This window comes from Tursiops truncatus, chromosome 5 (assembly GCF_011762595.2).
Source record: "Tursiops truncatus isolate mTurTru1 chromosome 5, mTurTru1.mat.Y, whole genome shotgun sequence".
Taxonomy (NCBI): domain Eukaryota; kingdom Metazoa; phylum Chordata; class Mammalia; order Artiodactyla; family Delphinidae; genus Tursiops; species Tursiops truncatus.
The window spans coordinates 113,314,022-113,602,379 of record NC_047038.1 but is presented as its reverse complement, the minus strand read 5'-3'; the positions used below and the strand labels follow the sequence as shown (position 1 = coordinate 113,602,379).

The window sequence follows — 288,358 nt, the reverse complement described above, 5'->3', positions numbered from 1 at the left end:
CTGGGTGCTGGCTCGTAGACGTGAGGATGCCTCGGCTCCACTTCATGTGGTTTATCATCCTCAAGCAAGTTGCCTGGACTTATTCTCATAGTGAAGACAGGTGTCCAAGAGAGAGTTGAAATGGTCAAGGCCTCTTAAACCCTAATTTCATAATAGGGGCTACTGCTTCATTCTTTTGACCAAAGCAAGTCACAAGGCCAGCCCAGATTCAAGGGACTCTTGATGTAAGATGTTATAAAATCATATTGTGAAGGGTATCACTACAAGAAGGGATAGAGAATTGGGACCAATTTTTCCATCGATTTACCATACCGATCATGAACCTAGGTTAATAATTTTCTGCAATGAAAATGAAGTAATAGGGGTTAAAAGAAAAAGCAGATTATTTTTCCTGTGATATATAAGTGCAGAAACCAACAACTGTTTGCCATTCCAGGAAGTGTCCTCATGTGAAGTCCAGAGCCAGTAGAATACCTTTTCCTAGTGGCAAGCAAGAAACTGTCAATGCTTTTCTTTTCTGAAAGGTAATATCTTAGAAAATAAATATGCTCCGTTCCCACTTTGTTATTAAAACAGGATACTATGTATTTCACATATATTTAGTGGGATGAATGTTAGCAATATTGATAGACTAGTTGAGGAAAGTGACACTGGGTATTCTAAATGTCTGTGTCAGTTTTTATGCCCAACTCTACTGAAGTGTATAGGACTTCATATCTTTCCACGGGTGTCATTTCTTGGGAATCCTATAGTTAACACTTTTTTTCCCTAAATTACAAGAGAATTGGCGTTATGGCAGAATCCACTTAGATGAATCCTCCATCCGGTCCCAACTCCCTCTCTGTAATTTTAGATCAGTTTTCTGTTGCTATGGTAACCATTTACCACAATTGTAGTGGTCTAAAACGACACAAATTTATTATCTTAAAGTTCTGGAGGTCAGACATCTGAAATGACTCTCACTGGGTTAAAATAAGGGTGTCTACAGGCTGCACTCCTTTCTGGAGGCTCCAAGCGAGACTCATTTTCTTGCCTTTTTGAGCTTCTCCAGTTTGCTTTTGTTCCTTGGCTCATGGCATCCTTCCACCTTCAAATCTAGCAAGGTCTGGTTGAGTCTTTCTCACGGCCCACTGCTCTGACTTCTCCTATCTCCCACTTGCACACTTAAAAGCCCTTGGGATTACATCAGACTCACCTACTTTAAGATCAGCTGAATAGGAACTTTAAAATTTGTCTTTTACCTTAATTCCTCTTTGCCCTGTAACATATTCACAGGTTCTAGAGATTAGGGCATGGACATCTTTGGGGGCCAAACTGTGCCTACACAAAACCAAGGCCATCTCACTTCTTTTTTCAGGCTACCTTAGATATTGATGCCTAATGAAATGAGCCAATTCTTCCCAAGAGAGGTTTTGCAGCACATGCTTATGATATCAAGGAGAGTTTCTTTATGACAGCAAATTGTATCTTCCCAATGCAAATTCTAGAAATATCGACTCTCACTGAAATATCAATCATCACTAAAATGTACAAGAATATATCATGGCTTTCCAACTATGAGAAGGGTCATTTGAAAGAATGTAATTGGATTATTTTATATAAATAAATGACACCCAGAGTCCATTCAATGCATCATGCTTGATTATTGATACGTTCTTTGATTTACTACAAATCCTCTGCAGGTCCACTGCGTATTTTACACATTTCCTTATCTGTTAAGTGTAGGATAGTAATTGCTGCCTATTTTCAGGTAGGGGATCAATGTCTTGGTTTAATTTTTTAAATTACCAAATAAAAATGAGCAAGATTAGTCTTCGCTCTCAACTTAAAATAAACTGGTACAAAAATGACTCTGCCCATCTGCAAACAAACATGAGGATTACTTATGATCTGTGATCTAATTCTTTATCCCCTTAGAGAACAGCAAGCAGAGCCTAGTCCAGTCTATAACAAGATACGGTAGGATGAAGGTAGGAGTGCTAAGGCCAGAGATAAAGAAAGAATGAATTAGAAAATGAGAAATGAGAAAAGAAAAAAGACGTAGGAAGAAAAGAGAGCATAGCTATTGTGAATAAATGAAAGAGAGCATTAATTTCCTTGGGATTTAAGCAGTGGTTATATACTGGCTACCTCTTTTTTCACTAGGTATGACAATTAAAAATATTGGTATAAAATAGCATAATGTGGTATTATTATCATAGGGAAATAGGGGAATAAATTAATTCTGATTCCAAAGTCAGCAGTATGTCAGGCAACAATGTTTTTGTTGATATTCCTTTAGAAAAACCATCTATGTCTCCATTAAGAAATATCCACTCAAAAATGATGTGGCAATTTTTAGATATTCCCATTACCAGTAGAAACCTGGGAGGAAAAAACAGTCATGAGCTGTGGCACTAACTATATTTATATAAATCATGGGTGGTCTATATTCAGTGTTTCCTCCTCAATTTATTTCTGATGAAAGAGGAGAATTTTCCATCTAGACCGAACCATTTGAATTTCCCCAATCATGCCTTCTTTCATTCCACTCTTTTCACCTGGAATCTCTTTCCCACTTTTTCTCCAGAATAATTCCTACTCCACCTTAAATTCTGAATTCAGACATCACTCTGAGAAGCACTCCCTGGTACCACCTCTCTTGCATACTCCTATAATGGAATATAGGAGTGTATCACCACATATGGCACATTGTAGTATAAATAACTGTCCACTTGTCTCCCTCACCCCACTCCCCAAATTAGTCTTTCTGCTACTTGAAGGCAAGGTCCCTACTGTTTTCATCATTGTGTTCTTAATGCCTGATACATAGTGAGTAATCAGTAATTGTTAGTTGACTAAATAGGTCAATGGGCAATAAATAAATGAAGGAAGAATGGGAGGGATGGAAGAAATCTGGGGGAAAAGATGCTTGACAATGCTTATTCATAGCCCAACCATAAAGGTTTTTTGTGTGTCTATAAGAGAAGTGCCACTTCCCACCATCTGTGATTTATAAAAAGGGTGCTTTTGACAGATGTTGGCCATCCTCAGCATACTCCATTTTCACAGAATAGCACAGACTATACAGTGCTCTCCTATGTAATTCAAGAGTGATTCCACTCAATCACTAGCAAGCAACCAATGTGACTGTGTGAAAAAGAAACTTTGAGAGACAATTATTTGTTTCTACCAAAGAGATATGGAGTAAGTAGAGATGTAATCGCTCCTGATTTTGATAAGGCATTTTGATTGTTTCACAAAACAAAGTTAAAGACATTTAGAAAAGTTGGCTTGGGGCCATGTGTATATTAAAGAAGTGAATGACTGATTTGGGGGTTGCCTTCAAAGGGCAATTACTAGTGATACATTATCAATTTGGAGAACACTTCTAAGCTGTGTTTGACAGGGATAATCCTTACATTTCTTACCTTTGCTAATGTTCAAAATAAAAAAATTGAATATATGCAGTTGTTTGTATTCTGTTCAAAATAAATTTCAAATGACTGATGAAATGGGTAAATTTCTTATAATATGAGGTGAAAAATGAAGACAAAATACATCTACTTAGAAATGAAAAGAAATCATTCACATGCAGAATAAAGTACAGTTGACAGGTAAACATTAAGGACAGAAGAAAAACACCTGGGAGTAAGGGTCAATACTAGATTTGACTGTGAGCAGAATGAGTTAGCAATATAATGCCCTAAACCAGTCGTTTTCAACCAGGGATGATTTTACCCCCGCAGGATGCATTTGGCAATTTGTCTGGAGACATTTTTGACTGTCATGATTGAGGAGGGTGCTACTGGCATCTAGTGGATAGAAACCAGGGATACTACTATACATACTACACACAACAAAATCTCCCCACAACAAAGAATTATCTGGTCCAAATTTTCAATGGTGCTGAAGTTGAGAAAAAAACAAGCATAATAAAAGCATTATGTGATATAAGAATGTATTTTTTTTTTTTTTTTTTTTTTTTTTTTTTTTTTTTTGCGGTACGCGGGCCTCTCACTGTGGTGGCCTCTCCCGTTGCGGAGCACAGGCTCCGGACGCGCAGGCTCAGCGGCCATGGCTCACGGGCCCAGCCGCTCCGCGGCATGTGGGATCTTCCCGGACCAGGGCACGAACCCGTGTCCCCTGCATCGGCAGGCGGACTCTCAACCACTGCGCCACCAGGGAAGCCCTAAGAATGTATTAAAATGAATGGTAATAGGCATTTAAAATTCCCCTCAACAATATTCTGTATCAAATCCTTATTAGAATATTGTGTCCTGTTTAGGATGTTACCCTTTAGAAAGTGTAGGCTATGAATGACTGGAAATAGACGGCATCATGATTGCCCAAGTCTTGCCCTTCTGCTGATGCAAGGAACATTATGCCATTACTCTGTCTCTCACCTATTAGGATATCTGGAAGTAATTCACGCCTGTTTTGAAGCTCAGTTCTGTGTCTTGGGTTAGCATAAAGAAAATCTAAGATTCCTGGATAAAAAATGCCCATAAATACACTGTCTGATAAACAGACTGAAAAAGAAAGCTGAATAAAGTTTAAGTTGAATGTTCTGGAGAATTAAGCCAGTTCTCAATTATGTGCTAAAAGAAAAATCTCTAAAAGTTAGAACACAGAAAAATATCAAATATACGAATACGAATACCACAAAAGTCTAAATGAATGAGCCAAAAATCTTACATTACCAACATCAAACTATCCCAAAAGCTTAACATGTTTTAATATGCATTTTATAGTTAGAAATGTGGTAAAAATGAAGAATGAGTGATTCCAAAGCAAAATAAACAAATCTTCAAATCACTTTAGAGTAGACAACGGTTAGAAAAGGGATAAGGTGCTGGAAATGAAGTTAAAAGTGATCATTTTAAAAAGTGGGAAATGACAAGCAAGTTTTTGTGGTGAGAAGAGTTTATTTTCGTGAAGCCACATTGAACAAAATGACACAGTGGAACCGTTTTGTGTGGTCCTGTTCATATTTCCATTGGATAGGCACTGTGCTGATTCTACCATATGCTTTGCAGCCAAATATGACAAAATGTGACTTTAAGCAAAAATATGTATAAAATATTGTTTATTGTTTAAATTCCAAAACAAGTATTACATTCAGAATAAGAACCATGTACTAGTTAAGCACTGTAAAAACACCCTAAGAATGTATGGCCATAGCTTCAGTCTAAACGTTTTCTAAATTTTCTTTAAAGAGAAAGTTGAACTTAATATATTATTTAATTCATTAACCTGCTCAATAACACAAATGCACTAAATTCTACTTTGATAATGGATCGTTCAATAACTAAAAGGGCATAATTTGTATTATTCTAATATAATGCAAGTTGGAAATGGAGAAAAATGTAAGAAGGCTTCAGATAAGTCTTTTTACTTCATAGCCAGTAGTTTCAACCTCTTCCACAACAAAATCATTTCCCAGAAATACCAACACAAAATTAAGGATATTCCTTAGTGTTTCCTTACCTAGGCAAGTGGGACAAGTGTCAACTCTTGAATAATTAGGAATTAACCACAGTTGGCATTTTCTAAATCAATGCCTTTCTCAATTCTGAAAAAGTCTCTGCCTTTATCTCTTCACATACGGGAATTGCTAGTTCTCTCTATTCCTCCTATATTTTTTGGAGCTCCTCATGAAGCAAATGTTAGATCTCCTCATTTTAACTTTTAAATTAAAATTAAATTAATTTAAAATTAAAATTCATGTTTTAACCCCTTTCTTACTCTTTTCTTTTCTTACCTTTTCCCCCATTTATCCTCTCTGTGCTGCATTATTGTTACCTTCTCAGATTGATCTTTCAGTTCACTAACTCTTTCTTCAATTGTGTCTAACATACGGCTTAATGTATCCATTGAATTTTATATTTCCAATGACTACATTTTTCATTTATAGAAGTTCTCCTAAGTAATCTTTCAAACCTACCCTTTCTTTATTGCTAATATCTTTTTAAAATTTTATGTTCCTTCTTTTATGCCCTTATTAATTTCTTTTAAAATATTAGTTGATGATTCTTTTTTAATTTTGTCACCATTTAAATCATGGAAGAACAAAATTCCAGCCAACTAGTGGACTGTACTGATGTGGGACATTGCCCCCTCACTTCAAATATAAACCGGTATGCTGAATAAAATAGTACAATCAAACAAAATTAAATAGCTGAGTTATAAATTTTAAAATGAGAAATATGCAGGTGCTAGAAATGAAGAAGGAACTTGAAGAGTAGTGTTATGGGTTGAATTGTGTCCCCCCAAACACTCATACATTGAAGTCCTAACCCACAGTACCTCAGAATGTGATCTGATTTGGAAATAGTTTCATTGAAAATGTAAGTATTTAAGTTAAGATAAGGTCATAACTGGAGTACAGCAGGCCCCTAATCCAATATGACTGGTATCTTTATAAGAAGGAGAAGCTTGGACATAGACACACACATGTAAAAAGATATCATGTGAAGATGAAGGCAGAGATTAGGGTGATGCTCTTACACACTGAAGAATACCAAAGATTGCTAGCAAAGCAACCAGAAACTGGGTGAGAAGCATGAAACAGATTTTTCTTCCTAGCCCTCAAAAGGAACCAACCCTGCTGACACTTTGATCTCAGACTTCTAACCTCCAGAACTGTGAGACAATAAACTTTTGCTGTTTAAGCCACCCAATCTGTGGTACTTTGTTACAGCAGCCCTATCAAACTAATACAAGTGGTAAGCTGAAGCCAAAAATATGGGCCTCACTAGGTAATCAGGACTAGTGATGAGTCTTACTGTCTAGGAGCTAGAATTTCAAGCCTGGGAAAGAAAAGAAATTCAAGGATAGACCTTTACCCAGGGAGGTAAAACTGGCATAACATCAGGGATCCAGGAGTGCTTCTTTATAAAAAAAATAAAATAAAAACTAGAGAAATTCTACTTACTGAGTTAGAGAAATAAAGTATATCATCCTAGAGCCCTGGGCAGAAAAATAATCTACATCTACAGAGATAATCTACTTCTTCCTTTCAAATTTGGATGCCTTTTATTTCTTTTTCTTGCTTAATTTCTCTGGCTAGGACATTACTATGTTGAAAAGAAGTGGCAACACCAGGCATGCTTACTTTTTTCCTGATCTTAGAGGAAAATAATTCAGACTTTCATGATTGAGAATGATGTTCACTGTGGATTTTTCATATACTATTTTTATTATGCTTTAGGGTAGTTTCGTTCTGTTCCTAGTTTGTTGAATGGTTTCATCATGAAAGGGTATTGAATTTTGTCAGATGCTTTTTCTGCCTCAATTGAGATGATCATATGGATTTTTTTCCTTCATTCTGTTAATGTGGTATATTACACTGATTGATTTTCATATGTTAAATTATTCTTGCACTCCAGAAATAATCCCATTTGGTGATGGTGTATAATCCTTTTAATGTACTGTTGAATTCAGTTTATTAGTATTTTGTTGACAATTTTTGCATCAGCATTCATAAGATATTGGTCTACATTTTTTTTTCTTGTAAGTTTCTCTGTCTGGCTTTGTTATCAGGCTAGCTTCATAGAATGAGTTAGGAAGTATTTCTTTCTCATCAATTTTTGGAAAATTTGAGGATTGATATTAGTTCTTATTTAAATGTTTGGTAGAATTCACCAGTGTAGCCACCAGGTCCAGGGCTTCTCTTGTTAGGAAATTTTTGATTAATGATTCAATTTCATTACTAGTTATAGGTTTATTCAGATTTTCTAATTCTTCATGATTCAGTCTTGGTAGGTTTTGTGTTTCTAAGAATTTGTTCATTTCATCTAAGTATCCAATTTGTTGGCATACAATCACTCATAGTACTCTTTTATAATCCTTTTAATCCTACAGTCAGTAGTAATATTCCCACTTTCATTTCTGATTTTGGTAATTTGAGTCTTCTCTCTTTATTTTTTTAGTCAATCTATCTAACAGTTTGTCCATTTTGTTGATCATTGTGAAGAACCAACTTTTGTTTTTGTTGATTTTTCTCTATTGATTTTCTAGTTTCAATTTCATTTATCTGTGTTCTACTCTTTATTATTTCCTTCCTTCTTCTAACTTTGAGTTTAGTTTGTTCTTCTTTTTTCTAGTTCCATAAGTTGTAAAGTTAAGGTTATTGATTTAAAATATTTTTTGGGTTTTTAATGTGTTTATAACCATAAATTTCCCCCTTAGCACTGCTTTCACTGCATCCCATAAGTTTTGGTATGCTGTGCTTTCATTTTCATTTGTCGCTGTCTTAGTCTGCTTGGGATGTTGTAACAGAAAATCATGGATTGGTGGCTTAAACAACAAAAATTTATTTTCTCACAGTTCTGGAGACTGGAGATCAAGTGCCAACAGAGTTGGTATCTGGTAAGAACTTTCCCTTTGAGTTGCAGACTGCTGCCTTCTTACTGCGTGCTCTCACAAACTCTTCTTGTGCCCGTGGAGAGAGAGAGAGAGAAACAGACAGACGGACAGACAGAGGCAGGCAGAGCTCTCTGATGTCTCTTCTTATAAGGACACCAGTTCTATTGGATCAGGACCCTACCTTTCTTACCTCATTTAACCTTAGTTGCTTCCTTAGAGGCTCCATCTCCAAATACAGTCACACCGGGATTAGGGCTTCAACATATGAATTTTGAGGGGACACAAACATTCAGTCCATAACATTACGCCCTCCAAATTCATTCCTTCTCACATGCAAAATACATTCATTCCATATCAAGAGCCCCAAAGTCCAAAGCCCAAAACCTCATCTGAAAATGATCTAAATCATATATGGGTGAGATTCCAGGTACAATTGATACTGAGGCAAAATTCCTCTCCAGCTGTAAACCAGACAAGTTATGGTCTTCCAAAATATAATGGTGGGACAGGCATAGAGTAGACATTCTCATTCCAAAAGAGAGAAATTGGAAAGAAGAAAGGGGCGATGGCTCCCAAGCAAGTTCAAAACCTAGCAAGGCAAATTCCATTAGAGCTTAAGGCCCAGGATAGTCCTATTTTGTTTGATGGTCTGTCTTCTGGACCCACTGTGGTGGCTGTCCCACCTTCTGGACTCACTGGGGCAGTGGACCCATCTCCACAGCTCTACTGGGCAAGGGTCACACCCCTGCAATTCTGCCAGGCAGGAACCTTGTCTCCACAGCTCTGCTGAGCAGAGGCTGTCTGGCCATTGAAACTGAGGCCATGAGCCTGATGATCTCTGAATCACCTTCAGGATGATTCTTCCCTTTTCTTGAAGAATAGTACATGTTCACAGCCAAATAGCCCTACTGTCCTTTTCTCTTGAATCTAAGAATTCCAACAGCCTCCTTTCATTTAGTTCACCCATGTCCCCTCAGTTCAAACTGGCAGGGTTTCTGATCCTATAATCCCATAATCTTTTCATTGAGTTGCAGTCCAACCACATGCTCGGTGTTCTCCTTATTACATGCTTTCTCATTTTTTGCAATATGGAGGGGCTGAGAATTTTCCAAATCTTTAAGTTCTGGTTCTGTTTTGTTTAACAATTCCTTCTTTCATTCATAGCTCTCCTCTTGCATTTTACTATAAGTGGTCAAGAGGCCCTGGTTTCACGTTCAACATTGTGCTTAGAATCTCCTCTGCTAAATATCCAATTTCATTGTTCACAACTTCAATCTTCCACAAACTACTAGAGCACAAGTCAGCCAACTTCTTTGCCACTTTATAACAAGGATCGCCTTTTTATCAATTTCCAGTATCCTGTTCTTCATTTCCATCTGAGACCTCATCAGAATGGCCTTTAACATCTATATTTCTACCAACATTTTCTTTATGATTATTTACATATTCCCTAAGAAGATGGAGGTTTTCTCTCTGGCTCTCCTCTTTGCTTTAAGATCCCTCACCAGAATCCATATGTCTACCAACAGTCCCTTCATGGCAACTGAGGCTTTTTTTTTAGCAGGTATCCCCCAAATATGCAGCCTCTACCCATTACCCAGTTCCAAAGCCATTTCCACATTTTCAGGTATTTTTACAGCTGCAACATACTTCATGGTACCAAAATCTCTCTACCAGGGCAGCTGTAACAAAATACCACAGACTCTGTGGCTCAAGCAACAATTATGTATTTTCTCACAGTTCTGGAAACTCTGGAAAGATCAAGGTGAGAGCTCTCTTCCTGGCTTGCAGATGGTCACATTCTCAGTGTGTCTTCACATGGCCTTTCCTTGGTGAGGGCAGTGAGAGAGAGAGAGAGAGAGAGAGAGAGAGAGAGAGAGAGAGAGAGAGAGAGAGAGGACTCTCTGGTGTCTCTTCTTATAAGGATACTAATCCTATCAGATCAAGGGCCCATACTTACTACCCCATTTAACCTTAATTACTTCCTAAGGGTCTCATCTCCAAATACAGCCATACTGGGGGTTAGATTTTCAACAAATTTGAGGGGAACACAAACATTCAGTCTATCATACTCTCTGAGTACTTTCTAATTTCCCTTGTGATTTTTTTCTGTGATCCATTAGTTGTTTAATTTCCACAAATTTGTGAATTTTCCAGTTTTCATTCTGTGATTAATTTTAACTTCATTCTGTTGTGGTCAGAGAAGATACTTTGTATGATATATCTTTGGATCTACTGAGAGTTCATTTGTGACCTAATATATGTCTATCCTGGAAAATATTCATTACATGCTCACTTGAGAAGAATGTGTATTTTGTTGTTATTGAGTAGAGTGTCCTGTATTAGACCTGTTAGATCTAGTTGGTTTATTACGTTGTTCAAGTCCTCTATTTCCTTACTTATATTCTGTCTGGTTGTTCTATCCATTATTGAGAGTCAAATATTTTAGTCTCCAAATATTATTGTAGAAATGTCTCTCCCTTCAATTCTGTCAATTTTTGCTTCATATATTTTGATGGTCCATTATTAGGTGCATAAGTGTTTATAATGGTAATATCTTTTTGCTGTATTGAACCTTTTATTAATATATAATGTCCTCATTTGTCTCTTGTACTTTTCTGATTTAAAGTCTATTTTGTCTGATATTAATATAACCACCCCTGCTCACTTTTGGTTACTATTTGCATGGAATATCTTTTTCCATTCTTGCACTTTCAATCTATTTGTGTCTTTGGATCTAAAATGAGTCTCTCTTGTAGAGAGCATTTAGTTGGATCTGTTTATTAACCCATTCTGCCAATCTCTGTTTTTTGATTGGAGAGTTTAATCCATTTACATTTAAAGTAATTGTTAATAAAGAGGGATTTCTGTCATTTTGCTATTTGTTTTCTATATGCCTTGTAACTTTCTTGTCCCTCGTTTCCTGCATTACGGTCTCTTTTGTATTTAGTTAATTTTTCTGTAGTAAAAGGTTTTAATTCTCTTCTAATTTCTTTTTATGTACACTCTATAACTATTTTCTTTGTGGTTACCATGATGATTACATTTAACATCCTAAACTTATAACACTAATTTGAATTCACACTGGCTTAACTCCAAAAACATTCAAAAACTCTGCTTATTTATAGCTACGTCCCCACCCCTTTCAGTTACTGGTGTCACAAAATTATATCTTTTTACAGTGTGTCCAAAACTTAAACTAATATTTTGGTTTTTTAAAGGCATTAGCCTTTTGAAATTATGTAGAAAACAAAATGTGAAGTTACAGACAAAAGTTATAATAATACTAGCTTTTACAATAAATTAAAAAAATGTATTAGTCTCTTAAATCATGCGGAAGACAAAAAAAGTGGAGTCATAGACTATTGGTACAGTAATACTAACTTTAATAACTGCCCATATGTTTACCTTTACTAAGATCTTTATTTCTTCATAAAGCTTCAAGTTATTGTCTAGTGTCTTTTTGTTTCAACCTGCAGGACTCCCTTTATGAGTTCTTGCAGCGCAGGTCTAGTGGTAAAGAACTCACTCAGATTTTGTTTATCTGGGAATGTCTTAATTTCTCCCTCACTTTTCAAGGACAGTTTTGCTGGATATAGGATTCTTGGGATTCTTAGTTGACAGATTCTTTCTTTTAACACTTGAATATATCCACCTACTGCCTTCCTACCTCCAAATTTTCTGATAATAAATCTGCTGATAATCTTATTGAGGACCACTTGTGTGTGACCATTTGCTTTCCTCTTGCTGCTTTTAAGATTCTCTTTGTCTTTGAATTTTAATGGTTTGATTATAATAATAGCAGTATGGATATCTTTGAATTCATGCTACTTGGATTTCACTGACCCTAGGTTTTGTTTGTTTGTTTGCTTTGTTGGCGTTGGGTCTTCGTTGCTGCATGCAGGGTTTCTCTAGTTGCGGCAAGTGGGGGCTACTCTTTGTTGCGGTGCACGGGCTTCTCACTGTGGTGGCTTCTCCTGTTGTGGAGCATGGGCTCTAGGCACACAGGCTTCAGTAGTTGCAGCACATGGGCTCAGTAGTTGAGGCATGATGCCCTAGAGTGTGCAGGCTTCAGTAGTTGCGGCATGTGGGCTCAGTAGCTGTGGTGCACGGGGTCTAGGGCTTGCGGGCTCCAGTAGTTGTGGTGCGTGGGGTCAGTAGTTGTGGCTTGTGGGCTCTAGAGCGCAGGCTCAGTAGTTGTGGTGCATGGGCTTAGTTGTTCCGTGGCATGTGGGATCTTCCCGGACCAAGGATCAAACCCATGTCCCCTGCATTGGCAGGCAGATTCTTAACCACTGCACCACCAGGGAATTCCCAACCTTAGATGTTTATCTTCTTGTCTCTCATCAAATTTTGGAGGTTTCCAGCCATTATTTCTTCAAACAATCTCTCCTTCACTTCCTTTCTTTCTTTTCCTTCTAGTACTCCCACAATGTGTAAGTTGGTCCACTTGATGATGTCTCACAAGTCCCTTAGACTCTGCTTACTTTTCTTTAATTTTACTTTTTTTTCCTGTTCCTCAGACTTGATAATTCCAATTATCCTATCTTCAAGTTTGCTGAATCTTCCTTCTGCCTGTCAAAATCTGCCTTTGAATCCCTTCAGTGAATTTTTCATTTTGGTTATTGTACTTTTCAGCCCTAGAATTTCTCCTGGGCATCTTTTTAAATTTTCTGTCTCTTTATTGGCATTTCCATTTTGTTCATGCATTGTTTATATGACTTTCCCCACATCTTCCTTTAGTTCTTTGAGTATTTTTACAACAGTGGTTTTTAAAATCTTTGTCTAGTATGTCTACCTTCTTGTCTCTCTCAAGGATAGTTTCTGTTTGTTTATTTATTTCCTTTGAATGGGCAATACTTCCCTTTCTTTATATTCCTTGAGATTTTCTTTTGTTGAAAAATGGATATTTGAATCTAATAATGTGGTATCTCTTGAAATTAGATTCTCCTCCTTTCTCAAGGGCTTGCTGGTTTATGTTTTTGTCTTATTTTGATTGTATTAAGCTTGCCCTGAGGTGTAAACTTAAGGTCTTTGCAGGTCCCTTCTGAGCCTGTGCCTTTCCCTGGGCATGTGTAATGACTTTCTAATTTCCTCTATATATACAGCTGCTTTTGAATGTCCTAGGCTTCAACGTCTGACTCCCAAAAGGGGACAAACAGAAAAATGAAGGAGGGTTAAAAAAAAAGGGGGGGGGGTGCCAACTCATTACCTCCCCTGGAAGTCACTTGAACCAGGCGAAGAGGCTTGCAACAATGGAGGGGGGTGGTGCAAATAATAGCTGGCGACATCTGTGTCTGCACTTCTATGATCAGAACAAGCAATCAGAACACAGATCTTCAATATTTAGAGGACATAGTCCTCAATGCCTACCTTGGCTCCTGCAAGCTGCTCCAAGATCAAGTACACAGCTGTCTGCCTTGGCTGGGGAGCTGCTACTGTGCTGAATTGAAATTGATTAAAATTAACTGCAATTTATTATCAAAGACTTTCCCTGGAAGCTGCAAGCCTTTAACAGACTCCAGAGTTCCAAAATAATTGCATCTGCCAGTGCAATTGTTGTCTAGGTGAGAGGACAGATTTCTGGTGCTTTCTATTCTGCCATCTTCCCAGAATCTTCCTCCCTAGTTAAATATTTTTAAGAAATACAGAGTCTGCAAATATCAACATTGCTGTGAACTGAAGTGTTTTCTTTCTTTTAAAGTAAAAAAAGAAAAAAAGAAAAAGTTAACATAACCACCTGTTTTTACTTGGAAGAAACTCTAGGGTGCAAATTCATTTATACTAAATACTTCATGGTCTGACTTCACATGATTCCTATAAACATACAAATATTATTACTAATGATGCCAAGATTTTGTGATTCAAAATGTGGACTGAAAGGGGAGAGAAATGAGATCTTTAAGAGAAACTTACATGCATATGAAATCTGGACTCAGAGAGCTGAAGTTCACACTACATCTTGGAACACAAATGGAATGTAATTTACTCCTTCACTCCTTTATTCATTCATTCATTCATTCATTCAATGAATATTTATCGTGTGCCATTATGTCCCAAGCACTGTCCTAGACATTAAATACACAATAGTGAACAAAAAGACAAAGTCCCTTTCTCATAAAACTTACATTCTCACAGAAACAAAAATAGTAAACAGGGCTTCCCTGGTGGCGCAGTGGTTGAGAGTCCACCTGCCAATGCAGGGGACACGGGTTCGTGCCCTGGTCCAGGAAGATCCCACATGCCGCAGAGCGGCTAGGCCCATAAGCCATGGCCGCTGAGCCAGCATGTCCGGAGCCTGTGCTCCGCAACGAGAGAGGCCACGACAGTGAGAGGCCCACATAACGCAAAAAAAAAAAAAAAAAAAAACAAAAACAAAAAAAATAGTAAACACAACAAATAAATTATACACTATTTTCGAAGGCAATGCTCTAGAGAAAATATAAATCAGGGAAAGGGAATGATGAGTATCAGGGTGGGGAAAAGTGCTTGCTATTTCTTCTGGAGTGTTTAGGGAAGCCTTCATCGTAGTAAATAATCTTATATATTTGAATTATAGTTAATTCAGTTGGTAGTCAAATCTTCCTTTCAATCAGTTAATATGCAACACCCATATTAGTCTAACTTTCTCCACCTGGAGATTCTTTTGATCTTTTTTCCTTATTAAATTAAAATGTTCCAAAATGCTGTGCTTGTTGCTTAGTGGATCAGGCATGTGATGTACAAAAAGCTGAATAAATATCCCTCCACCCCCCACCCCAGAGGTGCATGCAATTATTAGAGTGATTCTTTAAAGGATTTGTTAAAATGCCAAAATAGTGTCACAGAAAACACGTCAAATAAAGATTGAAGTTTACTTTATGGAAAAAAAAAGTGTTTAACAAGGGTTTATGGGGTTTTATAAAAACACCTTAACACCTTACAGACCTAAGGGGGAAAAAGCTGTATTTAAGTATCATGCACCAATAGCAGACCACCCAATGCTGATGACTAGAATCCTCAAACAGACCCATCCTTGGGAGCCCATGTGGAGACCATAATTTTATGGTCTTTTTAATTGTATTTGGGTTATTACCTCATGCCCCAGCAAACACCTACAGTATTTAATAAAAATGAGTGCAGAACACTGTTCTCGTTAAACTATGTATTAACCAAAATCATAAACTAAGTATGCTTCACCATAAATTAACTGGGTGTTTAGTGTTTCTTTGCTTTTAAGTTATATTTATTTTTCTTATAACATGGTATATGCTTCACTATGTACCAAATCAATGTTAATTGACTTAGCATTTAGACACAGTCTCCTATCTCTAGCTCATAGAGCCACAAACCCACCTGCCCTGCATATTATAAAGTGATAAATACAGTTAATCAACCCTCCAGATATTCAAAAAAGTGGCTATAAAAATCATTGGGAAATTTTTTTTTAATTTAAAAATTTTTAAAATAAAAAATAAATCACTGGGACTGAAAAGCAAACAAACCTTTTCTTTTTTTTTTTAAGAACAGGGGAAAAACCACTTCATTTTGTATTTGTCTAGAGTCTAGTTGTAGTACTACTACTTACATCAAAGTTGATTCACATACAAAAAGTTGTGGTCTTCCTCTGCAGAACAAAAGGAAGTATCTTGAAAAACTAAATTCCTTCATTTTATGTTTGTCTAGAGTCTAGAAAACAGATTCTTAATCTTTTGCTTCAGTGCTCTGCAGAAAAAATTAACAGATGAAGACAACATACAGAATTTAGAATTGATGTTCTTTACCACCACCACTGTCTGACTAGATATTCCAGCAAAATTCCCTTAATTACTAATTTACAGCTTCTTCGATTTCCTTACCTGGTCATTCCATAACTCATTAAATTTAGATTTGTACAGCCCTCTCCCTACAACATCACACTGATGGAATTCTTATTTAAGTCCCCCAGCATTTCCTAATTGCCAAAATTGCTTGTCTCTTTTCAGTCCCAATTGATTTGACTTCTCTGTAACTTCGACCTTATAGAGCAGAGGTCTCCAAACTTTTTGGCACCAAGGACCGGTTTTGTGGAAGATAATTTTTCTGTGGACTGGGTGGCAGGGGGAGGGGAATAGGGGGATGGTTCAGGTGGTAATGGGAGTGATGGGGAGTGATGGGGAGCAGCAGATTAAGCTTTGCTCACTTGCCTGCTGCTCACCTCCTGCTGTGCAGCCCGGTTCCTAATGGGCCATGGACTGGTACCACAACAGGGGTTGGGGATCCCTGTTACTGAGCACTCCTTCCTCCATGAAGCCCTCTCCCACTTGGGTTTCCACACCATCACCATCCTGGATCCCACCCTACAGTCTTGGAGCCACTTCTCAGTCTCCTACGCTGGCTTCTTTTTCTCTGATCATCTTTTAATTACCAGTGATCCTATAACATCCTGGACATTCTTCTCTTTTCACTCTGCAAACATTCCCTGAGTGATTCTACCAATCTTAGTCTACTGACTATACGGTTACAATTCAAATTGAATGTGTGATGTCCCCCTCCTCCAAGAAGTGTTGGAACACTCCTCCCCCGGTGTTCCTAGTCTCAGTAAGAACAGATATTACCTACCAGGTGCTGGTGAGAGAAACTTAGACGTCAGAATTCTCTTTCCTCTACCTTCCATGCAGAGTTACCAAATTTAGCAATTAAAAATACAGGACCCTCAACTAAATTTTAATTTCAATAGACAATGAATAATTTTTTGTATTACTATTTCACAAGTATTGAAATTTCACCGTATTTTATTTGGCAATCCTACCCCTACATCTAATCAAACATCAAGCTCCTAATTATTTCTCACTAATTAGGAGAAATATTGTCTCAGTGGACAATTTCATGTCCATTTATTTCCCATTGCCATCATCCTAGATTTAGCCACCATTGTCTCTTGCTTAGATCTCTAAAATAACCTCCCAAACAGACTCCCTGAATGCTCCATGACCCCTTAACATCTCTACACAGCACAGTAATCTTTTAAAAGACATGAATTATATCATGACATCCTTCTCCTTATTTCCCCTCAACAAATTCCTTACTATTAATACCTCAGTATTGGCCTCTGCCTACACCAATACGCAAAGGCGAGTAGTAGAACCTACTTTTTAGTGATTCTATTAAGTTTTTTATGCTTTGGCCACAATTATCTTATTTCAAACTCTTTTAGAGCCTTCCTGCCTTCACACAGAAAATTTCCACCACCCTAGGCTTTATAGATCACTGATAACAGAATTTTTAAAGTAATTTATTGAGGTGAAATTCAAATAGAACAAAATTAACCATTTTAAAGTGAAAAATTCAGTGGCATTTAGTACATTCACAGTGTTGTCCAGCCTCTACCTCTATATTTTTCTAAAACATTTCCATTACTCCAAAGTAAAACTCTTTAGGGAATTCCCTGGTGGTCCAGTGGTTAGGACTCTGCACTTTCACTGCTGAGGGTGTGGGTTCCCTGGTCTGGAAACTAAGATCCCACAAGCTGTGGGGCTTGTCCAAAAAAAAAAAAAAAAAAAAGTCAAAGTAAAGCCCGTTACCCAGTAAGCAGTTTCTCCCCTTCCCCCCCTCCTCATCTCCCAGCATCCATCAAACTGCTCTCTGTCTCTGTAGATTTGCATATTCTAGACAATTCAAATAAATGAAATCATACAATATGGGGCCTTTGGTGTCCAGCTTCTCTCATTTAACATGTTTTAGAGGTTCATTCATGTTGTGTTAAGTATCAGTTCTTCATTCCTTTTTTGTGGCTGAATAATATTCCATTGTATATCTATACCATGATTTGTTTTTCCATTCATTTGTCAATGAACATCTGGGCTATCTCCATCTTTTGGATATCATGAATAATGCTGCTATGAACGTGCTTGTACATGCACTTGCTTGAATACCTGTTTTTAGTTTCTTTTGGGTATATATCTAGGCATGGAATTGCAAGTCATATGGTAACTCTGTAGCTTAATTCCTAACTTTTTGAAGAACCACTAAATGGTTTTCCACAGCAACTGAACTATTTTACATTCTTATCAGCAATGCATGAGGGTTCCAATTTCTCTACATCCTCATCAATACTGGTTATTATCTGACATTTTGATTATAGCCATCCTAGTGGGTATGAAGTGGTATCTCATGTGGTTTTGATTTGTATTTCCCAATGAATAATGATTTTGAGCATTCTTTCATATGCTTGGTTACCATTTGTATATCTGTTTTGGTGAAATGTCTGTTCAAGTCCTTTGCCTATTTTTTAAACTGGGTTGTTTGTCTTTTTGTTGTTGAGTTATAAGTGTTCTTTAAATATTTTGGACACTAAACCCTTATCAGATATGTACTTTGTCAATGTTTTCTGTCATTCTGTATGTTGTCTTTTCACTTCCTTGATAATGCCCTCTGATGCACAAAAGTTTTTAATTTTAATGAAGTCTATGTATCTATTTTTTTCTTTTGTTGCTTGTGCTTTTGGTGTCATATCTAAGAATTAGCTGTCAAATTCCTGGTCATGAAGATTTACCCCTACAGTTTCTTCAAAGAGTTTTACAGCGTTTAGTTTTTATGTTCAGGTCATTTATCCATTTTGAGTTACTTTTTATATATTCCTATCTTCTTCCCCATCTCTTTCCACTTCTCCTGTACAGCCCCTGTATATCTTTCAGGGCTCAGCTTACATGTTACCTTCCCTCCCTGTCAGAGTAAATAAGGTCTCCTATTAAATGCCCGCATTGCACTGTGTACTTAACTTCTGTCCTCTCTGCTACATTGTAAGTTCCAGAAGATAAGGCTTATGTTTGTCTGATCCACAGCTTCATCCCCATTGCCCAGCAGGGTGTCTGCCATGTATACTCAGAAATGTTCCTGGAATCACCCACTTCCCATAATTTATCTCCAACTCAGGCCTCTTCTCAATCATACTTATTCAATGAATACAATTTTTTTTCCCTTGCCTCCAAGTCTCTGTCTGAAATAAGCTGTGCTCATTGTCTGCCTAGTAACTACTATGTATCCTTCAAAACTTGCTCAAATGTCACCTCTTCTATAAAGATGTATATGACTTCTATAGATATTTATTCACTCCTTGATAGCACCCTGTAGCTATTTCCATAACAGCACTCGACATATTGCATTACGGTCAATCTTTACAGGTCTGGTCCTACACTAGGCTATGAACTCTTCAATGGCAGGGAATAACCACCTTTTTATTTCTTTAGTGCCTCATACAGTGCCAGAAACATAGTAGGAACCCAACAAATATTTGTTAAATAAATCAGTGAATGAATATGTGGACAGTGAAAAAACATGAATCAAATTAATAATTATTTTTCTGTGTCCCCATAAGTGAGAAGACCTGAAAGTTGCCTTAGAATGATGTAGTAATTGCTCAGGTCTCCATCATAATCACCAGGCCAGTTGTGGATCTGCCCTTCAAATTTTCTGTTTAACTACATAGAAATTAAATTCCTGGGTTAATGAGCTTGTAAGACAAGTCAACTACCAGAGTTTTAAAAAAAATTTTAGATGCTTGGTACTGTGCTGGGTACTATGGGACAAAGAAAAGAAACATAAGGCAGGATCTTTGTCCTTGCAATCTCGATTAGCGGAAAAGATGAACTAAAATGAAATAATGAATGAATTATATAACAATTAATGCATAATATAAGAATAGTCTATAACTAAGTACTAATTATCTGACAGTTTAAAGCTATAAATGCAATGGAATTCAGAAATAAACAAATAAGCTTTACTTATGTAGGAAATAATTACTGCATGCCTATTATTATAACAGGCTCTGTGCTAGATGCTGGGAATCTACATATGAAGAAGACGTCCCCTTCTTAGTCAAGAACGCTTTTGAGCATCTGAATAAAATCATGCTCCTCTCTCTAGGAAAATGCTGACATAGCCATTCAGTCAGAAGCACAGGTTAACAATGTGGACTTGCGACTGGCATCTGAAGTGAGGGGAAGTCTTGTGGGCCAGAGCACTTACCTGTGGGGTCTGCACTAACTCCAGGTAGTTAATGTCATAACTGAATTATAGGACACCCAGGTAGGTGTCCAGACAACTGGAAAATTGCTTGGTGTGGAAAACCCACAGGTTTGGTGTCAGAGTGTCTATGTGAGTAGAGGAAACAGTTTTTCCTTTAATAGTTTAATGGTTGGGGCTTCCCTGGTGGTGCAGTGGTTGAGAATCTGCCTGCCAATGCAGGCGACACGGGTTCGGGCCCTGGTCTGGGAAGATCCCACATGCCGTGGAGCAACTGGGCCCGTGAGCCACAACTACTGAGCCTGCGCGTCTGGAGCCTGTGCTCCGCAACAAGAGAGGCCGCGATAGTGAGAGGCCTGCACACTGCGATGAAGAGTGGCCCCCGCTTGCCACAACTAGAGAAAGCCCTCGCACAGAAACGAAGACCCAACACAGCAAAAATAATTAATAAACTCCTACCCCCAACATCTTCTAAAAAAAAAAATAGTTTAATGGTTATAATAACATATTGTTCTTTATGTCAACACTATGTTGTTCATCTCTAATAGGGTTGGCTATCTATCTCATAGAATATTTCTAGGAAAATTGTTTTTTCAAATAATTTTTAAGTATATCACTGACAATGGGGATCTTTGAGTTACTAATGTTATCTTGTGCTGATGACCTCAGACGTATATATAAAATGTCCTGAAATAATATTAAATATTTTCTGAAGTAGGCAGTGGATGATACAAGTAAAGTCTAAGAAAAATCTAATGGTGAGACAGAAAGACTGGAAAGGAGGAGGGTCATGGTAAGGCAACAGGCCTTGATCTAAATGAGACAGGGTGAGGATTTGAATTCTGGCTGGCAGCAAGGATGCAAGGGAGATATTAAAGAAATTCACATTTTAAAGTTCAGGATTTGACATTTGAAAACAAGAAAGGAGCCACAGATGCTAGTTATCATGGAAAACAGTCACATCTTGATAAAAGTAAAGAAATTGGGAGGGACATATGATGAACCCAAATTTGGCGATGTTGAACTTTAAGTAGTGACACAACATTTGGAGATTGGAGGCTGGAACTCAGAAAAGAGATTCAAGCTGGAGGCGCATTTGGGTGTCATTAGCAAAATGTTAATTGCTGAAATCAGTAGAATGTACGCTCTCTTTGATGGAGAAATTGCAACAATGAAAATCAGAGAAATAGGGGCCACAGAGGGGGAAAGACTTAGAAATAGGCTCTTCTCATACATCTATGCACAATCATTACTGGAAAGCGTGACCACTTTAGTTTAAAAATCACAGCAGGCAACTTTTGTAATGGCTCCTGCCTCTCAATGATCTCCCATCTCTAGGAATGTCTTATGGCTATAGGGATGGCATCCAGTGTCCATGCTGCAACATGACCCTGCACCTTGGTCATTGAACAAGAGAATATAAACCTAACTTAAGCAAAAATATTCTCTTTCTCTCCCCCCCACTCTCTCTTTCTCCCCCTCTCCCTCGCCGTCTCACCCCGCTTTCTCTTGCATGTGCACATTTAAAACTTAGAATGGAAAGACACTGCAACTGGGCATAACACTTACAGTAGAGCTGCACAGAAAAGGTCAACCGGGTCCCATTTCTAAGGTCCCTTAGAAGCTTAATCCCTAAGGTTTGGTTTCCAATACACCAGTCTCTTTCTAACAAATGCTATTACTCCTGTGTCTGCTTTAAGGTACTTGGAGTCAGTTTCCATTGCTGTGAACAAAAGACTCAAGTAATACCACTGTCTCAGTCTGTTTGGGATGCTATAACAAAATACCAGAGACTGGGTAGCTTATAAACAACAGAAGTGTATTTCTCATGGATCTGGAGGCTGGAAGGCCTAAGATCAAGATGCCAGCAGATTCAGTGTCTGGTGAAGACCCACTTCCTGGTTCACAGATGGAGGGCTCAGCCCTGGGGACCTAATCATCTCCCAAAGACCTTCCTCCAAACACCATCACATTGGGGATTAGGTTTCAATATATGAATTTGGCAGGGACACAAACACCATAACAACGACAAATACTTAATGACCGTTCCCTCAGTGCTACTCAAACTTTAGTGTGGATATGAGTCACTCAGGCATTTTGTTAGCTGTAGTTTCTGATTCATAAGGCCTGAGGCGGAGCCCGGGAATCTGCATTTCTAACCAGCTCCCAGATAATGCCATTAAGGCTGGTCTGAAGACACACTTGCAGTAGCAAAGTACCACATAATGCTAAATCAGTCCTCAAGGAACTCGTAGCCTGGCAAGGCAGACGAGCCATACACACATGAAATAAATATTTCAGGGTATCACTATACAGCAGAAAGTACCCTGGAGTGATTTTAGCCTTGGTTCTATTTAAACCTGCTGTGTTTAAACTTGCAAATCACTCAATCAAATCGGACCTCAATTTCTGCATCTGTAGAACGAGGGTGACAGGATGACTATCACATCCTTCTCAACTCTTAAATTCTCTCCGTGATTAGGGGTAAAATTAATTATACAAACAGGGCGGAATATCAAATTAGACAACTGTCCCTTATATGTGTGTAATAAGAAAAGTTATTTCTAATAAAAATATACATTTAATAATTTTTAAAATGTACACAAAATATTGGGTGGAAAAACAGTTTAATAAATAATATATGCAATATTGAATTAATTTATACACATGTGTATATATCCATGTGTATTTATACATATACACACACACACACACAAACACACACACACACAGAGAAAAGCCCGAAGTGTTTAAATTCACTGTTAATTCTAAATTTTCCCCTTTATCCTTTTTTGTATTCTCCCCTAACAGGTATATTTTTATAAGAAACCCCAAGTCTATGACAGATAGTGTTCATCCTTGCCAATCCCTGAGTGTCCCAGCCCTACCCAGATGCTCCCCATTTCAGCCCTGAGCTGGGAATGGCTCAGTCAGTCCATATGTTAGAAGCTTCCTTCTCATGAGTGAGCAGAATCTGGAAGCAGTTTGTCCAGTGTTCCTGGAGGTGAATTGAGACTCCTGGGAATGAGCTACCATTTGATCTGACTGGCCTTCTGCCCAGCTTCTGGTTTTCACCCTAGCTCCCTGCTGGGATAGGAGCCCAGCCTTGAACCTCAGCCAACAAAGCTGTAGCCCTCACTCCGCTTAATTCTTGCCAGCCCAGGAGACAGACACTGCTAGGGGTATCACCACCACTACCATCCCAACTTCCCCAGCTACTAGATTGTCCGAATTAGCCCAGGGAGACCTCCCAAGACTGCAGCTCAGATAACAGCTCAGATAACAGCAAATTCTCCCCCAGGCCTGAGACATTAGCCTGCCAAAAGCCTTTTACAAATGACTCCTTTACATTCACAAGCAGGCTAGAAACACCGCAACACGTTTTGCAGGTTAATTCACTGTACAGACAACATAGCAGCTAGAGTTTAAGAGGTGAAATGTCTGTGCTATTCAATCACAGTGCAATCACCCGTTTTAATTTTTATCTGTGCTTATATTATGGATGAATTGCGATCCCATAACATTTTGGGGACTTGGGTTTCCTCATCTGTAAAGTGATTGGACAACCCTTCAATTAAAATGCTAGATAAGTTTCTTTACCAAGCAATTATACTCACTTTTTGGACCTCTTCTGTTTCTCCCATAGTGTTCATACTGCGAAGCATGGCAGCGATCTCAGACTATTTTGTGGTTAGTTGTACACGTGTGTTTTTCTCCTGTGAGTTCCTTGAAGACAGAGATTTTGTTTTTCCTTGGTCTTGGAGGCTGAGTTTCTTGCATGGTTATCAGCTCACAGTGGGCCTTGGTAAGCATTGACGGAATGGCAAACATTAATATCTAAGTCACAACACAACACCCAAGATACTCTGCACTTGAGCAAAATTTGCAAAATAAGTTTTTCCTTATAGTTCTTAACCGTTCCTTACATCCGGAAAATGTCATTTTTAGATAAAATGAGTCATGTTCAACTTCATCAGGGGAACCTTCAGTTCTTTTGGCTATCTGATAGTTGGAAAACGGAGGGGGGCGAGGGGAAGCCATTATTTTATGGATTAATATAATCCACCTTCTTCAAAAAAGGACTTAGGGCAGTTTGCAACATACAGGAAGAGGCAGGAACTGGCAAGCTTTGCCTTATTGACGCTCCTGAAGCCCTGAAGCTACCTCTCCAGAGAGAGAACAAGCCTAAAAGAATTTGGGGGAGGAGGAAAGAACAGAGGCACCAGAGAAAGCACCAGAATGTCAAGATAAACAATAAAAGTGTCAGGCTAGTGGTAGAGCTTGAGCTAGGCTGGAATAATTTTCTTCTTGACAGATTTCCTTCAGAGATTCCTTGGGTCACTTGAACATTTTGTAAAACATGTAACTATTAGTGTCCCATTTACCCCTAGTCGAGAAATAGTGCTTTGAGAGTCTAGCGGAAGAGACAGTAAAAGATAATTTTCAGAAAAAGGTAAAATCATAACTCCCATAGAGCTATAAACACGTGTTAAAGATTTTTTTTTAACAAATCATATGATATGAGGGAACCAGGCATATGTTTAACCGTTTAAAGGAAAAGTCAAAACACAAATTTATAAGGCATAAACTAGTCCCTAGTTTATAGGGACAAAACTAGTTTTTCCATGTGGGAGAGGAAATAAATTAAAAACACTGGTAGATCAGACATAATGTACATATCTATCAGTTACGTAAAACTCACAGAGTCGCAAAATAGCTCCATGGCAACGAACCAGGCTAGAATCTGATTATCTAGAAGTGTAGGCTACAGATGAGACATAATTTTCTATTAAAACACAAATTTTTTTCTACTTGACCCTCGGCCCTAACAGATCTCTTAAACCTAACAGATATTCCAGCCATGCTTTGGTGAGCAAACTGCTGTCACTTCATAACTGAATTCTCTACTGGTTACCTGAGATGCTGATATTCCATGGTGCTCATTGAAAAAGAGCCCCATTTTTGACATCAGGGATCTCTGTGTGACAGAGCTGACCTTATGTTTTTAAAATTCTTAAGAACCTGACATTCTGTACTAGACATTCTCCACTCTGGTGCAGAAATGGGACATGGGGGTTTTCCTTATAGACAAGGACAAATTATTTTCTCAAAAAGTAATGTTGACTCTGCTCAAATACTCAGGTGAGTATTCAGTTGAGACCCTAGTGTTCCGTGCCGTGAACACAGAAGATACTTTGGGCCTGAGACATTCTGAAGGCTGTTACCTGTTCCCTGGCTTCATACTTTGCAATAATTTCTTCAGGAGCAGAGAGCAGCATCTCTGATGTACCTGTGGTGCTTCCATAGCTTGAGAGCCAGTCTCGGTGGTGTCTGTGCCCTTTTACATCAGTTGCCCAACTGGTAGAAGCAGTGGTTTCTCCCTGTGAGTTAGACCCTAGATCCAAAGGCAGAAACAGGTTGGGTAGCTGAGCCCTTTAAGGCACCCTCCCCTGACACACGCACACAGTGGGATCACCCCTGGGCTGTCCTCCTCCGGCACCACCCTGCTGGTCTCCCCTTGTTATCCTATCTCGACCCAGGCGCTGAGCAGCCTTTGTTCACCTATCTGAACTTGTTCTGTGGGTGTATCTCTTCTTTCGGTTTTATCCCCTCGGCTTCCTCCAGGAGCTCCACTCTGTTCCCCCCTACCTCAGGCCACTCCCTCTTCTCAGGAATGTTTCTCTTATCTCTTTTCCTGTCAGTTTTATTCAGAATCTCAAGACTCCTGTGACCTTGAGCAAGCAGCAGGCTGGGAGGTGGGATTAGGATCCCCTGGGCTAAACGGGGAGGAGGGGAATTTCCTCCCGGCCAGGCACTCTTAAAAACCACCAGTTGGCTGCCTTGACCGTAAAAACAGTTCAGCCTAGCCTTTGGTGAATGTCTGATTTTTTTCTTTTTAAGTAGAATTGTATCCCCACGGACCCACCCGGGTAGGTTGGCTGTAAAATATACATTCCAATAGCTGAATGAGTTGACCTGTTGTATGGGGTTACTTAGTATTGTTCATTTAAATACTGGAGAATGTCTGTCAAATACAATGGTTTTTGTTATAGCACAGCTGATGTTAAACTGTTCTGACAGTAAATAGGCAACAGGTTCTGCAGCTTCGAAAGGAAAATCCTGGTTTGTGTTAATCAAACCATGTCATCGGCCTGGAGAGGGGCGCATACTCTTACCATTTACTGTGCCTTGCAGCGTCCTCCCTGTTTATTTAACAGCTGTATCAAGTTATATATGAATGCCGAATTAGGACAATACCCTGTTTTATACATTTAGAATTGAAATTTTATCCTACCCAGAAGAAACTCAGAATGGACACCAGGATTACAGAACTCAATTCACAGATTCAACCAAAAGACATTCATTGAGTGCATCACTGTTCTATGAACTGGAGATACAAAGATGAGTAAGACATGGTCTCTGTCCTGGGAGAACTTAAGATACAGTGGAGAAGACAGTGCAAATGAATATGACAACATTTTCACAAGGTTGACGTGGCCGTGGGCCACCGTGGTATTCCCAATGTCTAGGATTCCTAAAAACTTATGCATTTGAATAGAAATGAAATTCAGTGGTGGTATTATGACATATGGTCTTAGGGGAGCACTACCAAGGGATCTGATCAGAAAATAAAATCACCATAAAATGTCATTTCTTTGGTTTTTATTTCTGGTCTTTTAAAAATCGAAATAACAAAAGTAACACAGGTTTATTGTAAAAAGTCATCCACAATCCCATGACTTCATTATTCTTAACTATTTTGTTTCTGAATAATAGATACCTAAAACCTGCCCATTCTTCAGATAAAATATATCCTGAGAGCTAATTAGGAAAAAAAGGGCTTGCCTAAGCGCAGTGGCCTTTGTTTTGTTTAAACTATAAATGATAATAAAGAGTTATGAGAACCCAACTTAGTAAATGACTTGAATCTGTATCATACATAGAGATCATCATATGACTCTGAAGGTGAGGCAGACAACTTCTTACACGGTTGGATATTAGTACCACAAGGGTTCTTTTCAAAGAAGACTTCCATGGACAACGCTTTTCCTACATTCATATTCATTATTGGTTCTGTCAGTTCAGCCTAAAGTCTTTCACTGAAGTCATTCATAACCACCCCTTCCCCTCAACAAAGACAAAGGAGTTATAAAATTGTCTGCACTTAATAAGTCCGTGTATCATTCCAGGTAAGCCATTTAAATGGTTGTTTTACAAAATTTGCAGGATGTATTTGACTCTCAGAAGTCTTTCTTGAACCACATAAAATATTAAAGATCAATGTGAAAATGAAGATTTGTAATTTTCTTTTAATATCAAAAGAAATGAGTGCAAGTCTTTTTTAAAAAGGGCTTCTCAGGACTAGCACCTGTAAATTCAACACCAGGTTTTTCTCTATCTTACCTCAGTCTCTGACTTCGGCCAAGTCATCTCTTGTACCTAAGTTTTCTCACCCCAAACATCATATCAATCACTAGAAGGTGATGAAAACCAAATCATGACTAAGGATTAGAGAGGATAAATAAGTTTATAGTTTTAAGAAAAGAATAAGCTACAGATACCAAATTCCTTTAAGACAGCAAAGGCAACACAAACAACTGTGCCTTCAGGTTTCTGACCTATAATTTCTTCACTTCTAAAGTGAAGAGTTGAGTTAACTGATCTCTTGGGTCCAATGTGGTTTAAAATTCTATTACCATGTTATTCTATTACTGTAAGAATTATGTCCAGAAAAGCAAGAAATAAAATAGCAGAGAACAAAATAGTACATCCATAGTAAACATCTCTAAAATGCTTCTAATTTAGCTTCTTCAATAGGAAAGTGAAATCTCAAAGAGGCTTAGCTGGTGGTGAAAAGATACTCTGGAAACTTTAGCCTGATTCAGGCCCAAGGTCAAGGAATTAATATACTCAGAACCACAACAAAGTAGCCATAGTGGCAGAGGGAATAATTTAGAGTAGATTGGAAAGGAATTTGCTATTTTCTCTACTCTGGTTTTATTCAAAGCCATAGAAAAATTACTTCCAAGGCAATTTTAAAACTGTATTTAATAATGAAGTATCAAAGTAGATACAGCACTAGACATTTCTTTAGGCCATTTATATGTTTCTTTGGGTGGCTGTAGGTTCTCAGCTTCCAGCGTATGTGAGTTATGTATTAATGGCTTAGTACAATGAAGAATCTTAATGGCATATTTACTGAAGCACTTGATCTATTCCTTGGGGGTGAAGAGATCAAGTGCATCCTTGTTAAAGCACAGAGAGGGACTTGGTAGAGGCAGTAGAATGGCTGCTGCAGCCTGAGGTCCATAGACTCACCCTGTGTTTTGTTGATAACCTCAACTTGTCAAAGTTATAATTCATCACCAGGCATTTTGAATTAGAACCTAAGACATTTCATCAATACCTGTCAATCCACACCCAGCAAAGAAAGCAATACAGTGTCAAGCGAAGGATTTAATTTAACGAGCTGGCCATAAAGCTGTCATGGGTTGTTTTTTCTTAGCCTCCCTTCTTTCACCACTTCCGAAGCCAAATACAACCAAATACACTGGGTGCAACAGAATCATTCTGAGTTAAGAGAAATCCCCACAGACGTCCCCACTACCCATCTGTATAACCATCTAGAGAACTGGCTGGCCAATAAGGCCCCAGTTTCTTTGACTGTTAAGTAAAGATATTAAACTAAAGGGTGTTTAGAGCTAACATTCCATAATTCTATCTCATTTTTTTCTTTGGGTAGCTACTAGTTTGAAGAACCCTGTGTAAAACCAAATTTCCAATTTTTGCCCCAAGGAAATTTGATTTCTTTTTTCTAAAATAAAATCTCTACAGTACAAAAAAGCTGAAGGTACCTATTTTAGCTTTGCTCCTTAGGGTGGTATTTAAAGAATGAAACCGGAATGGCTGCTATCTAAAGAAGCAGTCATTAAAAAAAAAAGAATAAAAGTTATAATTTAGAATGAAATTGTTCTCAATGAAATAATGCCACATATGAGTGCATCTTCTTTTTAACCTACCTATGTAGGTTATTTTTTGTGAATTTTTCTAACCAAAATAAAAATACCATGCCAGTGTCCCTATGTTATAAGTGGGCTCACAAAAAAAGGGGCTCTTATAAATGAACTGCTTTCTTTCTTTTCTGACTTTTTTTTATTGGAGCATAGTTGATTAACAATGTTGTGTTAGTTTCAGGTGCACAGCAAAGTGATTCAGTTATATATATACATGTAACCATTCTTTTTCAAATTCTCTTCCCATTTAGGTTATTACAGAATATTGAGCAGAGTTCCCTGTGCTATACAGTAGGTCCTTGTTGGTTCTCTATTTTAAATACAGTAGTGTGTACATATCAATCCCAATCTCCCAATCTATCCCTACCCGCCACCATTCCCCCTGGTAACCATAAGTTCGTCCTCTAAGTCTGTGAGTCTGTTTCTGTTTTGTAAATGAGCAAATGAACTGCTTTCATTGTAGTTAAGGGTTTTGTTTTGTTTTGTTTTTTAAAGGCTAGTTCTGAAAAGGACCTGGGAATTGAAAAATCACTCCTAGAACTATCTAGAGGAAAACGTAACAAATAAAACTATATTCAGCTTCACTACTGGTGACATAATTACTAATCGTATAATTACTAACCCTGTTATTGCCAGCATTTCCAGTTCAAATGACAGAAAGACTGAAATGTTCTTAAATGTTGACCATGAAGCTGAAATGAAATAGAGTGTACAGACCAGCTTTCCCTATAAACAATGACATAAAGGACAACACAGTCAATCAATAACTTCTGGATCAGGCCAGGAGAGGTAGTATACAAGAAACCTGGTTTTAGAACAAGGGTCTAATGTGGAGATAGAATGATAGATAAAAGAGTGGATTCTTTAACCAAGTTGAGCTACTTAACTTTTAATCTGCAAAGGACAGTGGAGTGTAGCTAAGTCATACAGAAACAACTGAATGCCTTCTCCATGAAGTGATCTACTCTCTGGCTGCAGTAGGATTAAACTAGTTATTTCTAAGTTCCTTCAAGTCTCTTTTTTCAATGATTCCTGGAACTTTCAAAGACTTATCCAAATGAAACACATGCCCAGTTTGAAGGCAAATCTACCACAGAAAAAGCCTCCTTTCACACCCAGTTCTATCTTACCTCAGCCAGTTTATCCAAGATTCTGGCCTTTCAGCTTTCTGAGCTCAAATTTTCATTTCAACTACTCCACCTCCTAGAAATACCTAATGGACTATTAAAGAATTGGCAATGAGTAAAAGAAATATTTCATAACTGGTATTTTTATTTTGGTTAGAAAAATTCACAGGTTATTTCAATTCACAGCTATAGTCCTTAGCCCATTTTAGAAGAGCAGTTGGGGCTGGAATTTTTTTATTTAGCTTTTCCCTAAACTACCTGCAAATCATTAAAAATGTATCCCCCGTTGGATCGATGGTTGGATCCCCCAGTTGGATCTATGGTTAACTAACTGTTCTTTGCAAAATCCATCTGTAAAGATTCAGTATAAAACACATTTTATTTCCCATTTTGCTGTGATCCTAATTATTTTTGATAATATAAAAATTTTTGATAATAAAAAGTGTGATGCCTCTGCTTAGGCTAATCTTGACCTAATTCTCATAAAAATAAACACAATGGTGTTAGAGTTCACAACCTTTGGGCATCACAGTTGCATACTTGGAGCTAACACCGCTCTCATGGGATGACACAGGAAATATCGTGAGCACCAAAGTTCTAGAAAGAAGTGACCCAAAGTGTGTGCAGCCCCACGTGGCTCCCATTAATGAAGGTGTTTAAATTTTACAATCTTGAATTAAGAATCTCCCTCTGTATCATGTTGAAATGTTCTTTGAAGCTGCCATTTATTATATGCCTACCATCCAGCAGCAATCAGTTAAGTGTTTGTTTAGTGACAAAGTCTTCCCCATACTCCATTCACACTTGATCTTGTACTTCTGAGACCCAGAACAAACACAGGAAAAGAAAGCAAAGTCAGTTAATGGAGGTAGACTGTCATCAACTATTGCTTGTCCCTCAATTAACCCTTATAGTTCTAATGACTCCGTAGAATTTCAAAAAGTTAATATTAGATACGAAAACCCAAGAATCCACATTTAAATGGAAGCCTTTCATTGGCAGTTAGTCAAGGAATAAATTAAAATAAGGAAAGAGTGCAAGGTGAGGAGTCAGAAGCCCTGGGTCATTTACTACCAGTGGTTTCAGCTTCATCTGTCTCATGGGGCGACCCACCTTAACTACCTGACGAATTCGCTTTAAACATCTAAATGAGGCAATGGGCATGAATGTGCTTTGTAAACAATAAAGTACATTACAAAATATTTGAATAATTCACTTTCCTGTTCTATGTACAGAAAATGGACATACATTTTTTAAAAGAAATTTTTATGAAAGAGTTTCAAAAGGACTGCAAGATTTCTAATAAAATTTTCTACTTTTCTCATCAGAAACATAAGGGAAGGGGTAGTAAGGTAGCAGCTGCCCAAGGAATCAGACAATAGAGAGCTCAAAATCTGGCATCAGGGAGAGCACTGAAAATGCCTGAATCTTTCTAAGAAAGTTTGGAGAAAAGAGATTCACAATTTTCCACAAGACCTAATTTTAGTTTAATTGTGAATTTTTAAAACTACAAAACAGCAAAATATTCATGCAAGCAGAGCTCTTTGTTGGTCACCCCAGGGCACCTGTCCTTAGACTGGCCCCTTCTTGCATCTTTACAATGTTTTTGGACACCTGTGAAATTCTGAAGGCAAAAGAAAACATCTGCTCACACCCATAATCATGCCTCCGGGTCTTATGAGCCAATGTTTTATTAATTTATTAATAATTATTATAATATTATCATCGTAGGATTTTTTAAAAACTTGCTGCTATGTTGCATTTATTTTATTATTTTTAAAGATGTATTTATTATTTATTTATTTTATTTATTTTTGTCTGCGTCAGGTCTTAGTTGCGGCACACGGGATCTTTGTTGGGGTGCACCGGCTCTTCGTTGTATCACACGGGCTTCTCTGTAGTTGTGGCGTGCAGGTTTTCTCTCTCTAGTTGTGGTGCACAGGCTCCAGGGCGCGTGGGCTCTGTAGTTTGCGGCACGCAGGCTCTAGTTGAGGCATGTGAGCTCAGTAGTTGTGGCGCGCGGGCTTAGTTGCCCTGAGGCATGTGGGATCTTAGCTCCCCAACCAGGGATTGAACCCGTGTCCTTTGCATTTCAAGGCAGATTCTTTACCACTGGACCACCACGGGAATCCTGCATAGTAGGATTTAGATTCGATCACATACATGTCAGTGGTAAATTGGACAGAGGAACTACTATTTTAATTGAGATTATACTTACTCATTTATGATTTATTGCTAATCCAATGAAGGGCCCCTAAATGTCTAAGTGTCCCAGGCCCAGAATTACTGAAACGGTGCAAAATAAACACAAGCCTCAGTATGAAACAGAAAGAATAGTTCAAGAAGAAATTTGGAGATCTGTGAGTTTCTCTAAGAAAGCTTGGGGGAATGAGATCCCTTGCTATTTACAAAGCTCTGTTAAAATGAAATCACTTGATTTCTTTTCAAAGTTATAAAGTCGCAAAAGAGTCATGCAAGCATCTTCTTCGCTAAGTAACAGAGAGAAATAGAAGTGAATAGTTTTCTCTGTATTTGATCCATCTTTTCTCCTCTCCATCTCTCTATCCCTCCTTCCCTCCTTCCTTTCTTCCTTCTTTCTTGCTCTTTTTCTGAAAAGCAATGAGCTTAATCTGTAAAGAAATAGGATGTTTCCTATAGCCTGGGCAATTTTTTATATTTTTTTATCTTTGTGTCTCCATCCTGCACCACCCCCTCTCTCCTAACAGTAGAGATGGGGGGAGGGTTTTATTTGATTAGGTCAAAGGTGAGGCTCCCAGGACAATATTATCCTTTTAATAGTCTTTGGTATGACAGAAAACATAAAACCAGAGGCCACATACCTGTCTTATCCACACATACCATCAGCATCAATAGGTATTTTACCACGGCCTGAGGCAGTTTATTCTTACAAGTATTCTGCCCTCCAACCACCCCTGTACCCTGATGAACCATTACTTGTCTTTTCCTGTTTCAAATTTTACTGCTTGTAAATAGAAATCAGCTAAATCCTACATTTCATAACAGCTACATCAATCTTTCTGATGCTCAAGTAATATTAAGTTATTGCTATGTGGTATCCAAACTAGATGATGTAATATAGAACAAAAGAAGCTCGTTCTCTCTCTCTCTGTGTGTTTCATATATATTATATACTTGACAGAGAGAGGAGAGCTACTTCAGAATTACTTAGAATATTCAACTTAGTTTTAGTAACTGCGCAATTTAGTAAAACTAATCAACTTGTTTCCTTCATTCTAAAAAGGGAATAATGATAGTTACAGGAATATCGTGGGATTAAATACAATAATGCACAAAGAATGCTTTATCATAACAACTAGCACAAAGAAAGTGCTCAGTTAATGTTAACTATTTTTTAAAATTAATTAATTATTTACTTATTTTTGGCTGCATTGGGTCTTTGTTGCTGCGCACAGGCTTTCTCTAGTTGCGGTGAGCAGGGGCTACTCTTCGTTGCGGTGTGCGGGCTTCTCATTGCAATGGCTTCTCTTGTTGCAGAGCATGGGCTCTAGGCATGTGGGTGTCAGTGGTTGCAGCATGCGGGCTCAGTAGTTGTGGCGCACGGGCTTAGTTGCTCCACGGCATGTGGTATCTTCCCGGACCAGGGATCAAACCCGTGTCCCTTGCATGGGCAGGTGGATTCTTAACCACTGTGCCACCAGGAAAGTCCCATGTTAACTATTTTTAATGTTGTTATGAGGACAAGAGGGAGTCTGCACAAGGAATCAAGAAGAGTACCAGGCCTCAGTAAACACTTGAAAGAACCTGGGTCCCTCTATATGCCAACCCTTCCTTTCTCTATATGCCAACCCTTCCTTCCTCTTTCCTATTTCAGGGTGAAGAGATGTGAGTGAACAAGATCACTAAACAGTAGCGCTTGTAATCAACATGAACAAAGAAAATCAGCAGAGGATTTTGTTGCAAAAACACTTAAAAAGGCCTTTTTAGCACAGAAGGTGCTCCAGATTTATCCTGTTGTTCTGGATAATGCTAGAATTACTCCCCAAGTTGGAAAGAGCATGATCACCCGACATGTTAAAATTTATGGTCAGTCATACGACATTTTTTTATTTATGTTATTTTTGGCTGCGTTGGGTCTTTGCTGCGTGCGAGCTTTCTTTAGTTGTGGCGGGCAGGGGCTACTCTTTGTTGCAGTGTGTGAGCTTCTCATTGTGGTGGCTTCTCTTGTTGCGGAGCATGGGCTCCAGGCGTGTGGGCTTCAGTAGTGGCACGTGGGCTCAGTAGCTGTGGCTTGTGGGCTCTAGAGCTCAGGCTCAGTAGCTGCAGCCCACGGGCTTATTTGCTCTGCTGCATCATATGACATTTTTAACAGGCATGAGGAAACAGAGTCTAATATGGAAATGACTAAATCTTAACAGTAATTGAAGTAACTTACTCTTTAACCTCGTGAGGATGGAAAACTATCTTTTCACTTGACAAATGCACGTGACAATGACAAATGCCCCGTGTATCTTCCATTGAATGAAAGAAGATATGGTACAATTTCATTATGGCGATAATTCCTTTTACAATCATTTTTTATTATGAAATGTTTCAGATATATATTTTTAAAAATATAAAGAATATAATAATCCCCTGGGTATACACTATTCAGCTTAAGAAAGAAAACATTACAAATGTAACTGAACCCCCATAATGATCTCATTTCTCAATTCCTCTTTCCCCTGGGCCCCAAGGTAATCACCATACTGAATTTGGTGTTATTTATTCACATGGGATGTATTCTCAAGGTTACTTTCTCAGACCAAGATAAAAGAGCTAGTCTTCTATCAATCTTCAGTTAATTATTTCCTCTGTGCCTCTGAGTAGAATTTATGATGTGGCAAGGTCTAGTAATATCAGAATTAGGTACCATTTTTTAAATTAAATCAAAAGAGGGAAAGTATGCCATTTTAAGGCCACTCAAACTATGAAAAGTAAAGTCAATGATATTTTTAAAAAACTTTATAGATGTGGAAAGAATTCAAGATTCGAGTTTCAGCAATATGGCAGATTATACATTAAAAACCCTCCTGCTATATCAACTGGAAATGCTGGGAAAAGTTACACACACTTTTAAAAAAAAAATGCACAGCTAAGCTCATATAAAAGAAAAATATCCAGGTGCCAGGAATAATGAAGCAACTGAAAACTTGACTGACAATGAGTAGGTTACCCTGTGCTTGCCTCAATGGTGGGTGGGGAGGAGTGGCTGCAATCTAGGAGTTTGGTTTCTAAGGGAAAGCAGAGGATACACAATAACTTGGCTCTTGCAAGATGGAGAATTGAAACTAAGATTCCCCACATAAAACTGAAAGTGCTAAACTCTCAGGAGAAAAAAAATCTGTCCACCAGCAAAAGAAAACACAAGACAATAGGGAAACTATCTTACCTGTGGTTGGGCTCTGAGTGGGGAAAATAAATCTCTTGAGAATTCCTAATATAGGCCTGCACAACACAGAGGACTGAATTTATGTCACATGTCGTCAAGGAAGCCACAAGTCAAGAAATTACAAAAGACGAAGTCCTAAGCCAGGGATCCCCTAAGCATACAAAAGTAAACCACAAGCTATCCTGGAATAACCTTCTTAACCCAGACTGCACAGGAATTTATAGATAAAGCCTTGCTGAAGATCAGCTCACAATCCGAGATTTAAAAACAAGGGAGAACATATATCTATAGGGAAAACATGTATCTATATCTATCTATCTACACACTATAGGTAGATTCTGTAGCCCAAAAACATTAGATTAAAACCCAAGAAGTTAACACAATAGAAATAGCTGTTAGAGACTACTAAATAATTATAACCAAGAGAATTATCATATAACTAATTAGTCTAAAATTCCCCCAAATTCTGATAACTATTACAAATGCTGCATTCCTTAGCACACATAAAAATGAAAAATGGGTGAACAGCTGTTAAGGGAAAGATTAATAACTGCATTCTGAGGAAAGATCAGAGCAAAACCAGAAATATAAACATTGAATTATTTGCCACTGAATTACTTTGAAACCATGTAATAATATAAAGTTGTGAATGCACTTAAGAGTTAGCTACTGTGGGGGAAAATGGCCTGCTCTTGGAAATGTGTAAATTGAGGCTCCTTCCTCAAAAGTACTTGCAAAAACATTGACGTAGAGCAAGAAACTACCTACATAGGCTCTGGAGAATATTGGCCAACATATCAAAGCTAACAGGGTAGTTTGAATGTTGGGAGAGGTGGTAGTGAAGAAAAATGTTTTACTCGGGGCTTCTGGGAAGATGGCGGAAGAGTAAGACGCGGAGATGACCTTCCTCCCCACAGATACACCAGAAATACATCTACACGTGGAACAACTCCTACAGAACACCTACTGAACGCTGGCAGAAGACCTCAGACCTCCCAAAAGGCAAGAAGCCCCCAATGTACCTGGGTAGGGCAAAAGAAAAAAGAATAAACAGAGACAAAAGGACAGGGACGGGACCTGCACCAGTGGGAGGGAGCCGTGAAGGAGGAAAGGTCTCCACACACTAGGAAGCCCCTTCGCGGGCGGAGACTGCGGGTGGCGGAGGGGGGTAGCTTTGGAGCCAAGGAGGAGAGCACAGCAACAGGGGTGCGGAGGGCAAAGCGGAGAAACTCCCGCACAGAGGATCAGGGCCGACCAGTACTCACCAGCTCGAGAGGCTTGTCTGCTCACCCGCTGGGGCAGGCGGGGCTGGGAGTTGAGCCTCGGGCTTCGGTCGGAGCGCAGGGAGAGGACTGGGGTTGGCGACGTGAACACAGCCTTCCAGGGGTTAGTGCGCCACGGCTAGCCGGGAGGGAGTCCGGGGAAAAGTCTGGAGCTGCCGAAGAGGCAAAAGACGTTTTCTTCCCTCTTTGTTTCCTGGTGCGCGAGGAGAGGGGATTAAGAGCTCTGCTTAAAGGAGCTCCAGAGACGGGCGCGAGCCGCGGCTAAAAGCGTGGACCCAGAGACGGGCCTGAGACGCTAAGGCTGCTGCTGCCGCCACCAAGAAGCCTGTGTGCGAGCACAAGTCACTATCCACATCCCCCTTCCGGGGAGCCTGTGCAGCCCGCCACTGCCAGGGTCCCGGGATCCAGGGTCAACTCCTCCGGGAGAACGCACGGCGCGCCTCAGGCTGCTGCAACGTCACGCCGGCCTCTGCCGCCGAAGGCCCGCACCGTACTCCGTGCCCCTCCCTTCCCCCCGGGCCTGAGTGAGCCAGAGCCCTCGAATCAGCGGCTCCTTTAACCCCGTCCTGTCTGAGCGAAGAACAGACGCCCTCCGGCGACCTACATGCAGGGGCGGGGCCAAATCCAAAGCTGAGCCCCTGGGAGCTGTGAGAACAAAGAGGAGAAAGGGAAATCTCTCCCAGCAGCCTCAGAAGCAGCGGATTAAAGCTCCACGGTCAACTTGATGTACCCTGCATCTGTGGAATACCTGAATAGACGAGTCATGCCAAATTAAGGAGGTGGACTTTGAGAGCAAGATTTATGATTTTTTCCCCTTTTCCTCTTTTTGTGACTGTGTATGTGTATGCTTCTGTGTGAGATTTTGTCTGTATAGCTTTGCTTCCACCATTTGTCCTAGGGTTCTATCCGTCCGTTTTAAAAAAATTTTTTTTCTTAATAATTATTATTTTATTTTAATAACTTTATTTTATATATATATATATATATATTTTTTTTTTTTTGCGGTATGCAGGCCTCTCACTGTTGTGGCCTCTCCCATTGCGGAGCACAGGTTCCGGACGCACAGGCTCAGCGGCCATGGCTCACGGGCCCAGCCGCTCCGTGGCATGTGGGATCTTCCTGGACCAGGGCACGAACCTGTGTCCCCTGCATCAGCAGGCGGACTCTCAACCACTGCGCCACCAGGGAAGCCCACTTTATTATATTTTATCTTACTTCATTTTATTTTACTTTATCTTTTCTTTCTTTTTTTCCTTCCTTCCCTCCTTCCTTCCTTCCTCCCTCCCTCCCTCCCTCCTTTCTTTCTTTCTTTCTTTCTTTCTTTCTTTCTACTTCTACTAATTCTTTCTTTCTCCCTTTTATTCTGAGCTGTGTGGATGAAAGGCTCTTGGTGCTGCAGCCAGGAGTCAGTGCTGTGCCTCTGAGGTGGGAGAGCCAACTTCAGGACACTGGTCCACAAGAAACCTCCCAGCTCCACATAACATCAAATGGCGAAAATCTCCCAGAGATCTCCATCTCAACACCAGCACCCAGCTTCACTCAACGACCAGCAAGCTACAGTGCTGGACATCCTATGCCAAACAACTAGCAAGACAGGAACACAACCCCACCCATTAGCAGAGAGGCTGCCTAAAAGCATAATAATCCACAGACACCCCAAAACACACCACCAGACGTGGACCTGCCCACCAGAAAGACAAGATCCAGCCTCATCCACCAGAACACAGGCACTAGTCCCCTCCACCAGGAAGCCTACACAACCCACTGAACCAACCTTAGCCACTGGGGACAGACACCAAAAACAACAGGAACTACAAACCTGCAGGCTGCAAAAAGGAGACCCCAAACACAGTAAGATAAGCAAAATGAGAAGACAGAAAAACACACCACAGATGAAGGAGCAAGATAAAAACCCACCAGACCTAACAAATGAAGAGGAAATAGGCAAGAAACATTTAACAAGAAACATTTAACAAGAAACATTTAACAATTGAAAAAGAATTCAGAATAATGAGAGTAAAGATGATCCAAAATCTTGGAAATAGAATGGACAAAATGCAAGAAACATTTAACAAGGACCTAGAAGAACTAAAGATGAAACAAACAACGATGAACAACACAATAAATGAAATTAAAAATACTCTAGATGGGATCAATAGCAGAATAACTGAGGCAGAAGAACGGATAAGTGACCTGGAAGATAAAATAATGGAAATAACTACTGCAGAGCAGAATAAAGAAAAAAGAATGAAAAGAACTGAGGACAGTCTCAGAGACCTCTGGGACAACATTAAACACACCAACATTCGAATTACAGGGGTTCCAGAAGAAGAAGAGAAAAAGAAAGGGACTGAGAAAATATTTGAAGAGATTATAGTTGAAAACTTCCTTAATACGGGAAAGGAAATAGTAAATCAAGTTCAAGAAGCACAGGGAGTCCCATACAGGATAAATTCAAGGAGAAATACGCCAAGACACATATTAATCAAACTCAAAAATTAAATACAAAGAAAACATATTAAAAGCATCAAGGGAAAGACAACAAATAACACACAAGGGAATCCCCATAAGGTTAACAGCTGATCTTTCAGCAGAAACTCTGCAAGCCAGAAGGGACTGGCAGGACATATTTAAAGTGATGAAGGAGAAAAACCTGCAACCAAGATTACTCTACCCAGCAAGGATCTCATTCAGATTTGATGGAGAAATTAAAACCTTTACAGACAAGCAAAAGCTGAGAGAGTTCAGCACCACCAAACCAGCTCTACAACAACTGCTAAAGGAACTTCTCTAGGCAAGAAACACAAGAGAAGGAAAAGACCTACAATAATGAACCCAAAACAGTTAAGAAAATGGGAATAGAGCATACATATCGATAATTACTTTAAATGTAAATGGACTAAATGCTCCCACCAAAAGTCACAGATTGGCTGAATGGATACAAAAACAAGACCCATATATTTGCTGTATACAAGAGACCCACTTCAGACCTAGAGACACTTACAGACTGAAAGTAAGGGGATGGAAAAAGATATTTCATGCAAATGGAAACCAAGAGAAAGCTGGAGTAGCAATTCTCATATCAGACAAAATAGACTTTAAAATAGAGACTATTACAAGAGACAAAGGACAACATAACGATCAAGGGATCGATCCAAGAAGAAGATAAAACAATTGTAAATATTTATGCACCCAATGTAGGAGCACCTCAATACATAAGGCAAATCCTAACAGCCATAAAAGGGGACATCGACAGTAACACAGTCATAGTAGGGGACTTTAACACCCCACTTTCACCAATGGACAGATCATCCAAAATGAAAATAAATAAGGAAACACAAGCTTTAAATGATACATTAAACAAGATGGACTTAATTGATATTTATGGGACATTCCATCCAAAAACAACAGAATACACATTTTTCTCTAGTGCTCATGGAACATTCTCCAGGATAGATCATATCATGAGTCACAAATCAATCCCTGGTAAATTTAAGAAAATTGAAATTGTATCAAGTATCTTTTCCCACCACAACGCTATGAGACTAGATATCAATTACAGGAAAAGATCTGTAAAAAATACAAACACATGGAGGCTAAACAATACACTACTTAATAATGAAGTGATCACTGAAGAAATCAAAGAGGAAATTAAAAAATACCTAGAAACAAATGACAATGGAGACACGATGACCCAAAATCTATGGGATGCAGCAAAAACAGTTCTAAGAGGGAAGTTTATAGCAATACAATCGTACCTTAAGAAACAGGAAACATCTCGAATAAACAACCTAAGCTTGCACCTAAAGCAATTAGAGAAAGAAGAACAAAAAAACCCCAAAGTTAGCAGAAGGAAAGAAATCATAAAAATCAGATCAGAAATAAATGAAAAAGAAATGAAGGAAACGATAGCAAAGATCAATAAAACTAAAACCTGGTTCTTTGAGAAAATAAACAAAATTGATAAACCATTAGCCAGCCTCATCAAGAAAAAAAGAAAGACTCAAATCAATAGAATTAGAAATGAAAAAGGAGAGGTAACAACTGACACAGCAGAAATACAAAAGATCATGGGAGATTACTAGAAGCAACTCTATGCCAATAAAATGGACAACCTGGAAGAAATGGACAAATTCTTAGAAATGCACAACCTGCCAAGACTGAATCAGGAAGAAATAGAAAATATGAACAGACCAATCACAAGCACTGAAATTGAAACTGTGATTAAAAATCTTCCAACAAACAAAAGTCCAGGACCAGATGGCTTCACAGGCGAATTCTATCAAACATTTAGAGAAGAGCTAACACCTATCCTTCTCAAACTCTTCCAAAATATAGCAGAGGGAGGAACACTCCCAAACTCATTCTACGAAAGAGGAAAACAAAAACCATATGCTAACACATATATATGGAATCTTAATTAAAAAAAAAATCGTTCTGAAGAACCTAGGGGCAGGACAGGAATAAAGACGTAGACATAGAGAATGGACTTGAGGACACAGGGAGGGGGAAGGGTAAGCTGGGACGAAGTGAGAGAGTGGCATGGACATATATACACTACCAAATGTAAAACAGATAGCTAGTGGGAAGCAGCTGCATAGCACAGGGAGATCAGCTTGGTGCTTTGTGACCACCTAGAGGGGTGGGATAGGGAGGGTGGGAGGGAGATGCAAGAGGGAGGAGATATGGGGATATATGTATAGCTGATTCACTTTGTTATAAAGCAGAATCTAACACACCATTGTAAAGCAATTATACTCCAATAAAGATGTTAAAAAAATGTATTAAAAATCAACAGTAATAAAGACAGTATGGTTTTGATGCAAGAATAGACAAATTGGATAGCATAGAGAGCTCAAAAACATACCATACACATATAGACACTTGATTTGAAATAAAGGTGACATTGTAGAGCAATGGGAAATTATGGTCTTCAGTGCATGGTGCTGGGTCGATTGGATATCCATATAGGGAAGAAAAAAATTGAAATATAAGTCCTATCATCTAAGGTGGACTGCAGATCTAAATCTACAACAAAGCAAATAAAGCTTTTGGAAGATAATGTAAGAGGATATGTTCATAATGCTCATGTTGCAAAAGACTTCTTACTGCTCAAAAAAACACAACATCATGGAAAAGATTATTAAATCGGTTTACATTAAAAATAATTTCTGTTCATTAAGAGATCCCATCTTTAAGAGAATGAAAAGGCAAACCACAGAGTAGGGGAAAATAGTTACAACATTTATAACTGTCATAGCATTTATAACCAGAATATGTGAAGCACTTTTATAGATCAATAAGGAAAATAAAGACAAACTTTTTAAATGAGCAAAAGACTAGAATACTTCACAAAAGAGGCTATCCAAATTGACAACAAACGTATGAAAAGTGGCTTGACCTCATTAGTTATTAGGGAACTAATAACTAATTAAAACTACAATAAGGTAACACTACATTCACCAAAGTGGCTAAAATTTAAAAGATCAACCATCCTAAAGATTGGTGAGTAAGGGGAGCAGCAGGGCTCTTACTCCCTGCTGTTGCCATGTGAATGGATACATACACTTTGGAAAGTGATCAGGCATTACCTACAAACGATGGGCATACGTGTACCCTCTGTGCAAGCTACTATATGGCTCCTATATACATATCTAATGGAAATGCACATATGATATGAGTCAAAAGACAGGCACTAGAATTTCATAACAGCATTATTTTGCAATAGCTTCAAATGGGAAAATACAATAACCAACATCAGTAGAGTGAATAAATAAATTATGGTGTATTCCTACAATACAATACTAGATATATAGCAGTAAAAATGAACAGACTATAGCTACATGCTACAGTAAATATATATTACAAAAATCATGCTGAGTAAAAGGAAACCAATACAAAAGAAAATATATTGCAGATTTGTATATGCATATGGATATAATGTATATTATTGTACATTAAACATAGGTAAAACTTAGCTACACTCTTTGATTAGGGGTAGAGGGTAATCTTGGAAAGGAGGAAGGGAATAGTGGTGGAGATGGGACATGAAGAGGGCTTCCAAGAAGGTATGTTACCCGCTGGCATGGACATGGATATCCACTTTGACCTTACTCTCATTGAGCTAGTGTTTGGTGCATTTCACTGTATATGTTATGCTACACACACACACACACACACACACACACACACACACACACACACTCTCTCTCTCTCTCTCTCTCTCTCTCTCTCTCTCTCTCTCTCTCACTCTCTCTCCCTCTCTCTATCTCTCTCTCTCTCTCTCTCTCTCTCTCTCTCTCTCCCCCTCTCTCTCTCTCTCTCAAAAAGAAAAAGGCTGGGCTTCCCTGGTGGCACAGTGGTTGGGAGTCCGCCTGCCGACGCAGGGGACGCGGGTTTGTGCCCCCGTCCGGGAGGATCCCACATGCCACGGAGTGGCTGGGCCTGTGAGCCATGGCCGCTGAGCCTGCGCATCCGGGGCCTGTACTCCGCAACGGGAGAGGCCACAGCAGTAAGAGGCCAGCGTACCGCAAGAAAAAAAAAAAAAAAAAAGAAAGAAAAAGGCTGATAAAATTGGCCAAAGATTACATAGATAGGATTCAAGTGCTCATATAATTCCCATATTACTGAGTCACTTCCTTTTAGCTTGCAAATAATAGAAAATTTCACACACAGGACCCTTCCATTAAAATATTTCCTCATTATATTCACTAGCTACACAAAAAGCATATGCAAAATGGTTACTATTATTTAAAACAAGAAACTGTGCTTACACTATATTGTTTCTTCATATCATTAGTATATTTCATGATTCAGTTAACATATCTTTAAAAGGGATTATAGTATGAATTAATACTGTTTCAAAGACTTCATTTCTAAAAGAAGTCTTTCTTATTTTTGAATCCAAAAGTAATTAGATGTAAGACAAGCACAAATTGGACCCAAAGGAATCAAGTTGTATTTCTACTAATGACTTTGTTTAAACACATAACATGCCATATTCCAAGAAGTTAAATTGTTTATAATGGCCACTTGAGAGCCTTATTTGGGGCTATGTATGTATGATTTCTGATGGTCTTGCTTACAAGTGGATTTTTCTAAGAATTTCCTTTATTATCTAAACGTCTGGAATGGAAGGAGGGAACATGGAACAGTGGATCCAAACTGGGTGGACATTTCCGTGATTCCACAAGCAGCATCCTCTGAGGAATGCCCTTTGGAAAAGCACAGATTTCCACCCAACTGTTTATCCAGGCAAACTTCTGATAGTCTTCTCCAAGGTCCAATCTTAATTATGTAAGACAAATATTAACTAAATATTTTGACTTACAAAAACTAGTTTCAAAAAATAGTTTTTAATTCCATGGTCTCCTTCACAACTTATAATGGTGGTGGGTGTTAGGCTGCCCACATTGCATCTTTTCTCCTCCGAAGTTTTAATATAGCATTAAATATAAGAGGAATATAAGGGTATGCATATAAAACTATAGTTACCCTATACATAACAGGGTAAGATTAAACTTTGACCCGACCCTGCCCTACCTTTCTTCCATCTTATAACTTGACGTTACATAGTTACTAAAGTTAACACCCTGCTTACTGTAGTCTGAATATAACTTCCTCATTCCTTCACAAATGTGTACAGCTTTCCATGCCTAAAATGCTCTCCCATTTTCTCTCTCCCCACTTAAACCTACACATTGTTCTGGAACCAGAGTATAAATTTTGGAACACTTCTTCCCCACTCCTGAAGATTCCCAACTGAAAGGAAACTCAGTTCCTTTACTCGGAGCCTCTCTCCACCCCTTTACTCCATCCCCAAGGAGGTAAACATTTGATTTGTAAATATAGGAAGAATAACTGAAGCTATATGGCTCAGTTCCATTCTCCTTCTAGGGAGCTCCCCGACCCATTCAGTGCAACCAGCTATGACATGAATCTTAAGGATTCATTATTAGAAAAGCCCAAATTAGCTAAGACTTAAAAACACATCCCTCAATTTGTTGTCTGTTAGAAAAGAAGGTGATACTTTGACCTTCATCTTCACTATTTCTCAACTTGTACATAACCTAAGAAGAAGGCCTCTTCAGATACCCCTATGTACATGAATTTCTCTCTCTTCCATAAGAACCTTACTGACTACCCTGGGCATTGGTGATATTTGTCCTTATTAAAATAATACTTAACTGTTTCAGTCAATATTACCTTTTGTTAAGTATGTGTGAATGTCTCTGTGTTCCTAGCTATCATCAGCTAGACTATAAATTCTTTCTGAATAGGAAACACGTTTTCTACTTATTTGTATTCTACACAGGATATAAGGCATTCAATCGTATAGGTTGATTGTTTGAAAAAACATGGAATAATTTTCTCCTGGAGACTATATGCAGTACAACTGATCACAGCATTGTAGAGTCAACAACTTTTTTATTTAATAGGGATGAGTAATCAAGTATCCTTAATAATGACAAAATGACATGTGGATTATTCCCCTCTAAATATTTCTTTATAAAATGTATTGCATGCTTTCCAGCCTTAGTAAATGTCATATGCCAAACCGTATTTATCTTTCTTCATCGGCACAGTGTTACTAACATGATCAGCTATGTTATTAGAGATAGTATAGGATAGAGAGTACTATTCAGTTGATCAAAATAAAGAAAACTTACCCAACGTGGCCTAAGGAAACAACACTGAGGGGAGACAAGTTTGGAGCTACAAAAGTAGTCCTTATCGTGAAATTCCAAAGGGCCAAGACAGAACAAACAAGAAGTAGCTACCAGCAGCTAAGGGATTCAGAACTAGAATTAGGAGTAAGAGTGGGTCTAATAGACTGGCTTAGAACTAGTTGGACAGGGTAAGAGAGCACTGGAGCTTCTCATTTAGCGTGATATTCATTTCCTACCTCTGGAAATGTGCATGTGTATTAAAGAACTTACAGGGCGGTTAGCATCTATTCCCGTTTGCAACATTAGAAAGTTTTATCCGGTGTAGTTTCTTTTCTGGTAAGACTGAACTGACCTAGAATGATGTGAATGGGGTGAAACCAAAAGTGATAATTAATGTGGAAAAAGAATCTGCAGGGCTTACAGTTACTGAGTATGTAAAGATGAAGGAGAAGAGTCAAAATTACACCCAAATACCAGTCTAACAGTTGAACATTTCAAGAAAGAAATGATGAATTTTGTTCTAAACAGCCTGGATGATGGAAAAAAATGAAAGAAGACTTCCGAATTTCATGACAAGGACTTCCTTGCATCTCCTATCAGTTACTGAATGCTACCTTAAAAATAAGCACTGTTTTTAAGATAAATAGTAAAATTCCTTTCCTTTGTCTTGGTAGACACCTGAGTGTGTTATAACTTAATAGCTGGATGGCTTGTTACCATCCTCCTTTTACTGAGCCTACCCTCTATTTCATTATTTCTCCATATTCATTTAACATGTGATTCTTATAAATTTTAACAGTTGGAAAACAAACAGCTGGCTGAACTCTCTACTTCAGTGTTTTGGATACTTTGCTTCTTGGTAAGTGATCAGTATTTTGATACTGCTATAGTAATAACAGGAAATGATCTGTTAAAATCTGGATCTCCAGCTATAGATGAATGCCAGGGTACAGAGGAGAGCTGGTCTCAGAATAAAGTCTATAAAAACAGTTGGGGGAGTTATTTCTAGGACCACAGGGAGAGAATCGTAATTTGCTCTCAACACCGGAAAAGCAAATACATAGTGGAAAAACATCTTATGGTCACCACTGAACTGCATCAGTGGAAAGCTCATGGTCACAAATGCAGTAATTAAAACAACTGAGATGGTAAATACTACAGCTTCAATTATACATGATGTGAAATACCACTTCCTGAAATACCAATTCACTCAGAAAAAGATTTCATAAGATAGAATACCTTTAAGTTGGTGTAACTGTAATTTTGCTTATGTTGGCAAAATAGTAAATTGATTCTTTTAACCAGAAAGGACAAGAGAAGACAAACAATGGTGGCAGGATTAGCCATAGAAAAAAGGGAGGGTACTTTCACATAAAACTGAAATACAGACTGGTTAGTATTACTAAAAAATAATTTCAACTTTTCTTACATAATTGCCATGGGTTATAGACATTTTCTTAGATTTATGGTGGGGGGGAGTTGTAATTAATTAGCCTTAAGATATGTCCTGTTAATAGAATAAATTATTATCATGGATAATTAATAAACTAACCCCTGAGGTTTTTCCTTTGTTGTCTTCCTCTCTCTAACGCTTTCTAGACACCATTGCACAGAAGCAGGCCCAACTAAATGGCAGATCATGAAGCACAGAGAGCTTCCTTGTAGATGGCTGGTAAACAGCTTTGTACAGCAAACACTTCCAAACACCATACTCTAGGGAGTCATAGTAGAAGTGGGGAAAGTCAAAACAATGTGGGCAAAAGAAGATTAACTTGTTTTAAAAGCTCCACAAAGTAAAAGTGTCTCCAAATAACCACAACTACAAAGTATTATTTTCCCTAATGCTTTAATTTAACATATTTTGCAACTTTTATCATTTTTAAAAGGTAATTGAACCAAGAATTCAATTAAAAATGACATATAATAAGTCAACATGTTATTAAGAATTTAAAGTAAAATTTTCTAAAACACTAGAAACATATCAAATATTTGTATTCGAGTTATAAAATTTTATACTCATAAAAATTTATACTGTAGTGTATTAATCTGTACTAAACTAGTAGTCATAATGGCTAAAAGAACAGAAGGCATGGTGTCTAAAATTACTTTTCAAGATTGGTCTGTGTTCTAATTGTTGGAATCTTTCAAATGAGAGCAAAAGTACAAAACATCACTGGATTCCTAACATACAAATCATCTGTTTCAAATTAATTGTTGTTATTCACGTAAAAACAATGATAGTTTGGATTCGAGAATAGGCTTAAAAAGTGAATAACTAGCTGATATTACAAATAGTCTTTCTTTCTACAGTTCCACCTCCTCCACAATGCCTTCTTTTAGCTTCACCTCTAACTTCTGAATAGGAAGTTAACTCTCTCTTTTCCATCCACCAGTTAGAGATCTTACCAGTCTAATTTCTGATCTGGTTATCAGAGACCTATTATTTCCCCTAGTAGACTATAAGCAACTGGAAAGCAAAGTCTGCATCAGATTTACTTTGGTTTCCTTATTATGTCTAATTCAACATTCAGTATCTATTAGTCTTTTTAGAGTTGGGTATTTATTAGCCTTCAGTGAACTGCTGTCTTTTAAAATTCCAGGTTTATACAAAGAGTTCCTTGTGACAGTATTTCCACAGGTAATAAGCTGATTTTTAAAGTGTCTAATACTTCAATTACATGTATAATTTAAATATTTAAATCTCATAACTGCAGTTTGATCAATACTCAAAAAGTATACTGATTACGGATGAATCCGTGAAGTTGCTGTCATTGTTTTATTAACTGTTAAGATGGCTTTTCAATGTTAGTTTTTTATTCTCAGATCCTATACAGTAAGAAATATAACTATGTCAAATCTAGCCTCTTTGGGTGATTCCTATGTGAAACAGGTAGAATAAACTATTTTTAAATCAGCTTTATTAAGGTATGATTGACATGCAATAAACTGCACATATGTATGATTTGATAAATTTTGGCATATGTATATAGCTGTGAAACCAGTACCACTGTCAGGATAATGAACATTTCTGTCATCCCCCCAAATAATTCATGCCTTCTTGCTTCTGTCTGCTCCCCATCCTGTGCAACCACTAATATGCTTTCTATCACTTGATGAGTTTGTACTTTCTAGAATTAAAAAAAAAAAAAAAGAATCATACACTATATACTCTTTTTTGTGGTTTCTTTCTTTCAGCATAATTATTTTGTAAATGTATCCATGTTGTCGCATGTATTAACTGTTCATTTATTTTTATCGGAGTAGTATCCTATTATATGGATTTTCCACAATTTGTTTATACCTTCTCCTATTGATCAACATTTGCGTTGTTTCCAATTTTTAGGTACTACAAATAAAGCTGCTATGAACATTCCTGTGCAAGTCTTTGTACGGACATACGCTTTCTTTTCTCTTGGGTAAATACCCACACACAGGTATATGTTTAACTTAAGAAATTACCAAAATGTTTTCCAAAGTGGTTATACACTAATTACATCCTCATCAGTAGTTTGACAAGAGGTCCATTTTCTCCATATCTTTGCTAACACGTGCAATTGTCTTTTTTTTTTAACATCTTTATTGGAGTATCATTGTTTTACAATGTTGTGTTAGTTGCTGCTGTATAACAAAGTGAATCAGCTATACATAATATCCCCATTTCTCCTCCCTCTTGCATCTCCCTTCCAACCTGCCTATCCCACCCCTCTAGGGGGACACAAAGCACCGAGCTGATCTCCCTGTGCTCTGCGGCTGCTTCCCACTAGCTATCTATTTTACATTTGGTAGTGTATATATGTCCATGCCACTCTCTCACTTGGTCCCAGCTTACCCTTCCCCCTCCTCGTCATTTTAACCACAGTCATTCTAGTGGCTGTGAAATGGTATCTCATTACGATTTTAATTTGCATTTCACTAACATCCAATGAAGTTGAGCATCTTTTCATATGCTTATTTGTCAGTCATATGTCTTCTTTGATGAAATGATTGTTTAAATCTTTTGCTCACTTTAATGGGATTGTTTGTCTTCTTCCTGTTAAGTGATAAGAAGAGTTCTTTATATATTCTAGATACAAATATTTTGTTGGCTATATAATTTGCTCTTTCAAAAGAGAAATGAAACTGCTTCAGATAATTATGCATTGTTAATGTAATACATGGTCTATCAGGACTTCAGATAATCCTTAAAATAAGGGGAAGCATTACCTCCACAATCCGGGGCTACCAAGTTTTCCCATGCCTAATGAGGTGCTCAGCTGGTTTATGAAAAACAGGGAAAGGGAGTAGAACTAGAAAACATAGTGATTTCCCCAACATTCTTCTTAATTCTTCCTAATTGTAGGAGTTTTTTTCACAAACTATTAATAGTAGGAAGTAACAGACTGGATCAGGTAAATGATAATTAGTCCTCCTCCTTTTTTCTTTTAAGCAAATTTTTAAAAAGCAGTTAGCAAGTAGTAACATTATTACTAATAAAACTTCCTGTACTTTTTATTAGATTTCTCTGCCTCTTAGACTCTGCCTGTTGTTTACATGAATGTTTTCCTTATCAGACTAACGCAGAACATCAATACAGTGCCAAGTATATATTGCTCTTATTTTCTTGATTCTCTCCTTTTCTTTTAATTCCTATCCATCTGTTTTTCTTCTACCCTTCCCAGCATCTGACATCTATGCTTGGGAGTAATTCACTGATCTCAAATGAGTTTTGGTTACAGACTTTTTGGTGATGATACAGTCACTTACCATGCTTCTTACTTTAAAGACAACAGAATGAAAATGACAAACTCTTTGTGGAACTCATAGAAAAAAGAGCTGAGATTCTGCTGAGTGAAAAAAATGAAACCTTCATTTTTTATAGCATCCATGTAAATTAGTACTCTGCCAGAATAAATCAAACACATACTTATTTCCTAAACTTTGCTAATTTAAGACTTCAGTCTACCCAGTAATGCAAGAACCTCTGAGGAATCTTTCCCAAACAAGAGCCAATATGGTGGGAATTCCCTGGCAGTCCAGTGGCTAGGACTCCATGCTCTCACTGCCAAGGGCTCGGGTTCGATCCCTAGTCGGAGAAGTAAGATTCCCACAAGCCATGCGGCACAACCACAAAAAGAAAAAAAAAGAGCCAATATGGAGAAGTTCTGTCTCCCCCAAAGTAAGGATATGGGGTAGTGGGTGGTGCTGGGGGAGATATACAGAATCAAATCGACTCATGTTAAACCATGGAAAGAAACCTCATTTAAGGGACTTTAAAATATTTTTATATGTAAAGAACAATTTCATATATTTTTAAAATTTTCATGAGCTACATTATCCCTTAGGGAATGCTTCAGTGTCAGACACAAATTTGAAACTGTTCTATAAACAGCATTAGAATTAGAATAAACAGCAGATTATATTGGCAATTGCTGACATAATATCAGGATAGAGACAACCCTAGGGTTAAAAATATTTCATGGGAGTACAATAATTATGACACAATTAATTACATTCCCCAAATCAGAATGGTTCTCATCACACACTGAATGCTAAGCTTATTTTGACACAGTTTTTAAAAAGACCGAGTATTAATAGAAGAAGCTTCCTCTGGATAGAAAAAAATAATAATTCTGGCCTATTAAAGATAATATCTATTGGTAAAACATAGTTTTGTTCCCAAACACACAGTAAATCATTACTGTAATGCATGATCACTATATGAAATAATTACCTAGTTAATAAAAAATTGTGTATATCTTAAAAATTTTCAGTTCAACTGGTTTTCTTTTGACATAAAGAAAAATTTAATGATTGGCTCAAATTCATTTTAATAATTATAAAATATGTGAGCTTTATTATATGTTAAAGAAAATAAACATAGTATGACCCAAAAGTTATTTATTAAAGTTACAATAAAATACTTTTCAATGCATAAAAAATTGCAAAATAATTGATCCATTTTTCAATAAAGATACCAGATTTAATCTTTACTGACAAGATAAAGATATGTTTAATGACTTTTGTTCTGTTTCAAGGTCACCTTATGGAGCGATACATCATGAAATCAATAGTTGTACATCTAGGAAATTTACCAATGGAGCTCTCTTCCACGGGTGTGTATATTTTAATTTGTCTCATGTGGGTATCTCTTCCATTCTGATGATTGGCTAGAACAGCAATCTGTATCATGAATGTGCGAGTTGGCTTCTTATGATTATCAGTTAAAGGAACGTGAATCCAGCCACTTGGTTCCACCAATTCAAGTTGCTGCCAAGAAAAGAAAAGTCAGATTATGTTTTCACCCAATGAATATAATTTATTATAATGAATGTATTCTAAAGTTGACTTATAATTAACATTTCTCATGCTGTCTCATGGACAGCATGACAATATAATAAACATTATCAGTTATTGGGCACTTTTACCATGGTCCATTTTTACAGTTGCTAAGCACTTTACATGTACCATTCTTGTAGACAAAATAAAAATAGAATTATTTGCAATCTTAGTATTTGTAGAAACGTGTATATGATTTAGCCATGTATAAATGTATAGGGCCAGTGAAAAACCATGCTGATACAAGTAAGAAAAGACTCTAAATGCTTAGAACATAATGCTTCTGGTATATTTTATTTCAAGAACCATGCCTAATATCCAAACTCACATAACAATAAATCAGATTCTATATAAACTACAAGAATATTAACAAAAGAAAATCAGTCATTGCACAAGTATCAGACAAAGCTTTTTTTCTTGGAAAATAGTAAGTGATTTATCTATCTGAATGACAATCTAAACCTAAAATCTAGGTTTTAATGTTTTTCAAAAAGAAATGCCAGATAAACTTAAAAAAATTTTTCATTTTATTGGGACTTCCCTGGTGGCGCAGCGGTTAAAAATCTGCCTGTCAATGCAGGGGACATGGGTTCGAGCCCTGGTCCGGGAAGATCACATATGCCGCGGAGCAACTAAGCCCGTGCGCCACAACTACTGAGCCTGCACTCTAGAGCCCGCGAGCCACAACTACTGAGCCCACATGCCACAACTACTGAAGCCCACGTGCCTAGAGCCCGCACTCTGCAACAAGAGAAGCCACTGCAATGAGAAACCTGCACACCGCAACAAAGAGTAAGCCCATGCTTGCCGCAGCTAGAGAAAGCCCGTGTGCAGCAATGAAGACCCAACGAAGCCAAAAATTAATTAAAAAAAATTTTTTTTCATTTTATTTTAACCAAGAGTCCAAACTATCCTTCCTTAACAAGGGAAGAAAAATTATAAGTAAAAAAATAAACCTAAATTTCTAAAATTTTTCCTAAAGTTATGAAATAGTTTTTAAAAGATAAGTATTGATTTTTCAATTGTCCTAAATATTGGACACAGCTGAAAAATATGCATTACAGAAAAATACAGGTTTATCTTATCAACCCAGCCCAATGGCAATGAATATAAAAGAAACTAAATCCGGATTCCATGAGTTACTCTAGAAAAACAAGAGACAAGAGACAGAGAAATGGAATACTAAAAAAGGTAGTTATTTTTAAGAAGGAATAATTTCCTCCTTTTAATTACAAAATATAAGAATAAATGAATCTCTACCCTTTATGGTATTGTCAGTCAGTGGCTTTTTATAAACTCCTATTAGCACTAACTTAAAATAATTGAGTCAGAGACCAGATATATCTGGTTTCTATCACTAACCTTTTAATCATTCAGGCAATAAATAGTTACTGAGTACTTAAAATGTTCAAGGTATTATTGTAAGTATAGTTAGGCATACAAAACATAAATTAGGCCTGATTCACACCTAAAGAGTGCTTAGAGGCAGACAAACAGCCTCTGGTTTCATTCATCTTCTTCATGTGTAAAGTAAAGGGATTGGACAAGTTTTCATCCAATGTCCTTTTCAGCTCTGACATTCAATGATTCTAAATAAAAGAAGAAAGATGTGCTAGGCAGAATAATAGGCCCCCAGAGATGTCCATGTTCCTCCCCAAATCCCCTGAATACATTAACTTACAATGGCAAAGGGACTTTGCAGATGTGATTAAGTTAAAGATTTGGGGATGGGAAGCTTATCCTGGATTACCTGGGTGGGCCCAATGTAATCACAGGGTCATTGTAAGAGAGACAGTAAAGGAGACGTGATGATGGAAGCAAAGGCTGAGTGATGCAACCACAAGCCAAGGGATGTGGGCATCCTCTAAAAGCTGGAAAAAGCAAGAAGCATTCTCCCTTAGGAGCTCCTAAAAAGAATGCACCTTGCTGACACCTTGATTTTCATCCATTGGACCCATTTTGGACTTCTGACCTTCAGAATTGTAAGATAATAATTGTGTGTTGTTTTCAGCCACTAAGTGTACGGTAATGTTTTGTAGCAACAACAGGAAACTATTATAATAGATACACACAGGAGTTCAGAGAAGGGGGAAAGCAGCTCTGGTTGGGATAATCTATTCTCTAGGTAAATGTACAATAATGAATCTCAGTAATGACCAAAAAGTAAAACTAAAATTCTACTCAACTCCTTCCTAATAGAATGTTTTTGACAAATTCAACCACTATTTCTGATAGACTCAATGTTATTTTCAGAGTAATTTTTAAGTGCTTCACTGTACTGGAAGTTATACTAAGATTTTACAGGATATGATTTGGGGCATGATATGTATGGAATTGTAAATGTAGTAAATTATTCAATAAATACTATCAGTAAACTAGTTCTTCAGAACATAAAAAGTTTACTGATCTCAGTCACTAAATGTATATTACAAAGTGTGTGTAGCTGTTAACATCTCTCAAATGGCTTCACAATCAACTACATTGCCCAAAAGTCATAAACACCAACTTATGTGTCTACTTCAGTTCTGTTGTGCTCTGTTTAAAATTCTCAGTCAACTCTAAAATGTTATTATTCTGATACTGCCATATTTTAACTTATTTCATGGATTTAAAACAATTCAAGTACACATGGTAGATATAATTTCAATGTTTTTTCATAACAGTTCGATTAAAAGGTTAATATATTTTAAGCAAAATTTATTTACATGATTTTTTATATTTTTAAACAGAAAATTAATGAAAGGTAAAATTTTGCCAGTTTAACTTTCTTTCTTTCCCCTATATCTGATCTGGACCTCAATAAAATTTTCATCACCATTAAAATGTAAATTTTTCTATATTCCTCCTTGTTCTTTCTTTTTACCATCTCCCTTTATGGCTCTTTCCTCCATATATTCCCTCGCTTAACATTTTTTATTGGCATGTCTACTAAATACCAAAAATTGTGCTAACTATAGATGTAGGATAGGGGTTGGCAAACTTTTTCTATAAAGGACCAGACAGCAAACATTATAGGTGGTGTGGACCATGTGGTCTCTATGATGACTACTCATCTCTGCCTTTGCAAAGTGACAGTTATAGACAATATGAAAGTGAACGGATGTGATTATGTTTGAGTAACACTTTACTTACAAAAGTAGGACACAGGCTCGATTTGGCCCACGGGCTGCAGTTGCTGATCCCTGACATAGAGAATAGTTATTGATAGAGTCTACCTTCAGAAAGGTGACATAATTTCATAAGACAGATAAGCTGTCTCAGTCAGGGTGGAGTCAGGAGACACACAGGGTATTTTAAGAGAGAATTCCCTAAGGAGGAATCAAGTTGCTAACTAGAGAAATGGAGAGGCCAAGGAGAATACTAAGGTATCATGGAGGGAACAAGTACCAGAAGTGCAGTTCTAAGGTTGGGGAACAAAGCAAAGAGACAAATTAAGACTGAGAAGTTCATAGAGGGATTGGAACTTAGATCTCTACGAGGGAGCTGCTGGGCTGGTGCTGGGTTTCTGGAGGAAGGGCCCTGTGGGGCTGGCATACAGACCTCAAGGAGGGGGTGCCAACTGGCTAGCAGTGCTGGTTTTTCAGATGTGTGGCTTCAGGGGGTGGTACAGTCGGCCCTCCATATCCGTGGATGCAGAACCCCTGGATACACAGGCCCACTGAGCTGTGCCATTTTATAGATGGGACCTGAGCATCCTTGCATTTTGGTATTCATGAGGGGTCCTGGAACCAATCCCCCGCAGGTATGGAGGGACGACTGTACCGTGAGAGTCAGAGAAACTGCAAACTGGACTCAAGCCTTGCTAGAAGAAGGACCGGCTGCTGTGAAGAAACATTGCTGGGATGATGGGAAGCAAACAGGGTTCAAACAGAAAGAAGCAAGTCCCCTTTTCCTCTTCCTGCCTTGCAATTTCCCTCTAAGGCCCCCTTTTGCCAGAGCCTGACAGATATGCAAGGGCTCCAGGCACACATTCATTTATCAAATCTTTACTGAACACCTATTACGTGCCAAACTATGTTCTAGGGACCGAAAATATAGTGGTAAACAAGACAGCGGATCACACCTGAAAAAACTACTCAGAGTAGTACCAACAGATACAACTTAAACATGACAATAAGACTTCAAGAAAGAGGACATAATAAAAATCCTAGCAGTGAGGAAGAAACCAAAAACCAACCAAACAAACAAAAAACCACACACACAGTTAACCAAAAACAATAAATTAATTTTTATAAAATAAAATGTAAATGCCAACAATAATTCTTCAAGGAGAATGCTAACGATAATAACAGTAAACTCTTATATAGCACATGTTATGTGCCAGGTACTACTCTAAGAGCACTAAGTAAATTAATCTATTTAATCCTAGCAATGAGGCAGGTAATATTATTATCCTGATGTGACAAATGTAACAACTGAGACACAGAAAGTTTAAATAACTTCACCAAGGTCACACAGCTGGCAAGTGGCAGAGGTGTGATTAAAACAAGCAGTGAGATTCCAGAGTCTATGCTTTTAAACACTAATGTAATGTTTACATAATGTAAAGATAATTTAGTAATAATAATTTTGTCCAAAATCCTATATTATACCAAAAAAATAAAATAAATATGGGCAAGAGAAAATTGGCCACTAATCTCTTCACCATAACACAGTTCCCTTTATGTCATATACGTAACTACACATATAACATAAAAAGAACTACAAAAGGGAACAATAAGAGAATTAAAAGTAGGGTGCTGATTTCAAAATCTAGAGATTTCCTCTACAGAGAGGGAAAAAAGGAAATAATATTATATAAGGACATGGCAGGATGATATATAGACAGCATAAAATAAGATGATGAAAGATGCATGTACCAAACACCACCTTAAAAAAGCTCAGATTCTCTTGAAGATATTACGCTAGTGAAATAAGCCAGTGGCAAAGGAACAAATACTGTATGATTCCACTCAGATGAGGTACCTAGAGGAAACAAATTCATAGGGACAGAAAGTAGAACGGCAGCTGCCAGAGGCTGGGGGAGGAGGAAATGGGGAGTTAGTGTTTAATGGATATGGAGTTTCAGTTTGAGAAGATAAAGTTCTGGAGGTGGATGGTGGTGACACCTGCACAACATTGTGAATATGCTAAATATCACAGAATTATACACTTTAAAATGATTAAAAACAGTAAATTTTATGTATATTTACCACGATAAAAAATGCACACACATAAAAACTCAGGTTCTTTCTTAGAGTCAAAAAAAACCCCCAAATCATGTGGAGACACTGGAACCTTAAAGCACTGATGGTAGAAATGTATAGTGGTTCAGCCACTTTAGAAAACTGTCTTGCAGTTCCTCAAATGATTAAACGCAGTTACCATATGAGCCAGCAATTCCACCCTTAGGTTTATATCCAAGAAATGAAAACATATGTCCACACAAAAATGTGTACACAGATGTTTGTAACAGCATTATTCATAATAGCCCAAAGATGGAAACAACCCAAATGTCTGGCAACTGATAAATGGATAAACAAATTGGGGTATATGCATACGATATAAATACTATTGTATTTGGCAATAAAAAGAAATGAAGCACTGGTGTATGCAGAACATTGATAAACCCTGAAAATAAGTGAAATAAGCCAGTCATAAAGAACCACATTGTATATGATTCTATTATATGAATGTCCAAAGTAGGTAAATCCATAGAGTCGGAAAGTGGACCGGTAGTTGCTTAGGGCTCAGTCCTGGGGGGCAGGATGGGAAGTGACTACTAATCAGTACAGGGTTTCTTTTGGGGGGTGATAAAAATGTATACATCTTAAATCAGTGAATTGTATGGTATGTGAATTATATCTCATTAAAACTGTTACTTAAAAAAACCCCTCAAAATCTAAGTAACTACATATTATCTTAAAAAGACAAACCTGTGTGTTAACGCAGTGATTAAGAAATATTCTAAATACAAGCAGATGGTAAAAATACATTTGACAGATGAAACCAAAAAGAAAGCAGAGACAGAAATATTAATTAAGTTTTTCTGGAAAAAAAGGATGGGGTAGGAAGAGTTAAAATGTGAAAAATAAAAATGGGGATGAGGAATAGGGCTGATAATTCCAGATACTAACATCTAGTATAAAGCTGTATTAAATAAATGGTGTGGTACTGCATTTCACATTGCAGGTGTATCAGAATGCATTTGGCTGCAAGTAACATAAAATCTAACTCAATGAGGCTTAAATGATGAGGACATTTATCACCTCACACAGTTCAAATACCTGAGTTAACACAGTCACAGGAGAGGTTAATTCAGAAGCTCAAAAATGCTATCTAGGACCAAGGTGCTATCTTCCTTTTGTTCTTCCAGTGTGGGTGAGCTAGCATTGTCCCAAACTTAATTTCTCCTACACTTCTTCTCCAGAGGAAGAAATCAAGTACTGTTCCTCTCTTTGTTCCCTTCTTTAAGAACAAGCACATCTTCCCTGAAGCTCTTATTGAATATCCATCCCTAAGTCAATCAGGAGAGGAGTGGAATCACCATGATTGGTTTGGCTCAATTAGGATTCACTTCCAAGGGTTGGGGAAGGTGGCAGCACATGGCTACTTTCTGCAGGGTAGGGAGCAGAATAAAATTGGAGTTCTAATAGGAGAAGGTTAGGGAGAATGGATATTGAGTAGAAAACTAACAAGTACAGTGAAGAAAGGATGGATTGATCAAAATACAGCACTGTAGGGCTTCCCTGGTGGCGCAGTGGTTGAGTCTGCCTGCCGATGCGGGGGACACGGGTTCGTGCCCCGATCCGGGAGGATCTCACATGCCGCGGAGCGGCTAGGCCCATGAGCCATGGCCACTGAGCCTGCGCGTCCGGAGCCTGTGCTCTGCGACGGGAGAGGCCACAAGAGTGAGAGGCCTGCGTGCCGCAAAAAAAAAAAGAAAAAAAAATACAGCACTGTAACACTGGTTGATTAAATGAAAAGTTTAGATATTAACTTTATACCAAACACAAAAGTAAATTCTTAAATATTTAATTTTAATACTATATAAATTAATAATCACAACAACAAACCTACAAGAGTATTAGAAAAAATATACAGGAACATGTTTATAATCTTTTGGTAGGGTTCACCTTTCAAAGCAATTCAAAAACCCAAATATGATGGGGAAAAAAAAAACAGACGACTACATGAACATCAAAAATATCTACAAGACTAAAAGAAAAAATACAAATAGCAAAGTGAGAAAAAACACTTGTAAATTTCACAATGAAGAACTAATATCAGTAATAATATAAGAAAAAAAGAAATGCAATGGACCAACAGACACAAGGAAATTGTTCAATCTCACTACTAATTAAATAGATACTATATCTATCTATCTATATCTATATCTCTCTATATTATAAAATGTCTATCAGATTAGCAAAGATTAAAGTAATTACAAACACTAAGTATTGGTGAGGGTGAGGGGAATGTATACTCTCATAGACTGATTTGGAAATTAAATAGGTATAATAATCATTTTGAAAAGTAGTTCGGCAACTCCACTTCTGAAACTACAGGGAAATACTTAAGACAGGGCACAGAGATGCTAGGTATAATAATATTCCTTGGAAACAAGTTAAATAGCCACCAGTAGAAGGGTGGTTGTGGTGACCAGCCCCTAGGATGATCACTGGTAATTCACGGCCTTGCGTAGTCCCCTCCTACAATGAATCAGGGCTGACTTTGTACAACAAATAGAATATGTCAGAAGTGACTATCTGCAGATAGGTCACAACAGGCACTGCAGCTTCTGCCTGCATCTGTTGGATCATTCTTTCTGTGGGAAGCCAGCTCCCATGACAAGAAGAAGCCCCATAGAGAGGCCCATGTAGAAAGAAACCAAGGCCTCAGCCAGCGATTAGCACCAACCTGCCAGCCATATGAGTGAACCACTTTAGAAGTGGATCCTCCAGTCCCAGTCAGCCTAGCTGACATATGACTGCAACTGCATGAAAGCCTCCAAGAGAGAAATGCCCAGCCAAGCTCTTTCCAAATTCCTGAACAGAAACCATGCGATTATAAGTGATTACTATTGTTTAACACCACTAAGTTTTAGTGTGATTTTTTATGCAGCAATAGTAAAACAGTCACTAATTATGGTACATCCATACCCTGGAATACCTGATAGCAATTCAAAATGATGTATCTCTTCATATGTTTGCAGTTATTTGCAGCTACCTCTGGTTAGTTTTAAAGAGCAAAGTACTAAATAGCATGTATTGCATGATCTTATATATATGATTTTTTGTATGGATACAAAAGTCTGAAAGGATATTCACCAAAATATAAATAGGAAATATCTATAATGGTGAGAATATGGATCATTCTCATTTTATTGAGTTTATGTCTTATCTATGCTTTTCTCAATAAACATACTTACCTTATTAAAAAATCTGTTTGTAATTTGGTGTGGTTGGGAGAGGAACTCAAAAGGGGAATAGTTTCAGAAAGTTTCAGCACATGATTTTAACATGTCATTGACTGTATTCCATTGCTCCAGGAACAGAATCCTCCTTCTTGGTGATTTCAATATCCACAGAGATGATCCATTTAATGATCCAGATTCTCCTCTTCAGCTTCTTCATTTCCAATGATTTTTATCTTCACTCCACTTCAGTTATCCCTCCCCCACCATCATGCTCTATATTGGATCATGGGCAGCAGCTGTAAGATCGCTGACATCTTGACTTCAAGCACCCCATCTCTACAGCCCAAGTCACCAGCTTTCTCAAGTGACGCCACTGCCGTAACATCCACCCCAGCCAAACAGCCAGACTACTGATTCCATCTGCTTTTTTACTGTTCGTTAACCCATTCAATGTCTTCAGTTCCCATTTTTCCTCAATGATACCCCACAATGCGTTATGATAATCAATCCCTTTATATACTGAAATCCAATTTCCTCTCTTACTGTTTCATACTTTTCTGAGGGAGAACACAACAATCCTGGTTAAACCTAACCCTCTTCCTGTTCAATGCCTATTGGAGAAAAATAATCAACATGCTGACTGGTTCTCACTTTAAATTTAAGACAAGTATATATGCAAGTATATATGTAGCACCATGCAAAACTCTTACTATATTCCTTTAGAAAATACGCTTTCACTGTCTCTGGAATAGCTCTTTCTGAGCGTCCCCTCAAATCCTAACACCTGCTCTAATCTTCTCTCTCTGAGCTGATATCTGATTTCACTAAGAAAATAGAAGCAATTAGAGAAAAAAATTACCATCTTCCCACCAGCTGTTATACTGTAGTTGAACTGCCCCTGCATCTTTGTGAGAATGGTTCTTCCATTTGCTCAACAGATCCCACCCTTTCTTTCCCAGCCAAAGACTCTGCTCCCACTGTAGTCACTACCTCTCCAAATCATTTTCTCTTGTCTCCTGGATCACTGTCATCAGCATTACAAACGTGCCATATCTGTCATCTTAAACATTAAAAATAAAACCCTTTCTTGATCCTATGTCCTCTTCCACATACTGCCCCAATTCTATTTCTTTTCACAGCAAAACTCCTTTAAAAGTTTAAAATTTTTTTCACCTCCTAGTTATTTTTATCCCACTTCAATCTAAATTTTGTCCACACACTGAATCCAATCTTGTCAAAGTCACCAGTGACCCCCCCCCCCGACCTTGCCAAATCAGTTCTCTATCAGAAGAATTCTCTGATAGCCTAGACTCTTGACTCACAGAAACTGTGAGATAATAAATACATGTTGTGTTAAGCCACTAGGTTTGTGGTAATTTTCTTACACAGAAATAGAAAACATTAGTTTTTTTCTTTGCAAGGGTAGCAAATAAATAATAAATATTGAAAATTTTATATAAGACTGGTGAAAATTCTGCATAAAAAACACTGCTTTACAGGTGTTTATAACTAACCCAAACAGCTATAATAAGCTGAGCCAATTCTTAGTGTTAGTTTGAAATAAATCTCTCTTCAACATTTCATTTCACTTCATTTCATTACTTGACCATGATCTTGTTTGGTAATTTAATTAGTTACTTATAAAACGTGTGTTTTAGGGGCAGCCTACATAGTAGGTCTTCCACCTAGTGGCAGGACAAGCCATGTGATGGCCCACAACATCAGCACTGCTGCCAGCCCAAAGCCCACCAAGTCACTTCTGAATAGGAGCTACTACCTTTCCTCAACATTCCTTCCTTGATATCAGCTGCTATCAGTGAAAACTGTATATAAATACAATCCATTAGAGTTTCTCTATGAAGCGATCTCTCCGCCTGGCTCCAGGATCTTCTGCTTCCTATCAGCAATCTCTAAGTCACAACTCTACTCTGGCTTTGATTTATTTAAGGGTATCCTCTAAGGATATATATCCTCTAAGGATATATATAAGTATTAACTCCACCATAAACGAAGCTTATCTTAAAAAAAAAAAAAGAAGTCATTTGTTAATAAAAATAACATCAAGGGCTTCCCTGGTGGCACAGTGGTTGAGAGTCTGCCTGCCGATGTAGGGGACACAGGTTCGTGCCCCGGTCCGGGAGGATCCCACGTGCCGCGGAGCGGCTGGGCCCGTGAGCCATGGCCGCTGAGCCTGCGCGTCCGGAGCCTGTGCTCCGCAACGGGAGAGGCCACAACAGTGAGGGGCCCGCGTATCACAAAAAAAAATAAAATAAAATAACATCAAATATTAAATACAAAGCTGTTCACATGTCCCTTCCTATTGCTAATCACATATCCCTGGAAAATAAATAGAATAAAGAACAATGACTTGAAAGTTGCTTCAAGAAAGTTGCCCTCTGCTCTCCACTCTCACTACCTTCTGCTCCTTCATTAACCATAGCTGTGACTTGATGAAATTCTATAGAACCTCAATGTGAGAACTGTTACCACAAGAAGCAGCAGATCCTGGCATTTTAACCATTCTTTCACTTAGGAAGGAACAGAACCAGTTAACAGCAATCATGACCTACTTGTAGCAAAAGAAAGTCTAATATGATCCAAAAGAAACTTCAGAAGTTCCAAATATGTTAAAAGTAAGGATACCACAAAGGCACCTTAACAAGAAAGACAGAATCCAACTCAAAGAGCTCACTATGGAAAGCAAGCTCTTTTACCCTAGTGAAGAAGGGACCACCTCAGAAGGTCAAAATCAGTCACTCTATTACAGAGGGTCAAGATATTAATTCTGGACTTGTAAGTCTGAAAAAGTTTCTATGTAGAGAAATTTCCTCCAGAAAGAGTTCCTGGAGAGTTAAGTTTACATAGTTTAACTGGTCTTAAAGTTACTTGTTTTTTTTAAAAAAAGAGGCATAACAAAAAGACAAGACCTAGAGAGTATTCTAATCTACATGAACAATTCTGAATTACATTTGAAGTCAATGTCAATTAAAAACAATAATTTCATCAAAAGCCAAAATGGTAAAGAAATGTTAAGAAGAAATTGCAGAACATCTTTGGAGGACAACAACAAGTTAACCAGACTTAACTATCATTAAAAAGAAAAACAGGGCTTCCCTGGTGGCGCAGTGGTTGAGAGTCCGCCTGCTGATGCAGGGGACGCGGGTTCGTGCCCCGGTCCGGGAGGATTCCACATGCCGCGGAGCGGCTGGGCCGGTGAGCCATGGCCGCTGAGCCTGCGTGTCCGGAGCCTGTGCTCCGCAACGGGAGAGGCCACAACAGTGAGAGGCCCGCGTACCGCAAACGAAAAAAAAAAAAAAAGATAAACAGATAAGATAAATACATGCTAGGGATGTAATGTACACCATGAAAACCATAGCTAACACTGCTGTGTGATACCTAGGAAAGTTGTTAAGAGAGTAGATCTAAGAGTTCTCATCACAAGGAGAATCTTTTTTTCTTCTTTTCACCATCTATCAATACATGAGATGATGGATGTTAACTAAACCTATGGTGGTAATCATTTCACAATATAAGTAAATCAAACCATCATGCTGTACACCTTAAACTTATACAGCGATGTGTGCCAATTATTTCTCAATAAAACTGGAAAAAATAATAATGTCCCTTTAAAACAAAGAAAAGAAAAATAGCCAATATAAACAAATACATGCGCACATAATAAAATTATGATTTCGTTTTGTAAGAAGAGGGAGAAAAGGGCTTCCCTGGTGGCGCAGTGGTTGAGAGTCCGCCTGCTGATGCAAGGGACGTGGGTTCGTGCCCCATGATCCCACATGCTGCAGAGCGGCTGGGCTCGTGGGCCATGGCCGCTGAGCCTGTGCTCCGCAGCGGGAGAGGCCACAGCAGTGAGAGGCCCGCGTACCGCAAAAAAAAAGAGGGAGAAAAGACTTATCTAAGTAATGAATAATTAAGAAATGATAGCAATAGATAAAAATATGTAGTGCAGTGCAAAGGACGTAAGACAAGATGTCAAAAGAACAAGATTTGAATTTCGTGTCTACTCTTGAGTTTAAGCAAATTACTTCTCTTTGGTAAACCTTTACTTCTCCATCTATCAGGCTGAATCATATGAAATCGTCATTTTTGTAGATCATAAATAAGATTAGGATAAATTTTATTCTCATATAATTTTTATGCTTTCTTCATAAGAATGTTGTAAGGTAATAAGATAATATAAATTTCATTACTGCTAAATCCACAGGGTCCTTTTCACTTCAAACTTTCTTACCCTTTCTACATAATTTGATGCACCCTCTTTATTGAAATGTTCTCTTCTTGTGGACTCTGTGACTTTACCTTCTTCTGATATTCCTCCTACCTTTCTCATCTCTTCTTTGTCTTTCTGGAGACTCCTCTTTCTCTTCCTTAAGTGTTGCACTCCTCACAGTTCTGACCTAAAACTAGTCTCACAATACAGAGTTTAATCTATACAACTGTCCTATACGATCGTATCCAGACCCCTGACTTCAGATACCTTAAATGGCTATATGCTGATGATTCAAAATTTTATATTCTCTTTTTTAAGAGGTAACTTTTAAAGGTTCTAGAGCAAAGGATAGCATTATCTACAGAAGGCAAGGCAAGGCAAGGTAGAAAGATTCCACGATAGAAGCCACACCAGAGAGGTCTGGACTTTAAGTATATCTCTTTTAAATCCAAGAGAATGAAGTAGTTTGAAGCAGACAGTGTTCCTACTGAGAATAACTATAGGTAAAATTTTTTAAATCATCACTTTAGAGTTATCAGAGAGCCGCTAAAACAAAGAGGACTAGAGGATGCCAGGTTCTGGTGAGGAGAGAACCTCAGAGAGGTTGCCGGTCTTTCTGTACCCACTTTAACCATGGGGGCATTTGTTGATTCTAGGATGGGGTAAGATGCTGCAAATCATGGTTTTGCCCAGATAGAGGGCTGCTTCTTGAAGTCAGAGAAACATGCAGAGCTATGACTAGTGGTCTTTCAGAAAAGATGTAATTAGAGACTTCAAGAGCTTTAAGCACATGGCCTATTTTCCCCTCAAAATATTTGCCACATTGTGAAGTTGTCTGGAATGGGAGGCTGAAGGGATAATCAAGGGTCTCTCAGAAGAAGAGCAGAGTTTCTGGCAATCTCTCAGGGGTGAGGAAACAAGTCTGAGAGTCTAGAATTTGCCCAGTGAACACACCAGGCCCCTAAATGACAGCCTTGAGTGGCCATGACATAGGGGTATTACAGAACAGAGGCAGATGGAACCTTACCAAAGCTGCAGTACAGCAGCAAGTCAACTCAACTTGAAGGCTGAGAGGAGTAAAGCTTCTCAGCCCATCCGCCTAGCTCTGGAAAATTGAACTCTCTAGAAAAAGAAAACAGCATCTAGAGTGGCACTGTCCTATAGAAAGAGTGTGTGGGTCACAAATGTGAGGCATATATGTAGTTTAAAATTTTCTAATAGCTACATTTTCAAATGCACAAAGAGCACAAATTAATTTTATATTTAGAGTATCCAGAATATCACTTCAACATGTGATCAATATAAAAAGTTACTGAGCTATTTTACAGCCCTTTTTTTTGTTGTTGTACCAAGTCTCCAAAATCCAGCATTTTACACTTATACCACATCTCAATTAAGATTAGCCAAAAGCCACATGCAGCTAGTGGATACTCTACTGAACAGCACAGATCTAGAGTCTAGTCTAGCAATCAATCAAAAATTACTATTATTAACAGAGTTAAGAAATAAGAGGGAAAGATGAATAAATGAAATAATTTCATCTGAGAACTGGAATATACTTTTTAAATGGAAATGGTAGAGCTGAAAATATCTGCAACTAGAAATCTGTCAGATTGAACAGATCATATATATCAGAAGACAGAGTCAACAAATTCTTTGAAAAATACAATTTATCAAGGCTAACAAAAAGGAGAAATAGAAAATCTGAATAGAACTATATCTATTAAGGAAACTGCCTCATAATTTAAAATCCATCACAAAACTCCAGGTCCAGATGGCATTACCATTCAATTCTTCCAAATATTTAAAGAAATGATATCAATTCTGCACAAATGCTTAGAGAATATTAAAGGGAGAGACATTTTTAAAATGTTTTTTATGAGGCCAGAATACTTTGTTTCCAATAGTTGGAAAATATAAGAAAGAAAAATTACAGACTAATCTCTCTCATGAAACACAAATGAAAAAAATCTAGAACAAATTACTAGCAAATCAAATCAAACCAGATGGAGTTTAGTCCAGGTATGCAAGGTTGGATTATCATTTAAAAATTAATCAATGTAATTGACTTTATTAACAGAAAAAAAGGAGAAAAATCATATGATCATCTTGTTAGACACAAAAGAGGCATTTGACAAATTCAATACCCATTTATGATCTTAAAACTTTTAGCAAATAGGAACAGAATTCAATCTCCCTAATATGAAAAAGAGCATCTTTCAAACAACCTATAGTACTCATTGTATACAATGGAGAAATATTGAAAACTTTCATAAAGAGATTATAAACAAGACAATCATCCACTATGACCCCTTCTATTTAACATTGTACTGGAGGTCTTAAACAGTACAATAATTCAAGGAAAATGGAAGGGAACAGAGGAGAGAGGGATAGAAGGAAAGAGAGAAGATGAACAAGGATTGGAAGGGAAGAAAAAATAACATTATTTGTAAATTATATGACTGCACATCTAGAAAATACAAAAAGAATCTATAAACTATTAGAATTAATAAGAAAGGTTAATTAGCAAGGTCACTGGATATAAGGTCAACATAAAGTTATAACTGAAACAGTGTAGGATTAGTGCAAAGACAGACTAATAGACCAATGGAACAGATTAGAGTTCAGGAACAGACCCACACATTTACAGTCATCTGATTTTTGTCAAAGATGACATTGGTGCAGTAGGGAAAGGATGGTCTCTCCAAGCAATGCTGATGAATTGGATTTCCATTTGGGGGAAAAAATAATAATCTTGACTTCACTTCTCCCCATAAACAAAAATCAGCTCCAGATGAACTTGGATTTAAATATCAAAGGTAAAATAATAAAACTTCCAAAAGAAAATAAAATATCTTTGAAACTTTGGAGTAGATAAAATTTTCTTAAACAGGACACAAAAAGCACCAACCAACAAATACTGATTAACTATCTTAGAATTAAGAACTTTTGTTCATCAAAAGATACCATTAAGAGAGTGGAAATAACAAGCCACTGATTGGGAAATGTATAGAAATGTATATATGTATAGAAAAGGACACCTATCTTGACTATTTAAAGAGCTACTACAAATCAAAGAGGTATATACCCAACAGAAATGCATACATATATTCAACAGTGTGTATACTAAAATACTCACAGGAACACTAGTTAGCCAAACCATCCAAATATATACCAACAGTCAAATGAATAAATTGGAGTATATTCACAAAACATAATATTCTATAGTAATGAAAATGAACAATCTACAACTACCCAAACATATGACTCTCACAAACATGGTGAGTAAAAGAAGCTAGACCCAAAAGAGCATATGCAAAATACGATGCCATCTCTTAAAGTGAAAAATTGAAAAATAAAAACAAAACAGATTACAAAAAAAAAAAACAGGTGAAAGTAATCTATATTGTTAGGAGTTAGAATAATGGTTAGCCTTGAAGGAGCATAAGGAAGCTTAAAGAAGGCTTCTGGATTTTTATGTGTTTCTGGATTTTTATTTGTTGCTGATTACATAGGTGTCCTTATTTTGTGAAAATTCAGTGAGCTGTTCACTTATGATATGTCGACTTTTTGTATCCATGTAAAAATAAAAAGTTTAAAAAAAAAGGCCCAGACCTTTCTGCTCTGTCATGCTCTGTTGTGTCTGATGTCTGCAGCAGCTGCAAGCGTCATGTTCTCATACAACAAATGTCCAAAAAGCCTTTCTCCTCTTTTAATTAAGGAGGAAAATATTTTCCAGAAGCTATCAGATTTCCCATTGGGCATTTCTGGATCACATGCCTCTGCACTAACTGAAAGGGGAGTTGGAACTGGAGTATCAGGCATTTTCTGTTTTTACTGTGAAAAGCGGTCTCTGTGGGCAAGGAAGAGAGATGGAGGAATGTGGCACAGGTATTCAGCAATATCTGTTGCCGAGGATTATTAGTGACCTCTCAACTAGTCTTGCCATGGCCACTTCCGTCTTCCTCTAATCTAAACTCAGATTAGCAGCAGAGTCATTTGACAAAAATGTTAACTTGAAAAACCTTTCGTTAGTTTCTCATTATAGTAAAAACAAACCCATGATCCTTAACACGGTTGACAATGCCCTGCGTGATCTAGTCTCTGCTTACCTCCTCAGCCTCATGTTGAGTGGTCCTTGACCTACGTTTTAGCCATATAACCTGCAGTAAGGCAAAAGCAAATTTACACTGTGCATGAAACTGACTCTGAAAATATTCCAAAGATCAAGAGATGGCAAAGAGACACTAATTGTATGTCATTTAAAATGGGTCAAGCATCTTAGGTATGCTCCAGTTTAGTGAATTATTTTTATATTTGTAAAAATAAGAATAATAAAAGAACTTTTGGTTTGTCACATGAGATCCTGGTCCCCCTAACTAACTTTTCTTTAAGTCTGAAGTTCAGTAACTACCTAATCTTTTACCAAGATTTTGTTTGTTTCATTTTCAGAAACCTAGCACTCATGGTTAATGAGGACAACTATTCTCAACTCTTTGCCTCCACTTTCGAATCCCTGCACTCTATCCCTTAAATGCTAACTGTAGATACCTTTTTTCAAATCTCTCTTGACACTAGAAAACACACAAGTACATAAGCACATGCAAAGTACTTTTACCCTCAAACTTTCCAAGCAATATATTAAAATGCCATCACACTACAGCTTGAATCCAGTAGTCAAATCTGTTCATCACTCAACAAACTGTACACTTACTATGTACTGGATACTGGAAACCGTGACAGGTGTAGTAAGAGAAAATGATCAATTTATTGGAAACTAATGTATTTTATATTCAGGAAATATATCTAATCACCCATCAATTCTTATGCACATACCATTTTGACAAATATCATTAACAAATGCTTTGAAAAATAGTTTAGGAAATAATGGATTCCCAAAACCCAACGAAAATGACAGCTGAAGAATCTGAAAAATGAATAAATCCACAAATGCAAAGGGAATAGGAGAGGTTAAGAAGAAGCAAGGTGCATTGTACCCTAATATCTCTGAAACTGAAAGCACCAGGTAGTTCTGAAGGTAGGGGTGCCAAGGTTAGGTTAAAAATGAACAAAGCAAACAATAAAACTAGCTGAAGTCCATATAAGGAATAGTTTGATGCCAAGATTCTCACCAGCCCCCAGTTTAAGTAGGCAGGTGACCATCCCTTCCCTACTCCTACAGAAAACTACAAGTTTATACTATCAGTACAAGTTAAAGAAGGGAGGCTCTAGATTCAGGTAAAGCAAGACTAGATGGCAGCACCTTATTTTTTTTAAAAAAAGTGAGTAAACATCTACATACTTAACAGTGAACCTCAGCTCCCTTCATCTTGCTCAGCTATAAGGATGCTGACTCCCAGGCAGATCACCCTGAAGCTTCTTCCACATCCCACCTCCTATCCCCCGCCCCGTGCCTCCAAGGCCGGAGAATGAATTACTATTTTCTGGAAAAAATCATACTATAAGGAAAAGAGAAAAGCTGAAAAAGAAAAAGCCCATAAGAAAAGAGTTACACATAGTGTTGAGTCTCCCCAATTTAATAAATATTTATTGAATGCCTATTTTGGGCTGGGCACTATTCCAGATGGTTGGAAGATATCAATAAAAATAATAAAATCTCTGCTCTCATGGAGCCGATGCTCTAGTGGGGGAAGACAGAAAAATGAACAACAAATATAATAAATAAGGTATTATATATTAGGTAATGAAAGTGCTATGAGGAAGAAAAAGAGCTATGGGAAAAAAATAGAGCAGGGAAAGAAGGATCAGAAGTACCAGGGGGCAGGTGTGTGCATTTTAAAGTAAGGTGGTCAGAATAGGCCTCACTGAGAAGGTGGCATGTGTGCAAAGAGGTGAGGGTACCAGCCTGACCACATTGCTGTAAGGCCTGGTCAGCATCAAACTCTATCATGAGCACAAACTGCTTCCAAACTGCTAATTTGTGCCTCTCTCCTAGGCTATGAGAAAATAGCCAAGGATCTCCAGGCACGTTAAAAAAAAAAAGAAAACAAAAACAAAAAATGGAAATTAAACAAGCAAAAACAAAAAGGAACTCTCAAGAGAAGCAGTGAAGGGAGAACAAGAAATTTAAAAACAAAACAAAGCATTATTAATATCCTCTACAACATAATAGAATGCATCCTTAAAACAAGAACAGAATGCTATTTTTTAAAAGACCAAGAAACAAAAAGAGGTCTTAGAAATATATATATATACATACATTTTTAATTATACAAAGTTAAATGAATTGCTTGGAATATGAGAAAAGAAAAGAGAAAAAAATGAGAAAATCAGTGGCTCAATGCAGGAAGTATCACAGCTAACAAATGTAAGTTCAGAAACAGACAACAGAGAAAATAGAGGAAAAATATGAAGGAACATAAGAGCACCTCCCAGAACTAAAGGACAGGTGTTTCCACATTGATGGGAACCACTGCGCACTTAGTAAAATGAAGGAAACACACACACACACACACACACACACACACACCATGGCATAGCCATCATAAAATTTCTGAACATCAAAGGTACAGAGATTTTAAAAGCCTCTGCAGAAAAAAATAGGTCACATGCAAAGCATCAGTAATCAAAAGTGGCATTGTATTTCTCAACATTTACACAGAAAACTATGAGGCAATGGAGAATGTGCTTAAAATTCTGATGAAAAATTATTTCCAAACAAGAATTCCATACCCAGCCAAATCATCCCTCGAGGGTGAGATTAAAATAAAGGTTTCAGTCATGCAAGGTTTCAACATTTTTACCTTCCATGTGGAGGATGCATTTCACCAAAAGAGGAAGTAAATCAAGAAAGATGAAGACATGGGATCCAGGGAAAAAGGAATCTACCAAAGAAAAAAGTGAAGGAAATTCCCAAGATGATGTTGAAGGGATGTCTTAAGAAGATGGCTGTTAGTCCAAGTCCTCCAAAGAGACACCAAGACATGAACAGATCTACAAGAAATTTATTAAAGGAAACATCTGTGAAAGAAAATGGGGAGGGAGCCAGGGGAGGCTGGAAGAGCTGTCAGACACCATGCAGGTCTGGGCCCAGGAGGAGACGGGAAGGAAGGAGGGAGGGGTGTATGTGTTAGACTGCAGTGCAGTTCTAGGGGAAGTTTGGCAAGGCTGTCAAGAAGTCCTTAAGCCACGGCTGCCTGACAGAAGACTCCAGAGTCCCCAGGAATGAGCCTCCGTTAATACCCCTGCTGTGCTCACTCACTGGCTGGGGGCACAGACGTGGTGATGGATACCAGAAAGCAGCAGCTGGGGCCATCAGTCAGTTACTCCCTGCGGTCAGAGATCTGAGAGGAACATTCTCAAGGCCACCTGTGGTGGCTCTGTAACGTGCCAACGAGGCTAACCTAAACTACATTTCCCAGAATTCCCTTCCTGGCATGTTTCTGGTTAGGTGAGACAGAAGAGATATTTGCATGCAAGATTTCGAAGGCAGATGTGAAGCAGCAGCCATTCTGTGCTTTGATGTAGGTGATTCCACAAGTTTTGTAGATCCCCAAACTAGTGATCACACAAGTTGTCACTATCTGCTGGCGCACCCCACTGTCGTGGGGCAGCAGCCAGGCCTACAATTGCTCCACCTTCCCCTGGGTCCTCCTGCATCTTCTCTGACTCCCAGGCCAGGTATGTGTCTGCTCCGTGACAAAGGGTATTAGCTCCTTCTGCAGGACACTGGCATCACAAGGTGGGAGGCAGTGAGAACTGACGTGGATCCCAGTTCCTCGAATTGGTGCTCCTGGATTCCAGCTTGCCCTTGCCCTTCACCGCTACACATCCATCTTCACTTTTGACTCCTTGCCCCGTGGTGTCAAGCTGTGGCATCAGATGTGAAAACAACCAGCCTCATAGAATTTATTTAACCAACTCCTACTCGTGTAAGGCAAAATCCTTGAAACAAATCTCTTACTATATACCAGTCCCCATACACACACACACACACACACACACACACACACACACACACACACACACACACACACACTAGTGCTCTGCTTCCCCGAATGAACTTCCACTGACGCACGGACACAGTAGCTGGGCTGAAGGTCCAGGAGGGATGTTTCCATGAAACAAATGTGAAACCGAAAGAGTATGTATGTTTCCAGAGGTTTTTGATAGATCCGTCAGAGAATTTAGGGATATATCAGTAACTGATAACATTTTTTAAATTCAGGAAAAAAATGAGGCAATCATTAATTCTAGGAAAACAAAATTATGCCTGAAAAGGAAATTTAAAGCATGACTCAGGTATAAAAACAATACATGGTCATGACAGTGAAAACATATAAAATGATTTAGCAAGTAGCATGAAAAACTATACTAGGAAGATGAAGAGAAGTATATAAAAGAAGAAACAGGATTATAGGGCTAAATCCTGATATGTCATAGTAAGACATCATTAGATCATGTCTTTATAGATATGTGCACACATGCTATGTAGAACAGCACATAACTACTATAGCTATCTATGCACATATGTCATGGAGAAATATGAAAGCAAATACCAAAAAGAACCCCCCAAACGGCTAAAATAACTAAGAATAAGAGAACTGCTCCCGAGGAACAGGATGGGGGTGTGGAACAGAGAGAGAAGTGCTGTTGTGGTCCTTTCAGACTTTCAACCTATGTACATACTTTACTGTAGCAAAAATACACTTAAACTTAAAAAATCAAACTGAAAAGTTAAACTGAAAAGAAGTTAAAGTTAGTAGAACTGAAAATTAAAGAGTAAGACTCATCAAGTTGGAAAAAAAAAAATAAGGAGGAGGAAGGGAGAAATCTGACGATACCAAGTCTAAACCATTTAGAGTTCAAAAACAGGCACTAATCTATTGCTTAGGGATGCATGCAAAGGTGGTAAAACTCTTTTTTAAAAAACTAAGAAAATCATCATAAAAGGTTAGGAGTGGTTACCTTTAAAAAGTATGGAAAGGACTGTGATAGGGAAGGGAGGAGGTATACTCCCAGCTCTGGGATGCTCATAAAGTTCAATTTCTTACATTAGACAGGTTATATACACACATAAACTATATGTGTGCTTTATGGACTTTGGGGAGGAGACAGCACTAAGCACACAACAGAAACAATTGCAGCAACACCAGCATACACTTGCAGTACTCCTCCTGCCACGTATGAGGCTTAGCTTTTTCCCAGTATTTGAGCTTCCAAATAAATTATAATTTGCTACTAAATGAGCTCTAAAATCAACAAATGCATATTTCATTTACATTTTATATTCATTTATCTTTTATCCTAGAACAAAAATGAGAAACAATTTGTATGCATGGTAGATATGACAAAACGTTATGTAAACACTTACAAATTTAGACTTTTCACATACATGAGTAATTTTTAAGGTACAGCAAATTTAAATCATATACTGTCATCCTAGCACCATAAATCTTAATAGTAAAGAAACTCACAACAAGGAAAGGTTAAACATAGCCTTTAAGTATACATGGCAGAATTACATGTGAGGAGAAGGCTGTTTGATGGCCTACTGCTCTATTACGAAACACTGGAAAAGAGATGTGGGAATCAGCAATTTAAGATACCAAAGAATCACTATGAAATACTTTTTATGTAAATCATTTAACCACTAAGTGAATAACTGCTTATTTAAAAAAATCCAATTGAAGCAGAAGGATACATGGAGACCCAATTACCTTTTAAAAAATAGTTCAGAGAAATACAAATACAGTATGTTCTCATGTGGAATGTAAAAATGCCATACTCATTGAAACAAGGAGTACAATGGTGATTGCCAGGGGCTGGGGGTGAAGGAACTGGGGAGATATTGGCTAAAAGGAACCAGCTATAAAATGAATAACTGCTGGGACGCTAATGTCCAGCACAGTGACTAGAATTAACAATACTGTATTATATACTTAAAAGTTGCTAACAGACTAGATCGTAAATGTTATTACCACACACACAAAATGGTAATTATGTGAGGGGATAGAGGTGTCAACTAACTTTATCGTGGTAATCATTTCACTGTATATATATATATGTGTGTGTGTATCAAATCATCACACTGTACACTTAAACTTACATATATGTCAATATTATCTCAATAAAGCAGGAAATAAATAATAAGTATATAAATGATTAAGAAAAAAGATGTTTTAGTATCTCAACGAAGCCTTCAAAAAGTCTTTTCACAATCAAGTTGCCTTCAGAAGGACTGTTAAAAAGCTAACTAAGGCAAGACCTATAAGAAGCAGGTGATAAACTTAACAAATACTTTTTGATCAAGAGACAGGTAAAGACTTTTACTGCAAGGATATCACAATTCTATGGCGGTAATGACTAAAAAGTAGAATTCTGACTGCAGTATAATCCTAAATACACTTTAAGGAGATATGGAGCTCTGAAAGGGACTGTAAAGCAAGGTAATGGGAATTATTTAGGAGTGGATGAAAGAGACATCCATTAATTAAGGCTGACTCCATTCAAGTTTTCTGGCTTTGTGACTTTTCCTCCTCTATGAGATAATAACAGTTAACAGCAAATAACATGTTTGGAGCGCTTACTCTTTGCCAGGCATTGTTTTAAGAAATTTTACAGGTACTGAGTCATTCCAGCCTTGCAACAGCCCTATGAGTGCACTATTTTCATCTTCCTTTTCTACACAAGAAATCTGAGGCCCAGAGAAACTAACTTTCCAAGGTTCAGAGTTAAGTGGCAGAACAGGAACTCAAACCCCAGCAGATGACTCCAAAGCTCACGCTCCTGGATCTTTATCAACCCAAAGATATAAATGTATATCCAATAGCTATATACAGCTGAAACTCCCAATTTCATGAGATTCTATAGAAAAGCACATGCTTTTACAGCCTATGAAAACATTACCAGTTTTCAAGGCTTTGCTCCTTTCAGCTACCATTTAGTGAGCTGCTACCATGTGCAAGGCACTTAACTGACACTTGTTTTAATCATCCCGACACCACAGCCCTAGTTTACAGCTGAGGAACCTGAAGTTCATAGAGAGGTTATATAATTTGCCGAGGGTCACCTAGCTGGTGAAGGATGAAGCCAGGACTTGAAAGTAATTTCCCTGCCAAAACTCTGAACATTACAGAAGTAATAAAGTAGTCTTGACGTATGTCTCTCTGGAATAAAAAATAAGGCAAAAATATATTCTGAATAATATTTGCAGTTCAAGTGTAATTGAAATACCTATGCCTTAAAGAGATGTGGAACTCTGAAGGGGATTGGGAGGAAAATAAGAAAGTAACTCAACTCTGTGAAAGTCCCACAATACTCGTTGTTTCCTATTAGTTACGGTGCCTAGAGGTAAAACATGACATTGGGAACAAAAGAAGTTCTTGTTATAGGTCCAGGCAGAGGTGAAAACCCAATACACACCTCCAGTTATATTGGAAATTAAAATGCAAACATCTCTAGTGTTCTCAATAACAGGTTTTCAAAACAACTGAAGTAGTCCCACACATACTTTGCTTGCTAGGTCTGTGATTTCCATTGGTCCTATAATTCATATATATAACAGATTCTGTTCACAAAAGTACAAAAAAGAACCACCTTATAATTTACTTTCAAATTGTTTATCCAAATCTAGAACATCTGTCTAGAATGGTTAAGGTGGATTATACAAAATGAATATTATGGAGTAAGAAGTAATGAATTTTATTTTACATGAATTTTAAAAGCATTGAACTAACTCTACTGCTCGTTGCTTAGATATTATGAAGTTTGACTTCACCTTGGCGTGAATTACTATCATTTTAAGAAAAATGTTAACTAGATTCCTAAAACTGCAATCAGTGACAACTGAGTAGAAAAAGCAAAGACATTTCTGTTCTATTCACAAGCACCAACAAACAGCCCAGTGGGGAAATGGCAGCGCGCCAGGCTGCCCCGTGAGCAATTAGGCTTCGTGGCAATCAGGAGACTCAGGCGTCTTAGGCCCTTAGAAAACTAGTATGTTAAGGACTTGGTGTTTTTACTCCCCTTTCCTGGAGGCATGTGTGAGACATATCTTGTTTAGATGACAATCTCTTCCATCTACAGGACTGAAAGAAAGGTTAAGACAACTGAGTAATAAGAAGCAAATTGAGGAGAACATGAGAGATTAGCAAGCATCACTGTTTACTGACCTATTGACTAAATGTAATAACTGATCTCACATAGACAGTAATCTCATTCTAATAATCAGAAGAAACAATAATTAAAAGGCTCATACAATTATTGTAAAATGTAAAAGTGCATTTTAATTGATGAAGAAACTCAGAGTGAAATTCAGAGGCAAACCAACCTGAAATTCTCTCTCAATGAAAAATAGTTGAAATGGATAAAAATTCAGTTTCAGCCAAAATATGTGTATATTTACTCCTTTACTAACTTCTACATGGAAGGTTTCTAAGAAAAAAACAAACGACGTTGAATGACTCAGATAAACCTTACGGCAGACTGTGGGCATTAACTTCCATTTCACCAAATTTAAACCTGAAGTTCCCTATTATCTGGTAAATGCTTTCTCTTTTTGATATTTTATGAGTCTGAGTGAAAGGTTGAGGCTGTCAACACACTGGATTACATTTTGTAAATTTGCTGTCTACGTCTAATAAGATACCCAACAGCATAATAAGAATAAAAATGAATGAAGTGAATAAGATTAAAAGTGAAAGAATTAACCAAAGGATCCAAAAATATACTTTCTAATACATTCCTTGATTAGAGTAATTACGTAGGGTCACTTCAAAAATTTTACTGACTCAATATTGTCAAGAATTCATCATATTTAAGTATCTGAATTTCAAATATCTGAATTTGTCCTGAAGTACAGGACAAATTTATGATATTTTTTATATTCATCTAGTCAAGATACACTTTACTTTATAAATAAAATAGATTTTAGAGGGCAAAAGTCAATATTTAAATCAATCCTTCATATATATCTTCAACAAAAGCTCATTATTTCTCACCTTTAATACTTTATAATTTCATTTAAAGTTTTTTATTATTTTACAGTATATAAACATACGAGCCTTTTCTCTACTTCTTGATGTGTCAGTAACAGTCGTGTAATATACATCTATGACAACTTAGCCTATAAACAGAATTCCTCACAAATTTAAAACCTAAGGACCAACAAATGTTTCACTACACTCAGAAAACACAGAGTCTTTATTCCGAGAGGAACTTTCAGTAAAAAAGTGACGTGTGAACAGCAGACACTGATGTTCACACAAGCATACTGCAGACAACCCAGCAGGCGGTTTTCTATTTTTTTTGGATTATGCTCTGGAGGTGCTGGCACAATGGAATTTCAATACCATAATTGCTTATTTCTCTGTGTATTTTTAAAATAATAGGTAAAGAAAAAAATCAACTACGAAAATAACAAAATATTTTTCATTCTTCTTTTCAAAGGATGTAATTTATAACCATTACACAAATAGAGAAGAAGCACAAAAGGGGGGAAAAGAGAAATAAAGTAATGTTCCAAAGGTTCAGTTTACAAGGACCTCACACTAAGTTTTTTTTTTTTTTTTTTTCCTGCAACTCTTACTAGAAACAGTATTATTTGCTAAAAATGCACTGGCTGCCAAGAGCCATGGTCCATCTAAAGCAAAATGCTTAAGATGGAAATAGAGTGTTAAGACAGAAAAAAGGGGCAAGATTCAGTATACAAATTTCTGTAAAATCTATTTTAAAAAATGAATAAGATGAGGTTTTAATTTTGATATTTCCTGCCTGAAAAATAAATGCAGTACTAAATAAAATACTAAAATATATAGCACTGTATTAAAACAATAAGATGTAATCAAATTCCAAACCTTTTTTTTTTTGTAAGTTATTGGGAATTCAACACTAGTCTTGGTTCACATGATAGAACAATGGGAAAATTTTCCGAGTGGTTGAACACTAACCCTGACAAGTGTGGAGAGCCAACTACAATACATTATATGGTAGCATAACCTGCCACCCACGTTGCTGAGAGAACAGCTTTCAAACACATGCACTGAGCTGTAAAACCACAAAATCCCTTATTACACATTGTCTTTCTTACTCTAGGTGAAATATACCACCAATTCTTTTCCATTACAAATCTTTTTTTATTACTATTTTTGAAGCCCACTTAACATTTTGACTGTCTTTTTCTTACAATGTAAAAGGTATCTTTTTTTAAAAAGGAAAATGAAACAGGACTGTTATAACCCTCCTACAGTATTACAATGAAGGCTGATATCTGCCACACAATTTCTCAGAGCTGATTTTGGAAATCCATATTACCCAAAATGAGTTTTAAGCTAAAGATTTTTTATTCCTTTAAAGACCAAGGCCTATAATTGGTTCACTAAGTTTCTTAAAGCATTTGAAAACACTTGCATTCTTTAAGCAACACTGATATATTGCTTTGGGGGTTCTTTAATAAAATACATGGTCTTCATCATTACCCACCCCCCCAAAAAAGAAAAGAGAGAGAGAGAGAAAACCAAATCGTCAAAATCTGTCATGGAATGAGTGTTCTTTCTCATTCTGTGTCTCTTCCCAACATTCCTCCCTTCCCCCACTCTGGCACAAATCCAAACCTGTACCAAAAAACAAACAAAAACAGAAAGCTATTTTAGAATCAAGGATATAAGATAATATCCATCTTATATTGGTAAAATATTTAAATAAAGCAAGACTGTAGGATAGCAAATATGTTTCATCCTCATTACAGCACTGTGCTTTGTCAAAGATGTGTTCTTACTGTTCAGAAAAGAACTCACTGCAATAATGACTATCAAATTTGCACAAAACAGCTAGAGATACAGAACAAGAAGGGTGAAAAAAACAACTTAAAAGACACTACTTTTATAGAAATTCAAAGACACTACTTTTTAGAGATTCAAGATGGTTAAAACCATTTTAAAACTGTGTGTTTCTCTCTAACATTTGCCTAATTAATTTCCCTCCGAAATTCTCCCTCCTACCCTTTACATCCCCCATCTCCCCAACTCCCACCCACCATGACCTACCTCCATCCACAATCTGCTAACTGAATCACAGCATTCCAGGACAGTTATAGGACATAACAGTTTCTTCTGGGGTTTTCATTTGCAATGTTGTTGGCAAAGAGAATTTTATTTTTAAATGTTTCTATTACACTGACAAGGTCAATTAGTCCCGTCAACTATTGGTCTTTCTGCCTGATAGCTTGGTGGATTATTCAAGTGGGACCATTCATAACCTATAACTGAATGCACCCAATTAACCTCAGAAACATGACAATACTGGTATCTAATGGGATTTTAAGTTTATCTTAATAATATGCCATAGTAACGTCATTTTCTCCAAACTGGTGGTTTAATATCTGATAGAAACACTACATTTGCCTCAAATTGAATTGATTTGTAAATTATGACATACAAATTACATAGAGTAATTTCTATTTTATGGAAGTTTATCAAAAAATGTTGAAGCTTTTTAAAAAACAATAATCAGCTATTTTGCCTACATTTGCTTATATGGTTTATACAACGAAATAAAGAATATATCAAGATTTCTCCCAAGGCGCAGAAAGCACTACTACTCTGCCAGAAGCTATTGTGGAAATTAATTTGTATTTTACTTCAAATATTCAAAAAATATTTATGCTGTCAAATATTATTTTTAAAAAACACAAAAGAGAATTTGCATCATTGGGTGTTTGCAAACTTTATCTTACTTAACTGTCTCAGGAACCCAATTTAAAAGCATTGTTATCCCTATTCTATGCATGAGGAACCTAGTAAGTGGCAAAATTGAGATATGAAACCAGATGTGTCTAGTTTGCCGAAGTGCGGTCTTTCAACATCACTCGGCCTAAGAAATATGAGATAATCCCCCAACATCTCACAGTATCATCTTGTAATAACTGGACCACAGAGTACTTTCAAACTTCAAAACTATCCTGTAAAAGAATGATGCCCAATTATTACTGAGCAACAATTAGAAAAAGATGAATGAATGAATACGGGTGTCTGGTATCCATTTAATTATATCGACACTAAAGTTTTATTAACAGTAAGACAATACTCCAGTTTTTTTCATTTCACTTCCAACCCAAATGTATTCTCACATATATGAATGTACATGTGATCTCCCACACACAGGCCTGCCCCCATATATTACCTGCTCATACACACAAACTCATCCAAACTGTCACACCCAGTACTCCCGGTTTCTAAGCCAAAAGTATTGTCTATTATTCTGGGCCACAAAGAAGTGAAAAGCTATCTTAATACCACGTATCAAGGTATCAATTTTTTGCAAAGAAGGATTTTTAAAATAAGTTTTAAATAACTTTTTCATAAAGTAATTTTTAAACTATCTGAGCTAGTGAGTCAATTTAAAATATGTTCTAGCAAAAATTGTATTGTGATTATCTCTATTTTTGCTTTATGAATTTTAAACAGAAGCAATTCATTCAACTGTTAGGCCAAACTGCCCTAAAAGCAAACGCCTACCAAGAAGAGCACACTGTGCATTTCCAAAACTCAAATACTACTCTCAAATTCTCTGCTCTGGGTGCCTTCAGACTGGCTAGAGTGACTCTCAGGGCTTCATTCACTGCTTAGTGGAAATGTCTGTAAAAATATTTGTGCAATAAGGATAGACAAACCTTTATGAAAATACTGGTTTGGCTAAAAGTTGAGGCAGTTAAGATGTACATAAATAATTTTTTTAAATGACTGTTTATACCCCCTACTCTATAAATGTATTACTATAAATATTCTATTAATTCAGAAGAATACATCCTCCAGAGAAAATACAAAGACTGAGAAGTAGAATTCAGAGTCATCAGTAGGAAGTCAGCTTTGCTTATTTTTTAAATACATCAAAATAAATCTCATAAGCACAAAAAATTTCAAGAACAGAGTACAAAATCGAAGGAAGTATCCACGTTAGTGAGCTATTACCTTAGTAAAGAAAGATCCAATATTTTGACACAATGGTCCAACATGTGATCCAACAGATTTTATGCTATTAACTGGATCATATCCGAAAGATTAAAACTGCTAAACTATTCCCTTACTGAAGTCACAAAATAATGCCACTGGTGCTGTTGTTTCAAAGGATTAAATCTGTATGTTTAATCCAATGCCAATGGAAATTTCATTAAGGTTTAAAACAACAACAACAACTAGAAAACCTGCATGGGATGTATGCTCTATCCAAGTGTGGACAACTGATACTGAAATGCCAAGTATCAACATTAAATTTTTAAAAAGCAATTCTTCATGTTTAGATCTGGCAGTGAGGAACTGAATGCAAGATAACCTACCTACTCTCCTTTACTATCACATGCCTTAATAAAGATAAGACACATTTATCTAGCACTTTCTAACCTTCAGCAATCTTGCATGAGTAAGGATAAAGCAAGCAACCATTACAAAACTTAAGGAAAAAAGGAGGATGGAAGGACATAAACTTACATTGACTGAGAAACTTACTAAGTATTTGCTATGTTGCAGATGTTTTTACACAGCTTATCTCATTTAATCTTCACGACCACCCAAACAAGATTGTGATTCTCATTTTTTTTAAGTAAATAAACAGAGGCTCCAAAAGGACAGAGAAAATGCCCTATATTACAAAATAAAGAAGTAATAATAGTACCAAGATTTCAACCCTGATCTGACAGACTCTAAAACCTACAATTAAAGCAGCATGTGGCAAAGACAATCTAGAAACATGTTCCTTCCTCTGGCTTAAGTCTCATCCTCTGTCCCACTTTAAATACAATATTTAAAACCCAGACTACAGCTTACGAAACAGACTGGGTTTTTGCCCCGTAAGCCAAGGTTAGAGAACTATGCGTTCAAGGGCAAGTACAACATGACTCTGGGGGAATAACAGCAAGTTTCAAATGACTACGACTTCAGGTTAAATGGAGTTCAGTGAGTCATGGTAATTCCATGCTACAGATAATCCTGATCTTAGTCAACAGAGAATTTTCAAATTTGAATTCCATATTAGCATTCAACAATTCTCTCTCAACATAAGGTAACTCTTCATTCAACGTAAGTAATTTAAAGCCAGGAACATCTCTCAATGCCTTTCACTATTCTTCCACAGAGAAATGATAAAAACTTTAAATGGAAAAAGGTAACGTTTAACAACCAGATTTTACAAACTAGCTGAGAATAATTTTGACTTGATTTTTATCTTTTTATTATCTTAAATGTGACGCAGCTACCTAAATACTATGGTTGAAGAGTGAAGGCAGGCAGAGAGTTCTTTTCATTCATCAGTCTGTTCTTACTCCCTAAAGTGCCTTCTTTATCATACTTAACCTGAGCTTATCACCATTGGGCCAGGAATAAGAGGCAAGTTATAAGTCTCCTAGATTCTCCCAAAGTAAATTATATTCCCTTTAGTCATTATCTTCTCTAAGATCTTATGCTTACACCAGAAAGTGGGGCTGCCAGGGTAGAATCAGTTTAAGAACTAATCTGCCTAGGACGCTTTTCTTTAGCAAAGTAAAGGTAAAACAGATGCCCCTACACGATCTTTAAAATAAATACAAGTGCCATTGCAGAAAAAAAAATTGCACAAATATTAACTGAGCACCTACGTGCCAGGTACTTAGGCATGAGGGTGACTGACAGATACTGTTCCTATGCAAGTGGAAGCTATCAAAGATTTGTGGCAGCTGATAAGAAATATGGCATAAAATTCTTAAATAAATGGCAGAAGGGTAAGATTAGGGTACAGAAATATACATAGAATTGTTTATAAGTAGGTCACAAATTTGGCTCCATAGTTCCTGACAGTCAAAGCAAAGTGAGTATCATTACTGGTTCTGACAGTACGGAGGCTCTTCTACTTAGAAACAGATTAGATTCCAAAGAGCTATCCTTAAGTCCATTTAATCCCATGTGCAAAGTTTTAACTATAGAAGCAACTGCTAATACCACCTATTGGTAACTAACAGAGCTGACATACTTCTCCCCGGACCCACTGTCCTCTTACAACAGGCAAGTTTTCATATCTACCAAAGTCCTTAAGTTGAAAGTTCTTTTTTAAAAATTAATTAATTATTTAATTAATTAATTTTGGGCTGCTTTGGGTCTTAGTTGCTGCGCGGGGGCTTTCTCTAGTTGCGGCGAGCAGGGGCTACTTTTTGTTGCAGCGCGTGGGCTTCTCACTGTGGTGGCTTCTCTCGTTGCGGAGCACGGGCTCTAGGCATGTGGGCTTCAGTAGTTGTGGCACGCAGGCTCAGTAGTTGTGGCTCACGGGCTCTAGAGCACAGGCTCAGTAGTTGTGCCACATGGGCTTAGTTGCTCCACGGCATGTGGGATCTTCCAGACCAGGGATCAAACATGTGTGCCCTGCATTGGCAGACAGATTCTTAACCACTGCACCAACAGGGAAGTCCTAAGTTGAAAGCTCTTAAGCAGAGGAACTTGTGTGTATGTGTGTGTGTGTGTGTGTGTGTGTGTGTGTGTGTGTGCAAAATAAAAACCAAACTGCTTTTCCTGAATTCAGATCTGAAGGAAATCTTTACTCTGGATATGTACAAAAAGGCCACTTTGTGATATAGTAGACTACATTCTCAACAATATTCCTAACAGAATTACAACAGCAAATTTCATAATTTCTTAGGTGCCTCAAAGTAGGCCTATTGATTAATAGTAAAGATAAATTCTATAAAAGCAATTTTATAAAATAATGCTGCCGAAGTATAATAGTTATAATAGCTAAAGAACATGTATGTCTTCAAGCAAATCCCAATTAAAAACATATATGAAATTTGACTCTTAGAAGATTAGTCTGAAGATCTAAAAATAAGCTTTTGAGACTACTGGCATCACAGTCATTTCTTACACAAGTTTTGTGTGTAACACCTCTTTACTATAATTCCTAAAACATAGGAAAAGAAAGCTTTCAGATTACGTTTTGAGGGTTTAGCAATTATATATAAAATGAGTATAATACTTAGTAGACAATGAAAACGGATGCAATCTGTTTTTTTTAAAGGGCTATTCATTTTTCTCATGAATCTCAAAGAAAGTGCAATTAGGGAATAAGTCAAAGGCCACAGTTATCATTGTGTACAGTTAGTGTCAAAAGAGACACCATGTAAACAACATATAGTGATGGGCCAGATTCACTACAATTAAGTGAAGTGAAAAAAAAAGCAAAAACAGGATCTCAGGTGCTTCCCTGGTGGTCCAGTGGTTAAGAATCCACCTTCCAATGCAGGGGACTTGGGTCCAATTCCTGGTAGGGGAACTAAGATCCCACAAGCCGCAGGTCAACTAAGCCCACACACTGCAACTACTGAGCCCGCGCGCTCTAGAGCCTGCACGACACAACTAGAGAGCCCACGTGCCGCAACTACTGAGCCCGCGCTCTGGAGCCTGGGCGCCACAACTAGAGAGAAGCCCGCACGCCACAACGAAGAGCCCTCACACCACAACGAAAGATCCCGTGTGCCACAGCTAAGACCCAATGCAGCCAAATTAATTAATTAATTAAATTTTAAGTAAAACATAAAAAACAGGATCTCAAAGGATGATGTAGTCTGCGTGAAAAACTTAATTTACTCTCAAGGCACTATCTACCATTAAATACTCACAGAGTACCTTTTCCTCAACTTCAGAGGAGTTTACCGAATTTGAAAACTTAAGTTAACTCATACAAAACTGAAATACAGTAAGTTAAAGAATATAAGACTATTTTAACTGGGATTCTTTAAGAATTAGAGTAAAAACACGATTTAGTCTAAACATTTTACAGACTTAGAATCTATGTACTTTCAAAGTTGCTTTCTAAATATAGATAAGTAGATATACTAATATACTAAAATAGAATTTTAGTAATTACTGGCTATAAGTCTCTTTTATAATTATTTTATTGATTTCTATTATAAAATTAGAGATGTTTTCCTACAGAAAAAAATCAGGGTACTTATTATTATGAAATCTCATTTGCTTATTTAACAAGTATGTTATTTCAGGGAAGAAGTAGGGAAAACAGGAGTTGTCTCTTTGTTATAATCATTATTTTATATGTGCCAGTTAAACCCTAAGAAAACTGCTTACCCTCAGTGGTGAGGAGATAGAGAGTATATACATATTTTCTTTTCTTTTTTTAATAAAGACTTTATTTTTTAAAGCAGTTTTTGATTCATAGCAAAATGGAGAGGAATGTAGAGAGATTTCACATATACCCTCTGTCTCCACACATGCATAGTTTCCCCATTATCAACATATGCCACCAGAGTGGTACATTTGTTACCAAGAGTGAACCTACAGTGACACGTCATAATCATCTGAAGTCGAAAGTTTACATTAGGGTTCACTCTTGATGCTGTACATTCTATGGATTCAGACAAATGTACAATGACATGCACATCATTATATTGATAGTATCACACAGAGTATTTTCACTGCTCTAAAAACCCTCTCTGCTCCATCTATTCATCTTCCCACCACCCCCAATTCCTGGCAATACCTAATCTTCTTACTGTCTCCATAGCTTTGCCTCTTCTGGAATGCCACATAGTTGAAATTATACAGTATGCAGCCTTTTAAGATTGGCTTCTTTCACTTAGGAGTATGCATTTAAGGTTCCTCCATGTCTTTTCATGACTTGAGAGTTCATTTCTTTTTAATGCTGAATAACATTCCATTGTCATTGTCTAGATGTACTACAGTTTATCCATTCACCTACTGAGGAACGTCTTGGTTGCTTCCAAGTTTTGGCAATTGTGAATAAAACTGCTATAAACATCTGTGTGCAGGATTTTGTGCGGATATGAATTTCAACTCATTTGAGTAAATATCAAAGTTCATGACTGCTGGATCCTATGGTAAGAGTATGTTTAGTTTTGTAAGAAACCGCCAAACTGTCTTACAAAGTGGCTGCACTATCTTGCATCCCCACCAACAATGAATGAGAGTTCCTGTCGCCCCACATCTTCGTGAATACTGGCCAATGTAAGTGTTCTGGATTTTTGCCATTCTAACAAAATGTGTAGTGGTATCTCCTTTTAATTTGCATTTCTCCGATGACAAATTATATGGAGCATGTTTTCATATGCTTCTGTGCCACCTGTATATCTTCTTTGGTGAGGTGTCTGTTAAGATCTTTAGCCTATCTTTTTAAAATCAGGTTGTTTTATTACTGAGTTTTAAAAGTTCTTTACACATTTTGGATAACAGTCCTTTATGAGAAGTGTCTTTTGCAAATATTTTCTCTCAGTCTGTGGCTTGTCTTCTCATTCTCTTGGTATTATATATTTCAATCTGAGGTATCTGTAACTATGTGATAATTTTCTTCATTTGGTGGCAAAGAATGGAAACGTATAGATTATATAAAACCCAGAATAAGAACTTATAATCTTCATTATTAAAAATAAGCAATAGTAAATTTACACAGCTACTTAGGAAACACCATATTAATTTAAAACAAGATAAAGACTTGAGACAATTAAAATTGTTAGACAGCTAATATCTAAACAATTTCCCTACTACTGTCTCAGAGTTATGGTATCACTCAGTCTGATTCTAGATCTTCTTTTCTTATCAGAAGTACCTTGAGGGTCTCCTCTGCCTAGTCCCTCTGTCCTACTTAATTAAGCACCAGAGATCAAGACTAGCTATAGACCATTTAATTAGCTAATTATCATTCTTAAGCTAATTCAAACTAGACAATTTGTTCTGAAAATGGCACTGAGATAGTTGGACTACTGTTTCTGTTTTCTACCATCAACTATAATTGCAAATAAAAGAGGAAAGGTCCCCCGCTGCCAAAAAAACCTACAAACCCTTATATGATGATTTTTCTTGATTCGATTATGAAGGAAAAGGGCCACAGAAGAAAGTATCTATTGGCTTATATTCCCAGAGTTTCTACCCCAATATTCTCACTCTTTTATTCTGAAACTTGGAGATTTTTTTCTTTTTTCCTTAGAAATTTTATTCTCTAAATTACCCTGTTTAAAGCTCTTTATAAAATCATTAAGCAAAAGCAATCAGCAAAAAAGAAAAACAAATATTTATAAACATTTATGCCGACAGCATTAGCATTGCAAGTAGCAATCAATTTTCAACAGGATAGATCAAGGGAGTAAACAATTTTTAAATACATTTCAAAAATCAATAGTTAATCTATCCTATCACTCACTAACTAGCTCATTTCCCCAGCTACACACTTCGATTTTTCTGAAAAACTTGAAGAAATATTTTGGTAACTTGTAATCTAATGTGATTTCTTTTAAAGAAAAAAAATGAAAGGAATACATACTGAACGTTGATTCCCAGCTAAAGCACTGCCTTGCTGTGTGACGCTGGGCAGCCTGCTTCACCTCCGGGTGTCTCATTTGTAAATAATGGCATCGTACTTGATTAGAAGTTGCTAACTGGTGGCCACATCCAGCAGTGGATATACCTTGTTTGCCTAGCATGTTTTTAAAACGGGGAAATTTCATATTCAAATCCAGATTTCTGATTTCTCTTTAAAAATTAAAAGACTGGCAACCCTGCGCCTATATTCCCTGTGGCAAGAAAGGCTGCAATTGAATAGCAGCTGTCCCCCTTTGGATAAGGCATGGATTCTTGGTGTTGTGTTACCTGCCTGTACGCTCAGCATCTGAGCTTCTGATGAGCTAAATTACCTCTAAAGTTTCTTTCAGTTCTAACATTCTCATGTTTAGAGTGAGCCACACAGCAAAAGATCCATTTCGCCTCTCTAAGCCTCAGCTTGATTTGAATATGGGGATGATAATAACATCTAATTACCACGTGAGCTTTGGAGAGACAAAATGAAATAGTGAGTGGTGACTGCCTAGCACAGTGACATATATGTAGAAAGTACTTAATAAACAGCAAAGGTAACGATAAACACAAATAATGGTGAACACAATAATTCAAAAATGATTCTATGATGGTCAATCCAATCTAAGTCAAAATAGACATGCTCATTCTTCTCTTCTGAATGCCAACACTGGTCCCATCAAAAAATCACCTATTTGCCTCTAAGTTTTGGAGATTACTAGTTCTTCATTTACCACATGTAAAATAAGAGGCTGATGAAAAAAATGAAAGTTCTTGAGTAGGCTCATCTCAATGCGATGTATTTTTAAATTACGATAAATATTTTCAGCAGGTATTTTTCAGCAAGATATGCTGCAGCTCTTTCAGTTGCAATTACTGTTCTATTCAGGGTCATTTTAGTTGCCAAGAATAAAAATTCACTCAAAAGTTTCTACAGGAAGCGGGGGCTTACCGAAAAGTTTATATATCCATGGGAACCCAGGGGAAAGTAAACAACCAGGTATGAGAAAGGTCAGGAAATGAAGCATGTTGGGGCACCAGCCACTTGTTCCAGCCTATTTTTCTTTCCCCTGGTTGTCTCTGTCTTTACATCCACTCTATAGTCATTCTACACCATCCTGCCTCCTCCCATACCTCATACTTTATATTCTTCTAACTTTAAAGCTTCAGTTGGCAAACGCCCTTCACCTCACCCACCCTCTCCAAAACACTATCTTTCTGCATCAAGTCTTGCTGCTAACGTGCTTGTTTCTTGTGAGTCATAGTTCTGAGAGAGGTAAAAAATTAAAAACAGAATTACCATGTGATTCTGCAATCTCACTTCTGGGTTTATACTCCAAAGAACTAAAAGCAGGGTCTCAAAGAGATATTTGCCCACCCATGTTCATAGCAGCTTTATTCACAATAGTTGAGAGGTGGAAGCAACCCGAGAGTCCATTGTCAGATGGATGGATAAACATATAGTGGAATATAATTTAGCCTTAAAAAGGAAGGAAATCCTATCACATGCTATAACCTGGATGAACCTTGAAGACATTGCGCTAAGTGAAATAAGCTAGTCATAAAAAGACAAGTACTGCATGAGTTCACTTATATGAGGTATCTAAGTGTAGTCAAACTCAGAGACAGAAAGCAGACTGGTGGTTACCAGGGGCTGGGGGAAGGGAAACTGAGGAGGAGTTGTTTAATGCACACAGATTTGCAGTTTTGCCAGATGAAAAAGTTCTGGGGATCTGTTATACAACAGTATGAATATACTTAACGCTACCGGACTGGACCGTGTAATGCTACTACACTCAAAAATGTTAAGACAGCAAATCTTATGTTATTTTTTTATTGCAATTAAAATTAAAAAAAAAATTTCTGAGGGAAGGAATTGATCAGATTTATTCAGATAATCCTTTTGAAGCAAACTACACAAGCAAGGGTCAGTGACAAGCCTATGGACTGACCACTGGTATATTTATTTGACAACATTTTATTAAATGCCTACTGTTGGCAAACGGTGCTAGGTTCTCAGCCAGATGCGCACCCGTGGCCTGTCTGCCTGGTCATGCTAAGTAGGCTTTCCTTATATAACAGGGGTTGATGATCCATATCTCATTTTCACAGTTGTAAGTAAAGTACCTGTTTCTATTGTACTACATCCTGCCATAGGGTTAATAAAAGGTTTTCTAATTCTGTTCGTTTGTTTGTTTTCTTTGCCCTTGGCTGTTACTACTGTCACTCTGCCAAAAAAACCCCCAAAACAACAACAACAAAAAAGAGTGCAGTTCCTCCATAACTGCTGTGAAAGAACACCTGAAAAGAACAACCATACGGCACAATCTCTTGAAAGGATCCTCATCAATTTCGTAGTTCCCTTTAAGTATGCATCAGCAGTACAAAACCTTCCAATTCAAAGAATTATGAAACAAACCAAGAATACCCATCAGAATCTTCTTACTTGGCACAAATAGTATGATAGGAAATGTTGGAATTCTTGCTATGAAAGCAAATAAGTTAATTAGTCTCAAATCTATAAATTTAGAAACTATCACTCCAAAGAGTGATTAAACTACTTACTTGCAAGAACTGTCTTAGTTCAGAACTGCATTAAATAAATTGCCTATTATAACATGTCACACAGGCTTAGGAAGGAAACTTTTCAGTCCCTATCTAACTAGATTCCTGACCATTATCAGCTTCTGTGACATCATATTCTCTTGATTTTTTTCCTCATCTCTGGCAGTTCCTCTCAGCTGTTTTCATTGGATGATCTTTTTCTATCCTTGAATATTGGCATTTCCACAGTTCCAGCCCTGGTACTCTTCATTCCAACTATACACACTCCCTGAATGAAATCAAAACTCACACCAGAGCTTCCACTTACACATGGATGATTCCCAAATCTACACCTCTAACCTAGACTTCTTTCCTCAGGTTCAGATCCGTATACTTGACTACCCACTGTAAAGTCCCTCCATCTGAAAAGATACCAGAAGTCAGTGGCAAAAATAAATCCCATTAGCTTAAACTTTCTCTCTATCCCTATCCTCAGTGTTCCTTAACTCTGCATTCCATTTCTGATTAATCGCAACATCCAACCAGTTGCCAGACATGAGGAGAAATCTAGATGCCCCCTCCTACCTCCTTGAACCACCTGCCCGCACTCCCAGTAACCCCAGGTAGCAATCAGTCACAAGTCCTTTTGATTCTACTTCAAACACATCCCTTCCTCTTGAACCCAACTGCCATCACCTTAGTTAAAGCCTCATAATTTGCACCTGGATACTACATACCTGGTCTTTACACTGCTCCAGCCCCATCATTCCCAAGATTTAACTTGATCAATGTTTCCTCATTTAAAGTCTAAACTCCCTGGAATCCTGACGGCAAGCACAATCTGACTTTCGCCTATGTATATTCAATGGAACAATTATATATTTATTCCCTACAAGAATGTAGATTCCTTATGTACAGAGGCCATATTACCATCACAGTAAATGTGTTGAATGAATAAACACTTCTCCAGTCTTTCTTGTGGCTTCCTCACACCTACCCAGCTTCCAAGCACACTACATTACTGGCAGTTCTGCCATTATGCCAGGCCCTCATGCTCCCATACCTTTATGTTCACCGTGCCCCCTTTTAGAACACCTCCACTTTATTCTCCACCTGAGTAGGCTTTCCATCTATCCTTCAGATTCAGTTGAACCACCACCTCTTTTAGAAAAAAAATTTTAACTAATATTCCTAATAGTCCACTGTGTTCCCATACCCCCTGCATGTATTTACTAGACTATATTGTAATTGTTGACTTATTTGCCTGTCTCTTCCACCAGACTACGAAGTGCTTAAGGGCAGAAACCATGCCTATCTCTGCTGTATCCCAGGTACCTAACACAGTGCCTGGCACTTAGAAGCCCCTAAATAAATATTTACTGAACAAAGCATGAATCTGTCTTAGATAGGAATGCCAGGCTAGTCAAAAAAATCTATAGTCTAAGTTGATGGTCAAACAAAAAACAAGAGATACAAGAATGTTTTTCTCTCTTAAAAATATATATGATACTCTACTGTGTAACGTATTTTAGTTTCAAGAGAAAATATACCCCAAATGCATAGATACCTCAACTCCATTTTAGAAATAAGTAATGTTTATAATTATGAATATTCTTTTAAATTGCATATGTTACTCTTAGAGAGGGATAAGAGACATTTCCAGCCTAAAAATTACGTGTACCTCACCAAAGCATTCTACACTCATTTCAAAGATGTCCTAAAGTTAGTTATAAAAATTAATTTTTAAAAATATTTTCTTTTAAATTGGCTAAATTCAATAAAAACTATTTTTTCCAAAGGTTCAATAAATTAAACACTCTGTCTTATCAAACCAATTTATGTTTGTAGATACTGCCTAAATCATTCTACTTTATAACAAGTTGTTTAAAATAGGCCCCTCATAAGAAAGTAAATATAAGTAGATTTTAAGATCAATGGAGAGAGTCAGAGCCTTTGTCTGCATCTCCTTACTCTACCACACACATTAATGGAAGGCAAATTATAATAGTAAATGTTATTTTAACAGAAGAGCTGACTTATTAACCACTTCTGTCAAAGTACCATATATGGACTCCCATAGCCACACTACTGATTTAAGACACAAGGTAGAGAGCCAAAATGCTCACCCACATGGAAGAAAAGGAAAATATCATTACAGCTCTCTTAACATTGAAGACTTGTTTCGAGCCTCCTCTTTAAAAAAAAAATCACTTGGTAACAGCTTGATTATCTGAAGACAAAAACAAGGCTTAATATTCACTTCAGTGCTCAATCTTGTGCTCCATCAATATTTTATCCTACAAATTTTAGAAGCAAAATGCTAACAATGAACCAAATGACAACTTTCACATATGCTGAAAACATCTGCTTAACCTTAAGTTACCAAGTTGTTTTTCATAAACTGTATAGAAATAATTTTGAGAGCTGTCACTATATGTCTAATAAATGACTTTGGTTTTATACTTAAGAAGAAAAATTTCTACAACAGTTTTTTAAAAGAGAAATAACTAGTTAGAAAATTAAAAAGGACTTTAAGTTTTCTCAGATTTTAGCTGGAGATGTATTCTAAAATGTTAAAATGGGCACATTTAATATATAGTATTCTTTTGGTTCCTCATTCTAAACAACGAAAAATTTCCTTCACACATATTTTCCCTTCTGAGAGCAAAGGAAAAGAACAATATCAAACCAAAACATAATGCTAAAATACAAATGATTTAAACATTTAATAAGCAACTATATCTTTATTCAAAAACATCTCCAAAATAACTTCCTGGACAACATGAACATGATTTCTGGCATAAAAATAACACAACGGAGATGAAATATTTTCAAAAGATAATGATACAGACTCTGAAATGCTAAATTCTCACTTCTATATTGAAATAGTCTCTTGTGTAGAAGCAATAAATTATAAACATATTATAAAATGTTCTTAGGTTGTTGGTTTCCAATTTGCATAGGATAGATAACTTTGAAAACAAGAAAGTAGAATGAACAGCGTAAATAAATTCAACTCTGGTGCCAAAAATGTTCTAATTGGCCAAACCCAGTGTTGGTATCTTGTATCCATTAGGCAGAAAAGTCTAAACTTCATTTCTGTTTTAATTTTAAGTCCCTCCTCAGGTATAAAAGTTAAAATATGCATTTTAGAATAGTAAAGGAAGGGTCTGATCTTTTTGTAGAGATTTTTCAACAGAGGTAACAAAGATCTAGATATATCATGTTTCATAACTGAGATGAAGGGAAACATATGATAGAAAACCAATAATTTTTGAATAAGTAGGGTAACCTATTAGCTTTCCTCACCCTGAACTATAATTTTGTAACAGTTGCTATTTCAAATCAATAATAAAGAAAGTAGGTTTTAGAGTGTTTCAAGTAAACAAATCCATAATTTCTAGTAAAAAGGGAAAACCTATTAAAACACTCCAGTACATACTACACCCTCCAGTGGGCAAGCATCCATGGAAAAATATAAAAAGATTTCGTTGGATTTTCCACTCAGTCAATCAGGCCTATAACTAATAAAATGATGGTTCTAAAAACCTCATAAAAGTTCACACTATTTTAATCTCTCATCTTAGTATATAAGTTAGAAAAAGCAAAGACTTTTCTATAATAACAATTTAGATGTTATAGGAGAATAATGTTAGAAAACAAAATCATGATCTGCTTATCTTTCCTTAAAAAACAAAGTGCTATCAGATTCTTAATTTCTTAAACTTATAAAAGAAAAACGGTACACAGAGTAAATCACATATAAAGATGTATAAGTAAAGATAAAAGTATTCTTTATACCATGAGCTGCAAAGGTAGCACTAATATTTTAAAGCAAAATCCAAAAATTATGGTTCCTTAGTGAGAACTGTGGCAGAAAAGCAGTAGGTTCATTAAGTTTTTCAGGAAAACAACTTACATTATCACCTGGTAATATTTAGTATTACTGGTCTCATGAGGCTATGTGGTCACTACACTTAGAATAAAATTAAGAGACTATTTAAAAGAGCCCTTATTCTATATGACCAATGTTTCATGACTTAAATCATAGAAGCAAAGACTAGATTAAAAGTATTCTACAATGGTCCAAATATCATTTAAAGTTTCTCTAATTTACAAAATACAAACATATATTTAATACATAAATCTGATCTAAATCTAGATCAGATATGAAGATGTATAGTTCCCAAAATGAATTAAAGAATTTTTGAATATATATACTCTAGAAAAAACTAGTACAACTAAGACTACTTAAGGTCTTGAACTTATCACTAAGCTTATGAGACCAGCAATTACAGGACAATGGTGACATCTAGTGGACATTACAAATATATACCACACATATCTTGGAATAAAACCTTTTATTTCTAGTGTTTCACGTATTTCAACCTGTCTGAAGAAGTATATGACAAATCTTTAGTTGTAAACCCAAACAAGCTGACTCTGCGCCCTAAAAGCTTCTCAATATGAGGGACCCAATCATATGATAAATATAAAACGTTTAACAATTAAAGTATAAGAAGTAAATATCTCAAGTCTTTAAGCACTAAGCACTAATTAAATGTATCAAATACACGACTAAAAGAAGGTCTAGCAAATGGTCCAATATGATTATGATAACAAAAAGAATTTAAAAGATTCTGAATGAAACAAGTGAAAAATGAAAAAAAATTTAAATAAAAATTAAGAGCTGATCTATTTATGAATTTATTCAAGCATGGGAAGAACATATTAACCAGTATAGTCTGTCAGACAAAATAAGAAATGTTTTTAAACTAGAAGATTATCTAATTTATGACAATTTTTCAAAACCAGATTAGTTCTCAAGAAAATTTATAGGATTATTCTTTAAAAGTAAAGGAAGATAACTGGAAGAAAACCAGCTAATCCTCTCAAGAAGTGATGAACTTACCTCAAAGAAGGACAAAAAAACAAACAACAAAAAGTACTTGTGGACAATGTCCTTACTTATTATTTGTTCACACATAAGCAGATTTCACAAGAGAACAGCACTGCACTTAATGAGAAAGCAATGAAAGTATATGTGATTTTTGTTAAGCATTTTATCACTAACTCAGGGAAGAAATACAAATATTTAGATTCTAGAGATAGAATCTAAATATAAACACTAAGTCAAATAAGAGTCCAGGCCACAAAGTAACTGGAAGTCTTTCAAAAATCACACATCCTTCCCAGATCTCTCAGAACCACCTAATTGAAAAGATTTTAATGATTATTTGAGCTCAATGATTTTCTGAAAAGAAAAAATGCTAAGGGCCAGAACTTTCCAAGTATACATTTCAAAATCATTGAAGATATCTCTGAAATGTAAATATTTGGGGATTAATAAAATTCAGGTCACAAAAGCACTGTCTTACTGTCTTCAAAAAGTTATCAGAGGATAAATAAATTGTGATATATTCAAACAATGGATTACAACTCAGGAAGCAAAAAGAATGAAGTACTGATACATGCAACAACATAGATGAATCTCAAAAAAATTAGGCTGAGTGAAAGAAGTCTTACATAAAAGTATACCCCGTATGATTTCATTTATATGATATTCTAGAACAGGCAAAACTGATCTATGGAATGAATGAATGAATGAATAAACAAAATCACAACAAGAGTTACCTCTAAGGCTAGGATAGAGATGGAGATTGACTGGGAAGGAATATGAGGGAATTTTCTGGGGTAATGGAAATGTTCTAAATTTTAACAAGAGTTGGGATTACACAGATGTATGCATTTGTCAAAACTCACCGGTAATATACTTAAGATTTATGCAAAATTTATATAAATTTTACCTTAAAAAATAAACCTTAAGCAAATATTAATAATTCCAGTTATCGTATACCATGCTAAAGCATTTGGGGTGATGTGTATAAATATCTGCAGCTTATTTGGAAATGGACATAAAAATTAGATAATGGACAGATTATAATAAAGCAAATATAGCAAAACACTAACAACAGTAGAATCTAGGATATAAGTATGTTGAAGTTCTCTATTTAAATCTTTCAGATTTTCTGTATGTCTGAAAATTTCCATAATAAGATGTTGGGAAAGAAATAAAGATGACATTCAGAATTCAAAAGAAAATTAAAAATATAAAAAATTTAAAATATGTTCTGTAAAATATTAACAATTTTCCTTTTATATATTAACATTTTAATCTGTTTAATGTCAAAAGTGACCATCTTCTAAAGAGCAAACATTACAGGACAAAATATTTTAAAAAATTTTAAAGACATACCCGAATCTCTTGAAGATTGTGAAAATTATTTCCTACTCTGACTGAGATCTTGCTTGGAGTATAGCTTTCATCAGATTTGTAGTCCGCATAAATACATAATGTCTTCACTGTTGTTTTTCTTCTAAAAGCAATAAAGTAAAAACAACAAGCCTTTTATCATGTGGAAAGATTATATACAAAACACGTTACCTTCTGATTTTAAAAGTCATATAGTTTGCTAAAATGAGTATTTGAATCAATAATTTCCATGTTCTTTAATTTTAACAATGATGAAAATGAAGAACATATGAAAAAATAGATACACATGTTATACTTTTACAGACATCTCTTACCTAGAACATGATCAAGAAACAGATGTAAGCAAAAAAGAAACAGTTTAGCCAAAATAGGTACCTTAGACTGCAAACAAGCATTAAGAGTTTTCAGTTCTCATTTGTATTTTAGACAAAGGAATTATTCTAACAAGCTTGTTTTTCTTTACTAGTTAGTAGTTAATTACTTAATTTCCTATGTTAATACTTGAAAATAGCTAAGTGAGAAACTAATTCTAGCAAAAAGAAAAATGTTTAAAAAAACAGAAACTATAATCTTATTACTTAATGCAAGAGATAAAATTCTACTGTTTTTAAAACATACATATCTTAGAAAAATAAGCCAAGACTACATAACAAAAATTAATCTCAGAAAACTGCAAGTGGCCAGAAAACATGAAAATATGTTCAATCTCTAATAATCAAAGAAAGAGAAATTAAAACATACATAGACATTAGTCTTTTATCATATTGGGAAATATGATAATAACTGATAATACCCAAATTTGATTAGAAAAAGTTACTTTCATAGCCAGTTAGTAGGTACAAAGCCTTTGACTCACAAATTCAACTTCTAAGAATGCATTAAAGGACAATAATAACACTACTCTAAAGCAGATGAAGAGAAATCTTTATTGTTCTGCAGTTAAATTACTGAAAAATTATAAACAACCTAAATGTCCATCTCAATACAGAATTAAACAGATTACAATATACCCAATTTAATGAAGTACTACACAACTATTTGAGATACACGTAGATATGTAGTTACAGTAGGGAAAAAAAGCAGATTACAAAACAGAATATAAAAAAGGATTGCATTTTGGGAAAAACAAAAAAACTTTTAAAGTCATATAAACCTACATATGTATAGAAAAAGGTCTAGATAGAATCACACAAAAATAGTAAAAGTGACTATTTTGATGTTGTGAAACTTATTTCTTTCTTTATGATTTCTATATTTTCTGATTAATGTTTCAAAATAAGCATGTATTATTGTGGTCATTAGGGGAAAAAAACAGACAATTTAAATATCAACCAAAAAACCATAAAGAAGTCTATTTAAACGTGCTTTAAAAGTTAAGATCTGATATAAACTGGCACTCACTTAATAACGAGCTCCTTGAACAGAAGTAGCCTGTGTCAAAAGTCAGTCTATAAAAACAGCAGGGGATCTATAGCTCTTAGTGAGGGGACCAAACTTCTATAGCTCAAGCTTTTCATCAGAAAGGAATGGGGAAAGTTAAGGACTTTTCCTCAAATAATAAAGACAGATCAAGATGTAAAACGCTAAATACTCAGGAATTGCTGACAGGATAAATACCATTACCAGGTTTTCAAAAGAGGCCAGCGGTATCAAACTGACATCCTTCTCTGTCTGCTGCGGAGACAGGAGGGGAAGGGCAAGAAAGAAGGGGAAATTTTGAAGGGCATACAAAAGATCTTTTCTCTGATGCACCAGCCATAAACAGGCAGTGAAAGGTCTTTCTTATCATGGAGAGATCAAAGATCATGAAGATTACCCTTAAGGATTTCTTTCTTTCTTTCTTTCTTTTTAAACAAAAGCAGATCTAAAGGACCAAACCTTTTGCTTAGAATAATTTCATCTCTAAGTTATTAAATTCAGGATAACTTAGTCGCTGAACCTACAAGATAACCAGGGTTAGGTTAGAGAGGCAAAGAATAATAATAACACTAATGATTATAAACACAACAGCAACAGCAGAAATAGCAAGTGAATAAGTGAATACTCTGTGTCTGGCCCAGAAGCAATGCTTTATATGTATTATCTCATTGACTCCTTAACCTTGTGATACAGGAACTATTATCACCTCTATTTACTGATTAAAAAAAAAAAGTAACACTCAGGTTAATAACTGGCTTAAGGTCACAAAGCTAGTAGGTGGGCAGTGTTGTAGTTTACGCATGTATCTGCCTGCCTCATATGATCTTAACTACTATAACCTTCCTATTAATTAATCGTACTTAGCTTATCCAGCATTGTCATTAACACCATTTAACACTAACATGTAGATGTTTATAATTCTTTAAATTTGAGCTACATCATGGGTTCTTACCCTTGGGTCTATGTAGCCCCAGAAATCATATGTATAACTTATGCTATATATGTAGTTTCATTAGATTTGAGAAGGAAACTGTGACCTCCCATAAAGTTAAAACTGTTATTCCATAAAGCCTTTTAAAATTATTTATAAATTTTATCTCATGGTAAAATTTAAAAATAATATTGCTTAGAAAATCATGCTGCTTGTCCAGTGGCAATGCATGTGGGAAGGAAGCACATACACTGTGCTACAGGACTTGCCCTCCCACCATAAACAACTAGAATACCAGACAACACATATGGAACAATCGTCTGCAGACACTGAATGACAAGACGCAAAGGCCTGTAAGTCCTGAGAGAAAGGAAACGAATGAGGTGAGCCCTATGAATAACTGGGCTTTCTGACTGATGGCAATTTCTCAACTGCTATGCAGGCAGAGAAAAGCCTAAAAGAATCTTGCAGTCTCACTGAACTGAGGAAGGAGCTATACTGAGCAAAAACTCCAAAAATCTGCCTGGAGTCCCCTTGAGTCTTTGAACACCAATCTACACAGGCATAGATAGGGTGAAACTCCACAAAGACATGCAAAGAACAGTTGCTGGGGGAAGGACAATTACTGAGAAACAGTAAGCCAAACAATTCCCAGAGCTTTGCACAGAGTAAGCAAACATTAGAGTTCCCAATAACCAAAGTGGAGAATCCAAATAGCTCCTCAAATGTCTAGGACATTCATTTGAGATCCCAGAAGGATCAAGCCTTTGTATTCCATGAGGCTAATCTTGCCCAAGAGAAGTGATCTTAAAGAGTGGTCTGGGGGGCTTCCCTGGTGGCGCAGCGGTTGAGAGTCCGCCTGCTGATGCAGGCGACGCGGGTTCGTGCCCTGGTCCGGGAAGATCCCACATGCCGCGGAGCGGCTAGGCCCGTGAGCCATGGCTGCTGAGCCTGTGCGTCCGGAGCCTGTGCTCCGCAATGGAAGAGGCCACAACAGTTAGAGGCCCGCGTACTGCAAAAAAAAAAAAAAAAAAAAAAGAGTGGTCTGGGGATCTATTGGGGATCTGTAGGGGATTTCAAGATCCTTTCAGGGCATCAACAAGGTCACAACTATTTTCCTAATAACACTAAGATGTTACTTGCCTTTTTCAGAATCATTCTTTTATGAGTATACAGTGGAGTTTTCCAGATGTGATCTGACACGGGATACTGTAAAAGATTTAATGAAGAAGCATATGTGTGACTCCAGCTGTCTCCTCTGAAGCCAGACACTAAAGAGATTCACAAAAAAAGTAAAACAATAACACTCTTCTCACTATTTTTTGTTTTGGAAGAGACAGTTATTTTTCATCTAAAAATGGTATTTATGTTAACATAATAATAGGTTAATTATTTAACTTTAGATGAATAAATAGATACTTTAAAATTCCTCAGCTATAATTTCCAATATGGTAAATACTGAGAGGATATAAAAAGTAGACAGAAGATCTTTGGAGACCTCAATAAAAGTTTAAAGTGGTACCGAAACCAAAAAAAAAACTGGAGGCTCGCTGCCCTTGAGCAGGGATCAGCAAACCACAGCTCAGAGGCCAAATGTGACCGACCACTTATTTTTGTAAAAAAAGTAATATTGAAGCAAAGCAACACCCACTCACTTACATACTGTCCATAGCTGCCTTTGCACTACAACAGCAAAGCTGAGCAGTTGCCACAGCTTAAAACATAGTTCGCGAGGCCTAAAATATTTACTATCTACCCCATTACAAAAAGTTTGCTGACTTCTACCCTAGAGTAAAAGGTACTCTAGACCACAGTAAAGGGGCTTAAAATGAAGCCTCAAAAAGATCAAGTTGATTCTTAAGAACTTACCTGCCTATCAGAACAAAGTCTAATCGTCTTTATAAAACAAAATCCAACACTCAACATGGTAAAATTTACTATATCTGGCATCTAACCAAAAATTACTGCAAAGAATCAGAAAAATATGACCCATAATGAGGAAAAATCAGTAATTAAGACAGATGTAGAAAAGACTGAGATAATGGAATTAAAAAATAATAATTTAAAAAGAGAAAACATAAACATGTACCTATAGGTATATAACAAACTACCTCAAAACTTAGTGGCTTAAAAAAATAATCATTATTTTGTTTATGAATTTGGAATTCGGGCAGGGCCCAGAGGGGAAGGCTCCACACAGCACTGGGTGTGGCTATTTGACTTCAGAGGTGAAGGACCTGCTTCCAAGACAGCTCACTAACATGGTGGTAAGCTGGTGACACTTGTCAGCTGGGAGCCTAGCTGAGAAATTGGGTTTTGATTCACTTTTTTTATGGGCTTCTCCATTTGATGTGTGTTTTCTCACAGCATGGTAGATGGGTATCAAGGGAGAGAATCACATAAACGAGAGAACAAGGCAGATTGCCTTTTATGATCAAGCCTTAGAAATAACAGTATCATAACATTCGTACTCTATTAGACAAGAAATCCACAAAGGCCTGACCAGTTTCAAGAGGGGAGACATAGATGTCTCTTGATTAACTAGTAGCAAAGCTGAAGAAGAGCATATGCAATAGGAAATACTAATGTGAACATACTGGAAAACATTGTCTCCCTTCCCTGGAAATCAGGGGGTGGAACTGAAAGTTCCAACCTGCTAATCACACGGCTGGTTCTCCCCACAACCAGCTCCCACCCTTGAGCGGAATCCAAAAGTCACCTTCCCTAAAGTGTTTTCAAGAGCCTGAGAGCAAGAAGTCAAATATTACCCCATTGCTCTTAAAATTCAGGAAATTCCAAGGGTTTGGGGAGCTGTGAGCCAGGAGCTATGAACAAAGACCAAGTATATATGAGACATCTGAATAACCATGTATTCTTCTTATAAATCACAATATTGTAATAACTGAATATTAGTAACAACTTTGGGTCAATAAATTAGATAATTTTGATAAAATGGACAAGTTCTTTGAAAAAAACAAATTATCAAACTGATTCCATAAAACAGATAATCAACAAGGATCTACTATATAGCACAGGGAACTCTACTCAATATTCTGTAATAACCTATATGGGAAAAGAATCTGAAAAAGAATGGATATATATATATATATTTATAATTGTGTCACTTAGCTGTACACCTGAAACTAACACAACATTGTAAATCAACTATACCCCAATATAAAATAAAAACTAAATTAAAAAAATAAAAAATAAAAAAATCTGCTGACAACTGAGGCATAAAAAAACTATATTTTTCTGGGGGAGAAATGTCTCAATGGACATGGGAGAAAAATTGGTAATTAAAGAGAAAATCTGTGCTATGGCAAAAAAAAAACTGATTCAAGAATAGAAAATCAATTAAAGAAATAAGATGTTGTATGTTTAATTAAAAAACCCAACAACTTCACATAAAAAAAACTCTGGGAACAGATAGCTTCAATGGTGAATTTTATCAAATATCTAAGCAAGAAATAATAGTGATTCTATATGAATCCTTTTAGACTAAAAAAAAAAAAAAATAGAAAAGATGAATGAAACCAAAAACTGGTTCTTTGAAAAGATAAACAAAATTGATAAACCTTTAGCCAGACTCATCAAGAAAAAAAGGGAGAGGGCCCAAATCAATAAAATCAGAAATGAAAAAGGAAAAGTTACAACTGACACCACAAAATACAAGGAATCATAAGAGACTACTACTACAAGCAACTATACACCAATAAAATGGACAACCTAGAAGAAATGAACAAATTCTTAGAAAGGTACAATCTCCCAAGATTGAACCAAAAAGAAATAGAAAATATGAACAGACCAATTACCAGTACTGAAATTGAATCAGTAACTTAAAAACTCCCAACAAGCAAAAGTCTAGGACCAGATGGCTGCACAGGTGAATGCTACCAAACATCTGGAGAAGAGTTAACACTTACCTTTCTGAAACTATTCCAAAAAACTGCAGAGGAAGGAATACTTCCAAACTCATTCTATGAGGACACCATCACTCTGATACCAAAACTGGACAAAGATACCACAATAAAGGAAAATTACAGGCCAATATCACTGATGAACATAGATGCCAAAATCCTCAACAAAATACTAGCAAAGAGAATCCAACAATACATTAAAAGGATCATACACGATGATCAAGTGGGATTTATCTCAGGGATGCAAGGATTTTTCAATATCCACAAATTAATGTAACATACCACATTAACAAATTGAACAATAAAAACCATACGATCATCTTAATAGTTGAAAAAAAGCTTTTGATAAAATTCAACAAACATTTATGTTAAAAACTCTTCAGAAAGTGGGCACAGAGGGAACATACCTCAATGTAATAAAGGCCATATATGATAAACCCACAGCTAACATACTCAATGGTAAAAAGCTAAAAGCTTTTAAGATCAGCTAAAAGCTTTTAAGATCAGGAACAAGACAAGGATGCCCACTCTCACCACCTTTATTCAACATAGTTTTGGAAGTCCTGGCCACAGCAATCAGAGAAGAAAAAGAAATAAAAGGAAAACAAATTGGAAAAGAAGAAGTAAAATTGTCACTGTTTGCAGATGACATGATACTATATATAGAAAATCCCAAAGACATTACCAGAAAACTACTAGGGCTAATCAATGAATTCAGTAAAGTTGCTGGATACCAAATTAATACACAGAAATCTCTTGCATTCCTATACACTAACAACAAAAGATCAGAAAGAGAAATTAAGGAAACAATTCCATTTACCATCACATTAAAAAGAATAAAATACCTAGGAATAAACCTACCTAAGGAGACAAAAGACCTATACTCCAAAAACTATAAGATGCTAATGAATGAAACTGAAGACAACACAAACAGATGGAAAGATATCTTGGATTATAAGAATCAATATTGTTAAAATTACCATACTACCCAAGGCAATTTACAGATTCAGTGCAATCCCTATCAAATTACCAATGGCATTTTTTACAGAACTAGAACAAAAAATTTTAAAACTTGCATGGAAACACAAAAGACCCCGAATAGACAAAACAATCTTGAGAAAGAAGAATGGAGCTGGAGGAATCACACTCTCTGACTTCAGACTATACTACAAAGCTATAGTCATCAAAATAGCATGGTACTGGCACAAAAATAGACATATAGATCAATGGAACAGGATAGAAAGCCCAGAAATAAACCTATGCACTTATGGTCAATTAATCTGCGACAAAGGAGGCAAGAATATACAATGGAGAAAAGATAAGTGGTGCTGGGAAAACTGGACAGTTACATGTAAAAGAATGAAACTAGACTATTCTCTAACAACATATACAAAAGTAAACTCAAAATGGATTAAAGACTTAAATGTAAGACCAGATACTGTACAACTCTTAGAGGAAAACATAGGCAGAACACTCTTTGACATACATCGCAGCAAGATTTTTTTGGATCCATCTCCTCAAGTAATGGAAATAAAAACAAAAATAAACAAAAGGGACCTAATTAAACTTAAAAGCTTTTGCACAGCAAAGGAAACCATGTACAAAATGAAAATACAACCTACAGACTGGGAGAAAACATTTGCAAATGATGCTACCAACAAGGGATTAACTTCCAAAATACAAACAGTTCATATGGCTTAATAACAGAAAAACAAGAACCCAATCAAAAAATGAGCATAAGACCTAAACAGATATTTCTCCAAAGAAGACACACAGATGCCCAACAGGCACATGAAAAGATCCTCAATATTGCTAATTATTAGAGAAACGCAAATCAAAACTACAATAAGGTATCACGTTATACCAGTTGGAATGGCCATCATTAGAAAAATCTACAAATAATAAATGCTGGAGAGGGTGTGTAGAAAAAGGAACCCTCCTACACAGTTGGTGGGAATGTAAATTGGTGCTGCCACTATGGAGAACAGTACAGAGGTTCCTTAAAAAGCTAAAAATAGAGTTACCATATGATCCAGCAATCCCACTTCTGGGCATATATCTGGAGAAAACTGTAATTCAAAAAGATACATTCATCCCAATGTTCACTACAGCACTATTTACAATAGCCAAGACATGGAAGCCACCTAAATATCTAAAGACAGATGAATGGATAAAGAAGATGTGGTATATATACACAATGGAAAATTAGTCAGCCATAAAGAAGAATGAAATAATGCCATTTGCAGCAACATGGATAGACCTAGAGATTATTATATCAAGGGAAGTAAGTCAGACAAAGATCATATGATATCACTTATATGTGGAATCTTAAAAATGGTATAAATGAACTTATTTACAAAACAAATAGACTTACCGACATAGAAAACAAACTTACGGTTACCAGAGGGGATACTGGGGTTGGGGGGGAGGGGAGGGAAGATATATTAGGAGTTTGGGATCAACATATATACACTACTATGTATAAAATAGATAAACAAGGGCCTACAGTATAGCACAGAGTGTATTCAATGTCTTGTAATAACCTATAATGGAAAAGAATCTGAAAAAGAATATATATATATATATATATATATATATATATATATATATATGTAAAACCGAATAACCTTGCTGTACACCTGAAGCTAACACAACATTGTAAATTAACTATACTTCAATTTTTAAAAAATGGTTTAAAAAAAAGAAAAAGAAAAATAGAGGCAGAAACACTTCCCAACTCATTTTATCAGGCCAATATTACCCAGTAATAAAATCAGACTAAGATATTACAATAAATGAAAATGATAAACTAATATCCCTCAAGAATATAAACATAAAATTTTTCAACAAAATATTAGTAACTCAAAACCAGTAACTTATAAAAAAGGATTTAAAAACTAAACAAGGATATATGACAACAAAGGCATAAAAAATAGACAAAATGAGTTCATCAAAATTAAGCACTTTTATAAAAAGGCAATCTACAGAATGGGAGAAAATATTTGGAAATCATGTATCTGATAAGGGACTAATATCCAAAATACATATAGGACTCCTAAAAATCAACAAAAAACCAAAACACCCAATTCAAAAATGGGCAAAGGACTTAGCCATTTCTCCAAAAAAGATATCAAATGGCCAATAAGCACATGAAAAGAGGCTCAACATCACTAATCATTAGAGAAATGCAAATCAAAACCATGAGATACCACTTCACACCCATTACAATGGCTATTATCAAAAAATAGAAAACAAGTGTTGGTATGGATGTGGAAAAATCAGAACTCTTGTATATTGCTGTTCTGGATGTAAAATGGTGCAGCTGCTGTGGAAAACAGTATGGTGGTATTTCGAAAAATTAAACATAGAATCACCATTTGATCCAGCAATTCTACTTCTGGGTATATGTGCAAAAGAACTGAAAGCCAGGACTCAAATAGATATTTGTCCATCATGTTCATAGCAGCATTAGTCACAATAGCCATAAGATGGAAACAATCCAAATGTCCATTGATAATAAACAAAATGTGCTATATACATACAATGGAATATTATTCAGAAGGAATGAAATTCTGATATATGCTACAACATGGCTGGACCATGAAAACATTATGCTAAGTTAAGCGAGAAACAAAAGGACAAATATTTTATGATTCAACTTATATGAGACACCTAGAGCAAGTTACAAGAGATTTATCTAAATCTCTGCTTCTAAGACAACAAAATAAAGATAAAAATAGCTGTAAAGGCTAAAGGAAATAAATAGGGAAGGCATTTAGCAAAATATCTGGTATTTAAAGTCTTTAAAAAAATATTAGCTGTTACCTTCATTTCTGGTGTATACATATTTAATACCCTAGGACAGGAATTGGCATACTACAGCCGACTGGCTGAAACCTGCCCACCACCTACATTTGTAAGATAAAGTTTAATTAGAACAGCTAAATTCAGTCATTATGCATTGCCTACAGCTGCTTTCATGCTATAATGACATTAATGAGTAGCTGCAACACAGACCAGCTAGCACACAAGGCCTAAAATATTTGCTATTGGGCTTTTTCATAAGAAATGTGCTGATCTATATCCTAGGACAATAAAAACAAACCAGAAATACAATGCTACAGAATGTTAAAATAGATGGTGTAAATGGAGCAAGATAAGCAAGTTAACTGGTTTCCATCTGTCAATAAATTCAAAGCAAATGACAAACATATGGCGGTTTTCCATTTCCCCCCAAAAGTAAGCATTTCAAAACTGAAAGTGTCCTTAGAAGTAATAAGTTAGAATAAATTTTTTATCATCACTCCTGGTGTACTTAACGCAATGCATTAAGGCATTGCATTGGGTCATAAGCAAAGCATACTTTTCTGAAATAAATGATATTGAAAAGTATATATGAGAAATATCTACATAAAAGGAACTGCGTAAAGTACCACAAAGAATTCATAAAGGAAACAACAAGGTCCTACTGTATAGCACAGAGAACTATATTCAATATCCTATGATAAACCATAATGGAAAAGAATATTTAAAAAAAAGAATGTATATATATGTATAACTGAATCACTTTGCTGTCCAACAGAAATTAACATAACATTGTAAATCAAGTATACTTCAATAAAAAATGTTGATTAAAAAAAGAATTCATAAAGGATAAGACAATAAACTTAAAACATAATCTAGTTGAGTCAAAAAGTAATCTCTAAGGCTTATAAAAAGCAGAGTTAAGTGCATTTCAATATAATTTCTATATTTCTTTAAATTTTATGTAAATAAAATCAATTTCTTTGTCTACTTATAACCTATATAAATTGAAAAATTCAAAAATATATTACCTGAATTGGATGTTCACTAAATGAGGCTGGGAGCCATCTGACTGCCAATAAGTTTCTAGATTGTCATCTCGTAATTGATCCACTCCAAATCCTGAAAGCACCACGAGTGACAATAAATTCTCATGATAAAGAAAGAGCCATATATTCAAAATACAAAATTACCACATATATTTGTCCAGAAAGTTTGATAAAGAGGATAGTGAGTACTGTGAAATTTAAATTAACCAAAACTCTTCAATCCTCTTAACCAGACCTCACTTCTCAGAAGCATAAAAAATTAATAAACAGAAATCTCAATTAAACAGATTTGGGAGACCAGAAGGGGAAGTTCTCACACCCTGTGACCATAACGGAGCCCAAGAAGAAGAAGAAAGTCTCCTTTCTTGGCAAGGACTCAGCCAATGAAAAGCCACGGCCTCTCTGTTTACTATAGCCCTCCCAACTTCCTTTTCCTCTCTGTAAAAGTGTGCTACTTCACTTCAGTGTGGAAACTTGCACTTGGCTTGCCATGGTTGCAGACTCTGAATTGCAATTCTCTGCTGATCCTAAGTAAACCCATCTTTGCTGGAGCAATATCTGGCAGACTATTTATTTCAGATCAACATGTTGGTGGCCTCTACGGGGACGAGAAAAGACCCCCAATGGTTCCAAGGCTGGCAAGCAAACAGGTGCAGTACCCACCATTGAACCCACTGTCACTCACTGCTTTCTCACTGACCCTGGAGTTTGAAAGTCTTTCTCTTGGATCTCAGCACACGCCCTCTTTGCATTTGAAGCTCTCCAGGCTTTACTCGGGATCTATTTTAAGGTTTCATCTCTTTGGTTAAGGCTTTGTTTTGTATATGAGTACTCATTTGGCAGGTCAGTCTAATTTTGAGATCAGACTGTTTCAACCAAATCTGACTGAAAACACCTTTGGCCCATTCATTCGGCAACAGGGGCTGTTTCTCTGAAACTGTTCCAGTTTTCTTCATCCTCCTCCTTTGGAAGGGGCTGTCCTATGGAAATTGGCTGTAAAAGTCTTTGGCCTGGCTCCTTCTAAAACCAAGCTGTCTTCTTCGAACTGGCTGGGATTAGCCTGCAAGCTGTTTGAATTGAGCAGTTTGTGCTGTAAGCTGTTTGGAAATCGTTCTTTTACTCCAGAGAAAAACTGAGAAATGGGATCCTAGTTATCTAAACATTTTGAGGGTACCCACCCCCTAGGAGGACTCCAGATGATTTTGTTTAAAAGCCAAGGTCCTTCCTCAGGCACATTTCTAACTAAATGGACCAACTTGACCAAAAGCAATGTAGAATAGAAATGGCTATTACAAAGAACTTTTGAAATCCCTAACTTAATTTCCTTAGCACTGAAATGGACTACAATAGCTCAAAAATTTCCAGAACTGAGTGCAATGCTTAGTTTGATTGGTATTTTGAAGCTTCTCAACATTATCAGGGGTCTAAAATTGCCTCTCTGCAAAATAAAATTTTAAGATTAACTGAGGCGAACAAATGATTAAAGAAAGATACAATGGCTCCTGGAGCCTCAGGCTCTATCTTCCTTGGCTGTCTGAGGCGCCACCTCAGGCATCGTCTTCTCTCCCTCCCTCAGCTGCTGGTGGCCAGACTCCACCTCTGGCTCCCTCTTCCTCCTTCCCTTCTGTGCTGCCTACACCTCCTCTATTCCTTCAATTCCTCCATACTAATTCTCTCACTAACCTTCCCCTTTTCTCTTAAACTTTCCCAACTCCCTTTTCCTCTGAACTTGTCAGAACCTGCCCCTTTAATATTAAGCCTTCAAAGGATCCAGAGGCTAGACCCTTAATTTCGTATTTCCCTGGACCAAAGCTGAACCGCAAGCCATATTCAAAATTTTCCCAAAGTAACTGAAGATCCTCACATATTTGCTGAGGAATTTAATACAGTCATTAAAACTTATCAACCTGGTTTCTCTGACTCCTATCAACTAGTTCATAGCTTTTTGGTGACGGCCAGGCCCAGCAACTGAAAACTGCTAATTGGAAAAATCCTGAATATTCTCTAGAATTACAACTGGGAGACCAGTCCACCAACTTATTATCATATGACCAGGCTTGAACAATCGCTAGGCAACTTCATCGAGCAATTCCTGAGGCTTTTCCAAAGTCTGTTGATTGGAACAAAATTCAGACTTGCAGACAAAAGTCTGAGGAACCTGTTTATGATTACTACAATCAACTTCTAATTGTTTTTGAAGAAAATTCTGGTCTTCCTTCAGATATTGATTCCACCCAGGTCGTTTTTAACTATGTTTATTAATAGGCTGAACTGGGACCCTTCCTGTCTAATAAAAAGGACCAGGATGGAATGGGAAACTATGTTCACTCCAGATTTAGTTAATCTGGTAAACCAGTTCTCTGGCATTTTAGACGAGTCACCTCAAAGGAAGACCGCCTAAATTCTTAATTTTCAATTCCAGCAAATGAAGACTCCTAAACAGAACCAAAACCCTCCTAGTTTCTACTATTATTGCGAAGAGTCAGGACATTGGAAAAAACACTGTTACAAATTTAAGCGTTTCAGGTGCCTTCAGCCCTCTAACCAGCCTCTCCAACGTCCTCCCAATTCTCAATGACAGGGCTCTGAGGAACTATAGGGCTCTTCCCAATGCTCTCAATCAGTTTGGAGAAACATTTCTCTAGACTGGGAAGGAATCTCTTCCAGTCCTGACACTGAAGCCACACTCTAAACCCCACTACTATAAAACAGCCCCCGCCCCAGAGAACTAAAACAATTCAAATAGTGGGACTCTCTAATGATCCTCAAGAGGTTCCTGTTTCTGAACTCGTTCCCTTTTGTTTAGGTCCTTTGAGAGTTGGACACTTTTCTTTCCCCTCAGTTCATCCATCCTTATTCATTTATTAGGTCGAAACTTCTTAGAGAATTATCATGCCAGAATTTCTCCCAAAAGGGGAAAATAATTTTAGAAACTGATGGTAGTCATCAGAATAAACAACCAGGTGAACTAAATGACCCTCTGACATCTTTTATTTGTTCCATCTTTGATGGTAGTAGAGCAGATTCCAGAAACACTGATCATTTGTCCCTATTATCAGCTACCACCCTCCTTATGGGCAAAATCTCCAACTGACGTTAACAAAATTCACAGCACACCTCCCATCAAGATTCAAACAGACCCCTCAAAACCTCTTCCAGGAATTAATCAATACCTTATAAGTAAGAAAGTCTTTCAAGCCATAAAGCCCATAATATAAGATTACAAGGCTCAAGGCCTCATTATCCCTTTTACTAGTCCCTGTAACTCTCCCATTTTACTGGTGAGAAAACCTAAGGGTGGACCTACCAGCAATAAACAACATTGTTATTTATCCCTGGACACCCTGTTGTTCCTAACCCTCACATGTTACTAATGCCCATTGCTACCATGAGTAAATTCTTAACTGTAATTGATTTATGCAGTGCATTCTTTAGTATTCCAGTTGAAGCCCACACCTTTTTGCCTTCGCTTGGAAAGAAATACAATTCACCTAGATAGTAATGCCTCAGGGTTTTACTGAGAGTCCTGTTTTCTCACAAATGCTAAAAGCTGATCTGGACGACATAAAACTCCCTAGGGGTTCTACTTTGTGGCAATATGTGAATGATTTGCTTCTTTGTTCTCCTTCTAGAGCTTCCTCACAGGAAAATGGCATCCACCTGCTAAAGCTTTCAGCCTTAATGGGACGTAAGATTGCCAAAGAAAAATTGCAGTTGGCCCAAATTCAGGTTTGATATTTAGGACATCTGAAATCAGAACAAGGGCTACACCTAGATCCCAATAGATTTCATGGTGTCCTAAGTTTCCCAAAACCCTTAAGTGCCAACTGCAAGGTTTTCTCGGGCTAGCTGGTTATTGCTGAAATTGGACTCCAAATTTCTCTTTTATGGCCAAAGCCTCTATATGTTTTACTTAATGATAACAGCCCTGACCCAATTTTATGAGAAGAACAGGAGGACACAGCCATCAAGGCCTTAAAGGAGAGTTTGATAAGCCCACCTGCCTTTGGGCATCCCAATTATCAGATTCCTGTTTTCCTTTTTGTATATGAAAAGGGGAAGAGAATGTCCTTGAGTTACTCACCCAAAAACATGGGGCCCACCATTGACCCATAGGGTATTATAGCCAGCAACTGGACCCTGTGACATAGGGATACCCCCCTTGCCTTAGAACCAGTACAGCCACTGCCCTTTTAGTTAAGGTCACCAAGAAAATGACTGTGGAATCCCCTTTAATCATTTTTGTACCTCATGAAGTAGAAGCTCTCCTGAATTCTCATCACACTCAACATTTCTCAGTCAGTTGCCTTACCTCCTATGAAGGCCTTTGTTAATTGTTCTTCACACCACTCTTTTACACTGTAAAAGCCTGAATCCACCTCCTCTTTGCTCCTCAGCAAATTTATCTGGAAATCCTATATCATCCAGCCATTCCAGATAACGGAAACCTATCTGGTATTGTTTTTCCTGATTAAAATCATAATAATTTACACTAATTAAAAAAATTAAGTGCGGAGTTTTCAAAAAATTTAAGCAAAACAGATTTAATTTATGTTTTATTTTTGGACTAAGTAGTATATTCATTTTAGATCAAATTCACAAGGTACAAAAAAGAACATGGTGAAGTCTCTCTCCCCCCAGCATCTAGTTGCCTTCTCCAAATATAATCCAAGTTATCAGTATCTTACATACCCTTGCACAGATGTAAGCAAATATATATATTCTTTTTTCCTCTCTACACAAATGATGGCATATTATACATACTTCTACACTTTGCATTTTTCTTTTCATTTAATATATCTAAAAGATTAACCCATATCAATAAATTAATAATAATAGCAAACACTGATATCACATTTAATATGTGCCATGCACATTTCTAAGCATTTTATATATATTAAATCATGAAATATTTATTAACTCATATAATAACTCAGTTAACCTAAACATCTTTTAAAAATTCTGTATCAGATCATCTCGCTTCCCTGCTTAATATCTCTAGTGATTTCTCTTTGTACTTAAAATCCAAATTCTTTTCCAAGGCCTACCAGAGTTCACATAATCTGACCCATGTCTAATTATATCTCCAATGTCATCTTCTACCACTTAACCTCCTTACAACTCTCCAGCCACACTAGCCTTCTTTCTGAACTTCGAACATGCCAAACCAGTTAGCTTAGAGCCTTTTAACTAGGTGTTCCCTGTGTCAGGAAGCTTCTTCTCTGAAATCTTTGCATAGTGGATTCTTCTTAACATCTACATGTCAGTGCAAATTTCACTTCCCACGAGAGGTCCTCCTTGATCTATTTATTATATTGCTGTTTTATTTTCTCCAAAGCACATATTGCTATTCAACTCAGAAATTCTTTAACTCAATGATCATAACTGTCAGTTATAGCATGAAAAGAAAAGAAAAATTTCGTCAGGTTTTTTTTTTTTTAAGAAAAATAGAACTTACACCACCCAATTATGCCTCTCAAAATTAACTCATAAAGGCAATGTCTTGGTAGAAGATATGGATCAAGTGGAAAGTATGTTCTAGGTATTCACAAAATACAGCCTCATCAAATCCCTTATTTTTGTCGGCTTATAAAATATCACGCATAGAGTCAAACATAGAAAATGTACCTATTTTTCTCCTAATCTTCTTTCCCAACATGGTATGCATTTGATGCTTATTAAATTAAATGATTAAATTATTATAATAAGACTCTGGTATCATGCCGGCAACCACACAAATCTGACCTTTAGTTTTTCCAGTCTCTTGGGCAGAGACTGACAATTGTGCTGAACTGTGGAATTGTTTTCTGATGCGTATTCAATTAAGCTGAATCTACTAAATACATTCCAACTTTAATCTGAGTGAAATATTGAACCAGCATTTCCAAAGATAAAATAATAATTTTGCAAAGCCATCTACCACCAACCATACTGTAGCAGTGAGGTACATCTGTATCTCCCAAAGACTGATACTAACATTTTGAAAGTTTATTAAAATTCTCCCTTATATCAGTGCTCACCTGAATTACTGCATATCTCCTAACTCATTTCTTTACCTCTAATCTTGCCTCACTTCAGTCCATCCTTCACAGTTCTCAAATGTGAACAAACACTGTTTCATTCTGCTACTTTAAATTACTCAATGGCTCATACTCTCTGTACAATAAAGTATGAACTTTTTTTTTTAAATTTTATATTTTTGGCCATGCTGCGCAGCTTGCGGGATCTCAGTCCCCTGACCAGGGATTGAACCCAAGCCACAGCAGTGAAAGCCCAGAATCCTAACCACTAGGCCACCAGGGAACTCCCAGGTATGAACTGTTTAACAAAGCCCCCTATGATCAGGCCTCTTCCTAACTAGCTAGTTTCACCTATGCCACTTCCCTCTGTTCTAGTCTTACTGACTACTCACAATTCTTCGAAAGAACCATGTTTTGCTTAGCTATACACCTTTGCACATACTGTTCCTCTTGCCTTTATGTCCTTCCCCAGTGAAATTCTACCTTGCCCCATCATGCCAGATACGCATCATCTCCATGAAGACTTCCCTGATCCTCTGAAGCAGTGTCAATCACTTTCTCCTTTGGCCCACTACTGCACTGAGCCCATGCTTAGAGGGAAGCAGTACGACCTAGTGAAAGCCTGACTGCCTTGAGTCCCAGCATTCCCACTTATTAGGGGATATTTGCCAAACTGCTTAATCTGTCTGTACTACAGTTTCCTCATTTGGAAAATGATAAAAAATAACAGTAAATACTTCATACGACTTTTGGAGACTTTACTGAGACAGTTGTTTATTTTATACATGCAAAGTACTTACAACAGAACCTCTCTTAGGAAGCATCAAATAAAAGTCATAAATTATTACATTGTATAATAATGACTAATTTAAAGATACAATTCCTCCATTAGATCGTGAACTCCTTGACAACAAGGTCTGTGTGTCTTTTTTATTTTTTAATCTCTAACAGTGTTACAGATTTCAGCAACTGTCTGCTGACTTGAACTGAAAAATATCTGACCATAGAGAAGTAAGGTTAAGTAAAGGTTAAACAACTAACTTTCTCATGCTGTTTCGCATTAATAAAGACTATTCAGTCATTCATAACATGCAAAATGATAATCATATAATTATATTTCACTGATGAACACAAAGCTGAAAATCACAGAAGTAAAATGTGTGACAGCACAATGATGAATTTCAAGACTTTCATACCCAACACATTTTTAAGTGATCCCCACCATTCTTCTGGTAGTGTCAGCCATTGTTCTTTTCTGCACCTCCAAGATGTCAGAGCAGTGGGGCATCTTCAGGGGACCAGTAACTTCTAGGTGTTGTCCTCTGCCAAGCCCCACAGCATAAAAGAATGTGAACTGGCACTGATTCTTACCCTGTTACTGACATCAGTATGGCACCAGTCGAATTATGCTACTCAGTAAAGCAATAGAAGATACTCAACTTGAGCAAATTCACAGAAATATTTGGTGCTATAAAGAATATTAGAGGGCTTCCCTGGTAGCACAGTGGTTAGGAATCCACCTACCAATGCAGCAGACACGGGCTCGAGCCCTGATCCGGGAGGATCCCACATGCCGCAGAGAAACTAAGCCCATGTGCCACAATTACTAAGCCTGCACTCTAGAGCCCGTGTGTCACAACTACTGAGCCTGCGTGCCACAACTACTGAAGCCTGTGTACCTAGAGCCTGTGCTCCGCAACAAGAGAAGCCACTGCAAGGAGAAGCCCACACACCGCAAGGAGGAGTAACCCCCACTCGCCGCAACTAGAGAAAGCCTGCGTGCAGCAATGAAGACACAACACAGCCAAAAATTTAAAATTTTTTTAAAAATTAAAAAATAAGAAAAAAAAGAATATTAGAAACTTCTGAAGCAGTCTAGGATACATGAAGCTAGAAAAAGGCACCATCCTCACTCAAACAACAAGAAAAGGCTAGATAAACTACAAACTCATAATTTTTCTTGAAAACATGAGTGCTTAAAATCACGCAGCAACCAAATATCCTGAAATCCAAGAAGGGTCAGCTCCCAGGTTAGGAGAGAAAGGATGGGCAGCCTGTCCCAACTGTGGTAGAGCATGGAAGGAAGGATCAGCGAGCAAATAAACATAGAAGGAGAAATCAAGTAGAATTTCAACAAATTGCTAAAGGCTAAGCATGGGCTATCATAAAAGTATAGCAGCCCTGGGAGTCACAAACACAAGGTGAACTCACTCTGACTCTCAGACTCTTTTCTAAGGGCCTCACTGTACACATTAGAGGACATTTTTTGGGGAAAACAAGAGATTGGAAAGCCTACGTCAGTGGTACATGCCTGGAGGAGGGGACAGACTGCCACTGCAGGAAAAGCAAAAACCCCAACCGCACAGACCTATCCTTGCTGGGAGAAAAGTAAAAGAAAAAACACTCTACACTTGGGGAAGAAGCAGAAAACACTCCTTCCTCTGGGGATGGGGCAGAAAACTCTCTCCTAGGAAAGTCCAGAGTTTCACTATCATAGGTAGGAGGGACCAAAATGCTGAGAAAGTCCCAACCTGGAGGTCAGACATGCAAGGGCTGTCTAGGATTGAAGCTAGACCAGGAAAACAGAGAAGAAATCCTGCCTCTGATCCCCTGCACTGAGTTACAACCATCGCATTTTACTGCTGGAGGCAGGGCAAGAGGATGGAGAGAGACACCCTCTGAAGCACAGGGATACAGAGATAACTGAAAATGATTGTGGAGGAGGAACATTAAGAAAACTCCTCTGGCACAACAGCCCCGCCATAAGTACTGGGCATCTTTAGAGGAATTTGAAGCCTGTGATATTGAAAGTAACCATAATAAAACAAACAAACTCAAACCCAGCTCAATTCCTAACTAACACAACCCCCACTATAAAAGGCTGACAGAGGAAAACAGGTATCCATTTCAAAGTATAAATACCATTTTTCTCAGTATCTACTAATCTATATGTGATGTTTGGCATTCAGTAAACATTTATGACGCACAAACAAGCAAGAGAAACAAATATTATCAAAAGATAAAGCAATCACTAGAAATAGACTCAGAGATGAACCAGATGTTGAAACTAACAAATGGGGACTTTAAATAGCTATGATTAATATGTTAAAGAATCTAGGGGAAAAGGTAAATGAAATGCAGGAAAAGACAGGGAATTTCAACATAGGAGAAAACTCCTTTAAGAGTCAAATGAAAAAGCCATAATAAAAAACACCATATCAGAGATGAAAGATTCCGTAGACAGAATCATTAGTAGACTCAATAATGCCAAAGAAAGAAGTAGTAGACTTGAAGCTAGGCCAATTAAAAAACCCCAAAGCAAAACACAAAGAGAAAAAAAAAGAAAAAACAAAAAATAGAGCACCTAAAAGCAAGGGGACAAATACCAAATGGTCTAGCAAATTAAATGGTCTAGCATATGTATAATTGGATTCCCAGAAGGATGAGGATGGGGCAAAAGAAATACTTGAAGAAATAATGGCCATGAATTTTCATAAAGTAATGCAAGACATTAAACCAGAAGATCCAAGAATCTCAGTGGATCTCAAGCAGGATTAAACACACACACACGCATACACGTGGACACATAATGTTTATATTGCTGAAAATTAACGATAAAATCTTAAAGCCAGCTAGGAAAAAAGCCACATTAACTACAGCAGACTTTTCTTCAGAAACTATGCAAGCCAGAAGATACAGAATGACATTTTTACAGTAGTAAAAGGAGAAACCTGCTAACCTAGAATTTCATGCAGGGAACATATATGACAGTAATAAAAGCAAAATGAAATTTTTTTCAACCAAACAGTGCTAGCAGACCTGCAACACAAAAAATGTAAAGAAAGTTCTTCAGACAGGAGGAATATGATACCAGACAGAAACCTGGATCTATTCAAAACAATAAAAAGTTCCCCAAATTGAAAACGTTAAAGTAAGCATAAAGTTTGTTTTTTAATCACTCCAAAATATAACTGATCTTTTAAAACAAAAATAGCAACAATATATTCTGGGGGTTTAAAATATGCAAAAATAAAATACATAACAAAAATGGCATAAAGCATGGGCATTAATTGGAAGTATACTGAAGGATTTGTATACCATATCTATAGTAGTATAATATTACTTGAAGGTAAACTGTGACAATTAAAGATGTACAGTGTAATCCTTAGGGCAATCCCTCAAAAATTTCAAAAAGGATGTATAACTAATGAGTCAATAGTGGAGATAAAACAGAATCATAAAAAATACTGAATTTATCCAAAATCAGGTTTAAAAAAGAGGGAATAAATGGACAAAACCCCCCAAATTCCAAGGTCGTAGTTTTAAATCTAATTACATCAGTAGGTACATTAGGTGTAAATGGTCTAAATACTCCCAATTATAAGATAAAGAATGTCAGACTGGATTTTAAAAAGTAAGACCCAATAATATGCTGTCTATAAGAAATCCACTTCAAATAAAAAGATATATACAGTTTAAAAGTAAAAGGAAGAACTTCTAGTTTCCGATGTGACATGTAAAGAGTTTGGACAATGTCACTCTCATCCTCACAACAACAACAAAAAAGCTGAACTAACTGAAAACCAATAATTTTTCTTAGGTCCCAAAGAGGTCACAGGGCAAACCACCATCCAAAAAACTGAAGAGAACAGAAAACAGAATCACATCTTACCAGGAGCAGAAACCACCACTAGAGTTAGCAACTGGTAGGAAAACTTAAAGAGTAATTGAGTAATTGTTCATTCACTAATTGCTAGAGACTGAGTACAGACTAGCTTGAGAGATTAAAAGCTCCTGGAAGCCCAGCCTTAGAGAGGACTCCACATTTTCATGAGTTTTACCTCTAGGAGCCCCACCAGGTTCTCTTCAGGGTAAAGATCAGAGAAAATTCTCCAGTGCTTCCTGCAGATAGAGGGGGAAAGTAATCTTTATGAAATAAACCAAAAGCATTTTCTTCCCCTTTAACAAAGGCCTGACTTAAAGGAAAACTGTTTTAGCAGAACCTAAGCAACATGGGTTTTACCAGAGCCTGACATGGGGGAGGGAAAATACCCAACTCCATCCCCCTCTAGCCTTCCTGTCTCATCTAAGTGGGGAAAGAAAAGTTGAGAAGTGCTTGTAAGGTCACAGCCATGAACACAGGCCCACTAAAAGACTGAGATCTAATCAAAGGATTATAGAACACTTCCATTCCCCCCATAACTTACCACCATATCAACAGGGCTCCAACATAATATCAGGAGGTTAAATTCAAAAAACTGCAAGTTTAGATGCCATTTAAGGAGTCTCTAGGGAAATCCAAAGATAACAAGGAGACAAAAACAAAGACACTAAAGAAATTTTAGCCTCTGAATCTTAACGTTTACCCATCAGGCAGAAAATCAGCAAGTATATGGTTGAACTGAACAGCACAGTCAATCAGCTAGATCAAACTGATATTTATAGATTACTTCATCCAATGACAGCAGAATACACAATTCTTCTCAAGTTCACATGCAACATTAACGAAAATGGACCACATTTTGGGCTATAAAACACAATAAAAACATTTAAAAGAATAGAAATCACACAAAGTGTGCTCCCAGACCACAGCAGAATTAAACTAGAAATCATTAACAGAAAGCACTGCTTTCTGAAATTTAGCATTTATAGCATGAACTACATATATATTAGAAAAGAAGAAAGCTCTAAAGTCAATAATCTAAGCATTCACCTTAGAAAACTAGAAAAAGAAAAGCAAATTAAATCCAAAACAAGCAGAAGAAAGAAATAATAAAAATCAAAGAAAAAAATCAATGAAACTAAAAACAGCAATTAATAGAGAAAAATTACCAATACTACAAGCTGGTTCTTTGAAAAGGTCAATAAAATCAATAAACCTCTAACCAGGCTAACCAAGAAAAAAAGAAAGAAGACACAAATTACTAATATAAAAAATGAAAGAGGGGCCATCACTACTGATCCCATGGACAATAAAAAGGGTAATAAAGGAGTATTATAGACTTCATGCCCACAAATTTGATAAATAAAATGGACCAATTCCTTGAAAGACACAATCTACCAAAACTCACACAAGAAGAAACAGATAATCTGAATAAGCCTATATCTATTACAAAAATTGAATAAAAAATTAATACCCTTCCAAAAGCAATCACCAGGCCTAGATGGTTTCACTGGTGACTTATGTCAAACTTTCAAGGAAGAAATAATACCTAGTCTGCATAATCTCTTCCAGAAAATAGAATCAGAGGGAATACTTTCTAACTGACTCTATAAAGGCAACATTACCCTAATAACAAAATCAGACAAAGACATCACAAGAAAGGTAAATTAAAGAACAATATCTCTCATGAACACAGATGCAAAAATTGTCAAGAAAATATTAGCAAATTGAATCCATGTATAAAAAGAATTATTTACCACAATCAATTGGAATTTATTCCAGGTATGCACAGCTGTTTCAACATTCTAAAATTAACTAATGTAATCCATCAAAACAAACAACAGGCTAAAGGAGAAAAACCACATGATCATATCATTAGATGTTGAGAAAACATTTGACAAATCCAACATCCATTCAAGACAAAATCTATTAGCAAACTAGAAATATAATGGAACTTCTTCAACTTTATATTATCTACAAAAAAACAACAGCTAACATCATATATAATAGTGAGAAAATAGAAGTTTTCCCACTATGATCAGGAATAAGGCAAGGATATCCCTTTTTGCCACTCCTATGCAACATCATGTTGCAAGTCTTAGCTAATGCAAAGGAAGAAATAAAAACAATAGAACCCAGCAATTCTACTTGTAAGTATTTACTCAAGAAAAATGAAAATATATGTCCACAAGAAAACCAGTACATGAATGTTTATAGCAGCTTCATCCATAATCACCAAATATTGGAAGCAACCTTATCTTAGTTAACTTAGCGCCTTAAAACACCAAACATGCATCACTTCACAATTTCTGTGGGATAGGAATTTGGGACCAGCTGGGTTGCGCAGCTTGGCTCTGGGACTCTCATGAGTTTGCGGTCAAGTTATCTGAAGTAATTATCTAAAAGCTTGACTAGAGCTGGAGAATCCATTCTAAGGTAGCTTACTCATTTGACTGTTGACAAAAGGCCTCAGTTCCCCACTGGCTATTGTCAGAAGGCCCTGTTTCTTTGCCACACCAACCTCTCCATAGGTCCCCTTGTTTCCTCACAAAATGGCAGCTGGCTTCCCCTAGAGTGCGTGATCCAAATAACAGCAAGGCAGAGCCACAATGTCTTTTATGATCTAGTCTCAGAAGTCACATACCATCATTTCTGCCATATTCTCCTCATCCCAGAGACTAACCCAGACACAATGTGACAGAGGTCATCAGAAGGGTACGAATACCAGGAAACAAGGATCACTGGGACCATCTGGGAAGCTGCTACCGTAAACCTAAATGTCCATTAACTGGTGAATAGGTAGACAAATTGTGGCACATCTGTACAGCGGAACAGTAATCAGCAATAAAAAGGAACCAACTCCTGATAGAACAATCACAAATGCATTATGCTAAGTGAAAGAAGCTGGACCCTAAGAGCTACATAAAGTATGATTACGTTTATATGGCATTCTGAAAAAGGCAAAACCAAAGGGACACAAAATGGATCAGAGGTTGTCAGGGGTTTAGGAGGGGGCAGAAGACTGACTACAAAGGGACATGAGGAAATTTCTTTGAATGATAGAAATATTCTTTATTTGTGATGTGTTTGTTAAAATTCATAGAACTATGGGACTTCCCTGGCAGTCCAGTGGTTAAGACTCCGTACTTCCACTGCAGGGGGCTTGGGTTCGATCCCTGGTCAGGGAATTAAGATCCCACATGCCACGTGGTGCGGCCAAAATAATAAATAAATAAATTAATTAATTAATTTTTTTTTTTTTTTGTCATACGCGGGCCTCTCACTGTTGTGGCCTCTCCCGTTGCGGAGCACAGGCTCCAGACACGCAGGCTCAGCTGCCATGGCTCATGGGCCCAGCCGCTCCACGGCATGTGGGACCTTCCCGGACCGGGGCATGAACCCGTGTCCCCTGCATTGGCAGGCGGACTCTCAACCACTGTGCCACCAGGGAACCCCTAATTAATTAATTTTTAAAAATTAAAAACAAAAAAATTCATAGAACTATAAACACAAAAAGGGTGAGTTTTTCTGTATATCCCCAGCTACTCATAAAAAGAGAGAGAAAAGAATCTTAAGGGGAAACAGAAGAGGCTTGAGTGGGAAGACACTACAGGAGACAACATGTAAATAGTAGAAGTTTCTGAGGGAAAAGTGACTACCAAATCAATAACATTATCATTAACATTACTCAAGCTAAAAAACTTTCTCTGAGCTTGATTCTACAGACTCAAAATACTCATCAAATTATAGGTTAGACAGATGAGAAAAGGTACACATGTATCCTGGCACATCCTGGCAAAACTCTTGAAGTCTAAGAATAAACAGAAAGAGCTTAAATGCTGCCAGAAAGAAAGAACAAGTTACTTAGAAAGTGAGAGACAGGCATAGCCTTCTTAGTTGCAACATGACGAAAAAGAAAATGGTAAAACAGGATCCACAAATTTTTGAGAGAAAAGGACTGCCACCCAAGAATTCTATCCCAACCAAGAGTAAAATAAAGTTATTTGGGTATATGTAATCACTCAGAAAATGTATCAACCACTTATCCTATCCAGAGAAATAGCAAAAAAAAAAAAAAAAAATGCTAACCAAATAACTGAATGATACCAGAGAGAGGGTAAAAAGAGAATTTATGAGGGACTTCCCTGGTGGTCCAGTGGGTAAGACTCTATGGTCCCAATGCAGGGGGCCCAGGTTCGATCCCTGGTCAGGGAACTAGATGCTACATGCATGCTGTAACTGAAGAGTCCGCATACTGCAACTAAGTCTGCATGCCACAACTAAAGATCCCGAGTGCCACAGCAATCACTGTACTGCAACTAAGACCCGGCACAGCCTAAGTAAATAAATAAATATTAAAAAAAAAAAGAGGGAGAGACCTTATGAGACATGTGCAGTTAAACTGAAGCAGATACTAGTAAAGCAATTGAGAAGATATATAACAAATGAAAATCCAATTAGATTTATTTTAGAATTAAAATAAAGCATCTTAACAGAAAGAATATTAAAGTTAGTCCAGTGCACAAGAAAACTTTCAGCAGTTACTATGAACAGCATTTTTGTGTTGTTTTGTTTTACCTGGTTTGCAAGATGAGAGTGACCAAACAGCTTGTGACCCAATTTCCCGTACTGTTCCAGTCCTTTCCAACTGCTTAGGGTCAGCACCGGGAGGTGTCTTATTTGGTGTGGTCATTTTAAAAATATTCTATGTAGAAAAAAAAAGTATCCACATTATACCCAGACCTGAGCATCTTTCTACAAAACATAAAAGTAAAAATTTAATAGCCAAATCGATCACTAATATATCCTGGATATTAATCATCTATTTCTCGAAAGCAGTTGACATAATCACTGTAATTAAAAACTCTTGGGAATTCAGTTTTTGTTTCTAAAATAGAACATATTATAACTTACAAGTTGTGCAAAGCAGCAGACTATAGTAGTCAAAGGGCACAGGATCAGGGTCTCAACTTCAGCCTCGCCTTGGGCTTTATTTCCTTTCCTGTCAAATGGGTTGATTTGATCTACACTCCTATAATGCTATGCAGTTGTATACCTCTATGAGTAAAAATTCCAATCCAAATGAAGTTTTTCCCTAGAAAAGTCAGACTGAAATACTCTTATTCCAGGAATATGTAAATATTGGTCTACATTTTAAATAATCCGTTAAGTGATGCAGAGAAAAATCACATCTTCTCATTAGTTGTCAAAAGCTCCATTTATATGTGCTCTTACCATAGTACATAAAGTCAGAAAAATGCCTTTAAGGTCTAGAAGTGAATAACTGGCCTATTCTAAACCACAAGTTTACTTCATCTTTTGTTAATCTTGGTAGGCATATCCAAACGTGAAAAAAAAAATAGTGGATTGTGAACAACATGTAAAACTGCTTCGGTAGTGCAAAGTTACAGCTATTGAACATCGTTATACGTAAATGCTGTTATAAACCTGTGCCAAAAGGTCTGTATACCATCTCCTTGACACCTCCTGAGTCAGATCTCAGTTGTTCCCTAATCTCCACACAAGCAGTTGATACTCTTTAAATAATAATAGACACTGGACTGCAAACTTTGGAAAGGCCTGAGGTTTAAACGCTCCATTAGCAATTTACTGAATAAATAAACAGATGAATGAATAGCTTCAATCGTAAAGTATTTGCCACCTGCAAGTTAAGTAAGGTCTGGGATGAGACGATTAAACCTGTGGCCACATTGCCAAACACCCAAACATGTCAAATTGTCCAAAAAAATGGCCCATCTCTATTACTGGAGCAGAATTTAACTGCCGAACTTGGTACTGGACGCCACCAAGTGGATAAAGCACGGAACTCGGAGAAGAACGGGTTCGTGGCCACACCGTTCAGGAGCTGAGGCCAAGGAGAGAACGCCACCACGAGCAGTGTCTGGACCAGACTCCGTGGGTTCTGCTTGACACCTCTGCCCGAAGTGCGAGAATAGGCAGCGTTTAAGGATCCATTCCTGACCCACCAGCTTTGAGGAAATCGGGAGCGAAATAGGAGATTGACATTGGGGAAGAGAACCCGTCTGCTTAAGCTAGAACCATTCTCCACTTCGGGGAAAGCCCACGCACTTACAGCTCGCAGACCCGGCTTGCCGCCACTCAGGTTTTCAGGAACCGCTGCAGTTCCGCGCCACTCCCACTCAGCTTCCCAGGCCCGCCTCGCTTACCCAACAACGTCAATTGGGGTCGCAGCACAATGACGTCACTCTCCGCCGTCTCGCCCTACCTCCCTCCAGGGCTCCGCGCAGCGCGCCCTGTCGCGCACGCGCACTACCTCCCTGTGGCATGCGTGAGGCGGCGGCTGGGCACCGCCATTTTGGCCAGTGGCCGTAGGAACACGTTGTGTGGCTGAGAAGTGAAAGCAAGAACTGATTTGGCCTCTGCGTTCCCCTCCGCAAGGGGAATCTGTTTCTCCAGGTACGTGAATAGCCTGGAAGGGTTTGGCCTTTAGCTGTAGTCTGCCACGGTCTACACACCGTAGGGACGTTCTCCCAGAGCCTTTGGTTAGGCCTCAGGTGGCGGCGGTGGAGACGGCAGCGGCGCGTGGCAGCCGGCTTGAGCGAGACAGCTGGAACCGCCGGAGCGCGGGCGCCGCCGAGAGCTGGGGACGCCTCGCGCTTCTCTCCAGCTGACTCGGCACTCTGCCACTGCGGCCCGCCACCCCCGCCAGGGGACCCGAAGATGGCCTTAGCTGCCATCCCCTCAGCGGTCCAGCCTCCAGTCCCCCCTTTCCCCCGCTCCTGCCCTAGGGCTGAATCTTACAGCAGCCTTCAGAACGCAGAGCGTCCCCTACCACCCCCACTCTTCCCCTGGCACCTTTGGAAGCCTTTTCTTCCACCGTTTGGGGATTGTGGAATGAGTGAATTACCTTTGCCGCCATGAAGTCGAATCCTGCTTGTCCACTCCCCGTCTGTAGACATGATGGCCAGACGTCACTGTGCTCACAGCAGCGTGTACTCTGCTGTAACCAGGGTTAGCTCAAATAATCTCCCAGGTGAACGCCTTTAACATTTCGGGTGCACTTTTATATCACTTTCCCCCTTGGTGACTTCTCCGTCTTTTCCTTTATCATATCTTAAACTCCTTGCGATCAGGTCTTTATTGAAAGGCCCTTTATTTTCCCTTCAGTGGTTCGTGCATTGCAGGAACGACGGCTAAAGCCGATTCCCACACCCCATAAACTACGCAAGCCCGTTTTCTCATTTTTTACGGTAAAATCGTAAGAGTGAGAAGTAGCCTTAAGAACAGTGTGTTTTGTTTTGCTTGAGGGTTTTTCGCCTTCTCTTGCACAGGACTGCTTACTAGGCATTTATGACAGTGGTATGTGTGTTGCAGTCCTCGGTACCTTTGTCCCTGATAATGAGAATATTCATTCTATACCATTTGCTTGACGATAATGCTTTGTCAGTGTTAATCAAGGGCTCTTATCTGTATCTGAACCAAAGAGTGTTGTTTTTGTTTTAGTGAAAAGCCTTGTTCTCCCCTATAAAAAAATTTTTTTAGGAAGAATATTTAATATAATTGCTGGGGTGGAGTAAGGAGAAAGCAGTTATTAATTTAGTGTCCCTTTTAATTGTCTTCAATTTAAGACTCTGAAGTCAGAGTTGTGCACCACTCCCAACTTACATGTTTTATAAAATCAATGACCTGCAATAGCATAGGTTAGAATATCTCACATGACATAAGCATCATTCGTTAACAGCAACCTTTCAAATGTTTGAACAGGGTGTTAAAATAATTTTGGTCTTAGACTGCAGATGGTTTCCATATCTCACTTCCTTTTTCCTCTCAGCTGGAATAATGACAGTGAAGGTCATTGAGTACCTATTTTTTAAATAAGTTTTTATATCTATCTATATATCTGTTTATTTATTTATGGCTGAGTTGGGTCTTCGTTACTGCGCGGGCTTTCTCTAGTTGCGGCGAGCAGGAGCTACTCTTCGTTGCGGTGCGCAGGCTTCTCATTGTGGTGGCTTCCCTTGTTGTGGAGCAAGGGCTCTAGGCATGCGGGCTTGAGTAGTTGCAGCATGCAGGCTCAGTAGTTGTGGCTCGCCGGCTCAGTTGCTCTGGAGCATGTGGGATCTTCCTGCACCAGAGATCGAACCTGTGTCCCCTGCATTGGCAGGGGAATTCTTAACCACTGCGCCAGCAGGGAAGTCCCTTGAGTACCTATTTTGAGCACAGTTTTCAGATTTGAAATACCTTCAAGGAGTCAGTTACTACAGGCTTCCCCTCCAAGCTTTCATGTGCTATGTCTTTCTCATGGAAAAAAAAAGGAGGGGCTCTTTTTTGCCAATTCTTGAAACTAACATAGAAATTTAATTAATAATAGTGTTTACACTGTTAATTAACAGTTCTACAAAGAATCTGTATTCATTTTTCTTAAATGCATTATAATTTATCACTTTTTTATATAAATCAGCTTATTAACCATCTCTGGTAGGTTTTTATTTTATAAAAATCACCTTTTATAGTCATTTGGTTTTTTAAATGGTTTGAAATAGTAGGTGAAACATTTTAGTAGTTTGGCAGAAATAAACTTTAACGTAAGCAGTTTCATTGATAAATCAATGAAGATTTATCCCCTATAGGGGAATTCATCATGCTCATTCACCATAATTAATATGGTGTCCAGTTTTATTTTAATAGCTAACTAAAGAGTCTTCAGTTTCTAGGGAGTTGGCACTTCCAGAATGATAGCTTTTTTGTAGCAGTTCAAAAGTCATTTATTTTCTTCTTATTCTAATCTTTAGGAGGCCTGCCTGGACCAATTTCTAAAGGTTATAAAGGGGTAAAGTGAACCTATCAGCGTAACTGTTTATTACATAAAATTTTAGTTACCTTTTGGGTGATTTTTTTTTCCAATAATATACTTTAGTGGCTAACTGTCACTGTAAAATATTGGTAACTTGCAGGACTCCTGAAGTTGTTATAACCTACAGGAAAATGATTTACTATGTCCAAATTCATTTTCTCATTTCATTCAGTGGAAATGTTTGAGCTCCTACTATGTGGTAGGCACTGGTCCAGCCACTGGGATAAACAGACAGACAAAAATTCCTGCACTCATGATGGAGTACCTTCTGCTTGTAGAGGGAAAAATATTGTCTGTGTGTAGAGAGAGAATATATAAATGCATATATATATATATATATATATATATACATACACACAGTAAACGTGTACATATACCATATATACACATATATATGAAACATATATGAGCTAAGGAGAAGAATAAAACAAGAGAGTTTTATATTTTTTGGTAATATAGCTAGAGAAGGCTCATTGAGAATAAACATTAAAGACTTGAAGGAGTGAGCCATGTGACTCACTAGGGGAAATAGCATTATAGGCAGAGGGAGCAGAAAGGCCAAGACCCTGAAGCAAAGATTGACAACCATTTGCTTTAGCCATGTGAAAAACAGTGATAACCTGACAAGTTGTTTTGATAGAATGATGGGCACTAAAGGCTGGAATGGATTCCAGAGAAAATACCTAGAAAGAAATTTGAAACACTGACTATAGGCAACTCTTTTACATAGTCTCACTATAAAAGGAAGGAGAAATGAAGCAATGGAGGAAGATGGGGTCAGATAATGTAGTGTTTGAATGCTGATGGGAATAAGCCAGTAGAAAGAATAGTTGGTGATGTGAAAGACATGAGAGAGAATTGTTGGAACATTCTCCTTAGCAGATATCTTTTAGTTTGCAAAGGGACTTAGCTATGGAAATACATATAGTATGGTTGCTGGTTGGCATAGTTTCACTTGAGATGATACTAGTCAGCATGGTTTTGTTTTTTCTCTTCCCATTTTCTGCTGCATGTGTGCAGGTGAAGAGTTGTGATTAACCAGGATTATAGATGAGGGTGTAAGTGATTGACAACGGAATTTTAGGTGGGTACAGAGATACAAAGATACAAAAGGCTGAAGGACAGTGGAAATGTGGTAGAATTGAGAGATAATGTTAGGTCTGAGGAATGGGGGAGTTCAAGGGGTTGTTGGATTGTTGTGTATGAGAGAGGTGAACTGAAAAGATAGGGATGGTGGTTGGAGAATGGGGTATTTGAAAGGTAGGTTATGGAAAAAACGCAGTTATTTGTAATGACAAGGTGAAGGATTTGACCAAAGGAATGAGTGGCTATGGTAGGGTGAAAGACAAGATCACTAGAGGAGAGAGGTTAATGAACTGAGATGACAGGCTGTTAATAGAAGGATCATCTATGAATATATTAAAATCACCAAGAGTTATGACAAGAGTTGTTAGAGTGAACATTAGCTAAGGGCCGAAATTTCAAAGAATGGGAGGGAGTGATCTGATGGTCGGTAAATGACTAAAGCGGGTGGATGACCTAAGAGGCAAAAGTGGCTGTTTTTAGTGAGGAGAGAGAATCGTCTGGGAGCGGTACTGAGGAGCAAGATCTTTTATTCCCCTCCAAGCCTAATGATATTGAGGGGTTATGAGAAGGACTGGAGAGTTCTATAAGAGGAAGCAGTCTGTCAAGAAAAATCTAGATAGAGGATCACAGTCATTGATAGAAAAAGCCAACAGAATGTCTTTGTTGGTCAATAATCTTTTGGCTTCAGGTTCTTTCATTACATATTGGAATAAACTGGAGTAGTAAGGCACTTTTTCGAATTACTTACTTTAATCACATTCTAAGAAAATTAATGTCAATCACTAAGTCCAATATTATAAAAGATTAAGTTAACTTTGACCTCAACTACATAATTGATGGTGCTGTTAAATATCAAGACTTTAAAAAGCTCCAAAAGTGAGTATATACATATAGTTACTTGGTCTCCTTTTCATTTCAGTGCCGTTAACATAAAATTCATCATGGCCATATTGTAAATTCCCAGGTAAAGCAGTTTTTACTTTTTCCAGTTGACCAACATGATGGTTACACCCTTAATAATTATTTGCCATTTCCATCAGTAGTGCATTGTAGTCAGATGGCTAAGCCATGAAGTGATGCTTAGTTTGAGGGAGGAAGTAAACACCTTTATCATATGTATGTTTTCATGTCAAGTCTTACTATTCTGTTTCATTGGTCTGTGTTCATACACTGGTATCAGCATCAATTTCTGAGGCCTTATATCATTTTTTTCATATGTCAAGTGTAGGTTCCCTCTTCCCCCTTGCTCTTTTCCATTTTCCTGGCTATTACTACTTTTCTTTTTGTATAAGAGCTTTAGATTTGATTTGTCTGATTCAGTTTTTTTTTTTTTCTCTCCTTGAGATTGGATTAAATATATAAATTCAGGGAAGGTTGAAATCTCTGATATTGACTATTCTTTATTGTGAAAACTGAGACAGCATGTCATTCTACTTGTTCAGGTCTTTTGTGTCTTTCAGTGGTATTTTGAAAGTTTCTGCACATGTGTATATATATCTTGTTAAGTTGATCCCTAGATCTTTTCTTTTTTCTGACTGTTGAAAGTGGTATTTTTTCCTTCATTATATAAATCTTCTGATGAATGGACTATATGTAAAATTTTGTTTTTCCAGCCTTACCAAATTATTTTATTGCTTTTACTAGTTTTTTTTAAACTAGTTCCAGGTATTAATATCTGAATATAGTGATAACTTATCTCCTCCTGTCTAACTTTTTATGCCTGTGACTTATTTCTCTTAACTAATTGCATTGACTATGCCATAATTTTGTTAATTTTTCTTTAATAGAGGAACTGGATATTGTTACTTCCTTAGAATTATGGCGGATAAATTAACAAGAATTGCTATTGTCAACCATGACAAATGTAAACCTAAGAAGTGTCGGCAGGAGTGCAAAAAGAGTTGCCCTGTGGTTCGAATGGGTAAGCTGTTCTGTGGATCATTTAAGGATAAGAGAAGGTTTTAAAAGGAATACACTGTCTTTATGGTTCTATAGGCTTTAGTATATACTTTTCTCCCCCGTTAGTTTCTTTAAAATGTAAAAATAAGACCAGATTTTGTTCTAAATTTCTTTTAATGCTTTGTGACTAAATGATCCTGTTTAAGTTCATTGAATACAAAATCAAACCAGAGTTCAAATTACTGAGATTCTTACTGTCCTACAAAATCCTATGGTTACTTTAAGTCATGAAGAAAGGACTGCCAAGATGTTTGTATTGATATTTGATAGTATTCTCCTTAAAAAAAAAAAAAAAGCTTAATATGAATGACTATTCATGAGGTTTTGCTATATTTTCAAGAGTAAATAAATTTACGACCATTCAGAATTGATGACTTGTTGGTCGTCTTTAAGGGCTAAACAAAATAATTTTTACTTTAAATATACTAGTGAGGTATAAGCTTACTAAATCTTAAAAGGAAATTTAGATGTCATGTGTTACAGTCTACTGTGCTATTCAGAAATTCCATTATTAATATCCCTAATGCCAGGTTTAATTTTGTTTGTGTATTAGATGTCCACATACCTTTGGGGAGCTTCCCTGATTTAGCTAACGTATTTCATTCCCTTATCTGGTGTACATTACCATTTTCAAGGCATATTTTATGGATTATATATTCAGGTCAGTCAGCTTAAAAGTAAAGCTGTTTTAGGATCTGCTGTATTTTTATTAGCATATTTTCTTCCCGTAGTAGATTAAACAAATAAGCATATTAGAGTCATCTCTGCCTTGCCTGACAACAGTATTCATATAAGTAGTTAAGTTCAGTAATCTATCCAAAGCACTGATTTATATTTCTTTCTGTGGCCTTTCTTTTTGAAAACTTGATTCTATATGGAAATTTGGAACCAGAATTGCCGAAATAACAGTGTTCAGAAAATTAGAACATCAGAAGAAATGACTTAATTCTATCTTTTCCTTTGCCAGGAAAATTATGCATAGAGGTTGTCCCCCAGAGCAAAATAGCGTGGATTTCTGAAACACTTTGTATTGGTTGTGGTATTTGTATTAAAGTAAGTGATATTTTATTTATTGGATCAAATTTGTAACCTAAAAATGAAATCTAAAACTTCTGAGTACATTATAACTATTTTTAGAGCCAAATATAAAACATTGAATAAAGAATACAAATTCAGAAAAATAGTGTTCTTATATCAATATTATTATTGCTTTTTCAATTAATTAATCACCCCACTTAACAGTTATCCTTAAAAAATAATAATAAAAGTTATTTTTGCTGTATGCAACTTCGTAAAGCCATTTCCAACCAAAATTAATTTTTTTTCACCCTTTTATGAGACGGACATTCTCCAAGTCTTTACCAGAACTTTTTTGAAATATAAAAAATATGAGTCATATTACATACATTTTTTTCAAGTCTGTGTTTAATTTTATTTTTTAAATTTATTTATTTCATTTATTTATTTGGCTGTGCCGGGTCTTAGTTGTGGCTCGAGGGCTCCTTAGTTGTGGCATGCAAACTCTTAGTTGTGGCATGCACGTGGGGTCCGGTTCCCTGGCCAGGGAACGAACCTGGGCCTCCTGCATTGGGAGCGCAGAGTCTTAACCACTGCGCCACCAGGGAAGTCCCTGTGTTTAATTTAAAATTCACACTTTTTTTTTTTTTTTGCGGTACACGGGCCTCTTACTGTTGTGGCCTCTCCTGTTGTGGAGCACAGGCTCCGGACATGCAGGCTCAGCGGCCATGGCTCACGGGCCCAGCCGCTCCACAGCATGTGGGATCTTCCTGGACCGGGGCAGAACTTGTGTCCCCTGCATCGGCAGGTGGACTCTCAACCACTGCGCCACCAGGGAAGCCCCTAAATTCACACTTTTAAATAAAAATGGACACAGCCAAAAATTTTTTTAATTTAACCTAATCCTTAAGTACTGCTTTTGCTGTGTTATACATTCTTCTATTGTTGGATTTATCCCAATAGTGTAATTTTTCAAGATACCTCAGTTTTTGTTATACTGAATGGTTTGAATAGGGTATTTTACTAAAGAATGATGGATTTCCAACTTTAGTTCATAAAAGATATTTAGGAGCCAGTGTATAAAGTTCTTAAATTAGTTATTTTTATTTACAGATAATATATTTTAGAAAGGAGATTTCCCAAAATATGGATACCATCTGTTATTTTTTCTAATAAGGTTTGTGTATTTTACATTGGTTTCTGAATCCTCGGTTAAGTATCCAGAAGTACCAGACTTGGTACCTGAAAGCGTTTTTTCTTGTTTTTAAAATATAAGCAGGAGATATTTCTTCCAGCAAATACTTACTAATCTTTTATTATTTGCCTGCCAGTGTTTTGGGTGGTGGAAATCTTATTTTGAACAATATATTCGATTTTATTTTCTTTCCTCACTGCTATAAAAAAATGAGATTCCAGAATTTGGGGTATGCACTTCAATGGCTGAAAAGAAACTGATGTGATGAATTGTTTGTGGGGGGCGGGTAGTGTATACCCCCTGAACACTAAGATACTTGTAATGCACCACATATATGAGCAATGTGGCTATTTTTTTCTTTGTAGATTAAGAGAAGTTTAAATTACTTGCAGCCTGTAAGCATTTTATGTACGTTGATGGAGTAATAGAGGATTCTGTAAATGGAGGTAATTCCGTTTGCAGAAAAAATCTCGTGTAAAGAATTAATTTTTTTTAGAGGTTGGTGATTATTTTGCTAGAAAACAAACAGAGAGTGTTGTTTTTTAAACCTCTATGTTCTTGTAACTTAGGAAATGGGAATTCCCTGAAATCTTTATATACAGAGACTTGAATTAGTCCCCTGAGCTCACTGAACAGTTCTGCTGAACAGATTTCTAATCTGAGGTTATACTCTTTGGTTGTACCTTTATAGTCATCTGTACCGCTGAGAAATTTTTCTAGCCACGTTACCACTCTTAAATCACCTTCCAGTTCTTGCCATTCTTGTTCCTTGGGCATTTATCTGATTGATAGTCACTTATTGTTTGAATAAGTTTTTCTATGAGGTTTTTTATGTGAATTTTCTCAGTTGGAATATGAAGTATTTTTTTCATATGGGATGGTTACAAATCACAATGGAAAGACGTTAGTCCTTGCTCTGTGCAAATACTATGCTAGCTGTTGTTGGGACGTAAGTAGACCAAGAAAGGTACAATCCATGACCTTAAAGGACTTTACAAGGTAGAAATGGAAGCATACAGAGACAGGAAGAAGATAAAGGGAAGGCGTTTCTCATTGACTGAATATGGAACTGTATGCTCAATAACCGTGTTTTATCTTGCTCTTAACCTTCTCATACAAAAGCCTCCAGTTCTGTAAAGTTTTGCAGTAAGTATTAAACATATTAAATGTCCAGGATTATACCAGTCACTAGGGGGAATGCAGAATTATTAGATATGATTCTTGCCTTCAAGGAACTTAACTTTTTTAAGCAAAGGATAGGAAATGAAACAATATTTTATGTCTATGTGAAACTCCCACTTTTGGAAGATAAATTATAAAAATTTCTTCATCTGTTCATTTTAGTCATGCCTATATTTCTAAGAATTAACAGAAAACTAATTCTTTAAATAACAGAAGTGCCCCTTTGGTGCCTTATCAATTGTCAATTTACCAAGCAACTTGGAAAAAGAAACAACACATCGATACTGTGCCAACGCCTTCAAGCTTCACAGGTATATTTCCAAGTCAACATTCTTCTTTATTTCAGTCAAGAGTAAATCCATTTGGAATCTTCAGAGAAATAACAAAAATGGAAAAAAAGTGGTATTAACTTTTACATCCACTAAAGCAAAATACAGTATTATAACATCATGCAGAATCATACTGTATATGTCAGTGGTTCATTCTAGCTAACATTAGAATTACCTGAGGGTCTTTTTAAAACTACTAATGCCCAGGTAATTTCAGCCCAGTTGAATTACATCTTATCTCTGGATGTACAGTCTGGACTTAGTAAGTTGAAAAGGCTCCCGGTGATTCTAATATACAGTTGGGGGTGAGAATCACTGTTGTTAATAATATCCTTATCCCCAGAATACTTTTAAGGGAACTCATCTTGATTTTATTTATCTATTAATCTCGTAATCTGCAGAGAATATTACTCTGGACTTCGACATATATTGTTAATGACGCATTCTTTGAGGTTTTTAATCTGCTGAACACTAATATTTTGAATCTAGGAGTCTAGATTTAACTAATAAAAGGGTATTTCTCAACCTGCCAGCTTTAAGGGGCCTACTGCAGCAGGGAGAATGAGTGGAATATTTCTGGTTGATGTGGCACGTCTCTCCTTGTAAGTAAATGGCAGGCCAAAAAAAAGAAAGACAGTGTGAGGTTGCACCTGCTGTGCAATTTTCTACCAAACCATTTTATTATACATTAAAACTGAGCCTTACCTGGAAAGAAAAATTGTTACTTTAGAATAGACTTTGAGTGAAAGTTGAATAAATAAAATTTGGAGTATATTAGTCATGGATGCATTCCTAACAACAGTTTAAGTTAATCTTGGCTGCTGTTTTTTCCTAATAGCCAGTAATACCTGGCATATATCTCTTTTGTCTTATTGATGAATGTGTGTGGAGTGCAAGCGCATTAAAGTACATCATTCTGGTATTACGTCACTTTTTCTACATAAGTCTGAATTGTCTTATTATTTTTGTACACTTATGACAGGTTGCCCATTCCTCGTCCAGGTGAAGTTTTGGGATTAGTTGGAACTAATGGTATTGGAAAGTCAACTGCTTTAAAAATTTTAGCAGGAAAGCAAAAGCCAAACCTTGGAAAATATGATGTATGTATTACCACCTTATAAAAATGAATATCTTGGTTCAGTTTTATGAGGCTATGAAGGAGAGAGTATGTGTGATTTTATTTTTTAATGTTCTTATTTTCAAGATTATTTGTGGAATTAATGCTGAGAAACTATAAATGAAACTCCTTTTTAGGTAAAATCTGTTAATGCTGCTTAACTGATAATTCTGAGCTTTCGTAAACTGTTATGAGTTGGTGTTTTCTTGATTTGAAATTAAATCCACCTCTAATATTATCTTAGAAGCAGAGGTATTCTGTTTGGATATGTGTTCTATTTTGTATAACATTCATCCTCTTTGCAACTGTATTATTAAATTCAGGTAATTATACATATATTTCTAGGACCCACCTGATTGGCAAGAAATTTTGACTTACTTCCGTGGATCTGAATTGCAGAATTACTTTACCAAGATTCTTGAAGATGACCTAAAAGCCATTATCAAACCTCAGTATGTAGACCAGATTCCCAAGGCTGCAAAGGTCAGTTGCTTTTTAGGAGAAATTTAGTGGATATTACAGATATTGGTGGACATATAAAAGATAAATCAAAGTAAACTTGTTTTATTTTGTGACTCTTTTTAATAGTGAGGGAATTTTAGTATTGAAGGAAAATAATACTATTTCTGATATATTATGGCAGGGGACAGTGGGGTGTATTTTGGACCGAAAAGATGAAACAAAGACACAAGCAATTGTATGTCAGCAGCTCGGTAAGTGTTTATTTTGTGTATGTGTTTTAATAGGCCCTGAACTTAACTCATGAAGATAGGTATCTTTATATGGATTACTGAAATAAATGGAAAAATCTCTAGTAGTTGTCGTATTTTCAACAGAAACATTCAAACAGAGAATGACTTGCAATATACATTTTACCTTGAAGAGGTAAAATAAAATAATATTGAACACAATGCCTCTATGTTCTTTGTAGATTTAACCCATCTAAAAGAACGCAATGTTGAAGATCTTTCAGGAGGAGAGTTGCAGAGATTTGCCTGTGCTGTCGTTTGTATACAGAAAGCTGATATGTAGGTTACTTTATACTTTTTGTAAATCTTATCCCTACTTTAGAGTTTTTGTTTATAATGCTGCTAATAGAGCAGTGGTTTGAGAGAAATTAATAGGAAGAGTATCTAATGTTTTAACTTTGAGCAATTGCTTCACAATTGTTGAAGCAATTGTGCATCCATTGCCCATTTCCCTGTTATTCCATCAGGGGTAAAAAATTCATTTAGGTAAGTACCTTACAACATATGGGTTCTGGAGCTCTTTAATCTGAAGTCAGCTGTTTATTTTGTAAACTCTCTTTATACATAAGAAGGACATTTTTTTAAGATGAAGCTCTCCTACCAGGCTGGCAAGGTTTTCCATAGCTCAAGTGGAAAATCAGGTTTTTTAGGTTATCCTAAATCAGGGTGGCTTGCCATGTGAGAGAGAAGAAGGAAGTGAAAAAGGCGAGTTTCCTTTCTACCTTTTAATGCCTCTCTTCTCCCAGATAGTTTTTGCTCTCGTCTTTTTCCATACTTCTACTCTGGCATCCAATGCAGGCTAGTTTTTCTCCATAAAGTATTCTGTAATTCTGGGCAGAGCCCTCCTTTCCAAAAACTCTGTTTGCTTTAGTGCAACCGACTTTAGCCAATTAAGAGAGCCCTCTGAATTACTTCGGAATATATCAGAATATTTTTCATGAGGAGATAACAGTTTGTAAGTTAGCCTAATCTAGGAGTCTCTCCCCAGACTTGATATGCAGTCCTGCCTTTCGTAATTTATTTTCTTCCTTCTACTTCTGAACAGAATACAGAAATTTTTACCATTATGGGGTGGGCTCCTCATTATTATAAGGGGATTTTTGTTGTTGTTAAATCAGAAACTATATCTCAGTGCTTTAAAATAACATGCAAGATAGAATTTTATCATACTTGCCTTTCAAATTATTATGTTTGCTTTTTTTTTCATAGTTTCATGTTTGATGAACCTTCTAGTTACCTAGATGTCAAGCAGCGTTTAAAGGCTGCTATTACTATACGATCTCTAATAAATCCAGATAGGTAAGTACAGATTTGGTATATGCCTGTGCTGTTTTGTTTGAGGACTTTCACAGATTTCTAAAGTTTAAACACTGGGACCATCAATGTCACATATATGTGTGTGTTTTCCATCTTGGTTTTTGGAGCTATCACTTGAACTTACCTTCCTTTATCTAGAAAAGAGATTCTTAATGCAAGATCCATTTACTACCATACCTGTTTCCAGGGAGCCTAAGAATACTCTGTAGTGATATGCAAATTTTGGCATATATGTATGGATTTCTGGGAAGCAGATCCTTAACTTTTACCAGATCCTCAAATGGATATGTCACTCATACACACAATTTTAGAACAGAGTAATTCCGGTTTCCCAGGTCTTACTGAACACAAGGGAGGTCTTAAAAACTTCTGTTAAGTAATCACAACGTCCTGTATTTGTAGGGTGCTTTTGTAGTTTGCAGAGTTTTTATATCCATTATCTCATTTGCGCCTTAGTAAACTTGTAAGTAAGAATCTTTAGGTGGTATTCCCATTTTGCAGATGAAGATGTTTTAAGGTCAGAAAAGCTAGTTATTTCTAGGTTTCCAATTTGTGATATGGCAAGAACCCAGGGCTTTTTCTATTCCTCTCTTTAGTAGCTGATTTAATTCATAGCTGATCTTACAACAGAGCAAGAGAAATCCCTAGGGATCAAAAAACCAAAGAGAACTGTAAATTACAGGGGAAAAACAAGGATGGCTTTCTTGAGGGGACGTTGCTTGTCTCTGTAGTAAGTCTTGAGCTTTAACAGCCACTTGTGGGCAAGAAGCAAGGCCTTGTATTGAATTATCACACAAAATGCCAGGACTCTCAAACGACTGCTTTCTCAGCAAAAGAGCAAACACAGGAGGATGTCAAGGAAACATATACCTGTCACTCACTGAGATCCTTGGAAATGGAGGGCTGGCTCCCCTTCAGATCTCTTTAGGGACTGGCAGCTCACATGGATATGGAATTGAAATTTATGTGATCAGGGGAGTCTAAGAACCATCCATGTTAAGAAAGTAACATAACAAGAGGGCCCTAGAATCTTTAGTTCTGTGGTACCTAGATGAAGCAAATATAAAACCACTCTGGAAGCATATGCCCTCAACCCTGGTCACACAGGATTTCTACAGGTAAAGACTCAGGAGCTTTAAGCCCAGGGTTATAAATGATAGGAGGAAACTGTCTACAAATGAGTCAGTAGACACAACAAACAGCAGGATTTAGACTTTCAGGAACTTTGAGTGACATTCTCAAAGAGACTATAAAATAATATTTAAAATAATTTAAAACATGAAGATTTAAAACTAAGAATATGATACTACAAAAAAGCAACAGGTAAATATTTAAAAAACCCAAACAAATCTAGAAATTAAAAGTATAGTCATGACATGGACATGGACAGATTAGACAGGTTAGGTACAACAGAAAAGAGTGTGAGAAACTTGAACAGTTGGTCTGAGCAAGCTACCAGAATACAGCAGAGAGAGAATAAGATTGAAATACAGAAGGAAGGTTCAGAGACATGGAGAATGGGATAAGAGAGAATAGAATGAGAAGAGGATTTACATATGTCTTAATAGGAGTCTGAAAAATAAAGCTATGAAAAGGTCATGGCTGGGTATTTTCCAGAATTGGAAAACTTGACTCCATAGATTCAAGGAGCAAATGATCCATGTACATACCTTGAAGTAAAACTTGGACTATCAGTGGTAAAGAGACAGTCTTAGTTGAGCCAAAGCGTAGCCATAATTTTCACTTCATTCTTAGACCAGGGCATTATGATAGCCTCTTTGGGGGAAGTAAGAGTATAAAATGTCCCAATATTCAGGGACTTCAGGATAAGGTAAATTAAAGAATACATAAGCAGTCAAGTCAGTAGTTCTCAATCCTAATACCTTTTTATAAAACATTTTTATATTCCTTTGTTTTACTGAAATGAATATCATAGATATTATCTACATTTACACATAATTTTTTTAATACTATATAAAGCTTTAACCATAATGAAAAAGCTAAAAGGACATGTATTTCAATATTCAGCCAAATCACTACATTCTATGTTATGAGAGGGCAGTAACCATAGTTGTAAAAAGGATAACATGCCAAAACAGGTTAGATTGACAAAGAGAAGAAAATGATTGTTAGATTTTCTCAGATGTGCTGGGTCTCATTTTTATAGGTAAAGGGTCAAAATAATTTCTTTGTAGTGATAGACTGATAATAAAAAGTTACAGGAAGTATATCTGCATCCTGAAATTCTACAACATATCAAGGCATACATTCAGTCTTTAATGCTGTAAAAAGATTTTGAAGATCATATCCTCCAATAAACAACAAGAAATAGAGGATGGATTAGAGAGGGGAACAGTAATGCGAGAGGAAGATTAAAAACCAACAGATAACCCAAAATTAAGTGTAGGGTGTAAGTTTTCATAGCATACATTTCTCATGTTGCAGATTATTGTTTCTTCCCAAACCCTCAGAAAATTAGAGTGGCTCTCCTAAATCTTTTTTAACATTTTGGACTTCTGCATTAGCTCCATTTGAAAGTAGGGAAGGCAGGAGGTGTGACTTATTTTTTTCTTCTTTTCAAAGCACATTAAAAGCCACTAGATAATAACTATGCTGCCTTATACTTGGCCTTGAAGATTTTAATGGTAAAAAAGCAGAGAATTATTCCAGATAATGGAACATTGCCAATAAAGATACCAAGGCAGGATAAATATTGGCCCACTTGGGTGATTTGCCATTTTTATTGATGCTCACCACATTCAACAGTGGGCAAAAGTTTATTTGCATATTAAGAAGGGTGTTCCTACTAGAGGTAGAATTGGAGGTGAACCATTAAAGGGTTATGTAGAACTTCAGCAAGTGAGGATTTTAGGCAGGATGTTAGACCATTGAAATGATAGACCACCCTTAGACACACAGGGATAGAAGGGTAGATTATTCAGGAAACAAGCAAAGAGCCATTTTTCAGTGTGTCCTATATATAAATGAAATAAAAGAAATACAGATGCTGTGGTTCAGTTGACCAGTTATTCGACTTTACAATATTGTAAAAGCAATACACATTCAGTAGAAACTGTACTTCAAATTTTGATATTTTCCCGGTCTGGCGATAGGCAGTACGATATTATCTTCTGATGCTGGGCAATGACAGCAAGCCACAGCTTCAAGTCAGCCACATGAGCACGAGGGTAAACAGCTGGTACCCTTACAACCATTCTGTTTTTCACTTTCAGTACAGTATTCAATACATTACATGAGATACTCAACACTTTATTATAAAATAGGCTTTATGTTACATGATTTTGCCCAACTGTAGGCTAATATAAGTGTTCTGAGCACATTTCAGGTAGGCTAGGCTAAGTATGATGTTTGTTAGATTAGGCATATTAAATGCATTTTCAAATTACGATGGGTTTATCAGGTGTAACCTTATAAATTGAGGAAGATCTATAGTAGCTAAAGTTTTGGAAGGTCTTAAAAGAAAGTCTGAAGATGTTATGTGTTTCATTTGGAACTGAGAGCCACATCTGGGGACCTGAAGAAAATGAGGTTTGTTAAAAGCCTATAACAATATTGATAGAAATGACAGCCTGAATTAGAATCTAGATAGAGAAAGAAAAGAATGAATTAGACATGCTTGACAATTTAAACAATATATGATTGCAAATAAAATTCTTTTTTTTATGGGAGTAGTGATTCCATCAATAAAAATATTGCTGGTTTTTATTTGTACAGGAAGCTGATAAATTAGAATTTTATATAAAGCAGAAACTAACACACCATTGTAAAGCAATTATACTCCAATAAAGATGTTTAAAAAAAAAAAAGAATTTTAGGTGTCTGTAGGACGTTGCTTTTTGAACATCTTGAGCTAAGTTGAATAGGAATAAGATGCGTAAAAGCTTTATGATTATTATTTGCCTAATAGTTTCTATACTAGCAATACATTTTTCCTACCACTTGAAAAGTCATGTCATAGCCCATCCTGTTTATAAAGTGCTCCAGTACACACACTAACCTATTTTCTTTCTTACCGTCACTAGATTTTTATTACCTGTAAAAACATTTTGCTAACGTAGTGTTTTTTGGTATTGTTTCATATCTATTCCTTGTCTCCACAGCTGAAGTGAAAATTCTCAGGTTGAGGATTCTGTTGTATTCTCTGTGCATTCCTTACTACAGCTAGCATGAGACAGGACAAGTAGAAGGGTTTAATGCATAAATTGAAGAGCATAATAAACAGTTTAGAATAGGTCTGATTTAAATCTATTATAATTGTTTCTGCTTTGTAAAGTTTATTTTAAAGTTTATTTTATTAACAAAACATTTATTTCATTTATTCATACACTATTTCATGTTAACTCTTTTCTTTTAGTTTAAGAAAACAATTTGAAATATGAACGTTGATAATGAGTCTTAAAGAAAATGTTTTATAACTTAAGCTTAATATGGTCTTTACGGTTAATTTTTTAAAAATATATCTGTCTTCCTGAAATTTACACTGTAGTTTTTTAAAAAACTATGTAAAAGTTTTCATTATAATTAAATATTTTAATTATATATATTATATTACATTTTAAAATAAAAATCTATATTGATTTTCAGATATATCATTGTGGTGGAGCATGATCTAAGTGTATTAGACTATCTCTCTGACTTCATCTGCTGTTTATATGGCGTACCAAGTGCTTATGGTGTTGTCACTATGCCTTTTAGTGTAAGAGAAGGTAACTTGAAAAACTTTTCACAATGCTGTATTCTCTTTCACTCTAATGCTTAGAAAATGTATTGCTGTTGATGCTAAGTAGTTAAGTGTTGCTGTCATATTACTTATCCAAAACTCTGGCCTTAAGGAATTTAATCTCACAATAGAATATACATATATAAGGTTATATACATCAGTTGTTAAACATAACCTATGTCTTTTTGTAGAAGTTTTTGTTGTGGGTAAAAATGCTCTATCACTTTCACTATTTATTTGCTACATTAAAAGTTTCTTTTATATTTTGGCCTCTGCAGCATCACTGTACTACTTGTCATGTTCAGCTTTATCTTTGACGGGCCAATACCAGTAGGAAAACTCTTAAAATTGATTTAGTGCTCATCTTGTTTTCATGTTTCAAATTTATCTGTATCCTAAGTCTGTGAAACTAAGACTATACAAAAGTCTAATAAGATAGTTATTATAGTCTAGTAAGTGACTAAAATTCTAATAAAATAGCTTAGTAAGTGTATTTTCACTTATTCCTTCTACTTTCAGGAAAGAGGGACTCTGGTCTGTTTTCCATGTCTCTTCCCTAAGCAAGTTAGGCAAAAGTAAAAACTAGCCTACCACTAAGTGGCTCTTGAAACAGAATCAGTGCACTCTCTACCTCATACACCTTCTTCCTTTTAATTTCTTTCTTAATTGCTTCCTCATTCCTATTTTTACTTTTTTACATTTCTTCTCTCCAGCTATGCCTTAAGCTGGCAATCTAGAACACCTAAAAGGACTACTTAGTCCATATCTTGAAAAAATACCATATTCTACAAGAATAAGTATTCATGTAGCCTTATAGCTCCCTAGGTTGAACAGGCTCTTTTTTTTTTTTAAAAGCTGTCTCTTCAAAGAGATTGCTTTTGAGTTACCTAAGAAACTTTTGGAGAAAGAAATTATATTGCATCATACTCTGCATAAAAAGGCAGTGGTATCTTTTAATTTATAAAAAGTGTATAAATAGTTTAAGATGTGGGGAAGGAATTGCTCTCACGTCCCTATCTATACATTTGAGATAGGTAGGTATTTTAAGGGAAAATTTGTGAGATTTCCCAGTTTTCTTTCCAGTAGTCTTAAGAGATGATATCAGAAGCAATTAATGTTTTATTCTCCTCAGTTAGCAAGTATTTATTGAATGCCTACTCTGCCTAAAGTAGTTCTAGAATCGCATTGATGATAATGACATGGGTACCTGGCAATCACTTTTCATAATTCCATTTATAGATGCCATGTCTAAAGCCTATGCCAAGAAGTAGTTCCTGGTGAGGTTTTTAATGTACCCTATCTGTTAAAACAATTCAAGTAACAAACTGCACTTAATCTTTCTGCTTTCCTTTAATATACTGAAATTAACACATTATATGTAAAAGCTCTTTATGAACTGTAAAGGAATTTTTGCTTGAACTCATTTTTAAATTGGCAAGAGAGACATTGCAGTATTAATGTATAAAGCTGACTTGTTAGTGTTTTTTCCACAGTCACTTCTCTGAGCTTTCATTTTCTTACCTGGTGAATTAGGCACTTGGACTAAATGGCCACTAAGTTTCCTTCAAGTTTGTATTTTTATTTAATTTTTGGTTTTAATCTTTTTAACCCCACATTTGTAATTTTTAAATAGTTTAAGATATAAAAATGCTAATTTGGGCAGAATAAACATCTATTTATTCTGTCAATAAATATTTGTTGAACACCTGTGTTCTAGGCTGAAAAGGCCTAGATGTGGTTCTTAATTGCAGATGACATGGATAATATCCTTAGACTTTCTTTCAAGACCTTCTGGAACTTCACCTACTGTCCTCTTATAAATAGTAAACACTTTAAAAACAGATCTTTTCACTGTTTCCCAAATAATCCACTTTTCCATTTCTGTGCACCTGCCATTGTGGTTCTTAACAACTGCAGCATGGAGGAATTTTCATGTACAGTATGTTAGTTTACTTTCAGTTATTAAAATCTGTTTAGATAATGGTGTTTTTGTACAGTGAAGCCAAAAAAAAGGTTAATGAAATAGTTTGTTATTATAAATTTCTTTGAAACCTGGGAAGTTAATCTGAAAACAAATGCAGTAAATCATAACTTGAACGTATGGTTATGTCTCCCATGCAAATGAATATTCGTAACTTAAATCATCTTTAAAAAATTATTGCTCAAACTATTTTAATTTATTTTATGTCAATCTGAAAATATTCCATTTTACCTACTTATCATTTTATAGAGAAAAATTACAATTTTTTATTTTAAAATACAGAAGAAATGGCATCATAGGCTTTCACATAAAATCTGATGGAAAAAATCTTATAAAAATCACGTAATAATGAAAAGTTATGCTTTGTGTATATAGGCATACATGAATTACTTAAACTTGGCATTAGGTACATGAAACACTGTTGTCACACTGCATGCTATAAATCCACAGAAATTTAAATCTATGCATAGATTGCTCACAAGAGAGCCTAGGGTTTTGGCTTTTACATGATCATTTATTTTTGTGGAAAAAGTTTAGTCTTTAAGTGATCTTTACTAATTTATTTCAATGACTTTCCAACAGGCATAAACATTTTTTTGGATGGCTACGTTCCAACAGAAAACTTGAGATTCAGAGATGCATCACTTGTTTTTAAAGTAGCTGAGACAGCAAATGAAGAAGAAGTTAAAAAGATGTGTATGTATAAATATCCTGGAATGAAGAAAAAGATGGGAGAGTTTGAGCTAGCAATTGTAGCTGGAGAGTTTACAGATTCTGAAATCATGGTGATGTTGGGTGAAAATGGTAAGTTTTCCTTATTTTGTGATATTCGGAAGTTTGTTCTGTTTATCCAGTAACTGAGTGTTAATTACTCCATGAAAAACTTTGACTCAGTTATAGTTCTGGGAGCTGGATTGAATTCCTACATTTCTCAGTGTAGTTCACATTTTGTGACAACATATGATTTAATCTGTCATTTAATCGAGTTCATATTTCTTATTTTGTTTTCATAACCTTCAGTGAGAATAAGATTTTTTCTAAGCTGGTTTTTCTATGTATAAATAGATATGAATAGCACTTATTCATCTTAGAAACTGACTAGGAAGGAAAGGATAAATTGATAGTTCTGAAGCAGTCTAGTTTAAAATGTTTTTCTTGCATTCCTCCACTTGGAACCTTTCTTAATTTAAATTTAGGCTAATCTAACTTTGTAAATAGTTGTATTACCAACACTTTTTAGTAATACATTATCGTCATAAACATAGTTACGAGATGAATTTGAGTGCCAAATATCTGGTATGGCTTTCATGATTTTTAGAAAAAGATTTGAATTGTGTACTTACAGCTTACAAAACTGTAGAAGAAAAAAATTTTATGAAGATTGTTGCAATGTATCAGTTTTTAGTTAACAGGAATTTTGAGCTTGGTTGCAATTAAATATTTCATGTAACTGGCCTTTATGATGATGGTATCAACCATAACAATTATTGTCCTGTCTTAACAGTAAATTGTGTGCATTGATATTTTAGCTAAATAAGTCTTTCAAGAGCTAACCCAAGACTTTATAGACCACCGTTTGTTAAAATGGCTGTCATAAACTTTAGTCTATATTCCTCCTAATTAGTTTAGAATGATACTTGAGAGAAGAATCATGAAAGTTCAAGTATTTTTCTATATAACCTTCAGAATTCAGTAGTGTCAGTGTATTTGTTCAAAACTAATTTCTCAGTTAAAACCCAGTAGTACATTAATGATTTACTGTAAATGTGAAGCATCTTTCAAGTCAATTTCTTGTATGTTGTGTTGTTGCCAGGTACTGGTAAAACGACGTTTATCAGAATGCTTGCTGGGAGACTTAAACCTGATGAAGGAGGTACTGTTGTAATATTGAGTCTTTTTACTCTGTTCCACATAGTAAACTTTGAAGATCTGGGCCTTTTTCAGTGTCTTATTTATTTGTATTACTTTGCAGGGGAAGTACCAGTTTTAAATGTCAGTTATAAGCCACAGAAAATCAGTCCCAAATCAACCGTGAGTTATTCTGTTATTTTGTTATTGAAGAAGAGTTTATATGTGTATATACCTAGAGCATTAATCTTACACTATATCAAAAATTTTCTCTAAATTAGTTTCTGTACAGGTGTAATAAGGTGGCTAAGGAAGATCTTAGGACTACTACAGTTCTTTATTCATTTCCACTACTAGGAAACTCTTAAGTCTGTTTGGCATCTTTTTCCAAAATAAATCTTCAGAAACTTAATGTGTTTTGGTGCTGCAGATGACATCAAGAACGTGAAAAGTTACCCACAGGACTGGAGAAGTTATTTGCAAATCATATATTTAATAAGATACTAGTATCCAGAATATATAAAGAACTGTTACAGCTCAATTTTTAAATGGGCAAAGGATTTGAATAGACATTTTTCCAAAGAAAATATACAGATAGCCAATAAACACATGAAAAGATGCACAGCATCGTTAGTCATTAGGGAAATGCAAATCAAAACCACATTGAGAGACCACATAACATCCATTAGAATGACTTAAAGCAGAAAGACAATAACAAGTATTGCTGAGGATGCAGAGAAATTAGAACCTCATATGTTGCTGGTGGGAATGAAAAATGGTAGAACCACTGTTATTCTGTCATAAAAAGAAATAAAACACTGATACATGTTACAATATGGATGAGCCTTAAAACATGAAATTAACCTCCTTTGATTTCTGCAGGTGTTGTAATGAACTTATTAATTACAGTATCTATGCTCAGTACTCACTCATGTTGGGAATATTTGAGACGGCGTGGCTTACAATGAAAATTTTATCATTGATACTTTCTATAAGCTTAGCTTTTAAGTTCTCAAACTCAGCCCTCTTCTCAAATAACAAGTTAAAAGACATCTTAAATTTATCCCTGTCATATTATCGTGCATTTTGTGTTAGCTCACAGATTGCCTAAGATTAGTTGATACCCATATTGACCTTTAGAAGTATTCCTAGTCTCTAATGATTTCTTCCCTGAAACATTTATCATTTACTACTTTCAAATTTTAAGATTTTGGTTTTTTTTTTTAACTTGGACATGGTGGGTTTTTAATTTTTAAAGTCTCAAAACATGTCATAGCTGATGGATAAGCCTCTAAATACTATCGATATCTGCTGGTGGCAAATTGATATACTTTTGCTGTGTAGCTTAACTTTCTCAAGATTCAAAATTAGAGTAGTTCTATACTGAAATAAAATTTCAATACTTTTCCATTAAATACTATACTTTTCCATTAAATAATTCCATTTTTCCATTAAATAAGGGAAGTGTTCGCCAGCTACTACATGAAAAGATCAGAGATGCTTACACTCATCCACAATTTGTGACTGATGTAATGAAGCCTCTGCAAATTGAAAACATCATCGATCAAGAGGTACTCTAAAATAATTTTTGTTGTTTTATCATTTTATTATTTTAAACTTTGAATGTCTCTACATGGTTTACTGAACTTCTTTTGCAAATAGGTGCAAACATTATCTGGTGGTGAACTGCAGCGAGTAGCTTTAGCTCTTTGTTTGGGCAAACCTGCTGATGTCTATTTAATTGACGAACCATCTGCATATTTGGATTCTGAGCAAAGATTGATGGCTGCTCGAGTTGTCAAACGGTAATGTCCCACTCATAAAGAGTATTACCTGTGGTCGTGTGTAGTGGCAGACAAAAGTGCTTAATATAGTGTTTGAATATGATGATATAAAGCTTTTCAAAATCATGTGTTTTAGTTTCATACTCCATGCTAAGAAGACAGCCTTTGTTGTGGAACATGACTTCATCATGGCCACCTATCTAGCAGATCGAGTCATTGTTTTTGATGGTGTTCCATCTAAGAACACACTTGCAAACAGGTAAAACTATTTTCTAAACTAAGTTCCAACACTTAGAAACTTACTTTATTTAGTTATTTATTTCAAGTTGGCTGGCTCTTTTTTTTTTAATCTTTGTTGGAGTATAATTGCTTTACAATGTTGTGTTAGTTTCTGTTGTAAAACAGTTTGTTGTACAACAAACTGAATCAGCTATAAGTATACATATATCCCCTCCCTCTTGAGCCTCCCCCCCGTCCTCCCTATCGCACCCCTCTAGGTCATCTCAAAGCATCAAACTGATCTCCCTGTGCTATGCAGCAGCTTCCCACTGGCCATCCATTTTACATTTGGTAGTGTATATATGTCAGTGCTACTCTCTCACTTCGTCCCAGCTTCCTTTTCCCCCCACTATGTCCTTAAGTCCGTTCTCTACGTCTGTGTCTTTATTCCTGTCCTGCCACTAGGTTCATCATTAACGTTTTTTTAGATTCCATATATGTGCATTAGCATACGGTATGTGTTTTTCTCTTTGTGACTTCACTGTACGACAGACTCTAGGTCCATCCACCTCATTACAAATAACTCAGTTTTGTTCCTTTTTATGGCTGAGTAATATTCCATGATATATATGTGCCACATCTTCTTTATCCATTCATCTGTCTATGGACATTTAGATTGCTTCCATATCCTGGCAGTTGTACCACAGTGTTCATTGCAGGAATATTTACATGAATCTTTTTGAATTATGGTTTTCTCAGGGTATATGCCCAGTAGTGGGATTGCTGGGTCATATGGTAGTACTATTTTTAGGTTTTTAAGGAACCTCTATACTGTTCTCTATAGTGGCTGCATCAATTTACAATCCCACCAACAGTGCAAGAGGATTCCCTTTTCTCCACACCCTCTCCAGAATTTATTGTTTGTAGATTTTTTGATGATAGCCATTCTGACTGGTGTGAGGTGATTCCTGATTGTGGTTTTGATTTGCATTTCTCTAATAATTAGTGATGTTAAGCATCTTTTCATGTGTTTGTTGACAATCTGTATGTCTTTGGAGAAATGTCTATTTAGGTCTTCTGCCCATTTTTGGATTGGGTTGTTTGTTTTTCTGATACTGAGCTACATGAGCTGCTTGTATATTTTGGAGATTAATCCTTGTCAGTTGCTTCATTTACAAATATTTTCTCCCATTCTGAGAGTTGTCTTTTTGTCTTGTTTATGGTTTCCTCTGCTGTGCAAAAGCTTTTAAGTTTCATTAGGTCCCATTTGTTTATTTTTGTTTTTATTTCCATTTCTCTAGGAGGTGGGTCAAAAAGGACCTTGCTGTGATTTATGTCATGGAGTGTTCTTCGTATGTTTTCCTCTAAGAGTTTTATAGTGTCTGGCCTTACATTTAGGTCTTTAATCCGTTTTGAGTTTCTTTCTGTGTATGGTGTTAGGAAGTGTTCTAATTTCATTCTTTTACATGCAGCTATCCAGTTTTCCCAGCTCCGCTTATTGAAGAGGCTGCTTTTCTCCATCATATATTCTTGTCTCCTTTGTCAAAGATAAGGTGACCATATGTGCGTGGGTTTATCTCTGGGCTTTCTATCCTGTACCATTGATCTATATTTCTGTTTTTGTGCCAGTACCATAGTGTCTTGATTACTGTAGCTTTGTAGTATAGTCTGAAGTCAGGGAGCCTGATTCCTCCAGCTCCGTTTTTCTTTCTTGATTGCTTTGGCTACTCGGGGTCTTTTGTGTTTCCATACAAATTGTGAAATTTTTTGTTCTAGTTCTGTGGAAAATGCCATTGGTAATTTGATGGGGATTGCATTGAATCTGTAGATTGCTTTGGATAGTGTAGTCATTTTCACAATGTTGATTCTTCCAATCCAAGAACATGGTATATCTCTCCATCTGTTTTGTATCTTCGATTTCTTTCATCAGTGTCTTGTACTTTTCTGCGTACAGGTCTTTTGCCTGCTTAGGTAGGTTTATTCCTAGGTATTCTTTTTGTTGCGATGGTAAGTGGGAGTCTTTCCTTGATTTCTCTTTCTGATTTTTCATTGTTAGTGTACAGGAATGCAAGAGATTTCTGTGCATTAATTTTCTATCCTGCTACTTTACCAAATTCATTGATTAGCTCTAGTAGTTTTCTGGTGGCATCTTTAAGATTTTCTATGTATAGTGTTATGTTACCTGCAAACAGTGACAGTTTTACTTCTTCTTTTCCAATTTGGATTCCTTTTATTTCTTTTTCTTCTCTGATTGCTGTGGCTAAAACATCCAAAACTATGTTATGTTGAATAATAGTGGTGAGAGTGGGCACCCTTGTCTTGCTCCTGATCTTAGTGGAAATGGTTTCAGTTTTTCGCCATAGAGAATGATGTTTGCTGTGGGTTTGTCATATATGGCTTTTATTATGTTGAGGTAGGTTCCCTCTATGCCCACTTTCTGGAGAGTTTTTATCATAAATGGGTGTTGAATTTTGTCAGAAGCTTTTTCTGCATCTATTGAGATGATCATATGGTTTTTATCCTTCAGTTTGTTAAGATGGTGTTTCACATTGATTGATTTGTGTATGTTGAAGAATCCTTGCATTCCTGAGATAAACCCCACTTGATCATGGTGTATGATCCTTTAGTGTGCTGTTGGATTCTGTTTGCTGGTATTTTGTTGAGGATTTTTGCATCTATGCTCATAAGTGATATTGGCTTGTAATTTTCTTCTTTTGTGACATCTTTGTCTGGTTTTGGTATCAGGGTGATGGTGACCTCAAACAGTGAGTTTGAGAGTGTTGCCCCCTCTGCTATATTTTGGAAGAGTTTGAGAAGGATAGGTGTTAGCTCTTCTCTAAGTGTTTGATAGAATTTGCCTGTGAAGCCATCTGGCCTTGGGCTTTTGTTTGTTGGAGGATTTTTTGTTGTTGTTGGTGTGTTACGCGGGCAGCTCACTGTTGTGGCCTCTCCCGTTGTGGAGCGCAGGCGTGCCATGTGGGATCTTCCCAGACCAGGGCACAAACCCGTTTCCCCTGCATCAGCAGGTGGACTCTCAGCCACTGTGCCACCAGGGAACCCCGCTGTTGGAGGATTTTTAATCAGTTTCACTATCAGTACTTGTGATTGGTCTGTTCATGTATTCTATTTCTTCCTGGTTCAGTCTTAGAAGGTTGTACTTTTCTAAGAATTTGTCCATTTCATCCAAGTTGTCCATTTTATTGGCATATAGTTGCTTGTAGTAGTCTCTCATGATCCTTTGTATTTCTGTGTTGTCAGTTGTTACTTCTCCTTTTTCACTTCTAATTCTGTTGACTTGAGTCTACTCCCTTTTTTTCCTGATGAGTCTGGCTAATGGTTTATCAGTTTATCTTCTCAACGAACCAGCTTTTAGTTTTATTGCTCTTTGCTGTTTTTTCCTTCATTTCTTTTTCATTTATTTCTGATCTGATCTTGATGATTTCTTTACTTCTGCTCATTTTGGGGTTTTTTGTTCTTCTTTCTCTAATTGCTTTAGGTGTAAGGGTAGGTTGTTTATTTGATATTTTTCTTGTTTCTTGAGGTAGGATTGTATTGCTATAAACTTCCCTCTTAGAACTGCTTTTGCTCCATCCCATAGGTTTTGGGTCATCATGCTTTCATTGTCATTTGTTTCTAGCTATTTTTTGATTTCCTTTTTGATTTCTTCAGTGATCTCTTGGTTGTTTACTAGCGTATTGTTTAGCCTCCATGTGTTTGTATTTTTTACAGTTTTTTTCCCCTGTAATTGATATCTAGTCTCCTAGCATTGTGGTCAGAAAAGATGCTTCATATGATTTCAGTTTTCTTAAATTTACCAAGGCTTGATTTGTGACCCAAGATGTGGTCTGTCCTGCAGAACATTCCGTGTGCACTTGAGAAGAAAGTGTATTCCTTTGTTTTTGGATGGAATGACCTATAAATTTCAATTATGTTCATCTGGTCTAATGTGTCGTTTAAAGCTCATGTTTCCTTATTTATTTTTGTTTGGATGATCTGTCCGTTGGTATAAGTGGGGTGTTAAAGTCCCTTACTATTATTGTGTTACTGTCAATTTCTCCTTGCATGGTTGTTAGCATTTGCCTTATGTATTGAGGTGTTCCTGTGTTGGGTGCATAAACATTTATAACTGTTATATCTTCTTCTAGGATTGATCCTTTGATCATTATGTGGTGTCCCTCTCTATCTGTTGTAACAGTCTTTATTTATTTTCTTATTTTTAATTTTTTTTGCGGTACGCGGGCCCGTCATTGTTGTGGCCTCTCCCGTGGTGGAGCACAGGCTCCGGACGCGCAGGCTCAGCAGCCATGGCTCACGGGCCCAGCCGCTCCATGGCATGTGGGATCTTCCTGGACCGGGGCACGAACCCGTGTCCCCTGCATTGGCAGGCGGACTCTCAACCACTGCGCCATCAGGGAAGCCCCAACAGTCTTTATTTTAATGTCTATTTTAACTGATACGAGTATTGCTACTCCAGCTTTCTTTTGATTTCCATTTGTATGTAATATCTTTTTCCATCCCTTCTCTTTCAGTCAGTATGTGTCCCTAGGTCTGAAGCGGCTCTCTTGTAGACAGCATATATGGGTCTTGTTTTGTATCCATTCAGCCAGGCTGTGTCATTTAGTTGGGGCATTTAATCCATTTACATTCAAGATTATTATCGATATGTATGTTCCTATTACCATTTTCTTAATTGTTTGGGGGTTTGTTTGTGGGTCTTTTTCTTCTTTTTTATTTCTTGCTTAGAAAAGTTTCTTTAGCATTTGCTGCAAAGCTGGTTTCGTGGTGCTGAATTCTTTTAACTTTTGCTTGTCTGTAAAGCTTTTGACTTCTCTGTTGAATCTGAATAAGATCCTTGCTGGGTAGAATAATCTTGGTTGTAGGTTTTACTGTTTCATCACTTTAAGTATATCCTACCACTCCCTTCTGGCCTGTAGAGTTTCTGCTGAAAAATCAGCTCACAACCTTATGGGGATTCCTTTGTATGTTATTTTTTGTTTTACTCTAGCTGCTTTTAATATTTTTTCTTTGAATTTAATTTTTGTTAGTTTGATCAATATGTGTCTTGGTGTGTTTCTCCTTGGGTTTATCCTCTATGGGACTCTGTGCTTCCTGGACTTGGGTAACTATTTCCTTTTCCATGTTAGGGAAGTTTTCAACTACAATCTCTTAGAATATTTTCTCAGACCCTTTTTCTTTTCTTTTTCTGGGACCCCTATAAATCGGATGTTGGTGCATTTAGTGTTGTCCTAGAGGTCTCTGAGATTGTCTTCCTTTCATTCTTTTTCTTTACTCTGCTCCTCGGCAGTTATTTCCACCATTTTGTCTTCAGGTCACTTATCCATTCTTCTGCCTCAGTTATTCTGCTATTGATTCCTTCTAGAGTGTTTTTAATTTCAGTTGTTGTGTTGTTCATTACTGTTTGTTTGCTCCTTAGTTCTTCTAGGTCCTTTTTAAATGTTTCTTGTTTCGGTGTCCAGCAGTTTGGATCATCTTTACTGTCATTATTCTGAATTCTTTTTTAAGTAGTTTGCCTATTTCCTTTTCATTTATTTGGTCTTGTGGGTTTTTAGATGGCTCCTTTGCCTGTAAGATACTTCTGTGTCTTCTCATTTTGTCTAATTTACACTATTTGAGGTCTCCTTTCCCTCGGCTACAGGGTCGTAGTTCCTCTTCCTTCTGTTCTCTGCCCAGTGGTGTGGTTGGTCCAGTGTCTTGTGTAGGCTTCCTGATGGGAGGGACTGGTGCCTGCGTTCTGGTGGGTGAAGCTGAGTCTTTTCCCTCTGATGAGTAGGGCTGTGTCAGGTGGTATGTTTTGGGGTGTTTGTGAGCTTAGTATGAGTTTAGGTAATCTGTGTGCTGATGGGTGGGTTTGTGTTCCTGTCTTGTTGTTTGTTGTGAGGCGTCCAGTACTGGGAGCTGCTGGCAGTTGGGTGAAGCCGGGTCTTGGATTCAGATAGAGGCCTCCGTGAGAGCTCTCAGAGATTAATCTTCCCTGGGGCTGGGAATTTTGTAGTGGTCCAGCATCCTGGACTCGTTGCTCTCAATCCAGAGCCTCAGAACCGACTTTTGTTCAAGGGACCAAGACCCCACAAGTCGGTCGTCCTGGCAATAAAGGGGATTTAAAAAAAAAAAGACTAGCAAAACCCCAGACATGGTAAGAAGTATAATCAAACAGAAACAGAAACAAGGAAACATGCACACACACAAAAGAAACAAAACAGAGCCAAGTAAATCAAATAGGAAGAGAACAACCAGACAAACAAAAGAACCCAAGAACAAAATCAACAATTAAGAAGAAAGTTGACAAAAACCCAAAACAAAGCAGAGTGCCAACTGAAGAATGAAGCAAAGAAACAAAACAAACTGACAAAAATGATATTAAAAAAACAAAGAAAAAGGGGAAAGAAGACAACAGAAAATCAGTGTAGAAACAGAAATATAAAAAAGACAGAATAGAAAACGTATTTAAAAAAAAAGACAAACGAAACCCTGGAGAAATGGTAAAAACAAAATCAAACAAAAAAAACCAGAAGCACGGAAACACACACACATGTAAAAGAAACCAAAACAGCCAAATAAAACAAAAAAAGCAAGAGAAAAACCAGACAAATAGCACAATTCAAAAATGAAATCAAACAATTAGGATTAATACTAACAAAAACACATAACCTAAAAACAAAAGGAAAGCAGTGTGCCCACTGAATAATAAAGCAAGGAAACCGAACAAACCTATAAAAATGATTTAGAAAATAGTAAAATAAAAAGGGAAAAACATAGGACAACAGAAAAGCAAAGAAGAAATGGAAATATTAAACATATATATTGAAGAAAAAAATTCGGGACAAGAACACAGACCAACAGAAAAGCAAAGTAAAAATATAAATATATACCAAAAAAAGATAAAAATATGTTATAAGAGATCCCAAAAGACTAAATAAAAATCTAAAATAACAAAACAAAAAAAGAAAGTAAAGCAAGCCAAAAACAAAATAAGAAGCTAGAACCAACAACAGAATGAATCAAAACATAATAAAATTAATAGTAATAATTGTTTCCCTGGGGTCTCCGCTGTCAGGGTCCTTGCTCACACCGTGAGCCACAGCCCCCCTCCACCTCCCCAGGAACCCCTCCTCTGTCTCTGGGCTGGTCTCTGGACCTTCTGTGGGCCTGGGGACCCCTCCAGCTCTGATGTGGCCCAGTTCCTGCGTGTGCTGCCCCCAAAGTCCACAGTTGCCAAAGCTGGACTGTTTTCATTTGTGGGAACACTCATCGGTCTACTCAGATGTTCCATAGACGCAGGGTCTTCCTAGCTGATCGTGGGGATTTAATCTGCAGCTTGTGCTGCCAGTGGATAGATTTTCCATCCTCTTCCTTAGTTGCCCCGTCCCTGGGGTTCAGCTTTGGTTTTATCCCCACCTCTGCGTGTGGTCTGCCTGCAGGAGTCTGGTCGTGAGGCTGCCTTGGAGCTCTTGGGTCTGGCCCTGTGAGGACCGGGTGCAGAGGTGGTATGACTGCTTGGATCACGGGAGCCCCAGCGGCACCAAATGCACAGGGGAGCCGGCGGCCATGGGTTCAAGAGATATGGCCCTAGTGAGGGCCTTTTCCGGCGCCCAGCGTAAGGCACCTGAGAGCCAGCCCTGGCCAGGGTTTTTCCGACACCTGGCAGCAGGCACATGAGGGCCAGCTCTGAGGGGGCTTTTTTATATCTCACAGCCAGCACACAAGAGCCAGCCCTGAGCGGGCTTCTTTTATTGTCGTTGGCAGGCAGCGATATGTGGGGAGAGAGAGGTTACAATAATGGCCCTGCGTGGGACTCAGCAGTAGTGCCCTGCTTCCATGGCAGTGCAGTCTTCCTCCATAGGCATTCCCTGCTGCGGATTTCTTCCCTCCTGTCCCCTTGGTCCGTCTTCCCACAGCCAACAGCACTTCTTGCTCTGGGCCTGTTTTCCAGTCCCCACACACCAGCTCCCAGCCCCCTTGCACACCTGTGAACACACGTCCCAGTCTGGGTCACGTAGGGCCACTGTATGGGCCATCTGTGTATTTCTTACTCTGTCCTGTCTGCTATGGATCAGCAGCTTCACCCTCTTCCAGCAGCCTCAGATGCTTCCCTTCTGTCCCAATCAATTTCCCCGTCATAGAGGAGGTTTCCCCAAATTCGGGAATCTCTCCTCTGCTTCAGTTCCCCTGCCCCAGGATGCAGTCCCATCCGGCTTCCTCTTCTCCTTCTCCCTTCTTTTTTTCCATCCTACCCGGTTATGCAGGAATCTTTATACTCCTTTCCGGTGTCCAAGGTCTTCTGCTAGTTTTTGGCTGGTGTTCTGTGAGAATTGTTGCATCTATGGATGTATTCCTGATGCATCCGTGGAGAGAGATCAACTCCACGTCCACCTACTCTCTGCCATCTTGAATCTCCCCAGAAAATTATTTTAAAATTTCCAATCAACATATAGACATTAGTCATACTGTTTTCATTTTTAATAAGGAAAGAGATAACCAGAAATTCTAGAAGTGATTTTGTAACTCCCAAGATTATTCATATTCGGTACTGGATGGCCCTGGGTAGAATAGCGTTTTTTAGACTATGGTAAACTCCTGACCCAGGGGAATAAGTATGTGGAGCTTTGGGCCCCTCACCTTTTCTTTCAGGTTCAGTTTTGTCTGTTTCATTATTTGGATGCATGATTTGCCCCATTTACACCGCTAGTGGTAAAGCTCACTACACCCTAGATATCTGGTATTAATGTACAGCAGAGTTAAAAATAAATGATTTTACCTCCTCCGTCCCCTTTTTCTCTCATTTTTCCTTATTGGCTTGATTGAGAGTACTTGTAATATAAAGAACTTTCACACTAGTTTATGGGAAATTTTTTTTTATGAGAAATTTTTTACACTTTTAGTGCTGAAACCTTATTAGGTTGAACTGTATGAAATTCCTGATATTCAGCCATTTGACCTGTAAAAACAGCAAGTTCATGTGATACCAACAATGTTTGCTGGTTTAGGGAGGAATGGATTTGCTATTTGAATAATTCATCCAAGGAATAGAAGTACTAAACTTCTTAGAATTCTTTTTTTTTCTATTTAAAATTTATGTATCAATTACTGAAAATAACATAACTTCTTTGAGAGTTAGGGAAGTTTTTTAGACTATATAAAGCTATTCAAATAGTGATTCTCCCTTTGTATTTACAAAATGCTTAAAATTCCACATGTATGATATGACTTAACATGATTTAAGAACTAGTTTGGGTGAGAAAAGATGAATAAAGTATAGAAATTTTAAAAGGTGTTACTACTAAACACCATTATGTTGTACATATTGCTTTGTGCCTAATTTCTAACATAAATATTACCTTTTCTGTTAAATTCTCTTCTCCCCTAAATATCTTAGATTTGAAATTCTTACATTATTTTTCTAAAGCAGTACTTCTCGCTGACTTTCTTTCCAGATCAGAAGCACTTTAAACTGTGTTTGTTTTGCATAAAAATACAGCCAAACAAACTACATAGTCCAAGCAAAGACATTTCTGAATATAGACTTTATAATGTACTGTGACTATACTGTTATCCAGATGACTTATGATTGGGGAATTAGAGGGAACAGTGATTCGTAATACTCTTCATCCTAAAAAAGTAATTAAACTGGGGGGGTAAAATTCAATCACAACTGATAGATTTTATTTTTCCCCTAGTCCTCAGACACTTTTGGCTGGCATGAATAAATTTTTGTCTCAGCTTGAAATTACATTCAGAAGAGATCCAAACAACTATAGGCCAAGAATAAACAAACTCAATTCAATTAAGGTATGTAGAAAAATTACCTTAAATCACAGATAACTTCTCAGTGTAAATAACTGAAAAGCATGTTTTAAATGGAAGGCTGTGTCATTAAAATCTTATGTCATTTCATTAATTCTAAGATTCATGTTTTTCACATTTCAGTATCTGATGGTATACTTCAGTCTGATAGGCAGCAGTTGTGATGTAGCTGCCATTGCTGCATTGTCTGTTTGAGTTGCACCCACTGTTGTACTGCTTCTGTTGAGTTTGCCATTTAATGTCTTCAGAAAGATTACACTTGAAACAGAAGTTTTTACAAATACCTTAATATTTCTTACACATTTTCTTTTTGTGCACGCAGAAGAGCAACACATGATTAAAATACATATTTTAAGAGTCTAAACAGACTTCTTCAATGAGCATTAAATCCTAAACAATGAAAAAACATTTTGTCAGTGGTTGTTTTTTCTTTGTAGTATGTAAAATAATTTTGCACCCTACACTTGATACAGTCTGTGAAATGTGTGTTTTTTAGAAGATAAGTCATTTCTTCATCTCTCAAAAAAAGAAAAATGAATGCTAAAAAAGCATTTCTGTGTTTCTGGTATCCCTGCAGTGCTTCTTTAAAATGCTGCTTACATTTCATGGCCCTCTAGCCATCCTCCTTAATACTTAGAAGCTTTAGAAGTATGTTACACATACTGTCCTTTCATATTTGTACTCTTCTAGCTTCGCTACTAAAATGTGTCCTCTTAGAAGGCAGAGACATGGTGCACATCATGTATTCTTAAGCATCTAACATAATATCTGGGTGCCTTTAGCCTTCACTGTATATTTTGTTTATAAATGTTTACTCTCTGGCCAGGATAATGAAATGGCAAGTTTTAAATTAAATTTGAAGAGTTTTCTCAGTTTTGAAAAGCATATTAAGCAGAAGAGAGGAACTAAATGTTAGAACACTTATTATGCACAGCTTAATTTTCATAAGAATTTCTTCTGAAGCATTACAAACACTTTGTGTTGTAGTTTTCTTGGGTAGAGACTTAGATCAGTCCCCAGGTACACTTATCATTTTCTGTATATCCACTCATCCTAGACAGTCATACCTCAGTCCTAATAAGGGAGCAAGCAGCTAGGCAAGTAGGTAGTTGGATCATTACTGGCCAGTCTGTAAACAGTGCTGGGAAAAATTATTTTTATATACTTTTTGTGTAATAGGCAGTTCTCAAACTGACAGTGATACCTTTTTACCAGAAGCTTAAAGTTAAAATGATGAAAATGGAATTTAATAGTTTTTCTGGAAACAGTATTTTATATAACAAAATTTTATATGTTTAAGTATTTTATGTAATGGAATTTTGTGTGAGGTGTGCAGCAGGAAGGTTGTCCAGGCAGTAGGGATGGGTAGCAGAGATAGTAATCTTGCCTTTAAGTAGTGGAACCAGGCATATCCAGAAGCAGCCAGTGAGTGCAGAGAGGTTGTATAGACACTTAGAAACACTGCTAAGTAATTCTGCAGGTGAAAGTCTACCCTACCCTTACATATAGGAGAATGGTGTTGATTTTTATTGCTTCTCTATTTTATTTTTTAGGATGTAGAACAAAAGAAGAGTGGAAACTACTTTTTCTTGGATGATTAGAGTGAATCTGAGAATATCGATAAGCCATTTATTAAAAGAAACATTTACTGGGATTTTTGTCATATAAAACTTAGATCAGGTTTTATGTCCCACATGCTCTGGAGATTGAAGTATAATTTACTTACTGTAACATAAAGCCAGTTGTGTTTTAAATTGTAGTCTGAATACGGCAAATGCCACTTTTCTGTTCTTGATGATAAGGCCCTTTTTGTGCGTAACATTCTAAAATGAAGACATTTCAGGCTATACAAATTACCTCCAAGTTTTCATGATGTATGGGAAGATATTCAGTAGCTGTACAGGTACCAAATGCTGAGCAGTGTTGCCCCCTTTTAAAAATCTTGAAAAAGGTTTCTGTACTTACATGGTTTGCCAGGTATGCCACTATAATGAAACTGCCCTTATTTTAAAAGACGGTCGATGATGCCACTGATGAAATTTGATAAATAAACATCAGGATTATATATATTTGTTTTCAGTCTTTGCATTAAATTGTCAATGTGTTTAGACTTTCAAAGGAAGATTATCTGCCACAGAACACCACTGCTGGGAAAAGACTATTACCGACTTAAGCATTGTTGACAATGTTTTTGGTGCTTTTGAATATCTTTAGCAAAAAAATCATTTCAACACCCCCCCCCCCCCAAAAAATAAATCCTAACTTTACTCTGAATTACATGTAGCATTTCATAAGATTCTATATTCTGTAATTATTCTCAAGGTAATGTCATTCTATAAACATACCTTTATGTAATCACTGATCAAGATTTTGGAAAAAGCATTTTAAAGAATATTTGTTTCCTTTAAAAATACAGTACAGGTTCAAAATCTTTAGTTGGTCCCTAAGCATCTGTGTATTTTTAAACTTCCAGAGATTTCTGATGGGCAGCCAAGGACTGTGAGCCACTTACCTAAAGGCAACATTAACGCAAAGCGGTCCCCAGATAGCAATACAGAGTATCCCTTGGTACCAAATATATTCATTTCCAGGTTTGGATATAAAGGATATTATTTGACTTTTTTTTCTTAGTTTTGGATAGTGTGTAGCTGGAGTTCTAAAGACTTATCCAAATTTCTTGAATAGTGGGATACCTGTAGTGTAAAACCACTTTCAATTATACTTCTGCCTAATGCGCTGAGCTGGAACTAACTTATACTACAAGTGAGGAAAAGAGTTTAGGAAAATTAGAAATTATTGAACAAACTTTTAGAGCTTCTTGAAACAATAGAAGCTTTAATTAATATGCAAACAGTGGATAGAAAGTATGGTTTAACTAAGCCCCATTAGGCCTTTTAAAAATATTGCTTTATCTGAGTAATCCATAAATACATGTCTGTTGTGAAATTTTCAAATATTACAGAAATATATGGAATAGAGTTATGATTTCCCTTTATTTTACTCTCCCAAATGTTACCAGTGTTTATGTTTAATAATATATATCCTTTCATGCTTTTTTCTGTGCACTTAACTGTGAATATGTAAAGGGTTTGTTTTGTACATAAATGGGATTATACTAAAATAAGTATTGCCTATTTTTAAAGATAGGTTAAATTTGTGAATCATTATTTCAAATGTATCGAATAAAATAAGACAAACGCTGTTTTTATTTACTGATTCTGTATTATGTCCTTAAAATATTTGTATTATAAGAGCACAGTTCTTTCTACTTACTGCTGATAAAATATGTATCAATTGTATTATTTTGCATGTAAATGAAAATTTTAAAACAGATTTACATGTTACTTAAAATTTTGTATAGCAGTAGAAAAGGACTTAAAACTGTTAACACAAGGAAAAGGTTTTTTTTTATAAAATCTGTTACCAACTCAAATACATGAATGCAGATGTTAGCTTTTGAAAAGAATGAAACTGCTCAGTATATCCTGATTAGAAAAAATCTCTAAGCAAAAAAGCATGGTGCAACATAATTTATTATAATACACCACTGTTTATATGAAAATGTACAAAATACTAAAATACACAAAAGGATACTCAAGAAAGTTAATGCTTTTGGGAAGGATAACTTGATGGTTAAGAACAGGGAATAAAGGAGACATATATTATACAGCCTTTACCTTTTGAATTTAAATTTTGTACATATAAATTGTTTATAGTCAACCTAGTGTGCAGCAGTCTTTACAAAAAGTGTATGTATGTAATTTAAGTTAACCTGATTTTACACCATAGCATCTTGAAGTCGTCCAGTGCTTTCTCTCGCTTACAGATTCAATGTACAGTTTGGTGTCTGGCATTCGTTTGCCTACTGTATCGAAGGAATGAATCTACATAGAGGTTCTTTGTTTCTGTAGAAAGAATGGATAACTACTTAGTTGGTTCTGTAATTTCACTCATTCATTTAGATACACATATGTCAAGCCCTCAACCCCAGTGCCTGGTGTATTGTGAGCACCACGTGGTTCAGAAGAGAAATAGTTCTGGGTGGGAGCTACATGAAGGAGGCAGCTCCCAGGGAAAGGAGCACCTGTAATGATAAAAATGGTAAGAAAATCCATGTGAACCAGAACACAGGTCAGAGACAAGTCAGCATGCGCACTGAAGAGCTTAGTGAGAGGAAAGGGTAATACAGGCAGATTGTAGTGGATAGTTCCAGCTCCCAACCCTGCATGTGCCCAAGTCTGTCTCCTGTATCTACAAGTTTTCAGCTAATGAGACTGGCAAAAATGACCATCTGTCCCTTCTCGTGGAGCAGAGCATTAGTGTCGCTTCATGTCTGTGCCCTCTGGTTTCTGGTCTCCATTTTTGGCTCCTGATTTCTGAACATATCATAGAAAATTGCAAAGAACTAAGTTACACAGTAACAGGCACATCCCTAGATAGGCATAGCATTACTTTGTTTCTTACTCTACCCAAAGGCGTTTAACCCAAAACCAAGGTTTTCATTTAAAAGAAACTAGTGGACCTCCCTGGTGGCACAGTAGTTAAGAATCCACCTGCCAATGCAGGGAACACGGATTGGAGCCCTGGTCCAGGAAGATCCCACGTGCTGCGGAGCAACTAATAAGGCCATGTGCCACAACTACTAAGCCTGCACTCCTAGAGCCCGTGCTCCACAAGGGAAGCCACCGCCATGAGAAGCCCGTGCACCGCAACACAGAGTAGACCCTGCTCACCGCAAACTAGGGAAAGCCTGCGCGCAGCAACGAACACCCAACGTAGCCAAAGATAAATAAATTTATTTTTTAAAAATGAAACTAGCTTACAGAATTTTTTGAACTCGGAGGATCTAGAAAACTCTTGATGTTCATACCAACAACTGTAGCTTCACTATTCTGAGGAGTGCATGATTCACTTTTGGAAAAGCTTATAAATTATGGTCCGTGAAGGGAAGTTGTGTTTACTTTCTCTTTTGCAGTTTATTTACATCCTCATATCATTCCCTAGACCTGCACTTGAGTCAACAAGTGAAAGTAAAACAAATATACTTAAAATGAAAAGTAGACCATTCTGCTTTTCTCTGAAAACTTTTAAAGAAACCCGGCATGGGACACTTCTTGTGGCCCACTGCTCAGCTGGTCTCACCTTATCCATCCACATCGAGTGGCCCGTTCTGCAAGGGCTTCAGCCATTATCAGCAGACATCTTGCTTTCTTCCCTATCAACTCCGTGGGAAGAGGTGCTGGCACTCAACACAGCTAACAGAGAAATGCTTCCCCCTTTTCCTCCTTCCTTTCTCCTTCTGATCCCTTCAAGGTTCTGTGATAGTTCACTCACCTTCTCGGGCAGCCCCAAACTGGCCTATAGGGCTTGGGATACCCCCTCCCAGCTTGCTGCCCCTGCACCTAAGTCACCTGTCTCTCAAACCCTGTGCTGAATGAAGCCTTTGTTCCAGGCTCTGCTTCCTGAGAAAGCCACTCGGAGAAAGTCCAGAGTAGGTTAAATGAGTATTGACTAGCAATATTCTTAGGCGACTTGATTTAACGAAGAAATACAGCCTTAAGAAACTTGGATTTTCAAAGTATTTAAGTATACTTGCTACCTCCGTTTTCAAATAAAACTTTGTGTTTTATTTAACTTAAAAAAACGGAGTCATTTATAAATTATTCTTATTCTACACATCCCCATTTATTGACTGCTGAGAAAAATGACAGGACTAGCTCTCAAACCACTCAGCTAGGTTCAAATTCAAATTCTACCACTTACTAGTTGCGTGACCCCCGTTTTATTATACATGTACCGTAGGGAAAAGAACAGCACTTACCTCACAGATGATAAAGCCCGGGTGGTGTTTAATTGCACACACACTAGATTTTCTGACTGGGTAAAAACCATGGCAAACAACTCTTAATTTTAGGAGTTTACTTAAACTTCTCTTAAGGTTTATATGCTATATTACCCAGTTAAAGCCCTAGAGCCAAAGAATCACAAGCAGAATCAAGGGACAAAATTTAATATATGCACACAGTTTTATATATAATGCAGCATCACACCATGTAGGGCATTTACTCTTATTTTATACATTCAGATATGTTTGAAACACTTCTTAAGGCTACAAAACAGAACATAGAAAAATAAACAGGAATATATTCAACACTTACAAAAAGTGATATGATAAAGAATATAAAGTACTATTTTCCTTTCAACACTTCAAAAGATGTATATATACTTTTTTTTTACAAGTAACATCACAAATGATCACATCTTCACATGCTTTAAGTATTATTTGTACTCAGTGTAAGGCTATTATCATTTTTCATACATAAATTTTTTTCTAGCTCTGTAACAATGCAATTTTTAATCCATTCAAGTAAATTCAACCCCAAAGTCGCTGTTTCCCAGCATTAAGACATGCACCCATCCCTCTTGTAGGATTTTTCTAAAATTTGTATTTCAGGGGAGGAAAAAACCTAAATTAGTGGGAAATCCCAATTAGTGGGAGAGTAAGTGGCTGCCACTAGTAGCAAAACCTTAGTTCTTTGAAATTGATACACTGGAACTGAGCCATTAAGATTGGAAACAACACAATAGCATTTAGACATTAAATAGGAAGCAAAATACAGTAAACAGAAATAGTGTAGCCAAATATGCAAATATGTAGTCTCTTCAGCTACACTAAAATGGACCTTGCTTAGTACCCATAAGTGAAAGACTAAGGTAAAATAAATGAGGCATAAATAAATATTGCTAGTTTCTAGGATGGCTGAATGTTTTCTAAACCAGAAATGGTTAGAAAGGAACTTTATTGCACCAAGTCAATCATAAGCAAGTTTGCAGTTCACAGGCATTATTCAACCTTGAGTCACAAAGGAAACACACTGCAAGAATATATACAGTCTGCATCAAATACGATAAAGTATCAGTAGGGAAAACCTACTCCTGCCAGGCCAAGGCAGGGTCTGAGCTTAGGTCAGCCATGAAAATGAACATACAGGTTACCAGGAAACAGGATGAGGACCACACAGATGCTAGCATCCTGCCACCAACAGGTATGTGGAGCAAGAATTGAAGATTTATCTGAGAGGAAATGAAGAAGAGAAATATACACAATGCTAAAAGGAAAGGGGCTGGAATCAAGTTTAGCAAAAGCAACTAAAATGAAAAGAACAGGTGAGCTTTGGTCATTCTAAACATTTGTTCTTCAAAATGTGTATCATAATAGAGTAAGTTCCATAATTTCCAACTCAAAATACAAATGATTCTCACTTCTAAGCTTTTGCTTTTCTCTGAAACATTTTATCTCATGTCAACATACCATACGACTCAGTTAAAACGAAGGAGGACAAAAGCTTTCTTGGCCCTAGTGTGACCTCAGCATAAGGCAAAACCCCTGGACTAACATATTGATAACAAGCCTAAAGGAAAAAAAACAAAACTGACCTTCACGTAAAGACAGATAATTTTAAAACTAATAATCCAAAGTCAGTTCTTTTATTCTTATTCCAGAGGTCGCTGAGTAAAGTACCAACTGCTAAAGTTCTCTTTCAGCACTGTTTCCATCATGTCCTGGAGGTAAGTATGGGAAACAGGAAGCAAATCGGCATTTCCTTCAGGAACTACAGAGTATTCTGTTACTCAACTGAGGTAAGACAGAGCGACAATGAAGAAATAAACAGTATTCTTTCCTATCCAATTTTTAAACATTTCGAGAAGAAACTGGGACGATCAAATCCCAGTCAATAAAACAAAGGAGACAGGAAATAGCGATTTCTTTTGGACTCCTGAGATCAAACTCACATTGAACTTTAAAATCTGGTCATTATATCTAATGTAATTTTCATTAAAATTATCAGGTAAGCTAATCCTACATATACAAGCATGAGCTGAAAGTGGAGGACCCTCTCATCTTCTCATTCCGTAACAACTGCTGATGTTAACTAAGAAAAAAATTGCTTAAGCAGTACCTTCCCCAGTTGTTCTAGCTTAGAAGGTGACAACAGAAATCCCTTTCAACAGGTTCTCTCAAGAATTTTTTTCTTTTCCACACAACCATCCCAGTCTTTACAAATTTTTACCTAGCACCATCATAATAAAATGTTATCTTTCAAAGTGCTCTCTAAAATCCTATGTTACAAAACATCTACACACTAATCACTACTCAAATCAGCAGTTACAAAGACATTAGGTAATTAAAACAACACAGAGGTAAATAACCATTATTACAGTACAGTGGAGATTCACTGAGCCTAGCTGGCATCCAAACATTCCCGTAGGTTATCAGAGAACCCAGAAAACTCATCTGCTTCAGTTTGTCAAATTCAAGTGAATTGTATTTGCTTTTAAAGTAATTGCTTTAAAAAAAAAAAATCTACTTTTGGCTAGGTATATTACACATGGCATGCAAAGAGAAATTACTACATTATTTGCATAGCACTCAAAACTTCCTGATCAAAGCAGAACATAAAAAAGGGTAGAACTTCACATTGGTATGTACAAATAAGAAATATAAGCTACAGTTATTTTTATATAGTAACACAGATGAATGAATACTGTGTTAATTCAGAGAATCAAATCTCCAAATGGGAAAAGAGTGCAACATGCAAAGGGAAAGTCTAATGAATACTGCAAGAGACTGGAAGGAAGCAGAATCAGAGACATGTTACCGAAGGGGTGACAAGCTATTAAATGCAAACAAATCCACTGTCTAGCAGCATCCTCTAGAAGAACTCAAAGTCACAATCATCCTTTTTTGTACAATAGTTCCAGCCGTGACAAATTGAACATGCAAATGTAAAGTGGTACACATAACTGAGTGCGGTGCAAAGGGAAAAATGAAACACAGTAACTCTATAGAAACCTGTCAAGCTAAAAATTTTTAACATTTCTTCTCACAAAATATTTAAATCTGTCAGTGCATTAGTGTTAAAGTGGCATTAAAAAACTTCTGCAGTTTTAACAGATGCAGATTATTTTCAAAATGCATAGCATCTACATTTCTTTCGAGTAGGCACCATGATATTTACACCAGTGCTAAGAATTCTTGGTGGAAACAGCCATTTCATTAGATTTCCTATTATTTCTTAAACATCTATTCTTGTATGCAATCTCAAGTTCAACAAATACTCACCAAAATTCAAAAATATACCCTATGAATATTAAAAGAACTATATACAACATTTCTAAGACACAGGTTAATAGGCTGCCTTATGTGTAATATTAAAGAGAAGACATTATTCAAGTTTGACAGATATTGAGATGAAAGGCCTTTGGGTTGGAAGCATTTCAAAAGACAACAGTGTTTTAGGCTAAGAATTGTTTGAGCCCAGTTTATGACTAAGGCATTGCATAATAAAATATACATTTCTATTTGGTGCAATGTTATGTTTTGGAATCTATAGTGTGTCAAATGATGTATTTTGTCACTTTAGTAAACACTATAAAGCACACGTTTCCAACATTTGAAAATTAAACTTATATAAGGAAAAAAATCAAACACTAAATCTATAATGTTTTATATTAAGCTGTTTATAAAAAATACTTTAACAAACTTATTTCTTACTTTTTATGGGGGCAGTCACCCGATAAATAGACAGATTTTGAACGAAGAAAAATGGCAACACCAGGAATTCACCTGCCCCCTTAAACGCATATCCAAAATCTCTTGTCCAGAATGAGTGAGGGTAAAGGGGGAGGGGAGGAGAGAGTTCCAATTTGGGTTTTTATTTTAATGTTATTTTTTTCAGAGACTTCAGAAACATTCCACCTAAGAAAGGGCTTCTGCTCTAAAATGCCGCAGCAACACCATCAAGTGTGCTGTCCGCGATGGCCGTCTCCCAGCCCTGACCTCCTCCTATCCCCCCTGTAGGGCCGTCCTCTGGCATTCCGATGGTACTGATAACCTTCATCTCGGCTCCTGCTTGGCTGCCCTTTCCAGGACTCCTCCCCTCTCACATGAGGGTAGCCCCCCCTACCAGAATAGCCCCAATCACTTTTGTACTTCCTGCCTCCGTAAGTCTGATTATAGAACTGCTTGGATCGACCACTTCTCAGGATGTCAGACACCTCGCTTTCATCCTCTGAGCTCTCTTCTTTTGGTCTCGGCACCCTGTTGTCCACAGAGCTGGCCCCACTGACCGCGTCGGCAGCAGTCTTAGGGTCTTTCACTTTTTCTGGTTTTTCTTTCAGACTCGGAATGGTCCTTTTAGGCTCAGGTTCAACAGGCACAGCTTCTCTCTCTCTGTTTAGGACCGGAGTGGGAAGACGAGCCTTTCCCTCTGCTACAGGAGGGACGGGAGCCAGCGCCAGCTCTGACTTAGGTGTCTGGGATGACTGCTCCACCTGGCCTCCGTGCTCGCTCACACTGGCTTCAGGGAGAGGATGGGTGTCTTCACCTCCAGCCTCGGGAAACTCGTCTGCTGCTGAAACTGAAGCACATTCTTTAGAAAGATCCAGATTTTCCAGGGGCAGATCCAATTCTCCTTTCTCATCAGAGGGCAGAACAATATTCTGCCTCATTACTGGATTTTCTATGAATCCCTGAAAAGGGTACCCATACCAAACATGAGGAAAGAAAGGAGGTGCGATGGGAACCGGGCCTAAGAATGGGTTCGGTCCAAAAGATGGCTGCGGGAACATGTTCTTGCCGCTCAGCGACTCTTCATATTCAGCGTGAAGAAGCTGCCCAGAGTTTTCAGATTCCAGGTCGGCCTGATAAGACAACTGTCCATGACTTTCAGACACCTGAGACGGAGGGATAACCAGGGTTGAAGAAAACGTCGGCGGTCCAATCTCTGCCTGTGGCATCTGACCGTTAACACTGGCCTCAGGCTGCACGGGGAAGTGCGCGTCCGGACAGGCACAGTCACTTTCATTCTGAGCAGACGGAGCTTCTTGGAACCAAGGGTTTTGAGGGTACACGGGGACAGGGACCTTTGGGTACATCCTGCAGGCTGCCAGGTAGGCCTGGTGCAGAGGGTACAGGTAAGAATGCGGGGCCCACATAGGGCAACTATATGCCTACAAAAGACAAAGAAAACCAGTAAGATAAACAATACGGGGGGCGGGGAGAAGTTCAAAGTGGGCTCAAGACAAGTTTCTCATGCCTGCAAAGACCATAAACTGCAGTCCAAATACTAGATCACTCTGATACACAACATGCAAAGGAATTACAAAATTGAGTCACGGCTATGAGACTCCATTCCTTGCTCCTACCCTGAAACCAACTCCAAGTCCCGCTACAGAGATCTGAAAGGAGACAGAGTAATGAACCCACCTACAGATTATCATGATCATTAATTCCATCCTTTAGATCTAACTGCACAGAAGTGATCTGGGGTGATACAGATCTCAGAAACCACCACCATCAATCAAGCACTTGAGCCTCCAACTTCCGGTCTCTCGATCACTGGCTGTTTAGCTTGACCTGCATTCATTCATGTTCTGGCTCTACCACTAACTCAGTGTGTGACCCCGTGCCAACTAGTTACCTAGTCTAGACGTGTTCTACCATGAAAACGCTGGTACAGAAGGAGGTGACCCCCAACATTTGGACTCCACAGTCAGAGGAGGTCCCAGAGCAATCCAACTGCAAGGATTAAAGTCAGACCTCTAGTCAGATAAGGATAAATACCGAAGATGAAGTACTCCAAATCCTTCCCCTGCAAGAGGTTCAGCTAAACACCAAAACACGAAGAAAAATTTACCAGACAACTGGCTAATTAACCAATCAGCTACAGCCAACATTAACTAGATAAATATAAACTACGCATGAATGCAGCAGATGGAGAAATTAATCAAGTCTCCTTTTATGAACTGGTCCATAGGCCACACACAGTAGGGCACCTCATTTCATGTATTAACAGTCTAGAAGCCACAGAAACGAATCCAAGACAGCAGACAACACCGCACTGACGAGAAGAGAGTTCTCCAGCCCTTTCTAAGACAAGCCATCTCCAGGCTGATCACCTCCCACAGGGAGCTCTGCTCTGCTAGTGAGCTCCACCTTCCACGGGTGGCCTCCTCTCAGCCTTTCAAGCTACTGAGGCAGACAGAAGAAGAGCATCCTCCCCGTTCCATAAATGAAGACAGCCAGGCTCAGACACCCTCAATGACTTGCCCAGGGCCATACAGATAAGAAGTGCAGGAGCAGAATTTCAAACCCAGCCCTTTCACCTAATTCCTCACAGGAGCACTTCCACTAGGCTGTTTCCCGAATATACTCACAGGGTTAAACCACTGCCAATTAAAAGAAAAAGCAAGCAAATACTGGAGCTGCAATCACCACCAAAAACAAACTATATGGTACTGAAAATGTTACTTCTTAAATTAATGAGATTTAGTAAACCTTAGGTTATTGACCAACAGGATAAGAGTTAAGATTATTTAAATGGTAATAATTTAAAACAGTATTAACTTAAAATAACTTCAAAATGACAAAATGTAAATACCTTTACACCAAGATTGAAGAAGAATCGAAGAATGTTCTTATCTGAAAATAAGTAACATCGTCACTCACTAAAATGATACATTCACAAAAAGCTTTTGTTCATTACCCTCAAAGGATATATAGTTCTAAGGACAACTTTGCCTACTTGAATTGTTTTTCTCTAGCCTGTGATATAAAACATATATTAAAAATTGTAATATAACCAAAACCAGACTCTGTTACTGTAGGGTAATTCCAGATTCAACATGCTTTATCTAGTCTAACAGCCGTGCCCCAAAATGGCTTAAGTTGAGATTTTTATGACTAAACTTAAATCTGTGCAAAGAAAACTCAGGTGCTCACTGCATTTCCTTTTCAACTTCTCTGTGGGGTTTAAAATATTATGAAATAAAAAAGTTGGGGGTAAGAGTAAAAATCAACATAAACCTAAATCATTAACAAGATTAGTAGGATACTACTAGCTCAGGTATTCATTTGACATTAGCCGGTTACCCACAGACACAAACATCAAACCACTGACTAATAACAGAAAATTATCCACAAAAATCCAAGTAAAGAGCACAGAGAGTCACTACATTACTCCTTCAGTTTTTCAAATAGGAAATTTGGAAACTAAACTTTAAAAAAAAAAAAATCACGAATTTAAAAAGAATTCCTTAAAAAATATATACTATTGCAGGTAGTACTATAATGACAGTTATTATGTTTTCTATTCATTCTCCTCTACATTTTTTTCATGGATGAAGTAATACGAGTAGTTCCAAACACCAAACCACTGATGTGAAAACTCAGTACTGTTTACTTATCTGGTTAGTAACACTATTAAGATTTAATTCAAAATGGTTTCAGACTGTTTTTTTGGCGGTATGCGGGCCTCTCACTACTGTGGCCTCTCCCGTTGCGGAGCACAGGCTCCGGACGCACAGGCTCAGCGGCCATGGCTCACGGGCCCAGCCGCTCCGCGGCATGTGGGATCTTCCCGGACTGGGGCACGAACCCGTGTCCCCTGCATCGGCAGGTGGACTCTCAACCACTGCACCACCAGGGAAGCCCCAGAATGTTTTTGAAAAAATGACAGGCGCGGGGGAGTAAGGGGAGGGGTGGCTGCTATAAATAATAGTTTATGTATTACTAAACATATAAAAACACCAATCAAACAGAAGCTGAAACAGGAGTGATGAGTGACTAACAGCTGACCTCTGCTGTCCTCCCCAAGCAAGTCCTTTGGCTTACTCAGCAACACGACCTCTGTCCTCTACTTACATTTCTCACTGAACTTGTACCAGTACTTGATAAATAAAATCAACTTGAACTCGGAGAAGGAGCTCACCTTTAGGCAGGTCCTCCCCAGTGTGACACAGTGAATAAGGTGGTGCAATGGCTCGATCTCCCTTTTCGTTACAAGGAAACCCAGGATAGAGTGGGTCTTGGTAAAGGCTCAGTGTCTGAGGCAAAGGCATCAAGGGCTGGTTAACGGCCTGTATTGACACAGGAACTGGAGAGGGTGTTAAATGAGCCTGGGACACAGCAGAATCAGGTCCAGTGGTCAGAGTCTGTGTCACTGACAAAACAGGAATTTGAGCAGGGACACCTACAAAAGAAAGGGAAAGGAATCAAAAGCTATAAAGAGGTAAAAATAATTCTCTACAAATGTAAGTTTACATTAAGCTAAAAGGTGAAGAGTGCTATAAAATTGTATAGCTAGTAAGACGGTGTGTGTTTAAGCAATCTGAAGAAGTACTAATGTCAACCAAACACGCTCCTGGACACAAAGGAGGAAATAAGCGCCCAGAAAACACGCTTTGAGTCAGTATCTTCTAATAACAGCTCTTATGAACAAGACACGGAGCCTGGCAGAGAGCTGGCCCACGGGGGTGAAAACTGTGCTGCCAGCACCGGGCAACCGGAGCTCACACACCTGCTGCCGAGGCTGTGAGGGCGTACCTCAAATGAGCACCACACAAAGCTGGAAGCAGGGCAGTGCTCCGGGAGGCTCCACACACCTAATCCTGCTCGGAGGTCAAGCTCACACTCAAGAATTTCAAGACTCGGAAGGCTTTTGCTGGTTGATTCACTGAACTTTTTAAATTTTTATCTAACCTGTTGGTCCAAAAGTTGTAGGTTCACTTGGCCAGGCTGGCACAGTGGCTGGTAAAGAAGGCACGGCAGGAGTTAGATGTACCTCTGGGGACACCAGAAGGGGAGCTGGACTGGACAGACACACATGTTCTGCTGGCTTCTTCAAGGAGAGGGGGTGGAAAAAGACAAGAGTTCATTTTGCTTAACACTAATTCAACCACCACAGGTACCTTGAGTTGCCTGCCTTTTACACACCTGTGGTTTCTACATAAATGGTCTTTCTCTGGTCTTAGAAATGAAAGAAAAAAACACAGTAGCTAAAACTTCCATACTAACAAATGTGATCCTAACCAGTGACTGCCCACCAAAAGTCACAGAAGTCACTGGCAGGGTTAGAAACAAACTACAAAGCAACTTGAACACAAGGCTTTTAAGGCAAGAAAGCAAAATCATTGAAATCACCCTGAAATTCATGAGTTTAGAACCTCCTCACACAAAGACTTAGCATAAAACTGTACGCTTTCTACCTGACATGAAGGATGTTAACTGAAAGGCAAAGGATAAGAACCTTCTCTCCTCCTGTATTAGATCAAGAACCAAAATAATCTGCTAGAACTCAGGTTCCTTCATCATTAAATCTGTAAATCAGTGGTACTGCACTTTAGATGTGTATTTTTCTAATCTCTTCAATCATTCCATTGCCTCCCTTCTATGAAATAACTGTTAAGCATGCAGAGTTGTCTAACTCTTTTTTAAAGTTTTGAAGTAAAACAGAAATTCATAATTTCCCTTCAAAAATCTCATTTGCAAGCCAACTCACCACAAAGGCAACACAAGGTGCCAGATACAAACTTATTCAAAATCAATTCAGAAGAGTGGCTTCTATGTCCAGACAATGGCGATTATAAAAATAACATCCCATTAAAACTTGAGAACATTCTAGACTAACCAAGAACAGAATGAGAGAAAAATCATAATTGTATTCCAAATTATGATACTAGATAGAGTAAATTCTCCCATTTCCTGTATTTTCTGTTTTTTAATGATGACAGTAAGAGTTAAGAAACCCAGGGAATGGAGCATTCAATGTCAAACGCTACAATGTACTTACTTGTTCTGTAGGAGGTGGGCACTCTAATTTCTTTGACGGTGATGTAATTCTTGAACATTTATCATTGCTAATATTCTTTGGAAGCACCAAAAAAAAAAAAAAAAAAAAAAAAAAAAGCATACTTTTGCATTTGAAAGACCCACATTCTGGGGTAACCATGGCCGCCTTTACAGCTCACCCTACCCGCACCTGCCTGCACCCTCTGACGACCAGCTACTCTTTTCCATTGTACCTGGGCTCCAACAGGTGGGGGATTTTGCCTCCATATCTTCATCACATCAGACTACTGGGCAGTTTTTATTGGGAGCATGGTTTCAAAACAGCACTTTTCCCATAAAAATCTCAATCTGCTATAGAGTAATGGAAAGTAAAGCTAAGCTATGTTCCACCGATTCAGATAGGTCATCATAAGGTATCCTTGAAGAAACGGTTACAATGTGTGAGTGAATTCACCTCAAGCACTGTAATTTTTTCTCAATTTTCTTCTGCTTTTCTACTTCCCTAACACTTTGTTATAAAATGATGAAGTCATCTCCATCTCCTTCTACACTATCACAACGTTAAGGAAAACGAAAGAGACGCAATTAGTATTTAAAACATTTACCTCCAGTGTGCCTGGCTCGGGCTTTTTATCCAAGGGAATATGTCCATGGACAGAGTCTAAAACAGATCAGAATAAAAAAGACGGCATCGTTCACTAGTTAGGTGTGAAGACACAGCAGTAAAACGTGAAGACAGAGAAAGCCAAAAGTACCTTTTGAACCATGTTTAGTCAGTGGATAATAGTTTTCAGAATAACACAATGTGCTTTATTTAGCTTGAGTCAATGCTTCTCTACAACAGTGAGACGTGACAGTACATTGCTTAATCATTTAAAAAGAAAGTTCTTTTCCCCATGTCTGACTTTAAGCCAGAAACAGATCTCTCGCATCTGCTTTCAAATGATGAAATAACATACCTTTATCTTTTCTTTCTTCGGTGTCCATTCTCCGCCTGCTTCCTTTTCTATCGCTTCCATGTGATGATTTTCTCTGGACGCCTGGGTTGCTACTCTGAGAAGCTGACTGGCTGACTGATGAGCTCTTAAAATAAACAAAACCCAACACTTTGGGTTAAAGATTTACTCACAAATATATGAACAAAATCTTCTAATTAACCTTACTCTTCATACATCTAACTAAAACTCTCAAAATTCATAGCTCCGGGCTTCCCTGGTGGTGCAGTGGTTCAGAGTCCGCCTGCCGATGCAGGGGACATGGGTTTGTACCCCGGTCCGGGAAGATCCCACATGTCGCGGAGCGGCTGGGCCTGTGAGCCATGGCCGCTAAGCCTGCGCGTCCGGAGCCTGTGCTCCGCAACGGGAGAGGCCACAACAGTGAGAGGCCCGCGTACCGCCAAAAAAAAAAAAAAAAATTCATAGCCCTATCTTTATACTTCCCAAACTACAAAAAAATAGGACCTAGGGTTCATATTATATACTCTATAGTAATCGGCTTACTAATAAGGCAGACGCTTGGCCTAAATTAGTATGAAGACTTCTTCGTATGCCCATGTTTCAGGAAGCCACCCTGCCCAAACCTTCACTTTGCAACTTACACTTCCATTCTCTGCACAAAGCCTTCAAAAGCAGCCATAGCTCAGCCACAGCCCTTGGTGGGGGAAAAACACCCAAGTGCAAACGGGCAGATACAGCGCACTAGGACGCTTACCACTGACACGCTACAGACTGTCAACAAATCACCCAAGCTCCACGTGAGCTCCAACTTCTAACTGGTGAAACACGGGGACTGGAATAAGTCTGGCTTCTCAGCTAAGTCACCACTGAAGGTCTCTCCTCTTCTAGCATCTGTAAGTAACTGCTGCACACGGCTGAGAAGACGACCTCAGCCCTCTGTGGCAGGCGTTTTTCTACAAGACAAACCTGAGTCGCTATCAAGTCCAAGACAGGATCAAATGCCTATTTAAAGACAATGACTATGAAGACTCCATTTTAACATCAAAAAATTTCACAATCTATTCCCACATTACAGTAGTTGTTTCTCCCCATTCACTAACTGAAAAAAGGACAAAAAGCTGTGAGTAGAAGCTTAAATGATTTGTAGTTTTTTATTTTCTAAATATTATGGAAAAATAATATATCACAGAGATAAATATACTGAGACTAAAGACCATGCCTAACTCACATGTGAATTTGGGCACTTCGTCCAGTAATTCCTAAACTCCAGCCCCTGTGCCAGACTGAACTCTATATATACTGTTCCAGGTCAGCTGTTTTCAACTGAGCATCTCATACCTCTGAAGGATCCCATGGAGGCCAGAGTACAAAAAATTGAGTGTGTGTGGCTTTAATGTCTTATAGTGGTATAAATATATATACCTATATATATTTTATACATATATATATATACACACACACATACGCACACATACCAATATATGTATCTGATATATATATTGGGTAGCATCCTGTGACATTCCATTTTGTTTAACCCACTGTTAAGAAAGTGTTCCAGAGCTTCCCTGGTGGCGCAGTGGTTGGGAGTCCGCCTGCCAATGCAGGGGACACGGGTTCGTGCCCCGGTCTGGGAGGATCCCACATGCCGCGGAGCGGCTGGGCCCGTGAGCTGTGGCCGCTGGGCCTGCACGTCCGGAGCCTGTGCTCCGCGATGGGAAAGGCCGCGGCGGTGAGACACCCGTGTACCGCAAAAAAAAAAAAAAAAGAAAAAAAAAAAAAGAAAGTGTTCCAATCACCACTCTCCATCACAGGTCATTTGGTGTCACTTACCGATATTTCAGACCATAGGCACAGGGCGCCCAGTGCCCCCAAACTCAAGTAGCTAACCCTTGCCTTGTGCTGCCAATGACCCCTCCTCTCACAGCATTTACTTCACGCTACATGAGAGCTATTTTCCCTTCTGACTCCCCCAAAAGAAGTCAGAAACTTAAAGGTAGGGAACACTTGTCTCATCAGAGAAGCACCCATCACAGCCCAGCGTCTGACACAGGGAGCAAGGGCAAAGCCGCAGGGCTGCATGTACTGCCACCTCCAACAGCGACCACTCTGAACAACAGCTCTTATTTATATGTACTAGGTTAATCTTGTCCTGGTATGTTTAATAAGGGACACTGAAAAGAGTTTTCCGGTTTTACAGATATATCTCGTTAACTGAATCATGAACCTCTACTGCTTAGGGAAAGTTACTGGCTTTGGCTAGCAAAAACAAACGAGTTTTGGTTCAAAAGAAAATACTAGGGCTTCCCTGGTGGCGCAGTGGTTAAGAATCCACCTGCCAACGCAGGGGACAAGGGTTCAAGCCCTGGGCCAGGAAGATTGCCACGTGCCGCAGAGCAACTAAGCTCACGAGCCACAACTACTGAAGCCTGCGTGCCTAGAGCCTGTGCTCTGCAACGAGAAGCCATGCAATGAGAAGCCCGTGCAACGGGCTAGTGCAACGAAGAGTAGCCCCTGCTCGCCGCAACTAGAGAAAGCCCACGTGCAGCAACAAAGACCCAACGCAGCCAAAAATAAAATAAATTTTTTAAAAAAAGAAAATACTAAACTTAAAGTGAGATAACCAATTTATTACTTGCCTCAACTCTGCCACCAACTAGAAATATCTTTAGACCTCACCTTACTCATGAAGATGAAAAGGAGGGATAGCTGCATAATCACCAAGGTATCTTCCAGTTTAAAAACTATTAGTCTACCATTTAAAACTATGGCTTAATACAAAAACTATATTAAGAAAGACTTCTGAAGGATAACTTTTAAAATCCCCTTTTATATACATACGGAAAGGGCTGGGAAAGCCTGTTCATCCCTGTTCTGAATCTCATAGAGTAAACGAGATTCTTCTATAGCTTGCTTCTCTCTGCGCTCTTCCGGAGAGAGGCCGAAATAGTTAGATTCTCGAGTCGTGGCATCAAAATCCTCAGCTCTCTCACGATCAGGTTTCCTGTCAAATAAAACATTCTTGTCATGAAAAAAAGAAAAAAAAAAAGACAAAATGTACTGAGTACCTAAAATAATATAAATCAACGCTTTGAGCAATTCAAATATTGGACCAGTTTAGCTACACTGTGAGATTACAGAACTTTTAGCTGCCTGATTAATAAATGTTTAGGAAACAGAAGCCCCTGGAGCATTAGGCTACGTTTCAGAGTCAAGAAGACAAACTTAAAATAGGGTGGAAAGAAAAGAAAAATATAACTCACTTCCAAGTGATACAGGAAGGCATAAATGTAAGCACTGTATATTTTCTTTGCACCATATTCCAATACTTTCATAAGAATTCTCTTTCGAAGGAAAGGGAAGGTTACTAGTTTAGGCCTCAAAAGCACTCTAATTTTCTGTTCTAAGTAAAGGACAACGTTCAAAAACACACCACGACCATCTTCCTGCTTTTTAATGACACTACCAAGGGAGGATGAAAGGTGAAAAGAAGAAAAAAATGCACCAGGCTAGATACTAACTACAGATAAGACTGCTGTCATTTCAATAACTTTGGTCAAAGAAGGAGACAAAAAAATTCATGGAGTCTAGTAGCCTATAACATAACCCTAACATTTTTATATGAATTAAAATTATTATAGGCAATATGAATACTATTTCTACACTTTGTCTAATAGTTCCACAACAGTGGGAAATGAAAACCCAAAGCCACCAGGGAAAATATACTGAAGAGATGCAGCTCCCTAAAAAGAGTGGGAAGGACACAACTGATACCATCTGATTCTCCTACCTCTGAAATCAAGAACAGCCATTTCATGTCCTCAGTCCCACTTAAAATCACACCCTAATTCCAATGGGGCACATGTCAACCCCCGAGTATTAGGGGAAAAAACAGGGGAGCAAACCTGGACCCTCAATCTTAGACCAGTCCTTCTCAAACCCCAGTGGTCAAAGACTCTCAAGATGACTCAGCTAGTGCCAGGAGTCTCCAGAAAGTCAATACTCCCTAACCTCTGCGCCCCATCACCCGAAGCCCACGTCTCACCCTCGCGCGCCACTGAGAACCTTCCTATCCTGAGCCTAGCGGGAGGGGAAATATTCAGCACGGACACGTCTACCATTTTCGGCACCTGCGTAATGAAAGCGTACGTGGCAATCCTGCTTGGTTTTTGTTACACTTTGTTTTGTTTTCTCCAAAGGAAGAGACAGTATCAATGAGAAAGAAATTTAAAAAGCAAGAGGTCAGTGCCCAACATCACTGCTCTTTTTATTCTATAATGAGAATTCCAAACCAATGTGTGAAATATTAGAAATGAAGTCAAGATAAATTCTAATGGACTTAAATCCACTGGAGTGTTAGCTATAAAATTCTAAATTTTGACTAGAATTTTTTAGAATCTTCCTTTTAATATTCAACCATCAGCAGTCTCTAAATTTAACACACTAGAAAAATTCATTCTCACTCCCACAGGCTAGAGGGCTTACTAACTGCAAGTACAACTACGTTCGCACATAATCAGTCACAGTGTCAAAATTCTCCAAAGCTTTATGTCTATGTTACTCTCCACTGCCTTCTGCCATCACATGTTTTATACACCAAGTAATAGGTAGCTAACACATAAACAAGAAAAGGACCGCGTCTGTCTGATCATTCTAATCCCTAACAGACTGGACAAAACACTAGAAACACACTGGATAAAACTTCAGTTTGTGGTAAACGAAAGTGTATTTAAATCAGTCATTTGGTAGTCTGTGTACGTTCTTTTTTTAAAACTTTAAGACATTAAAGAGTATCCTCTGTTCAAGAGAAAAAAAGGCTCTTCTAGTCCACTAAAAAATGAGAATTTTATTAAAAAGAAAAATCTCTTTTCTGTCCACGACCTTCCTATACTGACTTCACATTTTTAGGTTTCCAAAGCTAATACTCAAAGTAAGTTAGTCCTCTTAGGTACTTTGCCTGTACTGGGTAAGATACACCAGATGCTAGTGGAGTCTGGTCAATGTCCGCACATCAGACTTCAGCCACAACTAGGTGATTCAGTGACATAAGTGCTATCTGTTGGGGGAGGCTAACCCACCGTGGGCCCCGAATGCCCCTGCACACTGTTGCTGGGTGTGCCAAGAACACACGGCCCTGAGTACTCTGTACCCAGGCCATTTCTCACGGTTGTGGTATCTAGTGACCACCCTTGAGGGATGAGGGAATTCTTTCTTATGATTGATTTTTAATCATCTGTTCTCATTAGAACTTTTGGATAACTGGATTATGAACACATATGTACTTTTTACACACATATAAGCATCCCTTCAAGGATACACAAGAATCTGTTAACACTGGATGCCTCTGCAGAGGAAGCTAGACAACTGGGACAACAGGGATAGGAAGGAGAATTATCAGAACAAACTTTTCAGTGTTTTGGATTTCGAACAATAGCAATTAATTTGCTATCCCGAACAGCTGGCTCAATTAAAAAAACTGTAATGGATATGAAGTACTGGTATTTGTTACGGATTGAATTGCATCTCCCAAAAAAGATACGTTCAAGTCCTAACCCCTCGTATCTGTGCATGTGACTTTATAAATAGGGTCTCTGCAGAAGTAATGCCATTAAGATGAGATCATAGCAGAGTAAGGTGGGCCCTAAACCCACTATAACTGGTTCCTCACTAGAAGAGACACAGACACCCAGGGAGAACACCAGTGATGATGCAGGCAGAGACTGGAGTGATACACCTACAGGCCAAGGAACGCGAAGGACTGTGGACAACACCAGAAGCAGGAGAGGCCTGGAACAGACTCTCCCCTAGAACCTGCAGAGAGGGCACAGCACTACTGACACCTTGATTTCAGACTTGCAACATTCAGGACTGTAAGAGAGTACACTGCTGTTGCTTTAAGCCAGTCTGTGGTACTATGCTACCATAGCCCCAGGAAACTACACAGTATTGGTACCACGTCAGCCTAAGAACCTACAACTCTGTCTTAAAGATGTTACATAAACTGTCTTTAATGACAAAATGTTAAGTACGTTCCCAAGAAAGGGGAATGCCCAAATGCCAAAAATAAAGAAACTAAAGACCAGACCTTAGCAAGCACATAAGAAGATGCTAGAGCTGTTCAGATGATCGGGGAGATCAAGCTTGGATGGGGAAGGTGAGCCACAAGCACCCACAGGAGCCGTGGCCAAGTTCACAGGAAGAGGACAGCCTCCACTTAAGACACACCTTCTCAAAGAAAGCTCCCCCAAAGAATATAAACTACTCTGTAACTACTACTCCAAGGAAGGGCAGATTAGGGAAAAATTTAAATCCACGGCACAGGAAACTATGACCCTGAAGTTCATCTGCCTCTGCATATTCAGTCAGAATGCTGGTAGTTCATGGCCACAGCAACCTGTTCAGTATTAGACACATTACAACAAAAATCCAAACTTGTCGGAACAGAGTAAGCTGACCATTTTGGTTGATTTAAGTTCCTATGTAAAGGGGAATATCCTCACCCTGCAAGGAATTGGGGCTGCAGTTTGGAATTCAGTACTTAACACATTACAAGCTACCGGAAAACTCTGAGGTGCCAGGTTACGATCTAAATCATCTGAAAAAAGTTATTCAAAAACAAAGATATCTGACCCTACCAAATCACTTTGATTTGTTTAAAGAGAGTTATAAAGAACTGAAATCCTCACGTTATTCTATCAACAATACTTTTAATGTCACGCTGTAGACAAGTATACGAACAAAAATTGCGATTTTTTAAAAGCACGTGACGCAGAAAGTAAAAGAGATGCTTCTCACTTAGTTTCTAGCTCTCCTGCCTTTGGGACGGTTACCTTGTGGCCTGTGTGGGTGTCCTGCTCAGACTTCTGTGCTCACTGGAGGGCTTCTGAGACTGCGGCGCCGCAGAGTGGCCGGGGGGCACGCGCTGCCTCAGCCCCGGAGGGTGCTGCAGGCGAGGTGGCAGCGTGGGCGGGGCTTTTCCTGGCTTCGCCGGGGCCTTGGGCCCTCTGTAGTCTGCATCTGTGGCAAGAGCCAAACTACCTCGTAATCTTCCCATTATAGACACCCCCAAGCACCGTCACCTCCCCAAAGGAAGGGTAACCTGGCGTGCTCCTACCACAATGGAAATTCTGTCCAGAAGGAGGTTTTTTCATCTTCTTCCCTGCCACCGTGTTCCAGCTTTCTGAGGAAGGCGGTCTGAGGTTCTTCGGGGAGAGTCTTTAGAAGGAGGGAAAAGACTTGCAGTAATTTATCGTGCTCCCCCAAGACTATCCACTTAAGTATCCTGCATAAATATTTTACTTTCTGTTTACCTAAGAATTCCCAGGTTTAGTTCTTATACTGAAAACACATTAAAGTACAAAGCATTCAGCAACCCAGATGTAACTCTAATCAAGTAAGATGACATAAATCAAAAGCACATTTTCTAACCTACAAGGACCGAAGACTAAAAGGCCATAATCATAACCTAAGCAAAAGATTAGATAAAGAAGGAAAGACTATTACTCTGTGAGATGTGATGAAAGTACTGTAGCTAAGGACGGGGAAGCGAGGAGTCTTTACCGTGTTAGAGACACACAGAGGCATATATGTGTCTATGAGAAATGCTGTGATGTTTGGGATTTGCTTTCAAATATTCTAATTCCACTCGCATCTTTTTTAAGGGGGTTATGGAGAAGAGATCAGAAAAGACTGCCAAACCTGCTGTTAGTTGTTAAAATAGGGTGATAATTACATTGGGGTTCACTGGACTATCCTCCTCGCATATGTGTATGTTTGACATTTTCCACAGTAAAGTTTAGGTGTGATTTACTGCCTTTTCCTCTAATAAAGGCAGCAGCAACTGAAGCAAAAGTTGCTCTAAGTAACACTGTATAATAGCAAGTTATTTCACTCCTCCATCAGATAACCATTTACTGAAGACTGCACACAAGGCAGCAATGAATGAAATTAGAAATGAATGTGGTCCCTGTCCTCCAAAGTCCCCACTTCACAGCTACAATACGGTTGATTTTCCAAATTGCCTTAGTGAAGAATGGCACATTTTAAACAGTAAGCAACAAAACAAATATTTATTTAAAATACCTTAACACGGATAACACTAAATTTGAACTCCAACTATTTTTTCTACAAGATCTACACAAATATATTTCTCTACACACAGGCAATACATTTAAATGAATTTGCAAATACACAGGGACATTTAGAAATGCTCACGATTATACAATAGGCTAAGTGGAAGAGACGGTGAATGAACACCTTAGCTGAAGAGCAGTACATACTTCTTTCCAAGTTCTTCGACCAAAACTGGCCCGTTCTCAGAGTGAACCCCTTGAAAGTCTGCATTAGAAAATTTTCCATTGTGATCCAACCTAACCTGTTGAACGATTCCGCAAAGAAAAATCAGTCACCTGATTCTTTCGCATCAACCATCAGTTTTTAAACTGTTATTTCAATTTCAACTAAAGAGAAAATGAACATATATAGTTAAAAACAAAACGAAGTTCAAAAGGTACACAATAATATTGTCTCTGACCTCCCAGACCTAGGTACCTCCATCCAAAATACTTTTCTTTGTTTACCCTTCCAAGTTTTTTCTAAACTGTCTTGGTTCTGAAGGCAGGGCTGTGGCAGCACCACACACACCAGGATTCCAGGCCCCGCTCTTCTACTTACCAGCAATATGACCTTGGGCAAGTGACTTATCTCATGCTTCAGTGTCCTCATATGTAAGATGAGGCTAATTATAGTACCTACATCATAGGACCCATGGAGGTGGAATGAGGTACACATGATATATATAAAGGACACCAGGCTGCACACAGCAACCACTCAACAAAGGAGAACAACTATTATTAAAATCACTATTGTCTTCTCACTTTTCCAACATTTACAATATTGTCACATGTAAACGTGACCTTTTTCTCCCTAAAAACAGATCCGTCATCTCTTCTCTGACACACAGTTGGTTATTACACAACAGCAAATCTTAACAGGACGATAAGCCTTTAGGTCCCCTCCTGCAGTCAAGCGGCACACACAGCACAGGGCGCCGCTAAGCACTGCAATGGGAGCCTGATGGACACAGCCCTGCGTGAAGCCACCTCCGCCTTTTTTTATCAGTACAGTTGGCCCTCGGCATCCGCGGGGGACTGGTTCCAGAACCCCTGGATGCTTGACTCCCTTATGTAAAATGGCACAGTATAGTCAGCCCTCCACACCCATACGCAGAGGAACGGCCAACTGTGGATCAAAGTCCTCAAGCCGAGGTTTCGTCCTTCAGTCACAGCAGGACACTGCTTTCCTCTCTTCCAGAGTTTAAGAATAAAGAATATTTTTCTGAAGTTAGTTTTTATTAGAAGTTTAAACTACATTTACAAGCTTGCTTGAGTAAATAAAAGTCACCTTGAGTCACAGCAGTTTCCGTAATAAAATTTCAATTAAATTTTATCCAAGTGAAGTAGTCAAGGGGTAGAAATAGAAAAAAAGTACTCTAAAAAGGAAAAAATTAAAACAAGTACCTGCTTTACCATCTACCTTATCAACAGCATCTGCTTTACAAAAGCAACTGAAATCCCAAAGCAAATATGCTTGATTTAAAATAACAAGTAACATAATTTTAGCGATGCAGCATAAAACAAGCAATCTTCTCTTCTCTACTGAGTGGGGTTAGGGAGGGAGGGAGTGCCCTAAGCCCTGGCTTTACTCTTCTCTTTTGTTCTGTTCCAAGTTCCCCAAATCTCTATAGTAAAAGATTCCCCAATTCTGTTCTGTGATTAGGGCACATTTCTGACAATCGTGTAAGGAAGAACCTAAATGAATCATATCTTCTCCCTCTCCCTTTAAAAATACCCCCAAATCAGAACACTATTAAAAGTTCTTAAGGTAAAGTCTGTCACTGACCTCCAGAAATAATCCTGGTCCCCCAGACACTTTTCACAAGCCACTTTATCACCAAGGAAACAAGTGTTTCCTCCACAAGTCAAGAAGAAATGTTTGTCAATGGCTATTTTAAAATAGTTTTAAAAAGGCAACACTTTTTGATGAAGACCATTTTTGATGAAAATTATCTTCCAAATAACAATTATTTTGTGTGTGTGTTGTTTTTGTTTTAGAAAGAGTAATATTTTTTCATAAAGGTTTCTCCAGTCTTGGCATTATTAACACTTGGGACCAGATGATTTTTTGCTGGGGTGCTGTCCTGTGCGCTCTAGGACGTCTGGCACCATGCCTGGCCCCCACCCACTAGATACCAGTCGCACCTTCCCTGCTGTAACAATGTCTGCAGACATTGCTAAATGGGAGGTAGGGGTGCAAAATCACTCCACGTAAGAAACACTGATCTAACACAACTTTCCCCCTTAACAATCAACAGTTTTAAGCCCAAAGCAGCAGCTTATTCAAAGTAAATGGCAAAAACTTCTCTTACTGTTCACTTTCTTATCTCAATCCAACAAAAAACTGTGTATTATCAGAATCTTCCAGGATGCCTTCCATATACCAAATTGACCTATAATGTCAAGTTTGAATCAATTTCAATAAATTATTTGTCAACTGTAATGAAATTATCTAAAAATCTAAGACGTTACTGTTACTTCTTTGAGGCAAGTAATATCAAAGACTAAATTGTTTTAAAGATCATGTGATGGGACGCCATGGTTTTAAGATATATTTGACTTTGGTAATGTATTCAAAAGCTAAATATTTATAACTATTAAAATGTACACACAATATATTCTGAAATCCCAAATTAACAACACATCCAAACTTGAGCTGTTTTCTTGATTCCTATTACAATAAATTTCAAGTCAAATCTTTACTTCCTCTAAGTAATCACTTACTTGGCATTTGTCTCCAACTTCATACTGTAAGCCAGCAGCAATGGAATAATCATGTTTTTGTTGAGCTGTAAAGAATATCAGCATTGTATCAAGTTGACATAATCATTTTCAAGGGCCTCAAAGCAAATTTATGGAAAATACAGATTTTTTTTTTAACTCACCTTGTTTAGACTTCAGCCAAATTTCATATTCCACATTTCTATAGACTGCTGGACTGAGTGACTTAAGAACCTTTCTAGACAAAGGAAGGCTAGGAGAGTTCCCACTGCTTTTCGGGTGCTAAATAAACAAAGTCAGGAAGTCCAATCAACACAGAAATGCTTTCAAAACATGTTTGAGATATGTATAAGAGTAAAATCAAATGAAGAAGAACACTTTAAAAATTTAAGAGGCCATCAAAGAATGTCTTACTAGTAGATGATCCTGACTCTATTGAAAATGTACCAGAAAAGAGAAAAAAATTAAGACTATAAATTCATATACTTTCTTATACTGAAGAGGCAGTTAAAAACCATTAAATAAAAATACCTGATCACTTGACAAAGATTTAAATCCATTCACATTATTAACAGTGGTAGTTTTACTCCTACAAAGGAAGAAATACAGCCATCGTTAGGAGCACGAAAATGTTTGCATGCAATTAACTTGTTCTAATGTCATATAAAATCCCAGTTATATTCCAAAAACTCAACCTTATACATATTCCAAGGAGCTCAAACAAGTTTTAGTATAACTGTGCATATATACATATATATATGTATATATATACATGTGTTTACGTGCGTATGTATATAGGTCAAAGATTTTTATCAGTAATTCTTACTGACTCAATCATCAAGAAAAGAGAAACAGAAATAAACTATGAAATTTGCATTGGTAGAATAATTGAGTTCATAAAAACATTTAATGTAAAAATTTCCTTTCAAAATATAGATGAGGCTCCATTAAACAAAATATTCCGCTACAACAAGATATACAATCAGGTAAGAGTAGACACCAACTAAATAAGTAATCAGTATGTTAAATGCTGCTAAGTGCTTTGGGGGAAAAAAAGGTAGGAAAAAATTAGTTTTGAGACCTAGGATCAAATAATAAAAAATGGGATGAAGGAAGATGCCTTTTTCAATAAAGAATTAAATGTGATGAGACAGCAAACCATAGGCTATTTAGTATTGCAAGCAGAAGGGACAGCAAGTGCAAAGACCCAGGGGTAGGCAAGAGGCTGGACAAGTTGATGGCAAGTTGAGTGGGTGATGAGGTGAGAGGCTACCTGTACTCTTCTGTCGTATAATTCCTCCTCCTTAATAAATCAATCTCTAGTCTTTAGGACAATCTCCAAATCTATACCCTTAAATGCAGCAATATTTAAGAGACTCTAAGTATTTAGAGTCTGGACTAAACAAGCACCCTAATTTCTAACACTTCAGGACTGATCAATATGAACGTGAAGAGATCCAGGCACAGGAGCACAGTGCCTGGATATTACACACTATGCCCATCTGTCTTGCCATGATTATGTAGCATTCTTCCCTAAATGAAGCTTGGTCCTCCCTAAGCCAGACATGACACAAGTAAAAGGAAATCCTAATAATGCAAGAAAAAATTAATTAGAAAGGCTTCCATGTTCCAAGGGCTTCAATAATATAGTATAAAGAGGAAAACTGATCATTACAATGAGCACACCATCCCTGGTACACTTCTCCAGCTTACTAGCCTCTACTCCACACTTCGCCTACTTCACCTGCCAGCTGCCATCCCAGACCCAGCTGTTGCTAAAACTGCAGCAGCAACCAAAGGGCATCTGCTGGAAGTCCCCACACACCAAGTTAATAAGCTACAACAAGCTAGTTATTCATTCTCCCTCAAAATTCCCCTATGCTCAATGACATGCCTTAATCATACTAGGCACCTGGAGAAAACCATGCAGCAGAATTTCCATCTGTGCAAAGTTAATTAGTCTATTCTAGGATTAAATTTACAATGGCAGACCCAGATTTTAATCTGACTCATTTCTTTCTTATGTAAAAATGGTAGTCAACCGAATTTTCAATCAGGATCTACAGTTTAATTCAAGAAGTGCTGGGAATTACAAATAGAGATATATTTAAGTGTTTAATAAAGAATTAGATATCCTGAGGCTTAATTTTATTTTTCTCTAGTTTCACAGTATGTGACACCATGAAGGGTACTTTCATACTCTCATACAAAAGGAATGATATACTCTTAGCTTCACCAAGAATGAAATAGGTCAGTTCTTATAAAATACAGAGTAAGCTTCTTAACATCACTGATAAAAACTAATATACGTTGGATGCTATACCTAGGAACTAGGCTGTGCATTCTACATGTTATCTCATTTAATTCTTATAAATTCTCCACTTTAAAGAAATACTAATATATCCTCATTTTATACCTATAGAATTGAGGCTTCTTAGTGAATTTAGGTAACTTGCCCCAAGTTCAGTTAGTTGGCAGGAAGCCAAGAATGAAACCAGGTTAGGATGTCCACAGCCCGAGCTCTTAACCACTACCCTATATGTCTTAAGTGGAAAAGAAAAATAAGCTGCAGAGTCTAAGTTAAAAGGTGTTTATTCGCAACATAAACAAAGGCATTATCCAGAGCTGTTCACATACTTATACCCCAACTTGGGATTTTTATTATATAAAAAGAAAAGGAGGCGGCATTATCTAAGAAAGAAAACAATAAAAGAAAGTCAAGGAAATCAAAATGGCCGTTTTCATCACTGGATATGTAAGCAATTGACAGGTTAACCTTAAAATTTTAGAATATACACACATATAGGCAGGACCAAATCTATTTCAGAGATATGTGCATCACGATTACACAGAAATAGATGTTTAGCAAAAACAAACAAAGAAACAAACAAAATCAACCTTCAAAAGAAACGATCCTATAATAGAAATGAGATAAAATTAGTGGCAGGAAAAAAGAAATTTACTGCGTAAATTTCTGTATTGCTGTATTTCAGGAATACCATAATACCTCAATATGTGAGGCTACTCCATGCAAAAGCATTTACTGAACTGTTTCTTTGTATGGCACTACAAAGATATTTTACGACTGAAATTTACTTACTTGCAACTGTCATCCTCTGAATCTGATATTTCACTGTTGTTTTCATCAGCTACTTCAGAGGTGTCTAGTCCCATCAAGATTTTACTAACATCAGTTTTAAATACCTTCTCATACAACAATTCATAAAGCAGAGCTGCAATTAACAAAAGAGAGATGTTACACAATATTAACTCACTTTACGTTTTAACATAACATTGAGATTGCCCGGGCTTCCAAATCCTAACTAAACACCTGTAACACCTTATGAGCAATAACACAATTTAATCAGAAAGTTACCTAGATAGAGAGGAACTAGATTTCTGTCTTTGCAGTTAATTAGTTCAAAAATCATTATATAATATACTGACATTTTTAAAACTAACAATAACACAAAAAGGTATCACAACTTTGAACCAAGTATGATAAAATTAAACATGCACAGTGAGCAATGACTACATCCCACACACTGTGCTAAGCCTTTACATACCACCTTCATATTTAATGCCAGCACAGTGAAATGTTCTTATTCTAACTGCATACATGAAGAAACTGAGAACTAGAGATGTCACACAACCTGCCCAACCTGAAGAGGCTTGGATGGAAAACGTAAGGAACATTAAGATTGCTAGAAAGAAGATAACTTTTCATAATGGACTAAAGAGAAACCATTGTAAAATTTATTCTAAGCAGCCACTGAAGCATATTTAGACAACTTCTTTGCTTTAAAAAAAGAAGAAAAAAAACCAAATTCCAGAAAACACAGAAATATATATTACCAAACATTCAAAACCTACACATGGGAGTTCAGGATTCTCACTTTGAACCTTACCCAAACAAGTCCACGAAGAATTCATCGACAATGGTGCCCACCCCCCTAAACGAGTCCCCAAGAGAGACCCCCTTTCTCACAGACCACCTTGCATCCGTCCCAATATCATCCGAACCACAGGTTCTGAGAAGTACAGGAAAGGTAGGCACCATGAGCTGTCCTTCCCAAAGCTGAAATGTCCAGATTTTGACTAGCTGGGACAGGTGGAGGACACAGCCCGGGATACAGACAGCTAGACTCCCATATCTCAAATAGATCAATTTAAAATTTTACATTACACATGTCTTTACTGGTCACCCCCAGCTAAAGAACAGAGGAAAAACGCCCATCACATGCCCAGCACCACGGCTTTGTATGAGTCATGTGCACTTTGTCATAATAGATGATAAAGGAGATAAAGTAAGAAGGCAGGAAGGAGCTACCACAGCAGTAATGCTCAACTGGGGAAGGAAGGGGTATTTTATCCTCCCAGGAAATACTTGGCAAAATCCGGAGACATTTTTGGTTGTCACATGGGAGAGAGAGCGCTACTGGCATCTACAGAGTAGATACTACTAAACATCCTACAATGCACAAAACAACCCCCAAAACAAAGAATTATCCGGCCCAAAATATTAAGAGTGCCAAGGTCAAGAAACCCAGGTCTAGAGCCAAATACGATCAAATACTTGATTTCCTCTGTCACTTAGATTTTCAAGCTATACACTAACAGCTTTAAAAACACATACAAATCATGATTACTGAAATTAATTACTGCAAGAAAAAATAACTTTGTATTTACAAGCCAAACTCTAATCTATACTAGTGCCTTTTTTTTCCTACTGAAATAAGTTTTTATTATAGTATTAACATTTTTGGTAACCTAAGGATCTCAGAAATATATATTTACAACAAAACAGTGCATTTGCCCTGACTTGTTTGCACTAAGACTATAATGCTTAGGAAGAAAATTTCCTATATAAGCACAAGGGTGATTACTTACACTGACACACAGCAGAGCTCTCTTTATACTTTATGGGATAGACAATATCATAATGATTGCCATTTGAAAAACACAGTAATACCTGAAAGGGAAAAATAAAATACACTTTTCAGCCCTTCATATATGACATTTACATAGCAACTTACATCTCTAATATCTCTGAATTACTAATAAATAAATTTCCTAGTAGGAAGTGAATATTTTAGAAGTAACCTAAAGCTCCAATGTGGTCAACTATGGTACATCCATATGCTGAAATGTTACACAGCCAATGAATCAAAAGTTCCTAATGACTTGGGGAAATGCTTATGGGATCACAAAAATCACACACAATATATGAAAACAATGTTGATTTCAACTACCTAAAGATGAGGGTTGAAAGACTGTAAGAAAATATTCTAAAACCTTACTTTAAATAATGCTTACCTCTAAGAAGCAGAATCAAAGGTAAATTTTTTCTGCTTTACAGTTTTAAGTACCTTCTAAATAGTCAATCACTTATGTGTATTGTACGTGTATAGGTAAGTCTTATGTGTATTACCTTATGTGTATTAGCATAAGTCAATCACTTACGCTAAGAAAAATACACACTGATTTTGCTTAGATTACGTCATATTCCAAAAATTATACTGGAAAGGCCAGATCCAGAGCCAAGCACCTTGGAAACCTGTAAGTCCTTATAAAGTCTATTTCACTCAGTTCCCTGCCCCCTTACCACCATTTGCATGGTGATAAGACACTTCAACTTGGCCTGGATGATACCAAAACAAAGTTCTCTAATAATGAATCATGTTTTTGTCCCCTTTCTAGGCTTCACATCATTTTTCAGTTGTTTCTGCTTTGTGACTAAATAATAGCACCTTAGCCAGTAAATTATCTTTACAATGGGAAATACATCACAATTACCAAAGTATTTGTGGATGCAATCGCAGAACCCATTTTCACAAGTTGTTTTTCTATTTAATGTTTATATTGATGTAAAACAGTAATAGTCTAATTAATCACATACACCAATATCTCAATTTTTTTTCTCTAGTAAAATGTTATGATAGAGTTCAACATAGTGATTTGTGGGAAAAAACAAATACAAAATAATGTAACTCATGGATGATTAATAGGAACTTAAAAAAACTCAAAAAGTCACTTAAAAATTATAGCTTAGGCAGTCAAGATGGCAACTGAGTGGTTCTTTTACTTAAATCCTTTAGAAACACTTAGAAAAATTCTTACCTTTTCAGGAAAATTATTTTCAGTTACTTGTGAAGGAGAAACATTTGGTTCCCGGTAAATTATAAAATCTTTCCTGAAAATAACACGTAGAAATTACTTCTGATGAAATATATTTCATGAATTGAGATTTAATCACTCATTCATTCATTCACTCAAGAGCCCAGTATACACCAAGCAATATTCTAGGCACTGGAAATAGAGCAGTGAACAAAAGATAGTAATGGAATAACTAAGCTGTAACATACTTATATAAAAGTATCCTCGTAAAAAAATTAAATTTTAAATGTAATTTGCATACATGTAACTTCAGATATAATTCTAAAAGTAGACCTCAAAACCAGAGGAATTGTGAAGATGATATTTATAAGGACATTTCAAAAAGAAAAAACAGAGCATTCACCGGCTCCGCTAATGGGCAAAAGTTGTAAAATTGACAATATAGCGTTTTGCCTTTGTTCTAGTGGCCATTCAATGCTACCAGCCTTCAGAGTAGGACATCATTTCTCTAGAAGGCTGATGGTAAGTGATATAGTTTATAGGCCTGGAAAAAATTTATATTCCATTCCAAAAATATTTGGAAAATTAAAATCTCTATACATTGATACCTAAATGTCAAAATCTAACTGATGCAATTAAAAAAGCAGAACATTAGAAAAGATGCTTTTACAACCAAGGCATAAAACTGCTTTGCTATTTTAACAACTTGACTACAATGGAACATGTTAATTTCCCACTGACTTTATTTTTGTTTACCTACATTATTACAGTGCTCACCTGTACATAAGAGAAAGGGCACTTATTTCCACTTGTCCAACCCATTCCTGTATTGAACAAAAAAAGTTGGCACATAAATGTCTCCTACTTTTTACAATACCTTAATACATATCTTTATATGACATATCTAATTAGCTACAAAAGCTCATTAATATTGTTAGTATTATGAATACTATAAAAACATTTCTATAAAACAGGCTATAACATATACTAAAAAGCAGCTCAAGTTTCTGTCACAAAAATCCTTAGTAACAGAGCTAGAATAAGAGTTCCTATTGATGTGGCAAGATGACGGAGTAGTATCTCTAAGTTGAGAACTTGTTAAGGCAAAGACTCTGCCCTCCAACCTAGCACCCAGAACAGAGCCTAGCACATGATACGTGCCCAGAAAACGGGATGTGGACTCAAAGCAGAACTCAAGAATCAGGAAGGATGAAAAAGGGCAGGTCCTTTCTCTTCAGGATGATTGAAGGTACAAAGAAAGCAGTGCCCCAGCAATCACTTTAACATGTGGTAGAAGTTCTAGTACTAAAGGAGTCTCTTTTAAGTCCTTAAGCTTTTCAGAAGGAAAGGGCCAGTATAGATCAAAAATTTAAATATCCATATACTCTTTGACCCAGCAATTCAACTTGTATAAATCTATCCTAGGGAGTTCCCTGGCGGTCCAGTGGTTAAGACTCTGTGCTTCCACTGCAGGGGGCACAGGTTTGATCCCTGGCCAGGGAACTAAGATCCTGCATGCTGTACAGCGCAGCCCAAAAGAAAAAAAAAATCTATCCTAAAGAAATATTTCATATGTCCACAAAAGTGTATATAAACAAGGATGTCCACTATAGCTATTTGTAATAGTTTAAAAAAACTTTTTAAAGATAGCCCCAAGATTCCACTAATAGATAAGCAATAATTAAATAATTTTACAGTTCATCCAAACTATGTATGGAAACATCATGCAATCATCAAAAAGAATGATGAACTGACTTGGAAAGATCACTCAGACTATTATGTGTAAAAAGTAAGTTGATGAAATAATCCTATTGTGCAAAGCAAAAAATACATATATTCATAGAAAGAGGTCTGGAAGGATATATCCTAAGTTGACAGCGGAGACAGGAAGTTCAAGATGAGGGAAATGTAAAGATTTTCACTCTTCATTCTGTATTAAATCTTCCACCATGAGAATGTATTCCTAAACTACTTGTGAAATTAGTGAAGACTTAATACCAAGAGTTACTAAAAATAATGAGCTATGGTAAATGAATGCTGCTACTTTCTCCTTCAAAGAAAACAAATTTGAGATATGGAAAGATTTTAAGAGGATGGTTTGATCTCTCAGAAAAGGATCATCTTTCCCCCCAAAGACTCTGCACTTCAATAGTTCGCAAAAGTTGCCTCTGTTTTTCGAAATGCAATGGGTGCCATATATTGAAACAGACTCTTAAAATAGGCCTCTGCCTAACAATCCCAGCTTCTCATCGACTGCTACAAAAGATACCCTCTGGTATAGAGGAAACCCTTCCCTGAAACCAGCCCAGCTTAGATCACAAACACAAGCTATATTCACTTTATGCAGAATCCACATATCCACTTTAGGAAATGGAAAACGATTCTACTAGTGTCAACACAATACCACCTCTCAAATAATGTATCATTTTATAAATATTTAATCTTCAGAATAAATTCTGTTGTAGTCTGGTTAAGTACACACATCTATCATATGTGATATATGAATTATCTTCTTATCTATTGTACCTTCTTGTCTTCTCTAACCAGGGTCAATTTTTAATTATTAAAAAAAAAAATCTATGTTCTATCAGTATCTTCTACCTTAAGGCCATAATTTTATTTACTCAGCACTCTGTATGATGTTTAATCTACTTCCTCATTGTGGGTAAGAGCACATCGTGTCTACAAAATCTACTTTAACTCAAGAACTACACTGTATCAAAAAAACTAATTTAAATGTTCTTAAATAGTCATCAAAGCAAACTTCTGTTCCTCAAAAGACACTATTAAGAACACTAAAAGACAAGATACAAACCGGAAGAAAATACTGAAGAATATATATCCAGTACAGAATTTATACTCAATATAAAGTACTCTTATAATTCAATAAAACCAACGTAATAAAAAAAAAGACAAAATCTATGAATAGACATTTCACCAACAAAGACATATGGATGGCAAATAAACACATGAAAAGATTCCCAACATTACTAGAGAAATGCAAGTTAAGATCACAATGAGATACTACTATACAACCACCAACACAGCTACAATTTAAAAGGCTGAGCATACTGAGTGTTGAGGAAGATGTAGAGCAATTGGAATTCTCACTTATTGCTAATGAGAAAGCAAAATGGCATAGCCACTTTGGAAAACAGATTGGCAATTTCTCATTAAGTTAAACATAAATTTACCATATGATCCAGCATTTCCACTCCCAGTAGTATTAATCCAAGAGAAAAGAAAACATGCCCACAGAAAGACTTGCAAGCAAATATTCTTAGCAGCTTTAATCATAACAGCCACAAACTGGAAAGAACTCAAATATCCATCAACTGGTAAACTGCTAAACAAACTGCAGTACATCCATACAGAGAATGACCACTCAGCAATAAAAAGGAACTACCGGGGCTTCCCTGGTGGCGCAGTGGTTGAGAGTCCACCTGCCGATGCAGGGGACACAGGTTCGGGCCCCGGTCCAGGAAGATCCCACATGCCGCGGAGCGGCTGGGCCCTTGAGCCACGGTCGCTGAGCCTGCGCGTCCGGAGCCTCTGCTCCGCAACGGGAGAGGCCACAACAGTGAGAGGCCCGCGTACCGCAAAAAAGAAAAAAAAAGGAACTACCGATACACACAACACGGATGAATCTCAAAATGTTTCCATTATGCTAAGTGAAAGAAGCCAGCCATATAAGACTATAAACTATATCATTCCATTTTTTTTTTGTCTAGAAAAGGCAAAACTTAATACATCAGTGGATATGGGGGTGGGGGGATTAAGGGCAGAAGGAGGGCATGAGAAGCTTTGTGGAGTGATGGAAACGTCCTATACGATGTCTGTGGACAGTCACACAACTGTATGCATCTGTCAAATTTCATCAAATTATAAGCTTAAAAATTTACCGTATGTCAATTTCACCTACGGAAAGCGGACAAAAATATATTCTTGCAAAAAGTCTGAGGCATTTTTCAAAATGTTCCACTGGTATTTTTAAGTAAAAGGAGAAGGATGTTTTCTCTGAGAATTGGATGAAGCAATGGAGTTTATCCATCAACTATATTTCTCTTTTCATTTCATACATTCCATATATCAGGGAGAAAGAGAAACAAAGGAAGACATAAATATTTATTGCTAATAATGAAGAACAAACGACTGTCCTGTTTGGTACCCGAAACACCTGGAGGAGGTTTGACCGGATTGGGGAGGGGTGCCCTAAGGGTAACAAATCTGGCTGGCCAGCACCCTGGGAAGGAAACACCTGTCCCACGTGCAAAATCGCAGCAACCTGCCCTCCCCGTTCCTGCAGACCGCCCCCCCATCAGTCTCAGTTCAGTTCACACTGCCTCATTTCCTCCCTCTGTCCCCTTCTCTCCACTCCCACATGTCCCTGCTATCCTTTCTCGGACCCTCATAGCCCAAGAGCCTGAACTGCTGCACAAAGATGACTATAAAATGACACCGTGGGGTTTTTTTTCTGATTAAAAATTAATAAACGGTCTTTGTTGTTTCCTTCATATTCTACAAAGGAAACAAAAATCACCAGTAGTACTACTACCTAGAGAGAACTGTTAACATTCTGGTGTTTAATCTTTCCTACCTGTTACATATAATGCAATACGGCTTTAACATGCACTCAACACACATAAACTGATCAATCAGGCACCCCAAATTGACAGGTAACCACGGGAAGTCCAAAAGCAACAAAATATATAATTCTTGCCTTCAAAGAGGCTTATAAACTAAGAGAAAAAAACCTACAAACTTCAGGAAAATGAATTTGTGTCCATTTTTGTGGGCAAAACTCAGTTTCAAAATCACGGAAATAAAAATGTAGTCTTGAGAGGATTTAGAGAAAAGATCTTCAGAGGGTATTTGTCACCAAAACTGGAGTAATACCATACTTAATTTTCCTTTTTTTAAACTTACTATAGTGTGCCCACTTCTCCGCGTATTAAACAATTTTTCAAAACCACTGGAACTGGTCTTCCTGCCTCTGGTCTCATCCACCTCCAAACTACCTTTACACAAGATTCTTTCATCCATCCATCCATCCACTTAACAAAAACACCAGGCACTATTCTCACTTCAAAGCAGTGAACAAAACATAACTCACTTCCTGCCTCAAAGAACTTGAAAAACTTCCCAATGCCAGATTCCCAGGCCCCAGGCGCAGAGACTTTGATTTGGGTCTGGAATAGAGGCCAGGGATCTGCATTTTTCCTGATGCAATGGCCTGTAGGCGATGCTTTGAGAAATGCTGGCCTCAACTATCAGCTCCAAGCTAATGAGGCTGGCAGTGATGCTCTCCCGTGAGCTCACCGCAGCCTGCCCTCAGACATTTCTCACCACCTCCCACCTTCGTGTGCTCCGTGCTCCACACAAACCCAACTGCTTTCTTTATCTGTCTTGCGCACAATTTTCACTACCTGGAAATGCCCTTCACCCATTTCTTATCCAGAAGCTCTTCAGTGTTCAAGTGCCCTCTTACTCTCAAACTCCTGCTTTGCCTACCCAGCCAGGAATAAAAGTGAATGCCTACAGCATCATACCTATACTTCTTACGACACATGTACCTTCTCACTGGTATGAGATGTTCCCTACTATAGGGAAACTCCTGAGAACAGCATCCAAATCCCAGTCACCTCTGCCTCCCGGGTGCCTGGCCATTCTTGGCCCACAACAAGCACTCAAATTAGAGTTAGGGAATTGAAGGGAGACACCAAACATTGATCAAACACCCTATTCCTATGTTATTATTCCCTTTCCTCCCTCTCTGACTCCTTCTCTTAGCTTTTTCCTTTGGTAATGTCATTTTAAACTTAACAGCGATTACCTCGGGGGATGAGGGAACATTCTACATGGTATGCCATTAACATTTGGATTTTTACACAGAGAACATTAGTTTTGACAGCAGAAGAAAAAAAGAAGAAAAATTCTTTTAACTTCAAAATGACTGAGGAAGTGCTGCTGGTAATGGGACCTGGTGGGAAAGTGCTGTCCTTTTACTCCCAACGGTCTCTTCCTACTTCTCACACTGACCATTTTATGGGGAATGGAACCTCCATAAAAGAAACTGTCTTCTCAGTTGCCTAGGGAAGCAATTAAATATTGCCCTGTCCACCAAGCCCCATACACATACCAACACTGCACCCTGGAAATCATCAGCACTGTTATTTTAGGTCTTTTATGCCATTATGACAGATAAAGAGAGCACGACTGTCCTTATTGAGGCAACAGTGCACAGTACACAGCTCCAACTGTCTTCCAATTAAATGCTGCATAAAACGTGCACCTAAGATAGTAAAAGTTTATAAGGAAACCCCTCCATACACTGTAATATTAATCTCTCGTAATGAATTTTGAATACATTATTTAACATCTAAAAAACAGAAATACGTCAGAAGATTACTGCATACCTGTGGATTTTCCAAACGCTTTAAATATTCTTCAAATGACCCTTCTATAAACTGCAAAAAGAGAAAAAGTCTATTACAAATACATCGAAGCAAAAGTTAATCTCTTCACTGTGAATTACTGAATTTTTACACAAACCTTGGATACATCAGTAATACTAAAATATATATATTATATATACACACATGCACAGATAAAATCTAATTATGAAAATACATACATCATTAAGAAAACATCATAAACATACAAAAGAATTTAAAGAAGGAAACACTGCCCGGAAACATTTCCTGGACAGGATCTGGATGGGCACAGGGACAGCATCACGAGGAAGTGGTGGAGAGCAAGCACTGTGTTGGGAAGACAGGAGCCACCTGGCCAGCAGGAGCAGGGCCACTCGGTGGGGTGAGTGCAGTGAGAGAGGAACTCAACTGCACAGCTATTCACAGAGGGCCTGGGGCCCAGGCAGGACTATCAGACTTAGGGAGAAGACAGTTCAAGGTCCCAGCAGGTGACACTGTGAACAGAGAAATTACATGATAAAAGCAGCACTTAAAGACAAACCTGGTAATGGCCAATGCTCAGAAGATAATTAAAGACAGATGCACTAGCTAAGAAATATTAGTTTACTAATAGATATGAATATTCATTCTTAGGTCAGTTATACTAAAAACAAGGACGAGAACTAATAATGCTAAAGATCTTTTGAAGAATCAACAAGATTTTTCTAATATGGCCTGCTTCATTGTTACTTTAACATATAAAAAATTGAGTTTATTCAAGCTATATAATAATGTTTTTTGCTTTTCTCACAGCAATTCCACTAATTTAACTGAAAGATCTAAAAAGACATTTATCTGAAACACCAAATTCAATTTTATTTAAATTAGTCTCAGTTAATTTAACAAAGTGATACACTTAAAACCATTAAAATACACTCCCCGGTCTATAAAAATCTTTTAAATGCCCATGGATTTTTTTTTTTAAATAATATCCCACTGTGTGAATGGACCACATTTTATTTTTCCATTCCTCAGCCCACACCATCTTTTTTTATTTATGTGTGTATATATATATATATATTTTTTTTGGCTGTGTTGTGTCTTCGTTTCTGTGCGAGCGGGGGCCACTCTTCATCGCTGTGCATCGGCCTCTCACTATCGCAGCCTCTCTTGTTGCAGAGCACAGGCTCCAGACGTGCAGGCTCAGTAGTTGTGGCTCACGGGCCCAGTTGCTCCACTGCATGTGGGATCTTCCCAGACCAGGGCTCGAACCCGTGTCCCCTGCATTGGCAGGCAGATTCTCAACCACTGCACCACTAGGGAAGCCCCCCATGGATTTTTTTTTAAGACGGAGATTAATTCCTTTATAGACTGTATACTGTCAAATTTCCAAAAAGTATCCTAAGGTTCAACACAGACTTGTAATAAAATAGCCACATATTTCAAATATCCCACCAATCAGAGGCTACTGTTCTGTATTAGTTGATTATCTATAGACTTAAAAAACATAAAACAACCCCACAGAACCATTTAAAGTTGCAAAAGACCTAAGCCGTGTTCTGACACAAGCCTGCATCCAATCTGAGATTCTCCTTTCTAATCAGCAAGTATTCATCTAGGCCCCAACTAACCATGGTCAGTAAAAAGGCACACCCTTCTTCCCATGAGAGTCTTTTCCAATTCTGGCCAATAGAAACTGTTAGAAGTATTCATTATAAGGAAAGCAAAACTTTCCCCCTTGGAACTTTCAACCTCGGATGGTAGAGCTAAATAAATATATGCAAAGCACTTAAAACAACGCCTCCTGGCAGACAGTAAATGCTCAACCAATGTTAGCAATTTCCACTGTTGTCAACAGCAGCCAATAACAGTAATAACTAATTCACCTGTAATTTCTTCAAATACTCAAGGACCACTCCACTCCCCTGCCCTCCTCTCTGCTATAATACTCTCTTATCTAGCCTCCACACTACCAGCTTTTTATTAATAAAACAAGTTTTCAAATCTCCTGATCAAGCAGGTACCTCTCCTTCCTGGAATATATTACTGTCCATCTTATAACATGGCACCCAGAAAAATGTCACCAGTAATAAAATTTTGCTTGAAAATAGGAACTCCAATCCAAGAACACATCTAAACACTATTTACCTATTAAGTCTTGGAATTGAGTTATATGCAAAGTGTCAATGTTCTTCTGGCAGTCAACGGGGGGAAAATACCACTGAAAGTTGTCAGATGATAATTCTAGTCATAAAACCAATAACTAGTAAATCCTATAAGGCTTTCAATGTAAAATGAAAATAGGTCACTGTGGCATTATTTCACAGCCTACTACACACTACTGAGAAAATTACAGTAAGTTGATATTCTGTTAACTACTAATTAACTATACTACATTCTATTAACTACTAATCATTATTTACATAATTACAATGCTTTGATAGGTAGTTCACAATGATGAACCCTGAAAATTAAAAATTTATAAATGCCTCCTGATAAAATCAAAGGCTCAACTCTAGCTATGCTCAGCATATTTCTTATACCCTAAGTGTGCAATTTTTACAATTTACATGGGGTCGCCAATCACGGAAAACTGTTAACCACAAGACCTTACTCCCTGATCACATCAGACAAAGCTCACTCCTAATACACAAGGGTCCTGCCTAAGTCATCCTTCCAGCCTCCACAGCTCAGTGACCCATCTGTCACAGAAGCTTTCTAAATGTCTGAATAAATACCACAAAATGGCCTTAAAAAAAAAAAAATCACAGCTGTAACTGGATTTGAATTCCAAAAAGCAGTTTTTTAAAAAATTTTTATTTATTTTTGGCTGCATTGGGTCTTCGTTGCTGCATGCAGGCTTTCTCTAGTTGTAGTGAGCGGGGGCTACTCTTCGTTGCGGTTTGCGGGCTTCTCATTGCGGTGGCTTTTCTTGTTGTGGAGCACGGGCTCTAGGCACGCGGGCTTAAGTAGTTGTGGTGCACGGGCTTAGTTGCTCCACGGCATGTGGGATCTTCCCGGACCAGGGCTCGAACCCGTGTCCCCTGCCTTGGCAGGCGGATTCTTAACTACTGTGTCACCAGGGAAACCCAGCAGTTCTTTTTTATAAGGGTTATTTTCAAAACCTGTATTAAGATCCAACCCGTGAAATTCCCACTAGACCATTCTAAAGGCTAAAATGTAAATATAAGTCAACACACCATTATATGTTTAAAATTACAAATTACCGCTTCAAATTTCTCTCGGTTCTCTCGAAGATAATGAATACAGGCCATTCTGACTTCAACATGGCGAGACTGAGAGTGCAGCACCTGCAAAGGAAAGAGCAGCACACTGTCAAGCACTTTGTTAGAAGATTCAAGCTACGACCTAGTGCCTTCTTTCACACCCAACATAACCTCACAACCAGCAGACATCCGCCTCCCTTTCCCTTACTATCATTTCTAGCTCTTTATTCGTTCCCACCTCTTCCACTAACCAGAGAGATGACACGACACATACAAACAGTAGTACTTAAGCCAGATGTCACTCTATAAAGAGCTTATTACCATTTCTCCTTTAAGTCACTGAAATTACTCCTTTGGGGAAATCTTTGCAAACTTAAGACACTTTCCTCTCCTGGCCAGCCCTCTACTGTAACTTTGCTCTTCACAAAGCAAGGCTAACAGAATTCCTGCAATGCAGGGCTTAGCCTCATCCTATGCTTGTTGCAGAAGAGAACAAACAGGAAACTTCAACACAAATCGTCTTTGCGGCTTTATGCCCATAAGAGATAAATTTCTTTTTCCCGGTAATTTTGAACTATTTGCCTTATGTATAAATTTAAGTCCACCGTGGTTTCAGAAAAATTAAGGCACTCATTCTTAAATCCTTTAGCTGTCAGGCTTACATGATTCTTGAAAGAACATCCAGGGAGCAACACACAGGATGCAAACGTGCCCCTGTGTGCTGTCATCCCAACAGCCTTGAAACTTGCTCTTTTGCCCAAAATCTTAAAGCACCACCTGAAATAAGTCATACTACAAAGATGATCCAAATCCTCCCACTTTGTAGCCTCTGTTTTCTTCTGTTAAACAACTAGTTCAACAAAAGAATAACTTACTGGCATTTTGTCTCTTATAAAAGTCTAAAGCTTTGGTTTGAAACCCTCTGGCTTAACTACCATGCTAAAAAGAGATTTTTTTTTTTTTTCTATAACTAGGTGTCTCAAACGAAGGTATTCCCGGTACTCTACAAGGTCAAGGTAGGAGAAAAAAAGCTGACATATAAAATAATCACATCTCAAACTACTCTCAAGGCCTCTTGAGAATTTCTATTATTATAAAGTAACTTTAAGAGTTAGAGTTCCAATTGAGTGATTCTCCCTTATGTTCAGGGTGAGCAGAGAATTCAGGAAAAGGGAAGCTCCAGCTGCACATTCTACAGGTCACTGTGGGCAACAGCCAGGGCTCATTTATACCCACAGAACCAAAGGCACAACTGTTTAGACAGCTAGCAGGTCCCTGCACACTGAGACACACTGAAGATGCACTAGCTGAGGTGAGCAATGAATTTGTCTTCAGCATACTAGCTGGTTTTTCAGCTTAACAGAGTATGCCGATATTGTTGTCTTGGGTACTACAAAAAAGCATCCTTACATATTCTAAGCTTCCAGCACTGGAAGGACTACCCAAATAGTAGTAGATTTGAGTAGTAGAAAAAATAACCACCACACAATGTCTTTGCCAATTCAACAAATGACAATTTAGCAACACTTCCTTCACAGAAGCTATGCTAGACACTATTATGAATCAACGTATTAGTCTGAGTAAACCACAGTGTCATCCGATCAGGCTTTCCTGCCATTAGTAAAGTGGAGCTAGTCTTAAAGCCATTTACCTAGCAACAGGTGGCAGACATAAGTGAATAAAGCTTATTTTCCACCAAAAACAATGACAGGCATATCTCTTGTTTTTTCTCCTCTTTTAACAAAGATTTTATTAGCACATGAAATCTGAACCTGTTACTCAGAAGCAAAACTCTCAGCAACTTCTGATCAAGTGCGGGGTGCCGGGGCTTTACAAAGCCAAGCACTGTTAAGAGAAGCAAGGTTAAATGACAACTGTTTAAAAAGCGTAATATTGTGCAAGTTCAAGGACACTCAGGAAGAATTCAAATGGTATGACAAATATCTTTGCAAATCATTGTATACATGAAAATAAGCTAGAAATAGGAGGCTTTCCAATCTTTACTTAGGGCAGACGGTGATAAACACGGAGAAAGGCCGAGACGCACTGCTTCTCCAAGTCCTCTAAGAGCGCCCTATTTTTAGCTCTAGGGCCACAGAGCTGATTCAGGTCAGGCCTCCTGTAGGCCCACGTCCAGAACTGTAAAAAGGGAAGAGCCTATCTAAATCAGGTAATTTGGAGGGAAAGACTCCTGCTAATTCAAGTCTCTCCCTCTCCATTCCCCCCGCCAAAGGCCGCCATTTAGATTACCTACTGTGACTCCTTGTTAGAAATTATAATTATTTTGATATTATTGGAGAAATCGTTGGCAAAAAAGTAAATCCTCTGTACACATTTTTAAAGGGCAGCCTGAGGCTGCTGTCTGTTACTGTCCTCCGCCTCCCCCTGCAATGCACACACTGCCTTTGGCCATGAAGGCTATTACCTTTGGTCCTTGTCTACTGAAGAACTGAGCTGCCCCCAAGAGTCACAGTATTAAGCTTTCTAAAAGCTCAGTATACTAAAAGTCAGAATCACCTAATTGGAAGGGATAGTCCCTTATCCCTAACTTAAATCCCATCACAATAAGATACAATAATAATGTGTTAGCTGATGTTAGCAATGAGTTCTTAGTGTAACCAGCTAGCTCTTGTTCCTTTCTACTTAAAAATAGAGATTCTGTATAATCAAGTTTGCCAATTATCTACAGCATGTAGTACTGAAACCAGACACACCTTTCTGCTTCAACATAAACTAGGATGTAGATAATCCAACTCCAAATAAGCACCATACTTTCCTTATTTCTATTTGTTTCCCCCTCCTTCCTTACCAAATTCTTGCTAGAGCTAACAATATGTATCAATAGGGACTGAATTCACTTCCACCTCTTTCTTCTGCTTCTGGAGGTGCTAAGGAGTCCAGGGAGGCTGAGGCAGAGAAAGCAGGACAGATGGAGATCCAGGAAACTCACGAATGGGACAGACTGTTTACCTTCTGATAGTAAAGACTGGGATGTGTTTGTGTGAACATATCCCAAAGCAACATTAGCACATCCTAAAATTCTAAAAATAAGAGACATCTATTGAACTAAAAAAGAGCTCGATTTGGGAAGCTTTGAGAAGAATGTTTGAATGACAATGCCTGCAACAAAATGCAAAGGTTTGGAGCTTTGCTAAATACATTTCTTGTTTAAAAAAAAAAATGATGTTATGCTACTAATGTGAAAACGAGGGCCTTTGGAAAATAAATGGCTGGTCTTTGGATATTGAAAAAAATAAGAATAGACTGGTCTATAGATGTTAAGTAAAACATTTACTCACAAATAGAAGTTGTGAAAGCTACTTAGCATTCAAAAAAGGTGAGAGAAAGAGAAACAGAAAAACTCCAAAGGCGGGGAGGAGACGGGAGGGGTGGACCTTAGGCCAAAGGAAAGCAAACTGTGAACGGTAGGAAATACACACCAGGGCAGTAATGTGAAACTTTTGTCCAACTATTTCAACAGCTATTTTTCAATACAGGATGGGTTTTGCTGACTGCATACCTACCAACTACAGTATTATATAACAGGGAATAAGCTCTCTTACAAAAAAAAAGAAAAAAAATCAGAAACATCTTCCCAAGAACTGTGGTAGGAAGTGATTTTGACCATTAAGGGGGAAAAATTCGGCCAAGGGCCTAAAGAACTCCAGATATACCCTTCCTTCCTACTACCAACTCCAAAACAGACTTTATTTTTAAGTCAATTATTTTTAGTACACCTACACTGCCTTGCAGAGCATTAAAAAAAAGACTGGAATCTGCTCAAAGACAATTCTTTGCAAACATTCTACCTTTTCCAAAGTCTGGCTTTCCCAAACTGTACATTTTCCCCCTTCTGATTCAAGCTGACATCGGCGGGCTTGGCTACCCTCCGTTCCAAAGTCCAGCAACAGGAAAAAAAATCATGTTCCGCGAGTTAAGTCTGGTGCACCACCTCCTCTAGGAAACATTCGGTTTACTGGTGGGAACTCTGTGCTTATAAAACCAAGAGGAGGGGAAAAGAACATTTCGCCCTGTCGCCAGCCATGAAGCAAGGATACAAGGCTCTCCGCAGGCCTCACGGGCTGGCCTCAACTCATTACCTCTTCGCCAGGAGGAACGACACCCAGATAATTTACAGGTCTTTAAGTTTCGATTTAGAGCTTCCAGACCCGGAGCAGCGTCCGGTTCCGGCGCGACAATGGGCCGCTGTGAGGACGCCGGGGCCACGCGCAGCCCGGGAGGTAGGCGGCCCGGCCCGCCCGCCGCTTCCCACCCGGCCCCGCCGCCTCCCCGCGCCCGGCCCCCGCCCCATTACCTGCTCCGCCACGGCCCGGAACAGGCACGACCCGTCCTTGGCGACCAGTTTCCGATACAAGCCCAGTTTCCGCAGATAGGCGTCCATGGGCGTCGCGTCCTCCCGGGGCGCCGCACCGCCCTGGTCGCCGCCGTCTGGGGCGCCGACGGCCGCCTCCATGTTGCCGGTCGCGCTGCAGGCCCGGCGCGGCGCGGGCTAGCCCCACATGGCCGCGCCGCCGGCTCCTCGACGCCCCGGCCTGGGGCGGGCGGCGGCTTGGGCTCCGGCTGGGCACGCGGCGGCGGCTGCAGGCGGCGGCCCGAGGCAGCGGTCCGCGCGCATAGGGGAGCCCTGCCTAATGCATGGCCAGGCGCACGCGGCCACCTCCCGAGGGCCCACGCTCCCAGGGGCAACGGGGGAGAAATTCACGAAAACCCGAGAGCTAGGAGTCACTTCCCGGCGGCCTCGCCGCCCGGCTCAGCAACTGCGCCCGGGGGTCGCCGCCCGCACAAGTTTCCTTGTCCCGACCCGGCTGAGGCGAGGAAAGCCCTGCACCCGAGCGCGCGCGGAGCCGGCTCAGGTGAAGCGAGGCCTGCGGCCCCAACACCGGGAGCCGAGGAAGCCGAAAGAGAAAGACGCGGCCTTTCGTCTCCCCACCTCACAGGAGGGCGCCGGAGGGGCGGGGAGCGGGCGGGGGCGCCCAGCGGGGGGCAGCACGCTCGCAGCCCAGATTTTGTTTTCGCTTTCGGCCAGACAGCGGAGAGGACGGCGGGAGATGTAGTTTGGCCAGCGGCAGGAAGTCGGCTTGCGGCGGGCGGGGACGCGCGGCCGGCCTACCCGGGGGAGGCGCCCGGGAGGCACGGGGACTACAAGTCCCTACAGCGCGGCGCCGCCGCAGCCGCCCGGAGCCGGCTTCGAGCTTTCCGGGCACAGCGTCCGCGAGCAGGCCGAGGGTCTCAGCTGGCCGACGTGCAGCAACCTGCGCGCGCCGCCCCGCCCGGCCGTCCGCCCACTGCGCCGCGGGGCCGCGGGAAGTGCGCGTGCCCTGCGTGCGTGGAGTCGCCAGGGGCACTGAGGCTGCTGGGTCGGCCCTTTGTGTATTTCCAAACAGAGGGCGCACCTGTCTGCTCCCCTCCCCGGCCTCTTCTCCTGGCGTTTCCATGGAGGTGGCTTTAACGGCTTAAACAGAAAATAGAGCTAATTGGCGAAGGCTCCTGGAACTGGCACCGTGCGGGGCGACACAGGCTGTCCATAAATCAACCGTGGCCTGCTGATTCCTGTTAGAGATTAGATGTACAAGCTCGTGCACTATAGCAAGATGATGCCTTTGCCACAGACATTTTGGTTCACCGTGCCACTGTAGCTGCCCACCGCGGCACAAAGAGATGGTCGCCGGTCGGAAAAACTTAGATATTTTTTCTTGAAAAATTCATCTCGTAATTGCTTGATAACGTGCTGGACTTGCCCTGGGTTCCAGCAGTGCTTGCTGGAGGATTCCCGTTCAACTTCCCACCCTACGAAGTTGAATGACAATATATGCTTTAGAACCTAGAATTTATCCAGCATGTTTTTGTGACACCAGAATTTTATTTTTACTAAAGTACAACAGCATCTGGTGTCCTAATCATTTAAAGACATGGTTAACCATAAAATCTACTCCAGCCTTGAGGCCATGGTGTGCCAGGATGGGGCTGGGGGGACTGGAGAGTTTCTGTAGGTTTAGACATGTGGTCAGGCAGGCTCTGGAATGGGGGCAAGGCAGGCCAGATGGTGAGAGCCCAGTGCAAATTACCGAAAGTTCTATTTTAGAAATTTGTTTTTGGTACTTGGTGCAAACAATGACTCCCATATTCACTTTCCTTTGAACTTCTAAATTTGATTTCTTAAGGTTTAAAGATTCAATATCCGATTTTTTGTATTGGAGAATACAAAAAAGTATTCTAACCTAAATGAATTTTCTTGTCCCATTATTAAATTTTGTACATTTTGTAGAGAAATAAACACTTCAGAATCACTTTTAGAAAAATCTAGTTTCAAGTCAAACCTGTTGCTTTTCTTTCTTTAAAAATATATACATTGCATATACTTCTCATTCCACTCAAAAAGAATTATGCAGTATTGCTACTACCTACAACATGGCTTGCTTTTCTTTTTTTTTTAAATATGGCTTGCCTTATAAACCCACAGAGGAATTGAAAGTAAAGTAATATCTAAACAATAGAGCTTAAATATTGAATTCTTAAAATGAGATTCTGTAGTATTAATAAGCAACAGACTTTCTGATATGCCAAAAGAAAGCTATGCCTTTCCTAATATTTGTTACTATTCCTTCAGTAAGAATTCTGAAGCTTATCTCATATGCAATATGTATTTATGGGAAATCTACTGTGTCTAGCATGCTAAGATTGCACTGCTAACTATCTTGAGGATATATTAGAAACATATTGACAGGGGCTTCACGTTTGAAAATTTATCAAACCTTACTTTGTAATTGAAATTTTCATGATTACATTTGCTCTAATTTTTTTAGAAGTCATTCAAAAAGCTTTGCTCATTTTTTATATGCACAATAATTTCATTTTGAGTGGCTAACAGTGTTTCAAGCATATTTTCCATTTTAAGCCTTATCCATATTTTAATCTTATTTAAATGTGCTTACATACATATATTTTTAATAACGTATGTAACATCACCATTTTCTAAAGCCCCCAAATTCCTTTGAAATACTTTGAAAAGGAAACCAAATACATCATTAACACTACAATGTCTCTATTTTCCATTGCAAAAATGTAATTCACTGATAATAGTATAATCAAATGGATATGATCATTTAAGTACTCTGGTTGGGGCTTCCCTAGTGGCACAGTGGTTGAGAGTCCACCTGCCAATGCAGGGGACACGGGTTCGAGCCCTGGTCCAGGAAGATCCCACATGCTACTGAGCAACTAAGCCCATGCACCACAACTACTGAGCCCGCGTGCCACAACTACTGTAGCCTGTGCACCTAGAGCCCGTGCTCCACAACAAGAGAAGCCACTGCAATGAGAAGTCCGAGCACGGCAACGGAGAGTAGCCCCCGCTCCCAGTAACTAGAGAAAGCCCGTGCGCAGCAACGAAGACCCAATGCAGCCAAAAATAAATTAATTAATTAATTTTAAAAAAAAGTATTCTGGCTGGCCCTAAAGTTGACTTTTGATATTTTTTAAAATGAATTATTAAATACTAAGAAAACAGAGGCCTTTATCAGAATTCATCGCAATTCTTTCTTATCTTGTAAAAATGTGGTTTGTTATCAGAAGTATTAGAAGAATAACACATTTCCAGTCTTTTCTACACATGAGGTCTTGGCAAAATTACTTATTATCCTCACTCTTACTGAATGAGTGCAGAACAGCCTCACTCTAAACTGGCTGCTTTGGGTTCCAAAATTAGAAGTAAAACACCTGTTGTATCTGACCCTGGGTCTGTTTAAGGAAATCCTTTAGGTATTTTGAGACCTGATCCAAGACAGACCCTCTGTATGCCAAATCCCCAAATATAGCTCACTGTTTAGGCAATGTTAAAGGATCCTATGACTTTAAACTGGACCAATACTTACAGAAATTCACTTGCTTTCAAATTCACTTGTTGACATCAACCTCTGAAACTTTTCAAGAAACCACATCTGATTGACGATGTTCCCCTCTGAAGAAGCCATTTCTGATTAGCAAAAGTGAAGAACAGACATTTTAATCAAATATAACCTGAAGGATTCAACGCTCCTTAGAACCTAACGGAATTAAAGTCATCTTATGCAAATGTGTCGACTGTTTTTCTTGTACACAGTTAAATACCTCAAGTCCGTTTGTTTGCTCTGACACACTTTGGAGATAATTGTATCCGGTGGAATATTTTTGTTCTAAAAAATGGTAGATTTTCTGCAGATTTTTTTCCAATAACAGGTTAGGTGTTATGGTAGCCAGCCTCAAAGATGGCCCCCAATGACCCCTGCCTCCTGGTAGTCACACTCCTGTATAATTGCCTCCACCTTATAGCAAGATTGGTCTGCTTGATCAATAGAATAGAGCAAAAGTGATGGTACATCATGGCTGAAATTAGGTAATAAGAGACCCTTTTGGCATTTTGGTGTTCTCTTGCACTCCCTGTCTTGTGGGGGACTCTGGTGGAAGCTGGTTGCTATGGGTCCTGAACAGACTTACAGAGAAGTTCTCTTGGTGGGGAACTGGAGCCTCAGTCAACTGCCATGTGAGTCACTTTTGAAGTGAGTCCTCCAACCCAGTCAAGCTTTCAGACGACTGCAACCTCATGAGAAACCCTGAGCTGGAACCATCCAGCCAAAGTCTGAGATTCTTTTCTTTTTCTCTGACCGGGGATTGAACCCAGGCCCCGCCAGTGAACGCATGGAATCCTAACCACTGGACCACCAGGGAATTCCCCAGGTCTGAGATTCTTAATTCTGAGATTCTTGACCTCAGAAACTATGTGAGATAATAAATGTTTGTTGTGTTAAGCTCCTAAATTTTGGAATAATTGGTTATACAGCAATTAATAAGTATTACAGATATAACACTCCATTGTTTCTCTTTACTAGGTAGACATAGAACGTATGTCAATAATTCATTAAAATAACCACTAATTTAATATCCTTAATGGTTTTACTATTTTTCTAAGTTGCCAGTAAGTGGAATTTCTTTTTTAAATTTATAAAATCCTTTACAAAAATAGAAAAACCTAGGGGCTTCCCTGGTGGTGCAGTGGTTGAGAGTCCCCCTGCTGATGCAGGAGACACGGGTTCGTGTCCCGGTCCGGGAAGATCCCACATGCCGCGGAGCGGCTGGGCCCGTGAGCCATGGCCGCTGAGCCTGCGCATCCGGAGCCTGCGCGTCCAGAGCCTGTGCTCCGCAACGGGAGAGGCCACAACAGTGAGAGGCCCGCGTACTGCAAAAAAAAAAAAAAGAAAAACCTAAAATGTCTGGTCTTCATTGTCCCATAGCATTTTGGTTTGTTTTCTATAAAAATTAAAGTAATTAAATCCTACAAGAAACCTATTTTATGAAGAAAGACCTATTTCTTTCAGATCCTATGTGCTAGAGACTGCTAACTGTCCTCCACTTTGCATTTCATTTCTCCTGAATATTAGCTGGATGGCCATGCACACATTTCCCAGCCTACCTTTGAACTAAATGTGACCATGTGACTATTGTAGGCCAATGAGACGTGAGCAGAACTGATGAGTTTGGGACTTCCCTGGTGGCGCAGTGATTAAGAATCTGCCTGCCAATGCAGGGGACACAGGTTTGGTCCCTGGTCTGGGAAGATCCCATGTGCCATGGAGCAACTAAGCCCGTGCGCCACAACTACTGAGCCTGTGCTCTATAGCCTGTGAGCCAGAACTACTGAGCCTGTGTGCCACAACTACTGAAGCCCGCGTGCCTAGACTAGAGCGCGTGCTCCACGACAAGAGAAGCCCCCGCAATGAGAAGCCCGTGCACCGCAGCAATGAATAATAGCCCCCGCTCGCAGCAACTAGAGAAAGCCCGCACATGGCAACAAAGACCCAAAGCAGCCAAAAATGAATTAATTAATTAATTTAAAAAAATAAAAATGTTTTTAAAAATTGATGAGTTTAACTTCCAGGTCATCTCCTTAAAGATGAAGGCTCCTGCCCTCAATAGTCTTTCCTGCTTCCTTTGGGCTCATTTGAAAACATGGTTGAAACAAAGACAGCATTGATTACAAAGACAACACCCTAAGAGAACAGAGCAAGTAGATGAAGGAAACAGGGCCCCTGAATGCTTCAAGCCAATGAAGGCTTGGACTATTTTGTGAGAGAAAAATAAACTTATTTAACCAACCATTTTTTGTTGTTGTTCTTGTTACAGTTACTTAATCTATGTATTCTAGCATATTTTTCTTTCAATATTAAATAGGTAGTGGTATTTGGGGCCAAATAGAATTTATGTACAAGAGTTACTTCCTTAGTTGCACAGAACATTTTTTATTTTTCTGGAAAGTTCAGAAAAGAACTTTTTTCCTGAAAATTTGGAAATCCCAAATGTTGAAGGACTTCCATAAAGGTTTTCTGATGTTATTTCAGCCAATGACTTCCTTCATCACCAATCTGCATTCTCCTTCAGCTGCTACGTTGGCACCGTTGGCTACCTCCTCATTTTGAAACTCTCCTGGGTTTCAGGGGATGAACTAAGTAAGTGGAATCAAACTATAGTTTAGTTTCTCTTAGCAGCTGTCACTTCCTTGTGAGGTCAGCACATTGCCATGCCCAAACTTGAAAGACTAAAAATCTCACAGTAGACTCAGGCTCTTATACAAACAGCTAGTGAGAGTCCACCATCTCTGCAAATAAACCCCACATATTTCCAGCCTTTTACCCCTCTTTCCACTACCATCTCTCGATTCCCACCCTGAGAAAACTCACAAAGTTGCCTTACAAGAAATTGACTTTAGTTCCCCAGTGTGGGATTGTAAACTCTTTGTAGGTTTATAGAATTTAAGATTATCTTGTATTTCCCAAGTGACTAAGAATGTATTTGCTTTTGGGTATTCAGATTAGCTATTCAATAAATATTCATTTAATATTTTCATGTATTTCCAATAAATCTCTCAATGAGAAAAATATTTACAATGAAGATGTATAATTATGGAACCTGTAGTTGTGGCGTAAGTATTTGGCCAAGACTGTGAGTCAGGTTATACATCATATTTTCCTTTATAAACAAAGAATTGAAGATAATGTAAATGTTCAACAGTAGCAAATTGATTAACTACATTTTAATATGCACAAACAGGGGACTTCCCTGGTGGCGCAGTGGTTAAGAATCCATTTGCTAATGCTAGGGGACACAGGTTCAATCCCTGGTCCGGGAAGATCCCACATGCCACGGAGCAACTAAGCCTGTGCATCACAACTACTGAGCCCACGTGCCGCAACTACTGAAGCCCATGCACCTAGAGCCCGTGCTCCGCAACAAGAGAAGCCACCGAAATGAGAAGCCCGCGCACCGTTAACGAAGAGTAGCTCCCGCTCACCGCAACTAGAGAAAGCCCGCGGGCAGCAACAAAGACCCAACACAGCCAAAAAAAAAGCACAATTAGAATACTACTGATCCTTTTCATGATGTGTGTGTGTGTGTCTGTGTGTACGTTGATCACAATCACCCAGATAACTTCTGAAAACTACAGATCACTGGTGTTGAAGGGAGAGGATGGGGATAAATGAATCAAAGATTGGGCCATGAGATAATTATTGTTGACATTAGGTGAGGTATATATGGGTGCTCATTATACTATTCCTTCCATTTTGCACATGTTTGAAATGTTCTATAATAAAAAAGGTTAGTTTTCTGAATCCCACTCCAGTTTTCTTGAATCAGAATAACAAGGGATAGGGCAGAGGAATCTGTGTTTTTTTTGGGGGTTTTTTTTGTTTTTTTTTTGCGGTACGCGGGCCTCTCACTGTTGTGGCCTCTCCCGTTGCGGAGCACAGGCTCCGGACGCGCAGGCTCAGCGGCATTGGCTCACGGGCCCAGCCGCTCCGTGTCCACCTGCATCGGCAGGCGGACTCTCAACCACTGCACCACCAGGGAAGCCCCCCTGCCACAAATTTTTGATTTGTGAAAAATACAATATCTGTAAAGCGCAATAAAGGAAAGCACAATAAAATGAGGTATGCCTGTAATACCATTAGACAAAGACATATAAAGACAAAATTATATTGCTTAAGATGACTGCAATGTAAAATATTAATACTTTAAAATTAAAGTAAGAACATATAATAAGGCATTGTTAATTAAAATACAAAAGTGTACCATCATAATTAAAACTAACATAGACGTGGAACATACTACTGTTCCATCGATATGGAACATAAAACTAACATAGATACGGAAGAGCACTGTAGAAATTAAGTGAAATAATTTTAGTAGCTTTACTGAGAATGTAAATGACACACAATAAAATGTACATATTTAAAGTGTACAATTCGATAAGTCTTGATGTATGTCTATATCTATGAAACCAACACCACAATCAAGATAATGAACCTATCCATTACCCCACTGTTTCCTATTCCCTTTTATTATATAATCTCTTTACCCCATCCCTCCCCAACCCTCAATTCTTCCTGTGACTACTGCTGTTTTCTGTCACTGTATTAGTTTGCTAGGGCTGCTATAATAAAATACCACTGACTGGGTGGCTTAGACAACGGAAATTCATTTTATCACAATTCTGAAGGGTAGAAGTTCAAGATCAAGGTGTCCTCAAAATTGATTTCTTTGAGTAATCTCTCCTCAGCTTGTAGATGGACATCTCTTCCATGTGACTTCACATGGTTTTCTCTCTGTATCCATCTGAGTAGAAATGTCGTCTTAAAAGGACGCCAGTTAGATTGCATTAGAGCTCACCCTCATGACCTCATTTTAAATTAATTACCCCCTTAAAACACTATTTTCAAAAACAGTTACATCCTGAGGTACTGAAGGACAGGACTTTAACAGATAATTTTGGGGGGATCCAGTTCAGTTCATAACAGAAACTGGGATTAGTTTGCCTTTTCTAGTGTTTTATATGAATGGAACTCTTTCTAAATGAACTCTTTTTTGTTTGACTTTGTTCACTCAGCATATTTATCTTAGATTGATCCATTCATGTATCAATAGTTCATTTCTTTTCATTCCTGAGTGGCATTTCATTGGCTGGACACACACATTGTTTATCCATTCACCTGTTGACGGACATTTGGGTTATTTCCAAGTTGAAGCTATTAAAAATAAAGCTGCTGTGAACTCTTTATTTCTCTTGGGCAAATTACCTAATGGCTGGGTCATTTGAGAGGCGTGTGTATAACCTCATAAGAAACTGCCTGTGATATTGGGATTTATAATAAGAAATATATATATATAGTCTTTGTTCCTCTCAGTTCCTGGCACAGAGCTCCTAAACTCTTGGAATTTCCTAAATGAAGAGAGTGATAAAGGCCCCTTTGTTCATAGGTGGCTTTTTTGGAAAACCCCTCGGTAACCTAAGGATGGGCTGGTTGACTGGGGAACCGATTATGAATAAAGGGTTGGAACTTTTAGTCCTACCCCAGCTTCCTGAGAGGAGAGAGGGGCTGAAGGCTGAGCTCAATCACGGATGGCCAGTGATTTAATCAATCGTGCCTATGTAATGAAGCCTCCATAAAATCGCTGGACAAGATTTGGAGAGCTTCTGGATTGGTTAACACAGGGAGATTCGGGGAGAGTGGAGTGCTCAGAGTGGGTGGAAGCTCCATGCCCGTCTCCCCATACCCTGCCCTTTGTAAGACGTTGCCTGGGTTCTCTCTCTCTGTACCATGGCCTAAAACCTCTCTCCAGACATTAAGCTGGGGTAATAGACTCACAACATCTGTTTCCCATCTTGCAGTGATCGCTGTCCTTTGTTTTCTAACATCCATTGTCTTGAAAACCATTGTTTCATGTATTTTGCCTGCATTTTTGGTTATTTCAGGAGGGACGGTAAATAAACTCCCTGTTATTCCATCTTGAGTGGAATAACAGAAGTCTGAAGTAATAATTTAAAAACAAATACAAAACAACATAATGAAAAAAAAAAACATGAGTGTTTTAATAGATTTTTTTTCAGTTAGGATCACAAAATAAGTCTAGATTGCCCTGATGTTGACGCCGTCTGCAGCACTATCTTGACTCCTACTGGAGATTCTCTGATCCCAGTCATCTCTGTATCTTTATCTCTCATGTCTTGTTGAGATAGTCAATCTAACCTTTAGAAAATGCCCGGTGCCTTCTTCCCACCATGTGGCAATGGACAATCACAAACTGATATATACAAAGATCATTCTTCATAAACATTCTAATTTTGAGAAACTGTTTGTCTCATTACTTTTATATGCTGATCTGGGTTTGTTAACCTGCTTGTGTGAATATACTTTTATTTGAAGGTTTGTTCAGCAAATCTTTGCAGTGGCTAAATTTACAAGTTACAAAAATAGAGGGGTACCATCAGAGGAGAAAGAGTTTAAACAAAAGCTGACAATAGAATTATACATGAAGAGAAAAGTTTTTCTTAATAAAGTAAAGGAAGTACATATATGAAACACATACCAAAGATACATTTTCACTGAAAAAATAAAATGGAATCCACCAGAAAACTTTAAGAATTAATGAACAAGTTCAGCAAGGTTGTGGGATACAAGATCAATAAAAAAATTCTTTCTACACAATAGCAATGGACAATCTAAAAAGGACATTAAGAAAACAGCTCTATATACAATGGCATCACAAAGAGTAAAATCTCAGTAATAAATTTACAAAAGAAGTTCAAGAACTTGGGCAAAACTGCATTGCTTGTTGAAAGACATTAAAGAAGACATAAATACATGGACAGACATTACATATTCATGGATCAGAAGACTTAATAATGTTAAGACGGCAATTCTACACAAATCTACAGATTGAACATAATCCCTATTTGTTTCTCCAAAAAATATACAAATGACCAACAAGCACATGAAAAAAATGCTCTTTATTAATTATGGTTATATAAATCAAAAGCACAATGAGATACCCCTGCACACCCACTAGGATGGTTACAGTCAAAAAAGACAGACAACAAATTTTGGTGAGGATGTGAAGAAATTGGGACCCTCACACATTGCTGAAAGGATTGTAAAATGGTGCAGCCACTTTGGAAAAACAGTTTGCCAGTTTCTCAAAATGTTAAACATAGAGTTACCATATGATCTAGCAATTCTACTGTACGGTACATGTTCAAAAAAATTAAAACGGGGAGGGGGAAGGGTAAGCTGGGACGAAGTGAGAGAGTGGCATGGACATACATACACTACCAAATGTAAAATAGATAGCTAGTGGGAAGCAGCCGCATAGCACAGGGAGATCAGCTTGGTGCTTTGTGACCACCTAGAGGGGTGGATAGGGAGGGTGGGAGGGAGATGCAAGAGGGAGGAGATATGGGGATATATGTATATGTATAGCTGATTCACTTTGTTATACAGCAGAAACTCATGCAACACTGTAAAGCAATTATACTCCAATAAAGATGTTTAAAAAAACCCCACAAAAACACATGTCCACACAAAAACTTGTATTCTAATGTTCACAGCAACATTACTCATAATAGCCAAAAAGTAGAAACAACCCAAATGCTCATCAAGTGACGGACGGGTAAATAAAATATGGTATAGCCCTTTAATGGAATAGCATTCAGAAATAAAAATGAAAGATGTACTGATATACACTACATAATGAATGAACCTTGAAAACATTATGCTAAATGAAGAAAGCCTGTCACAAAAGTCCACATGTATAATTCCATTTATATGAAATGTCCAGTATAAGCATATTCATAGAGACAGAAAGTAGATTTATGGTTGACCCAGCCTGCGGGGTGGAAAAAATGGGGAGCAACTGCTAATACCTACGATTTTTGAGGGGGGGATGGAGATATTCTAAAATTAGGTCGTGGTAATGGTTGCACAACTCTCTGACTATACTAAAAACCATGAAATTGTGCACTTTAAAAGAGTGAATTTTATGGCATGTGAATTACACTTCAGTAGAGCTGTTATAAAAAATAAATAAAATGGAGTGCAAGTATTTGAAATAAACTTAAAAAGCCAAAAATGAATGCATTTTACTATTTGCCTTCAAGTCTACTACAAGGTTCAGTTTTATAAAGTGAGTACATTTTCTTGTGCCAAAATCTACTATGTTTTCAATCAACTCAATTAGTGTTGTTTTCCTTTTCCTCAATTAGCAAAAACAGTTAAAATATTTAGTCTGATTAGTTTCATAATATAATAAGCATATCGGTTATTATTCTTCTAGGAAAAACATCTGTAACTTTACTAATAACACTTTCAGTCTTTTAATTATCTGTTTTTATGAAAATCTTATCCATAGTTAATCTAAAAGGTAAAAGAGGAAAATAGAGTGGCAAGAAAAATTCAAACTTAATGCCAGTAGAATGAGAAGAATGTAACAGGGTATGAACTTTCTACTTGTTTTAATATGCTTTCTTTCTTTGCAATAAACACATTCTAGGGAAGAAGGCACTTCCACTGCCACTCCTGAGAACAAATAAAGTATTTCCCTAATCTGTGTAAAGACTCATCACTAGCCCATAGACTATTGAGCTAAGCATTTGTGAAGGAAATTTAAGAATAGGACATTTGATTTGTGTGCCACTATATAAAAAGAAAATATATGTATAGGGCTGAAAGCATGTGGAGAGAGGTGAAATAGGGGCTGATTCTTGGGATATAAACGTAGAAGAAAAATGTCAGAGAAAGTAGGAGCCTCGTGCCCCAAAAATGCCAGATGAATGGACTAAGGATTACTGGGAGGCCTTACTGGCTGGCTAGCTCCCCCAGCCTTCACAAAGGTTAACTCCAGGCCCCTACACACACCAACTCCCTTGGCAGGCATGCTGGCAGACCCCCAGCTTGAGAGCTGACTACCAGCTGAGTACAGAGGTTTCACTCAATGGCTTAAGTTTTGTTAAGGTCCCAGTAGGGCCTTCGGACACCTACCAGAGTAATGAGGGTGCTGAACTAAGAAACAGCCACATTCCCCGCTCCACTGTGACATGTAGTGATGGCCACTCTTTTCCTCCCGAAAATATGAAAAGACAAAACGAAAAAGAAGAAAAAAATTCTAAATGATGCCCTTTAGCTAGCTCAGGGGACTCATTATTTAGCTATACGCCCTCAATCCCAAACTGACCCTTTTATAGCTTCTGTGTTGACGCCAGGACTGGAACTTTGTGAATTACATTTCCCAGATTCCTTTGCCGGCTGGCTGTTAAATTCTGCCAATAGGAGGCACTAGAGGGAGACTAGAAGTTCAGAGGAAGAGAGAGGGACTTCTTTCCTGGTTTTTTTCCTGTTCCTGCCTGTGTTGACCCAGCTTCTTTCAGGACCCTCAGCTTCTCCCTCCCTCCCCCTGCCACCCCCACCTTCAGGTAGCCAGGCAGGGTTCACTTCTCAGATGCCGATGGATACCCAGTTCTAGAAGGGCCCTTCCTCCCAGGAGGTGAACGATAATCCCAGTAGCCTTCCTTCCGTTTCCCCAGATCTAGAGGCAGCTGTTGCTTCTGCTGTCAGCTCTGAGTATCTCCCCTGTTCAAATACCTAGTGTTTTTCTTTTTTCTTTTATCTTTCTTTTCCTGACTGATACAATACTAAGCTCTGCTAGCTGTAACATGTAAGGGCATCCAACACTTTCTTTACAAAGATATGGAAAGGCTGAACCGAAAAAGAAAAGAAAAACTGGTAAGTTTTGCTCCTTAGTTAGTTCAACCCATATCATCTTCCTAATTAAATTTTGAAGTCTCTCAGTATGAACATGCCATATTTGTTTTTCAACATGCCTAAACACCACCTGTATAGCCTCTTCTACCAGTGAATGAATTCCCATATAAAATAAATATTTGAGTTTCTTTTTCTTAGCGTATGTCACATATTTTTATAAAAGTAAAATTAACTTTAGCTGTATGTAATTTCCATTGCATCTGTAGAGCTAAAGGTCACTTAGTAATATATATATATTTCCATGCCATTCCCCAGATCAAAGTAAGAGACTACCAAATTCCCATCATCAGTCAGCTATTCTGAACCAAAAATCTCTTCTCGTGATTGTTACATTGTTAAGTAGTCTCCTTTCATCTGGAGAACTGAGACACTATATGCCCTCCTCCTTCTCTGGCTAAGGTGTATTTTGAGTACAGCAGAATAAGGTTGATGGTATTTCTTCAAGATGGGTATTTAGGAAAATCCCATAAATACTCTGTGCCAGTTACTGATTCATTGTCTCTCAGTTCCCAGTTCACCTTTCATTGCCTGCTCTATGATAATGAAGCTGGACTTCCTCCTTTGTCGGTTGGCATGATGCTAAGCTCTGTCAGTAGAGGGGGTCGGGAGAACGCTGGAGGAGAAAGGAGTTTCTCTTGCTGGTTGAAGTCCAGTCTTCTCCTCAGGCTCTTGCCGTGGTTAGCAGCACCCAGCACCCTTAGCATATGGTACCTCCCTATGAGCAGCTTCTCATGACACCTCTTGGGTGACTTCCCAGCAGAGTGCTGGAGCCAAGGTGTTTCCCCGTGAACAAGTTCTCCCAGCAACTCTGGGGGTAGGTTTCCAGCAAGCTTCACCAGTATGGCACTCCGGACACTTTGCCATCTGGTGAGCGAAGGCCATGCTATTTCCAACGAGCTCTGGATGTCCGCACTAAGGGGTCCCTTCCTCGGTGCTGTAGCTCAGCCTTGTGGGGAGTGACCACTCCCTAAATCTGCTATTTGCATATCCTTTACAGTTCTCTTTACTTCTTACCAGTCAATCTCTTTTTACTCCAATCCCGTTATATTTAATAATTCTTTATGTTGAGATTTCCCTGTTCAGATTACTATGTGGTTTCTCTCTCCTGATTAGACTCTGATGACGCATACTCATTTGCTATGCTTTGCCTCATTCCATCTGTTACCAATACAAAACTAAGCAAATGGGCTTCCCTGGTGGCGCAGTGGTTAAGAATCTGCCTGCCAATGCAGGGGACACGGGTTCAAGCCCTGGTCTGGGAAGATCCCACATGTTGTGGAGCAACTAAGCCTGTGTGCCACAACTACTGAGCCCACATGCTGCAGCTACTGAAGCCCACATGCCTAGAGCCTGTGCTCTGCAACGAGAAGCCACCACAATGAGAAGCCCGCGCACCGCAACAAAGAGTAGCCCCTGCTCGCCGCAACTAGAGAAAGCTCACGCGCACCAATGAAGACCCAACGCAGCCAAAAATAAATTAATTAAATAAATAAGTTAAAAAAAAACCTAAGTAAGTATCAAGCATCTTCTACGAATAGTGAAACTCAGGAATCACAGCATAAATATATATTAGAGGGGGAAGTGAAGTTTTTAAAAGGCTTGATTCATGTTAGTGTAGATTTTTAGCCCTTGTCCTATCCCATTCCTGCTTTGATTAGACAATTATAGACTTAGCTAGCTTTTTTTTAACATTCGTTTAAGATTCTCTTATATACATATTTAAATTAGTACTTAAATGCTCATTAAATGGTAGCTGTTAATTCAATTATAAAATTAGTTTCTAGTATCTTTGAAAAGCCATCACATTTTACTGTTGTTTTATTTTTTATTGGAGTATAGTTGCTTCACACTGCTGTGTCAGCTTCTGCTGTACAGCAAAGTGAATCAGCTGTAAGTATACATATATCCTGTCTTTTTAAATTTTCTTCCCATTTAGGTCACCAGAGAGCACCAAGTAGAGTTCCCTGTGCTGTATAGTAGGTTCTCATTAGTTATGTGTTTTATACACAGTAGTGTATATATGTCAATCCCAATCTCCCAATTCATCCCACCCTCCCCTCTTTCCCCCTTGGTATCCATACGTTTTTTCTTTATGTCTGTGTCTCTATTTCTGCTTTGCAAATAAGATCATCTATACCATTTTTCTAGATTCCACATTAGCTAGCTTTTAAACCTCAGGTTTAATGCTGCACATCTGTTGTCCTGTCTGTCCTGCACTGCTGCCCTCTCATTTTGGAAAATGCAGTCATTTCTTTGATGGGTCTGCTCCCTTCCATTCCCACTGACTCTTCTAAATGTGTGATTCTATTGAAGGCTGCAAGTACCCATCCTGTTATAGGATTGGGCACAGGACATGAGTCAGAGACTTTGCTTAGGATTTTTCTGGATTGGAAGTTAAAGAAGTCATTTCCTCTCTGGCCAAGCTAGGAAGATGTAAACTAGGAGCTAGTGGTAACTGTGGGTCCAGCTTTGTGGAAAAAGTCAATCTAAGAAAATGAAGCTGATATACAGAAAAAAAAAAAAAGCAACAATAGGAGGAAAGAGAAAAAAAAATTGTTGGAGTTAGAGTGCTTGGGTTTTGTATTATCAGAGGCACAAGTGTGCCCATGCCCTTCCCACAATTTAGTTAGTTGAACCAACCAGTTCATTTTTTCACTGAGCTACTTTGAGTTAGGTTTCCATCACTTTTAATTAAGAATTCTAAAGTGTTATCTTTCCTGAAGACCCCTGACTACATACTTACTTCCATTCTTTAATTCCTTCAGCGTACTTTATCTGTACTATTTACTGTGCTAACTACTTTACACTGTGCTTTTTCCCTAACTGCCCATATGGTACAACTTAACATTTAGCTAATAGTACATAAGGCCATATTTGTGTATATACATTCTGTTCTTACCAGTTAGATGGTAATCTTCACATCTTTTACAGTGCCATGCACATGGTTTGCTGATTAGCTGATGGATGGGAATTCCCTGGGGCTATAAATGTGGTGATCTGTTTCCCTTTTGGGGTCTTGTTTAACTATATATTATGGTAAACCGTGCGTAGGAAATATTCAAATAGCATACTGTGATAACAATAGTCTCTATTTATTTTTAAAATTTACATGTTTTATTTATAGATATATATTAATGAGATATAGTTGATTTATAATATTATATTCGTTTCAGGTATACAACATAGTAATTCAATATTTTTATAGATTATACTTCATTTACAGTTATTATAAAATATTGGCTATATTCCCTATGTTGTATAATATATCCTTTTAACTTACTTATCTTATACCTAGTAGTTTGTACCTCTTAATCCCTTACCCCTATCTTGGTCCTCCTCCCACCCCTCTCCCCACTGGTAACCACTAGTTTTTTCTCTATATCTGTGAGTTTGTTTCTTTTTTGTTATATTCACTAATTTGCTTTACTTTTTAGATTCCACATATATGTGATAACATACAATATTTGTTATCAAAGGAAGTTTTGCCATTTGTAAGAACATGGATGGACCTTGAGGGTATCATGCTTAGTGAAATAAAGTCAGACAGAGTAAGACACGTGCATTATGTGAGATTCTATTAGGGCTCTGTTATATTTACGAAACTATGTTTTGTTACATGATCTTATTTAGTTGAAACACTAGGAAGTATTGTTTCCATTTTAACTCTGAGAATACTGAAGGTAAATTAACTTGACAGAGTTAAGGTTCACCAAGTCTTAACTGACTCCAAGTTTCATCCACTATGCTGTGCTGCTTCACCTGTAACGTATATTTTCTATATTTTGAAAGAAAGACTTCTAAATGTATATTGCATATACTTTTACCTTTAGCTACAGGAAATGGTTTAGGAAGAATAATGGTTTAGGTGGATTCTCAGGGTACCAAATAGTCATTACTAAACGTTGGACATCACAAAGACAATTCTTTTTTTCCTTTAAAAGTTCTGAACTACTCAAGATTTACCTGCCAGTTTAATGGTGTACGCACGATGGGATGGGGCAGTGTTAGGAATGTGGTCTCATCAGCCTGATTTACCTTGGATGTTACTCTATTTTGCAGTAAAGAGAAACCTTGACCACAGCCTTGAAATAAAACTAGTGGCCATTTAAAGCTAGTTTTATTCTTCTGAGAAAATTATAAAACAGATACATACAAATAGGCCTGTAGTTGGCCTAGCCTTAATATTCCCTGATCAAATTGCCTTCTCTTATTTTTGTTTAAATTGTTCTTGATATATAGGAGACCATTTCGATTTTTATATCAGATTAAGTTTACACATTGATTAAGATACACAGAGCAGCATTTTCTCAATAATTAGCACATCCTGGAGTGTGGGTTTATTAAACTCATAGTCAAAATTACTTTTAAAGAGCTTTTGTGGTAAGTCGACCCAACTAATTCCCTTTTTTCCTAAGCTACTTGGAGCAATTACCCGTAAAAATATACTTGCTGGAGTTTTTATTGCTAGTTTTTTGAAAAGGACTATTGTTGATGAAAGTAAAGTAATTGCAATTCATTTGCTGTAGTTCACATTTCAGTTCTACATCTGTTCCGGGAGAGAAGCTTGAAAAGGTTGGTGGAACTGTATTGACTACTTGCAGTCAGAAATTGTTTCGGTAGCTCTATTTATGATGTCAAAACAGATAGAAGAAAAGCAAAACATCTGTTATATCATTCAAGTTTTTGTTCTCAAGTGTGGCAAATAACTGATTTGTGTTATTATCACACAATAGACTAAGTTTTGCTTTTATTCTTCTCTATCTTTTAACTGAAATTACAAGTCATCCAGAATTCAAAGGCTAATTTTGTACCAATTAAGAAGGAGCAAGGATAAAAATTTCCCTCTGAAAAGCATCATAAAGCTGGACCAATTAAATCAGGCCTCACTTGATGTTGAATCTGACTTTAGAATCAACACTGTTAAAGGAGATTCTAGTGAAAGCTTAAACCCTTAGAAGCCTTTTGTTTTAGATACATTCCTATGATTTGGCCTACATGCAGAAGACAGTTAATCTACAGATGGGCACACATTCATGGGTGGACTGCTCGGTGTTGCAAACACGCACATTCAATCAAAACCTTTCCTCAACTGGGCAGATTTTCACATATGGACCCCAAGTGACAGGACACACACTTACATACCTCTCTGATGTTTCTGAAGGACATCTTAGAGGAACTTTTTCCCTATGACTGATAACATTAAGGAATTGTACATGTATTTACTTCTGTCCTTTGAGATTTTCCAATAGCTCAGTTGAATTCTTTTTTTCTGATTGCTGCTGAAATGAAAAAGAAATTCAGACTAGCAGATACACTTTTGCCCTTGGAAAACACTCTTTATTACAATCTTAACTCTTAACAGCAAGAAAGAAATTCAAATGCATTTAAGTCATCAAGGGCCACACCAGAAAGTAGAAAACTTTTCTGCTCGGAGGGGCTGAAAATTAAGGGCAAATCTATAACTTCCCCTCTCCCACCCTACCCTCTCTCCATGTTCTGCCAATAAAGAAAACAAATAAAAAAAAAAACCAAAAAAAAAAAAAAAGAAAACAAATCAGTCTCTTTCTCAAAAGCTGGAGGGGAACATTGAAGAGAGCCTCAGAGAGCAGAAAAATATACCCCCAATAGACACTGAGAAAATGTCTAAATCGACAAGCCCCAGACCCATGAAGCAGTGTGTGTACCACTGTTTCCCTATGTGGATTTTTCTTATCTCTTTCCTATTTAAAACATGGAGTGGGCAGAATGTTTTAATCCAGAGTTTTTACTGTTGTAACCTAGGAACAATAATTTGAGGTTTCTAAGTATGTAAGTGTCACCATGGAAACAAAAAGAAATCTCTCGGAGATATGCTTCTGCCTGGAGCTTATCACTAAATAAAAAAAAAAGAATGTCAAACTCAAAGTGTATGTAGATTCATGGACTGTTGAGCTAGGTGAATCTTTAGTCTGTTACTAGCCCTGAAAATGGAGTTTTAAAATTTTATTTTTTAGTTTTATTTTATTTATTGAAGTAACATTGGTTTATAATGAAAGTAGATTTTTAAATGTCCAGATACATTGTTAGTTGGTTATAAAATGGTGTAACGTCTATGGGAACAATTTGCAAATCATCATCAAAATTACAATTATACATACTCTTTGACCCAGCAGGTCTTCTTCTGGAAATTTATCCTACAGATATAGGTAGAGCGTATACATACATGCTAAATAATGCATACATGAGGTTATTTATAGTAACATTATTTGTGATAGCAAAAGCCTGAAAACAGATGGCATTTCTATTAATAGGGCACTGGTTAAAATAAAGTATGGAATACCATGCAGCCATAATTGATATGGAATGATATACAAGCTATACTGTGAAGGAAAAATAACAAGTACAGTGTATAGTACGCTACTGTTTGTGTGCGAGGGAAGGGTAACATTCATATTTATTTGTTTGTATATGTATAACATATCTTTGGATGGATTCACCAGAAAGTGCTAACATTGGTTTCCTCACAAGGAGTGGAACTCGGTAACTGGGGGTACAGGGATGGGAGGGAGTCCTTTCACTGTATACCTTTTAGTACCTTTTGAAATTTGAAATTTGAACCATGCAAATGTGTTATTTGAAAAATAAGTAAATTTAAATAAAACAAACATGTATATATACATATATACACATATACATATATATATACACAGGTGAACAAAACTGTTCATTGACCTACAAAAGTTTCATTGGTTCTACCCACATTCAGAAATGTCTTAACATCTCTGCCTTTCATCTTGTATAAAAAGATTTTCTAACATGGAAAAAGAATGTTCTGGAAAATGTATTAAAATAGTAATAGCTAATTGAACATATGCTATGTGCCAGGCCGGGTACTCAGCCCTTCACATATGTGTTCTCATTTAATTTTCACAACTCCATGAGATGGCTACCCTTCTTATCTTCATGTTACAGGGGAGGACATTGATGTAACACAGCTACAATCCACACCCAAGTCTTACTGACTCAAAAGCTTGCGTTTAATCACTCTGCCACGCTGTTGGTCTTAATTTCTTTCAGTATACTAAAACTCGTCAAACACCTTTGGCTGTACATCAACTCACTAAAATTGGATAAGTAGAAAAAAACGTATAGGCATTATGTGGCAACTGGTTGTGTCATTTGATCAGTGAAAAAAACATTGTTCCAGAATAAAGGCCAAATATATTGGCCGCATTCTTGCAAGCCAGTGTAGTGTAATCTTGAGGCCATCTGGTCAAAATCATAAGTCATTAAATATAATTTGTGATTAAATAGGAACTTTCAACAAGGGTAGAATTAACCATTTAAAAAAACACCACTCTTCTTTGGTGGCTTGGTATCAAGAGCCAGATGTGAAAACATCAGTTAGCTTTGGGTTTGTACAAATTTAAAATTTCTTAGGTTCATTGGACTTGAGTCTTGTGTGGTTCAAGTTTCACTTAGCATTGGAAGTATTCAACTTTGGTCTTCAAAGGATAAAGATATTTGAAAAGTATCATAGGACTTCAAATGTTTTATACCAAACAATGCTGATTACTTATATATAAACGAATCAGTACCATCTGGATTATTTGCAACTTCACATACAATTTTAAAGGGAAAAAATTAAATGCCTGGAAAAATATATTGAGGGCTTGGTCAAATGTAAAATATGGGAAATAGACTTCTTTGGGTAGGTTTGTAGACTTTCCTCCAACAAAAGATTATCTATATTCACTGCGTAAATCAAAAGACTGAAATTTAAAAGGTCATTTCTTTGCCGTATTACAAGGAAAATACTCAACAATATTCAAATATTCATGTAAAAAATAACACCATCTACATTAAAGAGCTTTGTTATTTACAAAAGGACAAAGTGTTTTTTCTTTTACATTTTATAAAATGAATAACTGTGACTTTTGAAAGGGATCATTGTGATAAATTTTCAAGGATTTAGATGATATTAATATCTTTTTTTAAACTCCTCTTTACATCCCAAAGAGCTTGAGGTAGTTTATAATGAAATATACATATTGTTTCTATCCGAGTCCAGGCAAGAAAACAGACACCACTCAAAGTCTTTCACAGAGGGAATTTTAATTCAGAGAATGATATGGTCACAGACACGTGATGGAAAAGCTGAAAAGGCAAGCATAGGACACTGAGGCAACCCAGGCATTAGCAACACAGGACGATACAACCAGCCTAGATCAGGAATACAGCCAGAGGAGGCAGACTTACTAAAGTCTAGAAAATGGGATAAAGTGCGTGGCCTGTTCCCACTGAGCTGGGACAGGATGATCTGCCTGGCAGAAACTGACACCAAGAATGTGAAGCAACCACCCCTGCAGGTGCTGCCTGAGACAGAGTTATAAATAATTTGCCTTTTCCCATCCTCTACTCCAATCTTTTGCCAGGGCCTCTTATCAGCTGAACCTACCTGGAAGCTAGGGGAAAAGGGACTGGGAGATGTAATTCCCTCTGATGTAGAGGAGAGCACAGGAAGGGCAGAGAATGGATTCCAGAGTTTAGCTTTTTGGCTATTCAGCATCCATTCTTACCCTTAGACCAACTCAAGAGCAACTTCCTGATTCCGCCTAACATGAGGCCACTATCCATCCAGCAAGCAAGGATACTGATATCTTCAGAAGACACAAAGTCCTATCAGCCATTGTGTCCATCTCAAGGTTCTCCAGGTGATACGCAATCCTCGCTGGGTGTGGCTCCTTGTGACCCTGGTGTCCTATGAACTCAATTGCAAAATTAAGCCCTACGGACTCTCATTCAATGTAGTGGGGAAGCGAAAGGGGAAAAATCTGAAAGATAAAGAAAATATCTGGTGTATGTATATATATACAGATTTTATATTTATATATATATATATATCTTATGCGTGTGTGTGTGTGTGTGTGTGTGTGTGTTTTAAAAAGGCATAGCTGCTACAATCACTATTTCTGTAACTATCACAAGGTCAAGGGTGATATTTATTACTTCCTTCACCATCCATTTTATAATCTTCTTGTTCTCATCCCTCACCTTGACTGGTTGGGATTCTTTATATGATTGGGGGACTAAAACCTTTATTCCATAATAGTCCAGACTTTATTGGGTTGTTTTATATTAGCTCTATCTCCTCCTGGATCAGACAGACCTTGCTATTTCCTCCCTTGGGCATGATGGCATCTGACTCTAGTTATGGGCTAGGAAGCAATGATAGATGAAAGGCAGGAAAAAATTGGTAATTCAGCCATGCAGGATGGCTGTTTCTCTCTGCAGCTCACAAGGGATGCTCTCTCTCTGGAAGTCTTGAAAGCAAGGTCCTAGGTCTTGTTTAACTTCTTCTCTACCCCTGAACTGCAGCCACAAATGCTGGCCTTATTTTATATTCCACACTGGACCATGTGTACCTCTCAGGCTGTTCTCACAAATGACCTCTTCCTACTTTGAGTACACCTCATCTGTACTCTGGGGTTCACACTAGGTCATTCTAGTTACCTCTAGTGTCTCCTACAAAGTCAATGACCAGCCTCTCTAGCCCAAAGGTTGAAACAGAGTGTTGGCAGAATGAAGCACAGAGGTCAAAGGTGGGGATCATAATTATTGGGGGAGGCACAAAGAGGCAAGGATTAACCTGTACAAGACAGATTCCCTTGCAGAATGGTCTTCCAGAAAAAGAGTTGGCTTTCTGCAAAGTTGCACTGAAATTGATTACAGCTTAGTGAATAAAGGCCCTGGCTACTGAGAAGTGTTGGAGCCAGGCTCCCTCATCCTGATCACACCAAGGAGTGGAATGTTGCTCCCCCAACTGTGAATGTTAAGGGGCTGAGTCACGCAACCAACTCACCACATCACAGAACTTCAAGGCTTGGACTTTACTCCCCATTTCACGTCAGGAGATAAGGGAACTATGCTGAACTAGCTGGATAGAGCTAGAACCAAGTTTCATATTGCTGTATTGTCCCAGGCTCTGATCATGCCCAGTGGCTGGGTAAAAGGCTGATGCCTCCCTAATAATGCAGTTTGAAAGTCTCATAACCCAAGGATGGGGGTCCCGCTCCCACAGGTTGATTCACCCACAAGTCTCTGCACTGCCCTAGAATGGATGGGCTATCCATGGATCTGCACTCCTGAGACTTCTGGTTCCATGATTCTTCCCTTATGAATGCAACTATCTGTGTGTACTGCATGGTCCTTTTTCCTTGTTTGCTCAACACCCATCTTGAGGCCCTCTGTTCTGATTTGCATATTGTTTTGTTAGAGTTATTTCTCAAGTATTTTTCTTAGATTGAATACAGGAGTGATATATTCTTGGAATCTTTGATTATAACTTTCTTTCCCAGTTAGCCAATTTTTTTTTGATCTATGTAAAGGACTGCAGTTTCAGTTCTTTATATAATAATGTGTAGATGGTATTCTACTAATTTCTAGCCTCTGATGTTACAGATTTGAAGTCAGATAGCAGTTTGTCTTTCTTTGTAAGTAAAATATTTTTTCTGACTGGAAGCGCTTATGATTTTCTTCAATTTTTGGAGTTTCAGGTTTACGAGAATACACCTAGGAATGTATCTCTTCTTATTAAAACCATCTGGAATTCAGTGAGCCCTTTCAGTCTGCATATCTTTCTTTGGCTGAAGGAAATTTTCCTCATTAGATTTAATTATTCCCTTTTTTCTATTTATTCTATTATTTCTTTTTATTCCCCTATGGAATGCCTATTATTCATATGTTGGGTCTTCTGGACCTATCTTTCAAATCTCATCATTTCCCTAATGATTTCCATCTCTTTTATTTTTGTTCTATGCTTTGGTATCTTTTACTTGACCTTCAGACCAGTAATTTGGGTCTTAACTTTAAACATTTTCTCTTTGTATTAGTATGCTCAATTCCTAGTCCATTTGTGCTGTTCATGAAACTCTTTTAAAGAGTTTCCATTATACTTTTAATTCTCTTCCAGTTGTTCTCTTTGAATAAGGAATTATTCTAGTATCCTGTTTATTCATCCCCTCCCTGGCTGCTGGACCTAGTTATATTGACTTTCTACCCAGGAGTCTACCTATCTTTGAGAACTACATTTTCCACAGGAACAATGGATTTCAGATGCTAGCATCAGTATTCTCTAGTGCCGGTCCTTAGGCTCTCACCTGGCTCAGAAAGGAGAGGGACCTGCAGCCACTCCCTCCCAACCAGGGGTTATGTTCATTTTCTCACTTCTTCATTCCTCCCTATGTGCCTTTGTGGCATGGAGGTACCTTCCCATACTGGATGGGATTTTCTGCCTCAGTCATATGACTTGATTTGACCAATGGGATGTTTTCAAGCAGAGGCTTGAAAAAGTGCATGCACACTGCCACTTGCTGTGTGGTTCCTTTGCCTTCACCCCAGGAATGCCTCTTGGCTAACCTATGGAAGGATGAGACACATGGAACAGAGATATGTCATCCAGTTGACCCTCCGAATGCCTTCCTAATCTCATTTCAGGGTGTTCATAAAGACTGAAAACATAGGCTAATACATATAATGTTATCAAGGACATCTTTAATTTGTAAAAAGTAAAATAACATAAATATTTATGTTTCCAGGATTCGTGGGCATTTTTGTCCATTATAAGTCAAAGTCCTTATAATGGTCTACAAGGGGGCCCTATATGAGCTTCTACTTTCTCCACCTCTCTGATCTCTTGAGAATCTCTGGTTTTCCTTCTTGCTTATTCTGCTCCAGGCACACCGGCCTCCTTGCTATTCTTTCGTGAAGGGGGGGCACTCTCTTGCCTCAGAACCTCTGCATGTATCTGGAATGCCCTTCACCTTTTACCCAAATATCCAAATGCATGCCTCACCCCCTCTATTCCTTCTCATCTCCTCAGAGGTCACCTTCCCTCACTGCCCCACTGATTTTCCTCCCACACTCTCTATTCTTTTTCTGTTTATTTTTCACCATAGCACTTGTCATAATCTCACGTACACTATTTGTCTTACTTTGTTGGTTTTCTCCCTTCCTCACTAGACTGTAAATTCTCTGAGGGCAGGGATTTTTGTTCTGCTCCGTTCTCTGCTGTATATAATACCTAGACAGTACTTAGTAAATACTCATTGAATTGAATGAAGCAGTCAATATTTTAAAAAATTATTTTGGGCCTACAGCTAAATGTTTATTTTTATTGGTAACAGAACAAGCATTCTGTTAATCGAAAAGTTGCATCATGTCATTTAAGTTCAAGCAAAATCTAGCAGTGGCTGAAGAGAGATGGTCATTTTAGATACAATTTATTTAATCTATTAAGGGCCTATCACTGTTCTCATAGTGGTAGATATGATGTGAATGTTTAACAAATTTGAACGTCCAAATAATTTTTTTCTGTGAAATAAAGGGCTAAATATGCCTCCACAAAAGCTTTAACAATTCTTAAACATTCTCAACAGATTTCTCATCAAGTTAAAACAGAACATAGTTTTGGTCATTAGTGTAATGTGACATGAGTTATCCTGAGGCTTGACTTAGGTAAAATAACCTCATAATGTATTTCAAATAGAGAATTAATTCAGCTTTTTCATCTTCACAAATTGTTTACACACATGTTTTTTTTCCCAATTAACAGTGAGACATATTTATAATAGAATATTTATAAAATATACAAACAAAAATAAATCAAACAAGGATTTCCTTTTTATTTTTACTTAAGTCTTAAGTAAACTTAATTTACTTAATTAATTACTTAATTTACTTAATTTACTTAATGTTATTAAGTATTCTTCATAAATGTGGTTATAATTGTAACACTCCAATCTATATGGGTCTTCCATAATTTATTTATCTATTCCTCTATTATAGGACTTATAAGCTGTTTTCTACTTTTCTCTATTATAAATCAGGCTTTGATGATCATCCCTGTACATAATTCTTTGAATGTATCTCTGTTTTACACATTTTGGATAAAGTCCCAGATATAGATCTAATAAATCAACATTTAAGAATTTCTTGAGGGACTTCCCTGGTGATGCAGTGGTTTAGAATCCACCTGCCAGTGTAGAGGAACATCCAGGAAGATCACACATGTTGCGGATCAACTAAGCCCGGGTGCCACAACTACTGAGCCTGCATGCTGCAACTACTGAAGCCCGTGCGCCTAGAGCCCGTGCTCCACAACAAGAGAAGCCACCGCAGTGAGAAGCCCACGCACTGCAACGAAGAGTAGCCCCTGCTCGCCACAACTAGAGAAAGCCCATACACAGCAACGAAGACCCAACGCAGCCAAAAAAAAAAAAAAAAAAAAAAAAAATTTCTTGCTACATACTATCCTATTATTTTCCAGAAATGTTACATCAGTTTTTATTTTCATCAGCAGTGTGTTAATGCATCTCATCCCTCTCCCCCAAGCACTGACTTTTTTTCTATTGTGGTAAAAAATATATAACATAAAATTGACCTTTTTAACCATTTTCAAAGTGTACAGTTCTGTGACAATCAGTATATTCACACTGCTGTGCAACCATCACCACCATCCATTTCCAAAACTTTCATCTTCCCCAACTGAAACTCTGTACCCATTAAACAATAACTCCCTCTTTGCCTTCTCCTCAGCCCCTGGCAACCACCATTCTACTTTCCATTTCTATGAATTTAACTACTTTAGGTACATCATATAAGTATAAGAATCATACAATATTTGTCCTTTGGTGACTGGCTTATTTCACTTAACATAATGTCTTCAGAGTTCATCCATGTGGTAGCACGTGTCAGAATATCCTTCCTTTTTAAAACTGAATAACTTCCCATTGCAGGTATATGCCATGTTTTCATTATGCATTCATCTCTCAATGGACACTTGTGTTGCTTCCACCTTTTGGCTCTCCACCATTACATTTTAAAGACCTTTCCCTATGTAGTTTTATTTATATTTATTTGACTTATTGTGATGCTGAACACACACAGACATTTTTTCCCTCTTGATTAGTTATTTGGATTTTAATTTTGCTTATGCTGGATTTTGGGGAAGAGCTTCATTGACTTTAATAGGTATTATATAAAATCAATACAGGAATATATTAAGCTAAGAACATCTCATTTATATTTGTATCCAGAGTGAAGTTTTAATATTTAAATTTTTTTTTTTTTGCAGTTTGCCACAGCTGCCTTTAGATGGCATTAGATCCTTGGGGATGAGTTGTGGAGATTTTTGGATATTGTATGGAAATGTGCATGTTTTGACAGTGTGACGGATTTAAAATCTGGTCCAAATGTTATCTGGGGTCTAGAATGCAAGAGAAATCAATACAGCATCTGGACATCCTGAGGCCGTATTCTAACTAAATTCTGGCCTCTTGCTTCTTCCTAACAGCAAAATTTTCCAGGTCTTCGCCTTAGATTAGATAGTTTTAAAACAAAAATCTTAAAAATGTTTTGAAGTTCAAAGTGAGGTCCTAAGCAAAGTAGAGACTATCCTCTCTCCCACACATGGTGAAAGTTTGGGTTGAAAGGGGGTTCTTTCATATATGTAAGGAATCCCTTACATTAATTTTTCTGAACCAACACTTCAGATGTCAAAAGTTCTGCTTGGCAGAATGGAAGCTTAAACGAAATATCTAGCAATGAAGGATGAAGGGAGTTGCCACCTCCATGATTCTGATGTTTGAATTTTGACGTGAAGCAATGATGTTCGTAGTCCTATTTTCTGCTACTACTTTTCAGAGTTCATTTTGCTGAAAGATACTTTTTGTCTTAATTCTCAAGTTGCTTTAGTTCCCCGAGAAGATGCTTTATTCTCAGCAAAAGGGAACCTGGCTCTAACACATTTCACTTTGTTGGCATGGATTTGAAGGGGGCCTAGAAGGTCAAGGGATTTGTCCAGAGTCTCAGGTTAGTGGCTCTGAGGCTAGCCTCCCCTCCACTGTGTTGGAATCAGCTGGCACCAGGATCTCGGTTCCGTCTAGCCACTAGACCACATTGTCTTCCAAATGAAACCGAAGTGCTGCTGCGAGCCGGAAGGAAGCTCTTCAAACTCAGTAGTGTTTGCACAAAGACTTCTTTTAAGGCAAGGGGGTGGGTGGAGACATTAAGAAAAACCTTTTCATAAGCAAGTATCTTGGATCATCTCTACCTTTTGAACCATTAGCTCTTTCTTTAATAAATTATTGCTAAAAACACTGTTCCTGTTTGTAACAAGCAACGACCTACATCATATATGTGATGGTACTTTGCACTCTTTTTAAAAAAAGGGTATTTCTATCATATCTAGGGTGGAGAGCTAACAAATTTTGAAAACCTGTTATGTATTAGGTGCCTCATGTTCGTTATCTCAAATAACATTCACAATAACCCACAATAACTTCACAATAAGTATGATTATCTCCATTTTACTGGTACAGAACTGGAAGTTAAGGGAGATTAAAAAAAAAAAAAAAACTTGCTCTCTGCCACTATGGAAAACAGTATGGAGGTTCCTCAAAAAACTAAAAATAGAGTTACCATATGATCCAGCAACCCCACTCCTGAGCATATATACAGACAAAACTATAATTCAAAAAGATATGCACCCCTATGTTCATAGCAGTACTATTCACAATAGCCAGAACATGGAAGCAATCTAAATGTCCATTGTCAGATGAATGGATAAAGAAGATGTGGTGTATACATATGATGGAATATTACTCAGCCATTGAAAAGAATGAAATAATGCCATTTGCAACAACATGGATAGACAAGGAGATTATCATACTACGTGAAGTAAGTCAGACAGAGAAAGACAAATACAATATTACATCACTTATATGTGGAATCTAAAATATGACACAAATGAACGTATCTACAAAACAGAAACAGACTCACAGACATTGAGAACAGACTTGTGGTGGCCAAGGAAAGGGGTGGGGGAGGGAAGGATTGGGAGTTTGGGATTAGCAGATGCAAATTATTAGATATAGGATGGATAAACAACAAGGTCCTATTGTATAGCATAGGGAAGTATATTCAATATCCTGTGATAAACCATAATGGAAAAGGATATGTAAAAGAATATATATATATATATATATATATATAACTGTTAGGGGAACCACTGACAACAGCCTATGGCCAGGCACCATAGTAACCACTTGCATGAGTTACCTTACAACAGGAGCTCCTGGAAAGGAATGTGGAACTAACAAGCTACCACCAACTGGAAGAATTCGGGAAAGGTCAAAAGGAGAGAGTAGACTTCAGCCCATATGTCCTACCAACCTCCCAGAATCCTTCTCGCTGGAATCCATCTTGGCTGAGTGATGCACGCACCACCAGGAAGGACCCTGAGTCAGAGTGATTGGCCAGAGACAACCCGGAAACGAATCCTATCACCATAAAACCCAAGGCTGCGAGCCACATGGCAGAGCAATTCTCCTGGGTTCCCTTACCCTGCTGCTCTCCGCCCGGGTGCCCCTTCCCAATAAAGTCTCTTGTTTTGTCAGCATGTGTGTCTCCTTGGATGATTCATTTCCGAGTGTTAGACTAGAGCCTACTCTTGGTCCCTGGAAGGGGTCCCCCTTCCTGCAACATAACTGTATCATTTTGCTGTACAGCAGAAATTAATACAACATTGGAAATCAACTATACTTCAATAATTTTTTTTTAAAAAAGGCTTGCTCAAGTTCTCATAATCTGTAGATGACAGAACCAAGATTATGGTCCATTCCCATTGAATATATGGTGGATATAGAAACAACTTATTTAAGTTTGAAACGTAATTTGTTGTGTCAACTGAAGTATAATGCACAACATAAAAGTTGAGAATTATGTTTTATTCAGCAGACTCACTGAGGACTGTAGTCGGAATGGCAGCCTCTCAGATCGCTCTAAGGACTGTTCCAAAGAGGTAAGGGTGGAGCCCGGATACATAGGAGTTTTTGCTGGAAAAATAAATGTACCCAAACATCAAAAGATGACTGCTAATCACAAAAACAGATGTCTCCATTAATGATTTTAGTGCTTTTCTATCTATGGGCAGATGCAAGAGTCTGGGCTCATTGAAGTTTTTCCTTTGATATACATCTTAACTATGTAGGGCCAGTATCCTGTTTTTCTCCAGTTCTGAATCCCCTCAGGGTGCACCATCAGGGGCAGCTGCAGTGACTGATGGCTTTATGGCCACAACATCCTTTGTTTACTGAAATGGCAGGTGACATCCTTTGTCCACAACTGCTCAGCCCAAATTGACATCTTTTTTTTTTTTGACATCTTTTGAATCTGTAGAATTCCCATACCTTTTCTCTCCTTAATAGTCTCCAATTACAATAAATAAATTTTAGATGTATTTCACAGTATTTCTTTCTTAGTTATGTTTTAACCATAATTAGCATCATTTTGCAACTTTTCCACTGAATTTGTAATTAGTCTTATAGGGCATTGAGAGATGTGGGTCTGATCAAGGGAAAGGATGACCAAGAAAGATAGTAACACACATGCCTTATTGGATGGGACTTGAATAAGGATGCAAGAGAGGGGAATTCTGGGACTTCCCTGGTGGTCCAGTGGGTAAGACTCCACGCTCTCAATGCAGGGGGCCCGGGTTTAATCCCTGTTTGGGGAACTGGATCCCACATGCATGTTGCAACTAACACCCGGCACAGCCAAAAGTAAATAAAATAAAATAAATAATAAATAAATACATAAAGGGCTTCCCTGGTGGGGCAGTGGTTGAGAGTCTGCCTGCCGATGCAGGGGATGCGGGTTCGTGCCCCGGTCCAGGAGGATCCCACATGCCGCGGAGAGGCTGGGCCCGTGAGCCATGGCCGCTGAGCCTGCGCGTCCGGAGCCTGTGCTCCACAATGGGAGAGGCCACAGCAGTGAGAGGCCCGCGTACCGCAAATAAATAAATAAATACATTAAAAAAAAGAGAGAGGGGGAACATCTATCACAGCACATGACCATTCAGAGGCTTACCACAAGGGGCCATCATCTAAAAGGAGAGTTAGGCAAGAGTACTCCCAGGGGAAGGAGGGATGAGAGAAGGGGCTTACATCGAGTCTCTGGGTGAGAGAGCTCCGAGGGCGGCATCAGCTTTGGGCCTTTTTATTGCAAGCCTCTGTCTTATCAATAGGTAACAACTGTTGGGTGATGTTTTAGAGCAGGGGTTCCCCAACCCCCAGGCCGCAGACGGCTACCAGTCCGTGGCCTGTTAGGGACGGGGCCACACAGCAGGAGGTGAGCGGCGGGTGAGTGAGTGAAGCTTCATCTGCCCCTCCCCATCTCTCCCAGTCACTGCATTACCGTCTGAACCACACCCAGCGTGGAAAAATTGTCTTCCACGAAACCGGTCCCTGGCGCCAAAAAGGTTCGGCACCTCTGGTTTAGAGCTATGCAAAGCAAGCAGGCAATAAGTGGCTAAAATTTGGATCGCTTAGGCTATTTTAAAAATAATTGGACGTGTAAAAATTTGAGTTTGGCACCAGTGAGCTTTTGTGCTAACGGAGCTCAACCTTCAGTGAAGAAAATCAGAACCTAGGGGCCAGAACACAGAGGCCGTCTTTGACTCGTTTATAGAACAATCTATCTCAAGGCACCGAAAGCACTTAATTGTTCTGGGAACAGAGAATAGCTTCCTTCCATCATAGAAAGTATCTGATTCAAATAAACTAATAGTTCATGAGTTCAATGCTATTACCCTCTATGGTTTTATTTACCTACACTTGTATCAAGAAAAAGAAATTGTTTGTGCTAAGTGGAAGTAGGTGACCCTACCTTCAAATATAAATTTGTATTTCAAAGAATCATATTATTTGAATTTCTTTTTTTATTTGAACTTATGATTAATTTCTTATGATAACAACTTTTGGTGTCACTTTGTAACATATTCAAATATTTCTGCTTCCAGCTAGAACCATCTAAGGATTTACGTTTAATTCTTCTTATCCATATATGTATGAAATACGTAAACATTGATGAGAAGTCCAATGACGCCCTAAACTCCCCTTCCATCTTGTAGATGCATATGCATTTATCTTGAGTTTGTGAGGGCAATTCTCATTCTGATACAAGCTACTAGCTTTATTGCAACTCAATAACATTTACAACTGGCATAAACATTGACTGCAGGCCTTCTCCTGTCTTGCCTCCTGGCCCTGGCATTGCTGGCAACTCCAGCCAGCCTCCTCTGCTGAGGCTCATCCAAGTACCAGCCTCTGTGCCCTCAAACTCCAGGGGACATATGACAAGCCTTCCTAAGAATTCTTAGTCACTATACATTGTATTGCAGCCCTGGGTGTATGCAACTGTAGCGCTCTCTGCTCTCAAGTTTTTCATGAAGGAAATCTGTTTTCATCTGAATCTCTAGGTTCTTGGTGGATGCTGGATATTGGACCAGCTTGGCCATCTCCAAGGTGATGTGTCTAGTTTCTCTCTTTGAATGTACGGGCACTTTTCCCACTGGCCTCAACTTTAAGGCCTCATCTAGCACTCCAAGATTACCTGAAACATCCTATTTGCCTTCCTATTATCTGCAATAGCAGATTATTTAGAGGTATTGAAGAACCAGCTTAGAAAGAACAAGGGGAAGGGAACTAACATTTTTTGAGTACTTACTATACGATAAATACACTATATGAATTATCACATTCACTCTTCATGACAATTCTAACAAGTAGGTACCATTTTATCCCTTTTTATTATTGAGTGAACTAAAACGAGGCAACTTTACCTACGATCAGAGCAATGATTCAAATTCAGATCTGTTTGATTTGAAATATGGGCATCAAAATTACTAGCATTTAGAAATATATATCAATAAGCATTTCCTATCTAAGTAATTCTGTTTAGTACAACAGACCTTATTTGTGCGCTTCACTTCCTTTACATAAAATAATCATGCACAGAGGCTTCCGGGAAGATGGCGGAAGAGTAAGACGCGGAGATCACCTTCCTCCTCACAGATACACCAGAAATACATCTACACGTGGAACAACTCCTACAGAACACCTACTGAACGCTGGCAGAAGCCCTCAGACCTCCCAAAAGGCAAGAACCCCCCCCCCCCCCCCACGTACCTGGGTAGGGCAAAAGAAAAAAGAATAAACAGAGACAAAAGGATACGGCCGGGACCTGCACCAGTGGGAGGGAGCCGTGAAGGAGGAAAGGTCTCCACACACTAGGAAGCCCCTTCGCGGGCGGAGGCTGCGCGTGGCGGAGGGGGATAGCTTCGGAGCCAAGGAGGAGAGCACAGCAACAGGGGTGCGGAGGGCAAAGCGGAGAGACTCCCACACAGAGGATCAGGGCAGACCAGTATTCACCAGGCCGAGAGGCTTGTCTGCTCACCCGCCGGGGCGGGCGGGGCTGGGAGTTGAGGCTCGGGCTTCCGTTGGAGCGCCGGGAGAGGACTGGGGTTGGCGGCGTGAACACAGCCTGCAGGGGGTTAGTGCGCCACGGCTAGCCGGGAGGGAGTCCGGGGAAAAGTCTGGAGCTGCCGAAGAGGCAAGAGACTTTTTCTTCCCTCTTTGTTTCCTGGCGCGCGAGGAGAGGGGATTAAGAGCTCTGCTTAAAGGAGCTCCAGAGACGGGCGCGAGCCGCGGCTAAAAGCGCGGACCCCAGAGACGGGCCTGAGACGCTAAGGCTGCTGCTGCCGCCTCCAGGAAGCCTGTGTGCGAGCACAGGTCACTATCCACACCCCCTTCCGGGGAGCCTGTGCAGCCCGCCACTGCCAGGGTGCCGGGATCCAGCGACAAATACCTGGGAGAACGCACGGCGCGCCTCAGGCTGGTGCAAGGTCACGCCGGCCTCTGCCGCCGCAGGCTCCGCCCTGCACTTGGTGCCCCTCCCTCCCCCCCCCCCCCCCCCCCCCGGCCTGAGTGAGCAAGAGCCCCGGAATCAGCGGCTCCTTTAACCCCGTCCTGTCTGAGCAAAAAACAGACGCCCTCCAGCGACCTACACGCAGAGGCGGGGCCAAATCCAAAGCTGAGCCCCTGGGAGCTGTGAGAACAAAGAGGAGAAAGGGAAATCTCTCCCAGCAGCCTCAGAAACAGCGGATTAAAGCTCCACGGTCAACTTGATGTACCCTGCATCTGTGGAATACCTGAATAGACGAGTCATGCCAAATTAAGGAGGTGGACTTTGAGAGCAAGATTTATGATTTTTTCCCCTTTTCCTCTTTTTGTGACTGTGTATGTGTATGCTTCTGTGTGAGATTTTGTCTGTATAGCTTTGCTTCCACCATTTGTCCTAGGGTTCTATCTGTGCATTTTTTTGTTTTGTTTTTTAATTTTTTTTCTTAATAATAATTTTTTTATTTTAATAACTGTATTATATTTGATCTTATTTTATTTTACCTTATCTTCTTTCTCTCTTTTTTTCTTCCTTCCCTCCTTCCTTCCTTCCTCCCTCCCTCCCTCCCTCCCTTCTTTCTTCCTTCCTTCCTTCCTTCCTTTCTTCCTTTCTTTCTTTCTTTCTTTCTACTTCTACTTATTCTTCCTACTTTTTCTCCCTTTTATTCTGAGCCGTGTGGATGAAAGGCTCTTGGTGCTGCAGCCAGGAGTCAGTGCTGTGCCTCTGAGGTGGGAGAGCCAACTTCAGGACACTGGTCCACAAGAGACCTCCCAGCTCGACATAACATCAAATGGAGAAAATCTCCCAGAGATCTCCATCTCAACACCAGCACCCAGCTTCACTCAACGACGAGCAACCTACAGTGCTGGACATCCTTTGCCAAACAACTAGCAAGACAGGAACACAACCCCACCCATTAGCAGAGAGGCTGCCTAAAATCATAAGTCCACAAACACCCCAAAACACACCACCAGACGTGGACCTGCCCACCAGAAAGACAAGATCCAGCCTCATCCACCAGAACACAGGCACTAGTCCCCTCCACCAGGAAGCCTACACAACCCACTGAACCAACCTTAGCCACTGGGGACAGACACCAAAAACAATGGGAACTACGAACCTGCAGCCTGCAAAGAAGAGACCCCAAACACAGTAAGATAAGCAAAATGAGAAGACAGAAAAACACAGCAGATGAAGGAGTAAGATAAAAACCCACCAGACATAACAAATGCAGAGGAAATAGGCAGCCTACCTGAAAAAGAAATCAGAATAATGAGAGTAAAGATGATCCAAAATCTTGGAAATAGAATACAGAAAATGCAAGAAACATTTAACAAGGACCTAGAAGAACTAAAGATGAAACAAACAATGCTGAACAACACAATAAATGAAATTAAAAATACTCTAGATGGGATCAATAGCAGAATAACTGAGGCAGAAGAACGGATAAGTGACCTGGAACATAAAATAGTGGGAATAACTACTGCAGAGCAGAATAAAGAGAAAAGAATGAAAAGAACTGAGGACAGTCTCAGAGACCTCTGGGACAACATTAAACGCACCAACATTCGAATTATCGGGGTTCCAGAAGAAGAAAAGAAAAAGGGACTGAGAAAATATTTGAAGAGATTATAGTTAAAAACTTCCCTAATATGGGAAAGGAAATAGTTAATCAAGTTCAGGAAGCACAGAGAGTCCCATACAGGATAAATCCAAGGAGAAATACGCCAAGACACATATTAATCAAACTGTCAAAAATTAAATACAAAGAAAACATATTAAAAGCAGCAAGGGAAAAACAACAAATAACACACAAGGGAATCCCCATAAGGTTAACAGCTGATCTTTCAGCAGAAACTCTGCAAGCCAGAAGGGACTGGCAGGACATATTTAAAGTGATGAAGGAGAAAAACCTGCAACCAAGATTACTCTACCCAGCAAGGATCTCATTCAGATTTGATGGAGAAATTAAAACCTTTACAGACAAGCAAAAGCTGAGAGAGTTCAGCACCACCAAACCAGCTTTACAACAACTGCTAAAGGAACTTCTCTAGGCAAGAAACACAAGAGAAGGAAAAGACCTACAATAACAAACCCGAAACAATTAAGAAAGTGGGAATAGGAACATACATATCGATAATTACCTTAAATGTAAATGGACTAAATGCTCCCACCAAAAGACACAGATTGGCTGAATGGATACAAAAATAAGACCCATATATTTTCTGTCTACAAGAGACCCACTTTAGACCTAGAGACACATACAGACTGAAAGTAAGGGGATAGAAAAAGATAATTCATGCAAATGGAAACCAAAAGAAAGCTGGAGTAGCAATTCTCATATCAGACAAAATAGACTTTAAAATACAGACTATTAGAAGAGACAAAGAATGACACTACCTAATGATCAAGGGATCGATCCAAGGAGAAGATATAACAATTGTAAATATTTATGCACCCAACATAGGAGCACCTCAATACATAAGGCAAATCCTAACAGCCATAAAACGGGAAATTGACAGTAACACATTCATAGTAGGGGACTTTAACACCCCACTTTCACCAATGGACAGATCATCCAAAATGAAAATAAATAAGGAAACACAAGCTTTAAATGATACATTAAACAAGATGGACTTAATTGATATTTGTAGGACATTCCATCCAAAAACAACAGAATACACATTTTTCTCAAGTGCTCATGGAACATTCTCCAGGATAGATCATATCTTGGGTCACAAATCAAGCCTTGGTAAATTTAAGAAAATTGTAATTGTATCAAGTATCTTTTTCAACCACAATGCTATGAGACTAGATATCAATTACAGGAAAAGATCTGTAAAAAATACAAACACATGGAGGCTAAACAATACACTACTTAATAACGAAGTTATCACTGAAGAACTCAAAGAGGAAATTAAAAAATACCTAGAAACAAATGACAATGGAGACACGACGACCCAAAATCTATGGGATGCAGCAAAAGCAGTTCTAAGAGGGAAGTTTATAGCAATACAATCGTACCTTAAGAAACAGGAAACATCTCGAATAAACAACCTAACCTTGCACCTAAAGCAATTAGAGAAAGAAGAACAAAAAAACCCCAAAGTTAGCAGAAGGAAAGAAATCATAAAAATCAGATCAGAAATAAATGAAAAAGAAATGAAGGAAACAATAGCAAAGATCAATAAAACTAAAAGCTGGTTCTTTGAGAAGATAAACAAAATTGATAAACCATTAGCCAGACTCATCAAGAAAAAAAGGGAGAAGACAAATTAATAGAAATGAAAAAGGAGAAGTAACAACTGACACTACAGAAATACAAAAGATCATGAGAGATTACTACAAGCAACTCTATGCCAATAAAATGCACAACCTGGAAGAAATGGACAAATTCTTAGAAATGCACAGCCTGCCAAGACTGAATCACGGAGAAATAGAAAATATGAACAGACCAATCACAAGCACTGAAATTGAAACTGTGAATAAAAATCTTCCAAGAAACAAAAGCCCAGACCCAGATGGCTTCACAGGCGAATTCTATCAAACATTTAGAGAAGAGCTAACACCTATCCTTCTCAAACTCTTCCAAAATATAGCAGAGGGAGGAACACTCCCAAACTCATTCTAGGAGGCCACCACCACCCTGATACCAAAACCAGACAAGGATGTCACAAAGAAAGAAAACTACAGGCCAATATCACTGATGAACATAGATGCAAAAATCCTCAACAAAATACTAGCAAACAGAATCCAACAGCACATTAAAAGGATCATACACCATGATCAAGTGAGGTTTATTCAAGGAATGCAAGGATTCTTCAGTATATGCAAATCAATCAACGTGTTACACCATATTAACAAATTGAAGGAGAAAAACCATTTGATCATCTCAATAGATGCAGAGAAAGCTTTCGACAAAATTCAACACCCATTTATGATAAAAACCCTGCAGAAAGTAGGCATAGAGGGAACTTTCCTCAACATAATAAAGGCCATATATGACAAACCCACAGCCAACATCGTCCTCAGTGGTGAAAAACTGAAAGCATTTCCACTAAGATCAGGAACAAGACAAGGTTGCCCACTCTTACCACTCTTATTCAACATACTTTTGGAACTTTTAGCTACAGCAATCAGAGAAGAAAAGGAAATAAAAGGAATCCAAATCGGAAAAGAAGAAGTAAAGCTGTCATTGTTTGCAGATGACATACTATACATAGAGAATCCTAAAGATGCTAGCAGAAAACTGCTAGAGCTAATCAATGAATTTGGTAAAGTAGCAGGATACAAAATTAATGCACAGAAATCTCTGGCATTCCTATACACTAATGATGAAAAATCTGAAAGTGAAATCAAGAAAACACTCCCATTTACCATTGCAACAAAAAGAATAAAATATCTAGGAATAAACCTACCTAAGGAGACAAAAGACCTGTATGCAGAAAATTATAAGACACTGATGAAAGAAATTAAAGATGATACAAATAGGTGGAGAGATATACCATGTTCTTGGATTGGAAGAATCAGCACTGTGAAAATGACTCTACTACCCAAAGCAATCTACAGATTCAGTGCAATCCCTATCAAACTATCACTGGCATTTTTCACAGAACTAGAACAAAAAATTTCACAATTTGTATGGAAACGTAAAAGACCCCGAATAGCCAAAGCAATCTTGAGAACGAAAAAAGGAGTTGGAGGAATCAGGCTCCCTGACTTCAGACTATACTACAAAGCTACAGTAATCAAGACAGTATGGTACTGGCACAAAAACAGAAAGATAGATCAATGGAACAGGATAGAAAGCCCAGTGATAAACCCATGCACATATGGTCACCTTATCTTTGATAAAGGAGGCAGGAATGTACAGTGGAGAAAGCACAGCCTCTTCAATAAGTGGTGCTGGAAAAACTGGACAGGTACATGTAAAAGTATGAGATTAGATCAGTCCCTAACACCATACACAAAAATAAGCTCAAAATGGATTAAAGACCTAAATGTAAGGCCAGAAACTATCAAACTCTTAGAGGAAAACATAGGCAGAACACTCTATGACATAAATCACAGCAAGATCCTTTTTGACCCACCTCCTAGAGAAATGGAAATAGAAACAAAAACAAACAAATGGGACCTAATGAAACTTCAAAGCTTTTGCACAACAAAGGAAACTATAAACAAGACGAAAAGACAGCCCTCAGAATGGGAGAAAATATTTGCAAATGAAGCAACTGACAAAGAACTAATCTCCAAAATTTATAAGCAGCTCATGCAGCTCAATAACAAAAAAACAAACAGCGCAATCCAAAAATGGGCAGAAGACCTAAATAGACATTTCTCCAAAGAAGATATGCAGACTGCCAACAAACACATGAAAGAATGCTCAACATCATTAATCATTAGAGAAATGCAAATCAAAACTACAATGAGATATCATCTCACACCAGTCAGAATGGCCATCATGAAAAAATCTAGAAATAGTAAATGCTGGAGAGAGTGTGGAGAAAAGGGAACCCTCTTGCACTGTTGGTGGGAATGTAAATTGATACAGCCACTGTGGAGAACAGTATGGAGGTTCCTTAAAATATTACAAATAGAATTACCATATGACCCAGCAATCCCGCTACTGGGCATATACCCTGTGAAAACCATAATTCAGAAAGAGTCATGTACCAAAATGTTCATTGCAGCTCTATTTACAATAGTCCGGAGATGGAAACAACCTAAGTGTCCATCATCGGATGAATGGATAAAGAAGATGTGGCACATATATACAATGGAATATTACTCAGCCATAAAAAGAAATGAAATTGAGCTATTTGTAATGAGGTGGATAGATCTAGAGTCTGTCATACAGAGTGAAGTAAGTCAGAAAGAGAAAGACAAATACCGTATGCTAACACATATATATGGAATTTAAGGGAAAAAAAAGTCATGAAGAACCTAGGGGTAAGATAGGAATAAAGACACAGACCTACTAGAGAATGGACTTGAGGATATGGGGAGGGGGAAGGGGAAGCTGTGACAAAGCGAGAGAGAGGCATGGACATATATACACTACCAAACGTAAGGTAGATAGCTAGTGGGAAGCAGCCCCATAGCACAGGGAGATCAGCTCGGTGCTTTGTGACCGCCTGGAGGGGTGGGATGGGGAGGGTGGGAGGGAGGGAGACGCAAGAGGGAAGAGATATGGGAACATATGTATATGTATAACTCATTCACTTTGTTATAAAGCAGAAACTAACACACCATTGTAAAGCAATTATACTCCAATAAAGATGTAAAAAAAAAATAATCATACACATATATTCACTGAAAACCATAAATTGCAAAGTTGTATGTCTTGTGTTGTCTACATTTTAAACTGCTTTATTCAGATATAATTGTCCTATGATAAACTGCATATTTTAGGGTGTACACTTTGATAAGTTTTAAAATTTTTATTTTATATTGGGGTACAGCTGATTTACAATGTTGTGTTAGTTTCAGGTGTACAGCAAAGTGATTCAGTTATACATATATCTATTCTTTTTCAAATTCTTTTCCCATTTATTATAGAATACTGAGCAGAGTTCCCTGTGCTGTACAGTAGGTCCTTGTTGATTATACACTTTGATAAGTTTTATACCTGTGAACTTATCACCACGATCAAGACAATGAAAATATCCATCACCCTCAAAAGTTTCCTTGTGCACCTTGACAATCTTTCTCTTGCCTCTCTCTCCCACCCAAACAATCATTGATCCGCTTTCTGTCACTAAAGATTAGTTTATATTTTCTAGAGTTTTAAGAAAATCAAAACATTTAATATATTCTCTTTTTGTTATAGATAGATATCTATATAGATATAGATATAGTATAATTTGTTTATCCATTCACCTGTTGATGGACATTTGGATTGCTTCCAGTTTTAAGTTATTTCAAAGAAAACCTTCTATGAACATATGTCTTTGTATGAACATATGCTTTCATTTCTTTTGGGTAAATACTAAAGAGTGGAATGATTGGATCACAGGGCAGATGTATGTTTAACTTTTTAAGAAACTGTCGACCTGTTTTTCAAAGTGACTTGTAGCATTTTATACTCCACCAGAAGTCTATGAGAGTTCTAGTCTTCAAATTTTGGCCCACACTTGGGCCAGTCTTTTTAATTTTAATCATTTTTAATTTTAATCATTGTAATAGGTTCATGGTGGTATCTCACTGTAGTTTTAATTTCCTTTTCCCTAGTGACTGATGCTGTTGAGCACCTTTTCATATGCTTATTCGCCATCCATATCTGTTCAAATCTTTTGCTCATTTAAAAAAATGTAGTCTTTGTTTTTCAAAAATAAAAAGAAATAAAATAATATTGGTTAGTGTATGTCAAAAAAATGTTTAGAGGACCACTCCCCAAACCAAAAAAAGTAAATATTTGTGGATATTAGAATTAAAGGAAAATTTAACCTTATAAGTTATTCATTTCTGAAATGTTTAAATATTTTTGCAATGAGCATGTGTTACTTATTAGGAAAAACAATTTATCTTTCTTTCTTTTGCAGATGTACATTTAAGACAATCTTTATGGATTTGATGATTTGGTGAAGAAGGCCCAGAGAATGATTTTGGAGTAATGAGAATTGAGTTTTATACAGCTGCTGCTACCTCTTCTCACACAGCATTATAAGGATGCTTCCTGAGAACAGAACATCTGGGAACAACTGGTGGAAGAAGGGTATTGCTAGACAGAGTGCTAGAAAGATAGCGCTTTGACTAGTTTTTATTTTGCTCTGCAAACATGGCGGGTCGGGGAAGAGGCTGAGCCAAGCATCTGGAAAGACAGGTGAGTTCTGGGAAAAGATGAGAAGATGAGAAGACTGCTTGGGGAGGAACTTTGGGAAGTCACAGGAGGTGAATTTAGGGGAAATTGTTTTGTGAAAGGGTGGTATAACCCTCTTCATCTGCCCAAGAAAACATCTTTAAAATCGACATTATTCATTAGTTCTTTTTGGACGTCAACTTATGTTTTCTGGGTATCTCCAGGTTGATACAGAGAGAGAGCAGGGGTGGACCAAGGAGTAACCTTATGACCTCAGCTCACAAAACTCTTAAACTGAGAAGAGGAAATGGTGAAAGAAAAGAGAAATGTTGAGCAAGTACAAATTTAGTCTTAAATCACTTAAAATAATTTTTAAAAATTGTAAAGGTAATTTTTAAGAGCAATTTTAGGTTTCCAATAAAATTGAGAGGGAGGTTACAGAGATTTTCCGTATATCCCCTCTCTTCACACATGCATAACTTCCCGCTTTATCAACATCCCCCTTTATCAACATCAGTCACCAGGATGGTATATATTTTTACCAAAGGTGAACCTACAGTGACATATCATAGTCACCCAAAGGTCATTGTTTACTTTAGGGTTCACTCTTGGTGTTGTCCACTCTATTTCACTGCCTTAAAAATCTTCTTTGTGCTGCCTATTCACCTCTTCCCTCCCCCCGATCCTGGCAACCACTAATAATTTTAATTGTCTCCATAGCTTTGCTTTTTCCAGAATCTCCTATAATTGGAATCATGCAGTCTTTTCAGATTGGCTTCTTTCCCTTAGGAATATGCATTTAAGGTCCTTATGTTGTTTCATGGCTTGATAGCACATTTCTTTTTAGCACTGAATAATATTCCATTGTCTGATGTACCACAGTTTATTTATCCAGTCACCTACTGAAGGACATCTTAGTTGTTTTCAAGTTTTAGCAGTTATGAATATAGCTGCTATAAACACCCGTGTGCAGGTTTTGTGTAGACATAAATTTTCAGCTCCTTTAGGTAAATAGCAAGGAACATGATTGCTGGATCCTGTGATAAGAATATGTTTAGTTTTTTATGAAACTCCCAAACTGTGTTCCAAAATGACTCTGCCATTTTACATTCCCACCAGCCTTGTATGAGTGTTTCTGTCGTTCCACATTCTTACCAGCATCTGGTGTTTTCAGTGTTCTGAATTTTGGCCATTCTGATATGTGTCTAGTGGTATCTCATTGTTGTTTTAAATCTCATTTCCCTGGTGACATATAATGTAGAGCATCTTTTCATATGCTTATTTACCACCTGTTTATCTTCTTTGGTGGAGTGTCTATGAAGATCTTTGGTTATTTTTAAATTGGGTTCTTTGTTTTCTTCCTATTGAGTTTTAAGAGTTCTTTGTATATGTTGGATAACAGTCCTTTCAGATGTCTTTGCGAATATTTTCTCCCATTCTGTGGCTTGCCTTCTCATTTTCTTGACATTGTCTTTTGCAGAGCAGAAGTTTTAAATTTTAATGAAGTTCAACTTACTACTTATTTCTTTCATGGATCAGGTCTTTGGTGGTGAATCTCACTTTTTTTTTTTTAAACCCATTTTTTAAAAGTCCTCTTGACTAGGTAAAGTGAAAGAAGAGAGGCAGCCTCTATCCATCAGAGTCCTCATAGAAAACACTGTCAAAAGGTCATTGAAAAGATTATAATGAAGAGACTACTTCCTGAGATGAAGTCAAGGTTAAGGAAAATAAAAGATATTGACCTAGCGGGAAACAGTTGCCAGCCCTAGGCCTAAAGGGGCAATGGGAAGGGGCAGCTACTGGTTGCTGAAAGAGAGGAGCTGCTGGAGACGAATGTGGCCTTAAGTAGAGGAACCAAATGGGAGCCAGAAGACAGGGAACCATGATGTATTCCACACAGGTCAGTGGCCAGAGGCTCAGAGAAGAGCTGGGACAGAGTGAATCTAGATGGGCATATGAAGGACATCCTCGCACAGACTCCCAACAGAATCCTACTCTTCCCATCCATTCACCCCTTAAACCACCCACTTCCATCTAGAAAGTCATAAGAACAGTTTCAACCTAGAGGCTGGTGATTCCTAATTCCTTTTGGCTCACAGACTCCAAAAAGCACTCATAAGCACCTTCATAAATTTACATACAATATTTCTCCTCCTTACAGACAGGGAGCCTTTTACTAAGCAAGTAGTTAGATCTTTCTCACTGATATTCTTGCAAAAATTAGTAGCCAATACCTGAAAAACGTTTTGAAATAAATCCAGATTGTATATTTAAAATAAAAAAAATTCAGGAGGAAATTTCTGCTTAAAAGGAAATTTCAAAAGTACATGGCTTTTTTTTTTAACTTCAATAAGCACTTTAGCTTTATTTGACATTCTACACATGTCAATTCTAACTCTGATGGCAGTAAGTTATGAAATCCTCGATTACAAGGGTAGGTGTTACAGGTGGAATGAAAATTTCCATTTCTTGCCTTTGCTGCTAAGGGTTGGTTTGACTGAGAAAAATGTCAGAATTCTCAAACACGCTGTGAGTTGGATTCCTTCTGTATCGTGTCTTTGTCTTTGTTCTCCAGTCATTGAGGTCATCTTTGGTTTTTGTTTGTTTATTTGTTTTTGGCCATGCCACGTGGCATGCGGGATCTTAGTTCCCAGACCAGGGGACCAGGGATTGAACCCATGGCCCCTGCAGTGGAAGTGAGAAGTCTTAACCACTGGACCACCAGGGAAATCCTGAAGTCATCTTTGTCCAGATCTGCTCCATTGACACTATCTGGTATTTTGAGCAGAGGTACTGTGCGGATTTCTGCAGTGTTTCCCGATTCTAGAGGTATTTTCCTGACAAGGAATTGGCACCCTGGGTTATAGCTGGCAGGAAAACTTTCCCCAGATCTGTAAAGTTTCCTTAGCTGTCTACCTCCAATCTTCCAGAGAGGTAGCCTCATCCAAAGAGTAGGTAGTTTTCTAGCAATTCCCCTCACAGTGAGTAAGGGACTTTGATTAGGAGTGTGGGCCCAAAATTTAGACTGCTTGAAGCTTGGAACCACTCTTTAAAACCTTGAGAACTTAAGCAAGTGACTTGGCTCGATTTCCTCATCAGTGGATAATAACAGTACCTATTTAATAAGATTGTTGTGAGGATTAGATTAATTCAGATAAAGCTTTATAATGGGGTAGCCACATTTTGTTATTATTCTAATAGCCACATACATCTAGAAAGCTGTGGAAAAATTCTTTCCTGTCATTCATTATTCTGTTCATTCGTTCATGTGCTTCTGATTATTTACTGAGCTCAGCACTGTGCTCTGTGCTAGAGATACAATGATCAACTAAAACAGAATTAGTCGGGCTTCCCTGGTGGCGCGGTAGTTGAGGGTCTGCCTGCCGATGCGGGGGGCACGGGTTCGTGCCCCGGTCCGGGAGGATCCCACATGCCGCGTAGCGGCTGGGCCCGTGGGCCGTGGCCGCTGAGCCTGCGTGTCCGGAGCCTGTGCTCCGCGGCGAGAGAGGCCACAGCAGTGAGAGGCCCGCGTACTGCAAAAAAAACAAAAAAAAAAACAAACAAAAAAAACAAAACAGAATTAGTCCCTGGCTTCCTTGAGCCCATAGTCTAGTAGGGAAGACAGATGCTAATCAAATAATCATAACCACAAATATAAAATTATTATGGAAGAAAGGGACATGGTTCTATGAGAACCAATAATGGAGAGCTATGACCCTAAAGAAGTGTTGTTTAATCTGAGATCTTAAGGCTGAGAATGAGTTCTCTACCTTGAATTCAGTTAAGTGCTGATAGACTTACTTTTCAGACAGCTGGGTTTTCTATATAGCAGAGGAGAACTTCAAAAACTTCAGAAAAGACAGAAATTCAAGGCTCTGACATTGAATAGGTTGATGACTTTTGGAGTAGTAAACAATATTTTAATCAGGGTTTGTCTCTGACATGAATGCAAGACAGTCTGGGATGGAATGAATCTCAGTGACGTGTGGAGTTTCTTCCTTCACCAAGCCAGAAAGCCCAGATGCACTGCCAAATAGGGCTGGGTCACCGGCTGTGCCCAGGATCAATGTCTGAGTTGAAGTTTTGTTTGGCAAATAAAGTTTTTACAATTTCAAAACCACAGGAGGCCTCTGAACTTTCCAGAAGGGCTCCCAACATAGGAATCCTCCTCTGATACTGTCTTCATACAAATAACACGGGAACCAGGACTTTACTCTGCTAAGAGAAGTCAATACCTTCATGATAAAGAGAAATGGTCCCCAATGTTCATAGCAGCACTATTCACAATAGCCAAGAAGTGGAAGCAGCCCGTGTGTCCATCGACAGAGGAATGGATAAAAAAGATGTGGTAGATGGAATTCTACTCAGCCATAAAAAAGAATGAAATAATGCCATTGGCAGCAACATGGATGGACCTAGAGAGTATCATACTAAGTAAAATAAGTCAGAAAGAGAAAGACAAATATCATATGATATCGCTTATATGTGGAATCTAAAATCTGGCATAAATGAACTTATTTACAAAACAGAAACAGACTCACAGACATAGAAAACAAACTTATAGTTACCAAAGGGGAAGGAGGGCGGAGTCAGGAGTATGGGATTAACAGATACACACTACTATAACAACAAGGACCTACTGTATAGCACAGGGAACTATATTTAATATTTTGTAATAACCTATAATGGAAAAGAATCTGAAAAAAAATAAAAATGGGGATAATATATATTTTTAAAGTGCTGTCCGAAAAAAAGAGAGAGAGAGAGAAGGGCAATTCTTCAATGATCTGCTCCAAAATACTGACATAGATTTTACTGATTCTGGAATGGATGAGAACATTTGACAGGGTATTGTCTGAGTTTTAAAATTTTCCTCCAAGGCGTAAATCAGCTTAACCACTTCCAAGACACATTGCTTCCTCAAGGTCTTTTATCTGGTAACAGATAAAACTGCAGTATGCAGTTTTGTAGGATGGCTAAAGACAACATTCTTTGTGTTGAAGCAAATCCAATTTTGGTAACATTTTAATGTCTTTCAATTGAGCATTTGACTTAGGCAAAAAAAGCAGACCATGCAGTGAACTGTCAGGATGTAAGGGACCACTTCAGCTCTGTTGGCTTCCTACTTCCATAGGTAAGCATCTTGCCACACAGGATGCCCTCTGACTCTTGTGTTCTGCTGATACAAATAAAACCCAACCATATATATATATATATATATATATATATATATATATATAGTGATATTTCCTAGCCTAAGCTGGTATCAAGTTATAGATAGATAGGTGATAGATGTTCATAATCATAATAACATGAAACATTTGTAATTCATATCAAAGGAAGGCCTGATACATATTATAGTTGGCCAATGATGACAGTTACAAATTACCAAATGGTACTTTTCTTTACAGGCTGCCTTTTACTTTAGTATGAAACAATGCTTTAGTAACAAATATAAGTTAAACAAAAAGTTTTACTCCCCTAACCATAATTTTAAATATTGGAGAAGACATAAAAGAAGAATATCTTTTCCCACAGGTTGGATCTTCTGAAAGCCACCAGTGGGTGCCCTGGGTCAGAAGGCCCAGGCTAACAACCTCACCTATGTAATCTTTAATCTTACAGTACTAACCTCTCTCTGTTTTTTCTTTCCTCTCTCTTTAATTTCAATTTCACCTTTACAGTTCTTTATGTATTAAATATAACTGTCTGAAGTGAGATAGAGAATCATTTAAATAACTTGGAGCAGCAATTTATAGACTGTGGTACAAAAGATCACTGATGCCCACTGAAAGACCTCAACACTTTTCCCAGCCTTCCCTGGCCTTTGCAGTGTCAGTCGTTTTGCATCTCCTCCCCTCTCCTCAGACTTGTTTTTAACCCCAGTGTTTCTCTGAATTATGATGAGTCTCTTAAAGTTTTGTGTATCAAGATTGACCATGTGCACGTCTCAGAGAATATTCTCTTCTCTTAGCAGGGTTTTTTGACCTGTGTAGGGTCTGTGAACTCTTAGGGGATTCAGAGATATCCTTTAAAGGGGTCTGGAACCAAAACCTCCACATGCATTTCCCTATTTGGAGTTCCATGTACCACAATTCTTTTCTTCCTATGACTGTTTTTCCTGACTTCATTCTTATTTTTCTAGAAGACTCATTACTTCAGCCAATCCATTCATGATCACTTTCTCTTGTTTGTATTATTTTTCTTTCCTCATTCTAAATCCTCATTCACTTCAGCGTTTGAATTTGCAGCCTCCCCGTTACCCTAAATCTGGCCTTGTAAGGAGAGCCCTTCACTTCATGCCCCCAGCAGGGGTCACCCTAGTTCCTTCCCAGAGAGCCATACAGTCCAAATGCCCATTATCAAGTTAAAGGACCCACCTTCTAGTCTTGGAACTGTAGTTCCAGTTTCCATGAAACATTATAAATACTTAAAGCTCAACATTCACATTGTTTTCATCTCCATTCTTATCTAATAGTGGGTAGCACTTTAAGCTCCCTTTAAAGAAAGTATTTATTTATTTATTTTTGGGTGCATTTGGTCTTAGTTGCTGCCCGCGGGCTTTCTCTAGTTGCGGTAAGCGGGGGCTACTCTTCGTTACGGTGCACGGGCTTCTCATTGCAGTGGCTTCCCTTGTTGCGGAGCACGGGTTCTAGGCGCACGGCCTTCAGTAGTTGTGAGGCAAGGGCTTAGTTGCTCCGCCGCATGTGGGATCTTCCCGGACCGGGGCACGAACCCGTGTCCCCTGCATCGGCAGGCGGACTCTCAACCACTGCGCCACCAGGGAAGCCCTTTTCATTGTTTTTTAATCAAGCATTCTCTTTAAAATTGTTTTCTGTAGTTATTTATGCCATTTAAAAAAATGCATTGAGTTTATTATACTAAATAAAAAAGAACCAGGAAAAATTAGCAACATAACAGCTAGTTACGAAAACATAATAATGTTCCAATTAAAGTGATTACTAGAGTTGAGCTCAGGGAACAACTTGATTTAAACAAAAATATCACACCAGTGATTCTACCTTCTCATTCTTGCATCATTAAATTAGATCATTCCCACAAGCATCAAACATGCCATTATTTTTCTCCTCGTAAATCAAACAAAAACTTTTTTTGAGCCTACTTCTCCAGCTATTACCCCAATTCTCTGCTCTTCTCTGAAACAAAACTACTTAAAAGAGTTGCTTGTATTTTCCATCTTCCTCTCCTCTCATTCTGCCTTTTGTCCATTCAAATCAGGCTTTTTCCCACCACTCCTCTGAACTTGCTCTCATCCACTGGGTCCCCAGCGACCTTCATGTTGCTAAATCCAATGGTCAGTTCTCAGTTCTCATCCTACTTGACCTATGAGTAGCATTTGACAATAATGCTTCATACTACAAACATTTTCTTCAGTTGCTTCCAGGACACCACACTGACCTGGTTTTCCTGTCACCTTGCTGATCCCTCATTGTCAATCTCCTGTCCTAGATTCTCGTCCTCTTCTTATGGGTGTTAGAGTTCCATAAGGCTCTGATGTGGTCCTCTTCTGTTCTACATCTCCACTCATTTCCTAGGCGATCTCTTCCAGATCTGTGGCTTTAAATTCCTTCCATGATTCTCTGATGAATCATGTTCCACTGCTCATAGCAGAGATTCCATGACAATAGCTTAGGCACAGACGAGTTCACTCTCTCACATTACTAAGAGTCAGAAGGAGCCTGAAGAAGCCAGTCCACAGCTGATGTGGCAGATCCATGAAGTCATCAGAGACTCAGGCTACTTCTGATTTTCTGCTCCGTCATCCTAGTGTGGGGCTTCTATTCTCAGGTCCACCTCATGATCTGAGATGGCTAACTTCGCTCTAGGCATCATCTACAGATCAGGAGGAAGGAAAGGAGAAAGGAGAACCGTCAGCAGACCAGCTCTTTTAAAGGAGCCTTTTTGGAAGCCCCTGGCCCCAACGCACATATACATTTGCAAGTTTATCTCATTAGTTCAATGGCTAGATTCAGTCATGTGCTTATATCTCGCTGCAAGGGAAACTGGTAGTTGTGGCCTTTATTCCAGGTAGCAATATGTTCAGCCAAAGTTGACATTCTATACTAAAGAGGAAGAGGAGAAAGAATATTTGATAAGCATCTAGTAATCTCTGCTCTAATATCAATATACTGAAGGTCCCATATTAATGTCTCTAGCCCTGTACTCTTCTCTGAGCCTCAAGACTACTTATTCCTTAGCTCTGCTTGGATGCCTACTTGGCAACTCAAACTTAACATGAGTAAAGCACTCCCTTTACAATGCAGTCTCAGCCATGAATGCCTGATTGGGATGAGTTGAGAAAAGAAGGAGGAATGAGAAAGCGAAGACGGTGAATAGAGAGAACTCTTTCAAGGAATTTTGATGTAAAAAGGAGCAGAGGGGAAATCATTGCAGTAGTGAAGTCCTCAAGAAGACAAGGGTGGGAATTCCCTGGTGGTCCAATGGTTAGGACTCTGCATTCTCACTGCTGGGGGCCTGGCTTCGATCCCTGGTCGGGGAACTAAAATCCCACAAGCTGTATGGTGTGGCCAAATAAATAATAATAAAATAAAATAAATAAAAATAGAAGACAAGCGTGGGTGGGATGCAATGCACAAGTGAGGAGATTGGCTTTTGATGGAAACAGGAGTTTACAGGTACAACTTTTAGTCAAGAAGGCTCACTGAATCGAAGCTTTGATAACCTACTCTGCACCAAATGAATGACGATAATAGGTCAAACCTAAAGGGAGAAAACAATAAATATAAATCCAGGTTCAGAAATAAGACAAACAGCTCCTAGGTGGAAATAGAACAAAAATGTCAAAGCAAGTAGGCTGAAGCCACAAAGGTTATGGGAAATCCAGAAAGCACAGAGCCCTGGCCAGGATTTCAGCTCCTGAGGCGTAGAGGACACTAAAACTGCTCCATGAGAAACTAGATTCAGCCTTATAGCCTGAAAACTCCTCTCTTCTCAAGAATGAGGCTGAAAAAATATTAAAACTCTAGGTAACTTCTACTAGGAGACTTGGCTTTTAGAAAGATATAGACCCAGGAAGAAGGGGGTACCCAGATTCAACCCTACAATCAAAAATTGAGCCATCCTGCCTAATTGCTCTGTGATTGGATCTGCGGACTCCACAATATTACCTTAGGGCAGGAATTCCAAGTTACTACTATAATACTTGGCTTTTGGTCAAGGGTCTGCTGACAGAGAGAGGTGAGCTCGTGGTTGAAGGCAAGGGGAGAGATACAAAGAAAAATGCTACAACCTTTCAAAGGCTTCAATGTGAACCTGCAACCTCACATTCAAAACGTGGATGGGTTTAATGCTGAGAAAGAAAGCCAACAAAATTAACAATTAGAATGTGAGTTGACTACAGATAAAATCAGTTTTATGTCTGGAGTAGTTTGATAAGATTTTAATATAAATATGATTGAAACGATCAAAGAATTAAAGGCATAATTTTACCAAAAAGAACAAGAGATTATGGAATAAAAATAAACAAAAATGAAACACAAATGAGATGATCCAAATTTTATATATAAAAAATACAGTCGTTGGAGTACAAATGTATTAGGTTTGAATTCCAATACAGTCAAAGGGAAAATTAGTGACTTGCAAGATTGTAAAATGGAATAGCCCAGAACACAGAAAAGAGAGCAAAGAGAGAGACATGGGTATGGACAGGGTAAGATGGTGTATTTAGTCGTGGGAGACCAGGCAGTACTTTTTGTATTGCTTCTATTTTCTCAGTAAAATTAGAGGTGAGATCATCAGCTGACATGGAGGAGGAGATGTTGAGTGTTAGAAGAAAAAGGAAAACAAGTGACAGTCCTTTTAGAGTGTGGGGAGTAAATTAAGGAAATATGGAAGGATTGCCAGGAAGTGCTGGTGGCCCTCTCCAGTCTATTGGGATTTAGACTGCCTAAAAAAAGTCTGTTGCCAGTGGGACAGATCCTGGGCAAGGGGCAAGAAGCAAATTGAGTGGAAAGACAAATGTTAGGAACACATTCAATTCATTGTGATTATTTACTTTCATAATTGCATGAAAAGGTGGATTCTGTCTATAAAAAGACAGATTTTCAAGTGAAAGTATAGAGAAAAGAAGAAACAGATAACCTATGAGGAAAGAAGAGCAAAGAAAGAGAAAAAAGAAGAAAGCAGTAGAGATATGTCACAGTCATGTGTATTAGAATCAGGTATAGTGACACACTACTATGTGTAAAATAGATAACTAACAAGGACCTACTGTACAGCACAGGGAATTATACTCAATATTTTGTAATAACCTATAAAGGTGAAAATCTGAAAAAATATACATATATGTGAATTACTGTTCTGTGCATCTGAAGCTACAACACTTTAAATCAATTATACTTCAATTAAAAAAAAAGTAGGTATAGTGAGTAGCAAATACTCAGAAAGTAGAAAGAATAATTTAGAAGACAGACTAAATTAGTTATTGGTAGGGGATTGAGAGGGAATCAAATAGCCACTCCTAGTACATTGATCTTCAAAAGTTTTTTTAGTATATTTTAGAAAATTTTCATCAAAATAAATGGAAAGTTTATAATCTAGTCTTTTAAGGGTTAAGTGTCTATCTGGAAAAGTCTGCCCTTGAAAGTTCATTTCTTGATAATTACAGTTATCTGAGGTATGGGAAGTTTTCTTTTTCCTTTCCTTGTTTAGAAAATAATAATATATGCCATCAGAATCTGGCAATCTTCTAACTACTTGTAACACAGGGATCTATATGTGTTCATTCATTCAGTCAACACATATTTGTTGCCTGTGTACTTACGCATATCACTGGTTTAACTCCAAGGACATGTCAAGGCATGTCAATTCTATCACCTGGATTCCATTCCAAGTTCCACTATTCAATACATGGTAAACTGGGATTGGTTGAGTTGCTTAAACTCTTTGAGTCTCAGTTTCCCCTTCTATAAAATAAAAATGAGGATAATGCTACCTTCCCCCGGATAACATTACCCTCCCTCATCAGGTTCCTATGAGCATTAAATGATATAAGATATTTAAAGTGTTTAGGCTCGTGCCTAATAAGTGCTCACTACATGGTAGCTGTTATTCTACTAATTAAATTTAATTCTACTAATTAAAATTCCAAGGAGAATATTATACTGTCTTAGAAGTGATACTAAAGCTAAATATTTCAGAGTGAACCTTGTACGTCTTATTAGGTAACCAATGCACCTAGTATCTTGCTAGGTACTCTGTGGATAGTCAGTAAATGATATCTACCATTATTACTAATAATACTAGTACTTTGGATTTGATAGTACCTCACAATTCTCAAAATGCTGCCATAAGCATTACCTGGTTTGATGCTCACTGCCCCTGGAAAAGTAGATATAGGACAAATATTATCTTCTCAGTTTAATAGATAAAGGAGCAGAGACGTGGAGAAAAGCTAAGTGACTTGACCAAAATCACATGGCTTATAAACCGAAGATTCCAAACTAGAATACAGGTGTTTGTTACCACGGTTGTTAATAAGCATCATAGAGATTGAAAGCATTTATTAATGCAGTTGTTGGTTATCTTAATAATTACACTAATCATTTCCTCGTTTTGATATAGAAATCATTTTCATTTACTTGTTCATTATTAATATATCTAAGGATATCCATAAACCACAAAGTAACTTCATTAGTTCATATCTGTATGAAGCATAGTTTTCCTTATACATTTACAGTGGGAGCCATTTCATGTTTTAATAGAACACATAGTTCTTTTGGTCAGAGTTTAAAATTCACATTTCCAGCAGTCCCTTTCCAGTGAAAATGTAACTATTGCTGTTTCTCCATATCTTTTTAGTCATTATCTTTCTCTTATCCTTTCCCTCTTCTGTTTCACACTGAAGGCCTGTGAGATTTGTGATGCTTGTTATTTTTGCCATATGGGTGCCTTGTGAAAGTAAATTATTAATATGTTTTTCTCCAATACTTGTAATATTTATTAAAGGTGGGAAGTTGCTGGCACTCCCTATGAAGCCATATATTAAGCACTTGCCTAGAGTTTGGCCTTGTTGTGATTTGACCTTTGTTAGTCTCCCTATACTTTTGTTTAAGAAGGAAGGTCCTTTCCTGCTTGGGAAGATGGATGGGGCCTTTGATGTACTGGTGGAGAAATGTATCAAGCTTCGGACCTACAGGAGCCTGGAAAGGGGCTGAATGGTTCTACATAAGGACATGGGATGTCTCTTCTGGAATAGGCAGGAGGGATGGGAAGAAAATTGTGAGGACGGAAGCTGCCATGGGATGTGGGACTGAGGAAACACTGAGGTGTGTTATTTACAGTAAAGTCTCTTAGCTGCTCCTTGAAGATCTGCATTTTTCTTCAAGGCCCTTGGAGTTGAATTTGTACATTCTTCAGATGTGTTACTGTGGGTGCTATGAGCAGAGCAATGCTATATTTGGATTATACAATCGTACCCACAAAATTTATTTAATTAAATATACATTTATATATAGCCCCGTTCTAGATGCTTTTTTAAGAAAAAAATTGTGTTTTGATGATAATGCAGAAAAGTTCAGAACCTGTACACTAAAGGGTTCCTTTTGAAGACCTACTTAAACAGAGTCTGAACTAATTTTTAAAGATTATCTAGAAAACTACTAAAACTTTGTTAGTAGTCTTTAAAACTAGATGAACGAGCTTCTCTGGGAAAATAACCAGTATTAATGTTGGTATATGTCACAGACTATGGGCTTTAGTTTAGAAATGTATTCAGAAAAGCTCTTAATTTTTTCTGGAAATGAGATAGCAGCATTGTTCCAGCAATTTTCCTGAATTGTCTATGTGGTTGGCTTCACTACCCTGTTTGCTAGGAAAATTTGGCCCGTAGTTCTCCCAAGTTCGCAGAATCAGTGAAATTTAGTATAAAGCTGTCATTTTTTCCAGTTAACCAATTTTACTGTCAAGTGGGTGATTCTCTGCTGATTGGCTCCACCACAGATTTGCTTTTCAGCTTGGTGTTCAGTGCTGTTAGGCAATCATTCCTGTGGCAGAGTCCATGGATGAGCTCTCCAAAACAGTTCCCAATCCCTGTCTCCCTTACCTTCATTTACAACTTGAGCTAGAAAACAAGAATCCCCTATTTCCCAGACTCCTTTGCCGCTAAGAGGTGGCCATATAGCATAGTTCTGGCCAAGGAGGTAAAGGGTTTCACTTTGCAAATAGAAAGGAAATAGCTCTTTGGGACAACTATTTTTTTTCCGTTCAGACCATTATTTGTCCCTTTTCCTTTTTTCCTGTATTGAACTTGTATGGGATACCTAGAAGTGCAGCAAGCCATCTTTTGACCACAGGGTAATAATCATGAGAAAGGAATCCGAGTTCCAAAGAGCATCACTGAGCCACTACACCAACATTTGATGGACACACTGTGTTTCATTGAATGAAATAAATACCACCACCCCCCATCCCCACCCCTACCGTGGTCCACTTGGTCCATGTTAGACTTCTGTTGATCGATTACACTTTGGACTAAAACACTCTTTAGACCCACCTGGCTCCTCCCTTTTTCAACAGAAGCAGTTCTGTTACTCGAGTGGGTGCTTCTTGGTGGCCTCTCCAGCCATTCCACAAAGCTCTAATTTCTTTTCCAGAATCTATGTGGTTTCTGGGAAGGTCATTCCATTCCTGTATCTAGGGATGAAGCACTTCACCTAGGCTAAGCCAGTTGATGCATTCCATATTCTAGCCATAATGTTCGGTTCACAATTGACTATATGCCTTAAGATGGTCCAATCAGAATGAGTCTCAGGACTTTTAGTGGAAACTCTGAATCATGGTCCCTCTCTTTCTTCAGCAAATGTGGTGTGCAGATGCAATGCCAGGAACTGCTGCAGTCATTTTGCTACCATGTGGCAAAGGCAGCCTGAGTACACAGCTGGCATACTGAAGAGGACAGATCTTACACCCTCACAGAGAGCCAGCCTCCTGATGTGACTGAAGCTGAAGCCTGTCCAGTAATTCCTCTTTATTGTTTAATCATTTCAAGTAAGCTGAAGTCTTACTGATACACAGTTCTAGTTTGGCCTCTACCTCTTAGCAGAAAACTTCATGCGTAAGATAGCTTCCATTTGTTCCTCCAGATTCACTCTACCCCTTTGCTCCCTGTTCTGTGCCTCGTGAGGCTGAACTGTTTTGACCATATCAGTGGGTATCCTTGCCTCTGACTTCCAGTTGGATTTGGCTAACAGGAAGCACCAGCAGGTGATCAGAGGGAAGAAGGGAATGGAGTAAAACCAAGGTATATATTTTCCTGGACCCCTCCTTGTGGGGTCCCTGCAGGCTGGCTGTGTCCCTTGGCCAAAGGCCAGAGCTCCTGTCAAGTAGTCTCTCTGCACAGACTTTTCTTTTTCTCATAACCACACCCTCCTCTTGCCCTTTAGTCCTACGTGTGGTAATGGGTCCTCACTGATGCAAACTAGAGAACTGCCCTATGTCTGTGGTTTCCCTACACTCTGAGCACCTGTCTTTAAATAGTTCTCTTATTAGAATTGCCTCATATCATCCAATTTGACCATGACATCTGTTTCCTGCTGAGGCCCTGACTGGTACACCTCATTCTCTACTCCACCAAGGAAAAAGAGGTTACACCTCTCCACATCTTCAGTCATCATGTGCAGTACCGACACATACTTCAGCTCTGTGTTTTCGAGATTGCTGGGGAAGGTGCAGCAGGTCTGTGCCTCTTTTCCTTCTCATAAGCATGGCAATAATCATGCTTTTCCTGCATATCTTGCCAGGAATGTTGTAAGAATTAAGTCACGTAATGGATGTAGATGTACTTAGAAAAGCCGAGTGCTAGACATAGACAAAGCACTGTTACCGTTATTGCCACTGCTATAGAGATAGGTCGACCCAAGTTCTAACTGTAGCCTACTGAAAGATGTTTGAACACTCTCTCTCTTTCTCTTTCTCTCTCTTTCTCTGAGTTTACGTGGTACTATCTAAACACACACATGTGTTTCAGTGACAACTGCAGATACCTCTAATTCCTGGCCACGTACTCCAATCAGCCATCATTTGGGTACAAGTCATACTTGTCCTTCACATCCTTTCCTCTATGGGTGGTTAGGTGACAGAAAGAGCATGAGCTTTGGAGCCTTCCAGATTTAGCTTCAGGTTTTGCTCTGTCACTTACTAGTTCTTGGTTAGCAAGGGAAATCACTTAGCCTCTCTTGAGTCTTAGTTTTTTGTCAATAAAATGACCATGATTGGAAAGACTGGATAAAATAATTTATATAAAGGGCCTGCACGGTTGCCCTTACCTTTTCCTTACCTAGCTCCAGGAAGAGATGTTGAGCAATGGTGCAGCTCACATTTCCTAGACGTGGAACAGGCAGGCCGTGGCTTATCTTACGCACAAGGGACAGAAAGTTAGAATGCCCAAAGGTGGACTTTGCACTGATGGTGGCAAAAGGCCTGGGAAATGACAGCAAGCTCAGGTCAGGGAGGGGACACTCTCTTTGATTGAAGCTTACTGGAAACCACACACTGTGGGTGGGACTAACCGGCCACAGAAACCCTTCCCAGAAGTAATCCATGTGATCTGAGGACATTTTACTGATGAGATTAAGATGCTAAGATGCCATCCTGAAGGAGCCGACCTAAAGCACAATTAATGCCTAACCAGCTATAAACTTGGAAATTGTAATATTCTATGGATGTCGATTGAAGTGGTGAGGGAAATAGTATTTATAGAACATCTACATTGGGCCTGGCAGCTTATACACATTATCACACGGAAGCCTCATATTAACCCCACGCAGTGGACATTAAAACCCTTATTCGACTGGTGGGGAACTTGACATTCCAATGGCACATAGCATGTAAGTAGCTCTGGATCAGCTTCTCACACTCACAGGAGGCTGAAGTATATAATATATATAGTGAGTATGAATCTAAGGCCACAAATTTAGGTACACAAGAAATGTATTAACTTTATTCTTACATAACTCAGCTAAATTTATATTCTGAGTCACCACGCGTCAGAATGGCAGAAACTTAATCTCTGCCAATTTGAAATCCTGCCTCTTCCCTTACATGGCGTTTTACCTGAGTTCTGACTTCATCTGCCTTCCTGAAATGTATTGGTTATATGTATTCTGTGGTTCCAAAGCATTGGTGGCAACAGTTAGGGTAGGAGGAAATCTGGTCTTCACTGAGGGGGTCAGGGAGGAATCTCTTCCTCCCTGATTGGTCCATGCAGGTTGTCATGGAGACATCTTTTGTTCTCATCTCCACAACCCTTCACATCTAGTCAGTTCCTCTCAATTATGCCTTTGCCTCCCTTGGATGTATGAGACCAATTCTGTTGCTGCTCCATCATGATGGTTTAGACTTTGAGGCTGTCTGCCTACACAGATCACAGAGCTCTCTCTCCTCCGATAGTACGCTACCTCCCCAGGATTCTACGCAGTTTTATGGGCACAGGTCTCTTCCGCTATTGGATTCCATAATCCCATCTGGGGGTTTGGCCCTGGTTTATATCCTAGTGTTCCAGCTGGAGAGCAGCCCACAGACCCCCTATCTCAGGTCACAATGCTGTCAAACTCATCACTTCCCCTTTAATTCTTTTCTTTCACCAGATGTAGTGAATCCTTTTCTAGTGGTAAGAAAGGTGGTCAGGGAAGGCCTGCTCATACAGCTCTCAAAGCTTGCCATGATCAATTTTCTAAAACTTCTAAGGAGCTAGCTTTTGAAGCACAAAGCTAAAAGAATTTCTATTTTTTTCCTGTTTTCTGCTGTCACGTACCTTCCCTGAGCCAATGAATATCTAATGGTTTAGCTGTCTTCTTCTTCTTCTTTTTTTTTTGGCCACTCTGCTTAGTTTGCGGGATCTTTGTTCCCTGACCAGGGATGAAACCGCGGCTCACGGCAGTGAAAGTGCTGAGTCTTTTTTTTTTTTTTTTTTTTTTTTTTGCGGTACGCGGGCCTCTCACTGTTGTGGCCTCTCCCGTTGCGGAGCACAGGCTCCGGACGTGCAGGCTCAGCGGCCATGACTCACGGGCCCAGCCGCTCCGCGGCATGTGGGATCTTCGCGGACCGGGGCACGAACCCGTGTCCCCTGCATCAGCAGGCGGACTCTCAACCACTGCGCCACCAGGAAAGGGAAGCCCTGAGTCTTAACCACTGGACCGCTATCTTAATAGCTGTCCTAATAGGAGGAAATTCTAGGAAACAGATGAAAACTCTTTCAAAACTATTACCTTGTCTCTGTACAAATGACTTTATTTTTAAATTTATTTAATACAATTTAAATACAATTAAAAATATAACTGCAACGTGGATCAGAATCACACGTTAGTCCTCCCTCCCTCTGCTGATTGGGACATATTTTCTCTGTGGGCAAGACACATGGCAAGCCAAATGATCATTAGAAACTCTCTGTCAGAGCAATTAGAGACAAGTGGAAGATGTTGCCTCACTGTGATGGGCTGAAATGCCTTCCAGAACTCCTCGGGAAAGACCTGAATGGGACACAGACTTACACTGACCTTGGGAGCTGTCCCCCGAGTGGGGCTAAATTCTTGATTTCCACCTCACATTTTTCTTGCCTCCACCAAGCCCATCTCTCTTTCAGTTTTCCCATCACTCTTTCCTTACCTCTCGTGTTGGCCCTCAGATCTCTCCAGGCAGGGCACAGTGGAGCTGTTTGGGACTTAATTTTCTGAAAGTTGTACATGTTCCATGCCTACTAATGAGAGACTGCAACCAAGGTAGCTTGGTTGAGCTCGAGTATGCCCCAAACACCTGAGCCTTGCAATTCTGGGCAACCTCATGCATTCCCGTTTTGTTTTGAAATGAAAATAGATGCATGTGATTAAAACACACACACATACTCACACACACGGAGAAAGAGAAAAGAGTATACAGCATAAAAGTCTACTCTTCACCTTTGATGTCCCCTCTCAACTTCAACTTAGTACTTCCAATCCCATTTCTCAGAAACAATCATTCTTTTTTGTTTGTTTTTGTTTTTAAAATATTTTATTGAAGTAGAGTTGATTTACAGTGTTGTTCCAGTCTCTGCTGTACAGCAAAGTGACTCAGTTATACACATAGAGACATTCTTTTTTATATTCTTTTCCATTATGGTTTATCACAGGAGATTGAATATAGTTCCCTGTGCTATGCATTAGGACCTTGTTGTTTACCCATTCTAAATGTAATAGTTTGCATCAACCCCAAACTCCCAGTCCATCCCTCTCCCTCCTCCATTCCTTGGCAACCACAAGTCTGTTCTCTATGTCTAGGAGTCTGTTTCTGTTTTGTAGATAGGTTGATTTGTGCCATATTTTAGATTCCACATATAAGTGATATCATATGACATTTATCTTTCTCTTTCTGACTTACTTCACTTAGTATGATAATCTCTAGTTGTATCCATGTTGGTGTAAATGGCATTATTTCATTATTATTTATGGCTGAGTAGTATTCCATTGTATATATGTACCACATCATCTTTACCCATTCATCAGTCAATGGACATTTAAGTTGTTTCCATGTTTTGGCTACTGTGAACTGTGCTGCTATGAACATAGGGGTGCATGTATCTTTTTGAATTATAGTTTTGTCCAGGTATATTCCCAGGAGTGGGATTGCTAGATCATATGGTAATTCTATTTTTAGTTTTTTAAGAAACCTTCGTACTGTTTTCCATAGTGGCTGTACAAACTTACATCCCCACCAACAAGGTAGGAGGGTCCCCTTTTCTCCACATCCTCTCCAGCATTTGTTATTTGTAGACTTTTTAATAAGGCCATTCTGACCAGTGTGAGGTCATTGTAGTTTTGAGTTGCATTTCTCTAATAATTAGTGACATTGAGCACCTTTTCATGTGTCTACTGGCCATCTGTATGTCTTCTTTGGAGAAATGTCTATTAAGGTCTTCTGCTCATTTTTTGATTGGGTTATTTGTTTTTCTGCTGTTGAGTTGCTTTTATATTTTGGAGATTAATCCCTTGTCTGTTGCATCATTTGCAAATATTTTCTCCCATTCTGTAGGTTGTCTTTTCATTTTTTAAAATGGTTTCCTTTGCTGTGCAAAAGCTTGTAAGTTTGATTAGGTCTCATTTGTTTAGTTTTGTTTTTATTTCCGCTGCCTTGGGAGAGTGACCTTAGAAAACATTGGTACGATTTATGTCAGAGAATATTTTACCTATGCACAGAGGCAATCATTCTTACCAGTTTCTTGTGAGTCTTTCTAGAGACATTTATATCACACATACACTCTACAAATTGTAATATATACTGTCCATTGCTCTGCCCCTTGCCTTTTTCACTTCACAGTGTATCTACCCATTATGGTTATTTTTTCATTTTTGTAAATTTTCTTTTTTTAAAAAAAATTTTATTGGAGTATAGTTGCTTTACAATGTTGTGTTAGCTTCTACCGCATAGCAAAGTGAAGCAGCCATATGTATACATATATCCCCTCTTTTTTGTTTCCTTCCCATTTAGATCACCACAGAGCATTGAGTAGAGTTTCCTGTGCTATACAGTAGGTTCTCATTAGTTACCTTTTTTTTTTTTTTTTTTGCGGTACGCGGGCTTCTCACTGCTGTGGCCTCTCCTGCCGCAGAGCACAGGCTCCGGACGCGCAGGCCAAGCGGCCATGGCTCACGGGCCCAGCCGCTCCGCAGCATGTGGAATCTTCCCGGACCGGGGCACGAACCCGTGTTCCCTGCATAGGCAGGCGGACTCTCAACCACTGCGCCACCAGGGAAGCCCTCTAAAGTGTTTTCTTAATGATGAGCAGAGCATAAAGGCACTCATATCTCTTGAAAAGATAGAGACCTATATTTGTCCCATGTTTTTATTTCTGTACCTGTAATCTGTGACCAGGTATAGCACACCAAAATAACGTCTATTAATGTTCTATGACTACAAATTAGACTATCCCAAGTTCTGGAAATGGATGTTTAAGTGGCTTATACCTTATGTTTAAATTGTTTCTACTCTAATAATATGAATTGTTTGTAAACTCACACATCAGGATGTAAGCCCTTGTTAAAAAGAGACATTTATTTAAAAATTTATTTACTTATTTATTTTTGGCTGTGTTGGGTCGGACTTCCTCTAGTTGTGGTGAGCGGGGGCTACTCTTCATTATGGTGCATGGGCTTCTCATTGTGGTGGCTTCTCTTGAGCACGGGCTCTAGGCACACGGGCTTCAGTAGTTGTGCCATGAGGGCTCAGTAGTTGTGGTTCGTGGGCTCTACAGCACAGCCTCAGTAGTTGTGGTGCACGGACTTAGTTGCTCCACGGCGTGTGGGATCTTCCTGGAGCAGGGATCGAACCTGTGTCCCCTGCATTGGCAGGCGGATTCTTATCCACTGTGCCACTATGGAAGTCCCAAGAAACATTTCTTTTTAGGGAAATACCATGGACTACACTTTATGGCATAGAAAGAAGGAGATCTAATTGTCTGGAAATAACCTTCAAATACCTGATTTCTCATGCTAGAGATGCTGTGGGACAAGGGTGGTCCTTGGGAGAGGGTGGTCTGGAATGGTCGTCACACCTCCCTGCTGGCAAAGAGAACCCACTGCTGTGTGGGCCCTTGGCATCTCCCTAGCAGTTGGTGAAAAAGCCAGGCTTTAAGGATTTTGTGCTGCTTCTGAAAGTCTATGCAGATTTTGCATGAGAAAGCCTTATTCTTGAGAGCTTTATATTAAGATTTGATTTTATTATTACGTCATCCTTCATGTCCTGCTCGATGCTCTATTTCACTCTACACTTGGCCTTTGGAGCCAGACAGACCTGGATTTGGATACCAGGTCTGTCACTGATAACTGTATAACTGTATAACCTTGGACATGTCACTCAACCTTTCTGAGGCTTGTTTTGAACATCCACGATGATGGAATTAATGATACTGACCTCACAGGAATTGTGTGAGCACTGAATGAGATAATGTACATACAATTATTAACAGATAGTACATACTCAACATTTGGTAGTTCTTCATTCAACACATATTCATTCAGAGTATAATATGTGTCAGAAATATAGTTCAGGAAGAAGCTGAACCTTGAAATATAAATAAGAATTAGTGGTGGATAGGAGGGCCCCGGGAGCAGGGGGAAAAGTATTCTTCCAAACAGAGGGAAAAGTGTGTGCAAAATTACAGAACAAGAGTGAGTGTTGTGTTCTAGAAATGGAAAGAGGACTAGCATGCCTGAACCAAGAAATGCAGGACAGGAGATGGCCAGGGGTGAAGCTGGAGATCATCATACAGGGGATTATAGCTCAGGCTAAGATATTTCTATTGTATATTAAAAGCAGTAGCTAACCATTATTAAGCCTATTCTTCAAGGGGAGAAAGAGATCCAAAGAAGGTAAACATTTTCCTAGTACAAAATAGCTAGTGAGTGGCAGAGCACTAAAGGGTTTTAAGTAAAAAGTGACATGATCAGATTTTGCTTAGAAATATCATGAAGGCTGCAGAATGGAGCCTATGTGCGCAGGAGGGGTGTGGTGGTGGGTAGGAAGGCTGAGAGGCAAGGAGGCTATGGAGTAATTTCTGTGAAAGAAAATGAGATGAGACGCTAGGAATTAGAGGACCGGGAAGAGTCAAAGAGTGCCTTCCTCCCCAAGGAGATTGGTGATCCTGGATCCCTCCCTGGTGACACATCCATCAATGTCCCAGGCTTTAGAGACTTGCCTGTGGACTGATGGATTCAGAGCATGGGCAGGGAGTGAGAATGACAAGGTGAGGAGAGGGAAAGACAAAGCCATAGACACCCTGTGGCAGGTCGAGCAGGAGGTGGAGAAGAGGGGAAGGCAACGTCAAATCCCAAACATGTAACCATCTTCCCCAGCGAATGGGGGATGGGTAAGCTAATTCCAGGTGTCTGTGTACTTGTTTAACATAAAGTCATGGAAAAGGAAAGTCAACTCTGCTGTCCATACAGAGGCCAAGGAGAGACCATTTAGTCTAGCCTCTTTGAGTCAATGACTCGGGAGGTTGTATTTTTGTGTGTATTTGATCTTGGCCTTATATCATTGCTCTCAATTTTCTTATCTCCACGGTGTCTGTTTAGTGCCTGTGTGTGCCAGATATTGTACATGTGTCTATTCATTCTCACAACAACACTGTAAGGAAGACATGATCTCCATTTTACAGATAAGGAAAATGTTTGGAGAGATTAGATGGTTTTGATACGTATAATTATATAAGAAAAAGTTGTATTATTGATTTGGGTTTGGAGAAGACATTCCTAAGCAAAATTAAAGCCCACAAGCTTTTCGGAAAATAATTACAGATTTCTCTCCATAAAAAAAGTCTAATTCCTGAAATTTGAAAGACACCGAAAGACAAATTAAAAGGCAAGTGACAGGCTGAGAGAAATCATCTGCTCATATATATCAAGCAACATATCAACGTACAAAGAGCAGTCACAAATAAATAAGAAAAATTGCAAATAACTCAAGGGGAAAAAAATGGGCAAAAAATATAAACAGTTCACAGAGACGGAGCTATAAATGGTCAAAAAAACATGAAAGATGTCCAACATAACTAGTAGTCAGGGAAAAAATCTTATTTTTAATATTAAAAAAGGTTGAAATGTTTTAAATTTAGATAATCACATTTTAATTTCCAAGAACAGCCAATAGGCAGCTTTTACACAGCCACCTATTCTGTTTCAATGGTTACAATCTTCTCTTAATTTCTCTTAAGATAATGATGATTTGCTTTTAAAATTGTCTTTCAAAAAAAAAATCGTCTTCCATTTTCTGTATGAACTATTTTCTCAGAGGTTAATCCAGAGAAATGAAATAATATAACAAAATAGAACAATTTGGTTTTCTTCCAATGTTTGGCAGGTTTTCATTGTCTGTTTATAATGTTTGTAAAACAGATCTAGACTGGCTGATGTGTATTTGAAGATATTTACTCTCCTGGCAGTGAAGGCGGATTTCTATTCCTATTATAGGGACCAGCTATGGTGACTAGGGGGAAGGGTAGGCCAGGGGAACTGTCTTCTGCATGTGGGGTTCCTTGTCCTTCAAGCTACTTGTCAGATATTAGGGCTATGGACTGTCTTCTCTAATCCCAGTGCTCACAGTGGGAGTCTTACTCATCAAAACTCTAATTTTATTTGGCTATTTGCAAATGTTCTGTGGCTTTCCCAGGGGCTGAGGCCAAGTCAGTGGCTCTGGGACTTGAAAGCTGAGGATGCAGGTGTTCCCCAGATCCTTCACTACATGCCAACCTCTCAGACTCAGTTTCCTACCAACCCCAGCTACTTCTGATCAGGACTTATTCCCATCCTCTCGTGGAAAAATTTCCCTGAAAATCTCTTCTTTCACCTATATGGGATTTCTGGTTCCTTGGCTCCCTGAGTTTTCTCCTACCTGGATTAAATCTTCTAGAATTTCCATACTCTTCTGGTCTATTGGTGTCTTTCCTGTTATGGACTTATTTGTTTGGCTGTATTTCTTTCATCATTTCACTAGGACTTGGGGAGGGAAGAGGGGTAAATGTGTGAGTTTAGTCAGCCGTCTTAAACTGAGAGTCCAGGTAAGTATTTGGGTCCATTTGTGATAAGTCCTTTGAACGAGAAATACAATATGGTGTGGAGGTGTACACCGGAGAGACCTAACCTAGTCTAGAGGGTTTAGGGAAAAGCCTTCCCTAGAGATACATTTTAAAAGGTAGACCTAAGGTTGAAGTTTGATTTTACTTAGAAGCAGAGAAATGTGCTAGATGGTCTTGAGAGATTTCCCTTGTATTTATGATTTGCCAAGTTTGTGTTCATAGTTGAGAATTTTTTTAAATGAAGTAAAAATGAAAGAAAATAATAAATTCCTTTTCAAAACAGGAAGACTCAAAAATCTGAAATTGCAATGGGCTGAGCTCAGCGTTTCAGCTGGCACCCCTGTCATCGCCTCATCGGACTTGCTAACTTAGGCCTAAATGAGCTTCTCTGAAAGTCAGAGCTTTTACTGGAAACTGGAAGATTTATCAAGAGGTTCCCTTCTTGTGGAGAAGGAAAGCTCACCTTTTGCCTCAGCAATTATTTTCTCCTTTATTTAACTCTCTAGTTTTATGTGGGAAAAAAGCCATTAGAGGAACTGTTAATGAAAATTTTTTTTAAATACCAAAAAAATTACAAATACCAACTGATGTTTCCTTATGGAATTTAGAGTTACTAGAACTGATGTTGCCTTTTTAGTTATAATTGGTAATTATTTCACTACCGTGATCATACCTTGACCTTCAGCATTAGGATCAAAGCTATTATTACCCATATAATACTGCTAATAGGATAAAGTAATGGTTAAATTATAGCGGGACCAAGAAGGGATGCTTCCTGTCACATCAGTTAAGTTTGAGTTTTAGAAACTTGTACTTGAAAGACTTTCTCTGGTATTTAGAAACTTGAACAAATAATCTGAATCACTAAGGTAAGATTGTCAGAATAGTCATTTAATGATACCCCACTTACCTTGTGAAGAATCTCCAAGTATGAGCATAAAATGTCAGAAAATCTACTTGAAATGCATTGGAAGCATGGATTTGGTGATCCTGTGGATCAAATTCTACCTCCTGGGGGTGGGAGAGGGATAAATTAGGAGTTTGGGATTAACATATACACACTACTATGTGTAAAATAGATAACCAGCAAGGACCTACTGTATAGCACAGGGAACTATATTCAATATTTTGTAATAACCTATAAGGGAGAAGAATCTGAAAAAGAGTAGATACATATATGTATAACTGTCTCACTTTGCTGTACACCTGAAACTAACACAACATTGTAAATCAACTAGACTCCAATAAAAAATTCTACCTCCCTATGTACGTAGCAATATTCACCAAAATACTAAACTTATAGCCATTTATCATATGGTCAGCCGTGAATTGGATGCCGTTCAGCGTTTACCAGCACTTCAGCTGAAAAGTTTGTTATTTGAGACTAACCATCAAAGGAATGTATTTGCTTCTATTTCTCTGACTCTCTATGCTTGATCCCTGAGGAAACTTATATCCCCAGGAAGCAATATAACTAGAATACGTAATCTTAACTTCCCACAGAAATAGCTTTTTCGAGATATAATAATTTTCGTGATATAATAATTTGGAGATATAATAATTTTCGAGATCTAATACTCGGTCAACTTTTTATAGAAGTTTGCTATACGAAGAACTCTTTTCTTTAAATATTTATTTATTTATTTGGCTGCGTTGGGTTTTAGTTGCGGCACATGGACTTCTCTCTAGTTGTGGTGCACGGGGTCCAGAGTGCATGGGCTTAGTTGCCCCACGGCATGTGGGACCTTAGCTCCCCGACCAGGGATCGAACCCGCGTCCCCTGCATTGGAAAGTGGATTCTTAACCACTGGACCACCAGGGAAGTCCCACGAATAACTTTTTTTTAACAGGAGTCTAATGTTAAAATATAGTCCAATTTGTACCCTATTGTCCCTTATGAAAATGTGTTTTTGGTATTTAGTGAAAGGAAATTTCTCTAATAGACTTTTTTTGTATATGAAATTTTATTACTACCATGTTTGCATCATCAAAACTTATCATCTTGGTTTTTTCTTCTTGCCTTTGCATAAGGTCAAGAGAGAGACATTGGCTACTTTGACAAATTTAAAGTGGACTCCAGGAATGTCACCAACAGCGTGGCCTTTTGCAACCAAATCCAGCAACCAGAACTTCATCGTTTTCTGCAGTAAAGTTCAAGCAACCATCATTGGGTAAGAAAGCTGTGAGCTTCTTGCTCTTCTTGATCAGCTGGCCCCTGAAACACTTCCCAATGGCAGAATTTACCTGTTCGGCTTCAACTCTGACATTTTCTAGCAAAATTCCCTTTGCATGTGAAGTGCCTCCTAAGGGGCTGACCTTCAGGGCTGTCCCCAAATGGGCTTTCTTGTACCACTTATCATGCCACTTCTGGTCCTGACGGTGGCTGCAGAGCTTCCTGGCAATATGATATTGACACTTGCCCATCCCATTGGTGCTGCTGGCCCGAGGGAAAGATCTAACAGGCTTTTTTTTTCCCAATTGTGGTAAAATACACTTAACTTAAAACTTACCATCTTAACCATCTTAAAGTGTAAAGTTCAGTAATGTTAAGTATATTCACATTGACACTCAATCAATCTCCAGAACCTTTCATCCTACAAAACTGGAACTCTATACACATTGTGATGGTTAATTTTGTGTGTGTGTGTGTGTGTGTGTGTGTGTGTGTGTGTGTGTGTGGTACGCGGGCCTCTCACTGCTGTGGCCTCTCCCGTTGCGGAGCACAGGCTCCGGACGCGCAGGCTCAGCAGCCACGGCTCACGGGCCCAGCCGCTCCGCGGCATGTGGGATCTTCCCAGACCGGGGCACGAACCCGTGTCCCCTGCATCGGCAGGCGGACTCTCGACCACTGCGCCACCAGGGGAGCCCGTGATGGTTAACTTTATGTGTCAGTTTGACCAGGCACGTTGTGATGGTTAATTTTATATGTCAACTTGACCAGGCACAGTGCCCAGCTATTTGGTCAAACATTCCGGATGTTTCTTTGAGGGTGTTTTTGGATGAAATTTACATTTAAATTGGTAGACTTTGACGAAGCAGATTGCTCTCCATAATGTGGGTGGACCTCAACCAATCAGCTGAAGGCCTGAATGGAACAAAAGATTGACCTCCCCCAAGAAAGAGGGAATGCTATCAGCAGACAGCCTTCAGATGTAAACTGCAGCATTGGCTTTTACCTGGGTCTCCAGTCTGATGGCCTACCCTGCAGGTTTTGGACTTGCCAGCCTCCATAATTTCATGAGCCAATTCCTTCATATAGATTTCTCTCTATATAAGCATCACTTTGGTTCTGTTTCTCTGAAGAACACTAATTAATATGCCCATTAAACAACAACTACCTCTTTCTGCCTTTTCTCAGCTCCTGGCAACCACCATTCTACTTTCTGTTACTGTGAATGTGACTACTCTAGGTACATTATATAGGTGGAATCATACAGTATTTATCTTTTTGTGACTGGGTTATTTCACTTAGCATTATGTCCTCAAAGTTCATCCATGTTGTAGCATGTGCCAGAGTTTCCTTCCTTTTTAATGCTGAGTAATATTCCATTGTGTATATACCACATTTTGTTTATCCATTCATTTGTCAAATGGACACTTCGGCTGCTTCCATCTTTTGGCTATGGTGAATTACACTGCTACGAACATGGATGTACAACTATTGGTTTGAGACCTTGCTTTCAATTCTTCTGGATATGTATATTCAGAAGTAGAATTTGTGGATCATATGATAGTTCTATTTTTAATTTTTTGAGGAACCATCCTACTGTTTCCATAGCGGCTGCATCATTTTATGTTCCCACCAACAGTGCACAAGGATTCCAATTTCTCCACCTCCTTGACAACCACTTGTTATTTCCAGCAATAATAATCCTGCAGGAACCCAAAATAATCCTCAAGAGGGGTCATTTTTGTTATGGGATAGTATTTTGTATGTGTGTGGCAGGGGGAATGCTGATATAAACTTGATTTTAGAAACTATGATGTTAAGACTTGATCCATACACAATTTAGGCAGAATCTACATAATATGAAAGCAATTATTTAGAAGCGAAAAACGCTGTCAAAAAGTTACTTTGCCCTGTAGCACTAAAGGACTGCAGTGGCAGGTTTTGTTGTTTAGAATTTGCATTCAAGCAGCCTTATTCAAGAGTTTTCTCCAAAAAATGTACATAGATCATGATAAATGTCACCAAGTCATTTTGAGTGGTAAGCATTTTTAAATTCGGGGGAGTTTCTAATGTAAAGCAGAAGGTACAAACTGGCCGGCCGCAGGCCAGATCAGGCCTGCAGACTTATTTGACTTGGCCTGCACATTTCTTGGCCCACACAATGTTTTCAGAAATTTTGAATTAGTTGACAACTTTTTAAATGGAGAGATTTCAGGCAAAAAAAATTCTTGATTTCTAGCTTTTCGGGAAAAACTAGCTGACCTGGCGAGACTGGGCCTTCATTCCCACATGGCAACAGTTGCCTGGGGCTGAGTAGCAACTGCCCTTTCCTCCCGAGCTTGTGCCCTCCAGTTCCCCATGGTCCCCACCCGCCTCGAGACAGGAGAGCTTGTGGACACCCAGGCAGCAGACTTCTCGCTTTCTTCAGGAACCACTCATAACTTCCTGTGATGTCCAGTGGGATGTGAGGCCCGTGGTAGGCACTTAGTAGCTGCTGAATTGTTTACTGAATCTGATTCTTCACGTGCTAAAATTGTTTAGGATCCTTTGCTTTCTCTCTTGGTGGAAAAAGAGATGGTAAGACAATGGCTTTAAATAAATGGAATACAAAAGAAAAAGGATTTAGACAATGCAGATACAGAGAAACACCTGAAAAGAAAATAATCATGTGAATGTAATTTTTTATTAAGCAATTTAGCCTTGAACTCTTTTTCCCATGAAGGAAACAGCACCCAGGAAATGTTTCAGGCTAAGCCCTCTGTTTAATGTAAGAGAGAAAAAAGGGGCAAAAGGTTAGTCAGCTGCCTTACAGTGGCAGGATTCTTGAGTTAACATAAATAGAAATAGATACTGAAAATGAGGACCATATGGTTGGCTAGATGAGCGTTGCTCTGTGTGTGTGTGTATTTGTAAGGCCACCCACTGAGAAAAATATTCAACTTATTGTGTCTTAGCATATTAACTCCTTGTTTTTAATTACTGAGGCACTTGGAGAAGTTCTTTTACACTTTCAGGTGATAGCAAATGAAAAATGTGTTAAAGAAAAATGCAAACAGCGTCTCTCTCTCTCTCTCTCTCTCTCTTTGGTGATTGCATTGACTGAGAGAAACATGAAAGTCTTCTGGAAGGTGTGCCTTAATCTCCAACTCAAAACATCATTTCAAGAAAACTGTTATTTAAACCTCTGCTTGCGCCGTATTTGCTATTATTCCACTGGTCACAGTAAGTCATACGGCCAAGCCCAGAGTTAGCCTGGAAAGAGACTAAGGGTGTGGATTTAGTGGGGTGTGCTTTCAAGACCAAGGAGCTGTTCTGGAATGGATAAATGGAATCTGGGTCAGCACCTATTCTGAAAAATATAGTAGTTGATGCTTATTAAAATTGTTTTAATATTTTTATCCTTTCTATTAAAAATCATGTTCATTTAAAATATGCAAGAAACATAGAAATTACCAAGAGGAAAGAGAAAACTCACCCAAAACCCACAAGTCTAATAAAAACCGTTCTTAAAATTTGGTATGCACAACTCCAGAAACCTCTCCGCATATCTACCTCTGCACTTAGAAGTAGTTCTAATCCACTTAGAAGCATCTCCAGAGACGGTAGAGCATAGTAGCCTGGACTGAACCTGAGTCATCCTCTACTCTCCTAGAACAGTTTTTTTAATTAAAAAAAAATTTTTTTAATTGACATACAGTTGATTTACAGTATTACATTAATTTCATGTGTATAGCATAGTGATTCAGTATTTTTACAGATTATACTCCATTAAAAGTTATTACAATAATGGCTATAATTCCCTGTGCTGTACAATACATCATTGTTGCTTATCTATTCAATTCTTTGAACTCCGTGTCTGTTTGCTAGTGTGCCTTGACTCACCAGAGTTGGTGAACCTAAGAGAGCTTGGAGAGAAGGGAAAGAGACAGCCTATATCCATTGAAAACATCAGCAAGAAAGGAAGAGAAGAGAGAAGAAAGAACAACAACAAAAGCTGTCCAGGGTGGAGAAGAGAGAGCAGTTTGATGTATCAGTGGGGATTTTGTGATGCAAGAGGGCCGACTTATCAATGCTGAGGGCCCACAGTACTTTAGGGGCTCGTGAAGATGTTTTCATTCCTTAAACATCAGAAGAAAAATAAACTCTTAGGTCAAGGAAAATGTTTCAGTTTATAATGATAATATATTTATCATTATATCAATGCAGTCATACAATAAATCTTTTAAATATCTTTTTGTAAAGGAAGGGACCATGAAGGCAAAAGTGCCTAGGGCCCACCAAAGTCATACACAGCCCCGGATCCAGTGGCATGTCCCAACCTATTCAAATTTATTCAACGTATATGTGCCATGCATTCTAGGATTTTTTGCCACTAATGATATTACTATTCCAATTTTACAAATGAAGACTTTGAAACCTGCAAAGAAGTCAGGAGGAAGAAACTGATGGAGTTGGGACTGCCCCAGAAATCCAGATTTTCAGTTCAGCTCTCCCTGCACAAACGTGCCATGGGGTACAGCAGATATGGTGTGGAGATCAATATAGGAGAGAATGCAATCGAAATTAAAAATATAAGAGGCTTTATAATTGGCCAAGTATTTCCCCAGGCAGCAAACTTCCTTCCTAAGGTGACTCGTAGGTGCCAAAAAGAAGATTAGGCAGCTCAAGAGAGCATGAGGGAAAGTGAGTAGACATTGCTGGGTGCCCAACTAAAGACAGCTTCATCGGCAACCTACTGAATGAGAGGAAATATTTGCAAACATATATATGATCATATCCAAAATATATAAAGAGCTCATGCAACCCAATAGCAAAACAAACAAACAATCTGATTAAAAAAATGGGCAGAGGATCTGGATAGACATTTTTCCAAAGAAGACATACAGATGGCCAGCAGGAACATGAAAAGATGCTCAACATCACTAATCATTAGAGAAATGCAACTCAAAACCACGATGCGATTATCACCTCACACCTGTTAGAATGGCTATTATCCAAATGAAAAGAGACAACAAATGCTGACTGTGGAGAAAAGGGAACTTTGTGCACTGCTGGGGGGAATGTAAATTGGTGCAGCCATTATGGGAAACAGTATGGAGGTTCCTTAAAATATTAAAAATAGAACTACCACATGATCCAGCAATCCCACTTCTGGGTATTTATCCAAAGAAAATGAAAACACTAACTCAAAAAGATATCCGCACCCCCATGTTCGTAGTAGCATTATTTACAATAGCCAAACATGGAAACAACCTAAGTGTCCACTGACAGGTGAATGGATAAAGAAGATGTGATACACACACACATAACACACACACACAATGGAACATGATTCAGCCATAAAGAGAATGAAATCTTGCCATTTGTGCTAGTATAGATAAACCTCGTGGACATAATGCTGCGTGACATAGGTCAGAAGAAAAAGACAAATAAAATACCATATGATCTCACTTATACATGGAATCTAACAACAACAACAACAACAAAACATCGGGTTCATAGATACAGAGAACAGATTGGTGGTTGCCAGAGGTTGGGGGGCGCACGTGATGAGTGAAATGGGTGAAAGGAGTCAAAAGGTACAAACTTCCAGTTATAAAATAAACAAGTCATGGCGATGTCTCGTGCAGCATGCTGACTACAGTTAATAATACTCTATTGCACATCCGAAAGTTGCTAAGAGAGCAGATCTTAAAAGTTCTCATCACAAGAAAAAAAATTCTGCAACTATATGTGGTGACAGATGTTAATTCGACTTACTGCAGTGATCATTTTGCAATACATATCACAAGATAGTGATTCGATATTTATATACTTCACAAAATGATTTGCAATATATACAAATATACACCCGAAACCGATATAATGTTGTATGTCAATTATATCTCAATAAAAAATAATTTTAAAAAAGAAATTTAAAAAAAGAAAAAACAAGCTTTATCAAGTGGGTTACTATTAGATGTTTCACTTTCTTTTGTAATCATGTTCTGTAAAGATAAATAAGACACTAGAAAAACAAGGTCAGTTTAGGCCCTTGGCAGAAGTTAAAGCCTCTTCATCAAATTCAGTGAACTTGCTTGCTGCTGAGTTGTTACTGTATTTAAAGGAAGGCTGCAATAAAATTTAGTAATGGGTTAAGGTCCTCAATTGATAAATGTGTGCTTTCTAAAAAAAGTTTCTCGCATAAAGATTGCTTTTGTTTTTTATAAAACATATTTATGAATATGTGTATGTGTGTTATATATGTATATGTGTGTATATACATATATTATACATATAGCCCCTTTTTGCTGTTTATCTATAAATTAATTTTACTCTGAATTTGGACTTGTGGTTAGATAGGTAGTGCCAAATGAGTCATTCAAACAAAAAAAGGCATGATCTCATGACCATTATTTTAAAAGTTTACTCCATTATTCAAAAGTCTTCATGATTTTAGAAACAACAGTCTCTGCCTCCCAAATGGCCAACTGAGGAACGTGAGATAAGTACCCCTGCAAAGGCATGAGGAGAGGATAGCCCCTCTGGGAGTCAAGGTCCCATAATCACACCCCCCCCCCCAAAAGTCATGATGCTCGAATCTAAGACAAAGACCATCCCAAAGTCTAACTCTCCAAATGTCAATTATCAGATACATATTAATTTGGACTAGAATTACCCCATGATTCACTTTACGGAGATCTAAGAAAGCAAGAACATTAGTTAGCTTACAACCAACACAGCAGCATATTTTCCTTGTTAGCTGCAGGGGAGAATAATGTACAGGAAAGGGTGACGTAATGATTGTCTCACTTTCATTATTCTCTCCCAAATGAATAGCCTTCCACACCAAGGATGAGCTCACTCACTATTAGTGGAATAACATCTGGTGCGCAAGAGCCCCCAGCCGAACATGCTGTTGGTTTGGGACTATATTTAACCAACAGAAAACCAACCATTGTTGCATATATCACATATGCAGCCCAATAACACTGTGAAAAAAAAAATGTTAAGGGGTAAGGAAACCCTCCTTAAGTATTTTAACGTGCAAGATTTTTCCTTAGGAAGCAAGGCGTTAACCTGTTCCAAAAGAGATCCTAGGCTATTATTAGAGTGGAATATCTTAGACATGTGACAGATGCCTTGTCCCCTTTGGCCAAGGCTCGGATGCTTGCCATAGCTATCTAAGTTTAAATTTCATATCACGGATAGGAATCTCTCTCCTTCAATTTCCCTTCCCATTCTTAATTTCCAGGCAGACCTGCCACACTGACGATGGTGAATTTTGCAGTGTAATTTATCTAATAGATTTACTGTAAAATGATGAATCACCCTAGTATTTAAATCTAATGAGTAATGCCGTAAGTCAATTTTGGTTTTTAAAAGTGCATCATAGCTAAGGTCATCAGTTAAATGTGCTAATACAGAGTAATGTGGATGTTCAGAACATGCACAGTTGGTCCTAACGGTCATGATGCTGGAATACTCTGGAATCTGCTGTGTACCAAAGCCCTTAGGGGAGGTTGCTCACAAAATCATGCCATTTGGTAAAAGAGATAACAATTTCATTCCATCAGGACTTGGGAAACTCCCACAAGTTTAGGCATCTCTCATTGTTCATCCCATAAGATGTAGTAACACTTTATTGTGAAGAAGCTAACAAGCTATTTTTATTTGTATTTAAAAGACTGATTATGAAAATAATGCCTCTTTACTGAACAACATATGAGAAATTCAGAGAAGCACAAAGAAAATACAGTTCATTCTGATTCCAACCACCCAGCGCTCTTTGTGAATGTTAGTCATTTTCACTTGAGTATATGTAAGCATTTTCTCATGTTATTAACTATTTTTCTACAATTTCATTCTAAATGGCCATGTAGTATTACATCATATGGCTATACCATAATTTATCAAATCAATTCCCTGTTGACCCTTAGTATACTTCTAATTCCTTGTTATTATAAAGAAGACTGTGATAGCTAAATCTGTGCACACAGGGGTAATCATTTCCTTAGAATAAATTTGCAGAAATAAAATTGCTGAGTCAAAGTGAATATGTTTTTAACGGTTTTGATTCCCGTTGAGAAAGCCTTAATGAGGGAATAAGAGATTTGTTTCCTTCTCTGTACAGGATATCCCCAAGACCCGGGATGCTACCCCAGTCCCTCTGCTTCAGTCTCCCTCTGGTTCCTCATCTATAAAACAACAGGGCTGGAACAACAGGAAAATAACGATGCTTATCCTGCTAAAGGACTTACACCTATTTCCTCATTTAATCTGCACAGTAATCTTGTGAGATAGGTCCAAGTGATTTGGTGAAGTCCAGATAGTTTGTAAATAAAGGAGCCAGAATTTGAACCTGGATTTGCTATCTCAAAAGGCCATGCTCTAAACCAGCAAGCTACACAGTTTATTCCAGGTCTATCACTTATCCATTCATGTTTTCAATAATTCAGTATACTGTGTGAGAGCTACTGTTCTAGGTCCAGGAGGTACAGTGGTGAACTGAACAAAATCCTGGACCTCAGGGACTTTCTAGTGGGGGAGATAGTAAGTTATAATAAAAGGTAGCAATAAGTTCTGTAAAGAAAGGTAAAGCAGGGAAGAGGGTTAAAGGATGACAAGGAAGCTATTTTATTTTACTTTATTTTATATTTTAAAAAATATTTATTTATTTATTTGGTTGCCCTGGGTCTTAGTTGCGGGAGGCGAGCTCCTTAGTTGTGGCTCTTGGGCTCCTCAGTTGAGGCATGGATGTGGGATCCAGTTCCCCTTCCAGGGATGGAACCCTGGCTTCCTGCATTGGGAGTGCGGAGTCTTAAGCACTGCACCACCAGAGAAGTCCCAAGCAGGCTATTTTAGATTAGTGGTGTCATCCACTTTCTGAATGGATGAAGTGAGTCAGGCTGTCATGGGGGTGTATGGAGGACAAACTCTCCGGGCAGAGAAGCAGCAGTACCAGGACTCCAAGACCAGAGCCTCGTGTGTTTGGGGGAACTGCACAGAAGTATTAATAGTTGGGGCTGGAGCACAGTGAGATACGGGGGAAAAGGTTTACATTGAGTCTGTTGAGTCAGTCCAAGCAGATTTGGGGTGGGAGTTGTTAGAGAACAGACACAGGTGAGCTTGCAAGACCTGGAGAATTGATTGAGATCGCCTCTGCAATTCTGAGGAGGAAAGATGGCCAACTACCCATTATTCTCCTATTCTTGAATTGCTTTAGGTAGCTGGGGGCTTAGGCCATAGTATTAAAACTCTAGCCTTTTATGCCCAGGATCATATTTCTGGACTCAAAGGAAGAATTCAAATCCATGGATCATTCCACATATTCATTACCCACTCTCTCCAGGGGAGGGGCGATGCCTCCTCCCTATACCACTGCCTATAGAAAAGAAACAAATTCTTTGACTGGAATGATCTTGCGGAATTGGGGAAACAGCCATTTCGAAGTTCCAAATGATGTGGTTATTAATCAGTTTAGGGGATAAACACGTCTATCCGGAGACCAGCTGTTTCCTGATGTCATTTAAATTCTTCAGTCCCTCATGTTCTGCTGCAGGAAGGAATCTAACTTCCTTTCCATTCTTGTGAATGTATCTTTTGAAATTTAATTTGGGATTAAATTAATTTATTATGCATTATTAAAAGTCTAAATGTTTTTACAGACCAATTTCCAAGAGTATAGTATCATTGCCTGGTAGGACTTACCTGCAGCAAAGGAACAGGATAACACAATGCTCTTCAGACATGAGAGAGGGGAAGTAAGTTGAGAGCTTTTATTTTTCCAGTGTAAAAACCCATGAAATTTAGTGCACGAAAAAGCTAGAGTGCTTTTAGAATTGTCCAGTTTCACAATTTAATTCATTCTATGTATACTATGGGGAAAAAATCTTGACAGCTGGGACGAGAATCCGTTTTAGGGAAATACTCCGTAAGCTACTTGGGTGTCAGGTGCATCCTGAAGGCCTGGGTAGCTGGAGACAAAGAAAGAACAGTCATAGCTATGCTGCTCTACAATAAACACCTGAAGGTGGGGAAAACTGAACAGATAGGGAGTGTGGGAGAGCAACGGGTAGAACAATACAGTGATATATCTTAAAATCTTTTCAGATGTAGTTGATGCAGCGTTCCATTTTATGATCTTTTTTATTTCTGTGATGTACATCCTACCTTCACCATCCCAAATCTTTAGTGAATTCTGCTATCTACATAAATGCTTTGTGTGAACGCAGTGCATGTGATCATGTGTCCCGTGGGAATAATGGGCTGAGCTCCGTGTTTGGGTCAATGCCGTGCAGAATAGGGACAGTGTGTGCCACGTGGCAAGATAATCTGTCAATTACACTAATCAGCGGAAACAGCATTCAGAACCAGAAACAACAATGAGAATGAAAGTCCCCTGGGAATTTTCAGAAATCTGGGGTGGGGGACACTGGACTTTGGAGAAATATGAAATGGGAGTTTGAACCATTTTAAGAGGCAAAGGGTTACATGTTAATAACTCATATTGCTTTTGAAGCCTGTGATTATGGTTAAGATATAAACTTTAGACACTGAAGTTTCTCATTTTTTAATAACAACTTGGGCCTTGGGCTGAATGTCTAGAAGTTACTCAGCTCTCTCTGGTTTAGCTATTGGTAAAAACTTCACCAGATTCTACATCTCCCAGTATTTCTTGATTTCTGTGGCCCTAAAGTAGTTCTTCATAGGGACAGAGAGTTTGTGAATTGACACATAAATCTTGCAGAAGTTATATGCTATTGTAATATTCCCAAAGAAAACACTTGCAGCGAAGCATCAGGAAGTATCAGTCTGGGGGATATTTGTTGAATGCAGTACCTTGAGTCTCCCCAGTTCTTCACAGGGGATGGGTCTGGGTCAATGGCAGTGGCATTCTTCATGACCATGGTTGTCCTTTTAGGTAATAGGAAGCCCCAATTAGAGGCCTACAAAACTTCTCATCAAGTATGCTACTCTGAAACTCTATCCTACTTATTATAAATTTGAAAGAAGAGAAAAGGCCATTAGCAAGCTTTATCACTTGGGTAAAACGGATTCCAAGTACAGTTCTCAGTATGCTACATCATCATTTTGCTTCATTGATGATAGGTTACCCAATAATTACTAGACAACACGTGCATAGATATTTTGCAGTTACGTGTGAAGACAAGCACAAGTGAAATCGGTTCAATACTTAGGAGGGGCTGGGCCCAGCAGGACTGGCCAGGGCCTCCCACAGAGCTCTATTTAACAACTGGTTGATTAGGGTATACAGGATCTGTGATACCATGCTAACATGGTCAGAAATCCTTTTCCAAGGGGCCACAGTTGGCTTTAGGTAGACAAACGCCATGAGCCAGAGAAGGACTTTCTGATTGCATATGTAGGATTTGCTTATGTTTACTGGAAGAGTAACTTTTCCTATCTTAACTCCTACCCTTAGGGAAGTTGATTTGGTTTGGACAGGGTATAATCTCAGGAACATTTTGTTTGCAAGAAGAGAAACTCAATTCAATCTAATTTAAGTAAAATGTGAATTAAATTAAAAGAATACTGAAATAACTCAGAGTTGAGGAATGATTCTTAGGATCTGCAGCATTCTGAAGACCTCAGTGACTGGAACCAAGCACTCAAACAATAAATAAAATACTCTTCTGAATCTCACCCCTGCTTCTCTATGCATATTGATTTCATTCTGTCTTCCTATAGAAAGTAGGTTCTTTCTTTGTGGTGGGAAACAGAGTTTTAGTCAGTCCTGGGCTTTCATCATTCCTAGAGGAAAGGGGCTTCTCTCATCCAACACTAGGTTAGAAAATCCTGGGGCAGCAGTCTGATTGGCTGGGCTTAAATCATGTTTCCAATCCTGGGATGAATTCTTATGGCTGAGAATAAGAACCATGATTGGTTCAGGCTGGTTGCATGTCCATTGCTGAGATTAAGGAGGTTGATTCTGTTACCCTAATGAAGAGTATGGGGTCATTGTGTACCAGGCAGCTGTACAAATTTGTGTCATTTGCCATATTTCTACTGTCTCCCTTACCGTAATGGAGGTCATTGAGAGGAAAAGGACTACCCATGAAGTCAACCGGGCCTAAAGAAAGAACTTTGAAAGCTGCTTCTTCATTTTTATGTAACTCATGTTGGCCATCAGGGTCGATGGTTCTGTTGCTTGGCAAAGTACTATGGTAGGCTTTATTTCTGAAGCACATGTAGGCCTATGGAAGTTGCCTGGAAGTAGGAAAAAGAAACCAAAACTTCTTGGAACAACTTGTAAAGTGCTATTTCCATTGTGAGCAGGGGAATACATATAGGCAGAGAGCTTCACATTTAGAAAAAGGTTATCTTCTTTAACATAAATTTAGAGTGTACTATCTTTGAAAAGTATTTTTTCTACTAGAAAAGGTATGTGGGACATGTTTAGACCCACAGTTTTCCCAGACCTACTGGGAAAACTGCAAGAATGTTGAGGATGCCTAGGTTCACATTGGACTGGCATGGAGACTTCAAAGGAGAGATTGGACTTGCAGTGCAAAGCTCACCTTGGCTGTCCTCAGAGTCTCCCGGTTAAAACAATGCATTGTTATGGCTATTGTGTCCTTTAGTTATCCAAGTGGGGGTCAAGGACAAAGGATGGGGTTATACAGTAGCAGTTAGGATTTGCATTTGGAGGACTGAAGAACTAAGCCACTCTTAGAAGGGGCAAGAGCAGGCTGAACTTCAAGCAATGGAGCAAAGCTAGAAACTAGGATATTTTCACAAGAGGACACCTGTAAAGGACTTACAATTCTTCCCCTTGGGCTGTGAGAATGGTCATATTTGTCATCCCACTTTTTTCTCCTTCTGCATTATAAATCTCCCTAATTTTCACCAACCATTTAATTAAGTCTGTGATATGCACACAAGTTCTGTACTTGTGTTGTGGGAAATTAAAAAGAAGAGCCACAATAGGAAGTGGGATCTTATATCCTTCCATGCAGACCGTCATCATATCATGAGAAAAGGAATCCCAGATCATCCAGGTGGGGACCAGGATGGAGAATCAGAGCAGAACTGAGGGCAATGGTGCAGAGCAAGTGACTCAGAAGCAGCTGCAGAGGGTGACTCAGGAGCAAATGTGAGGCCAACATCCTTTTTCTGAAATAGCCCAGAGGAAGGTGATTCTCAGGGGTTGAGAAATGGGAATGGTGGGGGGGGGGGGGGGAGGTAAACAATGATTTTATTCTCTGCTATTAGATTCTTCCCTCCTCTCTTTCCCCTCTGCTCTCTTCCTCAACAGTTATTAAATTAATTCCTCCTCCCAAGATGGCCCAGACGCACTTTGCTTATACAAGCATTATAGAGTTCATTTTATTATACCATGATTTTTTTATTACTTAATTATGTCTGTTGTCCCTATGAGATTGCAAAGGCAGTAACTATGACCTGCTCATGGGGGAGGGACAGTACCTGAGACAGTGCTCTGCATACTGTAGGTACTTAAAAAATGCTTCTAACTTGATTTGAAAATGGTTTGCTGAGTTGATTTCCTTTTTTTGCAAGAGCCATCTAAGTTCAGGTCTAATCCTGTCTGCACCCTTAAGTTTCCATATTATCTATAATATTTTAACAACTTTTACAATTTTGAAATAATATTAAATTGAATGAATCTCTTGGTAGGCTTCTCAAGGAAGCAAAATCACAAATTTTTCAGGTGTCAGAAAATCAAAGGTACACATTGTTCTTCTGTGAAGGGAAAAATAACAGCGAGGTATTTGCTCTTCAGGAAAATTCTTGATGCTTTTAGGATGATCTCAACTTCCCCTTAGGAAGTTAGGCTGTTTTAGGAAAAGAGTAATTGTTGGGTGAAAGGGGAGTCAGGTTTTCTAGTGGTCCAACCAGAAGGGTCAATTATTGAGAAATTGATACTTTAAAAATTTTCTGCTTGGCAAGCTGTAACTCCAGCCTTTTCTTTATGATTTTTTTCCAGTTTATTAAGATATAGTTGACATATAACATCATGTAAATTTAAGGTATACACGTGTGATGATTTGATATGTGTACATATTGCAAAATGTACTACAATAAGGTTAATTAACACATCCATCCCATCACATAGTTACAATTTGTGTATGTGTTCAGAATTTTTATGCTCTACTCTCTTAGCAACTTTCAAATATACAATACAGTATTATCAACTGTACATAAAGTACAATACATTACCTCCCCAGAACTTATTTATCTTATAAATGGAAATTTATTTATTTATTATTTATTCCTTTTTAATTGAGGTATAATTGACACATAACAGTGTTTAATTTCAGGTGTACAACATAAGGATTTGATATTTGTATTTATTGAAAAATGATCACAAGTCTAGTTAGCATCTGTTACCTACATAGTTACAAATTTCTTTTTCTTGTGATGAGAACTTTTAAGAATTACTCTCTTTGTTATGTTCAAATATGCAAGACAGTATGATTAACTATAGTCACCATGTTAAACATTACATCCCCATGACTTATAACTGGAAGTTTGTACCTTTTGACCACCTTCACCATTTCACCCACACCCTACCCCCTACCTCTGGCAACCACCAATCTGTTCTCTCTATTTATGAGCTTGGTTTGTTGTTTTGTTTTTCTTTAGATTCCACATGGAAGTGAGATAGTATGGTATTTGTCTTTGTCTCACTTATTTTACTTAGCATAATACCCTCAAGGTCCATCCATGTTGTAGCAAATGGCACAATTTCATTCTTTTTATGGATGAATAATATTCCATTGTGTGTATGTATACATACACAATGAAATATATATGCCACATTTTATTTGTCTATTCATCCATTGATGTACACTTGTTTCCATATTTTGGCTATTGCAAATAATGTTGAAATGAACATGGGGGTGCATATATCTTTTTGAGTTAGTGTTTTCATTTTCTTTGGATAAATACCCAGAAGTGGGATTGCTGGTTCATATGGTAGTTCTATTTTTAATATTTTGAGGAACCTCCATACTGTTCTCCATAGTGACTGCACCAATTTACATTCCCTCCAGCAGTGCACAAGGGTTCCCTTTTCTCCACACCTTTGCCAACACTTGTTATCTCTTGTCATTTGGATAATAGCCATTCTAACAGGTGTGAGGTGATATCTCATTGTGGTTTTGATTTGCATATCCCTAATGATTAGTGACGTTGAGCATCTTTTCATGCACCTGCTGGTCATCTGTGTCTTCTTTGGAAAAATAGCTGGTCAGATCATCTGCCCATTTTTTAATCTATTGAACTGTGAGTTCTTTATGTATTTTGGATATTAATCCCTTATCAGATATGTGATTTGAAAACGTTTTCTCCCATTCAGTAGATTGCCTTTT

At 38.2% G+C, this 288,358-nt stretch overlaps 3 protein-coding genes, 1 long non-coding RNA gene and 1 pseudogene across 12 annotated transcripts; 1 reads left to right on the top strand and 4 right to left on the bottom strand.

Annotated features, from left to right (window-relative positions):
* Positions 1 to 47,664: 47,664 nt before the first annotated feature.
* Positions 47,665 to 125,709, bottom strand: ANAPC10 (anaphase promoting complex subunit 10). 4 transcript variants are annotated; one of them, XM_073805528.1, is made up of 6 exons: positions 125,583 to 125,709; positions 123,272 to 123,398; positions 107,993 to 108,083; positions 96,870 to 96,990; positions 51,906 to 52,080; positions 47,665 to 49,864 (listed from the first exon to the last, which is right to left on the bottom strand). In XM_073805528.1, the coding sequence occupies exons 1-6, from the start codon at positions 125,592 to 125,594 to the stop codon at positions 49,836 to 49,838; spliced, it is 555 nt and encodes a 184-aa protein (XP_073661629.1). In that variant the 5' UTR covers positions 125,595 to 125,709; the 3' UTR covers positions 47,665 to 49,835. The 4 variants fall into 4 exon arrangements, with proteins under 4 accessions (XP_073661629.1, XP_073661630.1, XP_019782086.1 ...); XM_073805529.1 differs by lacking the exon at positions 47,665 to 49,864 and adding an exon at positions 49,877 to 50,657; XM_019926527.3 differs by lacking the exon at positions 47,665 to 49,864 and having other exon boundaries at positions 51,697 to 52,080; positions 125,583 to 125,706.
* ABCE1 (ATP binding cassette subfamily E member 1) lies at positions 124,980 to 161,091 on the top strand. The gene is made up of 18 exons (XM_019926526.3): positions 124,980 to 125,131; positions 130,403 to 130,536; positions 131,542 to 131,627; positions 134,182 to 134,279; positions 135,280 to 135,397; positions 135,760 to 135,897; positions 136,058 to 136,127; positions 136,346 to 136,442; positions 137,373 to 137,462; positions 142,086 to 142,207; positions 144,785 to 145,006; positions 146,016 to 146,075; positions 146,175 to 146,233; positions 147,511 to 147,621; positions 147,713 to 147,855; positions 147,971 to 148,093; positions 157,749 to 157,860; positions 159,429 to 161,091. Exons 2-18 carry the CDS (start codon positions 130,434 to 130,436, stop codon positions 159,474 to 159,476), a joined length of 1,800 nt encoding a protein of 599 aa, XP_019782085.1. The 5' UTR covers positions 124,980 to 125,131; positions 130,403 to 130,433; the 3' UTR covers positions 159,477 to 161,091.
* A 2,778-nt stretch (positions 161,092 to 163,869) lies between these two features.
* On the bottom strand, positions 163,870 to 223,946 carry OTUD4 (OTU deubiquitinase 4). 6 transcript variants are annotated; one of them, XM_033857326.2, is made up of 21 exons: positions 223,836 to 223,946; positions 201,025 to 201,135; positions 197,828 to 197,878; positions 192,189 to 192,235; positions 191,415 to 191,487; positions 190,185 to 190,266; positions 188,395 to 188,527; positions 185,826 to 185,883; positions 185,459 to 185,576; positions 185,298 to 185,362; positions 182,739 to 182,833; positions 181,574 to 181,674; positions 181,290 to 181,476; positions 177,301 to 177,463; positions 174,466 to 174,589; positions 174,112 to 174,167; positions 173,508 to 173,582; positions 172,418 to 172,556; positions 171,648 to 171,908; positions 170,319 to 170,359; positions 163,870 to 168,888 (listed from the first exon to the last, which is right to left on the bottom strand). In XM_033857326.2, exons 1-21 carry the CDS (start codon positions 223,857 to 223,859, stop codon positions 167,677 to 167,679), a joined length of 3,216 nt encoding a protein of 1,071 aa, XP_033713217.2. In that variant the 5' UTR covers positions 223,860 to 223,946; the 3' UTR covers positions 163,870 to 167,676. The 6 variants fall into 6 exon arrangements, with proteins under 6 accessions (XP_033713217.2, XP_033713218.2, XP_033713220.1 ...); XM_033857327.2 differs by having other exon boundaries at positions 201,052 to 201,135; positions 223,836 to 223,945; XM_033857329.2 differs by lacking the exon at positions 223,836 to 223,946 and adding an exon at positions 208,944 to 208,964 and having other exon boundaries at positions 201,052 to 201,135.
* A 23,689-nt stretch (positions 223,947 to 247,635) lies between these two features.
* On the bottom strand, positions 247,636 to 254,784 carry LOC141278815 (uncharacterized). Its single transcript, XR_012332153.1, has 2 exons — positions 254,689 to 254,784; positions 247,636 to 250,802 (listed from the first exon to the last, which is right to left on the bottom strand). It is a non-coding gene; the product is annotated as an uncharacterized lncRNA (long non-coding RNA).
* Positions 254,785 to 272,850: 18,066 nt separating this feature from the next.
* LOC101321650 (small ribosomal subunit protein uS12-like) lies at positions 272,851 to 273,277 on the bottom strand (annotated as a pseudogene).
* Between the last annotated feature and the right edge of the window lie 15,081 nt (positions 273,278 to 288,358).

Excerpts from the sequence above, each read along its gene's own strand:
- ABCE1 (XM_019926526.3), top strand. The coding sequence starts at position 130,434 with ATGGCGGATAAATTAACAAGAATTGCTATTGTCAACCATGACAAATGT. Across the intron at positions 146,234-147,510 it reads AAATCAGTCCCAAATCAACC|GGAAGTGTTCGCCAGCTACT; the intron begins GTGAGTTATTCT and ends CCATTAAATAAG. Across the intron at positions 148,094-157,748 it reads AAGAACACACTTGCAAACAG|TCCTCAGACACTTTTGGCTG; the intron begins GTAAAACTATTT and ends TTTTTCCCCTAG.
- ANAPC10 (XM_019926527.3), bottom strand. Across the intron at positions 108,084-123,271 it reads ACTCTCATCTTGCAAACCAG|GATTTGGAGTGGATCAATTA; the intron begins GTAAAACAAAAC and ends TGGTGCTTTCAG. Across the intron at positions 52,081-96,869 it reads ACAATCTTCAAGAGATTCGG|CAACTTGAATTGGTGGAACC; the intron begins GTATGTCTTTAA and ends TTTTCTTGGCAG.
- OTUD4 (XM_019926530.3), bottom strand. The coding sequence starts at position 205,525 with ATGGAGGCGGCCGTCGGCGCCCCAGACGGCGGCGACCAGGGCGGTGCG. Across the intron at positions 190,267-191,414 it reads AAAATAATTTTCCTGAAAAG|GTATTACTGTGTTTTTCAAA; the intron begins GTAAGAATTTTT and ends TTTCCCTTTCAG. Across the intron at positions 182,834-185,297 it reads AAGTTGGAGACAAATGCCAA|GTTAGGTTGGATCACAATGG; the intron begins GTAAGTGATTAC and ends ATCGTTCAACAG.